General features: G+C 40.9%; 3 protein-coding genes across 6 annotated transcripts; 1 reads left to right on the top strand and 2 right to left on the bottom strand.

The window, feature by feature from the left end:
• The first annotated feature begins 238 nt into the window (after positions 1 to 238).
• LOC140194983 (integrin alpha-2-like) lies at positions 239 to 178158 on the top strand. 3 transcript variants are annotated; one of them, XM_072252498.1, is made up of 30 exons: positions 239 to 653; positions 34643 to 34763; positions 96289 to 96398; positions 100371 to 100462; positions 107860 to 107974; positions 113608 to 113735; positions 117266 to 117414; positions 125759 to 125909; positions 128304 to 128469; positions 131091 to 131170; positions 132558 to 132696; positions 133248 to 133393; positions 134262 to 134405; positions 135483 to 135689; positions 138309 to 138439; positions 142739 to 142902; positions 148034 to 148185; positions 151438 to 151548; positions 151640 to 151725; positions 154760 to 154827; positions 156088 to 156179; positions 157020 to 157096; positions 157197 to 157286; positions 159991 to 160093; positions 163776 to 163886; positions 164472 to 164582; positions 166695 to 166808; positions 169725 to 169811; positions 175766 to 175882; positions 176379 to 178158. In XM_072252498.1, exons 1-30 carry the CDS (start codon positions 605 to 607, stop codon positions 176466 to 176468), a joined length of 3501 nt encoding a protein of 1166 aa, XP_072108599.1. In that variant the 5' UTR covers positions 239 to 604; the 3' UTR covers positions 176469 to 178158. The 3 variants fall into 3 exon arrangements, with proteins under 3 accessions (XP_072108599.1, XP_072108598.1, XP_072108597.1); XM_072252497.1 differs by having other exon boundaries at positions 135486 to 135689; positions 154760 to 154889; positions 156090 to 156179; XM_072252496.1 differs by having other exon boundaries at positions 240 to 653; positions 154760 to 154889; positions 156090 to 156179.
• Positions 178159 to 181101: 2943 nt separating this feature from the next.
• Positions 181102 to 233646, bottom strand: LOC140194984 (molybdopterin synthase catalytic subunit). The gene is made up of 4 exons (XM_072252499.1): positions 233526 to 233646; positions 200915 to 201068; positions 188571 to 188694; positions 181102 to 184780 (listed from the first exon to the last, which is right to left on the bottom strand). Exons 1-4 carry the CDS (start codon positions 233644 to 233646, stop codon positions 184715 to 184717), a joined length of 465 nt encoding a protein of 154 aa, XP_072108600.1. The 3' UTR covers positions 181102 to 184714.
• Positions 200985 to 257746, bottom strand: mocs2 (molybdenum cofactor synthesis 2). 2 transcript variants are annotated; one of them, XM_072252500.1, is made up of 4 exons: positions 257446 to 257746; positions 247609 to 247730; positions 242536 to 242682; positions 200985 to 201068 (listed from the first exon to the last, which is right to left on the bottom strand). In XM_072252500.1, exons 1-3 carry the CDS (start codon positions 257455 to 257457, stop codon positions 242556 to 242558), a joined length of 261 nt encoding a protein of 86 aa, XP_072108601.1. In that variant the 5' UTR covers positions 257458 to 257746; the 3' UTR covers positions 200985 to 201068; positions 242536 to 242555. The 2 variants fall into 2 exon arrangements, with proteins under 2 accessions (XP_072108601.1, XP_072108602.1); XM_072252501.1 differs by lacking the exons at positions 200985 to 201068; positions 257446 to 257746 and adding an exon at positions 257207 to 257380 and having other exon boundaries at positions 242556 to 242682.
• Positions 257747 to 288358: the final 30612 nt, after the last annotated feature.

Consider the following 288358-nt stretch of genomic DNA (forward strand, 5'->3'; position numbering starts at 1 on the left):
GTACGGCTCTGCCTCTAAGACTGCTCAAAATGGAAGAGAAAATGTTGGGCGAGTAATAAGGGCTACCTAAGGTCGTCAGAAGCACACAAAGTCTTGCATAATCAGTGCAATGAATGCATGACATCAAAAGCTGCCCACATTCCTTACTCTGTTTGCCAACTCCTACCCCATCAGTTCCCACGACTGCTTCATTAGCTACCTCAGAATACACAACTGCAGAACGGAAGCAAGTCGTGCTGAGTCATTAACAAAGGACAAATAGGTTATATTTGTGCTAGGAGACAGTGTTACAGTCTGGACAGAGTTAATAAATTCCGGTGGGAGGAGTTAGTTAACAGTCGGGAGTTCAGTCATTTAATGGATAGAAGAATGTGTATAGTGTCTCAATTCTTCTTGGAAGGTGCGGCTCTGACTCAGAAAGTAGATACATGGTAAAGTAATAAGCATTGACATTCAGGACTGTATCTGATTGAGGTGAACAGGCAGCGAGAGTGTCAGTATAGCTGCAAACAGCAGCCAGAAAGTGTGCAAGTACAGTAATCATCTCAGATCTTTGGTGCCGAAAGTTGAAAGAATTTGAAGTTGACTGAGTTCACGGCCAGCAATGGATCTCAACATACGAGAAATTGTTTGTTTCTTACTCCTTGTGCAAGGTAGGAATATTATAAGGTTAATAAAGTACTTCAATTTTATTCAGAGCTCTGAATTCTGAAAGTATTTGAGAAAGAATCAATCCTGTTTTAAGTATAATAATAGATCAGAGCTGTGCCTGGTATAATGTTAGCTTCAAACTTCTGCTTTTGTGTAATTTTGTTTATCTGTATGTTTAATCGTTCCACATTTTTAAATTGTTTGCATGCATCTGTAATGCGCTGAGCCAGTTTCATTGTCTGCTCTCCTACTCCAGCAGTATTGACAAAAGCAAGTAGCCTTTTCTCTTCCAAAAAACAACCCTTATTTGTGTTTTAATGCATCTTTAACTGAATTCAAGTGAACTTTAGACGCTGGACGCTAGTTAGACGCTATCTTGTAGGTATCCCAAAAGTAAAAGATCTAGCAAAAGATTGTTGTCCTAAAAACTGGTGGCAAAAGTCTCAGCAACGTTTAAACTGAGATTTCACTTGGAGTGAAATGGTAACAGGAGCTCTAAAATGGAAACAAGTTTTACTTAGAAACTTTCACTGATAACTTTCAAGGTCAATTTAGTACATGGATTTAAAACAAAGGTTGTAAAGCTACGCCTTCTGCTATTTCTGTAAAGTTTTTTTTGCTTTGAGCTTTGAACATCGAATTATATATTGTTTTAAATGCTCTAAACAATATGTGCACCACTTGTTTAAAGTCATATTCTGCAACCTAATCCTGCACATTTGCCAATGAGCAATCCTTTTACATCTGTTAATTGAACCTGAATTAATAGGAGGCACCCAGTATAGGCAGAGCCGCTGGTTTATAGCCTAAAGTCATGTTTGTTCATGTTTCACAAAGGCGTGTTACTAGACGTTTCAGTCAATTGTTTACCCTCAGGCTACATGTTGTTTGCAATATTTGTTACGAAGTTGAGTTTATGGGGAGTGCCGTAGTTAAGTTACTAGATAATCCGTTTGTTTAAACTAATGATTCAGTGAATGTGATTTTGAGCCTAACAAACTCAGTTTGAGAATTTCAGTTCAGTTTATAGAACTTGAAGGTTAAAAGTTACAGAAGAATTAATAAGTATTACCGCAAGTAATGTGGATTGCAATGAAAGTCCTCCATGTTAACTGATGTCCCCAAGAGAAGAAAACTTAGCTTTCAATTCCGTATCAATCTAGGTGAACCTTTGCTTTAGGAAGATGCACACTGCCTCCTTGTCTAAAAGCGCTTTCAGGATGCCTTCAACTGAGTCATGGAATCTGTGAACAGATTGAAGGTATTTATAAATGGGAGATATAAATCTTGATGGAATTGCCCACAGGTAAATGATCACATTCTGAGATTATGAGGAGGCATACGAGGAGTGGGATCAGCTCATTGGTGTCACAACAACACCTTACACTCAACCTCAGTAAGACCAAGGAATTGATTGTAGACTTGAGGAAGGGGTAATCGGGGGAACACGCAGTAGGTCTCATCGAGGGGTCAGCAGTGGAAAGGGTGAGCAGCTTCAAGTTCCTGGGTGTCAACATCTCTGAAGGTCTATCCTGGGCCCAACATATTGATGCAATTATGAAGAAGGCATGCCAGCAGTTATATTTCATTACGAGTTTGAAGAGATATGGTTGATCACTAGCAAATTTCTACAATGTACTGTGGAGAGCATTCTGACCGACCTGGTATGAAGGCTTCAATGCTCAGGATCGGAAAAAGCAAGAGAGGGTTGTAATCTCAGCCAGTCCATGATGGTCAATAGCCTCCCCACCATCGAGGACATCTTTGACAGGCAATGTCTCAAATAGGTGACAATCATCATTAAGGACTCCCACCATCCAGGGCATACCATCTTCTCATTACTATTATCAGAGATGAGATACAGAAGCCTGAAGACACCCACTCAATGTTTTAGAAATGGCTTCTTCCTCTCAACCATCAGATTTCTGAATGTGCCATGACCCACAAACACGGACAGTTTTACGGACATACCTAGGGATCTGTGGTGCTCAGAAAGATGAAGCCCCTTCCCAGTGTCCATAAATAACAGTGACAGCTGTCACTCCTCACTAGACTACACATGAAGTCTAGCAGCAGGCTGGGATTCTGAGATTTTTACAACTAGGATTAGAATCCCCACAATTTACAAAGGGGGTCCCAATCAGGAGATTGCAGAAGTGTATAACTTTATTCATTTATTTAACCCCTTTATTAATGAGATGCTACATCATTATGCTATCTGTACATCAGATTATGTCCCAATCTATCCTTCCCTCTAACAGTCTCCATATTCCTACAGTTTATCCTCTCTGAAGCCCCAATGAAATTCTGGTCTCTTTTGAACTGAATTGTTGAGTTTAGGGTGGTAGCTCTCCATCAGGTATTCCAGACCACAGCCAGCTCCTAAGTGAGTGAACTCTGGCCTGCAGACGTTAAAAAGTTTCCCTGCCCTTTTCTTAAGCAGCCTTCAGCTACCTCTTTAGGAGTTGCAGGTGACGCCTCTCAAGCCCTGGCTGGGTGGAGTTTGATCTGCACACAAATTTCAATCAGGATCCCGCAACCAGGTTCTCAACCTGATTTACTCGTGCAAACAGAGACTCTCTAGCCATGGATAAGGAGCTGAATTCTATTAGGGATCTGGTCAATTATCACATTGATTGGGCCAGATAGATTATCACCAGTAATTTATAGGATCAGAGACTTCTAATCAAAATTGAGGTTATTGGCATATACACTGTATATGTAAGACAGTGCTAGAAACATTATAACATAAACAAGAGAAAATCTACAGATGCTGAAAATCTGAGCAACACACACAAAATGCTGGAGGAACTCAGCAGGCCAGGCAGCATCTAGGAAAAGAGTATAGTCAATGTTTCAGGCTGAAACCCTTCAGCATAGTTCTTTGTTTTGTGGATGTCTGGCAAAGGTGAATCTCAGAGTTGTATACTGCATATATACTTTGATAATGTATCTTGACCCTTGAATGTGCCTTAAGTAAATATGCATCTCACACTTCAGGCCAGGTTGACATAAAGCGACGTGCTAAAATTTATTTTGTGACTATATATGCCTGGATCATAATTAAATTGACTTTATTACTTGCATCCTTCATATACATGAGAAGTAAAAATATTTACGTTACATCTGTCTAAATGTGCAATTTATAATAAATAGTATGTACAACAATATATAACATAGAAATACAGTTGTGTCAGCATGAATTAATCAGTCTGATGGCCTGGTGGAAGAAACAGTCCTGGAGCCAGTTGGTCCTGGCTGTTATGCTGTGGTACCGTTTCCTGGATGGTAGCAGCTGGAACAGTTTCTAGCTGGGGTGACTTGGGTCCCCAATGATCCTTTGGGTCCTTTTCAGAATCCAGTTTATTATTACCGGCATGAGATGTGAAATTTGTTAACTTAGCAGCAGCTATACATTATCATATACATATACATAATACTATACATAATCTAGCAGAGAGAGAGAAAAATAATAATAAAATAAAACAATAAATAAGTAAATCAATTATGTGTATTGAATAGATCAAAAAAAGTGCAAAAACAGAAATACTGTATATTTTTTAAAAAAGTGAGTTGGTGTCCATTTAGGAATCGGATGACAGAGGGGAAGAAGCTGTTCCTGAATCACTGAGCGTGTGCCTTCATGCTTCTGTACCTCCTCCCTGATGGTAACAATGAGAAAAGGGCATGCCCAGAGTGCTGGAGGTCCTTAATAATAGACGCTGCCTTTCTGAGACACCGCTCCCTAACAATGACCTGGGTACTTTGTAGGCTAGTGTCCAAGATGGAGCTGACTAGATTTACAACTTTCTGCAGCTTCTTTCAGTCCTGTGCAGTAGCCCCTCCATACCAGACAGTGATGCAGCCTGTCAGAATGCTCTCCACGGTGCAACTATAGAAGTTTTTGAGTGTATTTGTTGACAAGCTAAATCTCTTCAAACTCCTAATAAAGTATAGCCAGTGTCTTGCTTTCTTTATAACTACATCGATATGTTGCGGCCAGGTTAGATCCTCAGATATCTTGACACCCAGGAATTTGAAGCTACTCACTCTCTACACATCTGTCTTTGTAAATGTCTTGAATAGTGGGAGATTCACACCTACAGATGCGCTGGGCCGTCCGCACCACTCTCTACAGAGTCCTGCGATTGAGGGAAGTACAGTTCCCATACTAGGCAGTGATGCAACCAGTCAGGATGCTCTCAATTGTGTCCCTGTAGAAAGTTCTTAGGACTTGGAGGCCCATACCAAACTTCAACTGTCTGAAGTGAAAGAGGTACTGTTGTGCCTTTTTCACCACACAGCTGGTATGTACAGACCATGTGAAAGTCTTGGTGATGTGTATGCCGAGAACTTAAAGCTGTTCACCCTCTCCACCCCAGATCTATTAATGCAAATAGGGGTTAGACTGTCTCCATTCCTCCTGTAGTTCACAATCAGCTCTTTGTTTTTGTAACGTTGAGGGAGAGATTGTTTTCTTGACACCACTGTGTCAGGGTGATGCCTTCTTCTCTATAGGGTGCCTCGTTATTATTTGAGATTAGGCCAATCAGTGTAGTATTGTCAGCAAATTTAATTAGCAGTTTGGAGCTGTGGGTGGCGACACAGTCATGAGCATACAGAGTAAAGGAGGGGGATTAGGACACAGCCCTAAGGGACACTTGTGAGAGTCAGAGGGGCAGAGGTGAGGGAACCCACTCTTACCACCTGCTGGCAATCTGACAGGAAGTATGTGATCTGACTATGCAATGTGTGATGTGTGTGACTATATGTACTGTGCTTTGCACCTTGGGCCCAGAGGAACAATGTTTCAATTAACTGTATACATGTATGTGATGGCTAGTTCTTCACTTGTGAAGATCAGGAGGGAAGTAGGACTTTTCTTCCTGCCTGCACCGCGTAGGTTTATAGAGAGGATTGGTGTGCACGGACTGATTCCACTCTTTAGGCAGAGGGACGTTCCACAATGGCACAGCAAGCTGCGATGACTGTGGCGACCGCAAGGCTGTAGGTTGAGTATCAGAGTTTTCCTTCTCCAGACAGACTGACTGGCAAGGCTAACGAGTCCCATCTACCTAGGTTTGGAATTGGATTAGTCCTTCTTGGCTGCCAACCTGCCTGCCCAGTTATATTGCTGGACACTGGGTCGCACCGTGACATGGCAAACTCAGTATGAACAGGGACACCAGGTGAAGGTGTTGCTATGGGCACAGTAGTGTAGGAAAGGCCATATGCGAGTGAACTCCTGCATGGCAAGCCAAACCGTTGGTCCTGCGGCGTTCAATACACCTGAAAAGGAGAGGCTATGAAAGAAGTTCCACCTTTCTTAAGTGAGCAGGACGTCCAGGCCTGTCCCCATACAGATATATATAATTGAATGAAAATAAACTTGACTTTTAACTTGAGCATGTATGCACAGGTGCAATGGAGAAAAAATAATTGTAGCAGCATCTCAGGCACATAGCATAAAATACACAGCATGCACGAGGAAAACATACATCATATAAGAATGGAATTAGAATGAAAACAATAACATCTATTGTAACACAAAGTGGATATTGTGTTGCTATACTGAGGTAGTGATTAGTGTTTTGCAGATTGTTTCAAGAACCAGACGGTTGAAGGAAGTTGCCATTCTTGAACCTAGAGTCATGAAAATTCAGGCTTTTGTACCTCTTGCTTCATTTTTCTAAGTGTTTTCTTTACCTTTAATCTTCCTCTTCTTTCACAGCTGTCTTACTACTGAGATTCTCTAACTCTTCTAAGGTTCTGTACACATTCTACATCATAACATTTGTTGTTTCTGTGCACCTCCAAACAAATTGTCACATTTCTTTCCAAAAATGACAAATCAAGCAAAATCCAGTGTCATTACTTTATTGCAGAAAACTCTGCTAGAAGTTTACAAGTATATTGAAGATGAGCACCAGCAAAGTGAAATATATGTGCATTTATAGCTCTTAATGTTTATTCCACCAATCAAGGAAACAATGATTTTTTTTGTGCTGACATTCCCAAGCACCCGCATACATTGTCAACCATACAAACTTCTGTAAATGTACATACTCATTTATCAGTTTTGTATCCTGTTCCCTCTCGGTTAAGATAAAGTTTCCTTTGTCACTCTTGGCCAGCCATCATGAATGTAGATGAATGCAGCCTGTTTTACAAAAAGTGAGCAACTCTGGGGGAGGGATTCAAGCGAAAGACTTACTGTTTGCTATTTCTACAGCAGAGAAAAAAAATGTTTAATCAAGAATACTGTGAATTATAGCAGTACTATAAAACAAATTCTGATTTCGTTTTTAATGTATACTATATTGCTAGAACCAAAGTTTTTTGAAGTCTTTTGGTCATCATTTTCTTTTCTCTGTAGACTAATCATTAAAATTTAATTATTATAGTTGTGGTACAATGACTTCATCCCTCCCAGTGTTAACTGGCAGTGAACCAGACATGTAGGAGTAAATTCTTCAAGTGTGAACTGTTTTGCTCAATGGGATTTCTGATGAAGGCATAACGTCTTTCCTCGATAGAAATCCATCTCCGTTGCCACACTTCTATGATGTCATGTCCTCACTGATAAAGCAATTAATAACATTAACCTTGAATTTGCAGTGAAATGCTCTTCTCTAATAGAGCATAAGGAAGTTTCATGAAAAATATGTAATGAGAGGGACTTAAGTTTAAAGAAGCATTTTAAGATAACTTTACATATAAATAAAGAAAAGAGACGCAAAAGACCTGCAGAGGCTGAATATGGGCAACAATCTTCTGGAGTAACACCTGTCAGAGGTGTGGTGTAAGAACGTAGAACATACATCAGAGGAACTGGCCCTTTGGCCCACAACATTGTGCCGAATCAATCAAATGGCTAACTAAACTAATCTCTTCGGCCTACACAGTGCCCGTGTACTTCCATTTTCCTTACATTCATTTGCATATCAAAGCATCTCTTAAAAGGTTCTAATGTCTCTACCACCACCCCAGGCAATGCATCCTAGGCACCTTCCATTCTCTGTCTTTTTTAAAAAAAACTTGAACCCTCTGCATCTCTTTTTAAATTATGCTACCTTACCTTAAATGCAAGTCCTCTGGTATTAGACACTTAAACCCTTTGAAAAAGACATTGTCTATCCACTCTATCCATGCTTTTTATAATAAAATCTCTATCAGATCTCCCCGCAGCTTCCATCACTCCAGAGAAAACAACTCAAGTTTGTCTAACCTCTTGTTATAGCACATGCCCGCTAATCCAGAAAACATCCTGGTGAGCCTCTTTTGCACCCCCTCCAAAGCCTTAACACACTTCTTATAATGGATCAACCAAAACTGTACGCAATACTCAATGTGTAGCCTAACTAGAACTTTATAAAGTTGGAACATAATTTCCTGACTTTTGAATTCATTGCCTTGACTAATATAGGCAAACATGCGATATGCCTTCTCAATCATCCCATCAACCCATGTAGCCACATTCCAGGAGCTATGATCTTGGACTCAAAGATCCCTCTGCTCATAGATAGATAGATATACTTTATTGATCCCGAGGGAAATTGGGTTTTGTTACAGCTGCACCAACCAAGAATAGAGCATAAATATAGCAATACAAAAAACACAAACAATCAAACAACAATATGCAAACTATGCCAGATGGAAATAAGTCCAGGACCAGCCTATTGGCTCATCAACACTTTTTAAGCATCTTGGTCTTAACAGTGTACTGTTTCTTTGCACTTGACCCACATGTGAAGTTCAACACTTCACACTTGCCTGAATTAAACTCTGTCTGCCATTTCTCTGCTCATATCTGCTACTGATCTACATCCTGTTGTATTCTTTGCAGTCTTCTACATTATTCACAGCACCACCAATCTTTGGAATCATCTGCAAACTTACCAATCCACTCATCTATATTATTTGGTTATTTATATAATTCACAAACAGAGGTCCCAGTACAAATCCCTGCAAAACATCATTAATCACAGACCTGCAGCTAGAATAAGTCCCTTCAACCTTCTATAGCTAAGCCAGTTCTGAGTCCAAATGGCTAATTCGCAATCGATCCCATGCATCTTAATCTTCCGGATGAGCCTTCCATGAGGAACCTTTAAGGTGTTTGACAAGGTCCCTCAAGTAAGGTTCATCCAGAAGACAACAACTACAGCTCTACCTTCAACAATCAAGTTCATTACATCATCAACAAACTCCACTAAGTTAGTAAGACACGACTTGCCCCACATAAAGCCATTCTGGCTTTTCTTCGTTAGGCTATGGTTTACCAAATATTCATAAATCCTATCCCTAAGAATTCCTCCAATATCTTCCCTACCACTGATGTGAGACTCACTGGTCTGTATTTTCCAGGATTGTTCCTTGTTCCCTTTTCAATAATAGAGCAACATGACCTATTCACCAGTCTTCCAGGACCTCACCTGCGTTGAGAGACGACACAAAGATGTTGGTCAAGGGCCCAGCAAGCACCTCTCCTTCCTCTCTTAATAACCTGTGGTATATTCAACCAGGCCCTGGAGACTAGTCCATTTTCATGCTCTTTCAATGACCCAATACTACTTCCTCTTTTCCTCAAAATGCTCAGCACTGATCTCCCTATCCTCCACGTCCTCCTCATTGGTAAATAATGAAGTAAGGTATTCATTAAGGATCTTGCCCACATCTTTTGCATCCAAGCAAATGTTCTCCCCTTTATCCCTTTATTTGTTGATGTTCCAGGTCCTATTGCAGGGTTTCAACCTGTAACAACAACAATTCCATTCTTCCCGCAGATGCTGCTCATTCCCATTGAGTTCCTCCAGCAGATCGTTTATGGCTGAAAGAAAGAAGGCATGCCTTTCACTAACTGAAGATGTCTCAAAATGCTTTCCAACTAAGAACTCTAAAACTGTCATTTGCACTGTAAGTGTCAGCATCTAAAATTAGGAATAGCAATTCTTTCATATGAACTACAAATGACACTTCCAGGCCAATAACATCTTCCCCTTCACTGCCCACTATCAGAGACAAATCAAATTGTTTGCAAACTTGACACTGACCTGACCTAAACCTCAGACATTATCTCTCTCCATCACACAAACCTCTTCCTTTCACCCCATTTCCTCTAGCGCCACAGCCTTGTGCTTCTACAAAATTGTCCTGCTGCTCGTCCGTATTTTCAATCACTCCACTGCTGCTTCTCATTTCCTCAGTTGCCTAGACCCTGTCAGTGAAATCCCTTCCTAAAATGCCTCCTCATCTACACATCCCAGTCTTTAAGTTGCTACTTAAAATTTGCCTCTTCTGTTATCTCCTCATATGGCTTATTTCTGTGGCATCCCTTGGAATACTTTACTGTTAAGGGTGTTGCATAAATCTTAGTTGTGATTGTAATATAGAAATTATTTGAATGCAGTAATATGCCGCAAATATCAATGTGATGTGACCAGATAATCTGCTGTTTAATAATGCTGATGGTATTAGTTCAGGAATAAATATTGACCTGCGCACTGGATAAAGTTCCTCTTTGCCTCTTCAAATTAGTTGCTTTATGATCGTTTAAAACCCATCTAAGAGGCAGATATGACTTCAGAATAATACAAATTCAAGTTCAATTGCCATTCAACCGTACATAAATACCCATGAACTCAGCCAAAACAACATCCCTCCAGGGCCAAGGTGCAAAACACTGTACCAGCAGTCACACACAGCACAAGGCACGTATAAGATAGCAGTAAACATACAGTCACATAAAAAAATATGATAGTCCAACATCCTGAGTGGCATGTTCTGTAGATTGATGATACATGGCTGTTGTCAGCAAGAACAAGCCTACAGCAGCCAGATCATCACACTCCAGTGCAGCCACGGATGAATGCCATCCAGCTTCTTCCATTGAATGAATGCCTGAGGGGCAGCCCCAGACCCAACCCAGCATGGACTCAAGCGTGCCCACCACACCTCTGCTCTCTCCCACACTGCCTCCAGTGACTCTTGCCCGGGCAGCTCCAACAGGCAAGCCTGTGGCTTGAGGACCTGGTGTGCTGAGACCATGCGGCTCCCCTGCCGCCGGCCCAATGAGCCAGTGAATCAGACTCGCGGCGGTCCTGCAACCACAAGAAAAATGTCCAGAGCAATCACTCGCTCGGTTTGTTACACCATGTATCACCTCGGCACACTGACTCCCGCACCTTCCTGTGGCAGACAGCAACACGGTCCACACCAAGTCCAGCTCCTTGTCTATCAAGCAACTGGCTAATGGGGTAGAATTGCAGTATTTGATGTTCAGAATATTCAGCAATGCCTTGCAATTGTAAATAAAGTCATACAGGATGAATAATTACACCTTTGGTTTGATCTGGAGTGGCCGTGCGATCATTCTCAATGCCATCTTACCGAAACTCGAAAGGGAACACTTTCCATTGTGCAGCAACCAAAGGCCAGGTTATATGCTGACATGATGAAAGATAGGTAAGAATCATAAATATGAATGCTGATTACAAAAAAATCTATATTTTTTGTAAGTTTGTGATTACCATCAGAGGATATATGATTTTTCTTTTATTATGTTGCACTTGAACCGAAACAACTTCTTGCATTTCAAAGTTTTATTAAAGCTGATGTGGCGTTCCCAGAGGGAAGGGAGCGCAGGGATATGAGCCTCCCCAATGGTTTTCAACGTGTTAAAGACAGAAATACACATAATTTAGACTGTAAGACCACAAGATATAGGAGCAGAATTAGACCATTGACCCATCGACTCAGCTCTGCCATCCATTCCACCATGGCTGATTTATTGTCCCTCTCAGCTCTATTCTCCCGCTTTCTCCCTGTACTTTTGCCCTTACTCATCACGAACCAATCAATACAACCAATGACTTGGCCTCCACAGCCACCTGTGGTAATGAATTCCACAGATTCACTACCCTCTGGCTAAAGAAATTCCTCCTCATCTCTGTTGTCAATGGACATCATTCTACTCTGATGCTGTGCTTTCTAGTCCTAGACTCAACTATAGGAAACATCCTCTACAAATCCACTCTTTCTAGACTTAATACTTGATAGTTTTCAATGAAATCCCCCCTTGTTCTTCTAAACTCCAGCAAGTACAGGCCCAGAGCCATCAAGTGCTCCTCATACATTAACTCTTTCATTCCCGGGATCATTTTAGTGAACTCCTCTGGATCCTCTCCAATGTAAGCATATTCTTTCTGAGGTAAGGGGTCCAAAACTGCTCACAATACTCCAGGCCAGGGCTAACTTCTTGCACGTACTCCACCAATGCTTGGTCATGTGCACACCTTGACATGTTTAGCCATGTGCTTGCATTAATATGATGCCATTTCACCAGAGGATTAGTCTGAATTTCTCTTTCGGAATAATGATCAGGTACAGTTGATCTGTACTGCAGATGCTGCGTTTTAGCCTCCAGGCATTCAGTATTAGAAGCATGTCAGTAAGCATGCGTAGATCAGTAGCTCTGGGATTCTAGCTCTGATGTGGTACATCCTATCACAACAAGAGAAAATCTGCAGTTGCTGGAAATCCAAGCATTACACACAAAATGCTGGAGTAAGTCAGCAGGCCAGGCAGCATCTATGGAAAAGAGTACAGTCGACATTTCGGGCCAAGACCCTTCATCAGGACTGGAGAAAAAAGATCAGAAGACAGAGTAAGGTTGTGGGTGGAGGGGAGGAAGAAATACAAGGTAGAGGTGATGGTTGAAACAAGGAGAAAGCGAGGGGTGAAGTACAGAGCTGGATATACTGGAGGCCACACCGGGAGCACCAGATATAGTAGGTGACCCCAACAGGCTCACAGGTGAAGTGCCACCTCACCTGGAAGGACTGCTTGGGGCCCTGAATGGTAGTGAGGGAGGAGGTGTAGAGGCAGGTGTAGCATTTGTTCTGCTTGCAAGGATAAGTGCCAGGACAGAAATCAGTGGGGAGGGACAATGGGAGTTGCATAGGGAGCAATCGCTGCGGAAAGCAGAAAGTAGGGGGAGGGAAAGATGTGCTTGGTGGTGGGATCCCATTGGAGATGGATCGTTTCCTACCCTGTGACTTGGACAGACCCAACCAGTTCCCTCCACCGCCGCTCTCCTCTCTCTGGCAGAACTGGTCCTCACTCAATAATTTCTCTGACTCCTCCCACTTCCTTCAAACAAAAGGTGTAGCCATGAGCACTCACATGGGTCCCAGCCTTTTTGTCGGGTTCATGGAACAGTCTATGTTCCAAGCCTACACTGATGTCCGCCCCCACTTTTCCTAGGCTATATCCTGCCCTCAAATTTACCTGGTGCATTTCCGACCCCCCCCCTCCCAACTTTCTGCTTTGTGCGGAAATCACTCCCTACACGACTCCCTTGTCCCTTCATCCCTCCCCACTGGTTTCCCTTCTGGCACTTATCCTTGCAAGCAGAACAAGTGCTACACCTGCCGCTACATCACCTCCCTCACTACCATTCAGAGCCTCAAACAGTCTTTCCAGGTAAGGTGACACTTCACCTAAGAGTCTGTTGGGTCATCTTCTGTATGCGGTGCTCCCAGTGTGGCCTGCTTTATATCGGTGAGAGCCGACGTAGATTGAGAGACCACTTTGCCGAGCACCTACGCTCCGTCAGCCAGAAAAAACGGGATCTCCAGTGGCCACCCATTTTAATTCTACTTCCCATTCTGACACGGCAGGCCATGGCCTTCTCTACTTCCTTGATGAGGCCACGCTCAAGTTGGAGGAGCAACACATTATTTTCTGTCTGAGTAGCCTCCAACCTGATGGCGGGAGCATTGGTTTCTCAAACTTCCAGTCATGAGACCTTCGCTTGACCATTCCCATTCACATTTCCCCCTCACCTTATCTCCTTACCTGCCCGCCATCTCCCTCTGGTGCTGCTCCCCCTTTCCTTTCTTCCATGGCCTTCTATCCTCTTCTCTCTGATTTCCCCTTCTGCAGCCCTGTATCTCTTTCACCAATCAACTTCCCTTCCCCCCCCCCCCCCACTTCTTACTGTGACTTCATCTTTTTTGCCAGTCCTAATGAAGGGTCTTGGTCTGAAATGTTGACTATTCACTCTTTTCCATAGATGCTGCCTAGCCTGCTGATTTCCTCCAGCATTTTCCATGTGGTAAATCCCAGCTTGGCATGTCATGAAATTGAGGGATATCATCGAATACATGAGAATGAAATTCCCAAAAGTCCACATGAACATTTATTCTGCCTTGTCTACAGATAGCTTCACAGCCACAATTTTCAACAAACTTTTGCTGTGCTCTGAAAAGGTCCTTTTTTTTAAAAAAATTTCCACTCAGTGACAAAGCAATTGCTGTAAAAGAAAAGTCTGACCCATAATTTTTGTTAATGAAGAAAAGTGCAAAAGATAGCCATCAGATTATTTATTTTTAGAAGCATTTTCTCCACCTCAAAGGAGAAATTAGCTCAAATGTTTCCAGTGAATTTCCTAAATGACATTAGAGGAAAAGGATTAACATTTCACGTCAATGACCATTTATAAAGTGACATTAGCCATAGAAGACATTAAGCTGATTAAAAACTTCCAGCAATTTCTATCTCTGACAATTTTCAGTACAGTATCTTACTTTGTAGAGGAAGACCATTTCAACATTATAGCTATTATTTGTTCAATAATATAACTAGAGAAAGTCTGTATTACCATTAATTAATTGAAATGTTAAATTTGTTTGCATGATAAATCATCTATTTTCAAATGTGCCTCTAGCTTTTCTCTATAGGCACGATTAATGACTAGCAGAGAATACTTGTTGCCACAACCTCTACCTTCTAGACAGGGACAGTAAAAGCATGAGATCACTAACTGCCGGTGATTCTTGGTGATCCAAGGTGTCAGTGTAAGGCCCACATCAAAGTTGCTGGTGAACGCAGCAGGGCAGGCAGCATCTCTAGGAAGAGGTACAGTCTACGTTTCGGGCCGAGACCCTTTGTCAGGACTAACTGAAAGAAGAGCTAGTAAGAGACTTGAAAGTGGGGGGGGGAGGGGGAGATCCAAAATGATAGAAGAAGACAGGAGGGGGAGGGATGGAGCCAAGAGCTGGACAGTTGATTGGCAAAAGGGATATGAGAGGATCATGGGACGGGAGGCCTAGGGAGAAAGAAAAGGGGGAGGGGGGAAAATCCCAGAGGATGGGCAAGGGGTGTAGTGGGAGGGACAGAGGGAGAAAAAGAAGAGAGAGAAAAAGAACGTGTGTATATAAATAACGGATGGGGTACAAGGGTGAGATGGGGCATTAGCGGAAGTTAGAGAAGTCAATGTTCATGCCATCAGGTTGGAGGCTACTCACAGAATATAAGGTGTTGTTCCTCCAACCTGAGTGTGGCTTCATCTTTACAGTAGAGGAGGCCGTGGATAGACATATCAGAATGGGAATGGGATGTAGAATTAAAATGTGTGGCCACTGGGAAATCCTGCTTTCTCTGGCGGACAGAGCGTAGGTGTTCAGCGAAATGATCTCCCAGTCTGTGCTGGGTCTCGCCAATATATAGAAGGCCACATCGGGAGCACCGGAAGCAGTATATCGACCCAGCCGACTCTCAGGTGAAGTGTCGCCTCACCTGGAAGGACTGTCTGGGGCCCTGAATGGTGGTAAGGGAGGACGTGTAAGGGCATGTGTAGCACTTGTTCCACTTGCAAGGATAAGTGCCAGGAGGGAGATCAGTGGGGAGGGATGGGTGGGGACGAATGGACAAGGGAGTCGCGCAGGGATCAATCCCTGCGGAAAGCAGAGGTGGGGGTGGGAAAGATGTGCTTAGTGGTGGGATCCCATTGGAGGTGGTGGAAGTTACGGAGAATAATATGTTGGATCTGGAGGCTGGTGGGGTGGTAGGTGAGGACAAGGGGAACCCTATACCTAGTGGGGTGGCGGGAGGATGGAGTGAGAGCAGATGTGCGTGAAATGGGGGAGATGCGTTTGACAGCAGAGTTGATGGTGGAGGAAGGAAAGCCCCTTTCTTTAAAAAAGGAGGACATCTCCCTCGTCCTAGAATGGAAAGCCTCATCCTGAGTGCAGATGCGGTGGAGACGGAGGAATTGCGGGAAGCAGGTGGCATTTTTGCAAGAGACGGGGTGGGAAGAGGAATAGTCCAGATAGCTGTGAGAGTCAGTAGGCTTATAGTAGACATCAGTGGATAAGCTGTCTCCAGAGATAGAGACAGAAAGATCTAGAAAGGGGAGGGAGGTGTCAGAAATGGACCAGGTAAACTTGAGGGCAGGGTGAAAGTTGGAGGCAAAGTTAATAAAGTCAACGAGCTCAGCATGCATGCAGGAAGCAGCGCCAATGCAGTCGTCGATGTAGCGAAGGAAAAGTGGGGGACAGATACCAGAATAGGTTTGGAACATAGATTGTTCCACAAAGCCAACAAAAAGGCAGGCATAGCTAGGACTCATACTGGTGCCCATGGCTACACCTTTAGTTTGGAGGAAATGGGAGGAGCCAAAGGAGAAATTATTAAGGGTAAGGACTAATTCCGCTAGACAGAGCAGAGTGGTGGTAGAGGGGAACTGGTTAGGTCTGGAATCCAAAAAGAAGTGGAGAGCTTTGAGACCTTCCTGGTGGGGGATGGAAGTATATAGGTACTGGACATCCATGGTGAAAATAATGCAAGACCCATTACTTTTCGTCAGCTACATGAAAGATTTAGATAAGAATGTACAAAGCATCACTAGTAAGTTTGCAGAATGACAATAAAATAGGTGATGTCATTGACCATTTAAATGGTGATCAGGATGTACAGAGTGATTTTGATCAGCTGGATAAATGAGCCAAGGAATGACAGTGGGGTTTAATTTGGATAAATATGAAGTGTTTTTTTTTGGGATGACAAATGAGGGTGGGATTTTCACAATGAATGGTAGTGTTGTGGAACAGAGGCAATTGGAAGTATAAGTATGTGGTTCCCAGAAAGCGCTGAAGTTGATGGCGTTGGCAATATGCAGTGAACTTTTGCAGGCTGTTCACAAAGCTACTTGCATGTTCAAGGACCCCCCCGACCACCCAGACCTCATCTTGCTGCTGCCATCAGGAAGGAGATACAACAGCCTTAGGTCCCACACCACAAGATACAGATTTTACTACTCTTAGCCAGAGTGGATAACTTCACTCACCTGAAATCTAAACTGATTTCTACAACTCATATTCTCAGTATTTATTTTTTTTATTTGCAGAGTTTGTCTTTTGCACTTCAGTTATTTGTCAGTCATTGTGTGTGTTCTTTTTGTGAATTTTATTATATTTCTCTGACCTACTCTGAACGCCTACAAGAAAATTAATCTGAAGGTGACATATACGTACTTTGATAATTCACTTTGAAATTTGAATTTGAAGTGTCTTCACTGATATACAGGATGATGAAGAAGGCTTTTGGCACACTGGCTTTCATTAGACAGGATGTTGTGTTGGAGTTGTACGAAATATTAGTGAGGCCATGTTTGAAATATTCTGTTAGTTTTGGTCACCTGCTGTAGGAAAGATACTGAGTTTTACTAGGATGTTGCTAGGACTCGAGGGACTGTGCAGTTTGGTACTTTTTTTCAGTTCAGCAGAGGAGAATGAGGAATGATATTTTAAAGGCGTATGACATTATGAGGGGCATAGATAGGACCAATATGCAAAGTCCTTTTCTCAGAGTTGGGGAATCAAGAACTAGGGCCACAGGGTTAAGGTGAGAGAGAAGCAATTAGTAGGAACCTGAGAAGCACTCTGAGGATGGTCAGTATATGAAATGAGCTGCCACTGAAAGTGGTACATGAACAACACTTAAAAGGTATTGAACAGATACATGCAGAGGAAAGTTTTGGAGATATCGGTCAAATGCAGGTAAATGTTGACCAACGTAAATGGGAATCTTTGTTGGCATTGACCATTTGCCCAAAGGGCCTGTTTTCATTTTGTTTGACTGTATGACCACCATCTAGAAGTTGCCCTCCAAACCAAACAGGAATATAATACTGTTCATTTACCATCACTGAGTCAAAATCTTGCATCTCCCTCCCTAATAGCGTTGTGAGTCACGCCACATCTCAATGAGTTCAGCAGTTCAAGAAGGCAGATCTCCACCCCTTATCAAGACCAGTAGGGATTAAGTGTTCTGATAATCATTCAAATGTTAATTTAAAAAAAACAATTTCCTCTTCTCCAACCCTTGATCTTTGCCACTCACCTGGCTTCACCTACCATTTCCAGCTAGCCTCCTTCCCCTCCCCCCACCTTTTAATTCGGGCATCTCCCCTCCCCTCTTGGCCCAAAATGCCTCCCCCTCCCTCCCCCCTCCGCCCTTCCCCCTCTCCCTCCAGCATCTGCAGATTTCTTGTGTTTGTAATTTACCACCCCTAAGTTTTATTAAATTCAACTCAAAAAGCACACTTTTGTCTTATTGCAACACCTAAGGTATTCACATTTAGCTTAAGGTACTGTGATAAGATACAATTAGCTGCATTTGTCACATTTACATCAACACATAGAGTGAAATGTATTGTTTGCATCAATGACCGCACAGGCCTGAAGATGTGCTGGGGGCAGCTCACAAATATCACCATGCTTTCAACGCCAACATAGTGTTCCCACAAAAATTATGAACCCTAACCCACGTGTCTTTGGAATGTAGGAGGAAACCAGAGCACCCAGAGGAAACTCATGCAATCACAGGGAGAATGTAAAACTCCTTACATACAGGAGCAGAGTTGAACCAGGTCTCGGATACTGTAATAGTGTTATGCTAACCGCTACACTACCATATACTCATAAAAATAAATATACTAATTCAATTTTTATTAAACTAACTGAACAAATTTTGTAATATTTAACTAAAAATATAATATAACCTTTTAGTCAATGAATAACACCTTTGCCTTTCAGTCAAAACTTTGAGTTCACTTTCTCACTCTGTTCAAAGTTGACACTTTGGTAGAGCACTGAAGAAATACTGAATGGCCCATGAACACCACTTTACAATTCTTCTTTTACGCTATTTATTTATTCAAAGCCCAAAATCAATGATCCAACTTCCTCGGCCTCATCTCTCCAATCTAATCCCTCCAACAAGCCTTGACTTCCCAATCAATCTCCCCCAGATCCCTCTGGTCCTAATCATCCAATTATCCCCTTCTTGGGATTCAGCTCCTCCACTCAGGAGTCAGATCAGGAAGTTGGCAGTGAAGCGCTGACTGGGCTCTTAAGTTGGGTAGTATTCCAAACCCTGGTCCTTGAGCAACAGCCCTGTCTCTGCTACGAACATCCATGGCTATTCCTACTCCTGGATTTACCCTGAGACGTCTGTTCTGCGCTCCATAGTGTGCAGCACATGGAGAGAAGTGTGTACATGCCATTCAACAGCTTTGTTCCTCAGTGTCACTGAATTTTTATGCATCTGATCTATGAACAAAAGAACTGTTAACGTGCCACATAATTACTGTTTTATAATCCCCTTCCACTACAAACAAATTTCTAGGTCAAAGTCTTTCGGGGTGGAGAGAGGATATGAAATGTGTTTTTGTTATGTCTCTGTTTGAAATAACAATGGGATGCCTGCTTGTGGTGTCAGACTTGGAAATCAAGAAATATATCTCTTTCTGTTTTGGAAGGTTACTATATCTGTATCATATTTCTATTGATGCACCTTTCCCATATAGAACTTTAGTAATATACTGTACTATTGGCCTTCGTTGTAGAGTATGTCGAGACCTGGGTGCAAATCGTGTTGTTAGCGTTTAACTATAGGAGTTACAATATATTCAACTATCTTACAATGCATTGCCTCATCTCAGATGTGTTTAATGAGAAGATCATAAAGAGTATCTTTACTATGTACAGTCCCTTTTGCTTTAAATTGTTCAGGTACATAAGAGTTTAAAGATTAATACAAGTAAGAAAAGAATGTAAGGTATATACCAGGAGAATATGAACTGGTTGCATCACAGCAACAGGTTGTGGGAACATCTCAGTGATGAGGCAAGTGAAGTTGAGTGAAGTTATCCCCTTTGGTTCAAGAGCCTAATGTTTGACGAGTAATAACTGTTCCTGAATCTGGTGGTGTGAGGCCCGAGGCTCTTTTGCTGCCTTCCTGATGGCAGCAGTGAGAAGAGAGCTTATGTGGATGGGGGATCCCTGATGGTGGGTGCTGCTTTCCTGCAGCAATGCTCCATGTAGATGTGCTCAACAGTGGGAATGACTTCACCCATGATGTTTCCATTACTTTTTGTGGGATATTCTGTTCACAAGCATTAGTGTTTCCATGCCAGGCTGTGACGCAGTCAGTCAATGTACTCTCTGTCATACATCTATAAGTTTATCAAAGTTTTAGATGTTAAGGCCAAATTTTAACAAACTCTTAAGGAAGTACACTGCCATGCCCAGCTTAGGACCTCTGAAATGATCAACACTGAGAAATTCAAAGTTGCTGACCCTCTCCACATCTGATACCCCAATGAAGACTGGCTCACAGACTGCCAGCTTCCTCCACCAGAAGTCAATAATCAGCTCCTTGGTTTTGCTGACATTGAGTAAGAGGCTGTTGTTGTGGCACCACCATTCAGCCAGGTTTTCACTACTTCTACTAAATGCTAATTCAGCACCGCCTTTGATTCAGCATACGACAGTAGTATCATCAACAAACTTGAATATGGCTTTGGAGCTGTGTTTGGCCACACAGTCATAAGTGTAAAGTGAGTAAAGCTGGGTTTTGCTGGTGGAGGTTGCGGAAGAGATGTTGTTGCCACTCTGAACTGACTGAGGTCTGCAAGTGAGGAAATCAAGTATCCAATTGCAAAAGGAGGGATCGAGGCCAAGATCGTGAAACTTATTGATTTGTTTTGAAGGAGTGATAGTATTGAATGCCAACCTGTAGTTGATGAACAGCCAAATGGGTAAAAAGGACACTTGTGCTTAATGTCATCATCTATGTGCAAGGAGTGTGGTGAAGAGCGCAGATAATTGTCAGGCTCAGATGATTTTGTTGATAAAGGAAGAAATCACAGCCTTTCATCTCTCAATGCTCTCTAGTGATGGGGGAGATACCAAAATATTGGAGAACTGCTAATGTGGTATTGTTTAAATTGGGGAAAAAGGGGTAAACCAAGTAACTACATACAATTTAGCTTCATTAGTGGGTGGGGAAATTATTTGAATGAATTCAAAAGAGCAGTTTAAATCTTTATTTAAAAAGGCACAGATTAATCAAGATCAGTTAGCATGGATTTGTTAACTTGTTAGAATTTTCTGAGAAGCTAACAAGAAGGATTAATAAGGGCAAATCAATTTTGGAAGGGCTTCTAGAAGTTCCAACAGGGCACTTAGTCCAAAAAATGTAAAAGCTATCTAACCCCAGCAAATGTGGCTAATTGGAACTAAAATTGTGAAGCAATAGGAACTGTTTCAGTATTGTAATTGGAAGGCTATACTTTTAGGGTTCCAAAGGCATCAGTATTTGGTTCACTTTTTTTGGTACTACATAAAAGGGATCTAATAGTCAGGAGCACAATAAAGAAATTTGCCCAAATTGTCCGTGTAATAATCAGAACAAAAGGCTTAAACTATCAATTTTTAATTATCACCGACAACCAGATTTTGAATTGCGCTAGTTCTATAGTTTTAAGGAGGGTTGCCACAGGTGCTGTTGACTTGAAGTTCAGGAAAAAGGTGAAGATGCAGGACCTCAAAGAGAGGAATTTCTTTAGAATATTCTTTGTGCCATGCAGAAATGAGCACAGAAATAAAAGGCTAGCACAGATAAACGAGGAGCTCAAGACAGTCATCTAAAATGAAATAATCTTTTTCATTCAATCATTTAAAAAGGCATGCAGCAAATAAAATTTAATTCAGCAGAGGATTCAAAAACCAAGGGGTATGGATCATTGGAAGAATTAGATATGAGATGTGGGATAACTTTGGCAGCTAGATTTGATCGAGTCAGTTCTATCATCACATTTACAAAGTACTGAAATCTATCACCTTAGGACTGTAAGACCTTTCATTGTCCTCCAAGATAAGTCAAATTTTTGATCAAGATTTAAATTTGTGGTCTAGGTGTGGAAATTATTTAAGGCATCAGAATGATAACCATCAGCTGGAAAGCTGAGCAGAACAATGACAAAATGTTGAAATTGTACAAGGCATTGGTAAGGCCAAATTTGGAGTATTGTGTACAGTTCTGGTCACCAAATTATAGGAAAGATGTCAATAAAATTGAGAGAGTACAGAGGAGATTTACTAAAATGTTGCCTGGGTTTCATCTCCTAAATTACAGAGAAAGGTTGAACAAGTTAGGTCTTTATTCTTTAGAGTGTAGAAGATTAAGGGGGGACTTGATAGAGGTATTTAAAATTATGAGGGTGATTGATAGAGTTGACATGGATAGGTTTTTTCCATTGAGAATGGGGGAGATTCAAACAAGAGGACATGAGTTGAGAGTTAAAGGGCAAAAGTTTAGGGGTAACATGAGGGGGAACTTCTTTACTCAAAGAGTGGTAGCTGTGTGGAGGCAGGTTCAATTTTGTCATTTAAAGTTAAATTGGGTAGATATATGGACAGGAAAGAAATGGAGGATTATGGGCTGAGTGCAGGTTGGTGGGACTAGTGAGAGTAAGTGTTCGGCACGGACTAGAAGGGCCAAGATGGTCTGTTTCCGTGCTGTAATTGTTATATGGTTAAAAGAAATGTAATCCTGACAAGAATAAAATGATGCAATTTGAAAGATGAAGTAAGGGTAGGAAACGCATAATAAGTGGAAAAGCCCTAGGGAATGTTAATTAGCAGAGAGAGTTTGGAGTACAAGGCTATAGATCCCTGAAAGTGATGGTGTGGGTAAATAAGGTAGTGAGTGCTTACAAGAAAATGAATCTCAGGGTTGTATATGGGGACATAATGTACTTTGATTAATTTACTTGCGACTGTTTTGAACTTTAATTATGGGATGTTTGACATCATGAGACATAGAAGATGAATGTCTAGACATGATGACACATATTCATAAGCCATACCTGGAGTGTTATGAGCAGTTCTGGTCTCTAACTTGTAGAAAGGATGTGATTGGGCAAGAGAGGGTGTCAAGCAGATTCACCGGGATGGTGTCTGGACTGGGATATTTTAGTTATGAGGAGGCAATGTCTTAGAGAATCAGAGTGGACGGCTATGTGTGGAGCCAAAAGAGATGGAGATTTTGAACAATTTCTTTTCTTCGGTATTCACTAAGGAGAAGGATATTGAATTGTGTAAGGTAAGGGAAACAGATAGGGTAGTTATGGAAACTATGATGATTAAAGAAGAGGAAGTATTGGCGCTTTTAAGGAATATAAAATTGGATGAGTCTCCGAGTTCTGACAGGACATTCCCTGGGACCTTGAGGGAAATTAGTGTAGAAATAGCAGGGGCTCTGACAGAAATATTTCAAATGTCATTAGAAACAGGGATGGTGCCAGAGGATTGGAGTATTGCTCATGTTGTTCCATTGTTTAAAAAGGGTTCTAAGAGTAAACCAGCAATTATCGGCCTGTGAGTTTGACGTCAGTGGTGGGTAAATTCATGGAAGGTATTCTTAGAGATGGTATATATAATTATCTGGATAGACAGGGTCTGATTAGGAACAGTCAACATGGATTTGTGCGTGGAAAATCATGTTTGACAAATCTTATTGAATTTTTTGAAGGGGTTACTAGGAAAGTTGATAGGGTAAAGCAGTGGATGTTGTCTATATGGACTTCAGTAAGGGCTTTGACAAGGTTCCACATGGAAGGTTAGTTAGGAAGGTTCAATCGTTAGGTATTAATATTAAAGTAGTAAAATGGATTCAGCAGTGGCTGGATGGGAGATGCCAGAGAGTAGTGGTGGATAACTGTTTGTCAGGTTGGAGGCTGGTGACTAGTGGTGTGCCTCAGGGATCTGTACTGGGTCCAATGTTGTTTGTCATATATATTAATGATCTGGATGATGGGGTGGTAAATTGGATTAATAAGTATGCAGATGATACTAAGATAGGTGGAGTTGTGGATAATGAAGTAGGTTTTCAAAGCTTGCAGAATGATTTAGGCCAGTTAGAAGAGTGGGCTGAAAGATGCAGATGGAGTTTAATGCTGATAAATGTGAGGTGCTACATTTTGGTAGGGCTAATCAAAATAGGACATACATGGTAAATGGTAGGGTATTGAAGAATGCAGTAGAACAAAGGGATCTAGGAATAATGGTCCATAGTTCCCTGATGGTGGAATCTCATGTGGATAGGGTGGTGAAGAAAGCTTTTGATACACTGGCCTTTATAAATCAGAGCATTGAGTATAGGAGTTGGGATGTAATGTTGAAATTGTACAAGGCATTGGTAAGGCCAAATTTGGAGTATTGTGTACAGTTCTGGTCACCAATTTATAGGAAAGATGTCAACAAAATTGAAAGCGTACAGAAAAGATTTACTGGAGTGTTACCTGGGTTTCATCTCCTAAGTTACAGAGAAAGGTTGAACAAGTTGGATCTTTATTCTTTGGAGCGTAGAAGGTTGAGGGGGGACTTGATAGAGATATTTAAAATTATGAGGGGGATAGATAGAGTTGACGTGGATAGGGTTTTTCCATTGAGAGTAGGGGAGATTCAAACAAGAGGACATGAGTTGAGAGTTAAAGGGCAAAAGTTTAGGGGTAACATGAAGAGGAACTACTATACTCAGAGTGGTAATTGTGTGGAACGAGCTAACAGCAAAAGTGGTTGAAGCAGGTTCGATGTTGTCATTTAAAGTTAAATTGGATAGATATATGGACAGGAAAGGAATGGAGGGTTATGGGCTGAGTGCAGGTCGGTTGGACTAGGTGAGAGTAAGGGTTCGGCATGGACTAGAAGGGTCGAGATGGCCTGTTTCCATGCTGTAATTGTTATATGGTTATATAAACTAGATTTGTTTTATGTAGAGCAGAAGAAACAGTGGGGAAGCCTGATAGAGGTATACAAACCTTTGAGGGGAATACATAGTACAGATAGTAGGAATCTTTTTGTCTCGCCCTGGGTGGAAATATCCAAAACCTGAGAACACAGGTATTAGATGAGAATAGAAAGTTTAGAGGGAACCTGAGGGGATATTTTCCTTCACACAGCAAAGTAGCTAGTATCTGGCAAGTACTGCCTGAAGAGGTTATGGAGCAGGCAATCTCGTAATATTTAAAAAGCATCTAGACAAATATCTGAATTGCAAAGGTGTGCAAGGCTACAGGAAATGGGACTAGTAAAAGGTATCTATAGTAGCCAGCATGAACCAGGTGGGCTGAAAGGCCTGTTTTGGTTATACAATTCTATAATTCAGTGACAGCAATAGGAGGTGGTTTGGTCAAATAGTCTGTATCTGTGATGTGCAATTTATTCTATGTCAATCTGTGTAATGCACAGAGGAAAAAAAAGTGCTTCCAATGAGTAGAAGTGGAGAAGTGTACAGCAGACTCCAGCACTGACCACTGGACTGAATTAACTGTTTCAGTGCAACACACTGTGTGCCTTCCTTCCTCTGAACACCTCAATTCTCTCTAGCATTGTTCTACCTGAATGATCTCCAAGCAACGCACAAAATGCTGGAGGAACTCAGCAGGCCAGACAGTATCTGTGGTCAGGTTGGGGAGGTCCAGCCCTCCACCCTGCATGCCCCCCACACCCCGCCCCCGGTTTCATCAGTTATCTCTTTTCCATAGATGCTGCCTGGCCTGCTGAGTTCCTCCAGCACTGTGTGTGTGTGTGTGTGTGTGTGTGTGTGTGTGTGTGTTGGTTGCTTGGATTTCCAGCATCTGCAGATTTTCTCTAGTTTGAGAATTATCTATCTCCAAATGGGTTTACTCCCCACATCTTGTGGTACTGTCGAAGTATTTATTACTGCAAATATAAGCACTCAGAACACTCATACAGAACACAATGAGGTTGCATTTTTTTTTCTTCTAGACACAGTCAGGTTCGCCACTGAGTCCATCCCAGGTCTCATTCACTTATCCTATATGTCTTCCCCAACCAGCAATGCCTCCTGTCTTTACTGTTTTCTATGCACATGTTTTTTTTTGTGTGTTCCAACTTGTCCTCTGATATCCACAGTAGTTTCTAGAGAATCAGAAGATAAGCATAACAGATGCTTGTGGTTGGAATAGTGTTGTGCAATATGACCAATAACAAGCATCATGCTACAGACACTTTTGCCTACAAGGCTTAATAGCCCTTGCACAAGCAATACCATGGCATTGCTACTTAGCTTGTGACCAAGGTGGAGCAATATTAGTACTATATTGACCAAGCACCTTGGGCATCATGGAAAGTCTTTGATCAAGCTGAGGTGTGGTCTGCTCGGACTGAAGTTTAGAGTGTGGTTCTTCAGGCTCCCGTAATGCAAATAGGGCATAATCTGGATGGTGAGGGTCTTTAATGATGGGTGCCGCCTTTTTGAGGCATTGGCTCTTGAAGAGCACTGCAGGGGTGGGGAGGATTGCGCCCATCTGGAGCTGGCTGAGTCTACAACACTCTACAGCCTCTTGCAATCCTGTGCGGTGAAGATTCCTCAAACTCCAAAGAAAGCAGAGCCTCTGGTGTGCCTACATTGTGATTGCATCAATGTGTGGTGCCCAAAATAAATCCTTAATGCCCAGGAACTTGAAACTGCCTCCCCCTTTCCACAGCTGACCCTTGAACGAGGACTGGGGTGTACGTTTTCACAACCTCCCCTTCCTGAAATCCACTATCAACTCCTCGGTCTTGCTGACATTAAGTGATATAACGAAGACTCTTGTAAATTTCTATAGATGTACAGTGGAGGGCATTCTGGCTTGCTGCATCACAGTCTGGTATGTAGGCTCTAATATACAGGACTGCAAGAGGTTACAGATGATTGTACAGATGACTGCAACCCTCCCCACCACAGGGGGCACCTTCAAATGGATGCCTCAAGAAGCCCGTAAGGACCTTCATTAAGGACACGTGCTCTTTAATAAATTTCATGACATGCTGATAATATTGATTCTGGCTCTGAGATACAAGAGCCTGTAGATCCTACACAATAACTTAGGAAAAGCAAATTTCACTCCACCTGACAAAGGGTCTCGGCCCGAAACGTCGACTGTACCTCTTCCTAGAGATGCTGCCTGGCCTGCTGCGTTCACCAGCAACTTTTATGTGTGTTGCCTTCACTCCACCATTAGGTTTCTGAATGGTCAATGAATCCACAAGCACTAATTTAGATTATGAAGACACGCAATCCTCGTTTATTGTCATTTAGTAATGCATGCATTAAGAAATGATACAATATTTCCTCCGGTGTGATATCGCAAAACACAGGACAGAGCAAGACTGAAAAAAACTAACAAAACCACATAATTATAACATATAGTTACAACAGTGCAACAATACCATAACTTGATGAAGAAGTCCATGGGCACAGTAAAAATTCAAAGTCTCTCAAATGTCCCACATCTCACGCAGACAGGAGAAGGAAGAAAAGCTCTCCCTGCCATACCCGACCACAGTCCAATGCTGAGTCATCTGAAAACCTCGAGCTCTGATCAGCTCTCTGACACTGAGTACTGAGCGCCATCTTTTTCCGAATGATTCAACCTCCATCTCGGTCGCCAACAGCGGGCAAAGCCGGGGATTTTGAGGCCTTCCCTCCGAAAGATTCCCAACCGCAGAATAATGACAGTAGCGAACGAGCGTTTCAGAAATTTTTCCAGATGTTCCTCTGTGCTTTCACATCTGTCTCCATCAAGTCAGAATTGTCCACGGCCCCTATTTAACGGATAAGATATCACTTTTTACCGGAGGGCTGCACACGTGCAGCGCGCTGCTCTCTCTCCTCCCGCCTTTATTATTCCTTCTTTTGCATTATTTATTTATTTTGTAATTTAAAGGACTTTTATGTTTTTGCACTGTACTACTGCAAAACAACAAATTTAGTGACATATCAGTCGGCGAAAATAAACCTGATTCTGATTGGATTTCAGTGACCTATTACAAGAATGGCATCAAATCAGTAGAAAGATGTGACATAAGATCGGAAGATGTTGAATCCTTGTGGGTTGAGTTAAGAAACTGCAAGGGTAAAAGAATGTTGATGGCAGTTATATACAGGCCTCCCAACAATGGCTAGGAGGTGGACCACAGGTTACAACAGGAAATGGAAAAGGGGAGTCAAAAGGGCAATGTTATGGTAGTCATGGGAGATTTTAAACATGCAGATCGGTTGAGAAAATCACGTTGGTAATGGATCTCAAGAGAGCGAATTTTTTGAAAGCTGAAGAGATAGCTTTTTAGAGCAGTTTGTCGTTGAGCCTACTAGGGGATCAGACATACTGGATTGGGTGTTACGTAATGAACCAAAGGCGATTAGGGAGCTCAAGGTAAAAGAACTCTTAGGAACCAGTGATTACAATATGGTTGTGTTCAACTTGATATTTGATAGGGAGAAAGTAAAGTCCCATGTAGCTGTATTTCAGTGGATTAAAGGATATTTTAGTGGTATGAGACAGGATTTGGCCAAAGTAAATTGGAAGGAGTTGCTGGCAGGGATGTCAGCAGAGCAGCAATGGCGTGTGTTTCTGGGAAAAATGGGGAAGGTGTAGGACATGTGTATTCCAAAAATGAAGAAATACTTAAATGGTAAAATAGTATAGCTGTGGCTGGCAAGGGAAGTCAAAGCTATTGTAAGAACAAAAGTAAGGGCATACAACAAAGCAAAAATTAGTGGGAAGATAGAGGATTCAGACATTTTAAAAAAACCAATGGAGAGCAACTAAAAAAATCATTAGAAGGGAAAAGATGAAATATGAAAGCAAGCTAGCAAATAATATCAAAGTAGACAGTAGAAGTTTTTTCAAGTATGTTGCAAATAAAAGAGAAATGAGAGTGGATGTAAGACCACTAGAAAATGAGGCAGGTGAAGTAGAAAAGGAGAAAATGCCGAGTTCACTCAACCTATTCTCATAAGGCATGTTCCCCAATGCAGGCAACATCCTTGTAAATCTCCTCTGCACTCTTTCCATAGGTTCCACATCCTTCCTGTAGTGAAGTGACCAGAACTGAGCACAGCACTGCAAGTGGGGTCTGACCACAGTCCTATTTAGCTGTAACATTACCTTTCGGCTCCTAAACTCAATCCCACGATTGATGAAGGCCAATGTGCCGTACGCCTTCTTAACCACAGAGTCAACCTGAGCAGCAACTTTGAGTACCCTATGGACTTGAACCCCAAGATCCCGCTGATCCTCCACACTGCCAAGAGTCTTACCATTAATACTATATTCTGCCATCATATTTGACCTACCAAAATGAACCACCTCACACTTATCTGGGTTGAACTCCACTTTTCAACCCAGTTTTGCATCCTATCGATGTCCTACTGTAACCTCTGACAGCCCTCCACATTATCCATAACAGCCCCAACTTTTGTGTCATTAGCAAATTTACTAGCCCATCCCTCCACTTCCTCGTCCAGGTTATTTATAAACATCACGAAGAGAAGGGATCACAGAACAGATCCCTGATGCACACCACTGGTCACCAACCTTCATGCAGAATATGACCCGTCTACAAACACTCTTTGTCTTCTGTGGTCAAGCCAATTCTGGATCCACAAAGCAAGGCCCACTTGGATCCCATGCCTTCTGAGTTTCTCAATAAGCTTTGAATGGGGTATCTTGTCAAATGCCTTGCTGAAATCCATATACAGTACATCAACTGCTCTACCTTCATCAATGTGTTTAGTCACATCCTCAAAAAATTCAGTCAGGCTCGTAAGGCATGACTGCCTTTGACAAAGCTATGCTGACTATTCCTAATCATACTATGCATCTCTAAATGTTCATAAATCCTGCCTCTCAGTATCTTCTCCATCAACTTAACAACCACTGAAGTAAGACTCACTGGGCTATCTCTACTCTCTTGAATAAGAGAACAACATCTGCAACCCTCCAACCCTCCGGAACCTCTCCCATCCCCATTCATGTTGCAAGGATCATTGCCAGAGGCTCAGCAATCTCCTCCTTTGCCTCCCACAGTAGCCTGGGGTACATCTCGTCTGTGCCTGATGACTTATCCAATTCGATGCTTTCCAAAGGCTCCAGCACATCCTCTTTCTTAATGTCTCCTTATCTGCTCCTCGATGCCCCTGTTACTATTGGGTGATCTATAAAAAAACACCCAGTTGAGTTATTGACCCCTTCCTGTTTTGAGCTTCCACCCACAGAGAGTCAATAGATAATCTCTCCATTACTTCCTCTTTTTCTGTGGCCTTGACACTATTTCTGACAGCATTGCCATGCCACTACTTCTTTTACTTCCTCCCTGTCATTTCTGAAACATCTAAAGCTTGGCACTCTAAGTAACCATTCCTGCCCCTGAGCCATCCGAGTCTCTGTAATGGCCACAACATCATAGCTCCAATTACTGATCATCTTAGAAAAGATGTGCTGGCGTTGGAGAGGGTCCAGGGGAGGTTCACAAGGATGATTCCAGGAATGAAAGGGTTAGCCTACAAGGAACGTTTGATGGCTCTGGGTCTGTACTCGCTGGAATTCAGATTGATGAGGGGGGGATCTCATTGAAATCTTTGAAATGTTGAAAGGCCTAGACAGAGTAGATGTGGAAAGGATGTTTCCCATGGTGGGAGAGTCTAGGACAAGAGGGCACAGCCTCAGTATAGAGGGGTACCCTTTCAAAACAGAGATGTGGAGAAAGTTCTTTAGTCAAAGGGTGGTGAACTTGTGGAATTTGTTGCCACATGCAGCTGTGGTGGTCAAGTCGTTTGGTGTATTTAAGGCAGAGATTGCTAGGTTCTTGATTGGACATAGCATTAAAGGTTAGGGGGAGAAGGCCAGGAACTGGGGTTGAGAAGGAGATTTTAAAAAAAGAATCAGCTATGATTGAATGGCGGAGCAGACTCGATGGGCCAGATGACCTAATTCTGCTCCTATGTCTTGTGGTCTTATGGACTGAGCACACGTCCCTGAGGTGCGCCAGTGTTGATTGTCAGTGAGATGCAGATGTTATTTCGATCTGCAAGTATTGTGGACTTCCAGTTAGGGTGTCGAGGATCCAGTTGCAGAGGGAGGTACAGAAGCTTGGTTTTGGAGCTTTTCGATCAGAAGTGTGGGAATGATTATGCTAAACACTGAGCTGTAGTTAATAAATGGCATCGTGACATACGTATTAGTATTGTCCAAGTGATCCAAGGCCATGAGAAGAGCCAACGAGATAGCATCTGCCGAAGCCCCGTTGTGACGATAGGCAAATTGCAGTGGGACCAGGTCCTTGCAGGGACGGGAGTTAGTTCTAGCCATAACCAACTTCTCAAATTCATCCACCATCGTAGATGTGAGAGCTACTGATGATGGTTGTTATGGCAGCTCACCCTGCTCTTGGGAACTGGTGTGATTGTTGCCCTTTTACAGTAGGTGGGAATTTCCAATTGTAGCAATGAGAAATTGAAGAAGTCTTGGTTGGCACAAGTTTTCAGAGCCCTACCAAGTACTCCTGTCACCTTGCTTGCGAGGGTTCTCCCTCTTGAAAGACAGTCTGACGTTGGTGTCTGAGACAGAGATCATGGAGTCACCAGGTGCCACAGGGATGCTCAGAGCTGTTGTTTTATTCTCCCTTTCAAAATGTGCATGAAAGGTGCTGAGCTCACCTGGGAGTGATGCATCACTGCCATTCATGATAGGATTTGCTTTGTAGCTTTTGCCTGTAAGCCATGCTTGAGTTGACGGGCATTTGATTCCACTTCCAGCCTCGTTCAGAATTGCTACTATGTTTTTGAGATAGCCCTCCATTCCTGGTTTTCCTCTATAGTACTGGGTTGCCTGACTTAAATGCCACAGATCTAGTGTTCAGCAGACTATGAACCTCCTGGTTCATTCATGACTTTTGATTTGGATATGTATGGTACATTCTCATAGACACACACTCATACACACAGGCTTTAATGAAGTCGGTGACAGCTGTGGCATACTCATTCAGACTTGAAAATGAATTCCTGGATACAGTCCAGTCCTCCAATTCAAAGCAGTCCTGTAAGCACTCCTGCACCTCCCTTGTCCATATCTTCTTGGTCTTCACTACTGATGCTGCAGTTTTCAGTCTCTGCCTATATCCAGGGAGTAGAAGTACAGCCAGGTGATCAGACTTTCCATGGAATAGCAGGGTAAGCAGTCTTGGTGGTACTATTTCAGCGGTCCAGTGTGTTGGTTCCTCTGGTTTTACAAGTAATTTATTGGTAATAATTATTTCTAGACTTTTTTGAGCTGGCCTCATTAAACCTTTACAAAATGACAGGGAAGGCATCAGCATCAAGGTTTCATGCCTGTTTATTCCATCGCTCATTTCATCGGGAGCCTGTTTGACACTGGTCTGAGGTGGGATATACCCTGCTACAAGATTAGATTATGAAGACACGTAGTCCTCTTTTATTGTCATTTAGTAATGCATGCATTAAGAAATGATACAATATTTCCTCCGGTGTGATATCACAAAACACAGGACAGACCAAGACTGAAAAAACTGACAAAACCACATAATTATAACATATAGTTACAACAGTGCAACAATACCACAACTTGATGAAGAAGTCCATGAGCACAGTAAGTTCAAAGTCTCTCAAATGTCCCACATCTCACGCAGACGGGAGAAGGAAGAAAAACTCTCCCTGCTATGCCGACCACAATCCGACTCTGAGTCATCCGAAAACTTCGAGCTCTGATCAGCTCTCTGACTCCGAGTACTGAGCGCCTCTGTCCGAACGATTTGACCTCCTCCTCGGTCACCAAAAGCAGGCAAGGCCAGGGATTTTGAGGCCCACCCTCCAAAAAACTCCCGACCACGCAGTAATGACAGCAGCAAACTAGCATTTCAGAAATTTCTGCAGATGTTCCTCTGTGCTTTCACGTCCATTCTCCATCAAATTAGAATTGTCCACGGCCCCTATTTAACAGATACGATATCACTTTTCACCGGAGGGCTGCGCACGCATAGGCACGCCGCCATCTTCTCCTCCCACTGAAATCTCCAGCAGCAGATAAAATGGGTGGCACCTGATCACAAGATGTTCCAGGTCGGATGGGCAGGACAGGGATAGCACCGCAACATTTGCACACCACAGGGAGTTGATCATAAAGCATACTCCACCACCTCTGCCTTTGGAAGATTCAGCGGTACTATTTTGGTGGTGAATTGTGAAGCCATCGAGCTGCATGGCTACATCTGGACTGGTAGGGGGCATCCAAGACACCATGAAACAAAATTACACGACAAGTCCTAATGCCCCCCGGTACAGCAATCTAGCTCTGAGATCTTCCATTTTATTTACCAGAGACTGTATGTTTGCCAGCAAGATGTTCGGTATTGGGAGCTGAAAGCCACACTTCCTTCGAACTTTTAAACCAGACTGGCATGCTCCCTTCCGCTGTCTTAAAGGGGAATCACACTAGCAACCAGAGTCTATTGGAGTTTTATTAACTTTAAAAAGTGATAGATATTTTAATTGCCTTAAAAGACTTTATACTTCATACTTTATTGTCGCCAAACAATTAATACTAGAACATACAATCATCACAGCGATATTTGATTCTGCGCTTCCCGCTTCCTGGATTACGGATCGATAGTAAATATTAAAAACTTAAATTATAAATCATAAATAGAAAATAGAAAAATGGAAAGTAAGGTAGTGCAAAAAAACCAAGAGGCAGGTCCGGATATTTGGGGGGTATGGCCCAGATCCAGGTCTGGATCCATTCAGCAGTCTTATCACAGTTGGAAAGAAGTTGTTCCCAAATCTGGCCGTACGATGTCTAAGCCTTTTTTTTTATAGTTTAGAATGAGTGATGGTCTCATTGAAACATAGATCTTTTAGAAGGGTTAAAGGAATAAATGTGAGGAGAACGTTTCCTTCAGCGGAGGTGAGGGATCACAATCTCAAAATGCCTTAACTCACAAGGTTGTGAATCTTCAGAATTCTCTACCCTGGAGACCTGCTGAATCCTGGGAATTAATTTCATTTTAAACTGGACTTCATTGATTTTTAGATGTTTGAGGATTTGAGGGATCTGGGAGAAAGCAGGAAGATTGTTTTGTTATATATGATCTAATCAAATAGCAGAGCAAGCTGAAAGGTCCAAATGCTTCTTCCTGCTTCTATTCCCTATGTTTCTAACTTCTTGTGTTCACTGGACACCAAAACGCAGGCTATTAATTTCTATTAAGAAAAGCAGTTGTTCCCCACCAGAACAAAAAAGACCTTCACTACTTCCCATCTGTTTCCCACCAGAACAAAAAAGACCTTCACTACTACTCCAAATTTTTATCCTTATCTCCAGTCTTTTTTTTTTAATACCATGGATTTCAATCTTAATGTCAAACTTATAATGTGTTATTTTATCAAATGGTCTTTGAAAATTCATATACACCATATAAAGTAAATTTTTCTCATTAATTCGTAGTCAAACATGATTTGGTATTAACAAATTCATGTGGTTTTCCCTAATTAATCCACACTAATCCAAATGAATGCTAATTCAGTTCCTGAATATCATTTCTAAAAGGTTACATGCCGTTCAGTTTTAAATTCTGTTTACCATTGATTTCATGACCAAAAACTCCATCTTCAGCAACCTCAGATTCGTCTTGTCCGGACGGAATGATTTATCTACTAAGTACTGCTAGACTTTGCAGTACCTCCTTGTTATCATTTTTTAATCAATTAAGTATCACAACAGTAGCTTATTATTGCCAGCATGGATATAATAGGCTGAATGTATAAATCAAATGATTGAGAATAACATAGAATTGAGTGGATACAGGATCACTTCAGCAAGTGTAAATAGAAAGGGGTAAGAGAGTTTTAAAAATAAAACTGCTGCATGGTAAAATAATAACCGTTAATCAGTTATGCTTCAAAAGTACAGAATTATTTAATATTGCAGCAATTATTTTCAATTACTACTTCAATTACAAATCACAGACTTGTATTGCTTATGTCTTTTTCATAGGTCTTCTTCAACTAACCCAAGCGTTTAACATTGACGTGATGAAAGCCAAAACATTTTCAGGCCCGCCAGATGTTCTGTTTGGCACCTCAATTCAGCAGTTCTCAAACCGGGATGGTCAATGGTAAGGCAAAGTTTACTTCGTACGTACGTTATTTTGAGAAAATCGCAACATGATGTAGTTCACCACATGTTAAATGCTGAGAGACTACTTGTTGCCTGAAACTGCAAGGCAAATTTTTAGCATAAGACGTTAATCATTCAGAATTGAGGTGTAGTTTGAGAATCTTTGGAATTTCCTCCCTCAAAGGGTTAAGGTTTTTCAGTGGTTAAGTATACTCTAGTGTCCAAAACATCCATCAATCTTACCCTAAAGGGGTAAAGAGATACGAGGATCAGAAAGCAGCATGTACTGAGATATAGGAACAAGTGTTTAATAATGGAGCAAACTTAAGGCATTTTTGAGGTTCTATTGTTTGTCATCTTATCTTTGATCTGTTAATTCCTATTGTACCACCTAGAATGATAATCCATGACCAGTAAATTTGGCCAATATCCCGATAAAGTGGAATGTATGACTTGCCCTTGCTTTTTCATCTGGGAATGACGTTAAGCTGCCAGCTAAGTGATAGGTAAGTGAGGTGTAAATTCTAGGAGCACTGCTCATATCATAGTAATGTGAAATTTTGGAAAGGAAGTTTATTGAACAAAGAAAATTGGCAGTTTTGAAATAAGCAAAGAATGACACTTTGCTAGGTTGAAAAAATATTTTAGGAAGTTGTTCTCCATGCAAAGAAACATTAGAACTGTTGACTGACAACTTTAAATCTATCTCTACCAATAGAGAAGGTGAAATAAAAAGTCATAATTTAGACTTCCAGAAAGAACAGAGGAATGCCCAAAATGATACAAAGCAAGCAACTCAAAATAAATCAACTACATGCCTAAGTTAAGGTGAAACATTTATTTCTTTTAAATATCATTATTTTGTTAATTTCATATGCTACGCAGCAGCTCCATGTTTCTACATCCATCATATTTTTGCCATGTTTTTCTCAATTTTTATTGATGTCACTGAGCTTTGTCCAGTACACACCGAGAGTACTTAATTTCAGTACATCATTCTGGGTTTCCCCAAGAATATGAATGGCACAACATGACTGCAAGTCTTTCTGTAAGAACACTGTAAGAAATAGAAGCAGGATGAAACTATTTGATCCATATGCATGCTTTCTACTTGGTGATAAACCTTGTAGAAGTGCTACTTCAGAGCACTTCTAGCAGCCCATGTTGCAATCCTAAGCTCAGTGCTGATGGGTAAGACTCCCGACATCTGTCCTGTGAAGAGTCATATCCCACCCGATACCAACAGTGCGCTGATTGATGGGTTAATTGGCCAATTGCCCATTGAGTGCTAGAAGCTGATGGGGGTGGGTCTGCTCCAGTGCACCTTACAAATGTTAGAATAGTGTGGAATTCAAAGCCTGCAGACCTCAGCCTACCATCTGTCATCTGTCTGGATAATAGAGATCATCGATTTGGAAGCTGTAGTAGGAGAAGCCTTGTTGCAGTGTTTGTTTTTATGTAGGTACACAATACAGCCACAGTACACTCGAGTTAGAAAGAGTGAAGGTTCACATTAGTGGGATTTGATAAGTATTACACAGATTAGTCAATGCAGGGAAGATGGTCATGTAGATGATCATTAGTAAAAGGTTTCTGTACCCAATAGGCAGTTTCTCTAAAGGTATTCTAATACTCTAATAGAACTTCTGTATACTATATATTTCACACTTTGAATATTAAATCCATCTGTGGGCCTCCTTCTCCCTAAACATGGTCATTCCTGTTTGCAGTTGGCCTTGCAGTTCACCCCTTTCAGTTCTAAACATTTGTATTCTCCAGGTCTATGTGACTTAATAGAACTCATCCTGCTGACCACTTAGGTTATTCTATCTCTGTCTCCTTGCAAGGTGTCCTTTACCAATACTTTGAAAGTTATCTACTGCTGTTACTCACTCTCTCTCAGCTTTCTTTGACCACAATCCAATGTTTACACTAATTTTACTGAACCACCTCAATGTCCAACAAAGATCCAGAAGAGACGTAAGGATGTAGGAAAGTATTTTTGAGTTCAATAGTAGTCTAAAACTTGAGGACTGAGTTGGTCACATCAGTCATTTGTTATTTATGTGATGGCTTGTCAAATCCTTCAGGATTTCCTTTCCAATGTTCAGCTCTGACACTGCAGCTGTACAGCACCTTAGAGACAATTTTAGGTTCTTCATGAGTTATACATTTGGATCCAGTTTCAAGAAAGGAAAAGCAATATGTTACTATGAGAAGTACTTGCAGTTTGTGATATTGCCCTGTTCAGGTTGGTGATAAGAATTACAAGCTGTGAGGTGCTGTGAGTGTGGCCTAGGCAAGGAACTGCAGTGTGTTTTTAGTTATTTTAATCATTCCATAAAAGACGATCAGAATGGTATTTTCAGTCTTACCCATTTCATACAACAAGCAGAAGACCTGCCCCTTCAGATGAGGGATATTAACATAACTTTTTTTAAAAAAAAACAGATTTTCACTGGCTGGTGGAATACGTCCTTTAATCTGAAAAGTGAGAAAATGGAATTTTAGATATCAGATTGTGAAGTTCCTTCTCTTTCAAAAAGACCGTGATTTTCTTTACATGGGATTTTCCATTACTGACATTAGATTGTCAGGTTTGATCTGTAATTGGACATCAGTATCTTTGCTGATACTGCCTTTATTGTTAACCTCATTTGGTGTACACAGCCATTAGTGCAGGTAAATTAAATGTAATGACTTACTTCCTGTTGTTAGTCTTTTAAAACAGAAAATGAATGATTCTTTGAACAAACAGAGATGTGTGTTCATGAACTTGTATCATGATCTGGATCATAGTCCAAATTTATAAAATCCTTTGGGCTCATTCCTTAAATATACTTACATTTCTGAAAACTGTTATTCTAAAAGTGGTTTTCACACAATCATTAGTTTTTCCATAACTTGTCTCCCTTTTGCAATTCATCTTTAAGATTGACTTATTTGATGTCATTGAGACAGAACTGCTTAAAATTAAACTTTACAAAATGCATGCTCCAAATTAGCCATCAGAAAACACCTTTGAACCTTCTCATCCATACTCAGCCACATAGGTCCAGGTTAACTTGAAAATAATATACTCTATATTGTATAAGTTTTTGCAACAACGGCACACGAAGTAAGGACATTTATCTTCCAGTGTCAGAAATGCATATTTACCCCTCGATCATGACCCCACTAAGGAGCACCAGGTCATTGTCTCCCACATCATCACCAACTTTATCTGCTCAGGGGATCTCCCATCCACTGCTACCAACCTTAAAGTTCCCACACCTCGCACTTCCCGTTTCTACCTCCTACCCAAGATCCACAAACCTGCCCAGGTAGACCCATTGTCTCAGCTTGCTCCTGCCCCACCGAACTCGTTTCTGCATAAGTCAGCACTGTTTGATCCCCCCTTGTTCAATCCCTTCCTACCTATGTTCGTGACACTTCTCACGCCCTGAAACTTTTGGATGATTTTAAGTTCCCTGGCCCCCACCGCTTTATTTTCACCATGGACGTCCAGTCGCTATATACTTCCATCCCCCACCAGGAAGCTCTCAAAGCTATCTGCTTCTTTTTGGATTCCAGACCTAACCAGTTCCCCTCTACCACCACTCTACTCCATCTAGCAGAATTAGTCCTTATTCTTAATAATTTCTCCTTTGGCTCCTCCCAATTCCTCCAAACTAAAGGTGTAGCCATGGGCACCTGTATGGGTCCCAGCTATGCCTGTCTTTTTGTTGGCTTTGTGGAACAGTCCATGTTCCAAGCCTATACTGGTATCTGTCCCCCAATTTTCCTTCGCTACATCGACAACTGCATTGGCGCTGCTTCCTGCACGCATGCTGAGCTCATTGACTTCATTAACTTTGCCTCCAACTTTCACCCTGCCCTCAATTTTACCTGGTCCATTTCCAACACCTCCCTCCCCTTTCTTGATCTTTCTGTCTCTATCTCTGGAGACAGCTTATCTACTGATGTCTACTATAAGCCTACTGACTCTCACAGCTATCTGGACTATTCCTCTTCTTACACTGTCTCTTGCAAAAATGCCATCCCCTTCTCACAATTCCTCCGTCTCCGCCGCATCTGCTCTCAGGATGAGGCTTTTAATTCCAGGATGAAGGAGATGTCCTCCTTTTTTAAAGAAAGGGGCTTCCCTTCCTCCACCATCAATTCTGCTCTCAAACGCATCTCTCCCATTTCACGCACATCTGCTCGCACCCCATCCTCCCACCACCCCACTAGGAATAGGGTTCCCCTTGTCCTCACCCACCACCCCACCAGCCTCCGGGTCCAACATATTATTCTCCGTAACTTCCGCCGCCTCCAACGGGATCCCACCACTAAGCACATCTTTCCCTCCCCCACTCTCTCTGCTTTCCACAGGGATCGCTCCCTGCGCGACTCCCTTGTCCATTCCCCCGCCCCCCCCCCCCATCCCTTCCCACCGATCTCCCTCCCGGCACTTATCCTTGTAAGCAGAACAAGTGCTACACATGCCCTTACACTTCCTCCCTTACCACCATTCAGGGCCCCAGACAGTCCTTCCAGGTGAGGTGACGCTTCACCTGTGAGTCGGCTGGGGTGATATACTGCGTCCGGTGCTCCCGATGTGGCCTTCTATATATTGGCGAGACCCAACGCAGGGTGGGAGACCATTTCTCTGAACACTTTCGCCAGAGAAAGCAGGATCTCCCAGTGGTCACACATTTTAATTCCACGTCCCATTCCCATTCTGACATGTCTATCCACGGCCGCCTCTACTGTAAAGATGAAGCCACACTCAGGTTGGAGGAACAACACCTTATATTCCGTCTGGGTAGCCTTCCACCTGATGGCATGAACATTGACTTCTCTAACTTCCGCTAATGCCCCACTTCCCCTTCGTACCGCATCTGTTATTTATTTATCTTTTATCATTATTATTATTATTATGTATCTTTTCTCTCTCTCCTTTTTCTCACTCTGTCCTTCTCACTATACTCCTTGCCCATCCTCTGTGCTTCCCCCCTCCCCCTTTCTTTCTCCCTAGGCCTCCCGTCCGTCCCATGATCCTCTCATATCCCTTTTGCCAACCGACTTTCCAGCTCTTGGCTCCATCCCTTCCCCCTCCTGTCCTCTCCTATCATTTCGGATCTCCCCCTCCCCCTCTCAAACCTCTTACTATCTCTTCTTTCAGTTAGTCCTGATGAAGGGTCTCGGCCCAAAATGTCGACTGTACCTCTTCCTATAGATGCTGCCTGGCCTGCTGCGTTCACCAGCAACTTTTATGTGTGTTGCTTGAAATTCCAGCATCTGCAGCTTTCCTCGTGTTTGCATTTTTGAAGATTTTCTTTGTTCATTATTCCTATCTTGGCATAGACTGCAATAAATTAACTGAGCGATTTGAACCCAGTTGCAAAAACATGCATTTCCAAGGTAGACAACGGACAAAATTAAAATAAAATGGCAATCTGCATATTCCAAGGCAGAAACTTTAGCCTGTTGGTCAACATGGAACATTAAAGCTCAAAATGCAAAGTAAATTTATTATCAGAGTAAATATATGCCACGATATACAATTCTGAGATTCATTTTCTTGCAGGCATACTCAATAAATCATAATAGAATAATAATCATAACAGAATCAATAAAAGACTGCACAACTTAGGCATTTAACCAATGTGCAAAAGACAGCAAACTGTGCAAATAAAAAAAAATAATAAATAAATCAGCAATCAATATTATGAACATGAGTTGAAGAAAGTGGTTGTGGGAACATTTCAATGTTGGGTCAAGTGAAGTTGAGTGAAGGTACCCCCTTTGGTCCAAGAGCCTGATGGTTGAGGGGTAATGACTGTTCCTGAAGCTGGTGGTGTGTGTCCTGAGGCTCCTGTACCTTCTCCCTGGTGGTAGCAGTGAGAAAGGAGCGCAGTGGTGGGGGTCTCTGATGCTGTTTTCCTATGAAAGCATTTCATGTAGATGTGCTCAATGGTGAAGAGGGCTATACTCATGATGGAGTGGGCCGTATCCACTTTTTTTTGGTAGGATTTTTCATTTAAGGACATCAGTGTATCCATACCAGTCTGTGATGCAGCCACTACACATCTAAAGTTTTAGATTTATCAAAATTTTGTCAGTTTTAGACGTCATGCCAAATCTTTGCAAACTCCTAAGGAGAGGCACTGCTGTGTTTTCATCAGAATTGCACTTACATGCTGGGCCCAGGACAGGTTCTCTGAAATGATAACACTGTGGAATTTAATGTTGCTGACCTTCTCCACCTCCGATTCTCCAATGAGGACTAGCTTATGGACCTCTGGTTTCCCTCTCCTGAAGTCTATAATCAGCTCCTTTGTCTTGCTAACATTGAGAGAGATGTTGTTATGACACCATTCAGCCAGATTTTCTATCTTCCTCCTATATTCTGATTTATCACCACCTTTGATTTGGCCAGTGATGTTATCAGCAAACTTGAATATGGCATTGGAGCTGTGCTTAGCTACACATTTGTAAGTGTAAAACAAGTAGAGCAGAGGGCTAAGCATACAGCCTTGTGGTGCATCTGTGCATTAGTCTCCTTTTGTGTAGAATGGATTATATATTCAGGTCTGGTGCCCTTTCCGTCAGTAGAGAAATCTATAAACTTCAAGACCTGTGCCCCGAACATCCTTTTTCAACTGGATACTTGACTTCCTTATTGGCAGACCTCAATCAATGATGATCGGCAAGAACATCCCATCTTCAGTGACTATCCAAAACAGGTGCACCTCGAGGCTGTGTTTTTAACCCCTGTTCTACTCTACCTACATGTATGATTATTTGCCTAAACACAGCTTCAATGCCATCTTCAAGTTTGCTGATGTTGGGCCAATCACAAGTGACGATGAGTTATGTGGTTGAGTGGAGCTGCATAAACTACTCCACCCTCAATGTCAGGAAAACTAAAGTGCAGACTGTTTACTGAAGGAGGGGGAAGGAGGCCGAGCATGCACCAATCTACATTGGGACATTTGCAGATGACCAGCTCTGGACCCAGCACCTAAATGCAATCACATGGAAAGTGTGCCAGTGTCTTTACTTTCTTGGGAAGTTAAGGAGGTTCAACATGTAATTGAAAACACTAACAAACTTCAACAGATATATGTTCAAAGTATCCTGACTGGTTGCACCATTGCCTGGTACAGTAATTCAAATGCACAGGAACATGAGAAGCTGCAGAGAGTAGTGGCCTCTGTCCAACACATCATGGGCCATTCCTTGAAAAGACCTTCATCAGTTAGGGTCGGCCTTGGATGTTGTGTCCTAGCTGTCTAGATACTCAAGCCTGGGCCAAGCTGTTGCCCATGTAGCAAGCTCCCTCTCCCCACACATCTGATGTACCCAAAGGAACTGCCGGGACCTATCCAATTTGGTACCAGCAGTGTCACAGTACTTGCCAGTCAGTGTTGGCCTCAATACAGGACTGCCTTTGGGATTCCAGCTCCGGATTTTTCCCTCGGGGTTTACTCCTGAAGCCTTCCCCATGAGTGGGTATAGCCGAAAGGCAGCGGAGGTTTGAGATCAGAGATTTCCTTCTAGGTGAGCTGCCAACCACGGGTGACGAGCCCCATCTGCCCGAACATCCCACACCACCACCAGTAGTACCTACAGGGGACACTGCCTCAAGAAGGCAACATCTATCATCAAAGGTTTCCACCACTTGGGTCATGCCATCTTCTTGCATCTACCGTCGAGCAGGAGGTGCAGAAACTTGTAGTGCAACCCCACCAAATTCAAAAACAACTATTTCCCTTCAACCATTTGTTCTTGAGCCAATAGACGAAACCCTAATCACTAGAGTATAGCAACTTTATTACCGTTTTGACTGCTTTGAACTAAAATTAACTTTGTTTTTTCTTTCCTTTATTTGTGTTTTCTTGTAAAACACTGTGTATAATCTATGTTTCTCTTCTGAAAGCTGCTTTCATGCAACTGTACATGTACTTGTGCATTTGACAATAAGCTCAACTTTGTCTATATGGAGTAGCTGCTGGTTAAGCGACAGCTTCCTGCTACCTTTTTTTTTTGCAAAACAACAGATCCTAATTTGAGCATTTTAACACATAATGGTGCTAAACTCATCTTGTGAAATATACAGACTAATTCTGAGCAATATCCACAAATGCTGGACTAAGCCAGCAAGTTCTGGTGGGTGCTGTGGCTGTCTATTTCCAGTGATTATTGATTGTGACCACATTAGCATGAAATTTGGTCACTGTGCATTGCTGCAAATACTTCCCTGTTTTGTAAAAGTTCGATTTATCAACAACAAATAATTTGAGAATGTTCTCAGACAGCTGACACAAAAGAGCCTTCTGCAATAAACACTATTCCTGAATCTCACATTCCACAAATGTTCTCAATCAGGTACTGGATAGGTACACAGACTACAGTGAAACTCGAGTTCTCGGATAAAATCTACACCCAGAAATCTGAGTGCAGCGTGATGCATTTGCGACGTTGATTCTTTTATACCTCCCAGTCAGTGAGATTCTAGCAGCATCTTACACCTTCAAGATTTTTAGGATATAGTAGATGCAGGGCAAATCATTTATTATGACATAATGAGAAATTTTTGAGCCTTTGCCACTTAGATTGTGCAACCCAAATTAAATATAGTGCTTTTTGCTCCAAAGCCATCTACTCCAACAAGCTAAAGTTGGACATGATTACAAATTTCAAAATGCCCATCTTTTTTTCCCATATAGGGCATTTTAATATAAAGGGAAGTATAATTTGGAAGTATGGGAAGTAAGGGCTTTGTGGATTGCAAAGAGTTAGCAGTTCCCACACAGTGGTGCTTACTGATCTCACGGAATATACAGACTAATTCTTAGCAACACACACCAATGCAGGAAGAACCCAGAAATTCCAGTGGGCGTCACGGTAGCATAGCAGTTAGTGTGATGCTGCTACAGCTTAGACATCGGAGTTCAGAGTTCAGTTCTGATGTCCTCTGTAAGCAAGTTTGTACATTCCTTCCTCTGTGTGTGTGGATTTCCTCGGGATGTTCCAGTTTCCATGCACAGTGCAGATATGTACCAGTTAGTGGGTTAATTGGTCATTTTAAATTTTCCTGTGATTAGTTCTGTGTCCAGTTCTGGTCGCCTCACTATAGGAAGGATGTGGAAGCATTGGAAAGGGTACAGAGAAGATTTACCAGGATGCTGCCTGGCTCAGAGAGTATGCATTATGATCAGAGATTAAGGGAGCTAGGACTTTATACTCTTTGGAGAGAAGGAGGATGAGAGGAGACGTGAGAGTAGGAATAGGATGCTCTGGAGGATGGACAAGTGGCTGAGGAACTGGTGTAGGGGGCAGGGTTTCAGATTTCAGGATAATTGGGACCTCTTCTGGGGCAGGTGGGACCTGTACAAGAGAGACGGGTTACACTTGAACTACAGGGGGACCAATATCCTTTCAGGGAGGTTTGTTAGTGCTATTGGGGAGGCTTTAAACTAGATTTGCAGGGGGATGGGAACCAGAGTGCCAGAGCTGACAGTGTGGCTGGGGTGAAAATAAATGTTATTAAAAGTTCAAGCAAATCCTCTAACAGAAAGGTTGTGAGTGGTGGTAAAAATCTTCTGAGGTGTATATATTTCAATGCTAGGAGTATTGCGGGGAAGGCGGATGAGTTGAGAGCGTGGATTGACACGTGGAATTATGACGTTATAGCAATTAGTGAAACTTGGCTACAGGAGGGGCAGGACTGGCAGCTTAATATTCCAGGGTTCCGATGTTTCAGATGTGATCGAGGCAGAGGAATGAAAGGTGGGGGAGTAGCATTGCTTGTTAGGGAAAATATTACAGCAGTGCTCAGGCAGGACAGATTAGAGGGCTTGTCTACTGAGTGTTATGGGTGGAGCTGAGAAACAGGAAAGGTATGGCCACATTAGTGGGATTGTATTATAGACCACCCAATAGTCAATGAGAATTGGAAGAGCAAATCTGCAGTGAGATAGCAGGCATCTGCAGGAAACATGAAGTTGTGGTGGTAGGGGATTTTAATTTTCCATATATTGATTGGGACTCCCATAGTGTTAGGGGTCTAGATGGTTTAGAGTTTGTAAAATGTGTTCAGGAAAGTTTTCTAAATCAATATATAGAGGGACCAACTAGAGGGGATGCAATATTGGATCTCATGTTAGGAAACGAGTTAGGACAAGTGACAGAAGTCTGTGCAGGGAAGCACTTTGGTTCCAGTGATCATAACACCATTAGTTTCAACTTGATCATGGACAAGGATAGATCTGGTCCTAGGGTTGAGGTTCTTAACTGAAAGAAGGCCAAATTTGAAGAAATGAGAAAGGATCTAAAAAGTGTGGATTGGGACAGGTTGTTGTCTGGCAAGGATGTGATCGGTAGGTGGGAGGCCTTCAAAGGAGAAATTTTGAGAGTGCAGAATTTGTATGTTCCTGTCAGGATTAAAGGCAAAGTGAATAGGAATAAGGAACCTTGGTTCTCAAGGGATATTGCAACTCTGATAAAGAAGAAGAGGGAGTTGTATGACATGTATAGGAAGCAGGGAGTAAATAAGGTGCTTGAGGAGTATAAGAAGTGCAAGAAAATACTTAAGGAGGAAATCAGGAGGGCTAAAAGATGACATGAGGTTCCTTTGGCAGTCAAAGAGAAGGATAATCCAAAGAGCTTTTACAGGTATATTAAGAGCAAAAGGATTGTAAGGGATAAAATTGGTCCTCTTGAAGATCAGAGTGGTCGGCTATGTACCGAACCAAAGGAAATGGGGGAGATCTTAAATAGGTTTTTTGCGTCTGTATTTACTAAGGAAACTGGCATGAAGTCTATGGAATTAAGAGAATCAAGTAGTGAGATCATGGAAACTGTACAGATTGAAAAGGAGGAGGTCCTTGCTGTCTTGAGGAAAATTAAAGTGGATGAATCCCCAGGACCTGACAGGGTGTTCCCTCGGACCTTGAAGGAGACTAGTGTTGAAATTGCAGGGGCCCTGGCAGAAATATTTAAAATGTCGCTGTCTACAGGTGAGGTGCCAGAGGATTGGAGAGTGGCTCATGTTGTTCCGTTGTTTAAAAAAGGATCAAAAAGTAATCCGGGAAATTATAGGCCAGTAAGTTTAACGTCGGTAGTAGGTAAGTTATTGGAGGGAATACTAAGAGACAGAATCTACAAGCATTTGGATAGACAGGGACTTATTAGGGAGAGTCAACATGGCTTTGTGCGTGGTAGGTCATGATTGACCAATCTATTGGAGTTCTTCGAGGAGGTTACCAGGAAAGTGGATGAAGGGAAGGCAGTGGATATTGTCTACATGGACTTCAGTAAGACCTTTAACAAGGCCCTGCATGGGAGGTTAGTTAGGAAAATTCAGTCGCTAGGTATACATGGAGAGGTGGTAAATTGGATCAGACATTGGCTTAATGGAAGAAGCCAAAGAGTGGTAGTAGAGAATTGCTTCTCCGAGTGGAGGCCTGTGACTAGTGTGCCACAGGGATCAGTGCTGGGTCCATTGTTATTTGTCATCTATATCAATGATCTGGATGATAATGTGGTAAATTGGATCAGCAAATTCGCTGATGATATAAAGATTGGAGGTGTAGTAGACAGCGAGGAAGGTTTTCAGAGCCTGCAGAGGGACTTGAACCAGCTGGAAAAATGGGCTGAAAAATGGCAGATGGAGTTTAATGCAGACAAGTGAGAGGTATTGCATATTGGAAGGACAAACCAAGGTAGAACATACAGGGTTAATGGTAAGGCACTGAGGAGTGCAGTGGAACAGAGGGATCTGGGAATACAGATACAAAAGTCCCTAAAAGTGGCGTCACAGGTAGATAGGGTCGTAAAGAGAGCTTTTGGTACATTGGCCTTTATTAATCAAAGTATTGGGTATAAGAGCTGGAATGTTATGTTGAGGTTGTATAAGGCATTGGTGAGGCCAAATCTGGAGTATTGTGTTCAGTTTTGGTTACCAAATTACAGGAAGGATATAAATAAGGTTGAAAGAGTGCAGAGAAGGTTTACAAGAATGTTGCCGGGACTTGAGAAACTCAGTTACAGAGAAAGGTTGAATAGGTTAGGATTTTATTCCCTGGAGCGTAGAAGAATGAGGGGATATTTGGTAGAGGTATATAAAATTATGATGGGTATAGATAGAGTGAATGCAAGCAGGCTTCTTCCACTGAGGCAAGGGGAGAAAAAAACCAAAGGACATGGGTTAAGGGTGAGGGGGGAAAAGTTTAAAGGGAACATTAGTGGGGGGCTTCTTCACACAGAGAGTGGTGGGAGTATGGAATGAGCTGCCAGACGAGGTGGTAAATGTGGGTTCTTTTGTAACATTTAAGAATAAATTGGACAGATACATGGATGAGAGGTGTATGGAGGGATATGGTCCGTGTGCAGGTCAGTGGGACTAGGCAGAAAATGGTTTGGCACAGCCAAGAAGGTCCAAAAGGCCTGTTTCTGTGCTGTAGTTTCTATGGTTCTATGATAGAGGTATACAAGATATTAAGAGGAATAGATAGAGTGGACAGCCAGCGCCTCTTCCTCAGGGCACCACTGCTCAGTACAATAGGACATGGCTTTAAGGTAAGGGGTGGGAAGTTCAAGGGGGATATTAAAGGAAGGTTTTTACTCAGAGAGTGGTTGGTGCGTGGAATGCACTGCCTGAGTCAGTGGTGGAGGCAGATACACTAGTGAAGTTTAAGAGTCTACTAGACAGGTATATGGAGGAATTTAAGGTGGGAGCTTATATGGGAGGCAGGGTTTGAGGGTCAGCACAACATTGTGGGCTGAAGGGCATGTACTGTGCTGTACTATTCTATGTTCTGTGTTAGGCTAGAGATAAATCGGTGGGTTGTTGGACGGTGTGATTCAAAAGAACGTTAGGGTCTATTCCATAAAACCATAAGATATAGGAGCGGAAGAAGGCCATTCAGCCTATCAAGTCCGCTCCGCCATTCAATCATGGGCTGATCCAGTTCTTCCAGTCATCCCCACTCCCCTGCTTCTCCTCATACCCTATGGCTAATCAAGAACCTGCCTGAAATACACCCAGTGACTTGGCCTCCACAGCCAATCATGGCAACAAATTCCACAGATTTACCACCCTCTGACCTATGCTCCCTCTAAGCTGTGTGCATGTGCACGTGCACACATGTTTTTCAACCAGCGCACAAAAGGTTAGTTACCGAAAATAATGTAGTAATTAATAATGTCGTGGTTTTTACAAATGACAAGGAAGCACCGAAGATTCTCCAAGAAATTTTAAACTTTAATTTGCAAAGTAAAGCTGAGAAAGAGAGTGGACTAGGCTCTGTATGTCTGCCACTGAATGCCTGTCAATGTTTTCACACAGCATTCTTTATAGCACCCCTTCTGGGTCCGTACAGGGGTTTGTGGGTGTATCATCCCAAGGGGCAAACTGGTCACTCCCAAGTCATCCTCACTGTCTGAAGGAGTACTACTATCCACAACCCCATCCTTAGGGTCATCAGACCTGTTCTCAAAACCAAAAGCTTCCCTTATCGTCTGATCAAACTCCTGTGGTACAGTGACAGCTTCTTGTTCTTCTTGTCTATCCCCTGCTATCCGTTCCTCTTCACCACTTACCTCAGGCTCCACACCTGACTGTACCTGCGAGACTGCTCTGGTGCAGTGATTGAGATGGTACCAGGTGGAACGTCCCTCTACCTGAACTGCAGTGGGTGACGCCTTGGTTACCGTAAAAGGCCCTTCCCTTCTTGGTTCATTCCACTTTCTTTGAAAAGCTCGCACATAAACCTGATCTCCTGGCTTGATTGGTCCTTCCCTTTGCACGATCTCTGGCTCTTTCTGTTTTTTCCTGTGCATAGATAGACTTATGTATCATGGTTAGTTGCTGCATGTATTGTTTTAATTCTACTTCCAATTGTTCCAAGCTAGGCCCTTTGTATGGTCCTCTCCACTGGGGCACTGGCATGGGCCTTCTGGTTAGCATTTCATGTGGTGTTAGACACGTCACTCGATTAGTTTGCATGCGGTAACTCATTAAAGCTAACGGTAGCGCGTCAATCCAGTTGAGTTTAGTACCCACACAAATTTTATTCAGTTTGGTTTTTAGAGTCCCGTTAATTCTTTCCACCATGCCCTGCGATTGAGGGTGATACACGCATCCAAACTTCTGCTTTATTCTTAGTGCTTGCAATACTAATTTGACCACCTTTTGGATAAACGCTGAACCGTTGTCTGAGCTGACTTCTGTAGGTATTCTGAATCTTGGGATCACCTCATTTGTCAGGAATTTTACCACTGTTCCTGCCCCATGATCTTTCGAGGGTACCACTTCTACCCATCTACTGAATCTATCAATTACTACTAACATGTACCTTTCCCCTCCTACTGTCCTTATCATATCTACTGTGACGAAAAACCAAGTTATCAGAAGATTGATGCTAATGAGAGAGATAAGTCAGACAATGGAAAAACATTCAAAATGCTAATAAGAGAGAAGAGAGAGATTAACGAGAAAGAAACATATTTCAGAATATTGACAGACTGATTGCTTTGAATCTGAACTGTTTGAAGTTTGATGGACAGGCAATACCCCAGCAGGGGAATAAAAAGAACAGGTTCACTGAGGCACAACACACACCACGAGATCACGAGATAACGAGACCCTGGAAGAGCGGTGTGCCCCCACAATTTGGTGGGAGTTTGGAGGTGTGGTCGCGGGAACCGACCATAGACGCACAGGGTGAAAGGGTACAATCGGCGGGAACCTGGTGTGTGTGTCCGCCCTTGCCTGGGTGCCGGGTTCACCGTGGAAGAACGGTCGTATCCGGAACGGAGGGGTCACAGTCGGTGACCACAGAAGACATTAAAAGGGTTTGCCCAAAAGCTAACTGCGAAGAACATCAAAGGTCTGAATCAGATTTGCAAATTTTCTCTTTCTCTCTCTCTCTCTCTCTCTCTCTCTCTCTCTCTCTCTCTCTCTCTCACAACAACGATTACTGCGAACTGTACTAAGCTGAACTGAACTCTGCGTCACTTGAGACTGATCATTTTACCCCTAGACTGTGATAGAGCTTGATTGATTCCTATTACCCTAGTTCTGTGTACCTGTGTGTTTTATCATTGCTAACCTGTTGCATTTATATCCGTACGATTAGAGTACTGTGTTACTTATTTCTTTAATAAAACTTTATTAGTTTCTGTTAACCAGACTCCAACTAAGTGGTCCATTTCTGCTGGTTTGGCAACCCAGTTACGGGGTACGTAACACTATGTAGTCAATCACTAAATGTTTAAATGGCCCTTCGGGCACGGGTATATGACTTATTGGGGTTGTAATTCCTTTCCGAACATTATTCTGTGCACATATCTCGCACTGCAACAGCACATGATCTACTGAAGCCTGTAAATAAGGCGACCAAAAACTGTCCTTTTTTATTTTCCTTATCACTTCCCCCCCTTGCACAATGATCCATCCCATGCGCATATGCCGAACCAGTATAAATGTCTACTTTCTCATCTTGCATCATTTTACACGCTGCTGTCAGGGCTTTGATTTCCGCTAACTGGACAGAACACAGTTGGGGGCAAGCTTCCATTCTAATAGTTCTGGAGCTTGTCTGATCCTGTTGCACTACTGAGAAACCTGCATGATTTCCATCATAATCCCTATAACAGGAGCCATCTACAAACAAGACCTTTTTATCTTCCTCTTCTAGTGGTTCAGATCGTAAATCTGCTCTTAACTTGGCAAATGCCATTGTTTCCCTTACACAGTCATGGGGTTCTCCTTCATGACCCAAGGGGACATAATCAGCTATATTACTGGTAGTACATCTCTGCATAGTTATATCTGGAAATGTCAATAACATCTGATATGCTGTTATTCTGGCTGGTGTCAACACAATTTTACCTCTTTCCAGTAATTCTGTTACCTTGTGGTGCGTGTACAGGATCACAGGGTAGCCCATGGTCACGGATGATACCTTTTCATAGGCATAGTACAATGCTGCTAGTCCCTGATAACAGGGTGGGTACCCCTGAGCCACTTCATCCAATTTCGCACTATAGTATGCTATTGGTTGTTTTGCTTCTCCTGTGACTGTCTCTTGTGTTAGAACAGCTGCAACTTAGCCTTCCTGCCTGTTGGATACATACAAATGAAAGTCCTTCTCATAGTCAGGCAAAACTAACACTGGGGCTGACTGCAATTTCTGTTTAATAGCATTAAAAGCTATTTCCGCCTCCCTTTGTTATCACTGGGTAATGTCCCTTCCCACCTGGGTTCTCTGGGCACACCTAGCATCTTGCATAAGGGTTCACGGGTCCGCCTGTGCCCGTGGGGGCTGATCCTTGGCTAACCTGCAGTTCCCCTCTCATCGGTCCCTGCTGGTATGTGACGGGCCATGACCTGAGTGAACAGTCTCTTCTCATGTGTCCTGGCTGGTTACACCCCCAGCACAGTGTCTCTCTCTCCCCTTGTCTCCTCACCGACCCTCGCTGTCCATAACCTCTCTGTCTCTCCGTCTTGGGATTTCCAGTCCTGTCTGGGCTGCTGTTTAAATTTATTCTGTTCCTGATAGGGCATTCGTGGGAATGCTCCTCCAAAGACGTTTATTATTGGCATGGGGTTTTCCGGCCCCCGTCTGACAGCGCAACCGATTCCTCCGTACAATGGTGCTTCATTCATTTCAACAGTTGCACTCAAATCGGGTGCTACTGGCAGCATCTTTTTTTCCTTCTCTTTTTCCTTCTTTTTGAGTTCTTCAAGCTGCATTTGCATTAGCTTTCTTTGCACCTCTTCCTGCTGCTCAATCAGCTTCCGTCTGTCTTTCCGATATTTCTCAACCACATGGACTACGTGGTCTCGAAATTCTTGTGAGTTCATTGACATCAGTCCGACCACTTCCTCCAGTTTAGATTTAACTTGCAGAGGCACTGCGTCCGAAACGGTGGTTCAGAACAGTGTGGTCATAAACGAGTTGCCTTCCACTTCTTGCTCAGTCTCCAGGCTCCACCTTTTCAACTGATTTTCTGCATAGGCTGCTGGATTCTCAGTATCCCCCAGCGGATTCCCTTTCAAAGCTTTGGGGTCCACTTTGGGTGGGTAAAGCTTCCTGAGGGCCTGCCATACCCTCTGCCTCACTTGGTCAAAGCAGGTCTCGTCAGTCATTGGGCTGAACGCATTTAGTAGTCCAGCCGTTTCCATCAGCTCTTTTAATTTGGAGGTTCCCATCAACCCTATCAGCAGTGCCTTCAAATCTCCCATAGCCGGGGGGGGCATCACGTGATGACGTGGGATTAAGACGTGTAAATCCAGCTCTCCCGCAACAAATCAGTAAAGTACCGTTTAAACAAAACAAAGTTAGTAAATATTTTCTGAAAACTATTTATAAACTTTGTAAGACTACTTTACGATATGCCTCCTAAACCACAACAAAAGAAGTCTGCTGTTGCGAAGCAGCCGCGAGACGGGAAGAAAAAAGGGCCTACTGCAACGATGGAGCCTCGGACTCAGGTTGGATCTCCTTCGATAGAACAGGGAGCAATGGCGGTGGTAACGGCTTCTTCGAAGAAGACACCGGAAATGCGCATGCGCAAATCGACACAACGCAAACTACAAGAACCGACAGCCACTGCAATTGAAAATGACTCAGAGTCAGAATTGGATTCTGCAGAGAACACAGATGAAGAAGAGGAGGAAGAATTGGAAGCGATTGGAAGTAAAGGAGATGATAGAGATATGAGAGGCTATATTGCAGTTAACAGCTGAATTAAGAAAAGTAAGAGAAGAGCTTAGAGATACGAAGATGTGCTATGATAAAGTTATGGCAAGACAGGACAAAATGGATAAGAAGCTTCAGAAGATGGAAAGAGCAATGGGGCATATGAATGATAGAGTGGAAAAAACAGAAAATGATCTGCTTGTCTGGAATTCGGAAAGAAACCGACTCTTGGAGAAAGTGGACATGTTGGAAAATTTTAGTAGACGTAATAATATTAAAATTGTTGGTCTTAAAGAAGGTACAGAGGGGGATAAACCAATAGAATTTTTTCAAAGATGGATCCCGGATGTTTTGCAAATGGAAGAGGAGGTTCGACCAATTGAAATTGAGCGGGCACATAGAGCTTTAAGACCAAAACCAAAAGATGACCAATATCCATGATCGATTTTAATAAAATTCTTAAGATTTCAAGACAAGGAAAGGATTCTACAGGCAGCTGCTCGAGCTGCCAAAGATAGAAAAGGCCTATTAAAAATGGCAGGGAACAAAGTTTTTTTCTACCCTGATATAAGTTACGAACTTTTGAAGAGAAGGAAGAAATTTAACCCAGTGAAAAATCCCTATGGGAACATGGTTATCAATTTACATTGCGCTATCCTGCAACCTTGAAGATTTTTTTGTCTGGTGGAGAAAAAAGATTTTTTGATGACTACCAGAAAGCAGAGCAGTTTGTGCGAGATTCTCTGAATATTCACCAGATACAAGAACAAACCCAGGAGAGCGAGATAGATTGAAGATGAAGATTGGGTTAAAGAATGGACTTGTTGGATTTTTGAAGCTGGATGAATGTATAAATATATTATTAATTATACGAGGGGGGTAAGAAAGGTTAAAACTGGAGGAATATTAGTTGGGAATAGTAATACTAATTTTGTCTATATATATACATAATTTTTTTTTGTTGTGGGGGAGCTGGAAGAAGCACTGATCGATTGCTACGCTAGTCATGTGTGCAAGCGTGGCTTTTGCCATGACCCGTAAAATGGAGGGAGGTAGTGTTGTGTATCCTTTCATTCACAACATTAGTGGGGGGGTATTTTGTGTTTTCTTTTTTTGTTTTTTTTCTATCTTTTTTCTTTCTGCCTGGAAGATTGGGAGGGAGACACATAGCAACATGGTGAAGTTTAAAGAGATTCCCCAAGGAACTATGAGAGTTGCGAAGATAAATAATGTTTTAGATTGGAGTAACTTTGTTAAGAATAATGACTAATTTATTGAATTTTTTGAGTTTTAATGTTAACGGGCTTAATGGACCAGTGAAAAGAAAAAGAATCTTAACACATATTAAAAAAATGAAGATAGATTTAGCTTTTTTACAGGAAACGCACCTAACAGAAACAGAACATCAGAAACTAAAGAGAGATGGGGTGGGTAGTGTTGTTGTGGCTTCATTTAATTCAAAAGCGAGGGGAGTAGCAATTTTGATCAATAAAGCGTTACCAATTAGAATACAAAATGTAATAACTGATTCTGCGGGGAGATATGTGATTATACATTGTCAACTTTTTTCTGAACTATGGACTTTTATGAATATTTATGCACCAAAAGAAAATGATGCAAAATTCATACAAGAAGCTTTTCTGAATTTGGCGGATGCGCATGAAAAAATATTAATTGGAGGAGATTTTAATTTTTGCTTAGACCCAGTCTTAGATAGATCAACCAAGGCTGTTATAAAATCGAAGGTAGTAAATTTAACTTTATCATTGATGAAGGATTTAAATCTGATTGATATATGGAGAAGAATCAATCCTAAAGAAAGAGACTATTCGTTCTACTCCCATAGACATAAAACTTTTTCAAGGATAGATTTGTTTCTATTATCAATGCATATTCAACACAGAGTGAAAAATATGGAATATAAAGCAAGAATATTATCAGATCATTCCCCTTTATTAATGACAATAATAATGGCTAATAAGGAAGAAGTGGCTTATAGATGGAGATTTAATTCAACATTATTAAAACGTCAAGATTTTTGTGATTTTATGAAAAAACAGATTCAATTTTTTTTGGATACAAATTTTCATTCAGTGGATGATAAATTTATATTATGGGATGCGATGAAAGCATATCTTAGGGGCCAGATAATAAGTTATATGTCTAAAATTAAGAAAGAATATATGGCAGAACTAGATCAATTGGAAAAAGAGATTACAAAATTAGAAAAAGAATCTCAAAGATATATGTCAGAAGAAAAACAAAAACAACTTGTCAATAAGAAGTTACAATATAATACGCTTCAGACATATAGAACAGAAAAAGCAATTATAAGAACTAAACAAAGGTATTATGAGTTAGGTGAGAGAGCACATAAAATTCTTGCCTGGCAGTTGAAAACAGAACAAGCTTCCAAAACAATAAATGCAATTAGAACAAGGGCAAATAAAATATCTTATAAACCACTTGAAATAAATGAAACCTTTAAAAATTTCTATTCTGAATTATATCAGTCAGAATCCCAAAATGATGTTAACGAGATAGAAAGGTTTTTATCATAAGTTTCTCTTCCAAAATTGAATTTGGAAGTACAGAAGGAATTAGGTATGCCTTTTACATTAAAAGAAGTTGAAGAAGCTTTAGGATCACTCCAAAGTAATAAATCTCCAGGAGAAGATGGTTTTCCACCTGAATTTTATAAAAAATTTAAAGATTTATTATTTCCTCTTTTTATGGAACTAATACGTCAAGCAGAAAAAATACATAAACTTCCAGAATCTTTTTCAACAGCAATTGTAATAGTATTGCTAAAAAAAGACAGAGATCCTATGAAACCAACATCATACAGGCCTATTTCTTTATTGAATACGGATTATAAAATAATAGCAAAAATTTTATCGAATAGATTATCTAAATATTTACCAAAATTAATACATATGGATCAAACAGGATTTATTAAAAATAGACAATTGGCAGATAATGTAACCCGGCTACTCAGTATAATTCATTTGGCACAAAAAAGGGATGAGAAGAGTATAGTAGTAGCTTTGGATGCAGAAAAAGCATTTGATAGATTAGAATGGGATTTTTTATTTAAAGTATTAGAAAAATATGGGTTAGGAACATCTTTTATAAATTGGATTAAAACTTTAAATTCTAACCCTAAAGCTAAAGTAGTGACAAACTCTCAAATTTCAACACCATTCCAGTTAAAAAGGTCAACCAGGCAAGGTTGTCCACTATCACCTGCTTTATTTGTATTGGCGATAGAGCCATTAGCAGAACTAATTAGAATTGATCCAGATATTATGGGTTTTAGAGTTAATCAGGAGGAATATAAAATTAATCTTTTTGTCGATGATGTTTTGATCTATTTAACAAACCCACAACATTCGTTACATAAATTATCTTCTAGATTGGATGAATATGGGAAGGTATCAGGTTACAAAATAAATTGGGATAAAAGTGAAATTTTACCTCTTACTAAAGGAGACTATAGTCAATGTCGATTAGTAACCCAATTTAGATGGCCAGTAAATGGTATAAAGTATTTAGGTATAAGACTTGATAATGATGTAAAGAATTTATATAAATTTAATTATTTACCACTATTGAAAAAAATTCAAGAAGATCTTGACAAATGGATGATATTACCAATAACATTAGTAGGTAGAGTCAATGTTATAAAAATGAATATATTTCCTAGATTACAGTATTATTACCAATACAATTGCCACAGAAATTTTTTCAAGAGTTAAATAAATGTGAGAAAATTTCTTTGGAAAGGTAAAATGTCAAGAATATCATTGGAAAAATTGACAGGTAAATTTGGGTTAGGAGGGTTACAACTTCCAAACTTTAAAAACTATTTTAAAGCAAATCAACTTAGATTTATTGCATCTTTCTTCGATGATCGAAAACCAGCATGGATTAAAATAGAACTAGACAAGATAGGAGAAAATAGACCTGAAGATTTTATATATAAATGGGAATCTAAATTGATACGGGAAAAGAAAGAATCTCTTATATTAATGCATTTGATTGATCTATGGAATAAGATAAATGTTGATAATGAAACACAGAAATCTCTATTAGCAAGGAGGTCTTTGTTCCAAAACAGACTTATTCCTTTTACAATGGACAATCAACTTTTATATAATTGGTACCAAAAAGGGATTAAATTTATAGGAGATTGTTTTGAACGAGGTATATTGATGTCGTTTGAACAATTAAAGGATAAATATAAAATATCTAATAATACTTTCTTGTGTTACTTTCAATTAAGAGCTTACTTAAAAGGTAAGCTGGGTCAAACAATGTTTTTGCCAAAACCTAATGAAATTGAAATTTTAATACAAAAAGGGAAAATTAAAAAATTTATTTCTTGTATGTATAATTTGATTCAAGAACAGACAATTAAACAAGGAACCCATAAGTCAAAGCAAAAATGGGAAACAGATCTGAATATTAATATTGATGAAACAAATTGGTCAAGACTTTGTCTTGACAGTATGACAAATACAATAAATGTTCGACTTAGATTAGTACAATATAATTTTTTACACCAATTATATATTACACCGCAAAAAATAAATAGATTAAATTCAAATCTATCTGATAAATGTTTTCGGTGTAATCAAGAAATTGGTACTTTTTTACATTCTACTTGGTCTTGTTTTAAAATTCAACCCTTTTGGATAAATTTAAGAATTTTATTGGAACAAATTACTGGAACTCAACTTCCACATAACCCTGTATTATTTCTATTAGGTGATATTGAAGGGATAAAACCGAAACTTAAATTGAATAAATATCAGAAAGAATTTATAAAAATTGCATTGGCAGTAGCTAAGAAGACTATAGCAGTTACTTGGAAATCTGATTCGTATTTAAGTATGGATCGTTGGAATAATGAAATGGCTAGTTCTATTCCACTCGAAAAAATTACTTATAATTTAAGAGACAAATATGTAACATTTTTGAATATTTGGCGCCCTTATTTACAAAAGATAGCATGGCATATTTAAGTGCTCCGATAAAGACTTTGGTCACTTGGGGAAAGTAACGAATAATTATACCAAATTTATTTTGAATCCCATGGAGCATGTGGAAACCTTCCAATACCCAGGCGGTTCTTTTTTTCCTTCCTTTCTTTTTAGGTAGGACTTTATATGGGGGGGAGGGTTGAGGGGAGGGGGGAGGGTAGATTCTTTTTTCATGTATTCCTTTTGAAAATTCAATAAAAATTATATCACAAAAAAAATCTCCCATAGCCAATAACCGTCCCGTAGTTTCTTCCTCAAAGGCTCTAATCCACTTCCCCGCTCCTTCATGTAAGCTAGGCAGGGTGTTTTTCAGCCCTTCCAGGTCCTGGGAGCCCCAAGGAATATACTGTACTTGTACGGACCCTTTTACTAACAACGGCATCACTTTTTTCCCTTCTCTCCCCGTATTCTGATTTTCCTCCTCACCCGACTCCTCATATTTTCTTCTTTCCTCCTCGGTATCCCAGACTTTAAACTTTCCCTCCAGTTCTATTTCTCCTGATAATACAGGACACTGTTTAAGAGTCTCCTTCTCGTAATAAGGGGGAGGGGTTTTTACATTTCTCAGGTCTGGGTGTGGAGTCGGCTCTTTATTCTGTTTCTCCTGTGGTTTACCAGACTGCTTTTCTTGTTTCTCAGTGTCTTCTTTACTTGCTACTGATATTCGTTCTTTCTTTCTCAATCTTTCTCCCTCCAGCCTAAAGAGTTTTAACACTTCTATCTCCTATTTGCTTTTTTTCTCTCTTTTCTTGGATGTATCTTTTGGTTTGTGATTTTTAATCAGCCCCTCCATTTCCTCACATAAACTTACATCGAATGTTCCCTCTTTTGGCCACTTCGTGACCAGATTTTTGGTTCTTTTTTCCCATTTTTCTGAAATTTCCGTGATCTTATCTTGACACACCGGGAATATTTTACTCTATTTCTACTGCTGTTCCTTTTCCTGTCATATTGTTCTTCCCCTTTTTAAGGTATTCTTAACGTCTCACACCTTGGTAAGTCCATTTTCTGTAACCTATTTCTCTATCTAACCTTATGGTTTCTTTTCACCCGCGTCTCAATTATCTACTTAAGCTATCCTTATCTTCTATTCTGTTCTGCCCGTGCAGACCCCTTTCTTGGGTGGTATCCGCAGAACTTTCTTTATGCACCTGGTCTTTTCAGACCCTTACTTTTCTTAAGGCGGTATTCACGAGGATTTTCTCTTTAGCACCTCGCCTATTCAGACCCTTACACTTCTTAAGGCGGTATTCACCAGGATTTTCTCTTATTTTCTTTCTCTCCCTGCCCGTTCAGACCTTCGTCTCATATGAAGCGGTATCCACAGGGACTTACCAACACCACGTGGAATTTTTCTTACTTAACTTCTCATTACCTTGTTCATACTCACCCCCCTCACTGCAGTGTTCTTGATTGATCCTCCCAGCCTCCTTTTAACCCTCAGTTCTGCCAGATTCTTTGAGTCGGAGAGACCCTTCGGCAGTTGTTTCACACTTCTGAGTCCCCGAGATCTCCCCAACAAAATTCAGGGTGCACCCAAACAAAGGTAAGAGCTTTTTAGCAACAATTTGTACAACAGAATTCTTAGTCTAAATTGTCGCTAAAAAGCGCTTACCTTCGTTCGGGTGCACCCTGAATTCTGTTAGCTCTGTGGAGGTCCCCCAGGGAGCGGGAAGCGCCCTCAATCTGCCGTTTCCTTCTTCCACGGGTCTCTTCCCGATCCTGCCCGACTACGCCAGTTTTTACAAATGACAAGGAAGCGCCGAAGATTCTTCAAGAAATTTTAAACTTTAACTTGCAAATCAAAGCTGAGACAGACAGTGGACTAGGCTCTGTAAGTCTGCCACTGAATGCCTGTCGATGTTCGGTCTGTCTGTCTGTATCTTGTTTTACGGCGGTTGGCATCCAGCTTAATGGTGCATTACCGCCACCCTCTGCTCCAGAATGTGCACTAGACATACATTCTAAATCCCTTCACCCAATCGCGCACGCGTATATATACACACACACACACACACACACACACACACACACACTTCACCCTCCCATCTTTGACCATCCTAGTATCCTATTCCTGTTTATTCGTCATATTCTATAAAAAACTCCTGTACCCCTTAAAAACGCTAAAAATACCCGGACTTGTGCTCTCTCACCCATGCCCAGCAACCCTTTTAGTGTGAATTCCTGCATCCCCAACTCCCTTAATTTATTTCTCATCATCTCTCTCTGTATCCCATACTTCCTGCAACTCAGAACTACATGTTCTACTGACTCCTCTTCCTGACATTCCTCACACAATCCTGTCTGGTGTTTCCCTATCATTTTCAATGTTTTGTTTAATGCACAATGCCCCAGCCTTAACCTAGTCCACACAATTTCCTCTCTTCTGTTTCCATTACCTACCCTAGTAATTGCAACACTCTTTTGTATTTGATATAAATGCCTCCCTTTCCCCTCCCTGTCCCATCTTTCTTGCCACATTCGGTTGACTTTTTCCCAGATTACACACTTAACCTCTGCTTTACTGATACTAATGTGCATTTCCACATTTTCTTTCTTTAATGCCCTCTTTGCCAACTCATCCACCCTCTCATTCCCCTTCACCCCTACATGTGCTGGAACCCATAGAAATTTTACCTGACCTCCCTGATTTGCAATTCTTGTAACTAACTGAAGGACTTCATAAAGTACATCTTGCCGACTACTTGTGTGAAAAGACCTTAAACTTGCTAGAACTGAGGATGAATCTGAACATATCAATGCTTTGGCTTGTCTGGCTTTCTGCACCCATTGCAACGCAACCAACACCGCCAGCATCTCCACCGTAAACACCCCTAACTTATTAGATGTTCTTCTGCTGATTCCAATTTCTTTTGCTGGTATTACCACCCCAAACCCTGTCACTCCTGTTTCAGGTTCCTTCGCACCATCCGTATAAATGTGAGTATAATCACTATACTTTTCCATCACATGACAGTTAAATGCATTTACCAAATCTGTTTTATATCTTTCTTTCCTTTTTACCTCTAACAAATGCCAGTCTATGTCAGGCCATACAAGCTTCCATGGAGCTACAACCAGATAAACTACTGAAGGACTTATCCTCAGATCAAACACTCCACATTCTTTCGCAATATCATTCCCTGCCCAACTAAAGGTATCCCTCTGAAACCTCCCATTTTCCCAGCACTCCTGCAACACTCCTTTAGTAGGGTGAGAATCATTGTGCCCCAGCAAGTTAGCCCAGTAGTTTGCCATCAGTTGCATCCTCCTTAGTTCCAAAGGCATTATTCCCATTTCTACCTGTAGTGCTGAGACTGGTGACGTTTTAAAAGCCCCACTGCACACACTCAAGGCCTGAGCCTGAATCACATCCAGTTTCCTTATAAGAGACCTAGCTGCTGATCCATATACTATACTTCCATAATCCAATACAGATCTTACTAAAGCCACATACATTCTCTTCAAAGCTGAACAACTTGCTCCCCATTTCCTTCCGGTCAAACATCTCATCACATTTATTACTTTTTTACATTTCTCCTCAACTTTCCTGATATGGTCTGCCCATGTTAATCGTGAATCAAATATAACTCCCAGAAATTTAAATGATGCAACCCTTTCTAATTCAACCCCATGCATCCTTAACTTCTTCCCTACCTCAACCCTTTTCCTGGTAAAAAATACAGTTTGAGTTTTATCTACTGAAAATCTACATCCCCAATCATAACCCCACTCCACCACTTCATCAATTGCTTCTTGTAGTTTCTTGCTTATATGGTCCATGTTCCTGCCTCTTTTCCACAAGGCCCCATCATCCGCAAACAGTGACCTACCTATATCCACTGGTACCTTCGTGAAGACATCATTGATCATAATGATGAAAAGTAACGGGCTAATCACACTACCTTGAGGTGTGCCATTTTCCACTATGTACTGTTTTGATAATTCTGATCCAATCCGAACTTGAATTTTTCTACCAAACAAAAAATCTTTAATCCAATTAAAATCTCTCCCACCAACCCCCATCTTGTGCAGTTTAATTAATAATCCTTCCTTCCACATCATATCATAGGCTTTTTCAATGTCAAAGAACACTGCCACTACTGACTCTTTATTTGGCTGGGCCTTCCTTATTTCAGTCTCTAACATAATCACTGAGTCCATGGAATTCCTTCCCTTTCTAAAACCACTCTGATAACTTGCCAGCATTCCCCTTTTCTCAAGCTCATATGATAACCTTTCTGTTATCATCCTTTCCATTATCTTACATATACTTGATGTTAATGCAATTGGTTTGTAGCTAGAGGGTTTTGACAGATCTTTGCCAGGCTTCCTTATTGGAATTACTACTGCTTCTTTCCATGGACTTGGTAATCTTCCCTCCTCCCACACTCTGTTATAAAAATGCAGCAACTTCAAGAGAGCTCCTAGACTTTTTAGCATCACAGAGCATATCAGATCTTTCCCTGGGGAAGTTGGTCTCGATCTCTTTATTGCTCTCACCATTTCTGCTAACCTAAATGGATCATCAATTATATCATCTGTTCCTTCCCTCCTGCTTAACACACCTGGGTGTTGGCTCATTATTCTTTCCCTTCTTCTTCTCCCTTCTTCAGACAAATTTTCTGAACTGTGTATCAGTACAAATGACTTGGCCATGACCTCAGCCTTATCCCTACTGGAGACTGCAGTTTCCTCCTCAGATATCAGTACTGGATATTCTCATTCCCTTCTATCTCCTCCCATCCTCTTAATCATTCCCAATATCTCTCCCACAGGTGTTGTTCTTCCTACCTTGTCGCAAAAACTCCTCCAACTTGCCCTTTTAGCTTGACGTATAGTTCTTCTCACCACTGCCTGTGCTTTCTTATATTGAACCAAATGCTGCATATTATGGGTTCTTTTAACTAGCCTGAATGCTCTATTTCTGTTTTTTACAGCCTGACAACATTCCTCTGTCCACCATGGTACCAGTTTTCTATTCATCCTATTTTTACTCCTAGGTATAGATCCTTCTGCTGCCATGATAATTGCTGAAGTCACCTGACTGTTTAATTCATCTACATTTCCAGAAATATCAATCTTTGTCAACCCTTCTTCACTCAATTTCTGGAACTTACCCCAATCAGCTTTTTCAAACACCCACTTTGGGGTTCCGCCACCTGGTCTTTCTTCAACTCTTTCACCCACTGAACACAAAACTGGGTAGTGATCACTGCCTACTGTTGAAGCAGTCCAAACTCCCCAGTTACTAATGCCAGCCAAGGTATTAGACACTAACGTAATAGCTAACACTGACTCAGTTCCTGTTGTTATATCTATCCTTGTGCCGCTACCATCATTCATACACACCAAATCCCTTTCTTCCATCAAATCTTCAATTACCTTTCCATTTGGATCTGTAATCTGATCCCCCCATATTGTGCTATGAGCATTGAAATCTGCACACCACACTACTTTATGTCTGTTTTGTCCTTGTATCTTTAATAGGCTGTCCAAATCCAACCTTTTACATGGATTGTTGTAGTTAATTATAACCACTCTCTCCCCTCTCTCCCACACTTCCACCACTATGTATTCCTGATCATCTCCTTTTTCCAGTACCCTATATGGTATACCCTGCTTGATTAACATTGCACAACCCCCTCCTCCCCCTAGATTTCTATCTTTCCTTATCATTGTATACCCATATACCACAAAGTCTAAAGTTGGTTTCAACCAGGTATCCTGAATACACACTACATCCGGTTTTACAACCATTTCTTTAATAAAGTGCTTGAATTCCTGGCTATTGGCCAGTAAGCTCCTTGCATTCCATTGTAAAAGAATCACCATAATTAGTATTAACCAACACATGACACTTCCTGGCTTGACTGATTACTGAGGTTCTCCCTCACATCCTCCCATATCAGTCCTACTAACCCTAAATGGTTTACTGCTGCTTTTACCACCAGCTGAATTTTGTCACTTTTTGACTTTACCTCAGCCGTACTATTAATCACTCCTGCAATGAATGTTACTAGAGCCTTCTTGTCTACATAAATCCTGTTATTTGTTCTTTGTTGCATCTCTCGTATCCCTATTGCTCCCTGTTCATTAGGAGCATTATTCTGTTCTCTTAACATTCTTACAGCTTCTGCATAAGTGATCTTTCTTTTCACTCTTATTTCTTGAATTTTGGTTTCCCGTCTGACAACCTCACACCCACTATATGCCACATTATGAGCTCCTCCACAATTGCAGCATTTTGGTTGAACTCCAGTTCCGCACTTTCCATATTCATGATCACCCCCACATCTAGCACATCTCCTCTGCCTTTTACAGTTTTTAGCCACGTGTCCAAACCTTTGACAATTATAGCACCTCAGTGGCTTTGGCACATACACCCTTACTGGGTAACTCATGAAACCCAGGAACACCTTCCTTGGCACTCTTTCTTCTTCAAATTCAATCAATATTGATTCACTTTCCTTTTTCACTCCCTCCTTTGTTGTTTTCAGTCTTTGAACATTCATTACTTTCTCTCCTTTGATATTCCTCTTTATCTCCTCCATATTTATACTCATTGGTATCCCCGTGATCACTCCTTTACAACCACTATTTTGTGCTCCCACCCTCCCAGTGTATTCCACCATGCATTTTCCTATCTCTTTTAGCTTGAGTGCTTTCTCAAGTTGTTCCTCATTCGCACATCTTACCGATAAGTTGCCATCATTAAGAACTTTTGCAAATACTATTTCCCCTATCTTATTTGTCAGAGTTGTTGTTAGTACAAACGGGTTAATTTTCTTCATATGTCCCTGAGTCTTCTCATTAAACCTAATTATGACAACACCTCCTCTCTGAGCTTGTTCATCTTCCTCACTTTCAGAGCTTTCTCCACTATCATTTCTTATTCTTTTATTCCCTTTGTCTTGGTTTTTATTCATCCGGCCCCTCACTACCTCCTCATTCCCTTTATTTCTCCCTTCACAATAATCCACCTCTCCTCAGCTGCCTACCTCTGATCCCAAGTCTCTATCCCTCTCCTTCTCCACTTTCTTTCCCTCAACCCCACCTCTTATCTTGTCCGCCATTACCGGACCCACACGACCCCCTCCCAGCAATTTCCGTTCCTTCCCCACTCTCTTTCCCTCAACAGGTTCCAAAACACACTCACGCATCAAGCAAAACACAGCCAGCTTCCAGTCGAGCCAACTCAGCCACTCCCGCTCCCAACTGGCCGACTATCGGGAATCGCCTGTCGATGTTTTCACACAGCATTCTTTATAACATGCCTTCTGGGTTAACAGTATTAGCATATCTCTGTAAGTTTCACTTTAGCTAATAAATCAATTACTCTTATCTCTCTTACTTGGCTACATCCGTTTTTTTTCCTCTCAAGGGGTTAAAAGTACACAGGTTTCATTCAATGGTTACATCCCACGCACTCAATAACAGACACTAATTGCATAGTAAAGGCATGGTCAACATCTGAATAAACACCTGATGCGCAATAAAAGCACACTTAAGATAAACACTTAGGAAACAGAGTTAAAATGTTTTCCAATAATAATTATACTTATTGAAAATAATCTTTTAGCTAAATGTTTCTGTTAACTAGTTAGTCGGTCTTTCAAATACCATAATGCATGTCACTAATTTACGTCACCTCGCCTTTCCTGTTCCGGTTTGTACAGCTGCATCACGGCGGCAGCCATCTTTGGTGGGCAGTGCTCATGTCGTAAAGTTTACAAAGATCTGTTTCAAAACCTGTAGGTAGCTTACTAAGTTTTTATCGAAAAAGATCAGTCAGATGACCCTGTGGCTAAATACTGTCACAAGAAATTGATAAGCATCACATACAAAGTAGCTTTACAGGTTTTAAGTGATGTCTTTGATGAACTGGCTGCACTGTGCAAGATTCTGCAAAAGAGTGGCCTGACACTGATTGACTCACTTCATTTTGTGCGAGGCAAAATTAACAAGATAAGAAAGCAGTATCTGGGAGACAATGTTTCATGGAGTGACAAAGTTAAAGTTTTGCTAAGCCAACAATGTGAAGATACAAGTCACAGTAGATACAAGTTCACTGTTGACTTTTATTAATAGTCTTTGTGTTCATTTAGAAGAAAGGTTTCCTGAAGATGAGGTACAAGAATGGTCAGCTTTTGATTTCTCCACAATTGCAGATTGTGATTTCACATTTGGTGATGAACAAGTTAATGCCTTATGTCAAAATATCATGATTTTCTAGCTGAAAATAATGTAATAGTTTAATTTCAAAATTTTCCATGCAAGAAAAAATTAAATCCAAACTGATTTCAAACTTTTCTCAAATGGTGACATTTATACTTCAAAATGAACAGTTTTGCGACCTTGCACAGTTGATAGACATTGGGGGAACCTTTCTTGAGTCTAGTGTGGACTGTGAGCGAGGTTTTAGCCTAATGGATCAACTCAAAAACAAGCTGTGAAATCGTTTAGGTTAATGTCATTTGGATATGTTAATGAGAGTCAAAAGTTATCAGCTGGCTTTGGCGAGAAAAGGCGGAGGCCAAGGTAGGTTCTGGTAAGTTTTTTGTCCAGTTTGTTTAGAGTAGAGAGAATGCCAGGCAGGATGTTGGAATGCTCCTCTTGCAGGATGTGGAAAGTCAGAGGGCCCTCCGGTGTCCCTGACAACGACACCTGCAAGAAGTGCATCCAGCTGCAGCTCCTAACAAACCGCGTTAGGGAACTGGAGCAGGAGCTGGATGACCTCTGGATCATTCGGGAGAATGAGGAGATTATAGATAGTAGCTACAGGGAGGTAGTTACGCCAAAGGAGCAGAGCACAGGAAATTGGGTCACTGTTAGGCGAGGGAAGAAGAAAGGGCAGGCAGAGCAGGGTTCCCCTGTGGCCATTCCCCTCAACAACAAGTATACTGCATTGGATACTGTTGGGGGGGATGACTTACCTGGGACAAGCTGCAGCAGCCAGATCTCTGGCACTGAGTCTGGTTCAGCAGTGCAGAAGGGAGGGTGGAAAAAGAGGAGAGCAGCAGTGATAGGGGACGCGATAGTTAGAGGTACAGATAGGAGGTTCTGTGGTCGTGACAGAGAATCCAGGATGGTTTGTTGCCTCCCGGGTGCCAGGGTCAAGGATGTCTCTGATCGCTTGCATGACATTCTGAAGTGGGAGGGTGATCAGCCAGATGTCGTGGTGCACATCGGTACCAATGACATAACAAGGAAGAGTGAGGAGGTCCTGGAGAGTGAGTATAGAGAGCTTGGTAGGAAGTTGAAAAGCAGGACCTCGAGGATGGTAATCTCAGGATTGCTACCTGTGCTACGTGCCAGTGAGGGTTAGAATAGGATGCTCTGGAGGATGAACAAGAGGCTGAGGAACTGGTGTAGGGGGCAGGGTTTCAGATTTCAGGATCATTGGGACCTCTTCTGGGGCAGGAGGGACCTGTACAAGAGAGACGGGTTACACTTGAACTACAAGGGGACCAATATCCTTTCAACGAGGTTTGTTAGTGCTATTGGGGAGGCTTTAAACTAGATTTGCAGGGGGATGGGAACCAGGGTGCCAGAGCTGACAGTGTGGCTGGTTTGAAAATAAGTGATGTTAAAAGTTCAAGCAAAACCGCAGATAGAAAGGTTGTGAGTGGTGGTAAAAATCTTCTGAGGTGTATATATTTCAATGCTAGGAGTATTGCAGGGAAGGCAGACGAGTTGAGGGCATGGATTGACATGTGGAATTATGACATTATAGCAATTAGTGAAACTTGGCTACAGGAGGGGCAGGACTGGCAGCTTAATATTCCAGGGTTCCGATGTTTCAGATGTGATAGAGGCAGAGGAATGAAAGGTCGGGGGGTTAGCATTGTTTGTCAGGGAAAATGTTACAGCAGTGTTCAGGCAGGACAGATTACAGGGCTTGTCTGCTGATTCCTTATGGTTGGAGCTGAGAAACAGGAAAGGTATGGCCACATGAGTGGGGTTGTATTATAGACCACCCAATAGTCAGCGAGAATTGGAGGAGCAAATAGTCATAGTCATATTGTATTGATCCCGGGGGAAATTGGTCTTTGTTACAGCTGCACCATAAATAATAAATAGTAACAGAAATTGTAATAGTAATATTACTATCAGTAAACAGTAAATAGTAATAGTCATAGAAATAATAAATAGTAATAGAATAGCAGTAGTAAATAGTTAAATAGTAATATGTTAATTATGCCAGTAAATTATGAAATGTCCAGGACCAGCCTATCAGCTCAGGGTGTCTGACCCTCCAAGGGAGAAGTTGTAAAGTTTGATGGCCATAGGCAGGAATGACTTCCTATGGCGCTCTGTGCTGCATCTCGGAGGAATGAGTCTCTGGCTGAATGTACTCCTGTGCCCACCCAGTACATTATGTAGTGGTTGGGAGACATTGACCAAGATGGCATGCAACTTAGACAGCATCCTCTTTTCAGACACCACCGTGAGAGAGTCCAGTTCCATCCCCACAATATCACTGGCCTTACGAATGAGTTTGTTGATTCTGTTGGTGTCTGCTACACTCAGCCTGCTACCCCAGTACACAACAGCAAACATGATAGCACTGGCCACCACAGACTCGTAGAACATCCTCAGCATCGTCCGGCAGATGTAAAAGCACCTCAGTCTCCTTAGGAAATAGAGATGGCTCTGACCCTTCTTGTAGACAGCCTCAGTGTTCTTAGAGCAGTCCAGTTTATTGTCAATTCGTATTCTCAGGTATTTGTAATCCTCCACCATGTCCACACTGCCCCCTTGGATGGAAACAGGGGTCACTGGTACCTTAGCTCTCCTGAGATCTACCACCAGCTCCTTAGTCTTTTTCACATTAAGCTGCAGATAATTCTGCTCACACCATGTGACAAAGTTTCCTACCGTAGCCCTGTACTCAACCTCATCTCCCTTGCTGATGCAGAGAGATAGCAGGCAACTGCAGGAAACATAAAGTTGTGGTGGTGGGGGATTTTAATTTCCCACATATTGATTGGAACTCCTATACTGTTAGGGGTCTAGATGGTTTAGAGTTTGTAAACTGTGTTCAGGAAAGTTTTCTAAATCAATATATAGAGGGACCAACTAGAGGGTATGCAATATTGGATCTCCTGTTAGGAAACGAATTCGGACAAGTGACGGAAGTGTGTGTAGGGGAGCACTTTGGTTCCAGTAATCATAACACCATTAGTTTCAACTTGATCATGGACAAAGATAGATCTGGTCCTAGGGTTGAGGTTCTGAACTGGAAGAAGGCCAAATTTGAAGAAATGAGAAAGGATCTAAAAAGTGTGGATTGGGACAGGTTGTTCTCTGGCAAGGATGTGATCGGTAAGTGGGAAGCCTTCAAAGGAGAAATTTTAAGAGTGCAGAGCTTGTATGTTCCTGTCAGGATTAAAGGCAAAGTGAATAGGAATAAGGAACATGGTTCTCAAGGGATATTGCAACTCTAATAAAGAAGAAGAGAGAGCTGTATGACATGTATAGGAAGCAGGGAATAAATAAGGTGCATGAGGAGTATAAAAAGTGCAAGAAAATACTTAAGAAGGAAATCAGGAGGGCTAAAAGAAGACATGAGGTTGCCTTGGCAGTCAAAGTGAAGGATAATCCAAAGAGCTTTTACAGGTATATTAAGAGTAAAAGGATTGTAAGGGATAAAATTGGTCCTCTTGAAGATCAGAGTGGTCGGCTATGTGTGGAACCAAAAGATATGACGGAGATCTTGAATGGGTTTTTTGCATCTGTATTTACTAGGGAAACTGGCATGAAGTCTATGGAATTAAGGGAAACAAGTAGTGAGATCATGGAAACTGTACAGATTGAAAAGGAGGAGGTGCTTGCTATCTTGAGGCAAATTAAAGTGGATAAATCCCCAGGACCTGACAGGGTATACCCTCGGACCTTGAAGGAGACTAGTGTTGAAATTGCAGGGGCCCTGGCAGATATATTTAAAATGTCGGTGTCCACGGGTGAGGTGCTGGAGGATTGAAGAACGGCTCATGTTGTTCTGTTGTTTAAAAAAGGATCGAAAAGTAATCCGGGAAATTATAGGCCGGCAAGTTTGACATCGGTAGTGGGTAAGTTATTGGAGGGAGTACTAAGAGACAGAATCTGCAAGCATTTGGACAGACAAGGACTTATTAGGGAGAGTCAACATGGCTTTGCGTGGTAGGTCATGTTTGACCAATCTATTGAAGTTTTTCAAGGAGGTTACCAGGAAAGTGGATGAAGAGAAGGCAGTGGATGTTGTCTACATGGACTTCAGTAAGGCCTTTGACAAGGTCCTGCATGGGAGGTTAGTTAGGAAAATTCAGTCGCTAGGTATACATGAAGAGGTGGTAAATTGGATTAGACACTGGCTCAATGGAAGAAGCCAAAGACTGGTAGTAGAGAATTGCTTCTCAGAGTGGAGGCCTGTGACTAGTGTTGTGCCACAGGGATCAGTGCTGGGTCCATTGTTATTTGTCATCTATATCAATGATCTGGATGATAATGTGGTAAATTGGATCAGCAAATTTGCTGATGATATAAAGATTGGAGGTGTAGTGGACAGTGAGGAAGGTTTTCAAAGCTTGCAGAGGGACTTGGAACAGCTGGAAAAATGGGCTGAAAAATGGTAGATGGAGATTAATACAGACAAGTGTGAGGTATTGGAAGGACAAACCAAGGTGGAACATATAAGGTAAATGGTAGGGCACTGAAGAGTGCAGTAGAACAGAGGTATTGGAGGTATTGGAAGGACAAACCAAGGTAGAACATACAAGGTAAGTGGTAGGGCACTGAGGAGTGCAGTAGAACAGAGGGATCTGGGAATACAGATACAAAATTCCCTAAAAGTGGCGTCACAGATAGATAGGGCCGTAAAGAGAGCTTTTGGTACATTGGCCTTCATTAATCAAAGTATTGAGTATAAGATTTGGAACGTTATGATGAGGTTGTATAAGGCATTGGTGAGGCCGAATCTGGAGTATTGTGTTCAGTTTTGGTCACCAAATTACAGAAAGGATATTAATAAGGTTGAAAGAGTGCAGAGAAGGCTTCCAAGGATGTTGCCGGGACTTGAGAAACTCAGTTACAGAGAAAGGTTGAATAGGTTAGGACTTTATTCCCTGGAGCGTAGAAGACTGAGGGGAGATTTGATAGAGGTATATAAAATTATGTTGGGTATAGATAGAGTGAGTGCAAGCAGGCTTTTTCCACTGAGGCAAGGGAAGAAAAAACAACAGAGGACATGGGTTAAGGGTGAGGGGGGAAAAGTTTAAAGGGAACATTAGGGGGGGCTTCTTTACACAGAGAGTGGTGGGAGTGTGGAATGAGCTGCCAGACGAGGTGGTAAATGCGGGTTCTTTTTTAACATTTAAGAATAAATTGGACAGATACATGGATGGGAGGTGTATGGAGGGATATGGTCCGTGTGCAGGTCAGTGGGACTAGGCAGAAGATAGTTTGGCACAGCCAAGAAGGGCCAAAAGACCTGATTCTGTGTTGTATCTTTTGTATGGTTTCTATGGATGGAAGTTCAATTAGTGTAGATAGAGTTTACAAAGAATGGGTAAATGCCAAAGACAGAGAGAAAAAATAACTGAGTAACTTAAATATGTATGTTATTTTGTTGTTATTCTGTGCAGTTTTATGTCAAATATTTTGTAAACCTACATAAACTGTGCCATGTCACAGGAAAAAAATTTGCACAATGTAAGATTTTTGCACACACTCACTACTAAAAGTTAGAGGGAACATTGCTTCTGACTAAAGAAATTTCTCCGCATCTCTGTTCTAAATGGACGTCCTTCAATCTTGAAGTCATGCCCCCTTGTCCTACACTCCCCTACCATGGGAAATAACTTTGCCATATCTAATCTGTTCAGGCCTTTTAATATTCAGAATATTTCTATGAGATCCCCCTCATTCTCCTGAACTCCAGGGAATACAGCCCAAAAGTTGCCAGACGTTCCTCATACGGTAATCCTTTCATTCCAGGAATCATTCTCGTGAATCTTCTCTGAACCCTCTCCAATGTCAGTATATCCTTTCTAAAATAAGGAGCCCAAAGCTACACACAATACTCTGAGTGTGGTCTCACGAGTGCCTTATAGAGCCTCAACATCACATCCCTGCTGTTATATTCTATACCCCTAGAAATGAATGACAACATTGCATTCACCTTCTTCACCACTGACTCAATCTGGAGGTTAACCTTTAGGGTATCTTGCACAAGGACTCCCAAGTCTCTTTGCATCTCTGCATTTCGAATTCTCTCCCCACCTAAATAATATTCTGCCCGCTTATTTCTTCCACCAAAGTGTATGACCATACACTTTCCAACATTGTATTTCATTTGCCACTTCCTTTCCCATTCCCCTAAACTATCTAGGTCTTTCTGCAGGCTCTCTGTTTCTTCAACACTACCTGCTCCTCCACCTACCTTTGTATCATTGGCAAACATAGCCACAAATCCATTAATCCCATAGTCCAAATCATTGATATACATCATAGAAAGCAGCAGTCCCAACACTGACCCCTGTGGAACTCCACTGGTAACCGGCAGCCAGCCAGAATAGGCTCCCTTTATTCCTACTCTCTGTTTTTGCCAATCAGCCAATTCTCCACCCATGCTAGTAACTTTTCTGTAATCCATGGGCTCTTATCTTGCTAAGCAGCCTCATATGCGGCACCTTGCCAAAAGCCTTCTGAAAATCTAAGTACACCTCACCTACTGCATCTCCTTTGTCTACCCTGCTTGTAATTTCCTCAAAAAAAATTGCAGTAGGTTAGTCAGGCAGGATTTTCTTTTCGGGAAACCATAGTGGCTTTGGCCTGTCTTGTCATGTGCCTCCAAGTATTCCGTAACCTCATCCCTAACAATCGATTCCAACAACTTCCCAACCACTGATGTTAGGCTAACAGGTCTATAGTTTCCTTTCTGCTGCCTCCCACCCTTCTTAAATAGCGGAGTAACATTTGGAATTTTCCAGTCATCCGGTACAATGCCAGAAGCTATTGATTCTTGAAAGATCATTGTTAATGCCTCCGCAATCTCTCCAGCTACTTACTTCAGAACTCAAGGGTGCATTCTATCAGGTCCAGGAGGTTTATCCTCCTTCAGACCATTAAGCTTCTCAGTCGTAATTTTCACTGCACATACTTCACTTCCCTGACACTCTTGAATGTCCGGTATACTACAGATGTCTTCCATTGTGAAGACTGATGCAAAATATGCATTCAGTTCCCCTGCCATCTCTGCGTCTCTCATTACAATATCCCCAGCGCCATTTTGTATTGGTCCTATATCTACCCTCAACTTTCTTTTACCCTTCGTATACTTAAAAAAAAAAGCTTTTAGTATCTTCTTTGGTATTAGTCACCAGCTTCCTTAGATAATTCATCTTTTCCTTCCTAATGATCTTCTTAGTTTCCTTCTGCAAGTTTTTAAAAGCTTCCCAATTCTCTATCTTCCCACTAGCTTTGGCTTCCTTGTATGCCCTCTCTTTTGCTTTTACTTTGGCTCTCACTTCACTTGTCAGCCACAGTAGTGTCCTTCTTCCATTCAAAAATTTCTTCTTATTTGGAATATATCTGTCTTGCACTTGCCTCATTTTTCGCAGAATCTCCAGCCATTTCTGCACTGCTGTCCTTCCTGCTAGTGATCCTTTCCAGTCAACTTTGGCTGGTTCCCCTCTCATGCCATTGTAATTTCCTTTATTCCACTGAAATACCTCCACATTGGAATTTAGTTTCTCCTTCTCAAATTTCAAAGTGAACTTGATTATATTGTGTTCACTCTTCCCAAAGGATTCCTTAACCTTAAACTCTCTTATCACCTCTGGATCATTGTACAACACCCAGTCCAGCACAGTCAATCCCCTGGTGGGCTCAACAACAAGCTGTTCTGAAAAGCCATCCCTTAGACATTCTACAAATTCTCTGTATTGAGGTCCAGTACTGGCCTGCTTTTCCCAATCTACTTTCATGTTAAAATCTCCAATGATTATCATGACATTGCCCTTCTGACAGGCCTTTTCTATCTCCTGCTCTAATTTGTAATCCACATCCTGGCTGACGTTTGGAGGCCTGTGTACAACTACCATTAGGGTCCTTTTACCCTTGCCATTTCTTAACTCAACCCATAGAGACTCTACACCTTCCTGTGTCATCCCTTTCGAATGATTTAATATTATTTCGAATACACAGGGCCACACCACCCCCTCTGCCTACTAACCTATCTTTCCGATACACCATATATCCTAGGACGTTCAGCTCCCAATGGCAGCTATTCTTTAGCCAAGTTTCAGAGATGGCCGCAGCATCATACTTGCCAATCTATAGCTGAAATTCAAGATTGTCCATCTTATTTCTTATGCTGTGTGCATTCAAATATTATACTTTCAGTCCAGTATTTGTTGCTTTCTGTTTTAACTGCACCACACATCTCAGTGCCAGAGACCTGAGCGCCGTGGTCATCCTCTGTCAGGTCACCCCCTCCCCCCCAACAGCATCCAAAATGAGATAACGATTACTGAGGGAGATGGCTACAGGGTATTTCTATGTGGTATGTTCCATGTGGTGTCTCTAAATAAATAAGTGGAGCAACTGGTCTGAGCAGAGGCCTTGAAGTCAACGAAGTCAACAATGTCTATCTGCACCTTTCCCTCCATTCCCTGTAGACCTCAGCTATTTTAGAACTACAAAAAACACTCAACATGTGTACAAGTGAAGCAATAGTGCAGAATTTCTTTCAGAAAAAAAATTGGTTAGCAGTATCTACGGTATAGGTCTTTTGTGGTATTGAGATGGTGTCAATCGCAGAAATTGATCAACAGTGCGTATTCCATTCATGCACTAAAAGAAATAAGAGTGTGAAATTCACAAGCTTTGTACTTGCACAGCTCCTAAGTGCAAGTTACTATTCAAACTTTGGTGAGGTCATGAGCCTGCCTGACAAGCACAACTTAGGTAATGTTGTGGGATGACAGAGAAAACTAATGGTTAGCTCAATGGGGGGAAAAAGCCCTCCCTTCCTTCAAAGTACAGTATAGGTTCTATTTCACAAAAGTATTCTGGGAAAGGTCATAAAAGTCAGAATATTACTCAAACATCAAAGATCGCCGTCCTAAAGATATAGCACTGCTTTACCCTGAATGTGCTCCATGAGCCTTCTCTCTCTCTAAGTTATTCAGTAGTAATTGTTCTATGACCTCTCAGCTGAGACAGACTCAAACAATTTCTGACTCCCTGCATCATAAATCCAGAAAGACATTAAATTATTATACTGAGGGTGGAGTGAGGAAATGGTTTCGGGAGCAATTTGACTTGGACGTGTTTACAATCTACTGTTATGTCACATACTGCCTTTTCTTTACTATTACAACGTGGAGTCCTGCTTTGGAATTCATGAGAGGAAATCAACGTATGGTAACTAAAATTAGGATAGCAAATAATAAATAGCCTTTCCTATTGGTGTATAACAAACAGGAAATCTTTTGAAAATGTACAAGGATTTGGAGAAGCCAAAGTTAAGGTAGTGCATGAAGTTTTCTTTTCGATGTCTAAAGAATTACTTGTTCTGGATCAGGATGAGGCTTTCCGTTCCAGGACATCTCAAATGTCCTCTTTCTTTAAGGGTCGTGGTTTCCCTTCTACCGTCATCAATGATGCCCTCACCCGCATCTCCTCCATTTCCCGCACTTCGGCCCTCACCCCATCCTCCCACCACTATAACAGGGACAGAGTTCCCTTTGTCCTCACCTACCACCCCACCAGCCTCTGGATCCAGCACATTATCCTCCGCAACTTCCGTCACCTTCAACAGGACCCCACCACTAAACACATCTTTCCCTCTCCACCCCTCTCCGCTTTCTGCAGGGATTGGTCCCTCCCCGACTCCCTTATCTGCACGTCCGTCCCCACGGATCTCCCACCTGGTACTTATCTCTGTAAGCGTAAGTACTACACCTGTCCCTACACCTCTCTTGCCACCATTCAGGGCCCCAAACAGTCCTTCCAGGTGAGGCAACAATTCACGTGTGAGGCTGTTGGGTCATCTATTGCATCCGGTGCTCCCGGTGCGGCCTCCTCTACTTCGGTGAAACCCGACACAGATTGGGGGACTGCTTCGTTGAGCACCTCCACTCCGTCCGCCACAACAGGATCTCCTGGTAGCCACCCACTTCAACTCTGCTTCCCATTCCCATCCAGATATGTCCACACATGGCCTCCTCTACAGCCATGATGAGGCTAAACTCAGGTTGGAGGAGCAACACCTCATATGCCGTCTAGGTAGTCTCCAGCCCCTTGGTATGAACATAGAATTCTCCAACTTCCGGTAATTCCCACCCCTCCCTTCCTCTATCCCTATTTCATTCTGCCCCCTCCTGCCTGCTGCCTATCACCTCCCTCATGGTTCCGCCTCCTTCTTCTACTATCCATTGTTTTCCTGCCTATGACATCCCTGCTTCCCCTCCCGCACCCCTTTGTCTTTCAAATTACTGGTTTTTCAACTGAACCTACCAGCCTTCTTCCAACCCTCCAAAAACCTTCTTTCTTCAGTCCTGATGAAGGGTTCCAGCCCGAAACGCCGACTCATCGTTTCCACTGATGCTGCCCGACCTGAGTTCCTCCAGCGTGTTGTGAGTGTTGCTTTGATCCCAGCATCTGCAGATTATTGTGTGTTTAAAATAGAAAGCTGGATCCCTGATTGTACCAGAAAAAGAAATATACAATTATTCTATTATTACTAGAATCTAGAAGTATTTGAAAGGCACACTCTGAGACAGAACATTTTGATAGGGATTGACAAAATGGTTGTGAAGATATTGCTTCCTTCAGCTAGTGAGCTGGGATCAAGGACAGGCCCTAAAGGCTTGTCTGGGATACTGAGTTTTTTTTTCATTGAGAATACTTGGAATCTTTCTTTTTTTTTGCTCAGAGGCCTTTGGATGCTTAGTTGCTAAATATATTCAAAAGGTTTTTGTACACTGAGGAAGGTAGAGGATATGAAATCAGACAGCATGAAGCATGCAATCATAAACAATTTTATTTGATGGAAGAGCAGGCTTGAGGGGTTGTGTGTCCTGGAGTCATGGGGTTATACAGCATGGAAACAGGTCCTTCAGCCCAGCTCATTCATGCTGAAAAAGCTCCCTACCTGAGGCACTCCCATTTGCCCTCCTCTCCTGTAAACATTTCCTATCTATGAATCTATCTAAGTGCATTTTAAACTGTACTTTCCTTTACAACTTCCACTGGCAGTTCTTTCCACGTTAACCCTCTGTGTGAATTTTAATTTTTACCCCTCAGCTTTAATCTATGCTCTCTAGTTTTAGATTCCCCTACCTTGGGGAAATAATGTGACCACATACTTATCTATACTAATGATTTTACTGTATATAAGATCCCTCACTCTCATGCTGTGGAGAACAAAGTACCCGCCTATCCAAACTTTCCCTGTAATTTAAACCCTCCCAGTAACATCCTCGTGAATTTCTTCTATAGCCCTTCCGGCTGATGGCTAGGTGACCAGAATTCCACACAATACTCCCAAGAATGGTCTTACGAATGTTTTGTGCAGTTGTAACATGATATCCCAACTCCTGTACTCCATGCCCTGACTGATGAATGCAACCTTGCCAAATGCTTTTGCACCACCGACCAATGTTGCCACATTCAAGGAAATACTTACTTGTACCAATGTACAAGTTGTTGTGCCAATCCATCCTGACTGGGATCTTCAAGTAAGGAAATTGAGGATCCAATTGCACAGGGAGGTATTGGGGCCAAGGTCTCGGAGTTTACTGATTAGTTTTGAGGGCTGTTTGTATTGAATGCTGAGTTCTGGATGATAAAGAGCAGTTCAGTTAATCGGCAATATCCCCTGGGAATTCTGCTTAGTGTCGAGGGGTTATGAGTTTAAGGCCCTACTTGAGTGTGCTGGTGGAATGGAGGTCAATAGGCTCTGATTTTCACAATCTGATTTTTCTCCCTCCTAGCACATATCCCTGCGAGCAACGGAAAACCTACACCCGTCCATTCATCTCCTCCCATGCCTCCATTCAGGGTCTCAAACAATCCTTCGAGGTGAGGCAATGCTTCACTTGCGTATCTGTTGCAGTCATCTGTTTTATCTAGTCATAGTCATACTTTATGGATCCTGAGGGAAATTGGTTTTCGTTACAGTTGCACCAACCAAGAATAGAGTATGAATAAAACAGTATAAAACCATAAGTAATTAAATAGTAATATGTAAATGCCAGGAAATAAGTCCAGGACCAGCCTATTGGCTCAGGATGTCTGACCCTCCAAGGGAGGAGTTGTAAAATTTAATGGCCACAGGCAGGAATGACTTCCTATGATGCTCAGTGTTGCATCTCGGTGGAATGAGGCTCTGGCTGAATGTACTCCTGTGCCCAACCAGTACATTATGTAGTGGATGGGAGACATTGTCCAAGATGCCATGCAACTTGGACAGCATCCTCTTTTCAGACACCACCGTCAGAGAGTCCAGTTCCATCCCCACAACATCACTGGCCTTACAAATGAATTTGTTGATTCTGTTGGTGTCTGCTGCCCTCAGCCTGCTGCCCCAGCTCACACCAGCAAACATGATAGCACTGGCCACCACAGACTCGTAGAACGTCCTCAGCATCGTCCGACAGATACAGGCTCCCAATACAGCCTCCTCTACACTGGTGAGACCCGATGTAAATTGAGGGACTGCTGTGTTGAACACCTCCACTCCATCCGCCAAGTCATCTGGAATTTCCCAATGGCTATCCATTTTAACACCTATTCCCATTCCTATCCTAACAAGTCAGTCCATGGCAGCCTTTTTTTGTCATGATGAAACCATTGTCCAACTTGTCAAATTGAGCAATTTGGGAGGAGAAGATGGCGGCGCGACACAGCTCGCAGCAGCCACTCTGGTGGTGATGTCTGTTATTTGTCAAGTAGGGTGCCGTGCACAATCCTGATAGATGGAGACAGATGTGAGAGCACGGAGGAACATCTGGTGAAACCTCTGAAACGCCTGCTTCGGTGCTGCTGCTACTGTGTGGTCCAGAATCTCTGGAGGGGAAGGCCCTGAGTCCTCGGCTTTGCTTGTTGCTCAGCGGCTGGGGCAGGGTCAAAGCGCTCAGCAGAGGATGGTGCTTGGAGAGGCTGTGTCAGAGGGGCTAGTCGGAGGCTCGAAGTTTTCAGACGGACTCGAGTCCGTTGCGGTCGGATGCTTCCAACGGTGCTGCATCGGCAAGTCTGTTGCGCTTGGAGGTTCATGGCAGGGAGAGTTTCTCCCTGCTGCCGCCTGTGTAAGATGATGAGGCTATCAGGACTTTGAGACTTTTTTTTTTACTGTGCCCATGGTCTGCTCTTTATCAAATTATGGTATTGCTTTGCACTGTTGTAACTATATTTTATAATTATGTGGTTTTGTAAGTTTTGGTCTTGGTTTGTCCTGTGTTTTCTTGTGATATCATTCCGAAGGAACGTTGTATCATTTTTTAATGCTTGCATTTCTAAATGTCAATAAACGAGGACTGAGTGTCCTCATAATCTAAGTTGAATTTAATTTGTCAGGGTGGAGGAGCAACATTTCATTTTCTATCTAGGTAGCCTCCAACATTGATTGCCTCTTTTGGAGGAGAAGACTACAAAGCTGATTATTTTCTGATCTTTTATTTTACTGTAGACATTTATATGAATGTTGACATTCTTAAGAGCAGCACCTAACGGGTGCATTTGTTTGCTTGCCAAGTGGAATATTGTTAGGCTTCTGTACTTGAGCAACTGGACAAGTGTCTCCAATATACTGGGCAGTATCCAATCGAAAGATTTCTGTATTGCGTTACAGTGCGAATAGATTCCAATCCTCCTCACGTGGATATCATGATTTTAATGCTGCTACTGTTCACCAGCCTGTCTGACGAACATTCACCTCACAAGCTTTAGTGATGTGAATGGAACTCACGGCACAAACTGTCCACTGCACTGTTCCCCAAATTATGACTGTAAATGCTTGCGAAGAGTGCTTCATAGGTTGGAAAGTAACTTGGAATGTCCTGTAGCCATGAACAGCACCATAAAACTGGGAGCGTGTCCTTGTGCATCTGCCATCCAGTGGACAAAATTAGGAATCATGCTACCATTTGATAAATAATTTGAAAATTGTGTTCAAAGGCAATGCAATGTCATTCCATTAGTAAGTCATGTTATACAATGACCCTGTAATACAACTTTGACAATGTCAACTACCACTGCAATTCCATGAGAATATCTTGACAATTCTTCAGTCATAAATGCATAGATTTTACCAGGAAATATGGCAACTAATTTACCATTGGGGAATATAAAGTAAAAATAGCATGCAGTCAGACTGTCAGGAAGGGCAGGCAGGTGATGGGACTTAGTTGCAGCCAACAGGCTGAGTATCAAATCAATAGGGATGCAAAATCAGAAAGGACAGCAAATAGAGGGGGTGGTGTGGTACTGCTGGTAAAGAATGGCATCAAATTAGTAGAAAGATGTGACATAGAATCAGAAGATGTTGAATCCTTGTGGATTGAGTTAAGAAACTGCAAGGGTAAAAGGATGTTGATGTTAGTTATATACAGGCTTCCCAACAGTGGCTGGGAGGTGGACCACAGGTTACAACAAGAAATAGAACAGGCAAGTCAAAAGGACAATGTTATGGAGATTTTAACATACAGGTCGCTTGAGAAAATCAGGTTGGTAATGGACCTCAAGAGAGTACATTTGTTGAATACTGAAGAGATAGCTTTTTAGAGCAGTTTGTTGTTGAGCCTACTAGGGTATCAGCTATACTGGATTGGGTGTTATGTAATGAACCGAAGGTGAATTAGGGAGCTTAAGGTAAAGGAACCCTTAGGAACCAATGATCACAATATGATTGTGTTCAACTTGAAATTTGATAGGGAGAAAGTAAAGTCTGATGTAACAGTATTTCAGTGGAGTAAAGGATATTACAGTGGTATGAGAGAGGGGTTGGCCAAAGTAAATTGGAAGGAGTTGCTGGCAGGGATGTCAGCAGAGCAGAAATGGCGTGTGTTTCTGGGAAAAATAAGGAAAGTGCAGGACATGTGTATTTCAAAAATGAAGTACTTGAATGGTAAAATAGTACTACTGTGGCTGACAAGGGAGGTCAAAGCTATTGTAAAAGCAAAAGAAGGCATACAACAAAGCAAAAATAGAGGAAGATAGAGGATAGGGAAGTTTTTAAAAATCTACAGAGAGCAACTAAAAAAATCATTAGAAGGGAAAAGATGAAATATGAAAGCAAATAATATCAAAGTGGATAATAAAGGTTTCTTTCAAGTATGTTAAAAATAAAAGGGAAATGAGAGTGGATATATGACTGCTAGAAAATGAGGCAGGAGAAATAATAACGGGGGGGGGGACAAGGAGATGGCTGCTGAACTAAATGAATTTTTTGCATCAGTCTTCACTGTGGAGGATACTAACAGTATGCCTGATGTTGTGGTGTGTGAAAGAAGACAAGTGGGTACAGTTACTGTTACAAGAGAGAAGATGCTCAAAAAGCTGAAAGACCTAAAGGTACATAAGTCACCCAGACCAGATGAACTGCACCTTAGTGTTCTGAAAGAGGTAGCATAGAGATTGTGGTGGCATTAGAAATGATCTTTCAGAAATCATTTGACTCTGGCATGGTGCCAGTGGACTGGAACATGTCACTCCACTCTTTAAGAAAGGAGGAAGGCAACAGAAGGGAAATTGTAGACCAGTTAGCCTGATCTCAGTGGTTGGGAAGATGTTTAGAGTCAATTGTTAAGGATAAGGTGATTGAGTACTTGGTGACACAGGACAAGATAGTACTAAGTCAGCATGGTTTCCTTCAGAGAAAATCCTGCCTGATGAACCTGTTGGAATTCTTTGAGGAGACTACAAGTAGGATAGATAAAGGGGATGTAGTGGATGTGGTATATTTAGACTTTCAGAAGGCCTTTGACAAGGTGGCACACATGAGGCTGCTTACCAAGTTAAGAGCCCTGGTATTACAGGAAAGTTACTAACATGGTTAGACCATTGGCTGATTGGAAGGAGGCAGCGAGTGGGAATAAAAGGATCCTTTTCTGGTTGGCAGCCAGTGACTAGTGGTGTTCCGCAGGGGTTGGTGTTGGGACCACGACTTTTTATGCTATGCGTTAGTGATTTATATGATGCAGTAGATGGCTTTGTTGCCAAATTTGCAGATAATATGAAGACTGTTGGAGGAGCAGATAGTGTTGAGGAAACGGGTAGAATGCAGAAGGACTTAGACATAGGAGAATGGGCATGAAAGTGGCAAATGAAATATGTTGGAAAATGTATGGTCATGCACTTTTGGTAGTAGAAATAAATATGCAGAAAAAAGAAAGAAAGAAATGTGCAGAATATTTTCTAAATGGGAAGAAAATCCAGGAATCTGAGATGCAGAGGGACTTGGGAGTCCTTGTGCAGAACACCCTGAAAGTTAACCTGCAGGTTGAATCAGTGGTGAGGAAGGCAAATGCCATGTTAGCATTCATTTCAAGAGGTCTACAATACAAGAACAAGGATGTGATACTGAGGCTTTATAAGGCACTGGTAAGGGCTCACCTTGAGTATTGTGAACAGTTTTGGGCCCTTCATCTTAGAAAAGATGTGCTGGCATTGGAAAAGGTCCAGAGGAGGTTCTCAAGGATGATTCCAGGAATGAAAGGGTTATCATACGAGGCACATTTGATGGCTCTGGGTCTGTACTCACTGGAATTCCGAATGATGAGGGGGGATCTCAATGAAACCTTTGGAATGTTGAAAGGCCTAGGCAGAGTAGATGTGGAAAGGATGTTTCCCATGGTGGGAGAGTCTAGAACAAGAGGGAACAGCCTCAGGATAGAGGGGTACCCTTTCAAAACAGAGATGTGGAGAAATTTCTTTAGCCAAAGGGTGGTGAATTTGTGGAATTTGTTGCCACATGCAGCTGTGGAGGCCAGGTTGGTTGGTGTATTTAAGGCAGAGATTGATAAGTTTTTGATTGGACATAGCATCAAAGGTTATGGTGAGAAGGCCGGGAACTGGGGTTGAGGAGGAGAAGAAAAAAGGTCAGCCGTGATTGAATGCTGGAGCAGACTCGATGGGTCAGATGGCCAGATTCTGCTCCTATGTCTTATGGTCTAATATGTGGATTCTGTGACTCAGCTACAGAGAAGTGTACTGAGAATGTTACGGTCATTTAACACCTCCAGGTGAAGGCAAATCAGAAGCCACAGCTCAATGCAGAGGTCCATGCACGGCTGAGGGATCATGATGCTGCCTTTGGATTGGGGGATGTGACAGCTGTCAGGGGAGCAAGAACTGTGCTTCTCTCTCTATCAGGAAGGTGAAATGGAAGCAGTATCAGAGAATACATAGCCACTTCTGCAATACCAGGGACATGAGGTGCATGTGGTACGGAATTCAGAGGATTGCAGACTACGTCTATCCTTCATGTCAGTGACCAGGTATATTTCACTCTCCAATGGGCTGAATGTCTTCTATGCCCAGATTGATGCACAGAACAAAGTACTGGTGAGGAAGGCACCTCTTCCCTCCAGGGAAACAGACACTCCACCTGGCTGAAGCTAAGGTGAGGAAGACCCTGGCCAGAGTCAACCTATGCAAAGCTGCAGCAACCTGATAATATACCAGATCAGGTTCTGAAAGACTGCCCAGCCCAGATGATGGAGGCACTGACAGTAACCTGCCTAAATGACTGTAGTCCGGTGGTATTAACATCAACCATTATGAAATGCTTTGACCAGCTGGTCATGAAGCACATTAAGCCTTTCTCCCGGCTACTTTGGACTCTTTCCATTTCACTTGTGGCTTGAATCAATCCACTGATGATGCAGTAGCCTCTGCCCTCCACTCTGTCCTGTCAAACCTGGAAAATGGGGTCTTGTATGCCAGACTGTTGTTTATAGACTTCAGTTCTGCACTTAACACCATCGTACCCCAGAAATCGACGTGGAAACTGTCCTCTCTGGGTTTCAACACTTCCCTTTGCAAATGGACATTGGACTTCTTAACGGTAAGGCCACAGTTGGTCCATTTTGGGCAGCAACGTCTCTAGCCCTATTACACTGAGCCCTGGCCCCTGGTGCTCCCAAGGCTGTCTGCTCAACCCGCAGCTGCTCACACTGCTGACGCATGACTGTGTCAGAGGATCCAGCTCAAACCACGGCAAGTTTGCGGATGACACAACAGTGGCTGGCCTCGTCAACAACGGTGACGAGATGGGGTACAAAGAGAAAGTGGAGCGGCTAGTGAATTGGTATGAAAAGAACAACCCAAGCCTGAACATGGAGAAGACCAAGAAAATCATTGCAGACTTCAGGAGGGTGAAGATGAACCATCTCCCTCTGCGAATACATGGCTGCTTGGTAGAGAAGGTTAAGTGTACCAAGGTCCTGGGCATTTACATCACAGATGACCTCATCTGGTTCCTTAATATCACCTCCCTGAACAAGAAGGCACAGCAGCACCTCCACTTCCTAAGGAGATTGAGGCGAGAGAGGTTCTCACCCCACCCCCCATCTTAACTGCATTTTGTAGGAAGACCATTGAGACCATCCTGACAAACTGCATCTCTCTATGGTATGGAAGCAACCAAGTATCGGACCGGAAATCCCTACAAAGGACTGTGAGAATGACTGAGAGGGCCTAGCATCTATTGGGGACATTTATCAGGAGCACTGCATATGCTGGGTCCTCAGTATTATTAAGGATCCCACCCATCCATCTCGCATCCTCTTTGACTTTCCGCCATCAGGCAGGAGACTACGATGCATAAAAACAAGAATGGTCAGGATGAGAAACAGTTTCTTCCCCCAGGCCATTAGGCTTCTGAACTCCCTCCGCATCACATTCGAAGTGTCACTGGTTAACCTGTTCTGTACCTTACAATATTTAACTTACGCACTTCAGTTTGTTATTTATGCGTAACTGATCCGTAGATTTTATCCTTCCTTTCATAAGTTGCCATGTGTACTACTGTGTTCGGAGAAATGTCTGCTCATTTGATGGTATACGTGTATGTAGTTCAGTGACAATGAACTTGACTTGAAGCTAAGTTCCAATAGTTTTGAAGCATTTTTTCAATGTTTCTTTATGTATGGCACGAAACATTCTGACACAATTGGAAGATGACCAAGTCAGGGAGCAATGGTGAGTGGGCTGTCAAATCAGAAATTTTCATGGCATGCCCTGCTATTTCCTCACTTTCCCCACATCTGATCTAATCTAACCAACACCCTTACATGCAAATTAAACACGCAGGTTTTTATTGTTAAGTTTGGAGACAGCATTCTTTGGCAACTTGCCTTGGGAGATTCCAAGAGCAACACCTTAAAATACATTAACAGAAGGGTAAGTAGCTCAGTGTTGACCAGAAATTCCATGTGAAAATATCTCTGGAAGTCCTCAAACAGCATGTTTCCATTCTGCCACACTTGAAGCGACACACACATCATTTTCTGCTTTGCAGCAAAAATCAGTCATTAGTAAAATGCAGAAAATCTCAATATAAGGTTCATTTATGAATAATAATACAACCTTCATCCAAAACAAAGTCAACAATTCTAATTACATTTGTAAATCAGATCATTTTTTGTTTTTGTAGCAATTTGCATTTGAGGCCCCCAGTGAACTAAGTAGCACATTTAGCACCATAAATCCAAGCCAGTAAAAAGTCAACATGGATGTATGACAATTCCATTAATGTTTTGAGGTTGTAATGTAACTAGCAGAATGGATAAGGCAAAAAGAAAACAGATGTGGTAAACTTTGAATTTCAGAAGACCTCCTTTAAATTGCAGATGAAACCATCCTCCCTCCCAGGGACTCTGTGTACACTTTTCATTGCCTCAGTTCGGTATAATCAAAGACTCTATCCACCTTGGATGTTCTTTCTTCTCCCCCTCTCATGGGACAGAAGATACTGAGGTCAGAGAACACATACCAGCAGGCTCACAGGTTGCTTCTATCACACTGTTGACAAACTCTTGAATGGCCCTCTTGTACAATGACATTGTCTCTTGACCTCATATTCTACTTCATTATGATCCTGCACTTTATTAATTACCAAGCAACACACACAAAAATGCAGGAGGAACCCAGCAGGCCAGGCAACATCTATGGAAAAGAGTAAACAATTGATATTTTGGGCCAAGAACCTTCATCAGGACTGGAAAGGAAGAAGACAAATCAGAGAAAGAAGGTTGGGGCGGGGGGAGGAGAGGAAGAAGTAGAAGGTGTCAGGTGATGGGAGAAACTGGGAGGGGTGGAGGTGAATAGAGAGCTGAGAAGTTGATTGGTGAAGGAGATGAGGGCTGGAGGAGGACGATTCTAATAAAAGAGGATAAAAGACCATGGAAGAAAGGAAAGGGAAAGAAACACATGAGGGAGATAATGGACAGGTTAGGAGATAAGGTGAGAGAGGGAAACACGAATGGAGAACGGTGAAAGTGGCTGGGTGGGGGGCAATAACCAGAATTTTGAGAAATCAATGTTCATGCCAATAGGTTAGACGCTACCCAGACCGAATATAAAATGTTGCATCTCCAACCTGAGCGTGGCCTCATTGCAGCAGTAGAGGAGACCATAGACTGACATATTGGAATGGGAAGTGCAATTAAAATGAGCAGCTACCGGGAAATCCCATATTTTCTGGCAGACAGAGAGTAGGTGCTCGGTGAAGCAGTATCCCAATCTACATTGGGTCTCACCAATATACAAGATGCCATACTGGGAGGACTAGACACCATAGGTGACCCTAACAGACTCACAGGTGAAGTGTCGTCTCACCTGGAAGGACTGTTTGCTGCCCTGAATGGTAGTGAGGGAGGAGGTGTAGAGGCAGGTGTGGCACATTCTGTTTGCAAGGATAAATATCAGGAGCAGGAGGGAGATCAGTGGAGAGGGACGAGTGGACAAAAGAGTCACATAAGGAGCGATCTCTGCAGAAAATGGAAATTTGGGGGCAGGGAGGAAAAGAAGTGCTTGGTGGCAGGATCCTGTTGGAGATGGCAGAGGTTATGAAGAATTATGTGCTGGATGCAGAGGCTGGTGGGTTGGTAGGTGAGTACAAGAGGAACCCTATCTCTAGTGTAGTAGCAGGAGGATGGGGTGAAGACAGTTGTGCACAAAGTGGAAGATGTGAAGGTGAGGGCAGCATTGATGGTGGAGGAAAGGAAGCCCCTTTCTTTGAAGCAGGACATCTTGTTAGTTCTGTAATGAAAAGCATCATCCTAAAGCAGATATGGCAGAGACAGGAAGTGAGAAAAGGGGATGGCATTTTTACAAGTGACAGTGTGAGAAGAGGTGCGAGTAGATGTGGGAATTAGTGGGTTTATGAAGGATATCAGTAGATGGGCTGTCTCCAGAAATGGAGACAGAGTTTGAGAAAGGAGAGAGAGGTATCAGCAATGGACCAATTAAATTTGAGGGCAGGAAGCAAAGTTGATGAAATTGGTGAGCACAGCATGGGTGCAGGAAGCAGCACCAATGCAGATGATGTTGGAGCACAAAAAGAGTTGGGGAACAATACTGGTGTAGGCTTGAAACATGGACTATTCCACGTAGCTGACAAAACAGCAGGCCTGGCAGAAGCCCATGTGAGTTCTCACCGTCACACTTTTGGTTTGGAAGAAGTGGGAGGAGCCAAAGAAGAAATTATTGAGAGCAAGGACCAGTTCTGCCAGATGGCGAAGAGTTGTGGAAGGGAACCGGTTACGTCTGCTGACCGGAAAGAAACAGAGGTTCAAGGCTGTCCTGATGGGGGATAGAGGTTTATAGGGACTAGACCTCCATAGCGAAAATGAGACAATCAGGGCCAGGGAATGTGAAGTCATTGAAAAGATTAAGAGCATGTGAAAGTGTCATGGATGAAGGTAGGAAGGGGCTAAACCAGGGGAGATAAAACAGAGCCGAGGTATGAAGATGCAAGTTCAGTGGGGAGGAACAAGCAGAAATAATCGATCTACCTGGACAGGCAGGTTGATGGATATTGGGTAGGAGGCAGAAACAGTAGATGCAGGGTGAGGGGACTACGAGGTTGGTGACAGTGGATGGGAGATCCCCAGGGTTGATAAGGTCAGTGATGGTGTGGGAGACAATGGCCTGGTGCTCCTTTATGGGGTAAGTAAGAGGAGGTGTCTGAGAGTTGTCGCTTGGCCTCAGCAAGGTAGAGGTCAGGCTACAAGACTACTACAGCACCCTGCTTCACTTGCACTTTTTTTTGCAGCTTTATCCTTTATTATTTTAACTTCTTCTACCTTAATTCTCGATGTAATGATTTAAACTGTATGAACAATATGCAATACAAGCTTTTCCCTTTATCTTGGTACATGTGACATAATTAACTAATACCAATACCTAAGTTAGAGAATGCAGTAATAGGGTTTGCATACACGCCTGGATTGAGGAGCGATTAATGGCAAAGAACAGAAAAGGAATAAACAATTAGAAGGCTGCAACTTGATGGGTTCCATAGCTGTTTCTAATTTATATCAGTTGTCCACTATGATAGATAAAAGAAATGTATTATTTAAGGAAGGCAATTGCAATGTTAGGATACATTTTGAGAGGACTAGAATATAAGAGCAAGGATGTGATGCTGAGGCTTTTCAGAGCATTGGTCAGACCGCATTTGGAGTGTTGTGTGCAGTTTTGGACCCCTTGTCTTAGAAAACCTGGGTGGTGGGATAGAGATGCATTTCTACTAAAAGAGGTGTAAGGTGCTCTTCCTCTTGGCAACTCTACAGATCACCCTTGGGCAAGGTGAAGCACCTGCTTAGCCATCAGATCATGGTTATGTGAAGCCATGGGACCAGATGGTGGATGGTCTTATGAGCAGCTGGTGCATATGACAAGTCTTCGTTATGCGACCACTGACGCCAGACAGAAAATCTCTGAAGAGTATTGGTAAGGACTGGGGTCACCCATCTTGTAAAGACTCTGCCCAGAGAAAGGCAATGGCAAACCACTTGTGTAGAAAAACTTGTCAAGAACAATCATAGTCATAGACCATGATCACCTACATCATACGACAGGGCTCATAATGATTTACGGTGATCAAAGAAATGATGTGCTGGCATCAGAGAGAAGGTCCAGAAGATCATGAGACTGATCCCTGGAATGAAAGGATTAACATATCAGGAGCATTTGAAAGTTCTGGGCCTGTACTCGCTGGACGTTAGAAGAATGAGCAGAGGGGATCTCATCAAACCCATCAAATATTGAAAGGCCTAGATAGAAAGCATGTTTCCTATTGTGGGGGAGTTTAGGACCAGAGGATACAGCTTCAAAATAGAGGGATGTTTCTGTAAAACTTATGAGGAGGAATTTCTTTAGCCAAAGAGTGGTGAATCTGTGGAATTCATTGCCATGGGTGGCTGTAGAGGCTAAGTTGTTGCGTATAAATAAAGCAGAGAGTAATAGGTTCTTGATTAGTTAGGGCATCAAAGGTTATGAGGAGAAAGGATGAGAAATGGGGTTGAGAGGGATAATAAATTAGCCATGATGGAATGCAGAGCAGACTCCATGGGCTGAATGGCCTAATCCTGCTCCTATGTCTTTTGGTTTTACTACTTAAATGCTGAGATAATGAAAAGTTTGGTGTTTGAAAGGACCTAGTCATCCTTGCACATGAATTGTTGAAAGTTAGCATGTAGACATAGGAAGTAATTAGAAAGGCAACGAGTTCAGATACTTGTTGAAGAATTTCATACAGAAGTAAAGGTATCTTCTAGCAATTATATGGAATACTGATGAGACTATTCCTGCAGTGTTATATTCTGGTCTTTTCCATTCCCAACCAAAGTACGTACTTGAAGTAGAGGGAGTGAAGCAAAGGTTCACCAGATTCTGGAATGAGAGTATTGTCTGATGAGGAACAGGTCCAGTATTCTCTGGGGTTAGAACAATCTGAGACGATCTCTTTGGAAAAAAAATTTGGAGATAAGTTAAAATATCTTTACCAACAGAGTAGAAAATCTTTGGAATCCTTGGCACAAGGGGGCTTTGGAGGCTCAGTTGAAAGTTGGAAATTGCCAGTTTTTTGGATATTAAGTGAAACAATATGGAGCTGGTGCAAAACAACAGATGTCAATGTCATATAAGTCAGTGATGATAAATTTGATTCTGACTCTGAAATTAGTCTGAAAGATTTGTTTGTGATCTTGTATGACGTACCACATGTAAGGGACCTAGTTATCCAATTTCTATTTCTTACTTTCTAATGAACAAAGATAAATTTCTGTTAATATCATTAGCATTTTGAGATGCATTATTGCAGGAATGAATCCAGATCTACATTGTTACTGGATCACTTGCTTGCTGGTGGAGTAATATAGAAATCATCAATTGAAGCTCATAGGACATAGAATAGTACAGCATAGTACAGGCCGTTCGGCCCACAATGTTGTGCTGAACCTCAAACCCTGCCTCCCATATAAGCCCCCACCTTAAATTCCTCCATATACCTGTCTAGTAGTCTTTTAAACTTCACTAGTGTACCTGCCTCCACCACTGACTCAGGCAGTGCATTCCACGCACCAACCACTCTCTGAGTAAAAAAACCTTCCTCTAATATCCCTCTTCAACTTCCCACCCCTTACCTTAAAGCCATGTCCTCTTGTATTGAGCAGTGGTGCCCTGGGGAAGAGGCGCTGGCTATCCACTCTATCTATTCCTCTTATTATCTTGTACGCCTCTATCACATCTCCTCTCATCCTCCTTCTCTCCAAAGAGTGAAGCCCTAGCTCCCTTAATCTCTGATCATAATGCATACTCCCTAAACCAGACAGCATCGTGGTAAATCTACTGTGTACCCTTTCCAATGCTTCCACATTCTTCCTATAGTGAGGCGACCAGAACTGGACACAGTACTCCAAGTGTGGCCTAACCAGAGTTTTATAGAGCTGCATCATTACATCGCGACTCTTAAACTCTGTCCCTCGACTTATGAAAGCTAACACCCCATAAGCTTTCTTAACTACCCTATCTACCTGTGAGGCAACTTTCAGGGATCTGTGGACATGTACATCCAGATCCCTCTGCTCCTCCACACTACCAAGTATCCTGCCATTTACTTCGTCCTCTGCCTTGGAGTTTGTCCTTCCAAAGTATACCACCTCACACTTCTCCAGGTTGAACTCCATCTGCCACTTCTCAGCCCACTTCTGCATCCTATCAATGTCTCTCTGCAATCTTTGACAATTCTCTACACTATCCACAACACCACCAACCTTTGTGTTGTCTGCAAACTTGCCAACCCACCCTTTTACCCCCACATCCAGGTCGTTAATAAAAATCACGAAAAATAGAGGTCCCAGAACAGATCCTTGTGGGACACCACTAGTCACAATCCTCCAATCTGAATGTACTCCTTCCACCACCACCCTCTGCCTTCTGCGGGCAAGCCAATTCTGAATCCACCTGGTCAAACTTCCCTGGATCCCATGCCTTCTGACTTTCTGAATAAGCCTACCATGTGGAACCTTGTCAAATGCCTTACTAAAATCCATATAGATCACATTCACTGCACTACCCTCATCTATATGCCTGGTCACCTCCTCAAAGAACTCTATCAGGATTGTTAGACACGATCTGCCCTTCACAAAGCCATGCTGACTGTCCCTGATCAGACCATGATTCTCTAAATGCCCAGAGATCCTATCTCTAAGAATCTTTTCCAACAGCTTTCCCACCACAGGCGTAAGGCTCACTGGTCTATAATTACCTGGACTATCCCTACTACCTTTTTTGAACAAGGGGACAACATTCGCCTCCCTCCAATCCTCCGGTACCATTCCCGTGGACAACGGGGACATAGCCTTTATTCCGAAAATTTGAACCATCATCTTATGCAGTCTCTCAGGATCTATGGGTTCTGAAATGACTGAAGCCAAAGTGGAACCTGTAAAATCTGTCATTACTACAGACTGCTGTGGAGGCCAAGTCATTGGGTATATTTAAAATGAAGATTGGTAAGTTCTTGATTTGTCAAGGCATCAAAGGTTATGGGAAGAAGGCAGGATAATGAGGTTGAGAGGGATGATGGTTTAACCATAATGTAATGGTAGAGCAGACTTGATGGGCCAAATAGCCCAATTCTTCTCCGATGCCTTATGGTCTAAATAACGTAGCCAGTGTTGTCTAGTTTGATGCAAGTCAATTAACACAATCCCATTCTTTTACAAAGCATCTCTTGAGGAATCAGCTCTCTCCTGTGGGCCAGCAGTCTGTGCTCTATAGACTATGCCGTTTGTTTGCAAAGCTGTTCTTTTAACTTCAGACTGATTACTGCTTGCAATTAAGATCTGATGACTTGTTCTTGTTTACAATAGGAAGCTGAACAAAAAGGCTTTGGTTGGAAGTTTAACTTACTCAAAAACAATTCTTTGAAGTTTCAGCTACTGTGTTAGAAAGTTGAGCTTGGCAAAAAAGAACCCTGGCCTTGGAGAGTGAATATCCATCGCAAGTCTAGAGGCCCGGACTGGTGTTAGAGGCCTGCTGGTGCCTCTGTGCAGACATCCCACCTCTCCCAGAAGCTCTGGGAGTCTCCCACATATTAATAGCAGCTCCCTGATGCCCGCAAGTTATATACAATATCCCGGAAATGAGAGGGAGAGGGAGCGCGGGAGCAGGAGCGAGCATCCTGATTGGTCTCTCTTTGTGCTAAGTAGACCTATCAGTTTTCTCTGTGGGCAGGCTTTACAGTTGACCTCTGTCTCTCCATCAGTTCAATTTCGTGTCCTGCATCACCATGGCAAAGTGTTTCAAGAAAAGAAAGTATAAAACGCACTTCACCCCAGGCTACACTAAGGTGTACCCCTGCCTAATAGGGGTGAAAAATAATGACAGTGTTGCTCGCTGCACTGTTTGCAACAGTGACTTTTCTATTGCCCATGGTGGGTTAGGACTGTAAAAGACATGTTGAGGTGAGTTTAACATGTGTCATTCGTTCATTAGTGTAGCTAACATTATTTAAACTAGCTGGCTAGCTGCTAAGGAGCTACTCTACTTATATCCTACGTGATGAGGCTAAACTCCCTGTAGACGTGCTTAAAGTTGTAATAGAATTAAAAAACGACTCCATGATAATATACAAGTACATGCTGTATTTTAATGTCACATTTTCTGCATATACCCAGTTTACAGATTACAGATTAGACAAAATCACTAAACAAAGTATTACATAAAACAATATAATAAGGATACACCTTACGCTTTTATTTCTTTTAGGGACCACAACATATTAGGGAGGCTAATCGCAGGGAAGCCTGCTTAAGTATTTCACAGTTCTTTTCAGCAGAGCCACATCACAGTACAAGGAAAGCTTGCAAAGGAAATAGAAAAGCTATTTGCATTGGTATTGAGATTGCCAACAAAATATTCAACAAGGAATATATATGCAAATAGTTTCAATATGTGTCAAATAAATTGTTGTGTTCTTTCATAATCAAATGTCCCGTATGCATGCGCTCTTGGAGGTCAACCGGGGGGGGGGGGGGCAGGGGGTGGGGGTGTGCTGTCTCCCTGAAATGAGTTTTTGCAGGGTGGGATGTCTGCTCTGTGTGTGAAGGGGTGAGTAGGTGGGAGACTGAGAAAGGGCCTTGATTTGCTGTTATCTTGTTTTGTTGTTGTTGCTTGTGTTGTACTGCTGAACATTGTGGGCATGCTATGTTGGCGCTGGAATGTGTAGCAAAACTTGCGGGCTGTCCCCAGCACATCCTTGGGTATGCTGGAATGCAAAGAACACATTTCACTGTATGTCTCGATGTACATGTGATAAATCTGGATCTAGAGATAATCTTCCATCTCCCAAGCTGATGGTCTACTGCTGCCCTGTAGACCATGGGCTTTATGCCAGGCCAGGTTTCATGTCTTGCCTGTCAACCAATTTTTTAAAATCAGACTACCAAATGTTGTGCAGTTAGAAAGAGAGTTTCACAATAGTTGTCTGCCTTACTGAGTGTTGGAAGGAATTCATGTTTCGCAATGTCCTGTCAAGGATAATTACTTTTAAGGATATGTTGTGAGAGGACCTTTGTTTTTGCAGAAACTAATTGTTTGTAGAGTTAATGAATCAACAATGATTCAAAACTTGAGCATACACAAGCAGTGACTGCAAGTGAAATTGAAGTTGCAATAGGTCTCGAGTGTTACACTGCAACTTAGAAACAGAACAACAACAACCCATAATCTTTAGTATTTGTCCATAACTAATTTACATAAAATAGTGGTTATCTGTTCAGTTGTGGTTAATACAGTTAATGCAGATCAACTGATCTTAAGTGACCTATCATTCTTTGAAACCGCCATGGCAAAGACTAGTGATACTTGTAACTGCCTCTGTAACCCTACCCCGCTTTATCCCACCTCCACTGAATCTGTCATCATGGGCATTGTCATTTCAAAGTAAATTTATTATCAAAGCACCTGAGGATCATTCTCTTGTGTGCATTCACAGTAAAAACAAACGTTTGTAGAAAGAAACACAATAGAATCAATGACAAATGGCACACTACAGATACAGACAAACAACCAATGTTCAGAAGACAACAAACTTCAAATACAAAAAGAAAAATGTTTTAAATGTAATAATAATAAATAAGCAATACAATATCAAGAACACATGTTGTGGAGGCCTTAAAAGTAAGTCCATATGTTGTGGAATCAGTTCAGTGTGGGGTGAATAAAGTAATCTTCTCTGGTTTAGTCTACTGTCTGCACTGACAATCAAGCATCCATTTACACTCATCCCATTTTGTTCTCCCCTCATCCCTAACAACTTCATAGAACACAGAAATCTATAGCACATTACAGGCCCCTTGGCCCACCATATCGTGCCAACCATGTAACCTACTCTTGAATCTGCTTAGAATTTCCCTAGCGCATAGCCCTCTATTTTTCTAAGCTCCATGTACCTATCTAAGGGTGTCTTAAAAGACTCTATTGTATCCACCTTCACCATCGTCACCAACGGTGCCTTCCAGGCACCCACCACTCTCTATGTGAAAACTTACCCTTGGCATCCCCTCTGTACCTAATTCCAAGCACCTTAAAACTATGCCCCCCATGTTAGCCATATCAGCCCTGGGGAAAAAAAGCCTCTGGCTATCCACACGAATAATGCCTCTCATCATCTTGTACACCTCTATCAGGTCACCTCTCATCGCTCCAAACTTCCTCCCATTTTCCACCAACCACTAACACTTGAAGCCACAATTTATGGGGCCTACCCAGCTTAACATGCTGCATGCCCGTTTAAGGGAGGGAAGTAGAGCATCCAGGGAATACTCGCACAGTTATAGAGAGAGCATGCACATTCATATACACCCAGTGGCCTCTTTATTAGGCACACCTGTACGTCTGCTTGTTAATGCAAATAACATGAGCCAATCCTATGGCAGCAACTCAATGCATTGAAGCATGCAGACATGGTCTAGAGGTCCAGTTGTTCAGAATGGGGAAGGAATGTGATCTAGCTGATGTGACCGTGGATTGATTGTTGATGTCAAATTTTGTCCAGGGTAATTATCAACCTGAACTAATCTTGGCTAATTCACTGTTAGAAGCAATTTGTATATGAGATTGAGCAATGAAAGATATAATTTCTCAAGATATTTTTCCATTATTTTTCAACTGCAGCTGATGATGAAGTATTTAAATATACTGCTTCTAAAACTCCACTGCAGTTTCCTCTATTGCATCTCCACAAGAGTGAGATAATGGAGCACCTATCACCTAACGCCTCCTAATACCTCTGCCATGATTATTCTAAACACTGGTGCTCCACAAGGTTCTGTCCTCACTCTCCTAATTTACTCCCTGTACACTCGAGACTGAATGCCCAGATTCTGCTCAAACTCCATCCATTTCACTGCTGTAGTGGATCATATCTCAAATAGCAATGAGTTTGGAGTGCAGGAAGGAGATAGAGAAATTTGTAACATGGTGTCATGGCAACCTTTCCCTCAACATAAGCAGAATAAAGCTGTCTTTCTTGTGGCCACAGGAAACTGTGGAGGGTTGTGGGCAAAGTTCAGCACATCATGAAACCATCTTCCCTTCTATGGACTCTGTCTATTATTCCAGTGTTTCAATAAAGCTGCCAAGACAATCAAAAATCCACCTTGGACATTCTCTCTTCTCCCCTCTTCCATTAAGCAGGAGAAACAGGAGTCTGAAAAGCCGGGCTTAAGGACAGCTTCTACCTTGTTCTTGTAACACTATTAAATAATTCCTTGGAACAATTAGATGCACTCTTGACCTCACAATCTTCATTATTATAATTTTGCACCTTATTATTTACCTGCAATGCACTTTCCCTGTAGCTCTTGTACTTTATTCTGCATTGTTTTACCTTAATGCACCATGTAATAATTTGAGCTGTATCGATAGTGTGCAAGACAAACGTTTCATTTTATCTTGGTATATGTGACAATAATAAATCTATACCAATTCCAATGCAGATTTGTGGTAAGATTATTACTTTATTTTTTTAACACACTGACTTACTTAAAATAATGTATATCTTCGATATGAATGAAGTATTGCCATTTTGATGAAGTATGATGACACTGTCAACATCATTCAAAACATTTTCCACCATAGATCAAAGCTCAGGCAAGATGGATTAAAATTTTTAAAAAGTGAGCTAAATCCTGCTGACATTGTTTTAGGTGAAACACTATCATGTGGTGCAACATTTTCCGAATAATAAATTTTGAATTTCCATTAAACACTACAGGTTGCTAGTAGGAGCCCCATGGAATGGATTTCCAGAGAATCGCATGGGAGATGTCTACAAATGTCCAGTTGGTGGCAACAGTGCAAGTTGTGAGCAACTTAACTTGGGAGGTATGCTTGATGACATAAAAGGCACTTATCTGGTGACCTATCTAAGTAACTGGACCTGTTCTTTCTCCTCACAGCCTGGTTCATTTAATGATGTCTGTTCCTTGTCATTTGTTGCCTCCTCCGATTTCTTAGACCTGCACCCAACCTTGCATGTTATACTGGCACACATGTAGGCTGTACTTTCCACTTGTGTAAAAAATCAGTTGAATATATCTTCTGAAGCCCATACTCCTACTGGGGCATAGGCCGCCAATGGCAGCTTCCCTCTGTCCTGGGCCAATCTTTCGAGTTTTCCCAGGTGTAGCCCATCTTCTTGGTATATCTTTCCTCTCCCAAAAGTGAGGTCTTTGGAGCTTCTGTTGGCCTTTCTGTAGCTCTGTTTTTTCATGGGACAGGGTTGCTAGCCCCATGCCCAACCCTCCTTTTGCAGCCGTGGTTGGAATTGTCCATATTGGAGTTAATATAACACCTGACAACAATTTTGACTCTGTTCTTTGAACATTCCTGAGCATTAGAGTAGAAACAGAAATTGCCGGAAGCAGTCAGCGGGTCAGGCAGCATCAATGAAAAGAGAAACAGAGTTAACATTTCAGATCTGAGACCCTACGTCAGAAGGAAAAAAGAGAAGATAAATTAGCTTCCAGGAGCAGAGAAGGAAGGGGTAAGAGGGGAGAATGAAGGGATACCTCTGAAAGGATGAATCTAAAAGAGACGATGTCTCAGATGGAATGAAATTGTACTACTTTGTGATATGTGTTGCTAATAGCAGGGATATGGTACATACCAGGTAGCCAAAGTTATGCTAATGGAGACAGATAAACTGAGACAAGACGATTGATGGGTGACTAGGAGAAATGGACCATTCTAAAATAGAGAGAGAGGAGGAGGCTATTTCCTAACATTGAAGTCTTTGATATGGAATCCGGAGCCCCTGGACACAGGGACTGTCTGTTAGGCCAAGGAATTCAGCAATCTCCTAAAGTTCCTGAGGTTATTTTCTGGTGGCATGGACACTTGGAAGCAGCCAGTGAATGTGAACTTATGTATAATGATCAGAAAGTCTCTTACCTGTTGGAGTGATTACTTCCACTTCCCTTGCCTTCAAATTTTATAAAGGTTAAATATTGTCCCTAAGTAAACATCAGGTGGTCAATTATATATACTTCAGTCTTCGGTTTTATCCCTATGGCATGGAAGAATTTAGCCTCATTGAGAGATATTAGGAAGATAAAGTTACCCACTGTGCTTCAGTGGATTGCCATGACATTTATAATTTCTTTCCTAGAGAGTAATTTGACTGGGAAGGCAGTGTTTGGCCAATGACATTGATACATCTCCATTGATTGTAATTGGAAGATATTCACAATATTTTGTTGTTATTCTTCCTTGTCTAATCCAGCAACTCTTGTAATTATTCATTACATTTGATAATATCCCATGTTTCCAAGGGAGAAGTATAAGAACACACTTAAGAGGGAAATCAGGAGGATCAAAAGAGGATATAAGATGGATCTAGCAGGTAATCTATTAAGTAAAGTTCCAAGAGGGTCTATGACTGTACTAAGAGTAAAGGGGTGACTAGGGAGAGAGTAGGTATTCTTTATCTATTTCTTGAGACTCAGGAGATGGGATGGATCCTCGGTATATACCAAGGAGGATTTATTTTGAATAAGTCCAAAACGATAGACCAGTCTGTAAGATTAGGTGTCATGGAATCCAGGAAAGCTAATTACATTTGTAGATACACTCAAAATTGGCTCGGAGGTAGGAAGTAGAAGGTGCAGTTGGAGGTTGTTTCTCTCAATGAAGGCCAGTGACTAGTAGTGTGCAGCGGGGGTTGGTGTTGGGACCGTTGCTGTTCATTATTTATAGAGATGATATGGATGCAAATGTACAAGGTTTGCAGGTGACATAGGATTAGAAGGTGTTATTGATAGTGAAGAAACTTATTGGAGAATTTAGGGGGATCTTGATCCATTAGGGAAATGGGTCAAGGTGTCACAAGTAGATTTCAATACAGTTAAGTGTGAAGAGAAGCATTTTAGAAAGTCAAACCAGTATACGGCTTATACTGTAAATGAGAGGGCAAGAGGGAGTGTAGTGGAACAAACGGATATGGCCCACACTCAGAGAGTTGGGAATAGTTGGGTGGGCACCATGGTTGCCATGGACTTATTGAACTGACGAGCCTGTATCCATTTTGTAAGGTCTATGATTCTATAACTTTATGTTGGATCTGAGTTGAATTCCAATTTCGATGCCATAACCATTGACTACAAAACTCTACAAATTATAAATTAATTGGCTCCTTATAATGACAGCAGAGATTTGAGGACAGAAAAGGTAACTTAATTGGGCTACATCAATACAGACCAAGAAAGCCTAGTTAGCTCTTCAACGAGCAAAGCCTTCACCAGACATCCCACCTCTCCCAGAAGTTCCGGGAGTCTCCCGCATATGAATAGTGGCTCCCTGATGCCCGCAAATTATATACAATATCACGGAAATCAATCTTTTTGAGAGCGAGCGAGAGAAAGCAAGAGAGAACGCAAGAGCGACTACGAGAGAGAGAGCGAGAGCAAGCGAGAGAGAGCGCAAGAGCAAGCAAGCGAGTGAGAGAGAGCATGAGCGCGAGAGAGCGAGAGTAAGTAAGCAAGCAAGCGAGAGCAGGCGAACGAGAGAGAAAGCAAGAGAGAGAGAGAGAGCGCGAGAGAGAAAGCAAGCGAGAGCGCGCCATGGCAGAGTGTTCCAAAAAAAATATAAAATGTACGCCACCCCAGACTACACTAAAGTGTACCCCTGCCTAATAGGGGTCAAAATAATGACAGTGTTTCTCGCTGCACTGTTTGCAACAGTGACTTTTCTATTGCCCATGGTGGGTTAAGACTGTAAAATACATGTTGAGGTGAGTTTAACAGGTGTCATTTGTTCATTAGCATAGCTAATGTTATTTAAACTAGCTGGCTGGCTGCTAAGGAGCTACTCTATTGCAGACATCCCACCTCTCCCGGGAGTCTCCCGCAAATTGATGGTGCTACCTCCCTGAAATGAGTTTTTGCAGGGTGGGATGTCTGCTTCACGATTATTAGTATTAGCGTTTTATAGCTTAGCAGTTATTGCATTGAAGCCGTGGCATACGATGGATGAATGTAAACCAGTAAATTTTGAGTGTTTGTGGCCAGATTGGGTAAAATAACAATGAAAGTCACTTCATAGTCAAACAAACTGGCCCTTTCACTGATACGTTCAAGAAAGAGAGCCAGTAATTCTACCAACTTGACATTTGTGTGACTGTTGTCTCATACTTTGTAGTGAGATTACTCCTCTTGAGATTCAGTAAGTTTTATTTTCATCTTATTTAAATACAACAGATGAATAAAATTGAACACCATTGTACTGGTATGAAATGTTGTCATGGGAGATTCTAACTAGGGTAGTTCGCTTGCTTGGATTGTATAAGTAGAAGATTCTGTGCTCTGACAACCCATAAAAATTTACTTTCAAATACATCAGATTTACTTCCTAATTTCAGTCTTCTGGTTTTAAACAATTTCTGATGCTCTCTCCACATTCTAGAGACCTAGTGTTCCCCCCAAAAAAACCTCCAGTTCCAGCATCCTGATTCCAAAGTTTCATTTTTCATCCATTCCCTTCTTCCCTTCCAGACTTTCTTGCCCTTCTTTTCTTTCCCCTGAATAAAGAATGAACATCGGGACTTTTTTATAAACTCCTCCGTTTTAAAGTAGTCAAGATGCTAAGGGTTTATTGTTCCACATCTTTTTGATAATGCTATTTAATTGTTAAATTGATTGTCTGTTATCTGCCAAGTGGCATTACACTCACTAAAAATGTATCGTTGTTGACCGGCATATTGAACTTTCCCTGTATTACTGACAACTACAAAGTGCAACTTGAACTGTGCAGATTTATTATCCACTATATCATTTCGGTTGTTTTCTGCTGATCTTTCAGATAAAATGAATTTTCCAAATGTGACAGAGATCAAACAGAACATGAGTGCTGGTGCCACACTTGTCAGGAATGATGAAACGGGTGGATTTTTGGTAATTATAGATTTTCAAACTCAAGATCTATGAAGTAGGCTAATTTTATAACATTTCTGAAGACTGAATGATACTGAACTTTAGTAACAAATGAAAACTGCAGTGCCCATAAAAAGTATTCATTCCCCCTTGGAAGTTTTCATATTTTATTGTTTTACAACATTGAATCACAGTGGATTTAATTTGTTTTTTTTATATCAGTATCAACAAAAAAGGACTCTTTCATGTCAAAGTGAAAACAGGTCTCTACAAGTGATCTAAATTAATTACAAATATAAAACACAAAATAATTGATTGCACAGGTATTCACCCCCTTTAATATGACACACCAAATCATCACTGGTGCAGCCAATTGGTTTTAGAAGTCACATAATTAGTTAAATGGAGATCACCTGTATGCAGTCCAGGTGTTTTAATTGATTGTGGTAAAAGTACACCTGTATCTGGAAGGTCCAACTGCTGGTGAGTCAGTATCCTGGCAAAAACTACATCATGAAGACAAAAGAACACTCCAAGCAACTCTGTGAAAAGGTTATTGAAAAGCACGTCAGGAGATGGATACAAGAAAAATTCCAAGTCACTGTATATCTCTTGTAGTACAGTTAAGTCAGTCATCAAGAAATGGAAAAGATATGGCACTGCTGTAAATTTGCCTTAAGCAGGCTGTTGTCAAAAACTGAGTGACAGTGCAAGAAGGAGGGAGGTGAGGGAGGCCACCAAGAGACCTATAATAACTCTGGAGGAGTTACAAGCTGCAGTGGCTGAGATGGGAGAGACTGCACGTACAACAACTGTTCCCCAACTACTTCACCAGTCACTGCTTTATGAGAGAGTGGCAAAGAGGAAGCCACTGTTGGAAAAATAACTCACATGACTTCTTAGCTAGAGTTTGCCAGAAGGCATGTGGGAAGCTCTGAAGTCAGCTGGAAGAAGGTTCTATGGTCTGATGAAACCAAAATTGAGCTTTTTGGCCATTAGACTAAATGCTGTGTTACACTGTACATTCTCAAAAACACACTATCCCTACCGTGAAGCGTGGTGGTGGCTGCATCGTGCTGTGGTGCTGCTTCACTGCAGCAGGCCCTGGACAGCTTGTGAAGATAGAGGGTAAAATGAATGCAGCAAATATGGGGAAATCCTAGAGGAAAACCTGATGCTGTCTACAAGAGAACTATGACTTGGAAGGAGATTTGTTTTCCAGCAAGACAATGACCAGAGGCATGGATCTAAAGCTACACTGGAATGGCTAAAAAACCAACAAAGTTAATGTCCTGGAGCGGCCAAGTCAGAGTCCAGACCTCAATCCAATTGAGAATTTGTGACTGGACTTCAAAAGGGCTGTTCACTCACGATCCCCATGCAATCAGACAGAGCTTAAGCAGTTTTATAAAGAAGAATGGGGATAAATTGCAGTGTTCAGATGTGCAAAGCTGATGGAGACCTATCCACACAGACTCAAGGCTGTAATTGCTGCCAAAGGCAATCTACTAAATACTGACCAGAAGGAGGTGAGTAATTATGCAATCAATTATCTTGTGTTTTGTAATACATTTAGACCTATTTGTAGAAACATTGTATCATTTCCTAATGCATGCATTACTAAATGACAATAAGAGAGGACTGCGTGTCCTCATAATCTAATCTAATCTTAAAAAAAAGTTTTCATTTAGACACACAAGAGTCTTTTCTGTTGATTAGTGTCAAAAAAGCCAAATTAAATCCGCTGTGATTCAATGTTGCAAAACAATAAAATGTGAAAACTTCCACGGGTGGTGAATACTTTTTATAGGCACTGTAGTTTTTCAGAATTTGACCTAATGAATCACATAAACAAAAATGCTTTTCAATCAGAAGTTTCAACAATATATTCATTTACATGCTATTGAGAATCTCCAAAGAATTGTCTGCAGAGTTAGTCACTCACTAGGAATTGGTTATTGGTTTGTTACTGTCACGTGCTGAAATACAGTGGAAAAGCTTTGTTTTGTGTGCCATCCAGATACTTTGTTCTAAAACACAAATACGTCAAGGTAGTATAAAGAGAAAGCAGTAACAAATGCAGAATATGCAGTTAAAAGTACAGCGAAAATACAGTGCAAATAAGCTGCAAAGACCACAGTAAGATAGACTGAGAGATCAGGAGTTCATATAAGAGTTTTTCATACACCAGGCCAATTCCAGAGACTTGTAACAGTGAGATAGAAGCTGTTGTTGAGACTGGTGTGGTTTTAAGCTTTTATATCTTCTGCCTGATGGAAGAGTGAGAAGAGAGAATGACCTTCTACTCTTTCCCCTCATCGCACCTACCACAGAACACAACAATGCTGCCTTTTACTCTAAACCGAAAGGATTAGCCAAGCTGTTGAACCAAAAGTTGAGGTGCAATTTCAGTTTCCTATGCAAGATCATTTGAAGGAACTTTGCAAATTTGCCACATTTCCTGTTAGCTCTCTTCTAGATTAGAGCATAGTAATTTTGGGATGATTTTCTTTGTGTACTGTGAGATTGTAAACATGCTCCTCATTGCGCAGAACATACAATATCAATCTTCTTGCGTTCTGGAAAGACATTTAAGAAAAGTGTGATAATATGCCAAGAAGAGTCATGGAAACTGACAGCACAGAAACAGGTCATTTGGCCCATCCATACTGAAAATATTTAAACTGCTACTCCCATCAATCTGCACGTAGACCATTGCCCTCCATACCCCTACCACTCATGTACCTATTCAAACTTCACCTAAATATTGAAATCAAGCTCGCACGCACCACTTGTTAGTCATAGTCATACTTTATTGATCCCGGGGGAAATTGGTTTTTGTTACAGTTGCACCATAAATAATAAATAGTAATAAAATCATAAATAGTTAGATGGTAATATGTAAATTATGCCAGGAAATAAGTCCAGGACCAGCCTATTGGCTCAGGGTGTCTGACCATCCAAGGGAGGAGTTGTAAAGTTTGATGGCCACAGGCAGGAATGACTTCCTATGATGCTCTGTGTTGCATCTCGGTAGAATGAGTCTCCGGCTGAATGTACTCCTGTGTCCAACCAGTGCATTATGTAGTGGATGGGAGACATTGTCCAAGATGGCATGCAACTTGGACAGCATCCTCTTTTCAGACACCACCATCAGAGAGTCCAGTTCCATCCCCATAACATCACTGGCCTTATGAATGAGTTTGTTGATTCTGTTGGTGTCTGCTACCCTCAGCCTGCTGCCCCAGCACACAACAGCAAACATGATAGCACTGGCCACCACAGACTCATAGAACATCCTCAGCATTGTCCGGCAGATGTTAAAGGACCTCAGTCTCCTCAGGAAATAGAGACGGCTCTGACCCTTCTTGTAGACAGCCTCAGTGTTCTTTGACCAATCCAGTTTATTGTCAATTCGTATCCCCAGGTATTTGTAATCCTCCACCATGTCCACACTGACCCCCTGGATGGAAACAGGGGTCACTGGTACCTTAGCTCTCCTCAGGTCTACCACCAGCTCCTTAGTCTTTTTCACATTAAGCTGCAGATAATTCTGCTCACACCATGTGACAAAGTTTCCTACCGTAGCCCTGTACTCAGCCTCATCTCCCTTGCTGATGCATCCAACTATGGCAGAGTCATCCGAAAACTTCTGAAGATGATGAGTCTGTGCAGTAGTTGAAGTCCAAGGTGTAAGTGGTGAAGAGAAAGGGGACAAGACAGGTTGTTCTGGCAGGTTGTTCCACACACTCATGACCTTCTGAGTCAAGAAGTTTTCCCTCATATTCCCCTAATTTTTTCCTCTTTCACCCTTAATCCATGACCTCTGGTTGCAGTCCCATCCAACCTCAGTGGGGGGAAAAAAGCCTGCTTGCATTTACCCTATCTATATCCATCATAATTTTTTATAGCTCTATCAAGTCTGTTCTCAATCTTTTATGTTCTATAGAATACAGTCCTAAACTACTCTATCTTTCCTTGTATTTCAGGTCCTCCAGACCTGGCAGCATTCTTGTGAATTTTCTCTGCACTCTTTCAACCTTATTTACAACTTCCCTGTAGGTAGGCGACCAAAACTGCACACAATACTCCAAATTAGGCTTCACCAACATCTTAAATCTTCACCTTAACATCCCATCTCCTGTACTCAATACTTTGATTTAAGAAGACCAATGTGCTAAAAGCTTTCTTTACAACCATATTTACCTGTGATGCACTTCCAATGAATTGTGGACCTGTATTGCCAGATCCCTCTTCTTTTTTTTTTCTACCACACTCCTCAGCACCCTAAAATTTACTGTTTAAGACCTACCCTGATTGGCCGTTCCGAAGTGCAACATCTTGCACTTGTCTGTATTAACTTCCATCTGCCATTATTCAGCCCATTTTTCCAGCTCATCCAGATCCCTCTACAAGCCATGGTAGCCTTCCTCAGTGTGCACTGCACCTCCAATCTTGTTGACATCTGCAAATTAACTGGATCAGCAAATCACATTATCATCCAGATCATTGATATAGATGAAAAACAGCAACCGACTCAGCACTGAACACTGCAGCATTCCACTAGTCACACTGGCTTCTCCCACAAAGCCAATGTCTCGTCCAATTTACTACCTCATCTTGAATGCCGAGCGATTGAAACTTCTTGACCAACCTTCCATGCAGGGCCTTGTCAGATACCTTGCTGAAGTCCATGTAGACAACATCCACTGCCTTGCCTTTATCCACTTTCCTGGTAACTTCCTCAAAAAACACGAGAAAAGGTTGGTTAGACGTAACCTACCATGATGAAGGCATGTTGACTACCCTTATCAGTCCATGTCTTTCCAAATATTTGTGTATTTAGTCCCTTAGAATATCTTCCAATAAACTTTCCCACAACTGATGTCAGACTTACCAGCCTATAAGTTTCCTGATTTATATTTAGAGCGGAACAACACTGGCTAGCCTCAATCCTCTGGTACCTCTTCTGTCGCTAAGGATGATTTAAATATCTCTGCTAGGGCCCAGGAAGTTTCTGCAATTGCCTCTCACAGCGTCCAAGGAAACGCCTTGTCAGGGGTTTTATCCACCTTAATTTAGCTCAAGGCAGCAAACATCTCCTCTGTAATCTGTATAGGGTCCATGAAGTTGACGCCACTTTGCTTCACTTCTGTAACTCTGCATCTGTCTGCTGATAATAGGAAAGGAAAGGTACGTCACATCCGGAGTTTTTCTAGTTAGCGGATGATTTCTCTCCACACCTCTCTGGCGTAGTGGGGAATCACGTACGAGGCAAGTTACAGCAGTGGTTTGCCATTGCCTTCGACCAGGTGAGTTTCCAAAGAGATCACCAGCTCGTAACCCAGCGCAGATGGAAAGCGTGCAGGGGAGCTGGCAGGATTCGAAGATGCAAAAAGTATATTTAAGATTTCCCCCCCATCTCTTTTGGCTCCACAGATGGATTACCATTTAGATCTTCCAGAGGATCAATTTTGTCCCTTGCAATTCTTTAGTTCTTAACTTATCTGTAGAATCCCTTAGAATTTTCCTTCACCTTGTCTTCTAGGGCAACTTCAAAACTTCATGCTATCTCTTAGACCTCTTGACTGACCCTGAGCCCAAAGATCCAAAAATCTTATGCCCTCTCTTCTACACCAACTCCTTAACCATGTGTTAAACTATATAGTCTTCCTATTTTTGGCCTCTTTAGCATGTGGCATAGGTATCAATCCTGAGATCACTACGCTGGAGGCCCTGCCCTTTAACTTAGCACCTAACTCCCTAAACTCGCTTTGCAGAACCTCATCACTCCTCCTTCCGGTGTCATTGGTACCTACGTGAACCACAACCACCACTCTATCATTTAAGAATGTCGAGGACTCAATCTGAGATGTCCTGAACCCTAAGACTCTGGCATCTGGGATGCAACATACTATCTGGGAATCTTGTTCTCACCCACAAATTCCTTAGTTCAGTTCCTTAACTAATGAATCTCCTATTGCCACAGCTCGCCTCTTCTCACTCTCCCTCTGAATTACAGAGCCGGACTCAGATTCAGAGACCTGACTGCTGTGACATTCCTCTGCTAGGTCATCGCCCTCCCCACAGTATCCAAAGTGATATACCCATTGTTGAGAGGGATACCCACAGGGACACTCCACACTGGATGTTTAATCGCTTTCCTCTTTCCGACTGTCACCCAATTTCCTGTGTCCTGCACCTTGGCTGTAACTTCCTCTCTCTATGTCCTATCTATTACCCTCTCATCCTCCTGAATGGTCTGGAGTGCATCCGGTTCCACCTCCAACTCCTTAATACTGATTATTAAAAGCTGCATCTAGAATTTCATTGGCCAAGAGCACTAAAGGATGGTAGTTTCTTAATGGCAGGCAATCCACTTAAGATATTTCACCATATGAAGCAATATTACAAGCTCCCATTTGTTATAGTTGTTTGGACTTCTATTTGACCTGGCCACACCTGCCACTTCTATTTGACCTGGCCTTGTACGTTGGACTAAAGAGGTGGAATTTCCAGGGGAACTCAGTATTGGTTTAGCACTGCCCCCCTAATCTGATGAGGTCCACACACAAAAAAAAGCATTGAAAAGATGCTTCTATCAAATACAATCCATTTTATTATTAAATTATTTGTGCTCATTTGTTCATTCCTCTCAATACACCTGATAAATGATGCACTTTAGCTGTGACAAGGTAACCATTAACTGCTAAACAAGATGAGGGCCCATGGTGTTAGAGGCAAGCTACTAGCATGGATTGGCTGACGTGCAGAAGGCAGAGAGTAGGGACAAAGAATCCTTTCCAGTTGCTTCGGGACTGTTGGGTTTTCCCTGGCTGCTCTGGTTTCCTCTCACAGTCCAAATATATAATGTGTCGGTTAACTAGACATTGTAAATTGTACTATGATTTAGGTTAGGATGAGTCAGGGTTGTGGGGTTGCTGAGGCAGTGCAGCTTGAAGGGCCAGAAGGACCTACTCCACACTGTATCACTAAATAAATAATAAACAGATGTACTGTACCTGAACTCGTACTCTAATACCCTGACCCTTGACTCATTGAGAAGCAGATCAAATGGGTGAAATGGAAATTCCAGAACATTTTATTCATTAACTCTTCCAACCCATCATAAGAATTCCCTTTTGTCCTCTCTTTCCTTCCTCCCTTTTTCTGAATCTTTAGATATATTTTATCATCATTTCTAGATATGCACCTTGGGCCTGGAGGAACAATTTAATTTTGCTATATTCATGTATGGTTGAATGATAAGTAAACTTGAAACTTGAAACCTGATAACAATAGTTCATCAGCTTGAGACGATATTTTTATTTCTCTCTGTGTCTCTGTGTGTGTCTCTCTCTCTACAGATATGTTGTTGTTGTATTGCTGCTGTTGGTAAAATTTGTTTCTTCTCTCAGGTGTGTGCTCCGATATGGGCGCAGAAGTGTGGCAGGCTGTATTATCCAACAGGATTGTGCACAGATGTTAATTCAAATTTCCAAGTATCAAAAACCTTCTCGCCTGCTATTCAATGTAAGCTTTTTTAATATGTAAGGTCTTTTGAATTAATTCAGATATTGTGAATATATACCTGGATGATGGATAGTAATTTTACTGAAAAGAATTTTAAAATTCGTCTTCAAATTTTTAAACTTTCATTGTTTTTTGATTATTTTTTGATTACACATCTCTACCAAACTGCTGCAGGCAGACATTGGAATAGAGAAAAATATTAAGACTTTCATTTTACTTTCTTTTCCTGAATACCTCATGGTAATGTTATTTGGATTTCATTGTTTGTTGATGGCAGATCCTTATGAAGATCTTTTTTTTAAAAAAATTTTTAGAAAAGAAAAGTGCACCACCTAGTCACTACAAGTATCTGTGCATAATATGCACCAGATATCTGCATATTTTTCTTTTGCTCCTTCAGAATTGTTGCATTTTCTTCAGCTACACCAGGTTCTTCAAAGTTCTGTCTCCCTCCACCTGACATGGAATTCCCCTGCAGACTCTGCTGTTAGGTAAATTGACCCATGTTTCTATGACAGGGCCAAAGCTGTAGAGGATCAGTGGACACAGGTCTTGGTTTACAGATGAAAAACCTGACACATTTGTCACTTTGACATTTCAGGACCTCTAGGGAGAAATTTGTTTCTGATCTCAAGTACTAAACACCTGGTCACTAGATTTGCTCTATATATTCAGTTTCATTGGTCTCCTTAACTAGCATCCGATACAAATTTCTGTCCTGTTTTCAGTTACTATAGATATTGCAAATTTGGCCTTTCCTTGCTGTTTAATTTGGTATTTGCCACAGCCATTGTTGTTTGTCTACATGTGATTTCTGTCCTCCCTATCTTTTGGATTGTTCTATTGTGTAAGGCCGTAAGGCAAAGGAGCAGAATTAGCCCACTCGGTCCATTGAGTCTGCTTCGCCATACATTGATTTATTATCACTCTCAACCCCACTCCCCTGCCTGTTCCCTGAAACTTTTGACACCCTGAATAACCAAGAACCTTTCAACATTCACTTTAAATATACTCAATGACATGGCCTCCACCACGTTCTTTGGCAATATATTCTACAGATGTCCCTTTATTTTGAGGCTGTGCCCTGTGGTCCTAGACTCTCCCACTGTAGGAAACATCCTCTCTATCAATGCCTTTCAATTCTCAATAGGTTTCAATGAGAATCTCCCCTCATCCTTCTAAGCTCCAGTGAGTACAGGCCAAGGGCCATCAATGCTTTTCAATACATTAACCCTTTCATTCCTGGAATCACTCTTGTGAGCGTCCTCTGGACACTCTCTAACTCCAGCACCTCTTTTCTTGGATAAGGGGCCTAAAGCTGCTCACAATGCTCTAATTCAGTCTAACCAATGTCTTATAAAGCCCCAACATCACAGTTTTGCTCTTGTATTCTAGTCCCCTCGAATTGAATGCTAACATTGCATTTGTCTTCCTTACCACTGACTCGGCCTGTTGATATTATCTACTGTCTTTGCTGTCAGCCTCAAGTAAGTCAAGTCACTTTTTATTGTCATTTCAACCATAACTGCTGGTACAGTACACAGTAAAAATGAGGCAATGTTTTTCAGGACCGTGGTGCTACATGAAACAATACAAAAACTACACTGAACTACGTAAAACAACACAAAAACTACACTAGACTACAGACCTACCCAGGACTGCACTATTCCACCCACTTATCCCTGCCTGATCAGTATTGGAACCTATTAGTTTCTTCCTTGAAGAATGTAGAAGAGGTTCATGGAAGAAGTTAGTTAGTTTTTACCAAATTTGAGACAAGCAAACAATGACAACAATGAAAATCATCTGAATGGGTTTTCCACAGCTCACTGAGGAAAGACTGAATGAGTAAGCTGAGATAAGTAACAAGCGTGTAATACATGTAACTACTTATGTACGACCAGTATTTGGTCCAGAGCCTACTATGCCTTGGTAACTCGAGTGATCACCTAGATACTTATCAAATATTATGACAGTCTATTTCTTCAGGCAGTATATTCCGAATTCCAATCACTCCCTGGGTTTAAAAAAAAAAGTTCTTCTGCTAAGTTTTGTACATCTCAGCTGTAAACTTGTGAAAATTACTTCCTACGTCCCCAATTAATTTGTTGATGTACCTGGCAGATGCACTGAGTAAGTACTTTCTATCAGTCCTCACTGTGGAAGACTCTAGCAGTGTGCCAGAGGTCCGTGAGTGTCAGAGAGCAGGAGTGAGTGCCATTGCTATTACAAAGGAAAAAAATGCTAGGCAAGTTCAAAAGTCTTAAGGTGGATAAGTCACCTGGACCAGGTGGCCTACATCCCAGAGTCCTGAAAGAGGTTGCTAAATAGATAGCAGATACATTGAATCACTTGATGTGGGTTCTGGAGGACTACAAATGTTACTCCACTGTTTAAGAAGGAAGGAAGGCAAAAGAAAAGAAATTATGGGCCAGTTAGCCCAACCTCAGTGGTTGGGAAAGTGTTGGAGTTCATTTATTAAGGATGAGGTTTTGGGGTACTTTGAGACTTATTGATAAAATAAGTCAAAGCCAGCATGGTTTCTGTGAAGGGAAATCTTGCCTGACAAATCTGTTAAGAGTTCTTCGAGGAAGTAACAAGCAGGGTGGTCAAAGGAAAGGCAGTGGATTTCATTTACTTGGATTTTCAGAAGGCACTTGATAAGGTGCCACATATGAGGCTGTTTAACAAGATGAAATCATATGGCGTTACAGGAAGGATACTGGCACGGTCAGAGGAATGGCTGACAGGCAGGAGGCAGTGAGTGGGAATAAAAGGGGCCTTTTCTGGTTCGCAGCTGGTGACTAGTGGTATTCCTCAGGAGTCAGTTTTGGGACCGCTACTTTTCACGTTGTTTGTCAATGATTTAGATAATGAAATTTATGGCTCTGAGACAAAGTTTGCAGATGATACAAAGATAGATAGTGTTGAGGAAATAATGTGATTACAGCAAATTGGAAGAATGAGCAAAAAAGTGACATATGGAATATAGCTTTGGGAAATGTATGATAATGCATTTTACTAAAAGGAAAAATAGTGCAGACAACTATCTAAGTGGGGAGAAATTTCAAACATCAGAGGTGCAGAGGGACTTAAAAGTCCTCATGCAAAACTCCCTGAAGGTTAATTTGCAGGTTGAGTCAGTGGTAAAGAAGGCAAATGCAATGTTGGCATTCCATTTCAAGGGGCATAGAAAATAAAAACAAGGAGATAATGCTGAGCCTTTATAAGACACTAGGCACTTGGAATATTGTCAACAGTTTTAGGCCACATATCTCAGAAAGGACATGTTATCATTGGAGAGAGTCTGGAGGAGGTTCACAAGAATTATTCTGGGAATGAAGGGGTTAACATATGAGGAGCATTTAGCAGCTTTGGGCCTGTACTCATTGGAATTTAGGTGAATGTGGGTGGATCTCATTGAAACCTATTGAATGTTGAGAGGACTAAATAAGGTGGATGTGGAGAGGATGCTTTCTATGGTGGGCGTATCCAGAACTAAGGGACACAACCACAATTTGAGGGCTGCTCCTTTAGAACAGCGGTAAGGAGTTAGCCCAAGAGTAGTGAATCTGTCGATGTTAGAGGCAGAAACCCTTTGGCAGGACGGCTAAAGGGCTTCAGCCCCAAACGTCAACTGCACTTCTTTCCACAGATGCTACCTGGCCTGCTGAGTTCCTCCAGCATTCTATGTGTGTTGCTCAGATTTCCAGTATCAGCAGATTTTCTCTTTTTTGTCTCTTATTCCCAAACTCTTTTTGGATAATGCCTCAGGATTTCCTGTAATCAGATCCACCTTTGATATTTTATGCCCCTCTTGATTCTTCCAATTTCACTATTACTTGCCCCCTATAGTTCCTATATTCCAAACAGAGCCCCTCAAGGTCTGAGTTCTCTGTATGCTTCCTTCCTTTCTTTATGCAGCTCTTAATATTTTAACTGCCAGGGCCTTGTGTTTCCTTAATTTGCCTTTTGCTTCCTTTATTTTACTTTTGAATCACTCACACCTGTCTTATGTAGACCTAACTGCAAATAGTAAATAATCCTTTCTTCTGATAATGAAATCAACCTTCTCCTAGTTTTGGGACTATGCTTATCCTTTTCCATAATTAGCTTGAAACAGAGTTATGGTCACAATCGCAAAAAATGCTCTAATATATAATTCTTCAACAACTTGCCTGGCCAGATTACCAAGGGTTGATTGTAAGATTGGCCTTTCTCTAGTAGGACAATCTATGCACTGGCTCAAAAAAAACTCTCAAGAATGCACTTTAAAAAGTTATCCCAGTACAAGTTCACATTAAAATAATCCCAATTCATACTGAGTAGTTGAAATCCCCCTACTCCTGCAACGATTTTGTCCTTGCAGCCCTCTGCAATTTCACAACACCTCCGCTTTTCTATCTCCTGCCGACTATTAGGCTTTTAAGTATGCCTCTTTCTGTTTCTAAGCTATTCCCATATGGCATCATTTGAAGAGCCTTCTTCGATATCTCCCTTCATTATCACAGTAATGGATTCCTTCAGTTATAGTGAGTGTCACTTCATCTCATACATGACCCTCCTTATGGCTTTAGATTCTATACCCTGGAATACAGGCTTGTCAGCCTTGCCCTTCTTTCAGTATGTCTCTGTGAAGGCAACAATGTTCAATCAATGCCCTGAGGTAATTTATCTTTCTGGTCTGACTCCTTGCATTAAACTAGATTTGAATACACTAACTTTACATCTACGCAGTGCCCCAGACCCTGGTCAAATTAGCTATACAACTACTCCTAATATACACTCTAATGAGGATAATGCTTCATCCTACTACAGATCTGTTATTTATTTTTCCCAAAATTGTTTATCAAGAACATTTCAAACACTATATATATAAAAACAGACCTCAGGCCCTACTTTAGCTTGAGTATTTAAGGTGGCTTGTTATTTCTTGAACCTGACAGAGGAATGTCAGGCGAAACTTTCAAAGTTCCTTTGTTTACTTCCAGGGCTGGGGGTATAATTTAGCTTATATTACTTGAGCAGAAGAAGTCTGTCAATAAATAACTGTATTTATTACCTTAGAAAATAAAGATTTAAAGATTAACTTGATTTGCCACCTACACTTTGAAACATACAGTGATATGCGTCATTTGCATCAATGCCAACACAGTCTGCCGGGGTAGTCCAAAGTTGTCGTCATGCTTCCGGGGCCAACAAAGTATGCACACAACTTGGTGACCCTTACCAACCCGTACATCTCTGGAATGTGGAAGGAGACCAGAACAGCTGGAGGAAACCCATGTGGTCATGGAGAAAATGAACTCCTCACAGACAGCGGCAGATTTGAAGCCATGTTGCTGCCGCTATAAACGTTACACTAACCACCATGCATCCAAACCACCTTTAGCAACCAGAGGAGCTCTATCTAATATATACTTGCATTAACTGAGCTTGCTGACCAGACAGCACATTATGCTACACAAATAAAAGTTGCTGGTGAACGCAGCAGGCCAGGCAGCATCTCTAGGAAGAGGTGCAGTCGACGTTTCAGGCCGAGACCCTACACGTTATGCTGTCTATATAGATTCATACAGTGCAAACAGACAGTTCTATTGAATTAACAGTACTGAATTTATTTTATTTTATAGCTTGTTCATCAGCCATGGATCTTGTAATAGTGCTGGATGGATCCAACAGTATCTGGCCTTGGGAACCAGTCCAAAACTTCCTTAAAAAATTAACAGGAAGTTTAGACATAGGTCCTAAGAAAACTCAGGTAACTGCGTTTGCTTTTTTCAATTTTGTCTCTAAGTGAAATGTCAGAAATAGGAGGAAGAGCTGGAGACACAAAAGACTGTAGATGCCAGAATTTGAAGCAACACAAATACTCCTACTGTGAGGAGGCTAATGGGAGCCTGCAAGGAGAGAGTTGGAGAGAGCTTTCTGAAAATATTGTCCATTCACCCAGTGTTTCGAGCTGCCTTTGAAGAAGTACATGGCTGCATTGGGCCAGATTATGAGTTTAGATGAGGGACTGTGCGGTTCACCCAGTCAAAACCAGTTGTGTTACAGCCTGGGGAAATAGCGAGAGTGGGAAAACCCCAAATTTCCTGGAATGCATGAGACAGAGGCTGCCTTGTTAGATGCTCTGGAAGACTACGAAGAGGAGTCAGGCTTACCTGCTGGGGTACTGGTGAGGCCTGAAATGCAGAAGCCCTTGGTTGTATAGGTGAACAGAATGGCAGTGATGGTCAGGAGCTCTGTGACAAGGGAGGTCACCTTCAAGCAGGGGATGCCACTGCGTATCTCTTCCCAGTGACGGTAATGTCCAGTGTCCCTGTGAGACAAGCCAGGGAGAAACTCTCTCCGAAAAGGGGAAGATCGACTGCTGAGTCATTCAACTTGACTCCCCGGTACCTGGAGGTTGGAAGAGGAGGTTGATGGAGAAGATGTTGAAATTGAAAGATGTCTTTTCTACTGATGAATTTGATGTGGGTCGTTTCAAGAGCACTCATCACAATATCCAGGTGACCAAGGACAACTGACACCTGCAGGGGTGGTAGATGTTCAGCAGCATTTCTGGAAGCTGAAGGAAGCTGGGGTCATCACTGAGTCCGGAAGCCCCTATGCGTCCCCAATATTAGTGGCCCGGAAGAAGAATGGCAAGGTACGGATGTGTGTGGACTATAAGACTTTGAGCAGGTGTACCATCCCCGACCAATATCCAGCCCTGAGGATCGAAGATGCACTGCCCTGTCCGAGTGGTGTGAAGTGGTTCAGCGTGCTGGATTTGAGGAGTGGATATATCAGGTTCCTATGAGTGAGGCTGAGAAAGAGAAGACTGTATTTGTATGTCCACTGGGATTCTTCCAGTTCGAAAGGATGCCCCGGGGCATATCGGGAGTCCCTACAACCTTCCAGCGGGTCATGGAGAAGATGGTGGGGGATATGAACTTGCTTGAGGTATTGGTGTATCTGGATGACCTCATAGTGTTCGGGTTCACCTTGGAGGAACATGAAGCGAGGCTACTGAAGGTGCTGGGCGGCCTGAAAGCTGAAGGGTTAAAACATTTCCTGGACAAATCCCAGTTCTGCAAGATGTCTGTCAACTATGTTGGGCAGATAGTCTCACGGGATGAAGATAAAGGCAGTGACCACATGGCCAGGATCCAGGCTGTGAGCACTTTGCGCTCGTTCCTTGGCCTCTATGGGTACTATTGAAGGTTTGTGAAGGGCTAAGCGAAAGTGACTCACCTTTTAAATCAGCTTCTGTGCAGTTACCCTCCCTTGAGGAAGAAAGGGAGGAGAACAAAAGGAGAGGAAGGTAAAGGTGATCTTAGCCCTTCGGAGCCTTTTGGAGCAAGATGGGATTTGAAATGTGAAGAGGCCTTTCAGTCGCTGAAGGAGCTGCTAACCAAAGTGCCTGTGCTGGCTTTTCAGACCCTCGATTGCCATATGTACTGCATACGGATGCGAGCAGAGAGGGCTTAGGGAATGTCCTGTATCTGGATCAGGGCACAGGGTTGAGACCTGTTAAAATTGTTAGCCAGAGGCTGTCGCCCTCTGAGGAAGAACTATCCCACGCACAAGTTGGAGTTCCTGGCATTGAAATGGGCTGTGGTGGATAAGTTGAGTGACTACCTCGATAGTGCCAAGTTTGAGGTGAGGACTCTGGACTCTGCAGCAATGTGGGGGTGGGGGAGGGTGCTGAAGGGCCAACAGCAGGAAGGATTAAACTGGTGCCCACCCCTGAAAGGGATACGTACCCGGAGGATGAGGAAATGAGGGTCTGGTATATGCTGCCTTTCGCCAACTCTCCAATAATTGAAAAAGAGATTCCCAAGCTTTCTCAGGTGAAATGGGTGGGGATTAGCAGTGGTCAGGCAGGCTTGCAGCTAGACCATGAAGGGGATGAAACTGAGCTCAGATAAGTGGCAGAGGGATCCAAATTGCAGGAAAGCACAAGTGATAGATCGGGGAGGCGTCGCCATATAGACCAGAAGTATCCTAAGGAGTGTCCGTAACTGAAGAAGTAGATGATGGGATAAGGAGGTCTCAACGAATCAGGAGATCCCCAGATAGGCTGGCCTATGTAGCGCCGTGGGAACAGAGTGTTACGATTATCCCCCTAGTGAGGTATGTCACTACCATTTACAAATGCATTAGAGGTGTTGACATCACGAAATTCCTTTGAAAGCAATGTTATTAATATGAGAAGACAAATTATTTCAAAGTCATGAGGACATACCTATTTTGGTAGGGGGAGTGTAATGCCCTGGTTCATATTTTTACTGTAATTCTGTATGTATTTCATTTTGGCAGTTCTGTAAGAGCAGCTTGTTTTCAGCTTGTTTGGATTATTGTTGAAGATAAGAAATGAGGAGAAATGTGTGTCATCCAAATAGGATGGTCAAATTTAGGGGAGATTTCCCTGGTGAGGGACAATAAGGTTGGGCTTGAGGACTTTTGTTCAGGAGGAGATGAAGAGGGAAGATGCAGGAGAGAAGAGACCATAGGATTCAACCCAGAGTGGGACTGCGATTCGATAAAGCCTGGGGTGAGATTAGTTGAGGATCGGTGCACATTAGACTGTTCCATTAAAATGGGTCCTTTTTGTGTTGTTTTCTTTACTAACCCTTTAGTCAAATTAAGAATTATAAAGATAATCTTTTAATTGTATGTGGTGTTCTGTCTGTTATTTCATGCCACTAAGTTGTAACAGGGTAGTGAATTACGCAGCATCCACACAAACAGAGGTCTGGGGTGGGAATGCTCCTTTACCTTGTCTTCCACAGACTTGTGCAGCCAAGGAAACCGGGGGTTTCACCAGGATTCTATGACAGGAGATATTTCGCCATATTGAAAGTATTTCATCAATACAAGTCATTTTTGTTCTCCTTATTTTATCTGAAGTGATTTTATTCAGATGTTTGGATTAAAATTGAATAACCTTCAAAGGGATATAGACTTAAGAGAAATTAAGGAATTTGACAGAAGAGTATTGTGTTCAGGAAAGTAAAAGTAGAGAATGCTGGAAAAACTCAGCACTCACTTAGATGACAGAGTTAATGGAAATGTTACCTTTTCATAACAGATGCTGTCCAGCAGTTCCTGCTTTCATTTCAAATTTGCAGTATCTGCATTTTTTCTGCTTTTGTGTTATTGTCAGATTTATTGTGGCATAATTTCCGATCAATGATCTTCTGCCAATGATCTAATTTTGCCATAGTTTTAGAGTAAGTCATGGTACCCATATCAGAAAGTCTTCTGTGTTCAGCTGTAAATTCTATGATTCTGATCTAAAAGGTGTCCATTGTACAATATGGTGAAGACGCAATAATTGATTTCAAGTTGAATGCTTACAAAACAACAGCTGAAGTCGAACGGGTTGCTGCAAATATTGCTCAAAAGCAAGGACAAGAAACAAACACTGCTGGTGGAATTGAGTACGCAAGGTAATTCATGTCTTGAAATATCTTGAAGTTGTTTATGAAAGGATATCTTGTAACTGCACGGTCAACGTAGACTTGGTAGGCTGAAGAACCATTTTCCAAGCTGCATGAATCTGTGACTGACTACATTCCTATCATGCTACCAATTCAAAGCAGGGCCTCCCACATGCAGGAAGAGAATAACAAAGTTAGGATAGGGATGTTGTTCTTTCCTCATAACCATCCTTCAAGATCTACTGTTGATAAGGTATTAGATTCTGGTATAAGGTGCAGATTTAGGATCTTCTTTGTGTTTACAGATGATAATGTACTTATTTACATTTTGTACCAAACTTTTATCTGACTTAGTTATTTTATTTGTTCTTAAATTTCATTGAACACTTCTAATTCTCATTGTGTACTTTCAGCACATGGACAACTGGAAACCATTTTGTGTATAAACATGATAACCTATTGCTACAATCTAAATGTTATGCATCAGTTCAGTCTTTAGCTGATCTACTGTGGTACTGTCCATAAGTAATCTGTCACTGTAATGGTGAGAGCTAAATACCCCTTTAATTCAAGATGCTCGTTGGAAAGTGTTCTAAATGGAATTTAAGGTCAGCAGGAAGTCAAATAATTTTGTTCTTAACTTCCTCTCTTAGTAACTTTTATAATGTTGTCTTAATGACAGAAAAGAAATTTAATAGAATGTACATATTTGCTGGAATCTGAAAAATAAGGAAGGTTCCAATCACCTGAGACTCCTGTCCCCTCCCACAACTCGTTCTAACTGCCTTCATTTAACTGCACTTATCACCTTCCTAACTTATCACATTCTAGCATCAACTGCCCCTCTTTCTCTCCTTATCCACCTCTACCATCATCCTCCAGCTGCCAATTCTGCCCTCACCCTTACCTGGTTCAAAGTCAAAGTAAAATTTATTATCAGCACACATACACATCACCACGTACAACCCTGAGATTCTTTTCCTGTGGACATACTTCGCAAATCTATTGAACAGTAACTGTGAATGGGAACATACTGCAAATGCAGATATAAATAAATAGCAATAAATGACGAGCATGAAATAACGAGATAAGAGTCCTTAAATGAGTGTAGCTATCCCCTTCTGTTCAAGAGCCTGATGGTTGAGGGCTAGTAACTGTTCTTGAATCTGGTAGTGTGAGCCCTGAAGCACCCATACCTTCTACCAGATGGCAACAGCAAGAAAAGAGCATGTCCTTAGTGGTGAGGATCTTTGATATTGGATGCCACTTTCCCATGGCAATTTTTCATGTAGATGTGCTCAGTGGTTGGGAAGGTTTTAACCATGACGTACTGGGCCAAATCCGCGGCCTGTTGTCAGGATTTCTGCTCAAAGGCATTGGTTTTCCCATAATGCAGCCAGTCAACACACTTTCCATCACACATCTACAGGAGTTTGATGACATCTGTCCACCATGTCCCTCCTCACCTGGTTCCAGTTATCACCTGCCTCTTCCTTCCTTATCCCTCTTTATACTGGCTCTCTTCCCTCTTCACTCTCATCGCCTCACAAATCAAAGCCTTTCCACCATCTACAAGGCAGAAGTTACGTGTGTTATGGAGCACTTCCGACTTGCCTGGATGATGCAGTTCCAGCACTACTTAAGAAGATCAGTATAACTTTAAAAAAGCAGCCTGATTGATTGCCCCCAACCCCTACCCCATTCACCACTCTGAAGATTCATTCTCATCAGTACTGGCACTATGAACTACTCTGAAGGGATCTCCAAAATCCCTCAAGAAATTCAAAGGCAGCAAGTTTATCTCCAAGTCACACAACTTTTTGACCTGGAGAAATATGTCACCATCCCTTCATTGTTGCTGGTCTAGATCTGAGTACTTCCTGCTCAGCAGAACTTCACTATTAGAATTTTGGTGATTCAAGGAGGTAGCTCACTACCGCCTCCAGGGCAATTTGGGGCAGGTATTAAATGCTGACTTCGTCAGCAAAGTCAGAAGCTTGGGAAAACAATAAAATCCAATAAAAATCAAGAGAAAGGGAATAAAAATTCAGCCATTCAATATATGTTTTAATGAATTGCTTATAATGTAATATTGATAAGTGTATTGGTCAAAGTAAAAATGCACCGTTGAGGTTTTCTCCATTTATCATTCATAATTGAAATGTAAATTCATAAGTTACTACAAGCTAATTGACATATTTTAACTTCAAAATAATTGAAAGAATTGTATGTTAATGGGCAACTTATGAAGTTCACAGCACTATCTTACATTGAATGTTGGCAGTTTTGTATGTAACGTTCAGTTATATTGGCTCGTGTATGTCTAGGGGAAATCCAGCCCAGCACCCGCCTCAACACTCCCCACAGGGTCGGTTGCCGCCCGAATCAATCACAACATCAATCATCAGCCAGCACACCCACTGAATTTTAACAAATACACTTTATAGATATTACTAATTCTATGACATTAATATACATTTGATACAGAGAGGAAAGTAATGATAAAAAAAAGGCGCCAACACTTATCAAAGTCCAAGTTCTTCGTGCGCAACCGTTGGAGCTCAATTCGACGTCAGACGACCACCCGAATTCCGTTGACCCACGGTTCGGGACCACCCTGAGTGATCGACCAGAGCCTCTCCACACGTCCGCGGTCTTCCTCGTCTCTCCTCCGACTCCCCGCCAAAACTCAGTCCACAGTCATATCATACAGCATGGCATCCGAAAACAAAACGATACATAACCACCCATTGGCTAATAGAACCCTGTTATCTCATTTTAAAGTAAAACAAACTGTTAGCGCAAACTCTCTTCAGCGTTAAAGCACAACAAAGCCGCATTCCCCAGATTAACATAACAAAATCGCCATTTTAAATGTAACAAAAGAAAGACCCCGTACACTCTCCCCCCACCACAAAAAGTCATGCCCTCATGACATTAACAGAGTTCACCAGTGCTCCTTGTAAAACACAAAACCCAACCCAGGTGCATAAAGCAGTGACATAACTTTGCAGGGCAGTAGAGATCACACCCTGCTCTCCCGGCGCTATATAAGTGAGTCCTTCCGGGGGATGCCTACTCCTCTGAGGCCTCTATACTTCTTCTGCTGACTCTCCCTGTTCAGACACCCCAGTTGACACCTCGAGCCTATCTGTCGGACCTTCCCCTTCACCGGGATCCCCCTGCCCCTGTGAGCCCTCTGGCTTGGGTTCTGCCTCCACCCTCTCCTCCCCCAATGCCGGCTGTAATACAGGCGGCTCTGCAACACCCTCCCTCGGTTTCCCTGACTCAGTGATGGAAGGGCCAGGGGTCTCTTCTCCCGGCACCGGGGAATCAGCGAACGAAAGCAGGTACCACACGTCCGACTCATCATCTTCCGATGACGTATCCCTTCTCGAGGTGGGGACCGGCCCCGTTTTCTTCGCAGCGGCCTCTTCCCGTGCCCCGCGCCCTCGCAGAGTCCTCGTAATAGGAGTAAACTCCCATTCGGGCTCTGGGTCCATCTTCACCTCTCGACCCAGAGGCAACAGGTGGTTCCGATGGAGTACCTTGACAGGCCCCTGCCCGCCCTCAGGTCTCACCCGGTAAACCGGGAGATTCGGCATCTGACTCTCCACCACATAGGGGGTGGCTGCCCAACAGTCCGCCAACTTCTGCTTACCCTGTAGTCCTAAATTCCGGATAAGGACTCGGTCTCCCGGCAATAGCTGGACGAACTTTACCTTCTGATCATACCTCCTTTTATTCCGCTGGTTCTGCTTGGTGGCTGCCGCCTCAGCCGACTCGTACGCCCTTTTCAACTCTCTCCTCATATCGGACACGTACTTCAGACATGGCTTCAGTCCCAAAACACAGATCAATGGGCAACCTCGCTTCCCGTCCGAACATCAGATAGTAGGGCGAGTACCCCGTAGCAGCATTGCGAGTACAATTGTAACAATGAACCAAATGGGCAATGTGCCTACTCCACTTACTCTTTTTTTTGTAATATAATTTTTATTGAGTTTTCAAAAAGAATACATGAAAAGATAAAATCTACCCTCCCCCCCCCCCCCCATATATAGTCCTACCTAAAAAGAAAGAAAAGAGAAAAAAAAAAGAAAGAAAGAAAGAGCCGCCTCGGTATTGGAAGGTTTTCACATGCTCCATGGGATGCAAAATAAATTTGGTATAATTATTCGTTACTTTCCCCAAGGGACCAAAATCTTTATCAGAGCACTTAAATATGCCATCCTATCTTTTGTAGATAAGGGTGCTAAATATTCAAAAATGTTACATATTTATCTCTTAAATTATAAGTAATTTTTTCGAGTGGAATAGAACTAGCCATTTCATTATTCCAACGATCCATACTTAAATACGAATCAGATTTCCAAGTAACTGTTATAGTCGTCTTAGCTACTGCCAGTGCAATTGACTCCACTTACTCTTCTGTCCAATCTCCAAGGTGCCGAGCATGTCCAGCAGGGTCCGGTTAAACCTCTCGGGTTGAGGATCACCCTGCGGGTGATAGGGGGTGGTTCTGGACTTTTCAACCCCAAGCACATCCAGCAATTCATGGATAAGCCTGCTCTCGAAGTCCCGTCCCTGATCACTGTGGATCCGCCGGGGAAGGCCATAATGAACAAAGTACTTCTCCCATAACACCTTCGCCACTGTAGTCGCTTTCTGATCCTTAGTAGGAAAAGCCTGCGCATATCTAGTGTAGTGATCCGTGAGGACCAAGACATTCACGGTATTGCTGGTGTCTGGCTCAATAGATAGGAAATCCATACACACCAGGTCCATGGGTCCCGCACTCTGCAAGTGGGATAACGGGGCCGCCTGCGCAGGCAAGGCCTTCCTCCTGACGCAATGGCTACAGGTCTTACAGTATTCTTCCACCTCCCCCCTCATCCGGGGCCAGTAAAACCGGTCCTTGACTAATCCATAGGTCTTCTCTATCCCTAAGTGCCCGGAATCATCATGTAGAGCCTGGAACACAGTCTTCCGATACTTCTCAGGCATGACCAGCTGCCAGTGCCGGGGGTGGTCCAGAGGCGACGTGACCCGGTACAGGACGTGGTTCTTCAGCTTCAACCGGGGCCACTCCTTCAGTAGTAGGAGAACGGAGGCATGTTTCGCCTTCTCCACCTGCCCCATATCACCCTGGCTAACCGCGTACCAGATAGTGCCAATGCTTGGGTCATCACGCTGAGCCGCCTTTACTTCCTGGGGACTCAACTCCAGCAGCTGCCTGTTCCTCAGAGCAGTCACATTACAGTAAACAGTGGGTAGCGTGTCATCGTCAGCCGCCAGTTGATCTACTGCCCGATCCGTTCTCATCTGTGCTCCTACTTCCCCGTCGCTCCCAACTTGACACATGGCCTTTACTCCCTGGGCGGGGACACTCTTCCACTCCTTGGCCGTGCCCGACTCGTCGTGCGCCTGACGAGACAGGACATCTGCATCGATGTTCCGACTCCCCGGGCGGTACTTCAGGCTGAACTCATAGGCAGACAAGGCTGCTAACCACCGGTGCCCAGTAGCATCCAGCTTCGCCGAGGTCAGGATATAAGTGAGGGGGTTGTTCTCAGTTCTCACCTCAAACTGGGCCCCATATAGGTAGTCACTCAACTTGTCCACCACCGCCCATTTCAACGCCAAGAACTCCAGCTTGTGAGTGGGATAGTTTCTCTCAGATGGCGACAAGCTCCGACTGACAAATGCCACCGGCCTCAAGCCGTTTCCCTGTTCCTGGTACAGAACAGCCCCCAGACCATCTTGACTGGCATCAGTGTGTAGAACATACGGCTTCCGGGGATCAGCAAATGCCAACACTGGGGCCTGCGTCAGCGCCCTTTTTAGAGATTGGAACGCCTCCTCACATTGAGCATCCCACCTCAATCAAAAAGGCTCCCCCGGGTTCAAGTATCCTCCTACCTCCGACCCTCGGTCTCCCTTCCTCCTCCTCCCCACAGGTGGATAGCCACACAGCAGCTGGTTCAATGGATGACTCATTTTCGCATATCCTTTCACGAATCGCCGGTAATATCCGCAAAACCCCAAAAACGAGCGTAAGGCGCTCACCTTCTGAGGTTTCGGCCAGGTGGTGACTGCGGCTATCTTATCCGGATCGGTGGCCACTCCATTTCGCGAGATTATGTGCCCAACATAACTGACTGACGTCTTGCAGAACTGACATTTATCCAGGGAAAGTTTTAATCCTTCCTCCTTCAGCCGACTCAGCACCTTCAGCAGCCGCTCCTCATGTTCCTCCAACGTAGATCCAAACACTATCAGGTCGTCCAGGTACACCAATACCTCCAGCAGGTTCATGTCCCCCACTGTCCGCTCCATGAGCCGCTGGAAGGTGGCTGGGGCCTCCGAGATACCTTGGGGTATTCGTTCGAACTGGAAAAACCCCAGGGGGCAGATAAAGACTGTCTTTTCCTTATCAGTCTCGCTCATCGGAATCTGGTAATACCCACTCCACAAATCCAATACACTGAACCACTGTGCACCACTCAGACAGGCCAAGGCATCTTCCACCTTTGAGACCGTATATTGGTCGGGAACAGTGCGGCGGTTCAGGGTCCTATAGTCCACGCACATGCGTACCTTCCCATTTTTCTTCCTTGCCACCACTATGGGGGACGCATAGGGGCTTTGGGACTCCACAATAATCCCTGTGTCTTTCAACTGCCGCACATCTTCCACCTCTGCTGGGGCCAACCGCCGCGACCTCTCCCTAAACGGGGTGTCATTTGTTACCCGAATAGTGTGCCGAGTGCTCTTGGAACACCCTACATCAAACTCATCCTGAGAAAAGACACCCCCTAACTTCAGCATCTTCTCCACCAGCCTGCTCTTATACTCCGGCGGTACAGGGGAGTTTTCAAAATTAAAGGCCTCCTCGGTCAGCCGCCCCCCCCCCCCGTTTCCCAATAGTTTCCCTCCAGTGGGCTTCACGGGGGCGCTGGACATCACCGTCACCGGGAACAAGTGCGTGAGGGGCATCCAGCGCTTAAAGGTGATCTCCCTCTCCGTTATGTTCCTTACCATCACCCCCATCCGCCGTGCCTGTACAGCTGAGGGCCTCTGAAATTCAGGTCTCACTAGTGCCCCAGCCGGGAACCGGGACTCCCTTTCCAGGTCGTCGGGGGCGTCTACTAGCAGGGCCTTGCCCGGCAGTAATCCGGGGAATCTGGGGGTCCCCATCACTAATGCCGCCTCCCCTGGATGTATCACCTTAGGCCTCGCCTGAGTGCACCACACCGTCCCTCGTTTGCACTCAGGATCCAGCCCCTGGGGGTCACTCACTCCTTCGTACACCGCTCAGAACACGGGGTGTACCGAGAGGGTCTCCAAAAAGTTCTCCCCCCCCCCCCCCCTTCTTCTTACAGGCTCCCAAGAGCCGTCGCACCAGGGGGGAGTTAGTCCCCACCAACAGGGCAGCACCACCGGTCTCCACCGGGTCCGGACAAACCAACACCAGCGTCTCAAAGGCTTCCGATACTCCCACATCTCCCTCTGAAAATTCCAATCTCACTGACAAGTATCCATCGTACGGGTAATCACCATCACTTATGCCCCCACTTGTAACGTTCAGTTATATTGGCTCGTGTATGTCTAGGGGAAATCCAGCCCAGCACCCGCCTCAACACTCCCCACAGGGTCGGTTGCCGCCCGAATCAATCACAACATCAATCATCAGCCAGCACACCCACTGAATTTTAACAAATACACTTTATAGATATTACTAATTCTATGACATTAATATACATTTGATACAGAGAGGAAAGTAATGAAAAAAAAAAGGTGCCAACACTTATCAAAGTCCAAGTTCTTCGTGCGCTACTGTTGGAGCTCAATTCGACTTCAGACGACCACCCGAATTCCGTCGACTCACGGCTCAGGACCACCCTGAGTGATCGACCGGAGCCTCTCCACACGTCCGCGGTCTTCCTCGTCTCTCCTCCGACTCCCCGCCAAAACTCAGTCCACAGTCATATCATACAGCATGGCATCCGAAAACAAAACGATACATAACCACCCATTGGCTAATAGAACCCTGTTATCTCATTTTAAAGTAAAACAAACTGTTAGCGCAAACTCCCTTCAGCATTAAAGCACGACAAAGCCGCATTCCCCAGATTAACATAATAAAATCGCCATTTTAAATGTAACAAAAGAAAGACCCCGTACATATTAATAATTGACATATTTTAACTTCAAAATAAGTGAAAGAATTGTATATTAATGGGCAACTTATGAAGTTCACAGCACTATCTTACATTGAATGTTGGCAGTTTTGTATTTGAAAGTTAAGCTGCTTTGTTCTCTGTGGAACTGTTTTTTTTTGTCATTTCAGGAAATATGCATTCTCTCCTGAAAATGGTGGACGACCATCAGCAACAAAGGTCATGGTTGTTGTAACTGATGGCGAATCTCATGACAGTGCCAAGTTACCAGAAGTGATCGCTCAATGTGAACAAGACCAAATAACCAGATTTGGAATTGCTGTAAGTCAATGTCAGATTTATTTTCTAGCACTTCAGATATTCACAGTCTAACAGAAGCTGTAATCTACTTTTATGCAAGGGATTTGGTATAAATTGATGCATTAAAATCTCCAAAAAAGAAATAATTACTCAGTAATACTTTATGTTGATACAGAGTATTGTAATACATTTTCAAAGTTCAAAGTAAGTTCATTATTAAAGTACATATATGTCACATACCTGCAACCCTGAGATTCGTTTTCTTGCGGGCATGCACAGTAAATCCAAGAAACAGAATAGAATCAATAAAATGCCACACCCAACAGAACGGGCAAACAACCGATGTGCAAATACAAAAGAAAAATAATAGTAATAATAAATAGTTGAGCAATAAATATCAAGAACATAGATGAAGAGTCCTTGAAAGTGAGTCCATAGGTTGTGGAAACAGTTCAGTGATGGGAAAAGTTGAGTGAAATTATCCCCTCTGGTTCAAGAGCCTGATTGTTGAGGGGTAATAACTGTTCCTGAACCTGGCGGTGTGAGTCCTGAGGTTCTCTACTTTCTTCCTGATGGCAGCAGCGAGAAGAGAGCATGGCCTGGATGGTGGCGGTCCTTGAAGCTGGATGCTGCTTTGCTGTGACAGCTCTCTGTGTAGATGAGCTCAATAGTGGGGAGGTCGTTACCCATGATGGTCTCGGCCATATCCACTACCTTTTGTAGGATTTTCCATTCAAGAGCATTGGTGTTTCCATACCAGGCTGCGATGTAACCAGTCAATATAGATATCTCTAGAAGTTTGTCAAAGCTTTGGCTGTCATACCAAAATGTCACAAATTTCTTGAGTCACTGCCATGCTTTCTTTGTAATGACATTTGCACGCTGGGCCCAGGACAAATTCTCTGAAATGATAACACTGAGGAATTTAAAGTTGCTGACCATCTCTACCTCTGATCACCCAATGAGGATTGGCTCACGGACCTCTAGTTTCCTCCTACTAAAGTCAATAATCAGCTCCTTGGTCTTGCTGACATTGAGTGAGAGGTTGTTGTTATGGCACCACTTATAAAGTGAGTAGAGCAGGGGTCTAACCAAACAGACTTGTGGTGCCACTATGCTGATGGAGATTCCGGAGGAGAGGCTTTTGCTGGTCCAAACTGACTGGGTTCTACAAGTGAGGAAATCACAGGTCAGGCATCATCTGTGGAAAGAAATAAACAGACCAAATTTCAGACCAAGAACCTTTCATTAGGACCCTCTCTGCCTGAAATGTCAACTGTTTATTCCTTTCCATGGATGCTGTCTGACCTGCTGAATTCCTCCAGCATGTTGTACGTGTTACTCCATGTTTCCATGGCAGCAGTCAGTCTGCTGGAGGGTTGGGCGGCATCTGTGGAGGTGGTGGGGGGGTAAAGGAACCAGTGAAATCCTGCATCATACAGGGCTTCTGCAGAGTTTCAACCCAAAACAGTTATCCCTACAGATGTTGCTCAACTCCCTGGATTGTTCCACTTTCCAGCATCTGCAGTCTCTTGTCTCTATGACATGCAAAAGTCCTGCTGAATCGGAGCTACTGTTGACACCAGCCAATTTGACTCACTAAATGATCCCATTCCACTAATTTTCCCTGTAAATTATTCTCCCTCATTCCCATTAAACTATCCAGATTCTGCCACCCATGTGATTCAGGGACTGTTTAGTGGTCAGCTAACCTACCAAACGGTGCATCTTTTGGACCTGGGCGGAAACTGGGGTGCACCTGCAGGAAACTGGTGCAATCACAGGGAGAATGTGTGAACTCCACACAGACAGCATGGAGTCAGAATTGAAATGGATCACCGCAGCATGGAAGCAGTAGTTCTGCTCATTCCATCACTGTGCTACAATGCAGGGAATCGCAGGAGGAACAAGCCTAATAGGAAGCCACAAGCTTGGCTCTAAAGATGCATCCAAATGAGATGTAAGAGCATTTGGAATTGATGCTGACTAGTTGGAAACCCTTGGAAATGATCAGAACAAGTGGTATTGTTCTCGCAATCATGATATCAAAGTTTTTGACTGAACTGGCTCTAATATCTCTAGGAGAAAGAAGCCTGAATGAAGTATGTGGCTTCTGAACTACACACTGCTGTAGATCATGCAAGTGTTGAATCAAAATAAGTCACTTCAAATTTCCTATATACCCATCTTCTTAGATAGAAAATTTGAGAACCAAATTATACAATACTGACGCATTGTACAAGAAAAATGAAATAATGAATTTCAGAAATATATTTTTAAGAGTTTATTTTAGAAATTGGTGTTGGCTATGGTAACAGGCAAACTTTAAGCAGTACTTACTGGGATATTTATATTCATTAATTGTAATAATGTATTGTTGATAAACATCTAACCTATTTTGATTTTTTTTTGTAGGTTCTAGGTTATTACAATAGAGAAGGGATAAACCCAGACAACTTGATCAAGGAAATCAAGTCTATTGCAAGTTCTCCAATAGACAAACATTTTTTCAATGTATCCTCAGAAAATGCCTTGATAGAAATAGCTAGTGTGCTCAAAGAACGAATCTTTAGTATTGAAGGTAAATTGTTCTTTATGGTTTCTTCCATTTTGAGTTCTTAGATGTTTAGTTTATCCAGTTAGGAAATTGCTGTTAATAATCCATTTCAAAGTCTCACAAAGTGCAGCCTCAAAGAGTGGGAGGCATGCTGAGGCAACAGTGAATGTTATACCACAGGTTTATTAGATTGGATTAGATTAGATTAGATTATGAGAACACTCAGTCCTCTTTTATTGTCATTTAGAAATGCATACATGCATTAAAAAATGATACAATGTTTCTCCGGAGTGATATCACAGAAAACAAGACAGACCAAAGAGTAACACTGACAAAACCACATAATTATAACATATAGTTACAGCAGTGCAAAGCAATACCATAATTTGATAAAGAACAGTCCATAGGCATAGTAAAAAAAAAAAAGTCTCAAAGTCCCGAGTCGATCGTCTCCCGAGTCCCCGATAGCAGGCGGCAAAAGGGAGAAACTCCCTGCCATAAACCTCCAGGCACTATCAACTTGCTGATACCCTCGAAGCAGCCGACTCCAGCCGACCCTGAGTCCATCCGTCCGAAAACTCTGAGCTTCCAAGCAGCCTCTCCGATACATCCTCCCGAGCACCTTCAACCTCTCGCTGGCTGCTGAAACATGCAAAGCCGAGGATTTCGAGGCCTTCAGCTCCAGAGATTCCAGTTACCACGCAGCAGCAGTAGCAAAGCAGTCATTTCAGAAGTTTTCCAGATGTTCCGCTGTGCTCTCACGTCTGTCTCCATCAAATCAGGATTGTGCACGATCCCCTACTTGACAAATTAAGATGCAGTTAACTGGGAAGTGTATGAAAGAAGAAAGAAAACTTGGGTTGTTTATATTAGAGCGGGAGATATTCCAGTGAAATTTGGTTTAAGTATTTAAAATAATGAAGGATGAGACTGAGGACATGAGAATCATGGGAATTCTTGAGGCACAGCGGTGACAGGGCAGTTACCAATTCTCTAAAAGGCCCATGGCTACTAATTTCATGTGTTATGAAAGGACATTATATATTCTTACTAGTAAACGTGTGCTAACCTGCACCAGGTTTCAGGTGAGTCATAAACCCTACTGGGGTCTAAGATGGAGTCAGCAATCAGATAAGTGGCCAGGGCGCACAGTGATGTTGGCAAGACCAAGACCTGGAGGTTGGAGAGATGTTGAGCCGGCAATGAGATTAGTGGAAGGAGATCAATGAGCAAGAGGCCTTTATCTCTATTCCCCTCAGGATGTCAGGGGGTGGGGGGGGGGTTAGAGATCAGGGCCTCCATTGTGAACATTAAAGGTTCTGTAGGTGCTAGAAATCCAAAGTAATACACACAGTATGCTGAAAAACTCAGCAGGTCAGGCAGCATCTACAGAAGGAAATAAAGAATTGACAATCTGGTGCTGAGGGCTTTCAACAGAACTCAATCAGTCCTGATGAAGGGTCTCAGCCTGAAATATCAATTCATTATTCCTTTCCATAGATGCTACCTGACCCGCTGAGTTCTTCCATTGTTGTCCGGTAATGATCCAACTCGTATGCCTTAGTAGATTGGAGGACAGAGGTTAGGGCTGGTAGAAGAAGCATGGTGAGATCAGTGTTAGTGGCGATGGAAATATGGGTGTAAAGAATAAAAAAACGTGTGTAACTTGTCTTAGTGAAGTCCTAATCTAGTGCTGTACAGTGAAGTTGTCACAAAACTGTCCGTGGGGTTTTCTCTTGCATTACCTTGCTTAAATTACACTGCCCATACAGGAAAATAAGTATTGCATGGGGATGATCGAACTGGGTGTGCGTTGGGTATGGAAACAGCAATAAACATGCAAGTCTGAGTGTCCATTCAAATTTCCAAAGGGATATGATGTAACCCAAAAGTGATAGTTATGGCATACATGTGATCAGTACTTTGCAAATGTATGATTAAAATAAGGAGCACTATTGTATTTAAATTTAGGTATCATCTAAATCAAGGGAATGTGAGTATTCTTAGCAAATGAGAAAATTAAAACATTGAAGAAAATAATTTTTGGCTTGTGAGGCAGTATAAGCCTGTACTGGAGTTGGTAATTAAAACCAAGATCAAGATTTATAAATAGCTCAGATCTCTGGCTGAAGGGAAAAAGCGATTTAAAAAGAAAAGGATTAAAAAATCTGCATATGCTAAAGATAAACACCAAGGTAAATCGACTGGACAAAATTATCTGTTTCTGTCTATTCCAACTCTGGAATGAATAAATGATATTATGAAAGAATGTAATCAAATCTTGAATGTTGAAGCTGATGATAATGAAGTGTTTATATGATGAAGGAATTTTAAACTTGTGTTCAGCTACCATACTTCCACCAGGTTGTGTTTCATTGCTGTGTTTTCAAACAAGACTTGCTCAGAACGTGACTAGAGGTTCTGTTTTAAGAACATGCAGTGCTCTATTTCTAGCAGCAGAGATTCACGCCATCCTATCATTGCCTCTGATCTTTTCATCTTAACTTAGACAATGGTTCCAATAGTAATGTTCGAGGAAGACACAATATATTGGTCCAGGTTGACCAAGCATGTAATAGAGATAACTTGTTTGTTTCTGTGAATATGCTTAAAAGCCTTGTATCTTACTGTTTTAAATCCACAAGGTACCAGCAATAAGAATGAAAAAACCTTCCTGCTGGAAATGGCAGAAGTTGGGTTCAGTGCGCATGTTGTTCCCAGCCAGGTTTGAACCATTCCTGTGAGATTTTCATTTTATCTGTCATTAATTATCACCGTGAAGAAATGTTTGTTTCTGTTCCATAATATTTTAAATACTAAAGCAACCTTCTACATGAGCAATGTCTTTGATGGGCTTGATCAATTTCATTATCTGGTTCTGTGCATATCCAAAAGTGCTATAAAACCAGCCAAATGTTTTAAAAACATTGGGGGCGATTGGGAAGTATTGAGATCTTTTTTGATAATACTTAATTTTGGACCTGGACCTGGACCTGAACCTGAACCTGACTTAATTCTGGAAAAACAGAAATAGAGAATTCTTGTGGGTTGCAAAGTGAATGTCAACAATCTCCAGTGAATGTCTAATCTCAACAGTTTCTAGTGGTTACATTGCACATTTGGTTCTTTATGAAATGCTTAGCATTGATCTTCAAAACCCACTCATAAAGATTAAAGAATGGCTTGTGAAGTAGTGATGCGTAAGGTCAGAGAGTACTACAGCAGAGAAACAGACCCTTCAACCCATTTAGTCCATGCCAAACTATTATTCTGCTTAGTCCCATCGACCAGCACCTAGACCATTGCTTTTCATAACCTTCCCATCCATTTAGTTATCCAAACTTCTCTTAATTGTTGAAATTAAACCTGCATTCACCGCTTCCACTGGCAGCTCATTCCACACTTTCACCACCCTTTGAGTGAAGTAGTTCTTCCTCGTGTTCCCCTTAAATCTGCATTTTTCCAGGTGGTCCAAATCCCAGTGCAAGCTTTGGTTGTCTTCCTTGTCCATTATGCCCCTAATCTTTTTGTCTTCTGCAAATTTGATGATCCAGTTTATCACATTTTCATCCAGATTGTTAACATAGATGACAAACAATAATGGACCCTGCATTGATTTCTGCAACGCACCACTAGTCACAGGCCTCCAGTAAGAGAAGCAGCCATGTAATTCCATCCTCTGGCTTCTCCTGCAAAGCCAATGTCTAGTCCAATTTAGTATCTCATCGTTAATATCTAACGACTGAACATTCTGGGCCAACCTCCCGTGTGGGACCTTGTCAAGTACACCTAGGCAACATCTGCTTCCTTTCCTTCATCAACATTCCTTGTAACCTCCACGAAAAACTATAAGATTCGTTAAATTTATTTCCAAATTTGAGATAGAAGAAACTTAACTTTGCAACAGCTGTCCTGGACATGTTCTGGAGTCCAAGTCAAGGTGGAATTCCATTTTTCACCTATATTATCCATTAATTAGATGCACACACTTTTAAAAATCCATTGCAACACCTTTGGGGGGGACAATATGATATAAAGCCATTCTATAATTGTTTCACTGAGTGAAATTTCATCACTATGCCCTTTATTGAAGATGAGCATCCTTTTTCCAGGACTTACTGATACTGGGAGCAGTGGGAGCTTATGATTGGTCAGGCACAACTGTCCATAAGTCATCTGCCAAGACTACTATATTTTCCAAGAAAGTCTTTCAGGACATTTTGCAAGACAGAAATGACAGTTCATATTTAGGTAAGCCTCTATTTTAATCATATTTGTTCTGAACCAATGTTGTTTTCGCTTCTGATTTATTAATTCACCTTTAAAACAAACAAGAAGGTAGCTGAAAATCTTAAGATGTTACAATGTGAAGAACAAAGTTTCCAATATCAACATAAAGGTCCTTTGCCACAGCAGGTGATGAATAGGACAACATTGTGCTTCAATATGCTGCTTCATGTGGCACTGGATTGCATGTTTATGTTCGAATTCAGAGATTCGGAGTTCCTGATCTCTGCTGAGCTGCCATGAATTTTTGCTCTCTGGAGAAACAGAGGTATATCCAGGGGTAAAGGCATTTCCATAGCAGGTTCCTTTAAGGATATATTTGTTTGTAATGGGTAAAGGTTCAAAGCGCATAGGGGAAAGATAAACATAATCCTTGATCTTTATCCCTTTTATATTACTCACTACTTTCTAGGCTTGTGGCACATGGCCAAGTGGTTAGAGCATTGGGCTCATGATCTGAAGGTTGTGGGTTTGAGTCTCGGCCAAGATATAGTATTTGTATTTTTCATTCACAGGCTATGCAGTGACATCACTAGTAACACCAGATTCCGTGCTTTATGTTGCCGGAGCACCACGCTTTCAACACACTGGCCAGATAGTTATTTATGCAGTGGGATTAAATGACAAAGTGGTGATTAAACAGACACAAAAAGGAGAACAGGTAAGGCTATTTCTTGCACTTAGCTACTGATTGTCTCTGTATACAATTTCATCACTTCCTTCTTTTGTTTGAAAAACAAGGATGATGTGATTGCATGATAACCAGGAATGTTTTTGACAGGTTATCAATTTATCAGTCATTTTGAATTCAAATTGCTCATAAAGTGATAATAAACATTTTTATAATCAAATTACATATATCTGAAACTCCTGCTCATTTACAGAATTAATATTTCACTATAATTCACTTGCCCAGTCTCTTACATGATTGTTCCTATGGTTGACTAAATATAGGGTTGGTTTTCTCTACATGAGCTCAAAGGGTATTAGAAAGGCAGTTTTTGATTAACTTTATATAGGCTATTTGTAGTTGAGGACTAGATTTGCCTTCTGTGTGCTTGGGTGTAATAGAAATTCCTTATTTGTATCATAATTTAGGCTATGTCAGAACAGCAGGGTATCCTTACATTTATCATAGACATGTATACAGAAAGGTGCTGGGAAAGGCCAGCAATATAATAAAGGATCCCACCCAACCAACTCATGGACTGTTTGTCCACTTCCATCAGGGCAGAGGCTACACAGCACCCACACCTGGAGCGCCGTCAGACTGCATATACTCCACGCAAATATCCCCTGAACATTTGCCACATTTCTTCCGTACATTTCCCCAAGAACATCTGTTCCCGATTTATACTTCCAGGTTCTTGCCCGATAGCCTCACGTTTCCCCTTACTCCAATTTCATTACAAAGGAGGGAAAATTGAGCTATGTTTTGCAGGGATATTATAACAAAGTTCCAATATAAACCTACAAATCTATCATTAAAACATTAAAATGAATGGCATAATTTGATCTTATTTTTCCAGCTTGGCTCGTATTTTGGCAGTGTACTATGTGCTATAGACGTTAATCAAGACTCCCTGACGGATGTTCTATTAGTTGGGTCCCCAATGTTTATGGGTCCACACAAAAATGAGGAAGGAAGAGTCTATATGTTTAATGTCAATAAGGTAAAAGATCATTTGCCTCAATTTTTATACCGTTTTGATCATTTGAATGGCAGTTTCATTGTGAGAGCATACTTTGTGCTAATTTGAATTTATCCTAATTAAGTGTGTGCGTATGTGTGTATATATATATATATATATTAGTATATTTATACATATTTATGTATTTAATTAGGATAAGTATATCACTTGCTATTTACAAATTTATTCCAATTATATTTCCACACAGAACAGCAACAAACTTGCAATATCGTCCTTGTTCTTAGCATTATTTCAGTACAATAAAATTCATTTTCTGTCATTCAAGAGCATTGGATCTATTAATATTATATTGGGTCTATTATTGTGGCAGTACGGTAGTGTAGAAGTTAGTGCAACGCAATTACAGCTCGAGACCTTGGAGTTCAAAGTTCACTCCTGGCATCCTCTCTGAGACAATTGCACATCCTCCCTGTGAAAGGTGTGGGTTTTCTCCAGATGCCCTGTTTTCCTCCCTCAGTCTAAAGGAGGTTAATTGGTCATTGTAAATTGTCTCGTGATTAGGTTAGCGTAAATCGGGTGGTAGTGGGGCAGCACAGCTCGAAGGGCTAAAAGGGCCCAATTTGCACTGCACCTCTAAATAAAAATTTGAAGGTAGTTCATTGACTCAATTATAGGACAGAGTGAACAGTAGTAAACTGAATTCTGAAATCTGTCAAATGATATTTATTCCATCATGGAAAACAATTCAGTGATTAACTGTTATTTAAACAAAAGAAATTAAGTGGGCAATGATTCATTCTCTCATAAAGCATACAGGTAGTTCTGCTTTAACACAATAGTTATATTTTTAAGAAACCTCATAGAAAGCTGTGTTATAGCGTAGCAGGCTTCAGTGCCTTCAAAGCACAGATTTAAACAGAGTTTCCCAATCACCATTGCCCTGTAGCCAATTCGGTCCATGTAACACTGTGTTCCATAATCCATCAATTGCATTATAACCAATTTGGGTTTGGGAAAAGTGCCTTAAAGCAGAGCTGTTATTTACTTGTGGAGTGTATCGATGTCAGTCCATCTTAAAATTAGCAATATTTAATTCAGCAGGGAAACCTGGAAAAGGATGGCATCTTAGAAGGGCCAGATAATGGAAGAAACAATCGATTTGGAGCTGCTATTGCTGCTCTCTCTGATATCAATCTGGATGGGTACCATGATGTGGCAGTCGGAGCACCTGTGGAAGATGACAATAATGGTGTTGTTTACATTTACAATGGCTATCAAAAGTTAATCAAACGAAAATATACACAAGTAAGAGTTTCCTTGTATTCTGAAAGGGATTGCAGGCTAAGCATTTAAGATGTTGTATTAAATAGCTAGCTGCATTCCTGGCTTGTGATATATTTCTGAAAATAGTTTGTTTCTAATGTCATTTTGACCTGTAGAATGAAACGCACATTGCTTCAACCATTCTGTCTCCATTGCAACCATCCATAAGTTGGATGTAGTAAGTTAGCCATGAGTCAGTGGAGGGGAACTTCTCTCCAAATTGGAAAGAAAAACTTGTATTTAATGATATCTCAAATCTTATTCAACAAAGCAATTTGAAGTCTATTCTAAATGTTGTAGATAATTTATGCTTATTAATATCCCACAAATAATAACAGTCTGTTTCAGTGATATTGTCTGAGGAATAAATATTAGCCAGAATAATAAAGCTAACTTTGGACAACTTTGAAGTATTGCAACCAAATTGTTTATACCTATCCAAGAAAATGGAGTGGCTCACAGGTTTATGTACACACTTAAAGGTCACCCCTTTGAAGTGTAGCCTTCCATCAGAACCACAATTGGGTTTTTCCTTTTCACTAGAATGGGGTCTGTATGCAAATCCTTTAGACTCAGTGGAGAGATTACTACCAGATGAACCATAGCTATAATTAACTCCTACCTAAGACTCTTGTTGAAGTCCCATTTTAGAGATAAAAGCACAAAATCTCAATGTATGTCCTGGGTCAGCGTCAAGGAAGACCAGAATTGTGGGGCTTTTGTAAGCCCACATGTCCAATTAGAAAAATATTTAAAAACACAGAAGCATTATTGTGAGGAAAAAAACAAGGGTTATCTGCATGCTGCCCTGGTTAATATTTATGCTCCAAAAATGATTGTCTGGCTGATGTTTCATTAGTCTACTGGCATACTGTTGCTTAGAAGTTTATCTGGTATATTTCAGCAACAACAATTTTTGTAAAATTCTTCCTTGGAGACAAAGGTCTTTGAAGTCTTGAGGACATAAAAGCTGAAAAGTAATTAGAAATTTTGTGTTTCTGCACAGTATGTTCCATTTTAAAGAGATCCTTCAATTCACAAGTATTATAAGATAATCATTGTATCTAACCACTTCATAATTTGCAAATTGTTTGATGATGAAATTCAATAAAAAATAAATTACAAAAAAAAAGATAGGATTATAAAGAAAGAATTTGGCACATTGGCCTTCATAAATCAAAGTATTGAGCACAGGAGATGGGATGTTAGGTTGAAGTTGTGCAAGACATTGGTGAAGCCTAATTTAGAGTGTTGTGTGCAGTTTTGGTCAACTACCTACAGGAAAGATGTCAATAAAGTTGAAAGAGTACAGAGGAAATATATAAGGATGTTGCCTAATCTGGAGGATCTGAGTTATATGGAAAGATTGAATAGGTTAAGACTTCTATTCCTTGGAACATAAAAGACTGGGAGAAGATTGCTAGAGGTATACAAAATTATGATGGTTATAGATAGGATAAATGCAAGTGGACTTTTTCCACTAAGGTTAGTTGGGACTACAACTAGAGGTCATGGGATAAGGGTGAACGGGGAAAAGTTTAAGGGAAATATGAAGGGAACCTCCTTCACACAGAGGGTCATGAGTGTGGAATGAGCTGCCAGTGCAGGTGCGTGAGTTAGAATTTGACATTTAAGAGAAGTTTGGGTAGGGGTATGCAGGGCTATGGTCCTGGTGCAGGTCGATGAGAGCAGGCCGCTAAAGTGGCTCAGCATGGACTAGATGGGCCAAAAGATCTGTTTCTGTGATGTAATTTTCTATGACTTTAAAATCTCACCGGTATATTTTCTCTGTTGAAAATCAAAAAGCCTTTTGACAATTCAGTCTATATTTTTGTGTTACCTAAGCCATAGACATGAGATTCTGCAGATGCTGGATAGCTTGAGCAACACATACAAATTATGGATGAGCTCAGCAAGTCAGGCAGCATCAATGGAGGGGAACAAACAGTTGATGTTTCAGGCTGAGACCCTTCATTACGATGGAAGAGGAAGGAAGAAGCCAGAATAAGAAGGTGGAGGGATGGGGAAGAGCTAAACTCTGGTTTAAAGAGCAACACCTCATATTGCATCCAGGTAGCCTCCAAACTGATGGCACGGCCATCGGTTTCTCAAATTTCCAGTAATTGCTCTCCCCTGCCCTTCACTCTTTCTCCATTCTCCATTATGGTTACTCTTGCCCTTTCTTCTCTCCTCACATATGCCTCACTTCCCTCGGGTTAGCCTCCTCCTCCTCATTAATCCATGGCCTACTATCCTGCCCTATTAGATTCCTCTTTTAGCCCTTTAACTCTTCCACCCATCCATTCCCAGCTTATTTCATTGCCCTTCCCCCTCATTTGATGTTATTCATGACCTGCCAATTTGTACTCCTTCCCCTCCTACCACCTTTTCTTCTGGGTTATGTCCCTTTCCTTTCCTTTCCAATCCAAATGAAAGACCTTCACCCAAAACATTCCCCTGCACAGAACTGCCAGACTTGCTGAGCTTCTCCAGCATTCTGTGTGAGTAGTCTGGGCCAGCTAGAGGTTTTAATCTAAATTAGTATTTTATCTTGTATCTCAATAAATTCAATTCTGTACCTTTTTAAATATTTTTTTCTAGAAAATACAGGCTTCAAAAATCAGCTCAGAACTGCAATATTTCGGGCTATCTATTGATGGGCAGAAGGATTTGAATGGTGATTCTATCACAGATCTGTCAATTGGATCCATTGGGAATGTTGTACAACTTTGGTAGGAGAAGATTATACTTTCTGGTTTCTGAAATGTTATGTTACTCTCCAGCTGGATTGTATGTTGTGGTCTGGGACCCGGAGTGTGTTTTTTGTTACTTGCATTGTCTGGTGCAGTTTGAATATGTTTTGTGCTTATTGCATTGCTTACATAATTTGGGTATTTTCTAGGATAAAAGGAGAAAACTGGAAGTTAATACAGCAGATGTTATATAATAACCAATGTTATTATTTTATGGTCATATTGGCTTTAAAAAATTACTTCATCTTAAGCAGCTACTATACAGATACTGCAATCTGTCAAATGCTCTCCACCTCTATATCTCTTGCAGTCTTTTTTTTTTGGATGGTTAACTGCACAACCGTCTTATGTAGGCTGGTATCGCCATTTTGTTTCATAATGCCCCTGAAAAGTACCTTGTGATGTCCCTGCCACATTATCCATGTAATATAAATAGAAGATAATGTTGTTCTTGATGCCTTCCATTTTTTTTTTCCTTTTTGTTGATTGCTCACGTCATTATAAGAAACTAGCCACAACTTGGGGATCTTTCAAAGTTGAGGCTGTGTTGTGCTCCAGCTGCTCCAGGCTTAGTGTCTGTGAGCACTGCAGCCGTGGGCCTGCTCCCGACTTTCAGCTTATGAGCTCAATTTCATTCTGAATGCTGGTGCTTGCTTTATTGTTTGCATGAATTGATTTTTTTTCTCTCCGCTCATTGGGTGTTTGTCTTAAAAAAAAATAAATAAATAAAATTGGGTTCTTTCAGGTTTCTTGTTTTGTGGCTGCCTGTAAGCAGACAAATCTCAAGGTTGTATAATCTATACATACTTTGATAATAAATGTACTTGGAACTTTGAAGAGGAAGTCAATAATAACATTTCTGACAGAACTAGCCAAATTCTGAAGGGTATAGCTGCCAGACACGTCCAATAGTGAAAGAAATCAATGGTATCCAATGTCTGTAATCCTGGATGTAACTAAGGAGATGATGCCTGTAACAGCATCTATAGAATATCCACCACACTCCTTTGTGAACGTAAAGCCAGTATACAAGTAGAAACTATTTCTGAGTCCTACAATCTCAGAAGAACAAATAGATCACGTATCCCACCATATCACATATCATCAAAACAGCAGATATACAACACCTTTAATGTCACTGGGTCGGTATCCTGAAATATCAGTCCTTAATGCCACTGTGGGAGGAAAGAGCCACGGACTTGGGAAATGAAGCACAAATACTCTTCTTAGAGAACTCAAAAATATTTTTGCATGCTTGGTCTTACTAATGCCGCTCATAACCAGAGAGGAAATGTGCAGAATATTTTAGGTGCAATATTGCATCACAGTTCTGTCACCATGCTATGTTAGTAAGTTGTGTGATGAGCAAGTTCTAGTTGCATGGTGTGCGGACTATGCATTTGGGATAGGAGGAAACCTATATGGCATAGACTATCATGGGTAAAGATCTCCCCACCATTGAGTGCATCTACACAGAGCATTGCTGCAGAAAAGCAGCATCCGTTACCAGGGACCCGCACCGACCAAGTCATGCTCTCTTCTCACTGCTTCCACCAGGAAGAAGGTACAGGTGCCTCTAGACTCCCACCACCAGATTCAGGAACAAGAGTGCCTACTGTGCTATTCCACACCCTCACTTTGGGAAGTCTGATCGCCTGGCTGTACTCCTACTCCCTGAGTATAGGCAGAGACTGAAGACTGCAGCACCAGCAGTGAGGACCTAGAAGGTATGGAGAAGGGAAGCACAGGAGTGCCTACAGGACTGCTTTGAATCAGTGGACTGGACTGTATTCAGGGAATCGTCTTTGAACGTGGATGAGTATGCTGCAGTTGTTACCGACTTCATTAAAATCTGTGTGGATGAGTGTGTGCCTACAAAGACTTGCCGTACATTCCCAAACCAAAAGCTGTGGATGAACCAGGAGGTACATCGTCTGCTGAAGGCTAGATCTGTGGCATTAAGTCAGGTGACCCAGTACTATAGAGGAAAACCAGGTATGATTTACAGAGGGCTATCTTAAGGGTAAAGAAACAATTTTGAATGAGGTTTGAGGTGACATCAGATGTATGACAACTCTGGCAGGGTTTGCAAGACATTATTTCCTACAAAGCAAAACTCTGTAACAGTGATGCTTCACTATCAGATGAACTCAACGCCTTCTATGCTTTGAAAGGAAGATCACAACTACAGCTGTGAAGAACCCTGCTGCACCTGATGACTGTGATCTCTGTCTCAGATGCCAATGTTAGGCTGTCTTTAAAAACAGTGAGCCCTCGCAAGGTAGAAGGTCCTGTTGGAGTACCTGGTAAGGCTCTGAGATCCTCTGCCAACCAACCAGCGGGAGTATTCAAGGACATTTTCAACCTCTCACTGCTACGGGTGGAAGTTCCCACATGCTTCAAAAAGAAAACCATTATACCAGTGCCTAAGAAGAATAATGTGATCTGCCTTAATGACTGTCACCCAGTAGCACTCACATCGACAGTGATGAAATGCTTTGAGAGGTTGGTCATGACTAGATTGAACTCCTGCCTCAGCAAGGACCTGGACCCATTGTAATTTGCCTATCACCACAATAGGTCAATGGCAGATGCAATTTCAATGGCTCGCAGCACGGCTTTAGACCACCTGGACAACACAAACACCTACGTCAGGATGCTGTTTGTCAACTATAGCTCAGCATTTAATACCATCATTCCCACAATCCTGATTTGAGAAGTTGCAGAACCCAGGCCTCTGTACCTCCCTTTGCAATTGGATTCTCGACTTCCTAACTGGAAGACAACAATCTGTGCGGATTGGTGATAACATATCCTCTTCGCTGACGATCAACACTGGTGCACCTCAGGAGTGTGTGCTTAGCCCACTGCTCTATTCTCTTTATACCCATGACTGTGTGGCTAGGCATAGCTCAAATACTATCTATAAATTCGCTGACGATACAACCATTGTTGGTAGAATTTCAGATGGTGATGAGAGAGTGTGTACATGAGAAAGAGATGCCAACAAGTGTAGTGGTGTTGCAGCAACAACCTGGCACTCAACGTCAGTAAGACAAAAGACCTGATTATGGACATCAGGAAGGGTAAGACGAAGGAACACATACCAATCCTGATAGAGGGATCAGAAGTGGAGAGAGTGAGCAGTTTCAAGTTCCTGGGTGTCAAGATCTCTGAGGATCTAACCTGGTCCCAATATATCGACGCAGTTATAAAGAAGGCAAGACAGCAGCTATATTTCATTAGGAGTCTGAAGAGGTTTAGTATGTCAACAAATACTTTCAAAAACTTCTATAGATGTACCATGGAAGGCATTCTGACTGTCTGGTATGGAGGGAGCTACTGCACAGGACCAAAAGAAGCTGCAGAGGGTTGTAAGTTTACTCAGCTCCATCTTGGATACTAACCTACAAAGTACCCAAGACACGTCAAGGAGTGGTGTCTCAGAAAAGCAGTGTCCATTATTAAGAACCTCCAGCACCCAAGGCATGCCCTTTTCTCATTGTTACTATCGGTAAGAGGTATAAAAGCCTTGAAGGCACACACTCAACAATTGAGAAACAGCTCCTTTCCCTCTACCATCCAATTCCTAAATGGACATTGAACCCTTGGACACTACCTCACCTCTTTAATATATTATTTCTGTTTTTTGCATGATTTTTAATCTAGTCAATATACATATACTGTAATTGATTTTATTTATTAGTATTATTTTGTGTTTTTTTTCTCTATTATGTATTGCATTGAACTGCTGCTTCTAAGTTAACAAATCTCACGACACATGCCAGTGATAATAAACCTGATTATCCACTTTGGTTCAAGACCCTGATTGTTGAGTTATTACCTCTCAACAATCAGGGTCTTGAACCAAAGTGGATAACTTCACTCAACTTCACTTGTCCCATCACTAAAGTGTTTCCACAACCTATGGACTAATTTTCAAGGACTCTTCTTTTTATGTTCTCAATATTTATTGATTATTATTATTTATTTTTGTATTTGCAGTTTGTTGTCTTTTGCACACTGGTTGAACACCCAAGCTGATGTGGTCTTTCACTGATTCTATTACAGTTGTTATTCTTCTATGAATTTATTGAGTATGCCTGCAAGAAAATGAATCTCAATGTCATATATGGTGACATACATGTACTTTGAACTTTGAAACCTCTCTCATAAGTTGTAGCTTTAACATTCATAATGTGCTACCTGCACTTTAATTTAATTAACGCTTTACTCTATACTCAACATGTATCAACACAGCTTGTATTTTTTTTTCAGGTCAAAGAGTATTGCAAATGTAAGTGTTTCAGTAACATTTGAACCAACAAAACTCTCCCTTCTGAACAAATCTTGTATAATCAATGGAATTAGTCTTATCTGTGACAAAATCAAAATATGCTTCCAAGCTACAATTAAACCTGAAAAACCTGGATCATTAATTGGTAAGGATCATCTCATTTTGCTTTTAGTTTGAAGATCAAATATTCTATGCAGTGTGCAAGTCAGTAGTATCATTTAATGTGCGCAAATGGATGTTTAAAAAAAACTCTGAATGATGGTGAATATACTTTAAAGTCAACCCAATCTCAAGTCATAACTCAACTGACTTCTGGCCACCACTTAACAAAGTCAACCAGTTTGCTCCCAGAATTATGACACAAGACTGGATTTCAAGGCTTGCATTTTCAGAAAGTTTACTTTGTTCCTGTTTAAGCAAACTTTTCAGTTCATCAGCAACTCAAGTTCAAAATCACTAAACACATCGGTAAATGAAGTCATAAAATGAAAATGACATGGGCTAGACACAAATACATATCCTAATCTATGCTTGCCACACTCTAACCTCAATTAAAGCCCTCAGCAGTTTAAATGATTCTGCAGAATATCTGCCACAAATGGTTATCACTACCGGGAGTCAGGAAGGAAGTTGAGAAGCAGGACCTCAAAAGTAGTAATCCCAGGATTATTGCCTGTGCCACGCAATACTAAGTACAGGAACACAGTAAGGTGGAGGATAAATGCGTAGCTGAGAGATTGGAGCAGGGGGCAGGGATTCAGATTTCTGGATCATTGGGACCTCTTGCGGCAGGAGTGACTTGTACAAAAAGGATGGGTTGCACTTGAATCCGAGAGGGGAACCAATATTCTGGGAGGGATGTTTGCTAAGGCTGTAGGGGAGAGTTTAAACTAGAATTGCTGGTGGGTGGGAACCAAACTGAAGAGACGGAGGAAGGGACAGTTGGCTTGCAAATTGAGAAAGCTTGTAGGCAGTGTGAGAAGGAGGATAGGCAGATGACAGAGAAGGGATATGCTCAGACTGATGGTTTGAGATGTGTCTATTTTAATGCAAGGGGTATCATGAATAAAGCAGATGAGCTTAGAGCGTGGATCAGTATTTGGAACTATGATGTGGCCATTACAGAGACTTAGATGGCTCAGGGGCAGGAATGGCTATGTACAGTGCCAGGCTTTAAATGTTTCAGAAAGGGCGGGGAGGGAGGCAAAAGAAGTGGGGGAGTGGCATTGCTGATCAGAGATATTAGACAATCCCTCCGTGACTTCCTCCTTTTTGACAGCTGTGACGCTGGATCTCTGTGGGTGGAAGTTAGAAACAAGAAGGGGTCAATAACACTTCTGGGTGTTTTCTATAGACCACCTAATAGTAACAGGGACATCGAGGAGCTGATAGGGAGACAGATTCTAGAACAGTGCAATAATAACAAAGTTGTAGTGGTAGGAGATTTTTAAGTTCACCAATATTGATTGGCATCTCCCTAGAGCAAGGGGTTTTGATGGGATGGAGTTTGTTGGTGTATTTAGGAAGGTTTTCTGACACAATATGTAGATAAGCCTACAAGAGGAGAGGCTGTGATCTGGTATTGGGAAATGAACCTGGTCAGGTGTCAGGTCTCTCTGTGGGAGAGCATTTTGGAGATAGTGATCACAATTCTATCTCCTTTACCATAGGAGAGGGATAGGAACAGACAAGTTAGGAAAGCGTTTAATTGGAGTAAGGGGAAATATGAAGCAATCAGGCAGGAACTTGGAAGCACAAATTGGGAACAGATGTTTTTGGGGAAATGTATGCCAGAAATGTGGCAAATGTTCAGGGGATATTTGTGTGGTGTTCTACCTAAGTACGTTCCAAAGAGACGGAAAAGATGGTAGGGTACATGAACAATGGTGTACAAAGGCTGTTGAAAATATTGTCAAGAAGAAAAGAAAAGCTTACGAAAGGTGCAAAAAAACTAGATAATAATAGAGATCTAGAAGATTATCAGGCTAGCAGGAAGGAGAGTAAGAATGAAATTAGGAGACCCAGAATGGGCCATGAGAAGGCCTTGGTGAGCAGGATTAAGGACACCCCAAGGCATCCTACAAGTCTGAGAAGACCAAGAGAATAAGACATGAGAAAATAGGGCCAATCGAGTGTGACCATGGAAAAATGTGTATGGAACTGAAGGAGATAGCAGAGGTACTTAATGAATACTTTGCTTCAGTATTCACTATGGAAAAGGATCTTGGCGATTGTGGGTTGACTTGCAGTGGACTGTAAAGCTTGAGCATATAGACATTAAGAAAGTGGATGTGTTGGAGCTGTTGGAAAGCATCAAGCTGATAAGTCACCGGGACCGGACGAGAGGTACCCCAGGCTACTGTGGGAGGCGAGGGAGGAGATTGCTGAGCCTCTGGCACTGAACTTTGCAACATCAGTGGGGATAGGAGAGGTCTCAGAGGATTGGAGGGTTCTCTTATTCAAGAAAGGGAGTAAAGATAGCCCAGGAAATTATAGACCAGTGAGTCTTACTTCAGTGATTGGTAAATTGATGGAGAAGATCATGAGAGGCAGGAGTTATGAACATTTGGAGAGGCATAATATGATTAGGAATAGTTAGCATGGCTTTGTCAAAGGCAACTCGTGCCTTACGAGCCTGATTGAACTTTTTGAGGATGTGACTAAACACCTTGATGAAGGAAGAGCAGTAGATGTAGTGTATATGGATTGCAGCAAAGCATTTGATAAGGAACCCCATGCAAGACATATTGAGATAGTTTTTTAAATTTCTGAAGATTCTTTGCAGACATGACAGGAAGTTAAGTGTACTTTTTCAACTTCAATGTACTGAACACACTGCTCATGGTGCATTCTCCTTTCCAACCCAAAAATTACTGCTTGGCCTAACTCAGATAAGACTGTTAGTTAGCTAGACCTCTATCCATACCAATAAACTACAGTACCCCCAAACCTGGAAACATCTGTCATGTGGAATAACCTTTTGGCACTTACACACTACATCTACTTTCCCCTTAATCTACCCTGTTTGTTTCAACTCAAAGAACTCTCAAATTTATTGAACACAATTTCATTTTAGTTCTCGATGGTCTTGTGATTTTCTAAATATCCTGCGATTCCCTCCTGACAACAGATTTGGGTTAACTGGCCTATAAGTTCCTATCACTAATGAGATTTAATGCACCTTCATGGAATGGCAAGTGATTATTTAATCATAATCATTTCAACCTTTGGGACTTAATGAGTTTAATGATTTCAAAGCATTGCCATACATACCTCACATTTTTTTAAGACAAGTGGTCGGTGGTAATGTTCAGAGTTTGTCATTTTCAGCTTCACTAGTTATTTTGACTCTTTATTTCTCACATTCCTACCTAATTTACCAAGCATAATTAACCTCACTCTCAAATATAGAGTTATCTTTCATCATTTCCCTTCTGATTGTTCTTCCTTTCCATGGTACTGTAATTGATTAGAGCAGGGTCCAGCCCTAACTTTTCCCACTCCTTATGAAGAGTTGTTGACCTGAAATATTAATCCTAACTGGTCACTATAATTGTGATCTAACTTGTGTGCATTTTTGTTTTGTTTCCTGTTTTTATTACCATTCTTGCTGTTCAGTGACTTTCTCCATCAACAAGTAACTTACACCTTAACATAAACCAGCAAGGAGCAGAGCGAGCAAACCAAATTTTGTAACTTAGCTGTCATGTCCTGTCACAGCAGATTTACAGTAATTGATCATATGACCATAAGACAGAGAAGCAGAATTAGGCCACTCAGCCCATTGAGTCTATTCCACCATTCCATCATGACTGATTTATTATCCCTCGCAACTTCGTTTTCCTACCTTCTCCACTAGGCTAACTGTCTATGATTACCTGTATTCTGTCTGTCTGTCTCCCTCCCTCCCTCCCTCCCTTAAAGAGTGGAGTGACATATGCAACTTTCCAGTTCTGGAAGCCTTCCAGAGTCTAGTGATTCTTGAAAGATCATGACAAACGCCTCCACAATTGCTTCAGCTACCTCCTTTAGAACTCTGAGGACTTGTCTACCTTCAGAACTTTCAGTTATTCAAGAACCTTCTCTTTAGCAATCGCAACTACACTCACTTCTGCCTCCCGACACTCAAATTTTTGGTATTCTGCTAGTGTCTTCCACTGTGAAGAATGTTGCAAAATATTTGTTAAGTTTGTCATTCATTTCTTTGTCCCGCATTACCACCTTTCCAGAAGCATTTTCCAGTGATCCAATATCCACTCTCACCTTCTTACTCTTTATATATTGTATTTGAATAAACCTTTGGTATCCTCTTATATTATTGGCTAGCTAATTCTCTCCTAATGTTTTTGTTACCTTCTTTTTGTTTTTAAATGCTTCCGAATCCTCTAATTTTCCACTAGTTTTTTCTACATTATATGCCCCCTCTTTTACTTTTATGCTGTCTTTGACTTTTCATGGCTACCTTTAGAATACTATTTCATCTTTGGGAATTACTCTCCAGAACTCACCCATTGCTGTTCTGCCATCATCTCTGCTAGTGTCCCCTTCCAATGAACTTGGCCAGCTCTTCTCTCATGCCCCTGTAATTCCCTTTACTCCAGTGTAATACTGATACATCTGACTTTATCTTCTCCCTTTCAAACTGCAGGGTGACTTCTATATGATGTTCACTGCCTCCTAAGGGTTCCTTTACCTAAAGCTCCCTAATCATGTATGGTTTATTATACGACATGCAATCCAGAATTGCCAGAATTCCCTAGTGGACTCAACCACAAACTGCTCCAAAAAACCATCTTGTAGGCATTCTACAAATTGACACTCTCAGGATTCAGCACCAATCTGATTTTCCCAATTTACCTGCATATTAATAACCATGACTTTCATAACATTGCCCTTTTTGACATGCCTTTTTTAATCTCCCTTTGTAATTTGTATCCCACCTCCTGGCTCCTGTTTGGCAGCCTGTGTATAACTCCCATCAGGGTACACAGTATATGGATGGGAAGGGTATCGAGGGTTATGGTCCAGGTGCAGCTCCATAGGGCCATGCAGATTAATTGTTTGGCATAGACTGGAAGGGCTGAAGGGCCTGTTTCTGTGCTGTAGTGTTCTATGACTGTGACTATACAGTATATCTGCATTAAAATACAAACAAATTTTAATAATTTGTCTTGTGGAAGCAATCTATTAAATAGTTGCATAATTTTAGTAGTAAAGTAGATGTAAACTTTCAAAAAGAAATATCTTATTAAAAGAATCCTTTTCAAAATCACCAGATATTATGTATAGCCTAACACTGGATGCAGATCTCAAGTCATCTCGTGTTAGTTCACGAGCATTATTTCAAGAAAACCATGACCGGGCTATGAAGAAGTACAGTACAGTTGGGAACTCACTAAAATGTAATGATCTCATCTTTTATGTCCAGGTAAGTACATTATTAAGTTATTCACTATAAATGCAATAATATTTCACTCACACTTGATTACTATAACTGCCAGCTTATATGAAGACCAAACATGACTACAAAACCAAAAAACAATGTAAAACATCCTTAAAGACTATAGAGAAAGGCATACAGCAAAGAAATAGATCCATTGACCCACTGAGTCATGGTGACAGTCCCACAGTTATCTTATTCTTTCAACATGCTCATCTTCAACCCCCTCCTCCCACAGATTCCACACTAGCATCAATTCGCAGAGGACAATAATCCTCCGTATTTATTTACTTATTGTTTGCACAATTTGTCTTTTGCACATTGTTTGTCAGTGTTTGTGTGTAATGTTCATTGATTCCTATTATATTTTGTTGTTCTACTGTGAATGCCTGCAAGAAACTAATATGGCAGGGGGATGGGAACCAGTATGATAGAGCTGAGGATGATCCAGCAGGTATACAAGTAGATGATGGGTGTAACACGAATGTAAGGAAGGACAAGCTAATGATTGGGTACAAATGCAGACAGAGCAGAGAGTTAAGTTGGACCACAGAGGCAAAATTCAAAAGGGTGAAGAATGCAGAACTGAAGGTGCTATACTTAAATGCGCGTAGCATTAGGAATAAAGTGGACGAACTTGTGACGCAATTAGAGATTGGTCAGTATGACATTGTGGGCATCACTGAGTTGTGGTTGAAAGAAGGCCATAGTTGGGAGCTTAACATCAAAGGATATACTTTGTATTGAAAAGACAAGCAGGAAAGCATAGGCAGTGGTGTGGCACTGTTGGTAAGAGATGGAATTGCATCTTTAGAAAGAGATGACATGGGGTCAGAGAATGTTGAATCTTTGTGGGTGGAGTTAAGAAAATGAAAGGGTTAAAAAAACATTCTGGGAATCATATATAGGCCTCCAAATAGTAGCCAAGATGTGGGGTTGAGATTGCAAAGGGAGCTGGATAAGGCATGTGAAAAGGGTAATGTCACAATTGTAATGGGGGACTTCAATATGCAAAGGGATTGGGAAAATCAAGTTGGTGACAGGTTGCAAGAGAGGAAATTTGAATGACTGTGAGGTGGCTTTTTAGAGCAGATTGTGCTTGAGCCTACTCTGGGATAGGCTGTCTTAGATTGCATGTTGTGTAATAACCCAAATCTTATAAGGGAGCTTAATGTAAAGGAACCCTGTGGAGACAGTGATCATAATATGATTGAATTTATACTGCAATTTGAGAGGGAGAAACATAAGTCAGATGTATCATTATCATAATGGATTAAAGGGAATCAATGTGGAAGACACTAGCAATGAGCCAGAGGTCTGTGAGTGACAGGGAGCAGGAGTGGATGTCATTGCTATTACAAAGGAAAAAGTGCGAGGCAAACTCAAAGGTCTTAAGGTGGATGAGTCACCTGGACCAGACGGACTACTTCCCAGAGTCCTGAGAGAGGTTGCTGAAAAGATAAAAGATGCACTGGTCCTGATCTGTCAGGAATCACTTGACTCCGGAAGACTGGATGTCACTCCACGTTTTAGGAAGGGAGGAAGGCAAAAGAAAGGAAATTATAGCCATTTAGCCTAACCTCAGTGGTTGGAAAAGTGTTGGAGTCTATTATTAAGGATGAGGTTTCAGAGTTCTTGCAGACTATTAATAAAATAAGTCAGTCATATAGTTTCTGTAAAGGGTAACCTTGCCTGATAAATCTGTTTGAGTTCTTTAAGAAAGTAATAAGCAGAGTTGTCAAGGGAGAGGCAGTGGATGTCATTTACGTGGATTTTCAGAAGGTGCCTCACATGAGGCTGCTAACAAGATAAATCCCATTGTGTTACTGGAAACATACTGGCATGGATAGAGGAATGGCTGACAGGCAGGAGGCAGTGAGTGGGAATAAACGGGGGCCTTTTCTGGTTGGCTGCCAGTGACCAGTGGTGTTCTTCAGGGGTCGGTATTGGGACCACTGCTTTTCACATTGTTTGTCAATGATTTAGATAGTGGAATTGATAGCTTTGTGGTGAAGTTTGCAGATGATATGAAGATAGGTTGAGGTTAGGTAGTGCTGAGGAAGCAATGTGATTACAGCAGGACAAATTGGAAGTATGGGCAAAAAAGTGGCAGATGGAATACAGTGTTGGGAAATGTATTATAATGCATTTTGGTAAAAGGAACAATAAGGTGGGCTATTATCTAAATGGGCAGATGGTTCAAACATCAGAGGTGCAGAGGGACTTAGGGGTCTTCATGCAAGACCCCCAGAAGGTTCATTTACAGTTCGAGTCTGTGGTAAAGAAAACAATTGCAATTTTGGCATTTATTTCAAGGGAAATAGGGTATAAAAACTAGGAGATAACACTGAGCCTTCATAAGACACTAGCCAGGTGGCGCTTGAAGTATTGTCAACATATGTCAGAAAGGATTTGTTGTCATTGGAGAGAGCCCAGGGTAGGTTCATGAGGATGGTTCCAAGGATGAAGGGGTTAACATATGAGGGGTTAACATTTGGGAGATTTGTCTCTATGCTCATTGGAATTTAAGAGGAATATGAGAGGATCTCATTGAAACCTATCAAATGTTGAAAAGACTAGGCAGGGTGGAGATGGAGAGGATGTTTCCTATGGTAGAGGTATCTCGAACTAGAGGCACAGCCTTAAAATTGAAGAGTGACCTTTTAGAACCGAGGGAAGGAGGATTTTTTTTAGCCAGAGCGTAGTGAATCTGTGGAATGCTCTGCCACAGAGTACAGTGGGTATGTTTAAGGCAGAAGTTGATAGTTTCCTGATCAGTCAGGGCATCAAAGGATATGGCGAGAAGGCAGGTGTATGGGGTTGAGTGGGATCTGAGATCAGCCGTGATGGAATGGTGGAGCAGACTAGATGGGCTGAGCAGTCTAGTTCTGTTCCTACGTCTTATGGTCTAAGAAAGTGAATCTCAAGATGGAAGCATATACTGTACATACTTTGATAAATTTACTTTGAGCTTGCACATTTTTGGGAAGTAGATGGAAACCGGAGCATACCAATGAGGTGTCTAAAGAAAGTATGAATGCCACACATCCAGCACCAGAGTTCAGAATTGAACCTGGGTCTCTGGTACTGTGAAGAAGTGGTTATCTGGCTATGACACTATTCTATACAATTTTCTAAAAAATTATTCCTTATATTAATCATGTATTTCTATACATTTAGAGGATATTTTGCATATTGCTAGATGTTGTCTAACTATGGCTTTCAATTTTTTAAAACGAGGATGCTGGAGATATTGTTAACCCAATTGATGTACGGTTAGACTTTGGTCCACAAAAGCTTGAAGCTGGGCCCTCTCTTGATGTCTACACAGCAAGATCCAGACAGTTTTCTGTGAGTTGAAAGAACCCCACTTTGATTTCATGGATAATAAGTTGTTTATGTACAGACAGAATTTAGTATTTAATTTATACTGTTGATATAGGTTCCATTCTCCAAAGACTGTGGTGATGATGAAGAATGCGTAACTGATCTTGTAATTAAAGTTCATATGATTAACCCCAGCAGCAGGTGAGAATATGTATCTGTCGCTCATTGATATTACTACTTTTAATATTTATTGAGAAACAAAGAAAATCAATTATTAATTGGGGAAGACCAACATGTTCTTTCACATTTTTCATTTTGAGGTTCCCCTGTATTCCTAACTTTTTAAGAAAGACCACATTGATTATTACAACTTTGACTTTTCCTGCGAATGATAGCTACAGATGATTGAACCTGCGCAAACTTGACATTTGGAGTTTCACACCATTTGCATTTCCCAGCAGTCTCACAAGGTGAGCCTCGTGGCTGATCAACATCAAGCTACTGCTGCAATCCGGGAAGCTTTCTATCACAACAATGAAGTGTTTACCTACCTTCCAAGTGCAATGATCAGGACATCTACAGTGTTGATTTCTGACTCTGTGTTCCAATGGGGGAAGAAAAACATCTTTTATTTCTGGAGCCTTCTCTACATTTACCAGCCCCCACCCACTTCCCCCCCGCCCCCCTACAAATGATCAATATTGTCTATCTTTAGACAATACAAAATCACAATTAGGAATCTGAGTCAGGAACTGTATCTCAAAATCTAAACAATATCAAGTTATTTAATGCCTGGGACCAAAAAACATGTAGCATGCTTGTATTTACTAGTTGAAGCACTGAGTTCAAGAGTCAGGAAGTTATTTTGCATATTTACAAAACTCCAGTTATTACATTCATTTTTGTTCATCCCATTATAGGAGTGATGTGGAGACATTGCAGAAGGTGCAGAAGAGGTTTACTGGGATGTTGCCTGGATTAGAGGGTGTTTGCTGGGAAGGAGAGGATGGACAAACTTAGGGCTGTTTTCTCTGGAGAAGGAAGGGCTGAGGGAAGACCAAATAGAAGTTCATAAAATCATGAGAGGCATAGACAGCTGTATCTTTTTCGAATGTCTAATACCAGCAGACATGCACTAAACAAGAGAGTGAAAGTTCAAAGGAGATGTGGGCCAAGTTTTTTTTTTATGCAGTTTGCTGGTTGCCTGGAATGGGAGTGGAGAAACATACAATAGAGGTGTTGCAGAAGCTCTTGGATAGGCACATGAATATGCAGAGTATGGAGGGATATGGAATATGTGTAGCAGGGGTTAGTTTAATTTTGCATTATTAGTTTGGCACATTTTGAGCCAGAAAGCCTGTTCCTGAGCTATACTGTTCAATGGTCTAACAACGAATGCAATAAATGTAGAGTCCACTGCCAAGAAGGCCCACCAGCGTCTTTACTTCCTGAGAAAGCTAAGGAAATTTGGCCTGTCCCCTAAAACCCCTCACTAATTTTTATCAATGCACCATAGAAAGCATTCTTCTAGGGTGCATCACAACCTGTCCTGTCCAAGACCGGAAGAAGCTGCAGAAGATCGTGAACACAGACCAGCACATCACACAAACCAATCTTCCATCCTTGGACTCACTTTACATCGCACGCTGTCGGAGCAGTGCTGCCAGGATGATCAAGAACACAACCCACCCAGCCAACACACTTTTCGTCCCTGTTCCCTCCGGGAAAAGGCTCAGGAGCTTGAAGACTCATACGGCCAGATTTGGGAACAGCTTCTTTCCAACTGTGATAAGACTGCTGAACGGATCCTGACCCGGATCTGGGCTGTATCCTCCAAATATCCAGACCTGCCTCTCAGTTTTTTTGCACTACCTTACTTTCCCTTTTTTATTTTCTATTTATGATTTATAATTTAAATTGTTAATATTTACTATCGATTTGTACTCCAGGGAGCATGAAGAGCAGAATCAAATATAGCTGTGATGATTGTACGCTCTAGTATCAATTGCTTGGCGACAATAAAGTATAAAGTATTTAATTGCTTAGAAACTAATAGGATATAGTTGATTTCTTATTGGTGTCATAACACAGAGACTACAAGTTTAAATTCCACAGTGGTAAATTGTGAAATTTAATTTTACATTAGTAAGTTCAAAGAATTGATTGTGGACTACAGTAGGGAGAAATCGAGGGACCACTCACGTCCACATCGTGGGATCAGCAGTGGAAAGGGTGAGCAGTTTCAAGTTCATAGATGTCAGCAGCTCTGAAGATCTATCCTGGGCCCAATTGATGCAATTACAAAGACAGCAGCAAAATTTCATTAGAAGTTTGAGGAGATTTAGTACGTCACCAAAGACTCCAGCAAATATCTACAGATGTACTGTTGAGAGCATTTTAGCGGTTTGCATCACCATCTAGTATGGAGGGGCCACTGCACAGGATTGGAAAAAGCTGCAGAAAGTTACAAACTTGTCTAGCTCTATCATTTCACACTGGCCTCCCCAGCACTGAGGACATCTTCGGAAGGCAATGCCTCAGAAAGGCAATATCCATCATTAAGAAACCCCATCACCCAGGAGAAGCCCTCTTCACATTGCTACCACTGAGGAGGAGGAGGTACAGGAGCCTGAAGACACATGCTCAATGTTTTAGGAACAGCTTCTTCCCCTCCATCATCAGATTTCTGAATGGACAATGAACCCATGTACACTACTTTTTTTTCCTCAGTTTAATCTCTTTTTGCACTAATTTAGTTTTATATATATTTCTTATTTTATAGATTTTATATTATATATTGTAATATACTGCTGCCACAAAGCAACATTTCATGACATATGGCAGTGATACTGAACCTGATTCTGATGCTGATTCCATTATTTAATGGGCTAATTCCAGAAAGATTACCATACTGCTGGGATGGTGTTAAATACTTTGGTTCATTAATTTCCTTCATTCCTTTTGCAAACTAGTCTCAGGGACAGGGTCAAGGCCAATAAGTAAGATACCAACAAGGCAGTGAAACAGTATTTTCTTTACGTATGTCGCTGTGAATTTGTGACTTTATTAAGATGCATTTATTGATTAATTCTGGGATACAATAAGTTAGACCAATTATTATTTCTCTGAATAACAATTGTGTTTGAACCTTATGCATGTTTTTGAATATAATTTACATTTTGCACAAGGCATTGCTGAATACATACTAAGATTAATAAGTTATCTTTACCAACAGAATGGTGCCATACATTGTTAGCAGCAAAAACAAACGGACAACCATTAATGTAGAAACAGAGAACAAAAAGGAAAGTGCATTTAATGCTAAAGTCAACATACAGTTTTCTAAAAACATCTTTTTTTCATCAGTGAGTAGAGCATTTGTTATGTGTGTGTCAATATAGTACAATATATCTGCAATAAAAATACCAGGGTAGATGTTTGTCTTTTGCACTTCTGCTTAGAGTCATACAGTCATACAGAGTGGAAATAGGCCCTTCAGTCGAACTGCTTCATGGCAACCAAGATTTCCATTTAAACTAGTCCCATTTGCCATCGTTTGGCTCATAAACCTTTCCTGTACATGTACCTGTTCAAGTACCTATTTAAATGCTGTTAACGTACCTGCCTCAACCACTTCTGATAGTTCATTCCATATACTGACCACCCTCTTGGTGACAAAGTTGCCCCTCTGGTTTCTATCAAAGCTCTTCCCTCTCACCTTTACCTTATGCCATCTAGTTCTGGGAAAAAGGCTGTGTGCATTCACCCTGTCTATACCCTCAAAATTCTGTACACTTCTTTAAGACAGCCTTTCATTCTCCTGTACTCCAGTGAAAGATGTCACAACCTGGTCAGCCTCTCCATATTTCAGCTCGATAAGCTTGATGAATCACCTGGGAGGAAGCTAAAGTGGAGAGCTAGATAAAGAGGTTGGCATGTCTCTAATAGTTAACATTAGTATCATGTTATGGTTACAAAAACCATCTTCAGCGAGGAAATGCACACCCACCTCTTCAATTACGCTGAGATCTGCACTTGCATAGAAGGTGTCCACTCAGCCTCCAACCTTGCTACCTTTCTTTAGTGTCCCTGCTGCAATGTTTTCTCCAGCTACTCAGTAGCAAGTGTTTTACACTTGACTCAGTGAGCAGTTGAGGAACTTGTGAAAATTTGTCAACTTCTCTGCCAAGACCATAAATTAAGCTAAATTGCTGGACCCCTTTAAGTGAAACTACCCGACCAAACATTTTGCTCCCCAGCTGTACTTGGATGCCTGGAGAAATTTGTAGGTTTGCCTGATGAGCACTCAGATAAGGATGTATAAAGTGTGACAGAGACCTGTCCTAAGCAATAAATAAATAAACGGCTGGAAATATTCTGCTCTTCTGCAACTTCGTTCTTTTGTCTGAATTGCAGTACTTTTAATGCATATAACAATCTAAACAGAAGTAGAGTTTATAGCTATTCAAAGCAAACATATACAGTATTAGACAACTAATTTGTCAACTGACAGAAATGCATATATTTAAATTTTATGTATTGTATTTATCTTTCTGTTTTAACAGGTTGATAATGCTGCAGTTTCATGTTTGATTGTAGACCCCCAGTCAATATCTTGTGACATTGGGCACCCATTTCTACGAGGAGGAGATAAGGTGTTTTTCTTGTTTATTTGAGATAAGTATTTAATACCACTGATGTATGGTTTTTGCACAGACTTCTATTGCTAAATCTGCACAGATCTCATTGTAGACCAATTTTTTTAAAAAAAACAGGTGGAAAATCTATATTGATAAAATCTACAATTTCTTAATATGCAAGTGTCAAGATAAAAAGGTACACCAAACAGAAGGTCATCATAAAGATTGAAAAAGAGTAAGAAATATCAAAGAAACAAATGAAATAAGATTTTGGTTGGCTTGGTCATGAAAGAATTGGTTTTCCTATTCTGACACTAGCTACTCACATCCTATTGTCTTATGAACCCAAATGAGTTTAGCTTTGATCAAGTAAACCAAGTTGGGACAATGAAATACAGGCATGTCCCAGAATACAATTTTAAACTAATGGTGAGTGTGGTATTCTTTGCAGAAACCTTAAATAGAAGTTTTGAATTTAAAGAGATACATAAGCATCAGAATATACAACAGGACATAAAGTACAAGCCAGAATCAGAATTAGGTTTATTATCACCAGCATTTCATGAAATTTGTTAACCAGCTCCACAACAGCAAATGTTCCTGGAGAGGTCATCCTTTGAGGTGGGGGGGGGGGGGAAATACTGAAAACTATTTTAATATTTTAGATTGCAGTATCAATATGCTAGCCTTTTTCAATCTATAAAATTTTCTTGTCTAAAACTGTCTCAATCTTTAGTCTTCACTTTGTGCTATTCTTAAGTCAAAATTGTTTTCAACATTGCATTTTTCTGCGATAAAACATGTTAGAGAAACGTTAAAATTAAATGTATTGTCTCACTTTTCTTCTGTTGATAGGTATCTTTTGATGTCAATTTTGACTTCAACTTTAATGAACCAAAGAGGGATACATACATGATCTTCCATGCTGTAAGGTATATACAGTGAATAAAAATATAAAAAGTTCATGATACTTTTAAAAGCACTATAGCTTCTATTTTTGCATTTTATTAACATGACTGCTTTACTTTATAGTGAGAGTATTGAAAAACCAGAAACTGATTCTGACAATAAAAAGAGAGTTGATTTTAAGGTGCAGTACGATGCTGAAGTTCTCTTCTCAAGGTATGGTGCTTGAAGAGCTGTTAAGAAATACTAATCACATTTTTTTTACTTTTAATTATTCGTTAATGTTTGTGGCAATCCAAATTAAGACTATTGGGTTAGATATTTTTTCCATTGTTAACCCAGCCTACATCCTACCTCATCTCCATTCTTGATTCTGTTGTCAATTTTTAAATATGATTCATCTTTCCTGCTACTTCCAGTTCCAATATTTTCATTCAGGTTTTGTTTTTGGACCAGTCTCAGATCTCAGTCGCACTATTCTCATCTAACGTTCTATTTTATTAGTTCAGTGCATCTGCATCCAACCTTTTCCAGAACAATGAGCAAAATTATCTACATGCAATGAAAAGGAAATACTTTTATTGCTCCACTATCTCGCTCAGCCCTTCTACACCCTCAGTGCAGTGCATTTCTTTGACATCTGATCTAAGATGAGCTATAAATTCTCTCCAACTAAAACCAGAGTTCTTTTTTTTTTGTGTGGTGTTCACATAGGGGAAAGTGGAAATCATTAGCAAAACCAACATCTAAATGAACACACTTGTTGTTGCTTGACTTTGAACTGCTGAGGCCTGAATATTATTCAAGTCATGCCACATTGGCCCAGATACATCCAGACTGAATCATTACCTGACAGATTGTGAGTAGAATTAAACACTCATGATTATCAGAAAACATCCGGTGTGTTGGCTTTATGATGGAGGAAAAGCTGTTGCTTAAGTAACAACAGGAGGAGGATATTGCCCTCAAGAATGCTCACTGTAACATATTGAGGCTGAGATATCAGTCCAAACAACAAGCAATCATTAACATAAACATTCTTGCAATTAAATATATTTTAACTAACTGTATTAAATCTACGGAAAAGTTCTACAGGCTGGTGTTTTGCTGTCCATTCATTTCAATGGTCCTGAGTGCTGAGACAGACCATGAGTATTCTGCAGTCCTGAACAAAGAAAGCTAACACATAACAGCAGGGAGGATGATGCTGCCACTGGCCCAAGTTCTCATTGGTGTGGACCTTTTCAGTTTGTTGATGGTTCACAGGAAACTCTGATAGAAGCACTGGAAACCAGGTGGAAAATCTGTCCCAATCAACAAACCTCTGGAGGAACTCTGGATCTAATACTATCTGTAGAGTTAAAGCAATTGTTGATGTTTCTGGTCAAGACTCTGCATCAGCACAACATTCTTACTAAGACACACTAGTTAGTAGCAAAGAGTACTTTATCAAAGCATGCCAACTTCCGGTTAAATAGGTGGGTTACTGAGTGGTGTGGCTTGTTGGGCCAGAGAGGCCTTTTGCACATTGTATCTCTAAATAAATAAAACTTTGAAGACATATTTTTCCTTACTTTGACAGGATGCAATGGGGTCTTTTAAGAGACACTTAGATAGGTACATAGAGCTTAGAAAAATAGAGGGCTATGTGGTAGGGTAATTCTAAGCAGTTTCTTGAGTAGGTTCGCGGTCGACACAACATTATAGGCTGAAGGGTCTGTAATGTGCTGTAGATTCCCATACTTTAATTACATGTTGTTTGACTTGCTGAGTTCCTTCAGCAGTTTGGGGTTTTTTTGCTCCAGATTCCGGCAGCTCAAGTCAGTTGCTGTGCACTCAATGTTTGGTCACAGACAAACCCCAGGGATAAACGGTTAGCAGCTTAGTTTGAGATTTCAACATTTTACATTCTAATACAACCCCAACCCATTGTGATTGGGTGCTGAAATCTCATCAGTTTTTATACTATCAAATTACCTGTTAAAACCCGAACAATACATCAGATTGGTTACTCGTCCCACCTTTTTGATTTGTTGGGCGTGTGTGTGAACTGTTGTCCTTGAATATCTTGGATATACATTTGAAAAGAAAACATTTGTATAATAATAGAGTGTAATCTGTGTTACCTGATTGGTCACAAAAATCATGAGGTAAGGCAACACAGTGAGTATGGTGTGGAGATGGATTGATCATGATCAGTTTAAATGCAAAACAATCTTGAAGAACTGAATGGTTTGAAGAACTACACCTGCTCCTATTTTGTATGTTCCTCTATCTCTTTAAAATAATTGTTCAGAAAATGATCAGTGAACATGGTAGCTACACAGTTGTGTAGCTGGTAGAGCTGCCTCACAGTTACAGAGATCTGGCTTTGACCTTGTGCTTAAGTGCTGTCTGTGTAGTGTTTACACATTCCCCCATTTGAGTCTGCATGGGTTTCCTCCAGACGTTCCTGTTTTCTCCCACATCCCAAAAGTGTATCGGCTCCTACATCAACTGGGCACTGTAAATTTCCTCTAGTGGATGAATTTGGGGGGAGTTGATGTGAACTTGTGGTAAGCAAAATAATGGGATTAATGTAGGAAGTGGTTGGTGCGTGGAATGCACTGCCTGAGTCAGTGGTGGAGGCAGATACACTAGTGAAGTTGAAGAGACTACTAGACAGGTATATGGAGGAATTGAAGGTGGGGGGGGTTATATGGGAGGCAGGGTTTGAGGGTTGGCACAACATTGTGGGCCGAAGGGCCTGTACTGTGCTGTACTATTCTATATTCTAATTGTCCAACATGGTCAGCATGGACTTGATGGGCTGAAGAGCACGTTTCCCTGCGATCTCTGTCCATCATGCTATATCAGAATTTACAGTCATGTTGCAAAATAAAGGTCCCATTCTTTATCTATAATATATTTGATTTTACAGAGCCAGCAACATGCATTTCTATGAAATCAATCCTGATAAACAGGTTCCACAAACAATCAAAGACTTCAAGGATATTGGTCCAGAATACGTTATTACACTCAAAGTAAGTTTTGTTGGACCTTTTGGCCTATTGCATGTAGATTGACTTTTTCATTTCGAACTTCAACGAGTTTCCTTTTTTTCATTTGGGGTAGAATAAACCTATAGCAGTTCAACAGTTACTCACTAAAGTGACCTTTCAAATACTTCTATTTATATACAGGCCATCCCTGGAGCACAAAACGTTCAACTTGTGGACATCCTGACATATGAATGAGCTCCATAACATTATTAAATTCAAAAGTCCAACATAAGCACCTACATTTATAACAAAATGGCAAAGCTTGCTTCCTCGGTCTCCCCATTTTTAGTATATTTCTTTCTTTTCAGACTTGTACACTTTGCCATTCATTACAATACTGTGGAGATATGCTTACTGTATCAGGTTGTATTTGCTGACTTATAACAAAATCAACTTATCAATATCTGCACAAAAGGAACCCATTCATTACAGGGAGAACCTAAACCTTTTACTATACTGAGGGACTTCATGAAGGAAACAAGCAGGTTTCCATAGTGGAAGATGATCAACAATCCTGAACTTACAAAGCCTTACAAAGACATTAAGAAGCTGAAACAGAAGCAGAAAAATATGAAGATTAGTGTCTGTACTCTACTCTTGGTTGGTGCAACCGTAACGAAACCCAATTTCCCTCGGGATCAATAAAGTATGGCTATGGATAATAGAAGCATCTGCTATCAGAGATGGTCAAAAAATGTAAGATCATAAGACATAGAAGCAGAATTAAGCCTTTTGGCCCATCGTGTCTGCTCCACTAGTCCATCATTGCTGGTTTATTACCACTCTCAGCCCCATTATTCTTGTCTTCTCCCCATATTGCTTGATGCCCTAACTAATCAAGAAACCTATCAACCTCCATTTTAAATATACCCAATGACTTGGCTTCCACAGCCCTTTGTTGCAATGAATTCCACAGATTCACCACACGCTGGAGAAGGAAAACTATGATCTCAAACCTAAACTGTCTTGCCCTTATACCCATGCATGGTGAAGGCTCCGGAGTAAACCCCAAGGGAAAAATCCAGAGCTGGAGTCTCAAAGGCATTCCTATGTTGAATTCGACATGGACTAGAAATTCCTGTGATGCTGCTGGTGCCAAACTGCATTGGTCTCTGCCATTCATTTCTCAGCTGCATGGAGGGGGGGGGGCCTCCTGCATGGGCAACAGTTTGCTCTCCATGTTGTATTGCCCTGGCTTAATATCACGCAGACAACTAGGGCACAACATCACTACCCTCTGGCTAAAGAAATTCCTACTCTTCTCTGTTATAAGTAGACATCCCTCTAGTCCTAGACTCACCCACTATAGGAAACATCTTCTCCACATCCACTCTTCCTAGGATTTTTCAATATTGATATGTTTCAATGAGATCTCCCCTCATTCTTCTAAACTCCGGTGAGGACAAAATCAGGTTTATTATCATCGGCATGTGACGTGAAATTTGTTAATTTAGTCGCAGCAGTTCAATACAATACATAATATAGAAGAAAAAAAACCTAATAATAAAAAATAAATAAGTAAATCTTATTCAGTATACTTTATACAGTATAGGTACAGTGAATAGATTAAAATTGTGCAAAAACAAATACTATATATTAAAAAAGTGAGGTAGTGTCTGAAGGTTCAATGTCCATTTAGGAATCGGATGACAGAGGGGAAGAAGCTGTTCCTGAATTGCTGAGTGTGTGCCTTCATGTTTCTGTACCTCCTGCCTGATGGTAGCAGTGAGAAAAGGGCATGCCCTGGGTGCTGGAGGTCTTTAATAATGGACACTGCCTTTCTGAGACACCGCTCCCTAAAGATGTCCTGGGTACTTTGTAGGCTAGTACCCAAGATGGAGCTGACTAAATTTACAACCCTCTGCAGCTTCTTTTGGTCCTGTACAGTAGCCCCCACACCATACCAGACAGTGATGCAGCCTGTCAGAATGATCTCCCAGAAGGCCCAGAACCATCAAATGCTCCTCATATACTAATCCTTTAATTCCTGGACTCACTCAATGCCAGCACATCTTTACTTAGATAAGAGTCCCAAAACTGCTCACTATACTCCAAGTGCAGTCCAACTAATGTCTTATAAAGCTTAGCATTTGTATTCCAGTCCTCTCAAAATGAATGCTAACTTTGCACTGCCTTCCTTACCACTGACTCAACCTGCAAGTTAACCTTTAGAGAATCCTGCCTTTCTTCCTTCTACCAAAGTGCATGACCATACGCCCATACACTGTATTCCATCAGCCAATTCTTTGCCCATTCTTCTAATCTGTCGAAGTCCTTCTGTAGGCTCCCTGCTTCTTCAACACAACCTCACTCCTAACAGTTCCTTTACATTAAGCTCCCTAATCAAAACAGATTCATTACACAAATTTCAAACCAGAATTGCCTTTCCCCTAGTGGGCTCAACCACAAGCTGCTCAATAAAGCCATCTTGTAGGCATTCTACTAATTCCCTCTCTTGAGGTCCAGCACCAACCTGATTTTTCCCAATCTACCGCATATTGAAATCCCTCATGACTACTGTAATGTTGCCCCTTTTCTACCTCCTGTTGTAATTTCAATCCCACATCCTGGCTACTGTTCGGAGACCTGTATATAACTCCTGTAGTGAACCAAATCCAAAAACATTGCCGCTGCCAGGGACCCCATTGTTCTGTTATACTTACATGATGCGTCCTCACTCCAACAAGGATCACTCTAAAAGTCAAGGATATGTATTTGATCATTTATTAGCAATTATCAATGTACAATCTTGAAGAGCTGAAACTTAAGAGACCTAAGCGTGATTGAGCATTATTGAGTAGTCAACAAAAGATAGGGCATCCGTCAGCCTCCGGCTTCTACAAACTGCTACAAAGAAAGCATGGAAGATGTCACTTAGTCCCTTCACTTTCGTCACCCCCACACTCCTGAGCAGTTACCATAAGAAAGGCGCAACACAGAATACAATGCAGATAGAGAACAGATTAATGGCTCCTACAACTCCCATCAGAGTCTTTTAACCACTTGCAGCTTCATAACTCTAGCCAGAAGGATACATCACCTCTTTCTAAGAATTTGATTTCACTTTTTTACCAACAGAGCTACCCTCAACATCCTACCTGCCAATCTCTAACTGTGCGACAAAACGATCTACCTTATTCCCACATACTACATGCATTCAAATATAACACCTTCAGTCCTGTATTCATCACCCTTTTCAATTTTGCCTCTATGTTACACTTCTCTTCATCCCACTGACTGCTTGAGATAGACAAAAAGGTCTATATGGACATGGTGGGGAAAAGGACCGGTTTCTGTATCATACAACTCTATGGCTCCATGATGAGATCTAGTGGGTGATATTTTCTGCATTAGAATGCTGTTGTAACCATGGTGTTGAAGTAGCTAGGCTACTTAAATCACCAGGATGTGTGATTAACCACAAGTGTTATTACAGGTACCATTTGGATTGTTCTGATCTGATGAATTCTAGCTAATTCCATAAAACTGATAATCACAGAAACAGAAAATCAGCGATACAATAGTTTTATGTGATCATAGCATTGAACATACAAGGGCATTGATGTGACCATTCAGTGCTGAAGCAAGTCTATTTCTAAATGTTCTCATGATGAACACCTTGCCACTGAGGATACAACTCATCCACAAAAATTGTATTTTGTAGGTCAATACTGGACAATTCCCTATTCAGACAGTCTACGTTACTGTTAAGATACCAGTAACCACAAAAGACAGAAGTCAACTTTTGTATCTCACTGGAGTAAACACGATTCCGGTATGGCATGCTCATAATTATCATGGATAAAGAAATTAATAGCTATCAGTTTTTCAACACCATTAAAATCCTTCCTGTGGCAGCTTCAACTTAAGTTTATATGAAGAACAAAACAAAGCGAAGAAAATGCTATTGTGACCCACAAGTACAATGAAATTCCTTGTACTTGTGGGGGGGGGGGGGTGGAATTTATAGTCGACTAAAATCATACTTGACTTCAGTGGGAATTGTGTTGGGAGGGATGTACAGTGAAGAGGTGAATCAAATATTCTGTTTTATTTCATCATTTCAAATCAAAATTAACCCAATCATATACCAAACAGATTCCTGACAAATTAAATACAGTAAGATTCATTTGGGAGAGTTTTTTTTTAAAGATTAAAGTCTGTCATGAGCCTTGTGGCCCCTCAGTATGTTTGCAAAATCTGTAACACTTGCAACAATTAAGCCATAGGTTCCAGAAATAAACCATCATGTTTTAATTAGTTATGGATTACTTTTCATACTTGAGAATAACAAAGAGTAAATAAGGATAATTACTGTTATTGATCATTCATTTCATAGATATTTTTCAAATAATTGCAGGAAAGCAACTTCATTTGTGACTTAAAAGAAAAAGTAGATTATCTGGATATCAAACACTCACCTTATTCTACAAATTTTATAGAAGAACGTCTTGAAAATGTGAAAGGTTTGGTAAGTTAGCATCTTTTTATTAAATTTGAATCTTTGGCTAACATTTGGCAAGACGTAAAACTATTAGTCTGGAACACAGCAACAATTAGGATTGTTCTGTTGAGAAATGTCAGCTAATTGCAGAGGATATGGCAGCACATACCAGAATTCTATGCCTGAACACCGCAGGGCTATTCCATGAGATGCCTAGCCAAGGGTCTGATGCACCTTATCTACCCTCTCAGTTTTAGACTCGCCAGAGTCAGCACATCTCACCTGTTTCTGTTTATTTGGATGGGGTCACCAAGCTTCATAGGAAAGATAAATTTAGTAAAGCCTTTTGTCTATTTTTCTTCATATCACAATATATTTATGTATTTAATGAAGTAATGGTAGTTTAGTATTTTAAAATAAATTTATTATTACATAATTAAGTAAATAGAAAACTCTTTAATTTCTTTTTCTTCTATTGTTTTCACAGATAGGTGGGGTCTTGGGTATTGCCACCTGTGGTCAGGTGCAGTTTGCACCACTACAGCTCATGGAAAGAATGAGTGCGTTGGTAGCTGTGCATCCACACAAATGTAGGGTCATGTTACTAACAGAAGTGGCCACTGGGAGATGGTGTCTGGGGATCAGCACCAACAGGCCACATTTGTTCAGTTTCTTCAACATGCTTTCCTCATGATTGAGCAAATGCATTTGTCAAGTTGTACTCCATTTAAAGTAGACACAACACAGTACATGTGCATAAGGGAACTCCCTCCACGTAAAGCAGAAAGGCATGGCGGGAATATCTAAGAGGAAGTTCAAGTTGTTACACCATTTCCCAAGAAAGGAACCAAGAGCTTGCAGAAAAGAGAAAGACTGCCTTCTCAGCACATTTGATGCAATCAGGGTTGAATGCAACAATTAGTTAGTTAGTCAGTCAGTTAGTAGAATTTATTGTGGACCAAAGGACGCGTGGACTACCAGTGATGGTATTCAAAGCTCTTCTTTATCTGACTTGTAAATATGCACTGACATTTTGCAATTAATCAGAAATGTAGGAGGTAGGATAAATAAGCATTTGGATATATATTTGGTCAGGGATATGTCCATGGAAGATTCTCCTGTCAGCTGATGACCAACAGCTTGAATGTAGCCAGTAAATGGAGCACATCTGGTCCTTCATGTGTCTCTCATAAAGGTTAAAGCATTTCTCCAGTGATTGCTCCTTGCCAAGCCCTTGTTACAGAATGTACTTTATGCAGCACTATTTGATCCTGGGTATCTTCTCTAGTAGTGCAGGAAGTAACTAGAGCTATTCAGGCATCAGAATCAGTGCGAAAAAATCCATCGTTTGAAGCAGAGATAATTGCATCTGCATCCTACTGCTCAGAGAAAGGATTTCAGTTTGTATAACGTTTGCATTCTCTGATTTTTAAATTGAACCACTGAGCAGGAAATTCTTCCAAGAATCAGTTGCCTGATCTTCATGGGAGAGCCCTAATCGCCAGAGTGCCAACCTTTAGCTTTCTGGACAGGATCAATGGAGAGAAATAAAACACTGGTGAAAACAACTGACTGGGTGCCAGAGTTGAAATGTGTCTCTACCAAAGGAGGTGCAAGGCGCGCCTTCCCTCTGCTGGCCTGCAGGTCACCCTTGGGCAAGGTGTAGCACCTGCTTAGCCCCCCTCCCCTTCCCCCTGCCTACCCCAATCAGGGTCATGTGACGCATTGCGATTGCGAACAGGTAGTGAATGGTCATATAAGCAGTTGATGCATATCACAAGTCCTGGTGATGCGACCACTGACACCAGGTAGACAATCACTGAAGAGTATTAATAATGGTTGGGGTCACCTGTCACATAAAGACACTGCCCAGAAGAAGGCAATGGTAAACCACTTTTGTGGAAAAATTTGCCAGGAGGCATCATGGTCATGGAAAGACCACAATGGCCCTCATCCTACAACACAACACATAATCAATGAAAACAACTGACACCCTACCTTTCTATTCAAGTAGAGCTGTGCGCAGACCTATATTAATGCTGTTACATCTAGGGAAGTGATCAGAATTATTTTTATCTGATGGAAAAGATCGTAGCTGAAAATGTTGCTTAATCTTACCAGGATAATTTGTTTTTGTAGAACTGTGAAAATGCCAATTGTGAAAATTTTGTTTGCACAATCAACAATCTTGGAAAGAACAGAGAATATTTAATCAATATTACGACAAGAATCTGGGAGGGCACATTTATAAGTGTAAGTATCGATTACCATAACATCATTACATTAAATTTTATTTATTTTTATTTAGCAACATAGCGTGAAGTAGGCCCTTCAGGCCTTTTGAGCCATGCTGCCCCAGCAACTCCTGGCAACCCTGATTAATGCTAATCTAATCTTGGGACAATTTACAATGACCAATTAACCTACCTCATACGTCTTTGGACTATGGGAGGAAACCAGAGCACCTGGAGAAAACCAACACGTTCCACAGGGAGGACATACAGACTCCTTACAGAAGGCCGCCAGAATTGAACTCCACGCTCTGAAATACCCCAAGCTGTAATAGTGTCATGCTCACCGTTACACAACCATGGCTCTCAATTTTATGATTGATCAAGCCCATTAATTGAATGTGTTTATATAATGTGGTAGCATTTCTGTTGAACTCCCTTGATGTCCCATTCTTATTCTTGTTGAAGATCAATAAAAATCTCAGAAAATGTTACAAATAGTTAATAAAAGTACTTCCCTGAAGACAGAATGGGAGATCAATTTTAGGCCATTAATTCAGCAAGCTGACCAGTGAGATTTTAAAGCTGTTATGGAATTAGTTTATTAAGCTGCATTTCCTGTACCATTTTTAAAATAACGATTTTGCAAAGCATATCTTCAGTACATTCGTTAATGAAAAGGTTAAAAACTGGTACTGTTCAAACTTTGAACACTAGTTTTCTTCCAAGAAATTAAAATTCTTAACTGAAAACAAGAATGCTTATATATGGTTATTAGTTCTTTTCATAATTACCAAATATTTTCCACTCCCTGAATTCCGTGCAGATATGTAATCAGAGAAGGACTGATTCCTGGCAACCAGGAGTGAGAACAACAACTAATTTTTTTCCCTATAACCCATGGCACTGATACTAAATGGGCAGCTCTGCCACCTCATCGGCAGTAACTGTGGTTTAGTCCATGCTGCCCTTTTCATATTAGCATGGTTCAGGAAGGCCAAAATATATTTAGTGGGACATTGCAAACTATACAATAAAAAGGAACCAGACAGATAAGGAATGTTGCTGAATCCACCACTTATTTTGAAGTTCAAAGTAAATTTATTATCAAAGCATATATACTGTAAGTCACCATATACAGATTATTTTTCTTGCAGTATACTCAATAAATTCAATAACCATACTAAAATCAATGAAAGACTGCCCAACAGGGTGGACAACCAGAGTGCAAAAGACAATAAACCATGCAACTACAAAAGAAAAAAAATGATAATAAATAAATAATAACTCTCAAAAACATGAGACAAAGAGTCCTTGAAAGTGAGTCCATAGGTTATGGGAAGTAAATGTTATTATTAAAGTACGTATGTCACCATATATAACCCTGATATAATCTATGTATAGAATAATAATGATATCAGGATATATGAAAGATCAACCATAGTGTAGAAGACTATGCGAATGCAAATATAAATAAATAGCAATAAATAACGAGAACCTGAGATAGAGTCCTTAAAATGAGATCATTGGTTGTGGGAACATTTCAATGATAGGACAAGTGAATGTAGTTATTATGAGCCTGATGGTTGAGGTGTAGTAACTGTTCTTGAACCTGGTGCTATGAGACTTGAGGCTCTTGTACCTTCTTCCTGATAGCAGCAGCGAGAAGAGAGCATGATGATGGATGCTGCTTTCCTGCAACAATGCTCTGTGAAGATGTGCTCAGTGGTTTTACCTGATACGGACTGGACCATAAACTCTACATTTTACATACTTATAGCATTTAATTAAAATACGTTTAAGATATCAATAAAGGTGATTGTTTTTATTCATATTTCAGGGTATAAGCTTCAGTGGCAAGATAGGATTTGTTGCCCACCCATTATTGCCCTTGTGAGGGTGGTGATATTCTACCTTTCACTGCTATCCCTTCTGGTGAGGGTACACTGTCAGTGTTTGTGGGTGGGGAATGCCAGGTCTTAAATCCATTGATGATGAGGAGCAGTGATACATTTCAAAGGTAGGATGACATACGAATTAGATGAGAAGCTGCAGACTGTGATCCGCTGATTTCCCTCCTGTACTTTATTGTAGAGGTCGTAATTTTGGATGTACATTTGATCAGCCCAGTTGACCAACTACAGTGCACTTTGTAGCTGCTAGACTTGACAGCAACTTTGCAGTCATGATGTTTGGAATGGACTTTTTAGGATGGGGTATTGGGTGTGCATCAGATGAACTGCTTGGTCTTGGGTAGTGTTGAGCTTTTTGAACTTGTCATGGCATGCATCCAAAGTGGAGAATATTTCTTCACACTCCTGTTTTCTGCCTTGTAGGGCCTTGATGTCTTTGTCTTCGGTTTTACTCAGGCTGCTTGGTGACACGCTTGGTTAAATTTTGCATTGGTGTGAAGGGCAGTCCCTTTCACCTCACATCACCTCCAGAATGTGATTGTTTGGTCTGTATTTGAGTCAAGGTTGTGGTAGTAAATTCCACTTGATAGTGTTGCCTACAGTACTTTTATGGGAGAGAGTAGACTCATTAGGTATTAATTAGTTGGAATGATTTTTTTTTCCCTACTTTTCACCAATTGTATATAAATGAGGAATTTTCCACATGGTGACCTAGTTGCCAATGTAGTAATTGTACTGGAACAACTTTGGCAAGAGACAAAGCCTGAGCTGGTTTGCAATTTGTCAGTATGGACCTAAGATCTTTACAATTTTAAATATCTTCAATAATTTCATAATAGCACATTGAGTGGATCAAAATGGCTGAAATAATGGTTTTATTTACACTCAAGATATCAGGATGAAGGCAATTTGGATTGCATTTACATTTATTTTTGTCTTAATTGCATTTCGTTTGAATTCCTGTCAGATGAAATGATCAGTTTTAAAAAAACCTTTACTAACAACCTCTTCACGCTTTATTTTAGGCCTCCTTTCAAAGCCTATCATTGACTCCATCTGCACAGATTGCAACAGACAAGCAATTATTGGTCATCAAAAATAATACATTAACAGTGAGTGTCTTAAACTTTGTCACTGTAATCCTTTTGCATTTTTTCTAATTGTATATTGAATCAAAACTTTTTTCTCCAGTTGACCACATATAATAAACAGAAGCATAGCTTTATTGAGGAAGAATAGAAATAAAAAAATTACTTCTGGGCAAAGTAGAAACAATCATTTTAAAATGATACAATTTATGAAGTTAAGCATTTGTGAACTTCAATGGCGTCATTTTAATTTTTCTGCTTCTGTCTAATCAAATGTTGGGTCTGGTTTTCCATGCAAATGGTTGTGCTTATATTTAAGTATAATCAGGCGTCCCTGCAGGATGTGAATGTGAATTTCCACATGCATTGCAGCTCCTAGGCTGGGAAATCTATGCAGAAACAATGCAGCTTAAGCCTCCTACACACCCAGAGGACCACATTCAAATGAATGGGGAAATTGGCAGTTGGGAGAAAGCTGAGATTTTTTTTTCCAGTCTATGTAAATAATTTTCACAGAGACCTGAAAGACTGCAGATGCTATAATCCGGAGCAAAGCATGTGTGGGGGCAGCATTTTGCACCCTGAAATTACTTTCATTAATTTTCAGTTTGATTCAGTATAAAATTTTAGTGTGAATATGTTATTCATTTGTCAAAAGAAATATTTTAAGTGATGTCTTTAAAATTTTCACAGCCCCTTTCCCTTCTCCACGACCATTGAATGTTTGAGTTTCAGAAACATTCACAATCTTTCAAAGGCCTGATAGTGGTTACACCTGGTGAACCTTGGGCCAGGGTTTATCCAGCTGTCCAAGCTATGAATTTACACCCACACTTGCGTGTAGATAGCTGCTTCCAGGGTGAGACCATCCATCCTAGACCATGTCAGAAGAAACAGCAAGAGCAGATCTTTCCCATTAATTATATTATTTCAATGAAGTAAACATTTTGTACAGCAAAACAATAATCCATTGTCCAACTATTCAGAATGCCAATGATTCACTATTTGGCTCACCAGATGTTAGTTCATACACTCTCATTAAATTCATTTGGAACACAGTTCCCACTCTCCCATTAGCATACAAAGACCCCAGCTCTCTCTCTCTCCAATTAACACATAGTGTAAACACACACACTTTATAATAAATCATTTACAACAATAAGCATGCAAACTCTTTCATTCTTACATTCACAGTCAATGCTTTCAGCACTGTGTATTGCATTTGTTAAGACCAACAGGACTGTTGTTACTCGGGTGCCCCCCTTGGGTGGTACCCTGCTACAATAATTGAGGAGCTTCCTCATCCAACCTGACCTCTCACTCTCCAGTAGTGGAAGAACCCTGTACTGTGGTCCTTCCACACTGAGCCTTTGCAGTGGCTGCACCAAGCATCAGTGCATCCTTCTGCACTGGAATGTGCCAGTCAGCAGCATTCCTCCAAGGACTTCTTAACGTGCTGGTAGACTAACCTTCGGGCAGAACAAAGGGCATCATTCACTGAGTTGATCATCTGCAAGCAGCACTTGATGTCTATCTCCATGTGTGTGTGTTCCCAGGAACAGCCCTTAGATCAGAGTTCTCTCTCTCAGGATGAGCCATGAAACATGACCTTCCATATTTCTCCCAATCAGATCCTTCCTGCATGTCCAGACCATTACCACGACTGCATGCTGCCTGTGGGTTGACTGTAATAGTAACAAGATGGTTGCTGTCTTCTTTATGTGGACAACAGCAACCATCTCGTCACAATTACAGTCAGTCCACAGGCAGCATACAGTTGTGGTAATGGTCTGGATATGCAGGAAGGATCTGTTTGAAGTGGGCCTCTTGCATTGTCAGCAAGATAAGTCTTGGTTCCTGTTGGTGAGGTCTGGCAATGAAGCATTCTGCCAGAAGGTCTGATCAATCTGTTCAGGACACCATCCCATTGTCTCCATCAAGTCCTTACTAAACTATATTTCCCTCAATTTGAACTAATGTTATGTTTATTTTTTGTTCTGTTGTATAAATGGTGTATAATTTGTTAATATAAGTTCATGTAATTTATGCTCGTAATGTACAGTATATTTGCACACAAAGCTAATTTTCATGGCATTGATACACAAGAAATATATGCCCATGACAATAAAATTGAACTTGAACTAGTTTCATTCGTAAAATATGTCCTATATATGCCTGAATCATATCAAATCATTGACTTTAAAGGCCAATTATTTCACCAGCCGCCTTGCTGATATCCAGAACAGACTCTTCCATCCAGACAATGCCTAACTCGCCCATTATCCTTTCCCAACTATTTTCACTGCCAATTCAACACAGTGGATTCATGTTTCTTGCCCTTCAAGCTCTCTTCAAGGTGTTATAATGTAAGCCCTCTACAACTTTTGTAAAACTTCTGATCTCCAGGAGACCAACTTATATTTTGAGCCCCCATGACCTCTGACCTGCTAGGCACCATTGGTTGCTTCTCTGCCGCAATCACTGGTGTATCTTTCACTGATCTTGGGCTCTCTGTATCAGCAGCCCTTCCCTGAGGTTATTTACCTTGCTCATCTTTCTTTGCCTCTGAGTGTCCTCAAAAACTAACCATAAAATATACTGTTGCTTTGTATATGAAATTGCCATAAACAGGATTCAATGAACAAAGAAAGACATTAAGAAAAACTCACTCCTGCCCCTAACAAAATAATGCTGGAAACACTCAGCAAAAATAGAAGCACCTGTGGGAAGAGAGCAAAAGTCAATAGCTCAAGTTAAAGACACATTATCATCACTTCTCTCCATGCCTGACCAATGCAAAGATGTAGCATGCTGCTGGGAGGAATGGGGTATTGTGGGGTGTGGTGTTGATGGAAGGAATTTTTTTAAAATGTGCTTCATTATTTTGTGACAATTGAAATTAAGACTATTAGATGGGGCAGGCCACTTAGCTCATCTAATCCATGCCAAAAACCATTTTGACTGCTTACTCCGATAGACCTGTACCAGGACTATAGCCCTCCATACCCCTACCATTCATGTACCTTTTCAAACTTCTTTTAAGTATTGAAATCGAGCTTGCATGAACCACTTGTGCTGACAGCCCGTTTCCCACTCTCACAACCCTCTGAGGGAAGCAGTTTCGCCTCGTGTTCCCTTTAAAATTTTCAACTTTCATCCTTAACTCATGATGTCTGGTTGTAGTCCCACCCAACCTCAGTGGAAAAAGCCCATTTTCATTTACCCTTTTTATACCCCTCATAAATTTGTATACCTGTATCAAATCTCCTCTCAACCTTCTACATCCTATGGAATACAGTTCTAATCTAGTCAATTTTTCCTTGTAACTCAGATATCCTGGAGAAACATAAAAGAATGAAAGAAACTTCTTTACTTCTCTTTGGCTGAAACATTTCTAATTGATAACTCAGCAGGAAAGCCACAATTTAATTTAAATTGCAATGATAATTTTGAAATTATTACTGTAAGCCAATACAGGCATACAAAATGATGCCAGTCTTGGGCCACAGTAATAATGAGGGAAAAGTCAGATGTATCAGTATTACAGTGGAGAAAAGGGAATTACAGAGGCATGAGCGAGGAGCTTCCGAAAGCTGATTGGAAGGGACACTAGCAGGAATGATGGCACAGCAGCAATAGCTGGAGGTTCAGGGAGGATAGATACACCCCAAAGAATTAGTAGTACTCTAAAGGCAGGATGACACAACCATTGCTGACAAGAGAAGTCAAAGCCAACTTAAAAGCAAAAGGGAAAGCATATTATACAGCTAAAAATAGAGGGAAGTTAGAGGAGAGAGGATCTGGAAACTTTTAAAAACCAACAGAAGGCAACTAACAAAGCCATAAGAGGGGAGAATATGAAATATGAAGGTAAGCTAGCCAGTAATATAAAAAGAAGTATACCAAAAGTTTTTTCAGATATACAAAGAGTAAAAGAGAGGTGAGGTTAGAAATTGGACTACTGGAAATGACTCTGACGAATTAGTAATGGGGACAAGGAAATGGCAGATGAATTGAAGAAACTAGCAGTATGCTGTAAGTTCAAGAGTATCGGGGACAGAAGAGAGTGCAGTTGGTATTACTAGGGTGAAGGTGCCTCAGAAATTGAAAGATCTGAAGGTAGTTAAGACCAAATGGATTATACCCCAGCATTCTGAAAGAGGTAGCTGAAGAGATTATGGAGGCATTAGTTTGATCTTTCAAGAAACAATAAATTCTGTCATGGTTCAGAGGATTGGAAAATTGCAAATGTTTCTTCACTCTTCTATAAGGGAAGGAGGCAGAAGAAGGTAAATTGTAGGCCAGTTAGTTAGACTTCAGTAGTTGGGAGGATGTTGGAGTCAATTGTTAAGGATGAAGTTTCGGGGTACTCAGAGGCACATGATAAAATAGGCCAAAGTCAACATGGTTTCCTCAAGGGAAAACCTTGCCTGACAAAGCTGTTGGAATTCTTTAAAGAAATAACAATCAGGATGGACAAAGGAGAATCAGTGGTTGTTGTGTACTTGGATTTTCTGAAGACCTTTGTCAAGATGCTGCATATGAGGTTGCTTAACAAGACAAGAGCCCATGGTAATACAGGAAGGATATTAGCGTGGACAGAGCATTGGCTGATTGGCAGAAGGCAATCAGTGGGAATAAACAGAGCCTTTTCTGATTGGCTGCTAGTGACTAATGGTGTTCCACAGGGAACAGTAGAATTGATGGCTTAGTGGCCAAGTTTGCGGACAATACGAAAATAAGTGGAGGGGCATGTAGTGTTGAGGAAGCAGGGAGGCTGCAGAAGGACTTGGACAAATTGGGAGAATGGCCCAAGAGGTGGCAGATAGAATATAGTGTCAAGAAGTATATGGCTATTGCACTTTGGTAGAAGTAATAAAACCATAGACTATTTTCTAAATGGGGAGAAAATTCAAAACTTCGAGGTGCAAAGGGACTTGGGAGTCTTGTGCAGAATCTCCTAAAGGTTAATGTACAGGTTGAGTCATTGGTGAGGAAGGCAAATGTTAGCATTCATTTCAAAAGCACTAGAATATAAAAGCAAGGATGTAATGCTGAAGTTTTATAAGGTACTGGTGAGGCCTCACTTGGAGTATTGTGAGCATTTTTGTGCCCCTTAGTTGAAAAAGGATGTGCTGGCATTGGAGAGGGTTCAGAGGAGGTTCACGAGAATGGTTCCAGGAATGAAAGGCTTGTAGAATGAGGAGCGATTAATTGCTCTGGGCCTGTACTCTCTGGAATTTAGGAGAATGGGCGGGGGGGGGGGGTGGAATTCATTTAGAACTATCGTATGTTGAAACGCCTAGATAGAGTGGCAGTTCCTTATGCTGGGGTGGTCTAAGAACAGAAGGCACAGCATCAGAAGAGAGGGACATCAGTTTAGAATGGAGATAAGAAGGAATTTCTTTAACGAAATGGTGGTGAATTCGTGGGATTGGTTGCACATTGGCCATTTATGGTGGAGGATGATAGATTCTTGATTAGTCAGCGCATGAAAGGTTACAAGGGAAGGCAGGAGGATGGGGTTGAGAGGAAAATGGTTCAGCCATGATGAAATGTCAGAGCAGACTAAATGGGCCGGTTGGTCTTATTGTTTTTTAAATAATGGCCCCACTGCCATTTTCAGCTATTCTATGTACAGCAGTACAAAATTGCTGACCATAAAATCCGGTGGTTTTTAAACTTACTCTGATTCAATTTGCTTTTAAAGTAATTAATTATATAAATAAACAAGTTCCAGTTAGGTCCTGTGTTGCTGAATTCCTTAAGTATCTTGTGTGTGTTGCTTTGGATATCCAGCATCTGCAAAATTTCTCCTGTGGATGTTTACAGTTAGAAAATGTAAGTCTTCTGGCTTGACTACTTGCATGGTCTGGGACCACGTGATCAATTTGTGCATGCTTTTGTTCTGAGTTTTTTTTTAGGTTGAATGGAACTTTGATTTAACATTTCACTGCGCATTTCATTTTCACTTTTAGATCCCAGTTACATTAATCAAACCTGTAGAAAAAAAAGATGTTCCCACAACAGTGATTGTGGGAAGCATCATTGGTGGATTACTTGTACTTTTAGCTCTCGTTGCTGCCCTGTGGAAAGTAAGTGACTTCTTCAGTTTTCAAATTATCACAAAACACAGAAGGAGTGAGACCCTATCTGAATATCAAATTTACCTTTATGGTTTTGAGTCCTCAGGAAATATTTTTCATGGCTCACAAAGTTCTTTAACTGACTAATAGAAAATATGCTCCTAATAACTAATAACCTATTTAATATATGTTCACATGTGAAAACGTCTATCCGATGCTTTAATTGATAGGGTTATAAGGCACAGTCTCAAGGTGCTTATTTCCAGGCATAATGTTCAGATATAGACTGTTTCACCAATAATATCTTCATTGGCTCTCTGCAAGAATAATGCTAATGGCAGTAGCCAACTTTCAAATAGTGAGCAAGAAGTTCATTGTAGCCAGAGCACAAGATATACCCCAGTATCATAAACTATGCAAATATAATTCTAAATAGCAGTATGTCTTTATGTGACAATGTGTTCTTTTAACTGCAAGGAATGAACATTTATTTTATTTTAAATAGCTTGGATTCTTTAAAAGAAAATACAATAAACTGGCAAAGGATGAAGAGGATAATGATGACAATGGCAATGATGATCCTGCTGAAGAATAATGAATTTCACTGTGAATTGTACAGGTTCTGCTTAGACTGAACTGTTGAATATGACTGGTAGCAAGTGATTATGCTAGATGTATCCATATTAAGTCACTACCAAGTGGGTATCATTACAGAAAAGAAAAGCATGAATGCTGGATAGATTCAATGTTTACATTTTATGGAGATGTAATTTCCACTTTTGGGGGGAAAAAAAGCAAAACTAATTGCTTTTCTTTCTATTTTTTAAATGCGTTAAAATGTCACTTTAAGTTGTGCTGTTTCATTCATAAATAGTAGATTATGACTAAACATGGTTAATTTCCCATGTTAACTTTTAGGAATTTAATAATTGATCGCTTCTTTATGATTTCGGAATCATCCATGTCAATGAGGCAGAGGGGCCACAAAGTTGGATTTTTTTCAAAATCTTCTTGAATTTAACATAATGTGATGAGAGTTGCTTATGGTATTTTGTGAAAATTTTGGTACTGAGAAAGACAACAAAATGTGCTGTACAATAATACAGTATTTTCAACACTGTAGTTGATGAGTTCGGGACCTCTCAACAAAATTCAAAGAAATACAACTTCCATTTTAGGATGTTCTATCATCTTCCTACCCAAACATAGCAGCCAAACAATTATTTTATAATATGGGATGCTTTACTCTGTCATTGAGATACTGAGGGCACCTTTCTATATTTTTTAAACATACCGTACATTTAGTTGACAGGAAACCTTCCTCATTATGGTAAAATTTCAAAGGATTGCAGGCAATCCTTCTGTAGGTTTCCCAAGTGCACTGTGACCAAGATTCCCTGATGCTAGTCATCTTCAGAACATTGTCCCCAGTGACTACTTTGCACCCAGGTAAATATTAGATTTGATCCAGAAACACAGATGATGATTAGAACTAATACTTTAATAATAATAATAACCCAATAATAGTACCTCATAGGGCATATTGCAACATTGAATGTTATCTTTAGACTGAAAGTTGTATTACCATCTAAAACACTTTCAAAATTAATATTTGCTTTCTTATTGAAATTTGTTTATACTTCACTTGAAAACACCTCAATTTCACAGTACTCTACAAATGCTAGATTTCAATATTACTATTTTTGTCAGAGCAATACTCAATTAAAATCATGACAGTTACATGGATTTATTAAAACCAACATTTTGCTACATGCAAATTTCAGGTTAGTAATACATTACTATGTAAATAAGACTTACAAAATACCTTTAGAATAGTATTAAAATTTTATTTAACAGATCTATGGGAAATGGTTACTATTACAAGAATTCTCTTGGAAAAACTTTTCTAATCAGGCATGTTTTAAATACTGTGATTAGTACATTTTCTATGCATCAACTTTTCTACCACCAATATTTATATTTGAATTTTTGTTTCTTGAAGTGTTCAAAAACAATACTGCCCAAAAAACTTTAGGAACAAATGTGCTGAGCACTCTGGTGATCTATGTACAAGCTAGTCATGGTGCACTCCTGGGACTTTACATAATGCACTGACGGGTATATGCTTCTAATACTTATAAAGTGTTTCCCCCCCAAACTGTATACTACTATTTTAAAATTGGATTGAAAAGTGAAAAGGGTGTCTAGCTATCCATTGCCTTTGTTTTATGTGAAATGTCTGTATCTCTAAATTTATAGCCTTTATTAAAAAAAAATTAACAAGTGTACAGCTTATTGAGTATTTTCATTTATTCCCAATAATTATTCCATTGCATCTTTGCCTGTTGTCTGCAGTTTCTTCTCCGAATTCTGAACTAGGTGAAAAGAGGAATCTTGTAATCTAATGGTCTTCTGCCATTTCTGCAATCCATTCTCTTTATTCCTAATGTAATTTTGAATACTGCAATTTTAACAACAAAATTACAGTCTGTATTTCTCCTTATCTCTTAAAATAAAGTCTCACAATCCAATCCTATCCTTCTTTTTCCTCCTCTCTGCATTTTGTAGTGTTAAGTGAAAAGCAGAGAAGCTAGATAGCTATGGAAATCAATGCCAAAACCTTAGCCCCAAGGATCTTAATGCAATGTAGCCATCCTTTGGTTTGCTGTAGAGCATCAGATGCAGTTAGGACAGCAGACTGAAACAGAAGGGATGATGCTACCTTACCCATAACGAATTGCCATAATTCACTACCTTTGATTACACACATGCTGCTTCATTGAGGAAGTGCAATCCCTTGCAGTTTGCATATGGTGCTGAGTTAAGCAGCACTCACAAAGTGATCTAAAAGCAGCCAAAAGAACTCTGCACCAGACCACGTGATCATTCTGCTCCCTTGGAAATGGGAATGAGTTATAGTCTGCTCTTAGCAACCAAAAAACAATCATTTCCATTATGCCTGGCACACAAATTGCAGGAAGTTGCATTTATCTCCAGCCCTTACCTGGAAGAAACTAGCCGTAACAGTTTAATGCTATGTTCACCTTGGCAGCCGCTAAAAAAACACACACGCACATAAGAGGAGGATATATTGAAAATATTCAGCATGTCAGGTAGCATCTGTGGAGAGTGAAACAGAATTTTTTTTCCAGCAACTTCAATGTTATGTTGTTGTTTACCGGAAATAGGGTCCTTTGCTTGTTCTAAATTTGCAGTTCCTAAGATTTCAGAGAGGTAATTCTTAATAAAGCATAAAAATGCCCACACATTATTCCACGTTGAGGATTAAGTAGGACATTTGCTCCCTGGATAGAGGTGAGTTCCTACTGAAAGCCTTTCTAACCCCTCTCCCTTCCATCAGGTTTTCTTGATCTTAGTATTGTTGGAAACCACTGCTCATTTTAATAATACTCTCTTATAAGATTTGTACTTTTTAACAAGCTCATGTATTTTTCACAGTATGGGGTGGTTCACCCCCACTCACTGGCAGAAAGTGGTATAGCAGCTAAACTAACATTATATCACCTTTCTCAATTTTATTGTCTAAGTATTAGCACATTACCTACGTAATTGTTTTATTATGTAGTCTATTAACTAATTTCTCTCTCTCCCTCCCCCTCCCTCCCCTTCCCTCCCTCCCTCTCCCTCCCTCCCTCTCCTCATCTATAAATGTGATGGATTTTCCAGGGGCACCATCTCTGCAGCTGCTTTTCTGGTTTATTTCTTTTGCCGTCATATTCATTCTACCTTTTAGCATTGTTTCTCAGCTCTTTTATTCAGCTTGCTTAGCATTTGTATGTTTGTACTCTAAAATAAACAATCACTAGCATTAAGACTGCTCGCCATTTTTGACTCCCAGAAGAACTCTAAGAATCTGAAAACAAACAGAATCCAAAAGTGTTTTTCTGCTGACATTCCCTGTTATGGTGTATTCCAGAGGAATTTCTACTAAGGTAGCTGACTACAACTGCTTTCTGCAAAAACAATGAACTCAGCAAAATGTCAATGCCAATCTCTGTAGACTTCTGCACCTAGAATCAACTTTATGAAACACCAATGAAAAACAAATAAAACTGCAGATGTTAGAACCTGAAACAAAACCAGAATTGCTGGAAGAACTCAGACAATCCACATCTGTAGAAAGAGAAACCAGTTAATGTTTCAGATCAATGGCACATCCACAAAACAATGTATGGTTGTACTCTGGAACTTAGAAATTCCTCCTTCCAGTAATAGCCCTTCCCCTCTTGACATAGCAGGTGGAACTCTCAACTACATTATCTCTATTCACACTCAGCTTTCTTTACCCCCTCCCCACATGCCTAACCAAAGGTTATTTATCGCTGATGTTAAGTGAAGTGAGTTTCTGTCTGCTGAATGATGCCTGAGTGAGGGAAAGTCTGAGTGTTAACTTGAGCACAAACTCAACTGCAGTAACAGAAAATGCAAGACACTTGCATCAGGCTTCCACAATACCAGTACAATGTTGACCAATAATCTTTTGATTTTCTCCCCCAAATAAATACAATGAGGTCTGTTACAATTATGAGAATCGATAGGACTTCAAGTTAATGATTTCGAGAGCGCAACACTCCTTCCCTCAATGCAACTGAAGCACATCTGACAATTTTACAGAAAATTATTTCATAGTATTTAACAAGCCTGGCTTTTTTTCTTAAAAATAGAAAATCCTAGTCTTAGATTTCCCAGTAAGCTGATACTGTTTCTCACTATCTGTCTTAGAAAATGCCCTTAATATAATAGAAACGTCAATTAAATTAAATCTACAACTGGCCAGTACACCTTTGGATTGTGGGAAGAAACCGGAGCACCCAGGGGATACTCCTTAGAAAGGACTGCGAGATTAAACTTCGAACCCTGACGCCCCGAGCTGTTACAACATCGCACTCACCGCTACACTACCATGGCCCCTAGTATTGAATTGTATGGAAATGCTTAGGTAGCTTTCTGCATCCCTTGGTTAGGATGCCTACAAATTGCCAAACTGACTTGAACTTAAATTCAGTAAAATATTGCTGTATGTGATGTACAGGGACTGCAAAAACAGGAGTTTGAAAGTTCAGGTAGATTAAGTAACTGATTAGAAATCTACCTACTCCCACTTTCTACTCCACACCAACTTCAATGCCCCATCATCTTGCTCAGAACTGGTCACCACTATTTATTTATTCAACGCAAGTATGCAGTGTACAAATAATAAACAATGTGTGGTTATTGATGATTTTATTGCTATCTTTAATCAGTAGAGTGAACAAATACAATGTTTGCAAAATTCATCAAAGGCATAAATTTAAATTCTGCATAATCTGCTGAAAGTTATTCAGTCTTGACAAATGTTTCAACTCTACTATTGCAGGTCATCGTTTCTGTTGTCAAGCTATTAAAAACTTACTACTGTACTTCTAGTAAGGCAATGTATGTTTAAATTGCTACCACTAGAGGTCAGAATTTATCTATTTTACAGCAATGGCCAAGTAACAGGTTATTTCTGTCTGGTAAAAGACTTACTTAACTCTTTCCGGATGAATAAAGCAAAATCTCTGCTGAAAATCTTGATTTGCAATTTGCTGTTATATTATCACTGATTCTTCAGGAAATTGTTTTATATTACAGTGCATAACATGTCACTCTCTGTGTGTATAACATTGTACCAAAATCCCCATAAAGAACTTCAATTGACAGTCGTAAATTTTAAGTGCAAACATAAATCCTTAACATTCAGAGACAGATGGTGAATTTTTATCTTTGGGTAACTCAATGGATTGAGACTAGTAAGTGATCTATTCATAATTTATCAAGGTTAACTAGAAACAGTAAACTTATTTCAAATTATTAGTGATGATGTCCAGATGTAGCAAGGACAGCGAGAAAATGAGAACTTAGTGACAATGGAGAACTTTAACATCGTTAAAAGGAAATGCTGGAAATATTAAAGGTTCACAAACCCTGGATTGCAAGGTTCTTTAAAAAACAGCTGCAAAGACTGATTACATTAATAATGATTTTTCAGCACTGCCAGCTATTTAGTTAGTAAACTGAATTTTGCTGTTCATGAACTGAGAGGAAGGAAAAAAAACAGATCTATAGGTGAGTTAGCAAGATGCCAAAATCCATCTTGAAAGATTTGATAAAATGGCTCTAAAATCACTGTTACATGATCAAGCAACATCAGAATGACATGACCAATCTAATAATTTTTATGGAAATCTAATTATTAGGGTGACTAAGAGAGAAGTTATAGAATTAATATATCTGAATTTCAAGAGACTTCTCAAAATTTACCTCATTACAGGTTTGCTACATACAGGTTCACTGACTTGGGCATAAAATACCAGCATCTGCAGAAGTTTAATTCAAGGACCACGAACACCTATAAACTTACTCTTTCAGAATCTTCCACCAAAATAACAGCATAGTGAAACCTCCTGGAAATGCCCACTCTATTCCACTTCCCTGCCTCCGCAGGATTTTTCAATTGAAACACGAGTTCGGCTGGGAACTTAAAGGCATTATTTAAATGAGCTTTTTCCTACAAAATTGGGCCCACAGCAGGTTCTGGCAAATCTAAGACATCTTCAAAAAGGCAGCCTACAAGCAATCCCAGAACTTTAGTATACTACTCGTTCATTCATCTAATATTTTAGTTCTCTATATGCTAGTCAAATTGTTCACAAAATTTTCAAAAACGGTAAGTTTCTGGGCAACTGCCACAAAATTCTTATTCCAACTCTATTGGGCTGTATTTTCATTGTGAGTTTTGCAAGATGGCTACTATTACACACCTCAAATGCACTTTTTATTACAGCTCAATAATGTACAACAAATTACTTTAAGTTTTGCAGTCAAACATCATTTAGAGTCAAGAAAATGTTTCTTGCGGGCAGTTGCATTCAATCAAGATTTAATGTAAAACAGTATTAGTGTAAAGGACTCAAAGATACAAAGGGATATTGATCAGTTACAGATATGGGCAGAGAAGTAGCAATTATGAGGTGTTGTACTTGGTTAGGTCAAGTTAAACAGAAAGCTTAAAGTTAATGGTAGGCCTCTTACAGCATTGAGGTACAGGGTGATCTTGGGGGTCCAGGTACATAATTCCCTGAAAGTGGTTATGCAAGTGAATAGATGGTTTAAAAATAGGGATAAGGCATGCTTGCCTTCATCAGTAGGATTGGTGAGTACAAGAGTAGAAAGTCATTTTGCGGTTATACAAAACATAAGTCAGACTACTCTTCGAGTATTGTGTGTAGTTCTGGTCACTTCATTATAGGAAGGATGCGGAGACTGCGGAAAGGCTGCACAGGTGGTTTAACAGGATGCTGCCTAGATTAGAGAGTATGAACTACAAGGAAAGGCCGGAAAATCCTGGGTCACTCTGCCTTGAATGTTGGAACCTGATAAAGATTTTTTAAATTATAAGAGGTATAGATAGGTTAGATAGTTTGAATCTTTCCCTGGGGGTAGAAAAACACCAGAGGACATGTTTTTAAGGTTAGAGGGTAAAGTATTAAGGCAACATGAGGGGCAAGTTTTTTTTTAAAAGCAGAGTGTTCAGTGACTGGAATAAGTTACCAGGGGCAGTAGTGGAAGCAGGCAGCTTGACAGAGTTAAGCAGACTTTTATATGGCACAAGAATATGAAGAGAATGGAAGGGTATAGATGATACAAAGCAGGACATTTAAGATAAATTAGCATCAAGATCATCATAGCACCAAGGGCCAAATCACACCCAGTGCTGTACTGTTTTATGTTCTAATGTAATTGTAGTTCTTAATATGCATTGAGAAAAAATCAGGACCATACATTCACTTTTACAACTATGAAGAACCACCCAAGAAAATAAAGTAACAGCTTTGACAATTAAAATTGATATTGAATTCTCTTCAATCTAACTGAATGGTCAAAATTAAGTTGAAGAATAATATTAAACATAATAGATTCTGCACATGCTGGAAACCCTGACCAACACAAAGAAAATGTTGGACGAAGCCAGTAAGTTAGACAGCATGTATGGAGAAGAAACAGTCGACTTCCCATTCTCATACTGACATATCTAGCCATGGCCACCTCTATGCCATGATGAGCCCAAACTCAGGTTGAAGGAACAAAACCTAATAATTTGTCTGGGTAGCCTCCAACCTGATGGCTTCCCTCCTTGCCTTTCGCTCTTTTCCATTCCCCAATCTAGTTACCCTCATACCAGTTTGCTTCTTTTCACCTGCCATCACCTCCATGGCCCACTGACCTCTCCTATTAGATTCATTGTACTTCAGTCCTTTACCTCTTCCACCTATCACCTCCCATCCCCTCACATCATCACCCCTGCCCCATCCACCCACCTTCCCCCTCACCTCATCTCAATTAACACATGCCAGTTTGTACTCTGCCCCCTGCCCTTTCTTCTTCTGGCTTCTGACCCCTTCCTTTCCAGTCTTGTTGAAGGGTCTCGGCCTGAATCGCCAACTGTTCATTCCCTCCGGAAATGCTGACTGACTTGTTGAGCTTCTCCAGCTTTTTGCGTGTTGCTAAAGAACAAGAATGCTGCATGTGTTTGTTCATTAACATAAATGCTGGTAATCAGTATGAAATTAGGTGGCATCAACAAGTTTCAGATCAAGAAGTTATCCACATGGAAATTTAACATATTTCATATAATTCTATACAAAGGTATATGCATCATAGTCTGTATTTACACAAAAATGTATAGTGCAAAAGTAAATCATCAGTTTCAATTAAGGCATGATTACCTAATTCATAATACTAGTTTCTTTGACAACAGAGAATTATATCAAGACTGCACTGAGATCTAGTTACTTTTGGCTATTTTTTTGCCCACTGGCATTCCTTATTTTCCTTCCAGGTATATTCTTCATTATCATAGATCTCCTAATTTAAAAAAAATTAAAATAAATTAGAACATATGAAACATACTTAGAGATAATATATGGATAAATAAATTAGTTTGAAAACTAAAACGAAAGACTAAAATGAATTCATTAATTTATTAATCAGTTAATCTTAATGGTGGTGGTGAGAGTGTTTCTCCAGTCAATAGAAGGATAGTACAGAAAGGATATGGCCCATCCATCACAGCTTGCTGAGTGGAATTAGTGTCTCAGCGCTGGGGACTTTGGCCAAGGAGAGGACACTGACATCCTTTTTGTTATGCTGCCAGTAGATTTGGAGGATTTTCCTAAACCAGGGGTCGGCAACCTTTCTCCCCCCTGTGGTCGGATCGTGTATTAATGAGTGGACCGTGGGCCAGATAAATGCCATAAAAACTTGAAATATGGGAATTATCCATTTAAATACATCTAGTTATGTTTTGCCTCAAATTAATGAATAACACATGCTAGAAAATCATTTGTGCTTAAGGTTACCTACCCTGTCCTAAACAATGCTGGTTGTTCTCGCCAGCATTTGACTTGCCTGTTGTAAGTAGTCCATGCATTGTTTAAATTATTTGCTCATGATCTATGAATGTCACTGAAATTTATTATCAATCCATAATTACTCCTAAACTATGGTAGTAGCTAATAGTCAACTCACCTGTGGAATGTGGATATATAGGAACAATAAACCACAGAATCTAATAGTTTTGTGATTACCATTTTGAGACCAGCTTTCTTTTCAAATTCCATATTTAATAAATTACTTAAATGCCCAGGGATGCATGGTAATATTCAAGCTCATGTCTCAATAGTCCATAAGTCTGACTGCTGGTCCAGTAATTTAATCAATATGCTACCACAAATACTGAAATGTGGAAATTACTGTTGCTTGTAGACCATAAATCTAATGTTAGGTTTGAGGTTTCCATCTTCAGCACCGCTCTTCTGCAAAGGGCACAAGACTGTTCTGGCTTCCTGGAGGCAAAAGTATACTTCACTGACATGGCCTCCATGAATTAATCCGTGTTTAATCTATGTTTTCTAATGTCATGATACTTCATCTGTGGGATTGTGAAGAATTTGTAGGTCAGTAGAAAATCTCTAACTTATGGATATTTAATTTTCGCATATATTTCCAAGAAGGTCAGTGATGACATGGAATTCACTCCAAGCATACAGAGCTGCTCGCACCACCTTTACCCTGAAGTGTAATGACCAAGTTCAAATGAGGTGGTGCACAGTAGCATAATGGTTAGCACAGCAATGCTTTACAGCAGCAGTGACTGGGGTCCAACTCCTGATGTTGTCTGTAAGGAGTTTGTACGTTCTTCCCATGACCACATGGGTTGCCTCCTACATTGCACAGACATATGGGTATTAAGTCATAAGTATGCTATCTTGTTGCTGGAAGCATTGAGACACTAACAGGCCACCGTCTGCACAACCTCGGACTGTATTGGTCATTGACACAAGTGACGCATTTCACTGTACGCTTCAATGTACTTGTGACAAATAATAAAGCTAATCTAATCTAAATTCAGATGATCTTGGTTCTGCAGTGAGGAACAGAGGCTGAACAGCACCCCACTCCCATCTATTATGTAAATTTGTGTTGTAGTGCTGCTGCAAAACAACAAATTTCACATCATATGTTAGTGATCATAGATCTGATCCGACTCCACTGGGAAGCTTTAAGGGGGAATGGTTCAAAATTCAAGTTAGGAAGAATAAGAGGAGGACTGAAGCATTACTCAAACCAGTTGGCATTTGGTCCATGTGGACACAAATCACAGATCATTCTACATCACCCATAGAATGGCATACAAAGCAGGCAACCTTTTTTTCTTAAATAGTCTATAATGGTTGGGTATTGCAGTCAATATTGCTCCTTGTACCTTTTGATAGATGGAATTCACAATGCAATTTAGGAAGGAGTTTTTCAGCCAGTGGGAGGGTTGGCGGAGGAGGGCCTTAGTAATGGTTTCTTCTGTGACAAGGTCCCACAATTATATTTGTCACTCTTCTTGATGATGGTCGCAACTGTAGGTTATCTGGCATGTTGATCTCTTCTTCAAAGGTCAAGAATTCGAATTGCATTTCGCTTTTAGTTGGGAAGAAATGGTATGGACCACAGGGACCACTTTAAAATAAAAGGCTTACAAATGCTGTTGAAATAGTAGCCTTCACCCTGTACAGTCAGCCATCAACAAGATATGGATGCCTCTCTGTTGTGTACAGGCACAATATATCAGGATTGGGGTTAATTCTGAGATTAGGAAGATTTTAAGAATCCCTTCTTCCTGTTGTCTGTTGTCCATATTAAGTGTGATGAAATGACCTATTCATGAAAACAGCATGTGTTTTCTGTGTATTGCATATGTGAATTAAAAATTTACCATAATCATACCTAAATAATTAAGATCTGGCCAACAGTTGGATTTATCTGAGCAACAGTGGGTGGAAGTCCTTCCACGGTAACACATTTTGCTCAAGGAGCCATAGATATCTATTATCCCCTTTTAACATTTAAATTGGGGTAACTAGATAGACGTCCACTATATTAAACAGAATGTTGACAGTACCAATGTATAACCTTAAAATAATCCAACGACATTCTCTGACCTGTGAAGCACTTGACAAATTAAAGAAATACTCTTGAACATTTGTAGAAGCATCTCTATAATAAGGACAAGCTATGTTAATTCCGTATCAACATGGTGTAAAGCCCCAATTTAACATAAGCATTGCTGGAAATATTACATGTATTCTGGTTAATTGGGACACATCGGGACTAGTACATTTTGGCCCAATCAAGCGGCAACCCCAATTAGCCAATGTCTCATGGAAATAGTTTAAAAGGTATATAAAAAGACAAATTACCATTTAAGTGAGTTTAAAGTATGTATTTAAATGAAATACAAAACAGATTAGAACACCACAAATACAGTACTATAAAACTACTTTAGTTCCAATAACTATCTTCGGAGGGATTCGTCCTCAGTACATTACCAAGTTCTTCCGAATGACTAAATAAACAAAATTAGCACAGACATCTAATACAGATAATCGACTGCATTCATAGAATGCTTTCGACAACCGCATCCTCCAAATCTTCACTTTCTTTGTGACATTAAAGACAATTGTCAATAGCTTTAAATACTCTGTAGTTCCTAACTTTTGAAGTAGTGAAATCGTTTCATTTTCACTCCCAGCCATTTCTGACATCTCAAAGTCTGATTGTTTGAAACCGCAGTGAGCAAAACAGTTCTCAATTGCCTTATTGCTTATTTCTTGCCAACTATCAGTGACAAAAATCACGACTGACACTAGCTAGAAACAGCAACGGTCTCAAGTCCCAATTATGCAGTACCATGTCCCAAATAAACAAAGTAATCCCAGCTATTTTCTCAATTAGATTTGTTCTTTAAGAGTAGCCCAAAATAAGCAGCTGTCCCAATTAACCAGAATCCACTGTATCATATGCTAAAGGTAGACCTTGCCTTTTGAATCTTATCTTCATATTCCTTTCAATTAGGACCCTTGAACCAGCATAAACAGGATGAACTTTCCTCAACTTTATAGGTGTTTTTTGAAGTTGAGAATAAATGTGAACATGCAATTAATGTTAGTCTTAGAGCCAAAAAGAAAATCAAAAAGTGAATAAAGAAACATTAGAATAAAAATAGAAAATAACTAGATAAGTAAAATTTTCAGACAGTTCCGCTTTGCTCCTTTTATTCAAGTACCTCATTTGAATTTCATCTCCCTAATATCAAAGCTCATACCTTCTTCCATATTGGTACTGTGGCTTTCAAAGTATCAATGCAATATTTTACTGCTTCAAAGGACTCGCTTCTGTGTGGACTGGAGATGGCGATGATCACACTTGCTTCAGTCACATTAACTAATCTGCAGAATTAAATGACACAAAATGGAATCAAAAGCATTTAAAAATAACAATCACCGATTTATAAAGTAGATATTCATATTATTAGAAATATACAAGGGTTAAATTATATTAATCCAATAAGTCCCTGTAGCTGTTTAAAAAGCACCAAAAATCTGGAAAAGTCATGTGGTCATACTTACATTTTCATTAAAGTAATAGTTTCCTGCTATCTGCTGCCTGAAAGTCTGACTTTTCGTGTAGCAATTGATTATTCTGACTGTTGGATTGATACAAGCATAAACTTAAAAAAAGCAAAAACTTGTGGGAAGTTAGATGATTGGAAAGCTTTTAAAAACCAACAGAAGGCAACTAAAAAAACACAAGGAGAGAAAAGATGAAATATTAAGGTAAGCTAGTCAAATATATCAAACAGAATACCAAAAGTTTTTTTTGATTACATAAGGAGTAAAAGAGAGGCTAGAGTGGATATTGGACCATTGGAAAATGACACTGGAAAGGTAGTAATGGGGGACAAAGAAATGGCAGACAAACATAATAAGTATACTGTGATAGACACCAGCATTCTGCCAGAATCTCGACAGTGTCAGAGAGCAGAAGTGAGTGTAATTGCCATTACTAAGAAGAGTTGTGGGAAGCTGAAAGGTCTGAAGGTAAATAAGTCAACTAGACCAGATGGACTACACCTCAGTTTTCTGAAAAAGGTTGCTGAAAAGATTGTGAACACATTCATAATGTTTTTCAAGAATTACTAGATTCTGGAATGGTTCTGAAGAACTGGAAAATTGCAAATGTCACTCCACCCTTTAAGAAGGGAGAGGGGCAGAGAAAAGGAAGATATAGGGCATTTAGCCTTAATTCAGTGGTTGGAAAGATGTTGGAATCCTCATTATGGATGAGGTTTCAGGGTACATGAAGGTGCATAATAAAGTAGCCCAAAGACAAAATGGCTTCCTTAAGGGGAAATCTTATCTGACAAATCTGTTGAAATTCTTTGAGGCAATAACAGGCAGGATAGATAAAGGAGTGTCAGTGGATATTGTTTTCTTGGATTTTCAGAAGGCTTTTGACAAGGTGCCACACATGAGGCCACTTAACAAGAAAAGGTATTCCAGGAAAGATATTAGCATGGATAGAAGACTGGCTGATTGGCAGGAGGCAAAGAGCCAGAATAAAGGGAGCCCGTTCTGGATGGCTGCCTTTGAGTGGAGGTGTTCCACAGAGGCTGGTATTGGGACCGCTTCTTTTCACGTTATATGTCAATAACTTGGATGACAGAATTCGCCATGTTTTGTGGCCAAGTTTGCTGACGATACAAAGATAGGTGGAGGGGCAGGTAGTGATGAGAAAGCAGGGAGTCTGCAGAAGGACTTTAACAGATTGGGGGAATGAGCAAAGAAGTGGCAGATGGAATATAGTGAAGTGAAGTGCACGGTCATGCATTTTTGTAGAAGGAATAAAGGCGTAGACAATTTTCTAAAAGAGGAGAAAATTCAAAAATCAGAGGTGGAAAGGGTCTTGTGAGTCCTTGTGCAGGATTCCCTAAAGATTAAATTACAGGTTGAGATGGTGGTAAGGAAGGCAAATGCAATGTTAGCATTAATTTCAAGAAGACTAGGATACAAGGGTAAGGATGTGATACTGAGGTTTTGTAAGACATTAGTCAAACCACACTTGAAATATTGTGAGCAGTTTTGGGCCTCTGATGTGCTGGCTTTGGAGAGGGTGCAGAGGAGGTTCACAAAAATGAGTGGAAGGGTTAATGCATCAGGAGAGTTTGATGGCTCTGGGCCTGTATTCACTGAAATTTAGAAGAATGGAGGACAGGGATCTCATTGAAACCTATCAAATAGTGAAAGGCCTAGACAGAGTGGATGTGGAAAGGATATTTCCCATCTCTTTACCTGCCCATCACCTCTCTCTGGTCCTCCTCCCCATTTCCCTTTCTTCCAGGATGTTTCCTATAGTGGGAGTGTCTAGAACCAGAGGTCACAGCCTCAGAATAGAGGAACATCCATTTAGAACAGAGATAGTCATAGTCATACTTTATTGATCCCGGGGAAAATTGGTTTTTGTTACAGTTGCACCATAAATTATAAATAGTAATAAAACCATAAATAGTTAAATAGTAATATGTAAATTATGCCAGTAAATTATGAAATAAGTCCAGGACCAGCCTATTGGCTCAGGGTGTCTGACCCTCTAAGGGAGGAGTTGTAAAGTTTGATGGCCACAGGCAGGAATGACTTCCTATGACGCTCAGTGCTGCATCTCGGTGGAATGAGTCTCTGGCTGAATGTACTCCTGTGCCCAACCAGTACATTATGTAGTGGATGGGAGACATTGACCAAGATGGCATGCAACTTAGACAGCATCGCCTTTTCAGACACCACAGTGAGACAGTCCAGTTCTATCCCCACAACATCACTGGCCTTACGAATGAGTTTGTTGATTCTGTTGGTGTCTGCTACCCTCAGCCTGCTGCCCCAGCACACAACAGCAAACATGATAGCTCTGGCCACCACAGACTCGTAGAACATCCTCAGCATCGTCCGGCAGATGTTAAAGGACCTCAGTCTCCTCAGGAAATAGAGACGGCTCTGACCCTTCTTGTAGACAGCCTCAGTGTTCTTTGACCAGTCCAGTTTATTGGCAATTCATATCCGCAGGTATTTGTAATCTTCCACCATGTCCACACTGACCCCCTGGATGGAAACAGGGGTCACCGGTATCTTAGCTCTCCTCAGGTCTACCACCAGCTCCTTAGTCTTTTTCACATTAAGCTGCAGATAATTCTGCTCACACCATGTGACAAAGTTTCCTACCGTAGCCCTGTACTCAGCCTCATCTCCCTTGCTGATGCATCCAACTATGGCAGAGTCATCCCAAAACTTCTGAAGATGACAAGGCTCTGTGCAGTAGTTGAAGTCCGAGGTGTAAATGGTGAAGAGAAAGGGAGACAAGACAGTCCCCTGTGGAGACCCAGTGCTGCTGATCACTCTGTCGGACACACAAGCACACGTACTGTGGTCTGCCAGTCAGGTAATCAAGAATCCATGACACCAGGAAAGCATCCACCTGCATTGCTGTCAGCTTTTCCCCAGCAGAGCAGGGTGGATGGTGTTGAACGCACTGGAAAAGTCAAAAAACATGACCCTCACAGTTCTCGCTGGCTTGTCCAGGTGGGCGTAGACACGGTTCAGCAGGTAGACGATGGCATCCTCAACACCTAGTCAGGGCTGATAGGCGAACTGGAGGGGATCTAAGTGTGGCCTGACCATAGGCTGCAGCAGCTCCAGAACAAGTCTCTCCAGGGTCTTCATGATGTGGGAGGTCAATGCCACCGGTCTGTAGTCATTGAGGCCGCTGGGGCAGGGACGAGGCAGGACGTCTTCCATAGTACAGGAACCCTCCAGAGCCTCAGGCTCATGTTGAATACATGGCGAAGTGAAGACATGAGGAGGAATTTCCTTAGCCAGAGGTGGTGAATTTGTGGAACGGATTACCATATACAGCTGTGGAAGCCAAGTCATTGAAAGCAGAAGTTGCTAGGTTCTTGGTTAGTCAGGGCATCAAAGGTTAAAAGGAGAAGGCAGTTGAATGGGGTTGAGAGGAATAATGAATCAGCCATGGGTCAAATGTCCTAATTCTATTCCTATGCCTTATGGTCTAAAACATTAATTTAAGTAAGAGAAAATGCTAAACCCTGCTGGAAAACACAGCATATTCTTAATATTACTTTTTTTTATATTTGAACTTTTTAACAAACTGATGTATTTTTCACATTCACTGGCAGAAAGCGGTACAGCAGCTAAACTAACATTTCCATACGTCTTCCCACCCCGTTACTTGTAAAAAAAATATCATCCCCTTCTCTCAATTCCTCCGTCTCCATCGGAGCTGCTCTCAGGATGAAGCTTTTCATTCTACAAAAGGGGAGAGGTCCTCCTTTTTCATAGAAAGGGGCTTCCCATCCTCCACCATCAACACCTGCCCTCAACCGCATCTCTTCCATTTCACGCACGTCTGCTCTTACCCCATCCTCTCGCGACCCTACCAGGGACAGGGATCTTCTTGTTCCCACTTACAACACCACCAGCCTCTGAGTCCAGCATATAATTCTCTGGAACTTCCGCCATTTCCAATAGGATCCCACCACCAAGCACATCTTTCCCTTTCCCTCCCCCTCCCCCACTTTCTGCATTCTGCAGGCATCACTCCCTACGCGACTCCCTTGTCCACTTGTCCCTCCCCCACTGATTCCCCTCTTGGCACTTATCCTTGCAAGCAGAACAAGTGCTACACCTCCTCCCTCACTACCATTCAGGACCCAAACAGTCCATCCAGGTGAGGCGATACTTCACCTGTGAGTTCATATAATGTGTCTGGTGCTCCCGATGTGGCCTCCTATAGATCAGAGAGACCCGATATAGATTGGGAGACCGCTTCGCCATGCATTCATGCTCCATCCGCCAGAAAAAGCAGGATCTCCCAGTGGCCACCCATTTTAATTCCACTTCCTATCGCATTCTGATATGTCAATCCATGGCATCCTCTACTGTCACGATAAGGCCATGCTCAAGCGGGAGGCACAACATCTTATATTCTGTATGGGTAGTCCCAACTTGATGACATGAATATCGATTTCTCGAGCTTCCGGTAATGCCCTTCCCCACTCTCCTTCACCATTCCCCATCCGCTTTTCTCTCTCTCACCTATCTCCTTGCCTGCCTATCACCTCTCTCTGGTGCTCCTCCCCCCTTTTCTTTCTTCCATGGCCTTCTGTCCTTTCCTTTCAGACTTCCACTTTTCCAGCCCTGTATCTCTTTCACCAATCAACTTCCTAGCTCTTCACTTCATTGCTCCCCCTCCCAGTTTCACCTATCAACTTGTGTTTCTCTCTCCCATCCTCCCACCTATTAAATCTACTGCTCATCTTTTTTCCCCCAGTTCTGCCAAAGGGTCTTGGCCTGAAATGTCAGCTGTACTTTTATCCATAGTGCTGCCTGGCCTGCTGAGTTCCTCAGCATTTTGTATGTGTTGCTCGGATTTCCAGCATCTGCAAACTTTCTTATGTTTTTAAACTAACATTTTATCAACTTTTTCATTTTTCACTGGCTATGTATTAGTACATCACCCATGTGAAGTATTAACTAATTTATCTATGATGATTATAAAGACACGTAGACCTCTTTTATTGTCATTTAGTAATGCATGCATTAAGAAATGATACATTATTTTCTCTGGTGTGATATCGCAAAACACAGGACAAACCAAGACTGAAAAAACTGACAAAACCACATAATTATAACATATAGTTACAACGTGCACAATACCATAACTTGATGAAGAAGTCCGTGAGTACAGTAAAGTTCAAAGTTTCTCAAATGTCCCACATCTCACGTAGATGGGAGAAGGAAGAAAAACTCTCCCTCCTATGCCGAGCACAATCTGACCCTGAGTCATCCAAAAACTTTGAGCTCCGATCAGCTCTCCGACACTGAGTACTGTGTGCCATCTCTGTCCGAGCGATTTGACCTCCTTCTCGGTCGCCAAAAGCAGGCAAGGCTGGGGATTTTGAGGCCTACCCTCCGAAAGATTCACGACCACACAGTCACGACAGCAACGAACAGGCGTTTCAGAAATTTCCCCAGATGTTCCTCTGTGCTTTCACGTCCATTCTCCATCAAATCAGAATTGTCCACAGCCCCTATTTAACGGATACGATATCATTTTCACCGGAGAGCTGCGCACACGCGGCACGCCGCCACTTCTCCTCCTGACTAACTAAGGAATTTCTCTTATCTTATCTATGAAAGACATGTTTCAAAAGCACCATTTTTGTCTTAGCATTAATTGCCCTCCTAGCATCTTTTCTCGGCCCTTTAGTTAGTTTGCTTAGTATTTGTATCTCCTACCTTCTCCCCGTATCCTCTCATGCCCTAACCAATCAAGAACCTATCAACCTCTGCCTTAAATATACATACAGACTTGGTGTTCACAGTGATCTGTGCAAAGAATTCCACAGATTCACCACTCTCTGGCTAAAGAAATTCTCCTCATCTCCGTTCTAAAAGGATGTCCCTCTTTTTGAGGCTGTACCCTCTAGTCTTAGATGCTCCCACCATAGGAAACATCCTTTCACCATTCAATAGGTTTCAATGAGATCTCCCCTCATTCTTCTGAATTCTAAAGAATACAGGCCCACAGTCATCCGATGACAAGTCAATCAATTCTGGAATCATTTTCGTGGAACTCCTTTGAACCCTCTCCAGTTTCAGTACATCCTTTTTAAGATAAGGGGCCCAAACCTACTCACAATACTCCAAGTGAGGCCTTACCAGTGCTTTATAAAGTTTCAACATTACATCCTTGCTTTTATATTCTAGTCCTCCTGAAATGAATGCTAACATTACATTTGCCTTCCTCATGACAGACTCAACCTGCAAATTAACCTTCAGAGAATCCTGCACAAGGACTCCCAAGTTCCTTTGCGTCTCAGTTTTTTCGTATTTTCTCTCCATTTAGAAAATAGTCAACCCTTTCATTTCTTCTACCAAAGTGTCTGACCACATACTTCCCGACATTGTATTCTATCTGCCATTTCTTTGCCCATTCTCATAATCTGTCTAAGCCCTTCTGTAGCCTCTCTACTTCCGCAAAACTACCTGCCCCTCCACTTATTTCCATATCATCTGCAAACTTTGCAACAAAGCCATCAGTTCCATCATCTAAATCATTGGCATGTAACATAAAATGAATCAGTCCCAACACATAACCTTGCAGAACACCACTAGTCACCAGCAGCCAGCCAAAAAAAGGCTCCCTTTATTCCCACTCTTTGCCTCCTGCCAATCAGCCACTGCCTTATCTATGTCAGAATCTTTCCTGTAATATCATGGGCCTGTAGCTTGTTAAGTAGCCTCATGTTTGGCACCTTGTCAAAGGCCTTCTGAAAATCCAAGTACACAACATCAATCTACTCTCCTTTGTCTATCCTGCTTGTTACTTCAAAGAATTCCAATAGATTTGTCAGGCAATATATTCCCTTGAGGAAACTATGCTGATTACAGCCTATTTTATCACTTGCCTCCAAGAAACCTGAGACCTCGTCTTTAATAATCGACTCCAACATCTTGGCCTATAGCTTCTGCCTCTGAGTGGAATGATATTTGCAATTTTCCAGCCTTCTGGAACCATTCCAGAATCTAGTGATTTTTGAAAGATCATTACTAATGGCTCCACAATCTCATCACCCACCTCTTTCAGAACTCTGTGGTGTACACCATTTGATCCAGGTGACTTATCTACCTTCAGACCTTTCAGTTTTCTTGAACCTTCTCTCTAATTATGATAACTTCACACACTTCATGTCCCCTGACACCTGGAACTTCCACCATACTGCTAGTGTCTTTCTCAGTGAAGAATGATGCAAAACAATTATTCAGTTCATCCACTATTTCGTTGTCCCCCATTACTACCTCTCCAGCATTGTTTTCCAGCAGTCCGATATCCATTCTCATCTCTTTTACACTTTATGTATCTGAAGAAACTTTTGATATCTTCTTTAATATTACTGGCTAGCTTACTTTCGTATTCCATCTTTACCTTCCTAATGACTTTAGTTGGTTTTCAAAAACGTCCCAATCCTCTAACTCTCCACTAATCTTTGCTCTATTATATGCCCTCTCTCTGGCTTTTATTTGGCTTTGATTTCTCTTGCTAGCCATGGTTGTGTCATCTTTCTGTTAGAATATTTCTTCCTCTTTCGGATGTATATATACTGTGCCTTATGAATTGCTACCAGAAATTCCAGCCATTGATGCTCTGCTGTCATCTCAGCCAGTGTTCTTTTCCAATCAATTCTGGCCAACACCTCTCTCATGCCTCTATAATTCCCTTTACTCCACTATAATACTGATACAACACACATCAAAGTTGCTGGTCAACGCAGCAGGCCAGGCAGCATCTCTAGGAACAGGTGCAGTCGACGTTTCAAGCCGAGACCCTTCGTCAGGACTAACTGAAGGAAGAGTGAGTAAGGGATTTGAAAGTTGGAGGGGGAGGGGGAGATCCAAAATGATAGGAGAAGACAGGAGGGGGAGGGATGGAGCCAAGAGCTGGACAGGTGATAGGCAAAAGGGATACGAGAGGATCATGGGACAGGAGGTCCGGGAAGAAAGACAAGGAGGTGGGGGGGGGGGACCCAGAGGATGGGCAAGGGGTATATTCAGAGGGACAGAGGGAGAAAAAGGAGAGTGAGAGAAAGAATGTGTGTATAAAAATAAGTAACAGATGGAGTACGAGGGGGAGGTGGGGCATTAGCGGAAGTTAGAGAAGTCGATGTTCATGCCATCAGGTTGGAGGCTACCCAGACGGAATATAAGGTGTTGTTCCTCCAACCTGAGTGTGGCTTCATCTTTACAGTAGAGGAGGCCGTGGATAGACATGTCAGAATGGGAATGGGATGTGGAGTTAAAATGTGTGGCCACTGGGAGATCCTGCTTTCTCTGGCGGACAGAGCGTAGGTGTTCAGCAAAGCGGTCTCCCAGTCTGTGTCGGGTCTCGCCAATATATAAAAGGCCACATCGGGAGCACAGGACGCAGTATATCACCCCAGCCGACTCACAGGTGAAGTGTTGCCTCACCTGGAAGGACTGTTTGGGGCCCTGAATGGTGGTAAGGGAGGAAGTGTAAGGGCATGTGTAGCACTTGTTCCGCTTACACGGATAAGTGCCAGGAGGGAGATCAGTGGGGAGGGATGGGGGGGACGAATGGACAAGGGAGTTGCGTTGGGAGCGATCCCTGCGGAATGCGGGGGGGGGGGGCGGGAGGGAAAGATGTGCTTAGCGGTGGGATCCCGTTGGAGGTGGCGGAAGTTACGGAGAATAATATGTTGGACCCGGAGGCTGGTGGGGTAGGGTAGTAGGTGAGGACCAGGGGAACTCTATTCCTAGTGGGGTGGCGGGAGGATGGAGTGAGAGCAGATGTACGTGAAATGGGGGAGATGCGTTTAAGAGCAGAGTTGATAGTGGAGGAAGGGAAGCCCCTTTCTTTAAAAAAGGAAGACATCTCCCTCGTCCTAGAATGAAAAGCCTCATCCTGAGAGCAGATGCGGCGAAGACGGAGGAATTGTGAGAAGGGGATGGCGTTTTTGCAAGAGACAGGGTGAGAAGAGGAATAGTCCAGATAGCTGTGAGAGTCAGTAGGCTTATAGTAGACATCAGTGGATAAGCTGTCTCCAGAGACAGAGACAGAAAGATCTAGAAAGGGGAGGGAGGTGTCGGAAATGGACCAGGTAAACTTGAGGGCAGGGTGAAAGTTGGAGGCAAAGTTAATAAAGTCAACGAGCTCTGCATGCGTGCAGGAAGCAGCGCCAATGCAGATGTCGATGTAGCGAAGGAAAAGTGGGGGACAGATACCAGAATAGGCATGGAACATAGATTGTTCCACAAAGGCAACAAAAAGGCAAGCATAGCTAGGACCCATACGGGACCCGACGCAGACTGGGAGACCGCTTTGCTGAACACCTACGCCGTGTCCGCCAGAGAAAGCAGGATCTCCCAGTGGCCACACATTTTAATTCCACATCCCATTCCCATTCTGACATGTCTATCCACGGCCTCCTCTACTGTAAAGATGAAGCCACACTCAGGTTGGAGGAACACCACCTTATATTCCGTCTGGGTAGCCTCCAACCTGATGGCATGAACATCGACTTCTCAAACTTCCGCTAATGCCCCACCTCCCCCTCGTACCCCATCTGTTACTTATTTTTATACACACATTCTTACTCTCACTCTCCTTTTTCTCCCTCTGTTCCTCTGAATATACCCCTTGCCCATCCTCTGGGTCCCCCCCCCCATCTTTCTTCCCGGACCTCCTGTCCCATGATCCTCTCGTATCCCTTTTGCCAATCACCTGTCCAGCTCTTGGCTCTATCCCTCCCCCTCCTGTCTTCTCCTATCATTTTGGATCTCCCCCTCCCCCTTTCAAATCCCTTACTCACTCTTCCTTCAGTTAGTCCTGACGAAGGGTCTCGGCCTGAAACATTGACTGCACCTCTTCCTACAGATGCTGCCTGGCCTGCTGCGTTCACCAGCAACTTTGATGTGTGTTGCTTGAATTTCCAGCATCTGCAGAGTTCCTGTTGTTTGCGTTTTTATAATACTGATACAACTGACTTTAGCTTCTCCAATTAAGCTTAATATAGTTAACTTGGAGAGAGAATGAAAAGGAAAAGACGACTGAAAAAGAGAATTTGTGAAGAGAAAGGCAGATAAAATAAATGAGAATGTTTACATCCTCAGAATTTAAATGGGTGGAGGGTGAGGAAGGGTGAGTTTAATTAAGGATCAATTGTGATCTATTCTCTGAGATGGAATATGTGAGATGGAATATGTAACTGGAATACCTAGAATTTTCTGAGCTGCCAAAAAATGAATGATATGAATATTGAAAGTGGTTAGATACAAGAATGGCAGGTTACGCTTCCAGTACATAAATGTCACCTGGTCTGAATCAAGTTCATCCTCATTTGCTAGAAAAAGTGGAGATAAACACCAAAATAAGCTTCAAATAATCCCTCAAGACTTAAAAAAGGCAAATATGATACACTTGTTCAGTAACAGGAGGAGGACATGACAGTGACAACAAGCTAGTTTAACCTTGGGAAGGAAACTCTTAAGAACAGCATAGAAAAACAGATCATAGGATTTTGGAGACGTTTCCATTAGCATGGAGTTTTTAAAGATGACTCATGTTTAAATAACCTAATTTAATTTTTTTCTGAGCTGACAGATAAGGTTAATGAAGGGAATATAGCAGAAGTTGTTAATGTGGGTTTTCAGAAGGCATTTAGCAAAGTCCCACATGAAAGGCTGGTTTACAAATTTAGTGGCCATGGATTAAAAGCATCAGGAACACCACAGATGCAAGAATGATTTGGCAGAAAGCAGACAGGCATAGTAATCACTGTTGTTCAGACTGAAGGCTGGTAAGCAGCAGTGCTTGCCAGGGTCAGATATCCAGAGCCAGACATGCAAACATCAAAGTCATAAATAAAAGGAAAGAAAGTAAAATTGTTTTTCTTTATTTATATGAATGACTTGGATGGATACGGGCATGCAAGGGAAAACTTCAATTTGGCAGATGACTGATAATGCAGTGGTATGAAGGAAAATTTTAGAAGACTGCAAGAGGATAGCGATGGGCAGATGAATTTTAGCATAAACAGCATAAATGATATATTTTAGTAAAAAAATTATAAAGACAATACAGACTAAAGGGGTTTGGATTACTTCTGCACTGGTCTGAAAGTAAGCAGGATCTCATAAGAGAGAATTAGTAAAATTGGATTTATCACTTTTATTAACAGAGAAAACAAATGTAAGGAAAATATGTTAACTTTTAGAAATTAGTGATTTAGTCACAAATGAGATAAAAAGCAAGAAAAGGAACAAAGAAAAACAGAAGATGAAAGCCACTAATAATTGGCTAAAAATTCCAAACCATAATATATTTTAATTTAAATACAATGAAATAAACTACACCTCCACAAGATGCACCTGGGTCATTGCTAGTAAACAGCTTAATATGATTTCACACACCATTGGTTTAACATCCACAATTTCTAAAAAAAAACTGAATGAAATATAAATCACATAACATAACATGAAACCATTTCCAAGTGAAGAAGATGAAAACATTTCTTTTTCCCCAGGGAGACTCATTTGTCTGGTGTCCGGTCAAGTCCTCGTGTCAGATTCAAGCTACATCTACTTCAATTGCAATGCAAAAAACGGAGCCAAAGTTGAGCTTCATTGAACTCAATACTTCACCTAAACAATTAGATTTTAATATGAGCGTGAAATTGTCATCACTTAAAAAAAAATTATCTTACATCAGATTGAACTTTCCTAATAGATTAAGGATTGTTATTTTGCTATTGAAATTTAGACATTAAGCAGCAAAATTTATTGTGTATTTGTGGCTAAATTCAATTATTAAATGTTTACGTACCAAATAATACTTCGTATGTACTAAAATATGAAATAACTAAATCTCATGTTTTCTTTGAATAATACAACTTTAATGCAAACCTGCATCATGTTCTGTATGAACAGCACAAAGTATGATTAAAAAGGATACTCCTTTCATATTATTTGCCTTTCATTTTGACTATTCTCTTCCCAAACAACATTTTCAGTAGCAGTAACTCACCCAAGTCTGTGATAAACACTGATGTGCTGAATTGCTGGCCATTGATTTCTAATAGCTCTGCAGATTTTCTTTATTTCGGATTCAGCCATTGGAATATAAGCTTCATATTCAAGTCGGACAACTTTCCTTCCTTCAAAGTGGTTTCTGGTTGTACCTAATAAATGAAATGTATTAGGTACTCATTCAGTGGACTGTTAAAGAGCTATAAAATTATTTACTAAACTGTTCTGAGCACCTCAGACCATCTCCTGGTACATTAGACTATAGAACTTCCCTTCCCAATTGCTATAGTAGAAGATTTTAAGGATGTTTCCTTCTGAAGAACCAGCTCAGCAACTTTCAACTACGATTCTCTTCTCCTCAAATTCACTGCCTAAGCCAAAAGCATAATCAAGTCTTGGCTTCCAACCTGATAACTTTAATTCTTTTTTAACATCCTCTTTGGTTTGACCACATGATTATACTAATTTTATCATTTACCCCATAGTACTCAATATATCCTTCTTCCATTATCTTCACCTTGATCTCAAAAATGATAATTTTGCATATGCAATGACAACTATTGCTTGGAGCTAAGAACTCTGACTAGCCAAAAAAAATTGTTACAGAAACAGCAATGAAGAATTCTTCTAGAGACAGAGGTCTTTCATTGCTGCCCTAAACACCAGCGGTGTAACAGGCAGTAAGTAATAGCAGCTAATATCAGATGTTTCAAAAAAGATGTATTTGATATTCTAAACCTATAGAAAAATAAACACCTGCAAAGCAACTGAAGCAAAAGTTGTTTGCCAATTTTCTCTGTGGAATCATTACCATAAAAATGCAGGTTCTTTACAGCGCTGAACATGTCTCTAAATCTCAAATAAAGTTGGTTCATTTCAACTAAGTAGCTTTCAAATTTATTTACTATATTGTACTTCGAAGACAATGCAGGGCTATCAAAGCTATAATAAATTTGCCCAACCCTATACAATGTTATTAAAATAACTTGAATAACTTAACATTTAAATTTCATTAATGATAAAATATATCTAAGTCAATGCAGAAGTTGAAGACTTCTCCCTCCTTTGTAGAAATTAGGAAGAATTCCACTGAAAAATAAGCAAATACTTGCTGATACCTAAAGACATAAAGATGATAAAATAGTTTTTAAACTGCTTGCTGGAGCTGGTAAAGATAAATTAAAGTTAGTCAAGCATCTGAGCTAAAGAAAGCAACATTAAAGTCACTTCCTATCCTTAATTTCAATTCTATCAGGAGTACCACAATGCATTTCAAATTAACGGTGATAAAAGTTCATTTACAAAATACTTTCAATGCAAGGAGAGTTCTTTAAACAGAACTAATAACTTAAAAATTGCAGCATATCAGTTAGTGTGATGTGGTGACAGGAATAAGTTAAGTAAAATACTTTATTATATCAATCATATTCAGGTTATGATAGAGATCATTGTTCATTAATATTAAACTGCCTTTGCTATGGCAACTGTTTTGTAATCAGGAAAAACACTGGCGAAAGATGGATCAATGTAATTCTGATTGGCTGCAGTCTTGACAGTTTAATTCTTTAAATTTAATCTTACTACTTATTTTTTCTTAAGTTATGCAAGGAAACTTGGTTCATGGTTAAAACCTAAACGCCATGTAACTTCACAAATATATACTTATTCTGTTCTGCACCATCTTCATCTTAATTCTAAACATGATTTCAGCAAAGTTGTTAGCATTGCCTATTAATTGATTGCTTCAGCACATACCAACAGAACTAACATTTTTTACAGTATCAATGCTACAAAAAGAGCAAAAGCGGTATTTCTGCTGATCAGTGTTGTCACGTTCAATTGGTCCTTTAGAAGCAATGCAATCTGGTTACAAACAGCAAGTTATCCAATATTCATAATAAAATATTCATAAACAGTAACTGCTCACAATTTGCTACATCACATTGTTCTGTAGTGCATTCCAGTGACAAGATTTTAAAACAACGCTGAGATTAATACCTTGTGCACTATCTTCATGTTGGAAAACAATTGTAAAGGTAAGAATAATCATTTAGTGCATTTTAAAGAGAGCAGCTATGTTTTTATAGAATAAGATTTTTTCGGTTTGACAAATTCTCAAAGCAATTGTCATGCGTTACTTCAACGATAAAGAAATTTTAATGACACTCATTTATTTGTTATGAAGCATCAAAGCAGAAATGTAAAATCAACTATGTTGACTGTAAGGAACTATGAACACGAATTAACAACTAAGATTAACATCTTTAAATACACATTCAAGTTGTTGCAAGTGGAAAAAGTACGAAAACCACTTATTGCTGGTGTGAACCTACAAATAGATCTTCCTGACAATAGTTTAGACTATTCTGAATATATACGTTAGAATTGCTTTCACTTGACAATGAACTGTGGAAGACTGGCACTACAACATATATTGCCAGTATAAACTGTCAGTATTGCCAGTATTTTACTGTCTTAAAAAGCTAATGAAATACAGCATTCTTGCAATCAGTACATTGTTGGTGTTCCTACAATAATATTAGGGAATAAAATCCATGTTTCTGATCTAATAACACATGTTTAAAGTCAAGATCATTGTGCGATAGTATTTCTATGTTATTGTTCTTGTTCTTCTTAATGGTAATGGTGACAAGATGCAGAAACACTGTTGAAGCAAGCATGGTGAATTGCTGGAATGCACAATATAAATAAAACAGTTTCCTTAGTACTGAATATTGCTATGGTTTTCTGCACTCGTTTGCATTGCATCAGATTTTTGTAATTGTTACACTTCATTTATCTATATACTGTACAGTATTTATACATTCAAAAACCCTTCAAGTCAGGAGGTATATCCCTCATAGAAGCAATGGAAGTTTAAGATTCCAACCTACCCTATTCAGCCCTATGCATTTACACATTTATTCTACATGCAAGAAAGCAGCCATCATCACATTTACCCAATTCATTCCCTTTTCTGTAGCTTTTCCCTTTATTTAAATTAGACAACCTTATCATATATAGAAGTTACTAGAGTTATCAAAGGACAGAATGGCTGAAAAGTTGGAAAATTTTGTGCCATTCAGAAAGTAATCTTGGATTTGTAAAGAGAAGGTCAGGTCTGACTAACACATTTGAGGACAGAGTAGTCTCAGTAGATTACGATTATGTGAGATTTATACAAATTCAACAAAACAGAATTAGCAATAATAAAAGTGTCCAAACTTGGAACTAACCTTCAAGGTATTCAAGTCTTCAAGGAAGAAAACGGTGCACGATGAAAATAATGTGCTCTACTTGACAATTGTAACATTGTGTCACTGTGTCACTGGGAATTACTAATAGCATATCATACTTAAATGGCTTGGATAAACAGAGTGGTAGACCTAAAATTGCAGATGTGAAGTGTAGCAAATTTTAAAGTCAGAACATGAAGTTAATTGGGGTCTGGGACTGACTAAATGAACAAAACCACAAGAGTTCAACATGTGAAATGGTAAGCTCTGTAGAAATAAAACAGAAATTTCTGAATATCTGTAATACATAAAGACTAAAAGCCAAAAAGGTTTAGCAAAACATAAACACTACCCTCTGGAAGTAGGACATCAGCATTTCACCATCCAAGGCCTTCTTGCTACACAGATAAAACCTGCAATACAGTATGCTCGAACATTTGTAATAACATCTACTCTCACACATTTAAGAACTATTTCAATGAATATTTGAAAGACACTAGTATAAAAGACTACAGGTTGAGTGCTAGAGAAAAAAAATTAATTTAGATACTTGACAGCCAATATAGAAATACAGTAGCAGGATGAAGGGCCTGGTTCTGTGTTGTGTGAATCAAAACAATATTTCCCTGCATTCCAATACTAAATTATTTTTGGATAAAGCTGCACGCAGGTAGTACAATGCATGGACTCCAGTTTGCTGGGAAATCACACAATCCAACGCAAACTAGCAAGATCTACCTCCCATAAGCATTACAAATTTTAGAACTACAACCTGAAAACATGCTGGCTATTTGCTGCCGGTAATATCCTGGCTACACACCGATGTCAGAGCCCTCAGTGATGGAATACAAACTTCTGACAATTCCACTGATCAGAATCAAGAATGAGAAAGTGAAAAACTTTACACCATTTTGAAATAATTCAACATACTTAAACAAATTCAGTTAAAAGATGCTTTCAGCTATTTATCTAAATATTACACTTTTAAAAAATGTTAATGATGAAGGGTCTCAGCCCGTAACATTGACTATTTATTCCCCTCCATAGGTGATCCCTGACTTGCTGAGTTAGTCCAGCATTTTGTGTGTTGCTCAAGATTTTTACTACCTGCATAATCTCTTGTGTAAATGATTCTTTAAATGTTTTTAAATTAGTTATTTTTAAATATATAATTGTTTACTATTTCTAATATGCAGAAGCTTTCTAAGTCATTGACAATGCTTACAAAAGTGTTGCTTTGATTATATGACCATAAAACATAACCGCAGAATTACGCCAATCAGCCCATCAAATCAGCTCCACCATTCGATCATGGCTGATTTATTTTCCTTCTCCTTGTCTTCTCCCCAGAACCTTTGACACCTTTGCAAATCAAAAACCTATCAACTTTCTCTTAAAATATACCCAATTACTTGGCCTCCACAGCCATCTTGGCAATGAATTCCAATGTCTCACCACTGTCTGGCTAAATAAATTCCTCTTCATCTGTTGTGTATTTAATATTTCAGTTTTACCAATATTTTAAAATACATTATTTGATTGTACACAGAGCAAATCGAACAGTATTTTGAAGCTAATGAAATATCCAGTTTTCCTGAGTGTGCTAAGAGGAAGATCGTAGAGTTTGCTTAGAAGTTTAACGGCTCCAACCAAAGCAGCCAAAATTAGCTTTGTTGATATTCTGAAAGCAATGTAGGAACATTTAGAACAGAAACCATTGTTGATTGCAGCACACTTCAGAGTTCGTAAGCAGAATCAAAAGGAAAGGAAGTTCATTTCAGCGTACATGACTGAATTGAGGAAATTGTCCAAACATTGCCAGTTCAGTCGATGCACTGAGAGATTGTTTAGTTTGTGGAATCTTACAAGAAAGCGTTCAAAAAATGGCTCTTAACTGAAGCAGAACTCATATTTAAAAGAACAATTGAAATTGCTGCATCAATGGAAACAGCAAATATGCCATTGAGTTGCAGTCAGGAATGAAAGGGAGCCTGAACAAAATTGCAACGTTTAAACAGAAACCTGCCTGGCTGAACACATATTGTTACCACTGTGGCAGTGGTTCACAGACAAAACTTACAGAAAATGTAACAAAGTAGGACACATACAAAGAGGATGCGCTGGGCAGCCAAAAATAAATGGACTCCACAGGAAAGAGAAAAAGATTAAAAAAAAAAGTCAAGTTGCAGTTTAAAAAAGAGCACTGTTCTGCATGTTGTTGAAAAAAAATCTAATAACGATGAGAGTGACACAGGACTGGATAGCCTTGAGATTTAAAATGTGAAAATTAATAAGAGACAAGCAATATGGCTTACACCACAGGTGAATGGCAAAATAATTAAAATGGAATTGGACACAGGCTCAGCTGTTTCAGTCATTCCACAAAATAGGCATGAGCAACATATCAAATATATCAAACTGAAGCCTGCAGATATTCAACTAAGAACTTATACTGGGGAAAAGATAACTCCTGTGGAAATGACATTCACAGAAATAAACAACCAATAAGACACATTGGGCTGGTAAGTGATCAAAAAGGAGGACCAACATTGTGGGGATGTGATTGATTGAGACAAGGGCAAATTGATTGGCGATCCATCCACCATTTGCATGCCAAATCCATGCAAGAGTCAACTGAAAGTGAATTAAGAAAGGTACTGGATGATGTCATAGCAGTGCTGAAGGATGACATTGAAAATCTCAAGCACATCAAGGGTAAAATATCCTCAAAGAAAATGCCACATCCAAGTTTTACAAAGCCTGCTGGGTTTCTTGTACCATCTATGATAAAGTAGCCAGTGAGCTAGATCGAATGGAATTGAAGAAATTCTTTCCAAGGTTGTGTGTAACCCATGGGCAATGCCAGTGGCCCCAGTAGTCAAGAGGAATGGGTCTGCCAGGATCTGTGGTGATTTTAAGGTCACAATCAACCCACTACTGAAAGTAAATCAAGTACCTCTACAGAATACACAGCATATCTTTGCAAACTTTTCCAGAAGGTAACACTTCAGCAAAGTGGATTTAGCAGAGTCCTACCTACAGACGGAGCTAGAAGAATCGTCCAAAGTGTTTCTCACCATAGACACCCACAAAGGGCTTTATCACTATAATAGGCTTATTTTTGGAGTAGCATCTGCACTTACACCCTGGCAGGAAGCTGCTGCAAGGCTGCCAAGGCACTCATTGTTACCTGGATGACATCATTGTTCAAAGGTCCAAAGGTCCAATTTAATGCCAGAGTAATGTATACAATATACATCCTGTAACCAGTAAGGATGACAAGAAACAGCTCCAAAATCTCAAGACAGTGTTAAAAAGATTAGAAGATTCTGGTCTCAGAGCATGACGCAACAAGTGTGCTGAGAAAATTCAAACTATGGTGGATGCCTCAAGGCCAAAGGACTTGTCACAGTTGTGGTCCTTTTTAAGATTTATCAATTACTGTAACAGTTTCCTGCCAAGCCTGGCTACTATGGTCCAGCCCTTGAACTCATTACTACAAATTGTGAAGAAATGGCGATGGACAAAGCACTGTGAGGTGGCTTTTCAAAAGACAAAGGAATTGGTGACATCAGATACCATACTCACACATTTCGATGTACACCCTCATGAAGCCTGCCTGTGATGCCTCACCTTATGGTACAGGTGCAGTATGTCACATGTTATGAATGATGGAAGTGAACACCCCATAGCCCCAGCACACTTTTTTACTGATGCAGAGAAATATTACACATAGATTGAGAGAAAGGCTTTGAGTCTGCTTTGGGGTGTAAAACATTTCAACCAATACATGTATGGGAGAGTGTTTACCCTCATCACATTTTTAACCGACAGATGGGTGTTCCACTAACAGCATAAGCAGAAGTGGAGAGATGGGCTCTGTTTCTTGGAGGACACAATTACAAGATTGAATTCAAAAACACAACTAATCAGAGAAATGATGATGGATTGTCCTGTTTACCCTGGAAAAGGAAATAACTGAAAAATTTGCAAAACAGGACACTCCTCTTGATGTATTCTCCCTAATGCAAATGAAAATCTCCCTATTACAGCAGAGATAATCCAAAGAGAAACCAGAATAGACCGCACACTATCTCGGGTTTACAGAGTCACCCAAAGAGACTGGAATGTGCAGCAGAAATTCCAGTTCCCCAATTTTTTTTTGAACTATGCAAGGGTGAACTTGCCCTTGACAGAGGTTGCCTTGTGTGGGGATTGAGAGTTGCTCTACTATAGAACACTACAGCACAGAAAACAGGCCATTCGGCACTTCTAGTCTGTGCCAAAACATTATTCCGTTAGTCCCATTGACCTGCATCCAATCCATAACCCTCCAGACCTCTCCCATCCATGTACCTATCCAATTTATTCTTAAAACTTAAGTGTGAGCCCACATTTACGTCAGATGGCAGCTCGTTCTACACTCCCACCACTCTCTGAGTGAAGAAGTTCCCCCTAATGTTCCCCCAAACCTTTCCTTTTTCATCCTAAAGCCATGTGCTCTCGTATTTATCTCTCCTAATCTAAGTGGAAACAGCTATTCACATTTACTCTGTCTATACCCCTCATAATTGTGTAGACCTCTGTCTAATCTCCCCTCATTCTTCTACGCTCCAAGGAATAAAGTCCTACCATCCAAACTGAGAGCTAAAGTGCTAGAGGAGCTACATGTCCATCAACTAGGTGTGCTCAAAATGAAAGCACTGGCTTGAAGCTTTGTCTGGTGGCGTGGGATACATCAGCAGATCTAGCTGCTTGCCATGCACTGTTCAGGATGCCAACTCATCCACAAGATGCCAAAAGCAGTGCCTCTACGTTCCTGAGAATGACCTGCATTGTCCTGACAGAGGATTCATGTGTATTTTGCTGGACCGTTCATGGGCACAAATTTCTTGGTAGTACTGGATGCAGCTACAAAATGGCCAGAAGTGTTCTCAATACCGTCCACTACAACCTCACACAGTGTTGATGTGTTGAAAGGCCTTTTCTCAAGGTCTAGTATTCCAGGACACTTATTCAGTGACAATGGACCACAGTTTGTTGTGGAAGAGTTTCAGTCATTCCTGAAAATGAATGGAATAAGACATAGTACATCTGCACCGTTCCACCCAGCTACAAATGGCTTGGTGGAAAGGTTTGCTCAGAGTCTCAGAATGCACTGCAAGCAATATCAACAGAACGCACTACACTAACACTGGATCAGAAGCTCGCCAATTTCATCCTTGCATGTCACAATCCAGCACACTCCAAAACCAACAACTCACCAGCTGTGCTGTTCCTGGCTCGACCCTTGTGTTTACACGTTAATCTCCTCAAACCTCATAATCAGAAGGAGTATGCAGGACAAACAACTGAGACAAATTGAGGGCTCCTTAAACAAGGAGGTTCGATGTTTCACTCCTGGAGAGGAACTACAGAGATTATCCCAAACTGGCTACTTGGAAAGCAGAGTCAAATGTTAGAGAAGAAAGGTGTTCAGAGCTGTCAGAACCACTTCCTACAGTCCCAGAATCAACTCCTACAATCACCACAGAGGAGGCCCCAGAACCTGAGATTGCCTCATAGTCACAAATCTTTCCTGCCAAGCAGAGTGACCCCTTATCAGAAAAGACATTATCCTACAAGAGTTAGAACAGCGATTAAATCTTTAAGCTTGAATGGGACAATTTAAAATTCACTCGGCTGCGGATGTCTATATAGTAGTTGTGTTATATTGTGTACTATATACATACTTAATGAGTTGGCGTTTGTAGCTAAGCAGGGAGGAGTGTTGTGGATTTAATATTTTAGTAACATTTGAATAAAATTGTAAATATATTGTTTGATTAAGCATTCTTTGTTGGTTTAAATAATTCATTACAAGTTATATGTAAAAGTATTTGAATGGCATGTGTCATTCCACTACCACATCATAAAGTGCACCTCGCTTAAGTAAAAATGAAGCATACGTATTCATCCTACTCTCCCTGTACTTTTCTTTTGATCATTTTTATGTTTTCAAGTTACAAAATATAACATCTTTCTATTCTGAGGCTGTGCACTCTGATCTTAGATTCTCCTACTGTTGGAAACATCCTCTCCACATCTACTCTGTTCTAGGCCTTTCAATATTTGCAACACAAAGAGCTGGAGGAACTCAGCAGGCCAGGCAGCTTCTATGTAAAACGGTAGTCAACGTTTCCGGCCAAGACCCTTCAGCAGGTCAACATTTGGCAGGTTTCCATAAGATATACCCTCATTCTTCTAAAATTCAGTGAGTATTGTCCTAGAGCCATGAAATACTCCTCATACCTTTCACAGGATATTCGTTTCTTTTCCCAAGGCAGGACTTATTCTCACTCCTTGCCCCTCAGTAGATGTCCCTTAACTCAGGTATTTTCTACACTGAGTATGAATGAACAGTTTTAAACAGCCAATTAATGTAATCAATACCAGAAAATGCTGTCACGGATGTCAGTTATAAGCATGGTTAACCACTTGCATAAGTTCTAACCATGATGCCCTTTACAAATTTATAGCCACAAACACATTTCTGGCATTATGACATTAGCACAATGATGTTAACAATAATATTAAGATAGTTATTTTAGGAGAAAGCATTTAATCAGTCTTTTAGTCCATTTGTGACAGAATGCTGAGGACCTCACATCCAGTGGATTAACTTTGATGTAATTACTGCTATCAAATAAGCAAACATACAATCAACTTTTGCATAACTTAAATCACACAAAAAAAAACAAATGCAATAATAACAGTTTGGTAGTGCTGGTTGTGGAAGACATGCTGCCATGGAAACTATAAAAACTTCTTTTTAAATCATCTTGCATGAATATATCAAAGGACCTCAGTTTATTTTCCCATCTGAAAAGTTTGGCATTTGGCAGTGGCATTTGTAATGATATTGAAAACCATACTATTTCTCCTGTGAAATATTAGTGTGCAAACAATAATAAAATACTTTCTTCAATGAGTTGTTAGTGGTGAAGATTCTGAAAACACTTAAAGGTAGCAGTAAAATGCACTGTTTGGCAACCTTGCAGAGAAAAATATTATTTCCATCCTAGGCACAAGAAAGCCACTTCATAATATTTTTGAAGTACTTAAATAATTGAAAAATCACACATTGCGGCATTAACTACATATTTGTACAGTACTTATCTAATTCATAAATTCAAAGATCCAATTTGATATTTTACTTTAGGGCATGAAGTACTCCAAATATATGAATGGAGATATATTGCCTAGATCTTCTTTGATCCATTCAAGAAGATGCTATACCCTAGCTACAGCCAGCAGTGGGGAGTGAAAAATCAGTAGACAGTCAAGTCTGCACAACTATGGGAAATTGCTGCACAGAACACATAAAAGACAGAGAACAAATCATACGTCTGCCCTCTCCTATGCAAAGTACAGAGACTAAAATATGCCCCCATCCTGTTTTCTTCATATACACACACACAGTCAGTTTTTGACCAGCCTTTGTGCCTCTTTCCAAGTAAGCAACTAATGAAAGTTCTTATACTATTTATCTCTCTAATGCTTTGCCAGAATACTGTTGGCATTGCATACCCTGCTTTTCTAATGCGTTGCCATTTCATGTTTAGCATTACATTCTGGAATTTTGCATCCAGAAACCATGACCCAGCCAAGTGACAAATTTTTGCTTCACAAGTTAGCTTAGCGGCAGCTGCTTTGTACTTAATCTTAATTACTTTGTTCTCAATTTATCTTTCCAGCTGATACTCAAAATCCTGGAATGACTTTTGAGGACCAAAATTATTCTGTTATTTTCAGTCTACTGATTAAACATTTCCATTAAATTTCTGAGTGCAATTAGTAATCACTAACCTATTGCTGTTTAGAGTCAGCCTTGGCTTCTGCATCCTGTCTTTTTAAGCAGGCATGAAAACATAACCCCATGTCTTTAAACAAGCAAAATAAAAGATCATCTGGTCTGAAAATGTGTGTCTGTGATGTATATCATGTATATCATGGTATAGTGGTGACTCCATTTCCAAAATATCTCAGTCTGTGAAGCACTGTAGGACACAAAGTCATAAAATGTAGTTTCTGCAAATGATGCAAGACCAAAGCACATCAATTCATATTCTTCGCAATGACAACTGCATTCCCCAACTCCTCTTCTGTCTTTATGATCATCAGCTTCACTGCCAATCAAAGCAATGTTATTCCCAGTCTATTTTGAATTTCCACTACTTTTGTTATTTTACAAATATGCCATTAATGATTTTAGAATCATGGTCAGAAATGTCCTTCCAATTGTTTAAGCCATTGCTAGATATCACTGGAAGTGTGTGCAATATTACCACTAACAAGCAGGCATAAAACAGTATTTGCCTGTATTAATGGAAATTCTCGGGAGTAAAAGCAACAGCTGTATGGCTAAATATTTGAAGAAATATATAATAGTATAATTTTTGGATATAAATTTATCTGGGATTAAAACAAATTAAGTTAATGGTTTAACTTTAACGTTCCAGAGGAACATTGTTTCATTTGGTCGTATAAATGCATGGTTGGATGACAATAAATTTGAACTAATGACAAAATAAGCAGATACATTTACAAATTTCTCTAAAATGCTGCAAGTAGCTGATGACTTTAAAAATCAAGATTCCCCGTTTTCTCTTCAGTACAATATCTTAATCAAATCCAGCAAGAAAGCATCAAATATTTTTCCTCCATCTGATTATAACAACCAGCTACATTTTTAAAATTTCTGACACATCCTCTAGTACTTTTGAGATCTTTCCTCCACTCAGTGGGATTTGTACTCTCAGTGGGTACTAAAGATCTGTGCTAATCAACTGGCTGGAGTGTTCACTGAGACCTTTAACCTCTCGCTTTGGCAGTTTGAGATACCCACCTGCTTCAAGCAGGTTTCAATTATACCAGTGGCCAAGAAGAACCTGGTAACCTGCCTCAATGACTACCACCCAGCAGCACTTACATCCACTGTGATGGTGTGTTTTGAGAGGTTGGTAATGAAGAAATCAACTCATGCCTGAGAACCGACTTGCATCCATTCCAATTTGCCTTCTAGCACAACAGGTCAAGAGCAGATACCATTTCATTGATTCTTCACTCAGTCCTAGAACATCTGGACAGCAAACGTGCATACATCAGATGTTCATTACCGACTACAGCTTGGCATTCAATACCATTATCCTCTCAAAACTGATCAATAAGCTTCAAGATCTTGACCTCAGCATCTTCTTGTGAAACTGGATTCTTAATTTTCTCTCTTGCAGACCCCAGTCAGTTCGGGTTGGCAACAACACCTCCCCCATGATCTCCATCTGCACAGGTGCACCACAAGGCTCTACTCATTTTACACTATTACTGAGAGGCAAAGCACACCTCCAATACCATATTTAAATTTGCTAATGATACCACGGTCATTGGCCAAGTCAAAGGTGGTAACTAATCAGCTTATAGGAAGACGATTGAAAACGTGGCTGAGTAGTGCTACAACAACAATATTTCACTCAATGTAAGCAAGACCAAGGAGCCGATTATTGAATTCAGGGGGACGAAACCAGAACTCCACGAGCCATTCCTCATTAGGAGTTCAGTAGTGGAGAGGGTCAGCAACTTTAAATTCCTCAGTGTTATCATTTCAGAGGTCATGTCTTGGGCCCAGTACGCAAGAGCAATTACGAAGAAAGTACAGCAGCGCCTCTAGTTCCTTAGAAGTTTGTGAAGATTCATCATGACATCTAAAACTTTTGACAAACTTCTATAGATGTGTGGTGGAGAGTATATTGATTGGTTGCAAACATGAATGCCCTTGAATGGAAGATCCAACAAAAAGTAATGGATAAAGCCAGTCCACCACAGGTAAAGTCCTCCTCACCGATGAGCACACCTATATGGAGCACTGTCGCAGGAAAGCAGCATCCATCATCAAGTACCCCCACTGCCCAGATCATGCTCTCTTTTCACTGTTGCAATCAGAAAGGTGGTACAGGAGCCTCAGGAATCACACCACCAGATTCAGGAATAGTCATTACTCCTCAACCATCAGGCTCTTGAACCAGTAGGGATAACTTCACTTGCTCCATCACTGAACTGTTCCCACAACCCATGGACTCACTTTCAAGGACTCTCCGACTCATGTTCTTGATATTTATTGCTTTTTTAAAATTATTTTGTATTTGCACAGTTTGTTGTCTTTTGCACATTGGCTTGTTGTCTGTCCTGTTGGATGCAGTCTTTCTTCGATTCTGTGATGTTTCTTGGATTTACTGACTATGCCCTCAAGCAAATGAATCTCAGGGTTAGATATGGTGACATACATGCACTTCAAGAATAAATTTGCTTTGAACTTTCTTTGTACCATTATAAAATTTCATAGGTGCCTTACGTTTCAATGTCACCTACCCCTTTTGCTGCTACTGTTAATTTGTAGTGTCTTTTTAAGTCTCAGAATGGGTTATTCTTGAACGAATTAAAGCAAGCTCATTTCAATACTATATTCTTCAGTTCTGTAATACAGAATTTCTTTAAAAATGTTTTAAGCCTCATCTTCTCCGGTCAGATTCAGATCTTTTATTTTATCCAACACAAATTATCATTTCAGACTTCTTACCAGGCACCCTCATTACATTAATTATCCACTTCTCTGGGGGCATACAGCACAATCCTTGATGCTTTACAGTAATTTTTTTTTAAATTATTTACTTTTCAAGCTATTTATATTTTAAGATATATGAATAGGTTTCCAAAGATCATCCTCTATTCATAAGTGTTATAGTTCTCCATTTTCAAATCAAAGCCCAACATTTTTGACTTCTGTTTAACAAACTAGCATTTGTTATGTCAATTTGTTCTGCAGAAATTGCTCTTTACATGTGATCTGTAAATTATTGGGTCATCATTCTTTCCTACTTCTCAATCTTCATACAATACATTCACTATTCTTAAGCCACTGATGCTTCTTAGCATGTTCAATCTGATGCTTAATGAGGGCATCTCCATTTGCAGATAATCTTCTAATAGATTGCAATAATTTTGGTTTATAAGTTGGCAAAAATCCGAAGGATATTAATATGCAATAATCCTATCCCAATTCCTTTAAAATTGGAATACTGATCTAAAAGTAATGATGTTTTAGAATAATATTACTTCCCTTAATGTAAGAAACAAAGACAGAAAATGCTAGATACTCAGCAGGTCAGCCAGTGCCTGTGGAGAAACACTGTCAACAATTTGGGACATGTGAAAGTTGAAATCACCTTTAGTGTTAATTTTGATTCTCTCTCTACTGATCCTGCCTGATACGCAGATTATCTCCAACAATTTCATTTTTAATTTTACATTTCCAACATGCACATTTTTTTTGTTTTTAAATCACAATCCCACAAAAATTTTGATATCTCAGTTGGAAAAACTTATATCAACAAGTGTCACATCAAAAAACAGAAATAAGTTGTCTATTCCCGGTCCATTCGTCCCTCCCCACAAATCTCCCTTCTGGTACTTATCCCTGCAAGCGGTAGAAGTGCTACACCTGCCCAGTTACCTTTTCCCCACCTACATTCAGGACCTAAATAGTCCTTCCAAGTGAGGCAACATTTCACATGCAAATCTGTTGCGGTCCTCTACTGTATCCAATGCTTCTGGTGCAGCCTCCTTTACATAGGTGAAACAGGGGACTGCTTTGTTGAACAACTCAGCTCCAATCACAAAAAGTGGAATTTCCTAGTAGCCAATTCCTATCCCATTCCTGTTCCGATATGATGGCGCATGCCTCTTCTGCCATGACAATGTGCAAAACCTCATATTCCGTCATTGATTTCTCCAACTTCTGGTAATTCATTTTTCCCTCCACTTCCCTCTTTTTTCATTTTCCCACTCTGGCCTCTTACCTCTTCTTCTCACCTGCCAAACACCTCCTCCCGGTGCCCCTCCCCCTCCTTCCATTTCTCACATGACGTACTCTCCTCTCCTATTTGCTGCTTGACCTGCGGAGTTACGCCAGCATTTTGTGTGTGTTGTTATGGATTTCCAAGATCGGCAGGACCTCTTGTGGTTAGAAATAAATTATCACCAGTTTTAACAAAATTATCTTTTCTACAGATTTTGAACATTCCGTTACTTATCAGTAAATAGTTAGCTAGTTATGGAAGATATAAAAGTAAAACAACTAAGGATTGGAAATAATTGAGGAAGTAGGAGGCATAGCTGTTGTCATATTAGAAAGACAAAGACAATAAAATCCATCTTGTGCTAGCTTCAAGATGCAGTTGTTTCTAATCAGTTAACAATATGAAAGTTGACTGAATTAATTTATGATCAAAAACTGGCGAAAAAAGAATAGTTGATTGTCTTCCGATACATAAAGCATGAAATCGGGTAACAAAGAAGTAGGTAAAATGTGGGAAATTACCATTGCCCAATCTAAGTTCATTTTAGCAAAAATAAAGAGATTAAGATGTTTCCCGCTTTATCTATCACAAACAAACTTAAAGAATTTGAATCAATGTAAAATAAAGTGTTTTTATAAGTTAGCCTCACTATAAAAAAACCCCTACTCTTAATCAAACAGTCAAAATTGATTTTAATGGTTTACCAAGCCATAATTACTGTATGCTAAGCAAACTATCCGACCAGATGTTAGACAATATTATATTCTCTCACTGAATATAATAAAATATTCAAGTTTTTTTATTCTGTTTGAGCTTCCACCTACATTATACTAGTCTGTTCTAATCTTTATTTAAAATTCAGTACAGATTAAAATAAATTACAAATTACTCCCCATTTTCCAGTCTGTGAAAATTATTGACAGCTCAGCCAATTTGAAAGTGACACATCTGCTTATTCCTTGAATTCCGCAATATGAGGCCCAGTGAACTTTCCGTGGTGAAGTCTTTCAAATGAGGCCAGGCTTACCTTCTCAAGTGACAGTCTGAAAGTGAGCAGGGGAGATTCCTGTGACCTGGCCAGTATTCTGCGCACCATCACAGAAAGAGGGCCCACTTATTATCACATTGTTCATCATGCAATCCTGCAGGAAAATTGGCCACGTGGTTTCTATCATTTCAATAATGTTGAAATTTAAAAAACATCAATATGTAAACCTAATTTATAACTTCTTTAGAACTCAGGGCACCTCCAGGATAGAATTAATCCATCCTCTTACTTTTAATTCTTTCACCACTGGCAGTTGTCCATTAAGGTGATAAGTATTTAAGTTCTGAATTCTTTCCAAAATTTTCTGATTCATTGCTTTTCTCTGCTCCATTAATTTCCTCCTTAAGACCCATCTCTTTAATCAAAATGTTGATCATTTGTCCAGATATAATCTTAAATGGCCGAGTATCAAAACTTGTTTGTCAGTAACATTCATGTGAAGTGCCATTAGACACACTACATTTAAGATAGCTGTTATGCCCAAACAAACAGTTTTTAAGTATTTCACTTTCTTTTCCTTAATTTCATTAATTTCTTTAAATGCTATCGCTTAAAGCATTTTCTATGATTCATAAAACATACCACCACCACTAGCACAATCAGCCACTTATACCTTGGTCTGATGAACAGCACTGTATTATGGGAAGGGTGGATGAGGTCACCTTTCTGCTCCTCCTATCACATACAAGGAATCACATACTTTTTCTAAGGATGCAACCATGACAGATAGAGAATCTTCCAGAATACTTATACTGAGTACAAATCTATATTTAAGATTAAAGAATGAACCCAAGCTAAAAAGATATTATGGCTCCAAGGCTGCTGAGGTGTGAACATCTCATAATATTCTGGTGTCATAAACAAAGATTAACTAAATGTCTTCTTATGAATAATTTAAGCCCAGTCCAAGTGAGTTCAAAACGTAAATGAAATTTTATATTTTATCATAGCGACATGATCTGAGAAAGCATTGAATGGAAATATGTAAATAATTAATGTGCTAGCACACATTGAAGAGAAATCCAATTGTTATAATTCCAGATTTAAAGAACAGTGATTAAACATCCATGTTCAGGAGCTACAGTATATTATCATTCAATTAATGCATACAAACAGTACTCAGAAATTAAATTAGCTGAATAAATTATTTTAAACTGACTGAATGGAAGTCTAGAATAATTTCCTTGAAGCAGCCTTACCATTACTTACTAAAAGTGGACCTATGGTGAAATATCAAAAACAAGCAGAAACTGACCAGCTTTGAATATCAGATATTTACTTGGAAGTTCACCATTACAGTACCTTGAAAAGGCATTCAGCCCCCAACCATTTGTTCAAATAAATGAGTATTACAACCAGGGATTTTGATCAATTTAACTGAGAATTTTTTTTTGTGAATCACATGCTCCCCCACCCCCAAAAAAAATGGAAAATTGTAAAGCATGTGCTGCAGCGTGGATGAAATTACCAGAGAGACAGTCACTGGTAGATACAAAGCAGCTTCTTTATTCGACACAAGGTAGAGTAGGCATCTTACGGGTGGAGACGCTTTCCGCAGAAAGGTCTGCTAGCTAAATGTGGGCTCGATATTTATATGCTAAACACAAAGGCAATCGCTACTTAAAAAGTTACAGACAATGCATAGACAATGCTTCCTTTTGAAGTTACATACAAACATCACTCCTTCCGATTTCATCCTTTCCTTCTGACGCCAACATGTCTGGGTTGGTATCCACAGCCTTTAGTTCAATCCACAATACATTTATTTGGCATTTTATGTGCTAACATAGAAGACAATTAATATTTATAATGTATAGATAATACTGTCTTTGAAACTACAGCATCAGGCACCAGAAGTAGCTGGTATTTACACCTTTTAGGAAGCCCATTGTGGTGGACTCAATCCACAGTCCTTTGTCAAACAGTTAAAATAGAAGTCTGGTGGCCAAAGTCATTTGGGTGTTAACAAATCATCTACCCAAAAAGAAATCCACTCTAACAGCATGAAAATCTAAAAATTCAAAAACTGAAAAGTCACAGTTCAAAAGCATTCATCCCCCTTTGCTCAGTATGTAGTTGAACCAACTCTCACAGCTATTTACAGCCAGTATTCTTTTTGGATAAATCTCCATTAGCTTTGCACAATGTGATGGAGCAAGATTTACCCATTCCTCTTCGCGAAATTGCTCAAGCTGTGCCAGGTTATTTGGAGAGCAGCAGTAGGCAGTAATCTTGAGATCTTGCCAGAGATGTTAGATCAGATTAAGGTCACTGGGCCACTCAAGGTCATCCATTTTCTTGATTTGAAGCTTCTCTTAATGTTGCTCTGGTAGTATGCTTTGAGTCGTCGTCCTGCTGAAAGACGAATTTCCCCCTTCATTTAAGCCTTGTGGCAGAGGCTAGCAGGTTTTTATCCAGGATCTCTCTGTATGTAGAAGCATTCATCTTTCCATCAATACTAACCAGATTTCCAGTCCCTGCTGCTGAAAAGCATCTCCATAGTGTGACGCTACCTCCAACATACTTTATAGTGTTACCTCGCTTATGTGCAGTATTACATTTACACCACACGTACCTCTTAATATTGACGCCGAAAAGTTCCACTTTAGGCTCATCTGACCGCAAGACCTTCCTTCACATCTTTACAGTATCTTCTAAGTTACGCTTCCTTTACAGGCAAGGATATGTTTTTATTTTACCCAGGGTTTCTTCTTTGCCACTCTTCCATAAATAACCTATTTTTACAAAGCCTCAGAGATTGTGGAGACATGAACTTCATCTCCATTTGCAGCCATTGACCTCTGCAGCTCACTCAGTGACTGTTGTGTCATAGTATCTTCTCTTACAAGTGCCATTCTTCTCCAGCGACTAAATTTAGAGGGGTGGCCTGACCTGGGTAGTGGGGCTGTCATTTCACATTTTTTCACAATGGACTGCACTGAGCTCCAACGTATGTTCAGTGCCTTTAAGATGGCCTTGTACCTTTCCCCAGATTTGTGCTTCTCTAATATCACTTCCCTGACTTGTCTTGAATGCTCTTTTGTCTTCATTTTAGTTTGGTCTGATGAAAATCTACCATACTAATAGACCTTACAGAGAGAGGGGGTATTTATTTATTCTTATGAATTCATTGAAAACAGGTGAGCCTCCAGTTTTCTACATTAACAAATAGGGTGAGTTATTAAAGTTAGAGTAGTAATTTTAAAGGGGATTAATATACTTCCAGTCTCACAATTTGGGTTCTTAATTTTTAGTAAATTGTTGACAGGTCCTGGAAATTCCCGTTTATATTTAACACAACGTTTTGCAGATTGGCTCAAAAGTCCTACTTCAATATATTTTAAATTTAGAAAATGAGACAATAAAACGTGAAAATAGTTGTGGGGGCTGAATACTTTTTCAAGGCACTCTATATTTTTACATTACCATTCATTACCATTTAAAAGTTAAAGCAATATTTCAAACTGTCACAAAGAAAATCCTCCCGAAGCTCATGAATTTGTAAATCTGATGATTAATCATGGAAAATGACAGTTCCTATAATCTCTAAAGAAGTGAATTACATCACTGAAAATAACAGTAATTTTTATAGTATGCTCCTTTTAGGTCAGAGGTTCCTAACCTGGGGTCCACAGACCACTTGCTTAATGGCATGGCATTAAGGCTGGGGACTAGTGCTTTAGATGAAGTTATACTAATTAAGATTTTCCAAATTTGAGGCAAATCACAGAATTACCTTATGTTGTTTTTCACCACTTAAAAATGTCTTACTTTTTTTTTTGCAATTTGCCTTCTGGTTTTATCCCTACTAAGACTCCTAACTAATATAGGACATCCAATGTGATCATTAAAACTCTAAGTAATCAGAGTTAGAGGAAATGGTAATTTCACAAAAGAAGCACACGATAAGTACAAAGGTGTTAGCCTTTACTTTATAAAGATATATTAAACAAGGACATGCAATTCCCATAACAGATAGAGAAAATATAGTTATTCTATCATGCAGTAGCAAAGGCAGAAGCCTGGGGCAGGGCCACAGGTTACTAGTTCATTTCTAAATCACAGATGGTACTTGGTACAGAAATATCAACATACTATAATGACTGAAGATGAAAGACTAGGACGATTGCCCCAATTCCCAATTCGAATATTACGAACATGAAATTCTGAAAACATCTGTAGAGGAGTGAAGGTAAGTTTAAGACTTAACAGCTAAAAAACATAGTAGTTCAGAATTTTTTAAAAATATCAAGTAAAAAGGACAAAAAGAACATAATAGAAGCCAATATCCATTACTCCTCTCATCAAACAAAACTATTGCCTAGGTATCTTTAGAAATGATTCACTGAATGAAAAATACAATGGGCAAAATATATTAAATTAGACATGTAGATTGGGTATTTGAAAGTATAGTGGATTAAAGAAATTATTCACAGAAATGGATGATCACATATTCCTTTTCAAAATATTTGTGAGACCCTATCACTAGCAACTTCATATATTCCAAGAAAATAATATCTCATTGAAAATTTCAGATCATTTATAATGAATTCTATTACTTTTTAAGATCAGGCTGTAGCTGATCTAGATTTTGACTGATAAGATTTACTCTGACTTTATTGTGGATCAAAGATAGCCAAGTAATCATTCTCATTATAGATCATTATAACCATTTAGCTACAAATGGATGTTTAGCAAAGCATTTCAGAGGGTGTCATGACCAATAACTTTTACTACATATGGCACTTTTAGTATTACTTCAACGTCGATTGCAATAAATCAGTACTTTTCTAGATACTGGCATCAATGATAAGGATTTCAGACCTAAACAGTTAAGAATCTCAACAACGTAGGTTAAGCTGCTTCTCCATTTTAAGCCTCTTATAATTAGTATACTGAGTTCTATTGGTTACATTAATATTCCAAATTCACAAGTTGCACTTGCAAAGCAATATTATCAGAGCCAATGGTATCCTACACTGCGGGAACCTAGCAATCCTTTCAAAGTCACATCTATATGACACTCTCTAGCAAGGGAGAATAACATTTATTCAGCTTCCTTCAAATAGCAAGTGTAATATCCATGTAACCAGATGTAAGGAAAAAATATAACATAGTGCAGATATTACCAGCCTGGAGTGAGCATGACACAGAAAAGCTAATAGCTACTCTGATCTGAACAGCAAAAGCATTTCTTAACTTGTCTAATACTCAAATTATTGCAGGAGTATGTAGTTTCTGCAAGCGAAGACATTCTTATTGATTTGCAGGCATTTCCCATTTCATTCTTAAATGGGCTAAACCCCAGTGAACTGCTCCCTGAACTACCTCCAATGGAAAGCCTTTGACCCCTCACACCCCAAAATTTTCAAGTGAGCTGATGCTGTTCTGCCTGCCTCTGTCTCATTCTCCTTGTTCTTTTCCCCTCAGAGCAACAGCCACTACAGCACCAAGATCAAGAATAGTTCCTGCTGAAATTCAACATCAAAACAAATTTCACTAGCTCCTGGTACATCACTCCTTTTAGATTTAACCAGTTAATAAGCAACTGTAAACATAAATCTGAAATAAGACAGAAAAATGCTAGAACCAACCTGATGAGTATTTGTGAACTTCGTTTTATTTCACGCTTCCAGCATTTGCAGCTTTAAGAACAAATCAGACCATAAGACATAGAACAGAATTAGGGCATTTGGCCCATCGAATCTGCTCCGCAATTCAATCACAGCTGATCCCTTTTGCCCTTCGCAACCCCATTCCCTGGCCTTCTCCCCATAACCTTTGATGCCGTGTCCAATCAAGAACCTATCAATCTCTGCCTTAAATACTTTCAACAACCTGACCTCCACAGCTGCCTTTGATAACAAATTCCTCAAATTTACCACCCTCTGGCTAAAGAAATTTCTCTGCATCTCTGCTTTAAATGGATATCCCTCTATCCTGAGGCTGTTCCATAAATAAATCAGCAATTACTCCAGAAATACTTGAAGATCCCTTTAGAGCAGTCTAGCGGGAGTAGGGGTGGAAAGAATACCTCGCTCCCTATTGCCTAAATGCTAGATACTTCTCACGTACTTAATACATAAATCTTCTCGTTACAATTAACATTAAAGTAGCATACACCAACTGACGTCACAATCTGCATATATTCAGATAAAGTGATGGCACACCCATCACACGCTACAAATATATATCGACATTGGATGCCAAACTGGAAGCAGATCAACACCCATGCTACCCCAACAGCTGGATGTTGATGCTATATGCCTTCTTCCAATTAATGTTCAAGACCAAAATGTCTAGGCTCATCAGCTGTAGCAAGAAAACGGTAAAAGTCAGTTGGAGTTTTCTTTGACCTGAAATTTTATTAGGTGTAGAGACCACACTGAAGATTTTGGGACTTACTTTCAGCTGACTGTACAGCAAGTGACCTTACCTGTGTTTAGTCTCTCCTGCTAGTGATATATACACAAGGAAATGGAAATCATATTGTCATATATTAGCAGGCCTTTTGTCCCATTTAATCTTCAAGCACACATTCAAAGTAATCCAACTCAAATCTCATGTTACTTTCACCAATTTTCCATCTACTCTCCCAGACTTGACAACTTGACTACATATTGGGTAAATTTACAGTAGCCAATTAACCAAAAACCTTGACACCTTTGGAGTGTCTGAGGAAAGTGGGAGAAACCAATGTGGACAAATATAAGGACGTACAGATTTCACAAAGGCAGTAAAAGTCATAATTAACCAGGTGATTGGAGCTGTGAAGCATCAGCTCTGTTAGTGATCTATTTACTGGTGAATTTGATTCCACAACTACTACAAAACCAGGCTGCTTCATAATTACCATCTCCTAAGTCTTTATCAACTTAGCATTAGACACTGAGTATAAAAGGAGGGATTTGAGATAATGCCTGAATTATTCTTGTTAAAGGACGAAACTGAACAAGTCAATAAATTACTGTCAGAGTTACTGATGCAGCATTAAAATGAAGTCATCACTATATCCAGAGATATTGTTAACTGATATACTAACTGAAATGGAAAATCAAAAAAGCTGCAGTTCCTGGAAATCCAAAATTTAAAAAATGCTGAAAATATTTAGTACATCAGCCTTCATCTGTAGGACGAGAAACAGAATTGATTTTCCGGTCAAAGACCCTTTGTCAGGACAGAAAAGAAGTTACAGAGTGATGGGAGAGGTGGGATGTGACAGAAAGAATAAACTGAGCTAACCACTGGGATAAGCTGTAAATAACTTCATCTACAACATCTTCTACAACTGCAACATAGCATCCCAGCATCCAGACTGACTGACGAAGACCAGCATGCCAAAATCCTTTTTCAACACTGTTTATCTGTGATCCCAATTTTTAGAAACTATTTACTTCTACTTCAAAGTCCCTCTGTTCTACAACACTTTCCAGGATACTACTGCTTACTATGAAAGATTTGTCTTCCCAAAATGCAACACCTTGCACTTAACTAAATTCAATTCCATTTGCCACTTACCCAGATGATCAAGATCCCCTTGACAATCATCTTTACTGTCATCAGCAAACTTATTAATCATGCCTTGTACTTTCTCAACTAAATCACTGATTATACAGTGCCTATAAAAAGTACTCATAGAAACATGGAAACATGGAAAACCTACAGCACAATACAGGCTCTTCAGCCCACAATGCTGTGCCAAACATGAACTTAAATAGAAATTTCCTAAGGTTACCCATACCCTCTATTTTTCTAACCTCCATGTAGCTATCCAGGAGTCTCTTAAAAGACCCTATACCTGCCTCCACCACCATCGCCGGCACCTATTCCACGCACTCACCACTCTCTGCGTAAAAAACTTACCCTTGACATCTCCTCTGTACTTACTTCCAAGCACCTTAAAACTGTGCCCTCTCGTGTTAGCCATTTCAACCCTGGGAAAAAGCCTATGACTATCCACACAATCAACGTCTCTCATCATCTTGTACACCTCTATGAGGTCACCTCTCATCCTCCACCACTCCAAGGAGATAAGGCTGAGTTCATTTAACCTATTCTCATAAAGCATGCTGCCCAATCCAGGCAACATCCTTGTAAATTTCCTCTGCACCCTTTCTATAGTTTCCACATCCTTTCTATAGTGAGGTGACCAGAACTGAGCACAGTACTCCAAGTGGGGTCTGACCAGGGTCTTATATAGCTGTAACATTACCTCTCGGCTCTTAAACTCAGTCCCATGAATGATGAAGGCCAATGCACCGTATGCCTTCTTAACCACAGAGTCAACCTGTGCAGCAGCTTTGAGTGTCCTATGGACTCGGACCCCAAGATCCCTCTGATCCTCCACACTACCAAGAGTCTTACCATTACTACTATATTCTGCCATCATATTTGACCTGCCAAAATGAACAACCTCACACTTATCTGGGTTGAACTCCATTTGCCATTTCTCAGCCCAGTTTTGCATCCTATCAATGTCCCGCTGTAACCTCTGACAACCCTCCACACTATCCACAACACCCCCAACCTTTGTGTCATCAGCAAATTTACTAACCCATCCCTCCAATTCCTTATCCAGGTCACTTATAAAAATCACGGGGAAGGGGTCCCAGAACAGACCCCTCATGGCACACCACTGGTCACCGACCTCTATGCAGAATATGACCCAACTACAACCATTCTTTGCCGTCTGTAGGCAAGCCAATTCTGGATCCACAAAGCAAGGTTCCCTTGGATCTCATGCCTCCTTACTTTTTCAATAAGTTTCCATGAGGTACCTTATCAAATGCCTTGCTGAAATCCATATACAGTACATTTACTGCTCTACCTTCATCAATGTTTTTGTCACGTCCTCAAAACATTCAATCAGGGTCGCAAGGCATGACCTGCCTTTGATAAGCCCATGCTAACTATTCCTAATCATATTATGCCTCTCCAAATGTTCATAAATCCTGCCTCTCAGGATCTTTTCCATCAACTTACCAACCACTGAAGTAAGACTCACTGGTCTATAATTTCCTGGGCTATCTTTACTCCCTTCTTTGAATAAGGAAACAACATCTGCAACCCTCCAATCCTCCAGAACCTCTCCTGTCCCCATTGATGATGCAAGGATCATTGCCAGAGGCTCAGCAATCTCCTCCCCTGCCTCCCACAGTAGCCTGGGGTACATCTCATCCAGTCCCAGAGACTTATCCAACTTGATGCTTTCCAAAAGCTCCAGCACATACTCTTTCTTAATGTCTACATACTCACGCTTTTCAATCCACTGTAAGTCATCCCTACAATCACCAAGATCCTTTTCCGTAGTGAATACTGAAGCCAAGTATTCATTACGTATCTCTGCTATCTCCTTCGGTTCCATACACACTTTTCCACTGTCACACTTGATTGGTCCTATTCTCTCATGTCTTATCCTCTTGCTCTTCACATACTTGTAGAATGCCTTAGGGTTCTCCTTAATCCTGCTCACCAAGGCCTTCTCATGTCCCCTTCTGGTTCTCCTAATTTCATTCTTAAGCTCCTTCCTGTTAGCCTTCTAATCTTCTAGATCTCTATCAACCACCTAGTTTTTTGAATCTTTCGTAAGCTTTTCTTTTCTTCTTGACTAGATTTTCAACAGCCTTTGTACACCATGGTTCTTGTACCCTACCATCCTTTCCCTGTCTCATTGGAACATACCAATGCAGACTGCCATGCAAATATCCCCTGAACATTTGCCACATTTCTGCCCTATATTTCCCTGAGAACATCTGTTCCCAATTTATGCTTCCAAATTCCCACCTGATAGTTTCATATTTCTCCTTACTCCAATTAAACACTTTCCCAACTTGTCTGCTCCTATCCCTCTCCAATGTTATGTTAAAGGAGATAGAATTATTACCACTAACTCCAAAATGCTCTCCCACTGAGAGATATGACACTTGACCAGGTTCATTTCCCAAAACCAGATCAAATACAGCCTAAACATCAGGAAATACAGCCTCTCCTCTTGCAGGCTTATCTACATATTGTGTCAGGAAACTTTCCTGAACACACCTAAGAAACTCCACCCCATATAAACCCCTTGCTCTAGGGAGATGCCAATCAATATTTAGGAAATTAAAATCTCCCACCACGACAAATCTCCCACACCGGATCGCTTCATAATTTTTATAAATGACCTTGATCAGGAAGTGGAGGGATGGGATAGTAAATTTGCTGATGACACAAAGGTTGGGAGTGTTGTGGATAGTGTGGAGAGCTGTCAGAGGTTACAACGGGACATTGATAGGATGCAAAACTGGGCTGAGAAGTGACAGATGCAGTTCAACCCAGATAAGCGTGAGGTGGTTCATTTTGGTAGGTCAAATATGATGGCAGAATATAGCATAAATGGTAAGACTCTTGGCAGTGTGGAGGATCAGAGGGATCTTGGGGTCCGAGTCCATAGGACACTCAAAGCTGCAGCGCAGGTTGACTCTGTCATTAAGAATTGCATTGGCCTTCATCAAGCATGGGATTGAGCTTACGAGCCGAGAGGTAATGTTACAGCTATACAGGACACTGGACAGACCCCACTTGGGGTACTGTACTCAATTCTGGTCGCCTCACTACAGGAAGGACATGGAAACCATAGAAAGGGTGTAGAGGAAATTGACAAGGATGTTGCCTGGATTGGGGAGCATACCCTATGAGAATAGGTTGAGTGAACGCCGCCTTTCCTCCTTGAAGCGACGGAGAATGAGATGTAACCTGATAGAGGTGTTCAAGATGATGAGAGGCATTGATCATGTGGACAGTCAGAGGCTTTTTCGCAGGGATGAAATGGCCAGCATGAGAGGGCATGGAAGTAGGTACAGAGGAAATGTCAGGGGTAAGTTCTTTTTTATGCAGCTGTGTACATACATCTATTGATACTTCTGGACACACCTTCAGTGATGTTCCTGGAATCATCGGGTGTTTCGGGTCTTTCAACATCACACAACCTCCTCCAGGTGACCCAGCCGGGGCTGATCAGACCCCAGCTTGTGTCCAGGTGGCTAGCTGCTTATGACTCCATGGCTCCCCTCTTTTGAGCCACAGCCATCTTGAGGCTCTCTCTGCCGCATCGGTGGTACTGCGGATGGCTCTCCTCTTCCTCTCTCCCTCAATGCCCAAAATGCTGAAGGCTCTAACTAAAGAACGGGCTACAACCAACCTCCATTGGGAGACACCTCGCTCTCCATCCAGCCTGCTGACAGTTGCTGACTAGTCCTGCGTACTTGAAGAGCTTCCTTTCAAAGGCCTCCTCCAAGCTATCTTCCCATGGGACTGTCAACTCCAGCAGCACCACTTGCTTAGTAGACTCAGACACTAGGACAATGTCTGGCCGCAGGGTGGTGGCTGCGATATGGTTGGGGAACTTCAGCTGCCCTTCGAGGTCCACCAACAGCTGCCAGTCCCTTGTAGAGGTCAGAATGCCTGCAGATGTTCTTTTGGCAGGTACTGGCTGCTCCCCAGCTCTGACAAAGGCAATGGTCTGCTTGGAGGGTCAGGACCGCTTCGCCCACTCAACTCCTGCGCTGACAGCTTCAGCGATGGTCTTCAGGACCTGATCACGCCTCCAACTGTACCGTCCCTCACCAAGTGCCCTTGCACAGCCACTGAGGATGTGCTCCAGGGTTCCTCGCTTGGAGCACAGTGGGTACGCAGATGACTCTGCCTTGCCCCATGTGTGCAGGTTTGATGGGCTTGGAAGCACATCGTACACTGCCTGGATGAGAAATTGGATGCAGTGTGGTTCGGCTTTCCAAAGATCAGCCCAGGTCACTTTCCTCTCAATCGCATTCTCCCATCTTGTCCAAGCTCCCTGTTGCTTCATTCCCACGGCCTTGCAGGCTCTCATCTCCTCCACTACTGCTCTCACCTCCTCCTGAACTAGAAGATGCCTTTCCTTCCCTCTGGTGTCCATTTGGGGAGTTGGAAAGGATCCTAGCCCAGCTCGGCCTTGTGTGACCACTCCCACCAGCCTCCTGTGACGCAGCCTCGCCTCTGCCTCCTGAACAGCTTCCTCTGCCCTCCACTTCCTGCCAGTACTTACTTGGATCCCTGCTCTAGCCACCTTCGGGTCATTTGAGTCCCTATATTGTAGCATTTCTCTGGCTCTTGTTAACTTGAATTCTTCCTCCAAGGATTTGAAGGGCAGTTGCAATTTGTTGTGGTGTCCATAGAGTGCGATGCTGCTCAGGCTCTTTGGCAGCCCCAGCCATCTCCTGAGGTGGTTGCTAACCCTCCTCTCTAAGGTTTCGACTGCCAACATCGGAACTGCATAGACGAGGAGGGGCCACAGGATTCTGGGAAGAATGCCATGCTGATACACCGAGGCTTTAAACTTCTCAGGTAGGCCAGACTTGTCCACAGATTTCATCCAGCCATCCAACTCGGTGCAGGTTGCCTGAATGGATGTTGTGTCCCTTAAAGAGCTGTCAAAAACTTTGCCTAAGCTCTTGACTGGCTTTTCTGTGATGGTTGGGATGGCTGTGCCTGCGATGCTGAACCGGAACTTGTTCTCCACCTTCCCTTTCCTCAGCACCATCGATCTTGATTTGGCAGGTTTGAAACGCATCCGGGCCCACTCCACCAGCTTTTCGAGCCTTTGCAGAATCCTCCGGCAGCCTGGGACTGATTCTGTGGTGACTGTGAGGTCATCCATGAATGCCCTGATAGGTGGTTGCCATTGAGCAAAATTCATTCTGGGCCCTCTGGACTCTGGTTCAGCAGACTTAGTGAGCATGTTCATGGCTAGGGAGAACAGTGTCACTGAGATAATGCACCCTGTGATGATGCCAACCTCCACCTTGTGCCAGGTTGATGTAATTGCTCCTGAAGAGACCCTCATCCTGAAGTTGCTGTAATAATCAGCGATAAGGTCTCTGATTCTGCTGGGGACGTGATATTTGGTCAGTGTGAGCTGCACCAGCTTGTGCGGAATGGAGCCATATGCATTTGCCAGGTCAAGCCACAACACTGACAGGTTGCCCTTGTTCTCTCTGGCCTCCCTGATGAGCTGTGTCACCACACCGATGTGCTCCAGACAGCCCGGCATCCCTGAAATGCCACCCTTCTGGACTGATGTATCAATATAGGTGTTCTTTGCTAGGTAGGTGCACAACCGGTTGGAAACTGCACTGAAGAATATCTTCACCTCGACACACAGCAGGGAGATGATGCGAAACTGATCTATCTGGATGGCATTTTCCTCCTTCGGGATCCACACCCCTTCAGCCACTCTCCACTGTTCTGGGATCTTCCCCCTTCTCCAGAAGATTCTCAGGATCTTCCACAGACGCAGCAGGAGTTTGGGGCAGTTCTTGTACACTTTGTACGAGGTGTTGCTTGGTCCTGGAGCCGAGCTTGCCCTTGCTTTGCGGACGACCTCTCTGACTTCCTTTAGTTGCAGCTCTGACATGTCGAACTGCACATCCGGTTCAGGTGGGTCTATTAGGAAGTCGCACTCTCCCATCTCCTGCTCTCTTTCAGGATCAATGTATATCTTCTTCAGATGTTGGTCTATGTCTTCCTGTGAACAGGCCAGTTTCCCACTGCGCTTCTCCCCCAGCAACTCCTTGGTGAACTTGAAGGGGTTGGCGATAAAGGCAGCACATTTTCGAGCCCTTTCACGACGCCGCCTCCGATGCCACTCTGCCCGGCGGAGGACCCTGATCTTCTTTCGTAGTATGCACATCAGCTGGGCCAAGCCAATCGCTCCTCTTCTCCTGCCTCCTTGTATTGGGACTTCAGAGCTTTCATCTCCTGCCTGATGTTGTGGATCCTCAATGCTCTTTGGTTCTTCGAGTAAGATGTTTTGGAGCCTTCCTTCTCCTCTTCTCCAGAGAGTGGTGAGTGCGTGGAATGGGCTGCCGGCGGCAGTGGTGGAGGCGGAAATGATAGGGTCTTTTAAGAGATTTCTGGATAGGTACATGGAGCTTAGAAAAATAGAGGGCTATGGGTAACCCTAGGTAATTTCTAAGGTAAGGACATGTTCAGCACAGCTCTGTGGGCCAAAAGGCCTGTATTATGCTGTAGGTTTTCTATGTTTCTAACCCTGTTATTATTACACCTTTCCAGAATCTGTCTCCCTATCTGCTCCTCTATGTCCCTGTTACTATTGGGTGGTCTATAAAAAACACACAGTAGAGTTATTGACCCCTTCCTGTTTCTAATTTCCACCCACAGAGACTCAGTAGACAATCCCTCCATGACTTCCTCCTTTTCTGCAGCAATGACACTATCTCTGATCAGCAGTGCCATGCCCCCATCTCTTTTGCCTCCCTCCCTGTCCTTTCTGAAACATCTATAGCCTATCACTCTCAGTAACCATTCCTGCCCCTGGACCAAGTCTCTGTAATGGCCTCAACATTATAGCTCCAAGTACTGATCCACACTCTAAGCTCATCCGCCTTGTTCATGATGCTTTTTGCATTAAAATAGACACATCTCAAACCATCGGTCTGAGCGCATCCCTTCTCCATCACCTGCCTATCCTCCCTCTCACACTGTCTCCAAGCTTTCTCTATTTGTGAGCGAACAGCCCCTTCCTCCATCTCTTCAGTTCGGTTCCCACCCCGCCAGCATTTCTAGTTTAAACCCTCCCCAATAGCCGTAGCAAACCTCCCCACCAGGATATTGATTCCCCTCAGATTCAAGTGCAACCTGTCCTTTTTGTACAGGTCACACCTGCCCCAAAAGGGGTCCCAATGACCTCGAAACCTGAATCCTTGCCCCCTGCTCCAATCCCTCAGCCATGCATTTACCCTCACCTCACTCTGTTCCTATACCCACTGTCGCGTGGCACAGGCAGTAAGATTACTACCTTTGAGGCCCTGCTTCTCAACTTCCTTCCTAACTCCCTGTGGTCTGTTTTCAGGACCTCCTATCTATGTCATTGGTACCAATATGTACACGGGCTCTGGCCTAGCACCCTAGCACCTGGGAGGCAAACTACCATCCGCGTTTCTTTCCTGCATCCACAAAAACGCCTGTCTGACCCCCTAACTATAGAGTCCCCTATTACTGCTGCCTTCTTCCTTTCCCTACCCTTCTGAGCCACAGGGCCAGGCTCAGTGCTAGAGACGAGGCCAATGTTGCTTCCCCTAGGTAGGCCATTCCCCCCCCCCAACAGTACTCAAACAGGAGTACTTATTGTTAAGGGGGACAGCCACAGGGGTACTCTCTAATATCTGCCTCTTGTCCCGCCCTCTCCTGACTGTTACCCATTTATCCGTCTCCCGAGACCCCGGTGTGACTACTTGCCTATAGCTCCTCTCGATCACCTCTTCATTTTCCATAACCAGACGAAGGTCATCAAGCTGCGGCTCCAGTTCCCTAACCCGGTCACTGAGGAGCTGCAGCTCAATGCACCTGGCACAGACGTGGCTGTCCGGGAGGCTGGGAGTTTCCCAGACTACCCACATCTGACACCCAGCACAGAACACCAGCCTCACAGACATACTTCCTGTTTCTATTCTTCACAGATAACCTACCTGGCCTCAACCCGTTATTGCCGAAGCCCAGTTGAGCCAAGCCCTCCTACTCTGTCGCCCACTCTATAAAGCTGTCTCCTCTTAAACTTCGCGCTGGTCTAACTCACTGACATCCACACACTCTGTAAATCTGTCTCCTTTTAAACGTCGCGCTGGTCTAACTCGCTGACGTCCACGCGCTTGCGCAGTCATCCCTCGATCAAAACTTTTCACCTCACTTGGAAGTTTTATGTTTTATTGTTTTACAACATTGAATCACAGTGGATTTAACCAGGCTTTTTTGACACTGATCAACTGAAAAAGACTGTTTCAGGTCAAAGCGAAAACAGATCTCTACTAAGTAATGTAAATTAATTACAAATATAAAAACACAAAATAATTGCAAAATAATTGAGTCCAGAAGCCTCAATGTGCCCAGACAGAAGATGAGCTGACGATCCTCAAGCTAGGAAAGAGCGTCATTGCAACATTTCTCCATTTTTCACTTTTTTCTCTGAAAGTGGATAGCATATCCAGCATGTCTTACAACTCTGCATTTTGCAACTCCTGTATCCCTTTGTCTATGTTCTTAATTTCTAACTGCTCCAATTCACGCAATGAACATAACCCTGTTCAGGGCTTATCCCCATAATTACTCTGGTTTTACCTTATTGGAGACATTCTTCCTCCCCAGCTTCCCTTGTCTCCTGCCCAGTTTCGGCAAAGGGTTGTCAACTTGAAAGATTAACTCAATTCCCACAAATGCACTTAGACCTGTGGAATATTTCCAGCATTTTCCATATTTCTTTTACTTACTGAAAATTTAGATTCAGGCTAGCGCATCCATTTAGCAACAGTCTAGAACTACAGATTCAATTAACATCTAGAAAAATAAAGTTACTCATAAAGTCATGCTGTGGTCAAATTCTAATTGGACAGCTCCATATCTTACCAATAAACAAAGATACTGCCCCACAAGATGGAGATTTTACTGATTCTGCCACTTCATCGGTGGAAAGCTTCTCATAAGTCACTTTTATCAGATCCTTGGGTTCTTCTTCCAGTTCGCACATGGTAACTGGAGAAAAGAGAGACATAATTTAACAAGCCCTGCAATCAGAATTCTGAATGGTCATTGAACCCATGGACACTACCTCACTTTTTTTGCATTATTTATTTTATATGTATTTCCTATTGTAATTTATATATATATTTTCAAATTATGTATCGCAACATACTGCTGCAAGATAACAAATTTCATAACATATGCCAGTGATATTACACCTGATTCTGACTCTGACAAGCAGTAAATTTACCTATCTATTGCACTGACTTTTGAGCAAAGTTGTCCTTGTATACATTTTGGCATCAAGTTACTTCAGCAATGCAGAATCCTTTTGAAATAATGAATAAATTAATTTAAAATATTTCTATGTATTTGTTCTGCATTTGTTCGGTAATAAACATAAATGATGCTCTATTCCTTGTCATCCAAAAATACTTGTGTTTCTAAACTGTTTAATATATTGTTTAGCAAATTAACTTGCTGAGAGACAGCAAGAACATGGGTAGAAATTCCTTTAGAAGACATTACAAGGATAAGTTCTTCATGCTATATCTTAACACACCCAACATTAATGGCTGGTGCACAAGATAAAAGCTTTGGGATGGAGAAGTATATTAAAATGAATTGAAGATTAGTTATCACACAGAAGACAGGCAGGCAGAGTAAATGGCCTTCTTTCAGGCTCTAAGTCAGACTAATAGTCATAGAGTAATACAGCAGCAAAACAAGCCATTTGACCCATCTGGTCCATGTCAACCACAGTATCCTTCCTGTTAGTCCTAGGAGCCCACATTTGGCACATAGTCCTCCAAGCCCCTCCCCTCTTAAATTATGCAATTGTACCCACCTCAACCAATTCCTCCGGCAGCTCATTCCAGATACTTACCACCTTCCATGTAAACAAGTTACCTCTCAGGTTTCTTTTAAATCTCTTCCCTCTTTTCTTGTGTCTGTACCCTCAAGTTTTGGACTACCCAATGCTGGGGAAAAGACTATGACCGTCAACCGTATCCATACCCATCATTCTCCTGCACTAAAGGAATAATGATCCAGTGTGTTCAACCTCTCCCTATATCTCAGGCCCTGTAGTCAAAGCATAAATCTCTTCTGCATCCTCTCCAGCTTGACAATTTCTGTCCTATAACAGGGTGATCAAACTGTACATAATACTGCAAGTGTAGTCTCACCAATGACTTGTATAACTACAACTTAATGTCCCTACTCATAAACTTGATGCCTTGTCTAATAAAGGCCAACATGCTAAATGCTTTCTTCTGCCTGTCTAACTGCATAGCCACTTTCAGCAAACTGTGCATTTATATTCCCAGGTCCCTCTCTTCCACAACATTTGTCTGAATTGTCTGAATCTGTATAAGTCCTACCCTAGTTTGACTGTCCAAGGTGCATAACATCGAAACATGCAGTGAAATGCATCGTTTTGCATCAATGACCAACACATTCCAAGGATGTGCTGGGGGCAGCCCACAAGTGGCTCCATGCTTCCGCACCAACATAGCACAATTTATTAACCAAAACCTGCATGTCTTTGGAATGTGGGAGAAAACTGTAGCACTTAAAGGAAGCACACATGGTCAATGGGAAAACATGCAAACTCCTTATAGAGAGTGGTGGGAATTGAACCCCAATCTTCCAATTACTGGCAGTGTGAAGCATTATGCTGTCCATGATGCTGCTCCACCTCCACCTTTCCCCTAAGCTAACTCTTCAAAAAGCTCCAAAAGATTTGTCAAACATGTCCTCCCATGCACAAAACCATGCTGACTATTCCTGATCAGTGATGGTAAATCTTGCCACTTAGAATTTCCTCCAGTAACTTCCCTGCAACTGAAGGCAGGCTCACCACCTTGCTGTTCCCTGGCCTATCCTTGCTACCTTCCTTGAACAATGGAACAACATTAGCCACCCTCTAGCTCCTGGAACTTCAATAGTGGAGAACAACAAAGCAAGTATCTCCACAAGGGCTTCCACAATTTCTTCCTATAAAGTCGAGACCAGATCTAAGGATTTGTTCATCACTATATGGTTCAAGGCTGCATACACCTCCTTCCTTATAATGTGTATATGATCCAATTTCTCTCTACTTATAAACCTTTTTTTTTTGGCATTCATGATATTCACCCAAGTAAGCACTGAGAATACCATGAATGTCAAAGCAATGGGGTTAAGTAAAAAAAAGACATTAAAAATCTCAGCCATCTACTAGGGCTCCACACATAGGCAGGCCTGATAGTTGTTACGAGGACCTGATCTCTATCTAGTCACTCTTTCACTGTTAATATGACTGAAGAACCCTTTAGGGACTATCTTTAACCCTGCCTGCCAAAGCCATCTCATATCCTCTTTTTGCCATCCCGATTTCTATCTTAAGCATGGTCTCAAATTTTATGTTCATCATTCATACTCAGTGGCACATTCATACTCAATTGTGTAAATATTTGCTTCTTTTTTTCCTGACTAGTGTCTCCATGCAAGACCATAAGACATAGGAGAAGAATTAGGCTACTTGGCCATAGTCATAGTCACAGTCATACTTTATTGATCCCAGGGGAAATTGGTTTTCATTACAGTTGCACCATAAATAATTAAATAGTAATAAAACCATAAATAGCTAAATAGTAATATGTAAATTATGCCAGGAAATACGTCCAGGAACAGCCTATTGGCTCCCCTGTCCCCTGTCTTATGACGGGCTTCACTCTCTCAAATGCCAACCCCCTAACAATCTAGTTTCAAACAGTATTTTTGGCAAAAGCAAGTATCCCACTAGGATATTGATCCTCCTCTGGTTCAAGGGCATCCTGACCTTCATGTACAGGTTGTCTTTACCCCAGAAGAGATCTCAATGATCTAAGAACCTGAATCCCTGCCCTCTGCACCAGACCCTCAGCCACATAGTCATCTGGCTTGTCTATCTAGCAGGTGGTACCAGGAGGAATCTGGCAATCACTATGCTTAAGGATCTGGTTTCTTATCTAACTCCCAATACTCATTCTACAGAACCTCATCCTTTGTACTACCTAAGTCATTTGTACCAATGTATACAAAAACAGCTGGCCGTACATCCTCCCCTTCAAGAATTTCCTGCAGTCGCTCAGGGACATCTTTTACCCTGGCACCCAGGAATCAACACACCATCAGGCATCTCTTCTGAGGCCACAGAAGAGATCTCCTGTCTGTCCCTATCACTATCAAGTCTCCTTTCACCATCACCTTGACTGACTGACTACACCCTTCCAAGGGTATCCAAGTTTGCTGATAACACAAAAATAGGCAAGAGGTCATGCTCTGATTTAAAAATATATATATATTTTTACATCGCACAACATGACATTGATAGGTTGTGAGAATGGATAAAATGCTGGCAAGTGGCATATAATATGGGAAAGTACAAGTTCATGCACTTTGGCAAAATGAACCAAAGCGCAGGCTTTAATAGAGAGTACAGAGGTGTCGAGGTGCTCTTGTGCAAGGAACTCAAAAATTTGTACAGCACGTAGGAAAGCAAATTGCACATTGGCTATTATTGCGGAGGAGTTGGGGTTTAGAAATAGATGAGTAATGTTGTTGTTATATGGAATGTTGATAACGACATACCTGGAATACAACGTAAAGTTTGCACATCTAATTTAAGAAAGGATGCACCATCATTGGAGACAGTCCAGAGAGTTGCAACACTAATTATTGAATAGAAGGACCGTTCTTTCATGAACTAATAAAAAACATTATACCTATATCCTCTGAGTTTGGAAGAAACAGAGGTGGTCTTATTCAAGCATAAAAGAAACATAATCGCATTTAAAATTCAGTATTGCTGAAATAACAAGGATGCCCAAAAGTGAAAAAGAAACATTATGTTAATCTGGAAAAGCAGGTTATTTGTTTTAAAAGAAAAGTAACACCAAGGGCTTTCTTTGTAATCTGACATACCTTTTCACACTGCATGCAAACAAATTTATTTGGCAATGACCTAAAAGTAAAGTTTACCAAGTAAGAACAATTAATTTACTTTTACTGTGTCAAGCTTGTGAGAGACTCGAGTTGAAATAGATACTCTGCAAGTGAAAAAAGGATAAATATGTTCCATTGTCAATGGTTAGATGCTGATGGGAGCTTCAAACATTATCTAGTCATTATCTAGATATACAAGCACTTCTATAAAATATTGAATAGTGAGGTATAGTCCAAAAGGCTAAGCTCCAGATATGGATTTTTTTCACAATTAATTCAACAGATCTTATTTATGCAGTAACCTGCTAAAATATTACTATAGAAATAACCGATTTGATGCAACCAAAACACAACTATGTTAAAAATTGTGAAATTTATGCAAATCTTGGTGATTACCTATTTTTTTATGTTGCTGCAAGAAATTACCTTCTCTTATAGCTGACTTGCAGTCCTTGGATAAAGAGAATTTACATCCCTCTCTATCCAATGTACAAAAGTGGTTATTGCTGTACTCGCCAATGCCATTTACTAGATCTGAATGAAAGTGATCATCTGAGTGTTTCCAAAAGTTAAACAAATTAACCATTTTTTGAGTGCTCTGCTCCATTAATGTTAATGGAACTTTAATTTTGCATTATTTGGAAAAGCCATACACTGCTGACTCTAAAGCCAATACTTGCTGTTTACTTCTAATGAGACAAACTATAGAAAAGTTAACAGTGTGTGAATACACTAACTGTGAAGTTACCTCAGAAAGTAAGAATCGTACAATGTCATTGTGATAATTAAACAATACTAAATAGAATCAATTGGATAACTTTATCAATACAGTCCTGTCTTCATTTATCTTCCAGTTTAACACAAATTTCCACTGTTCATGTTTTTATACACACTGTTTGTATCTCTAAACCTGTTTCCCAATTCTTCTATTTGCCTTTTCTTCTGCATGCTTCTTAACTCTGTTGGTCTTCTCAAAATGTGTTATCACCCTTGCTCTTTTGTTTATACGCATATTTTATTCACCTTAAAGGAGTCACGCACCATTCAAATTACAAACGGAAGTTAGAATGTGCACCATCTTCTTGCTTTTGAGTAAGAGAGTGTGAATTGACTTACACTGGAAGGGAGTGTGCAATTTAAAAATGGGTCATGATTAAAGGGGCAATACGGTTCGAATTTACTACTAGTATCAGGGATGTACAGGAGTGTGTGGGCCATGGCAGTCAAAGCTCAATTTGGGCATAGCCACTGATGATGATGATCAGGGATGTGAACATTGTGTCTTACTAGGACAGGTATGCTCACCATAACAACACGTCTTACAGCAGGTCAATTTTGGTGCTTTTCAGTTAATTTTTTTTAAACCCATGGAGACGTAACAAAACATTCTGCTGTTACATTTGAAAAACGTTCTGTTCCAGATTCTCGGCTCAATTCCTACTCTCTAACAGTTTACTCTTCCTGTGAGGTACTTTTACTCCTTCCATTAAATCATGATCCCTAAACATATTAATTTAATCTGTGTCATGGTCTTCTAAGGAAAAGTTATGTCAGTATCAGCCATAGTTTTTTAATCATGAATTAATAGATAATTTAGAATTATTGTCAAAAATAGGAAGGGAGCAATCACTCTGAAAGTATTCAATTGACTTCCCAATAGCAATAGAGACAATGAGGAACAGATCAGGATGCAGATTTTGGAAAGGTGCAAAAATAACAGGGTTGTTGTCACAGGGAACTTCAACTTCCCTGATATTGATTGCTAGCTCGTTAGTGCAAAAGGTATGCATGGGCCAGAATTTCTTGGGTGTGTCCAGAAAGGATTCCTAACACAATATGTAGACAGGATGACAAGAGGAGAAAAGTAGAGGGTGATGGGTAACCCTAGTAATTTCTAAGGTAGGGACATGTTCGGCACTACTTTGTGGGCCGAAGGGACTGTATTGTGCTGTAGGTTTTCTGTGTTTCTATGACATATTGGATTTGGTGCTATGCAATTAATCAGATCAGGTATCAGACCTCTCAGTAGGACAGCATTTCAGAGACAATGACCACTAATCCCAGACCTTAGAGAGGGATAGAAGTAGACAGTATGTGACAGTATTTAATTGGAAGAGGGGGAATTATAATTAGTCAGGAACTGGAGAGTACATTGGGAGCAGATGTACTCAGGGAAATGTACAGCAGAAATGTGGAGGTTGTTTAGGGAGCACTTGCTGGGGGTTTTAGATAGGTTTGTCCCTTTGAGGTAGGTGAAGGAACCATGGTTGACAAGAGATGTGAAATACCTAGTCAAGAGGAAAAAAAAAGGGAAAAAAGCTTAGTTAAGGTTTAGGAAGCAAGTAGCAGACTGGGCTCTAGAGAGTTGCCAGATAGCTGAAGAATGGACTTAGGAGAATTAGAAGGGGCATGAGAAGGCCTTGGCAAGTAGAATTAAAGAAAGCCACAAGGTGTTCTACATGTTTGTGAAGAACAAGAGGATGGCCAGAGTGAAGGCAGGACTGATCAGGGATTGTAGAGGAAACGTATGCCTGGACTCAGAGAGGTAGGAGACGTCCTTAATGAATACAGGATTCACCAGCAAGAGAGGCCTTGATGTTTGTGAGGACAGCATAAAACAGGCAGGTATTCTTGAACATGTTGATGTTAAAACAGAGTATGTGCTCAAACATTTGAGCTACTCAAGTCACGAGGTAATGTTGCAGTTCTATAAAATCCTAGTTAGACCACACTTAGTTCTGGTTGCCTCATTACAAGAAGGATGTGAAAACTTAGAGAGGGTGCAGAGGAGGTTTACCAGGATGCTACCTGGACGAAAGGGCATGTCTTATGAAGAAACGCTGAGTGAGCAAAGGCTTTAACCTTTGGAGTGAAGGAGAATGAGAGATGGGCTAACAGTTTCTTTCCGTATGCCATCAGTCTTATGAACACTTGAATTTTAGTCTATTATAAACCAAGTCCAGCTGTACATACACAGATATACCCCATTGTTCACGATTATTTGCACTATTGTTTTTTTTGTTTTTTTTTTATTCTGTACAGCGAGAGCTCAAGGAAACCGGCACCAAATTCCCTGTATGTGTCCACATACTTGGTGATAATAAAGGATTCTGATTCTGATAAGAGGCATAGAAAGGGTGGATAGCCAAAGACATTTTTCCAAGGCCCATAACGGCTAATCCAAGGGATTTTAAGGTGATTGAAGGATGTCAGAGGTAGGTGGTGGGTGCAATGAACACCCTGGCAGGGGTGGTGATAGAGGCAGATGCATTAGGGGCATTTAAAAAACTCTTAGATAGGCACATAGATGAGAGAAAAATGGAGGGCTATGAAGGAGGAAAGGGTTATATTGATCTTAGAGTAGTGTTAAAAGGTCAGCATAAAATCATGGACCAAAGGGACTGTATTATGCTGGAATGTTCTACGTTTTACGTTTAAATAAATCTAGTGAAGATACTCAGAATAATTTCCTGGTTGCCTGAAAGTGACTGTGATACACCTCAAAGAATGGCAATGCCAATAACAGGAACAGGATTCTGATACTTTTAAAACTTACTTTAACATGTCATTCTGAATTTGTAACTTCAAAGTTTTCAAAATAAGAAGAAAATAAATCTTGGTTATCACACCACAGTACCATAAAAATTTACATAATTCATCAGAAGTACTCTGAAATAAAGAATAAAACAGAAAAATATATTTGGTTTCACAACCAAGACCAAGGCAAATTGAATAAACAAATACTAATGATGCCACGTTAACAGCTTTATCATAATTAGGCATTTCCGCACATGATGGCAGTAGTTTCACACAATAAGACGCCTGTACGAAATAGACATCATCAGTGAAAATGGAATTGGTATGCTTTTCTTTGACACATCAGCCAGCAGTTTCTAATTGGAATGCTAAAGGGCACACTTCCTCCCAATAAGACCTTATCAAATTTAAGGTTATAATCAGCATGGGTTGTTTAACAACACTGTAACTTCAAATTACAAGACCACAAGACATGGTCAAGCATGGCTTTTTTTTTAAAAAACACCATTCTCTCATCTTCTCCCTGTAATACTTAAACCTATCAGTCTCTGCCTTGATCACTCCCTATGTCCACAACCATCAGTGAAAACAAATTCCACGGACTTACCAACCTATTTTTTAAAGAAATTCATCTCAGTTTTAAAGGACATCCTTTTATTCTGAGGCTGTGCTCTTGAATCCTAGACTCTCCTATTAATGGAAACATCCTCTCCATGTTTACTCTATCCAGGCCTTTCAGTATCAAGTAGGTCTCAATGAGAATCCCCCCCCCCCATCCTTCTAAACTCTATCAAGCAGATGTCTAGAAACATAAAATGTTCTTCATTTGTTAAGCATTTCATTCCTGTGACCATTCTTGTGAATCTCCTCTGGACCTTCTCCAGAACCAGTAGGCCTTTCCTTAGATGCTGTGCCCATAGTTACCATCTCTTTCCTCCATTCCAGTTCCAATATAAAGTTTTCAACCCAAAATATTTACTCTGTTTCTCTTTCCATAGATGCCTTCTGACCTGCTGAATGTCTCCATATTTTTCTGTTTTTTAGTTTGGTTTTTATTTAATGTGGTGGTACAAAATACTCCAGGCTCTGGAAAGATTTATATGACATCAAAGCCCTTTCCCTAATAAAATAACTAAATATTCCTATTCTACTGTTTTTTTTTTGATTCATACTCTAATAAGTCATGTTTGTTTACAGTGACATCTACATAAAAATACTATGGCTCCATATAATAAAGACTCAAAACCAAGTGGATGTAGACGAAAAGGAAAGATCAGAAGACATGGATCAACGGAATCTTTGGATCTAGCTAAAATAAAAGAGTCAATCAGAAATTTTAACATTCGCCCTCCTGCACCTGATATTATATTTGAAGAGAAGCTGGAAATACCTGCTTATGTATCCCAGGAACTAGCCCCCACTGATAGGGGGGATGACAGCAATCTCGTCTCCTGGCTCGAGGAACAGAAGCTGATCTCCCAGGATGATGAATTCCTGACGAACAGCAAGAATGATGTGATCCCTTATGGTACCAAGTCTGTGGATCCGGTAAGAAAGGAAAAACATTCAATGTATTTGTGTCGTTTAATATTCAGGGCTTAACTTTTCTGATTTCAACTGGATTGTTCAGGTTCTCCCCAGTAATGGTCTACAAGGTTCTCTAAATATGATTTCAGGTTTCCAAACAAAATTGTGCGTTATTCCAATCTATTCTCTCCCCTTGAGAAAATATAGTCAATCCTTGATTGAGTGCTCTGAAATGCTGCATTTTACCAATGAATTCCATCAACTGGAGGAGCAACTGGATATAATACTATAATACTATCAATTTGTGTGGCAAAATTAAGGACTTCGTATCATTGCTGCTTTTCATTTGAAAACCATAGCCTAAGCAATATTGACTTCTTATGTTTAGTGTGTAGAACATTTTGTAAAAACAAATATAAGGTGACAGTTTTAATCAAATGTGCAGGTTTCAACATTTCACAAAATAGCACTTCTAATGAAAAATGGAGGAGAGCCTGGCAACTTTCTGGCGTTTATCTGTACACATCCCGAAAAGATCCAAAACAAGTTTCTACAAATGGCCAACACAAACACCAACTCTGCCAACCGTCAAAACTGATATCCAAAAACATTCAACTGTAATTTTAAAAAGATAAAATCGGGGAACAATTTTAAAGTATCAAAGAATAACAAACAGTAAAAATAAATGCACTTAAAACTAAAAATTAATTTTAAAATATACAAGAAAACTTTTCTTCCTTAAAGCTCTTGCACTCCATTTAAATCAGGGACTCCCAACCTTTTTTATGCCATGGACCCCTACCATTCACCAAGGGCTCTGTGCACCTCAGGTTGGGAACCCCTGACTTAACTGAACAGGCTTACTACTCCAATGTATTCAGTCAACAAATTTAGCAGTGCAAGTGCTAAGGAACTGCTACTAGTCTAAATTCCATAAGGGGTCCAAGTTGGGAAGATGTCTGTAAAAACTCAGCTCAGAGCAACCAGAATGTTCAGGGCCTCCTAATTTACAAGAAATCCCAAGTATGGTGGCACCCACTTGGAGAAATACAGACTATTAGCAATGAAATACCAGCATCTCCCACTAAGTTCCAAGTCAATATATAGAATATCCATCATTGTATTTTTTTATTTAGGCCCTCCGGTCAACAACCCACCAACTTAACCTTAGCATAATCAGAGTGCAATTTACAATGTCCGATTAACCTACTAACCAGTGCATCTCAAACAGTCATAGGAAATCAGAGCTCCTGGAGGAAATTTACAAGGTCATGGGAAGAACATACAAACCACAAATGAACTCTGAACTCCAACACCCCAGCTGTATTAGCATCACTCTAATCCTATGCTACCTTGACGCCCAAATATTCATGGCTGAATATTCTCATATTTTTTCTGCTGCCAGTGGAAAAGATTAAAGTACGGGACAAGTGGATGAGATCATTCACACTGCATACAAATTTTGAGTGTAAACATTTAGTTTAGATATCCAGATGGTGGCACGCTGGGACACAGGGGCTACTCTGGCTCCCAATAATGGTGCTAGCTTTAAATTCTTAGATAGTATTTCTAAAGTTCTAGACAGGGATTTCAGTTATCCAAAGCCCTCTGAATAGAGAGCCACTGCACTCTTAGACTTTGGTATGGAAACTGCACTGTGGCAGACAGGAAGGCTCCACAACACATAGTCAAAATAGCCCAATGCATCACGAGAACCAGCTCACCCTCCTCTAAGGACATATATACAGAAAGGTGTCGGTAAAGAGCCAGTAACATCATGTATGATCCACACACCCTGCTCACGGACTGCTGGTCACACTCCCATCAGGGAGAAATCTATGTAGCGTCCATGCCAGGACCACCATACTCAAAACACAGTTACTTTCCCCAAGCAGCTCCACCTCCACCCACTAACTCCACCACTATTTTATTATTTCCTCACAGTTACTTTATGTCACTCTATGGACATACAATCAATCTATGTACATATGCTATTTTGTGTATTTATAGTTATTGTGTGTTTTTTATTATTACTGTGTTCTTTACCTTTTGTACTTGTTTTGTGCTGCATCAGATCTGGAGTAACTATTATTTCATTTTCCTTGTGCTTATGTACAGGAAATGATACTGAACAATCTTGAATCTTTACCATGGTTACAGCACCATATTAATGCTATAACATGGTGCTGTAACCTAGGTACAGTATTAGAATAAATTATTAAAAAAACTGTACAATCACACGTATCTAAAAACAACAAAAATAATCCCCCTCCACTCAACCCAGGACAGTGAACATGCGTCAGGATCAAGTGATAGAAAAGCAGCTGAATCAATTGCACTAAGATGGAGAATTAAAGACTACGGTAGTGATTTTCCGCTCAGTTTCTTTCACAGGAGAAATCCACAGGCTCAGCATAATGAAAAATTTATCATGACAATATTTTCTTTTATTTTGCAAACGTATTTAAGGAGTTAAAACCAGTTTTATTTTCAAAGAGATTATTTTATAGGTGATACAAACTTTGTTTCAGCCAGGTATACAAATGCAGACAAATAGACTTTTCATTCATTTTAAATGCAAACTTAAGTGCATTAGACCCCAAGGGATTTGTGGAAACCAGTTCTCAGTCTAATGAATTATCAACAAGCCAAATAGCCTTTGATAAGAAAAATAGCAAAAACTTTTGTTTGAAATTTAGCGCAGAAATACTAAAAGTGTTTTTATACATCAGGACAAAAGTTCAATAACAGGAGATAATGCTACCCCTAATAAAGATTCATTTTTGCTTTGTTGGATAACTGCTTCCAATTTAGGGTTCCACAAGAACATGAAAGCTTTTAAAAAGGTACAGAAGATATTTATTAAAATGGATACAAGCAGCAGGGATTAAGATTATATGGTTAAATTAAGAATGCTGGATTGTTCTCCTTACAGAAGGGAATATTAAAAGAAAATTATGTAGGTTTTGATATAAGAAATATAGAAAATTTGTATCAAATGGCTGAAATGCTGATAACCTGAAGACTGGTTGACAAGTGAACTGAGGAAAACCTATTATCAGCAATGTGATTAGGATTTGGAATTCACAGCTTCAAAAGGGAACTGAGTACATAAGTGAACATGAGATATTTGCAGCAGGCAAAGAACCGGGAAAGAACAGTGAAGTGAGGTTAACTGGATGAAAATTGTCGGGGCTATTCAATAAAATTACCTTTTTTCTGTTCTTTGCTGTTCTCTGATTCCATAATCTTCTGTATGTATACATTCAGCTGCATAGAAAAGCATCTCAAACATTTTTCACAAGTATGAAATCTATTAAAAATGTGATTCAAGTCCTTGTGATTTGGCATCAGCAGGGTAGAGAAGGTTGAATCAAAAGATACCGTTTAGTTTTTTTTTTACAAAAAGTATTTGATAAAGTGCTACATAAAAGTTTGCTGAGTAAAAGGAAGGTGGCTAACAGATTAGTAAGCATAGAACATTGACCAACTGATAGAAGACAGTCAGACATAAATGGGTACTTTTGAAGTCGTTAAGTTGTATCAACTTGGGTGCCCCAGGAATCAGTAGGGAAGTCTTGAAAACAGATGCAGAGAACATCAATGACATCACACCTAGAATAACATGTTTGGATTTACAGTAGTTTCCATTAGGAATAAGGTACAAGAGCCTCAAGACCCAGACCATCAGGTTCAAGAGCAGTTATTACCCTGCAACTGTCAGGCTCTTGAACCAGAGGGAATAACTTCAATAAACTTCACTCACCCTAACACTGAACTGTTCCCACAACCTATGGACTCACATTCAAGGTCTCTTCCTCTCATGTTTTTGATATTTATTGCTATATCTATTTACTTTTTTCATTTTTTTTTCTTTTTTTGTGTTTGCAGTTTATCGTATTTTGCACACTGATGTTTGTCCGTTCCATTGGGTGCAGTCTTTAAATCAACTCTATTGTGCTTCTTAAAATTACTGTGCATGCCTGCAAGAAAATGAATCTCAGGGTTGTAAATGATGATACTTTGATAATACATTTACTTTGAAATTACTTGTGGAGGGATATTCTCGCATTGGAGGTGATTCAAACACAGTTCACAAGGCTATTTACTGTAGTGAAGAGATAATTTTATGACAAATAACCAGCTGGTTGGGGCAACGCTGACTGGAACTTAGAGGAATGAGATATTATCTTATTGAATTAAATAAGATTCTGAAAGGAATTAACAAATAATATGCTAACATGATGCTTTCCCTCATGGTGGAAATCCAGGAAAAGGGGGTTCAGTCTTAAAAGAAGGAACTCATTTCAGATAGAAATCCAAATAAGGGCAAATAGGATTAGAGTAGATCGGCAAAAAGGTCAGCATGTACCTGGTGGGCCAAGTGGCCATTTCTCTGCTTTGTGACTCTGATTCTATGAGGAGGTATTTCTTCTAGTCAGTTGCAAATCTTTATATAGTACTCTATCTCAGAGAGCTGTCAAGGACAAATCATTGAGTTATTTTCAAGGCTGAGATAAAAAAAAATATACTTAGATGATAAGCAACTGAGCCACAAAATGAAGTTGAGAAAAAGATCAGATCACCAATCATTTCACTGGATAGCAGAACAGCAAAAGGGCCCCATGACCTACTTGTGGTCCTACTTCTTGTGCTCTTAAATTGATAATAAACCAATACAAATATTAGGAGAATGGAAAGCTTCGTCACATGGATAAGTTTACTGAGGATCAGATGCCCAGTAACTCAATATAACTAGGACCCAATGTCTTTATTGTAGTTTAGGGCACTGTACAAAAATATTTTTCTTAATGCAAATTAAAAAATCAAAATACTAATTTGAGCATTCCTAATACAAGTGAAATCACAAACTCAAAATCAGGATTGGTCTTCCAGGGAAAAAAGACTTTCTTATGAAGATATCAAATTGCATTACCTGGGATGTTTCCTAACGATTTCCTCCCATAGTTGTAAAGAAGTAAGCTGATGTGAAACAGTAAGCACCTCAGAATGAATTCCTGAGAGTTCAGCACTCTTGGCAAAGTACAGCACTGTAACCTGTTGTTAAAAGACAAGTATTTAATGCTGCAAAACTACAAATACTCAAAATGAAGAACTTATTTACCTATTCTCACGTGAAAAGAACTCAATGAAGAATAAGCACTTGTTATCAAATCAAGTGTGGACTTCTCAAATCATTTGTATACATAAAGTACATTTCAAAATATGTATTTTATCAGAAATATATTTTCAACAATTAATGCAAGACTCCTAATAAAGGGTTTGTACTAAGATACTGGCCTCACTCTACACCCACCATTCTCTTAGTGTATATTATTTATGATATGTAAGTTCCTATTGAAGTATTAAAGATCCACATAAGACCATAGGATCAGAATTAGGCCATTCGGCCTATTGAATCTGCTCTGCCATTCCTTCCTGGCTGATCTATTGTCCCTCTCAACCCCATTCTCCTGCCTTCACTCCCCTAACCTTTGATGCCCAGATTAATCAAGAACATATCAATCTCTGCCTTAAATATACCCAATGATTTGACCTACACAGCGATCTTTGGCAATAATTCCACACAGTCAAAGCCTCTGGCTAAAGAAATTTTTCCTCAACTCCTTTTAAATAGATGTCCCTCTATTCTCAGGCTGTGCCTCTGGTCCTAGACACCACCACTAGAGGAAATATCCCCTCTACATCCACTGTATCTAGGCCATTCAATATTCAATAGATTTCTATGAGATCTCCCCTTATTCTTCTAAACTCCGTATACAGGTCCAAGCCATCAAATGCTCCTCATATGTTAACCCGTTCATTCATGGAATCATTCTTATGAACCTCCTATAGACCTTGTCCAATGCCAGCACATCTCTTCTTAGATAAGTGGCCCAAAACTACTCACAATACTCCAAGTGCAGTCTGACCAATGCTTTATAAAGCCTCAGCATTACGTCCTTGCTTTTGTATACTAGTTCTCTCAAAATTAATGTTGAAATTGCATTTGCCTTCCTTACCACTGACTCAACCAGCAAGTTAGCCTCTACGGAATCCTTCAAGAGGACTCCCAGATCCCTTTGCACCTGTTTTTTGAATTTAGAAAATAGTCCACTCCTTTATTCCTACTACCAAAATACATAACCATGCACTTCCCAACATTATATTCCATCTGCCACTTCTTTGCCTATTCCCCCGATCTGCCAAAATCCTTCTGCAGACACCCTACTTCCTCAGCACAATCTGCCTCTCCAGCTATCTTTGATCATCCACAAACTTGGCCACAAAACCGTCAATTCCGTCATCCAAATAATTGACATATACAAGAAAAGAAGTGGTCCCAACACCGAACCCTGAGGCACACCACTAGTCACTGCCAGCCAACCAGAAAAGGCCCCATTTATTCTCTTTGCCGTCTGCCAGTCAGCCAATCTTCTATCATGCTAGTACCTTCCCTGTAATATCATAGGCTCCTATCTTGTTGAGCAGCCTTATGCGTGGTACCTTGTCAACGGCTTTCTGAAAATCCAAATAAACAACATCCACTGACTCTCCTTTGTCTATCCTGTCTGTTATTTTCTCAAAGAATTTCAACAGATTTGTCAGAATTAGAAACAGGTTTAATATCACCGGAATGTCATGAAATTTGTCAACTTAGCGGCAGCAGTGCAATGCAATACATGATAGAGAGGAAAAAAATGTGAATTACATACAAGTATATACATATAAATTAAATAAGTAGTGCAAAAATGGAAATAAAGTAGTGAGGTTGTGTTCACAGGTTCAACGTGCATTCAGAAATCAGATGGTGGGGGGTGGGGGGAAGAATCATTAAGTGCGTGCCTTCATGTTTCTGTCCCTCTTTCCTGATGGTAGCAATGAGAACAAGTCATGACCTGGGTGATGGGGGTCTTTAATGTTGAATGCCGCCTTTTTCAGGGATCGCTCCTTGAAGATGTCCTGGATACAATGGAGGTTAGTGCTCATGATGGAGCTGACTAAGTTTACAGCTGTCTGCAGCTTACTTCAATCCTGTGCAGTAACCCCTCCCTCATACCAGACAGTGATGCAGCCATTTAGAATGCTCTCCAAAGTACATCTGTAGAAAATAACAAGCGTTTTTGGAGACATACTAAAGCTTCTCAACTTCCTAATGAAATATAGCCGCTGTCATGCCTTCTTTGTAGTTGCATTGATATATTAGATCCAGGTTAGATCCTCAGAGATATTTACACCAAGGAATTTGAAAATGTTCACTCTCTCCACTTCTGATGCCTCTATGAGGACTGCTGTGTGTTCCCTCATCTTACCCTTTCTGAAGTCCACAATCAGTTCTTTGGTCTTACTGTTGTTGAGTGCAAGGTTGTTGCTATGACACTGCTCAACTAGCTGATATATCTCACTCCTGCGTGCCTTCTTGTCACCATTTGAAATTCTGCCAACAATTGTATCATCGCCAAATTTATAGATGACATTTGAACTTTACCTAGCCACGCAGCCACGGGTGTAGAGTAGAGCAGTGGACTAAGCACATATCCCTGAAGCGCACCAGTGTTGATTGTCAATGAGGTGGAGATTTTGTTTCCGATCCACCCAGATCGTAGTATACCAATTAAGAAGTGAAGGATCCAGTTGCAGAGGAAAGTACAGAAGCCCAGGTTCTGGAGATTTTCAATCAGAACTGCAGGAAACTATGCTCACTTCGGCCTACTATGAAATGGGACTCCAAGTACCCCGAAACTTCATCCCTAATAACAGACTCCAACCATTGAAGTCAGGCTAATTAGTCTATAATTTCCTTTCTTCTGCCTGCCTCCGTTCTTAGAGTGGAGTGACCTTTGCAATTCTCCAGTCCTCCAGGACCATTCCAGAATCTAGTAATTCTTGAAAAATCATTACTAATGCCTCCACAATCTCCTTAGCTACCTCTTTCAGAACCCTGAGATGTAGTCCATCTGGTCCAGGTAACTTATGTACCTTCGAACTGTTCAGCTTCTCAAACACTTTCCCCTTGGTAATAGCAACAACACTCACTTCTGACCCTTACATTCTCGCATTTCTGGCATTCTGCTAGTCTCTTCTATGATGAAGACTGATGCAAAATACTTCATCAGCCAATTATTTGTCTCTCATTACTATCTCTCCAGCATCCTTTTCCAGTGATCTGATATCCACTCTCATCTCTCTTTTACTTTTTGTATATCTGAAAAAAACTTTTTGATCTTTTTATATTATTGGCTAGCTTACCTTTATATTTCATCTTTTCTCTCTCTTTATAGCTATTTAGTCGTCTTCTGTTGGTTTATAAAAGCTTCCCAATCCTCACTAATTTTTGCTATATTACGTGCCTTCTCTTTTAGTTTTATGCTGTCTTTGACTTCCCTTGTTATCCACGGTTGCCTCATCCTCCCTTTAGAATATTTCTTCATCTTTGGGATGTATCCTTCCTGCACCTTCCAAATTGGTCCTAGAAACCTGCCCATTGCTGTTCCGCCATCATGCCTGCGAGTATTCCCAACCAATCAACATTGGCCAGCTCCTCTCTCATCCTCCTGTAATTCCCTTTACTCCACTGTAATACTAATATATTTGGTTTCAGCTTCCTGGCCTTCACGTGTGGCATAGTTCTTACGCCGGGCGGAGCTGTTCTCACTGACATGAGAAGGGGCATAGGTGGGCCACTGGCACTTTAAAACCAGTTGCTCCGGGCAGATGGGGCTCATTAACCACGGATGGTAGCTCATCTACGAGAGGGAAAACTCCGATTTCAAACCTCCGCTGCCTTGCAGCTATACCCGCTCAAGGGAAAGGCTTTGGGAGTAAACCCCCAAGGAAAAATCCGGAGTCGGAGTCCCGAAGGCGGCTGACTGCTGTAGCCAGCACCAGCACAGCAACTCCTACGATGCTGCTGGCACCAAACTGTGTCGACTTTCACCGTTCCTTTGGACCTGTCATCAGCATGGAGAGGGGGGGTCCCACTGCATGGGCAACAGACGGATCTCCATATCAACTCTGCCCTGGCGCACGCCCTGGAGAGGCCACAAACTAGTAACTACCAGAGGCGCATGTACCCGTGGTCAACCACGACCGACGGAGGCCACCACCACTAGCTTCTCCTTCTCAAGCTGCAGTGAATTCTATCATATTATATCACTGGCTCCTAAGTGCTCCTTTACCTTAAACTCCCTAATCAAATCAGGGTGAATACATAATATCCAACCCAGAAATATTGTTCCCCTATTGTGCTTAACCAGAAACTGCTCTAAAAAGTCATCTCATGGACATTCTACAAATACACTTTCTTGGGATCCAGCACCAACCTTATTTTCCTAATCTATCTGTATATTGAAATCCCCCATGACTATCGCCCTTTTTGAATGCCTTTTCTACCTCTCATTGCAATAAGTGTACTTAACATGATTAGAGCTCCATGCCTAAATGAACTCAAATATTATGAGAAAAGGTGAAAAGTTCTACATTTTTCAAGTGAATTTAATGGCTTTCAGTCTGAAGCATGTTGCAGAAATCAGAAAGCCACTTTAACCTTGCAAAAATAGTAAAAATATTTAATATTTTTAATTGTTCTATTGAAATGTTAATCAAATAGCAATCTAGTGATGTTAATTAGCAGTATAGAAGCAACAGTTTAGTTTGTTTATATCCACATACCTAAGAGGGTAAGTAGTAGTTATAACCTCAACAGTAAAATTCAAGCAATTTTAAAAGTGCTATATTCTACTGATCCCCACAGTCTTTGCTCTCTCTAGCATCTTCACTTCCAAATACCCAAAATATCTACTCTTCCATTCCTGGTCTCTTATTCATTAGCAAATGCAACCACTCTATTATTGACACCTGAGCTTCAACTGCTAAGGCCTTACAGTACCTTGAAAAAGTATTCAGCCCCCACAACTATTTTCACATTTTACTGTCTCATTTTCTAAATCTAAGACCATCAGATATAGGAGCAGAATTAGACCACTTAGCGGGTATGCTCCACCACTTTATCATGGCTGATCCACTTTTTCTCGCAGCCCCAATCTCCTGCCTTCTCCCTATATCCCTTCATGCCCTGGCTAATCAAGAATCTGTCATCCTCACCTTAAATATAAAGACGTGGCCTCCACAGCTGCCTGTGGCAAAGAATTTCACAGATTCACCACTCTCTGGCTAAAGAAATTTCTCCTCATCTCTGTTTTAAAAGGATGTCCCGCTATTCTGAGGCTGTGTCCTCTGGTCTTATACTCTCCCACCATAGGAAACTTCCTCTCAATCCCACCTCATTCATCTGAATTCCAGTGAATACAGGCACAGAGCCATTAAACACTCTTCATATGACAAGCCATTCAATCCTGGAATCATTTTTGTGAACCTCCTTGGAATCCTCTCCAGTTTCAGCACATTCTTTATAAGATATGGGGCCCAAAACTGCTCACAATACTCCAAGTGAGGCCTCACCAGTGCTTTATCAAGCCTTACATTATATCCTTGTTTTAACTTCTAGTCCTCTCGTAATGAATACTAACATCACATTTGCTGCCTTCACCACAGATTCAACCTGCAAATGAACCTTTAGGGAATCCTGCATAAGTATTTCCAAGTCCCCTTGTGCCTCAGTTTGTTTGTATTTTCTCTCCATTTAGAAAATAGTCAACCCTCTCATTTCTTCCACTTAAAGTGCCTGACTATACACTTCCCAACACTGTATTTCATCTGCCATTTTTGTGCCCATTCTCCTATTCAGTCTAAGTCCTTCAGTAGCCTCTCTGCTTCCTCAGAACTACCTGGCCCTCCACCTATCTTCATATCATCTGTAAACTTTGCAACAAAGCCATTAACTTCATCATCCAAATCACTGACATATAACAAAAAAAAACAGGTCCCAACTCAGACCCCTGTGGAACACCACTAGTCACTGGCAGCCAACCATAAAAGGCTGCCTTTATTCCCACACTTTGCCTCCTGACAATCAGCCACTGCTTTATCCATACTAGAATCTTTCCTGTAATACCATGGGCTCGTAGCTTGTTAAGCAGCCTTATGTGTGGCACCTTGTCAAGGGCCTTCTGGGAATCCAAGTACAAACATCAACCGGTCCTCCTTTGTCTATCCTACTTATTATTGTTTCAAAGAACATGCAATATTTTGTTGACTATGGCCTATTTCATCATGAAATTATAAAAATATTTTGAAGTAAGATTTTTTGAGCAAATCTATAAAACATTGTACACTATATCAAATCACAAGAAAAATTCCAAAACCTGTCAACAATTTACTAAAAATTATAAACCAAAATTTTGAGTCTGAAAATGTCTTCATCCCCTTTTGTAATTACTGTGCTAAACTTCCTCAGGTGTAATACTACATATTACCTTACCAACTCACCCAATTCTTGATGTAGAAAACTGAAGGATCACCTGTTTCCAATAAATTCATAAGATAAGTACTCCCTCGCTCTGTAAGGTCCAACAGTATGGAAATCTTTCATCAGACCAAACCAAAATAAAGACAAAAGAGCATTCAAGACAAGTCAGGGAATTTATAATAGAAGAAATAGAAAGCACAGATCTGGGGAAGGGTACAAGTCCATTTGAAAGGCACTGAATATACCTCAGAGCTCAGTGCAAAAGTGGAAAAATTATGAAACCACGGCCACACTGCCAAGGTCTGGCTGCACAGTCCCCCACCCTACACTTTGTTGCAGGTGAAGAGTGGCGCTTGTAAGAGAGGCTCCTGTGATGCAACAGCCACTCTGAGTGAGCTACAGGAGTAAATGGCTGCAAATGAAGATGAAGATGAAGCCTTGCCCAAAAGGGTGTTTATGAAAGAGTGGAAAGGAAGAAGTCCTGGCTAAAAAAAAAGCATATGCTGGCCCGTAAAGATTTTGTATGGTATCACTTAAAACATACTGTGAAGATGTGGAAGAAGGTTGGATAAAACTAAAGTGGAATTTTTTGGCCTTAACACTAAGCGGTACGTATAGCGAAAGTCCAATACAGTAGATCAACCAGGTGACACCATCCCTACTGAAAAGTATAGTGGAGGAGCATCATGCAATGGGGATGCTTTTTAGCAGCAGGGACTGTAAGTCTGGTCATGATTGATGGGAAGGTGAATGCTGCTAAATACAGAGAGATCCTGGATAAAAACCACCTGACCAAGGAGCAAGTTTGTCTTTCAGCAGGACAGCAACCCAAAGCACACTGCCAGAGCAACCATGAAGTGGCTTCAAATGAAGAAAATTGATGTCCTTGAGTGACCCAGTCAGTCCTGAACTTAATTCGATCAAACATCTCTGGCAAAATCTCAATACTGCTGTCCACCGCCACTCCCCAACTAATCTGGCACAGCTTGAGCAATTTTGCAAGGAGGAATGCGTAAATCTTGCTCCACCACATTGTGCAAAACTAATAAAAATTTATCCAAAAAGACTACTGGCTGTAATAGCTGTGTGAAGTGGTTCCATTATGTACTTGGCAAGTGGTGGGGATGGGGTGGTGGGGTGAATACTTTTGAACTGCTGACATTTCAGTTTTTGAATTTTTAGTTTTTCCTCAATTTTCTTGGGGGCTCTACTGTGAAAAAAGGGCCATTTGATTCACAAATAAAAATTCTCTGTCAAAATCCCTGATTGTAATACTTGTTTCTATGAACAAAGGGTTGGGGGCTGAATACTTTACAAGGCACTTTATGTTCTGGTTTTCTCTCACTAAACTTCTCTGTCCACCAATCTTTCTCTTTGAAGGAATTCCATAAGACCTACCTTTATGACCAAGCTTTCAATATCTATCCTAATACCCTCATGCTTTTTGAGGTAAATCAAATGTAATTTTGTTTTATAGATTTCCGTGAAGTATGGGGGGGGGGGATTACCATATCTACAATACACAAATATAAATTGTTGTTTATATAAAGAAGTGTCTCTTATGTATCTTTAAGTATCTCTCTGAGACAGAGAAAAAGATGACAGCTTACAGGCAACTTTTTGATGTGATCCAGAAGGTTAAGACAAAATGGATCAGAAGCTAGCTGTCAAACTGGATGCAAAAAAGGCTTGAAAATTGCAAAGAAGGTTGTTTAAGAATGCAACGGGATATAGATCAGCTGGGAAGTTGGGTGAAGCAGAAGCAAATGGAATTTAACCAGACAAGTGTGAGACAACATGAACAAACTGCTGGAAAAACTCAGCAATCAGGCAACATCTATGCGGATGTATCAAAACCCTTCATCAGGACTGAAAAGGAAGGGGAATGAAGCCAGGAAGTCAAATTCTGGTAGGGGACTTAGAGTAAATGGTAAGGACCTTGGGAGTATTGATGTACATACAGAATTCAGGATGTAAATCCATAGCTCACTGAAAGTAGCAACACGGGTGAGGAGGATAGTGAAAAAAGCATTTAGTGTACAGCACTTTCCTTAATTCCTGGCATTGAGTATAAGAGTTATGGTGTCACATTGCAGTTGCACAAAACATTGGGTAGACTAAATAGAGAATGTGGTGGCTATAAAGCGAGTGCAGAAGACATCAGGGTGCAGCCTGGAACAGAGGGCTGTAGTAAGGTTGGGTTTATTCTCACTACAGTACAGGAGACTGAGGAAGCTACCTTTTACAAAGTTATGAAAGGCACGCTGAAGAATTTTTTCCCCAGGGCAGCAGTGTCTAGAACTAGAAGCCTGATGTTTAAGGTGAAAGGTGAGAGGGGAAACATGAGGGGCAAGTTTTTCCACAAAGAAGATGGTGCATATCTGGATCAAGTTCCCAGAGGAGTTGGTGGAAGCAGATACAACATTTAAAAGGTATTTGGACAGGTAAATGGGTTAAGATAAACCAGAGATAGACACAGGCCTAATGCAGCCAAATAAAATTAGGGTAGAAAGGCATCACCATCAGCAGTGACATAGTGAACTGAAAGAGCCAGACTTAAGGCTGTATATTTCTATGATTCTATACCTGTATTTGTTTAATGCTTGGATAGTCAATAATGCACTTTGATAAAACATTCTAAATTGTGGTGATGTACAAAGTAATGGGAGGCATTAATTATCCTGTAAACTTTATGTAATGCACAAGGCATTCCAAATCAATTATTTGTTCTTTATCATTCAAAGATCAAGTTATTTCTGAAACTTTTATTTATAACTTTCACAAAAAGCTCTCGTTGCTTCATGTTTTGTTCATGCTGAACGGTAACAATCTACCCCCAACAAAAAATACATTTTTTAAAAAATCAGCAGTGATTTAACAGCTACTAGCTCAGTGACAATTTCTTTGAGAAACATTAATCCGGAATGCAGTGATAACAGGAATCACAAGAACTGTTATAGCCCCATATCCCTGTAATATGCAATTTTTGCCCAGGAGCCAATTTACGAGTGGTAAAAATATTTAATAATCGAACGGCGCACCCTTAATATTGTAGGAAAGGCAAAATATTAAGTACCGACTGCAGGTCAGCCTGAGCGCCAAAGTAAACCGAGGGGCTTCCGAGCATGTTCACTCATTCCCCAAAAATCCCAGCCGTACGGCTTACCTGCCCCATGCTTTCCACAGACCCGCCGTCGGGAGCCTTCGGTGCTGTGAAGTCGGAGCAGCTGAAGGCCTCGACGGCGGAGGAGATGGGGCCAGCTTTAACGCGAGACAGTGCGGGCCAGCTCCGCACGTCTCACAAATCCAGCGCCAGGCTGCGCAGGCTGCCAAAAGGAGCAGCTCCGGTGAGGCGCCGGTTGTCAGCTGGTGTCTGTGGGCGAACGCCGGGGTCCTGGGCCTTACCTGGGCGGTCATTCAGAAGACTTGGAAACCGCACCTTCTGCCAAAATCAATCAGCGAACAACTGGGCTCAGACTCGTCCAGTTCTCGTGCCTCTTCCTGAGAGAGAAGTACTCTTCCGGCTACTTTCAGATGTCACAACATTGAAAAAAAAACAAATATTGCATATTGCGGGAGGGGGGTGGAAAAGTAGATTTAATCAAAATCAAAAGGAAGCAACGCCAGACCAAAGGGTGTGTTTACTGACATGACTTGTTATTTGTGGAAAGTGGAGGCTTGCCAACCCCTGGGCCAGAGTTTTTGGAAGAGCTGCGTGTATCGCTGTCATCAAGTCACTCCTGCGACTACTGATAACAGACATTTACAACGATATTCCTTCATTCCACCCCGTGCTAGTTTGTGCTCTGTCAGGTGAAACTTAGTTAATGGCTGTTCCGCTCTATTCCGTTTTAACTCGTGAATTCAGGAACAGATGAAGGTGTAAAAAGAGCAGGAGATACAGCAACCGGACGCAGCCATGGGGTGTACAAATTCTGCAAAACTGTCAAGATGATCTGCAGCCCAAACGCCTTGGGTTTGTCCACGAAGAGAGAAAACAAAACACAAAGGAGTTAATGACAGTCAACTGCCTAGCATTAATCTGGGCATTGTGTTCAGACACCGCAAAGTAGATGCCAGCCCAGTTGACCTTGCAAAATCCTCATCACAATAATCTAAGAGATTCTAAATAGTGTGAACTTTCCCACAGACTAGTCAAGCAATAGGCCTCATTAGTCATGCTCACAAAATTTTACCTTGCAGTTTGTTAGATGCTGCATCACAATCCCTCAGTACCTCAAGTCCCAAAAGAAAAGTACAAGAGAGAGGGAGTACCCTTGGAGTCGCCAACCTTGATCCCAGACCTCATGGTTCAAGATCACTCAAATGGAAATGGATATGGAAGAGTCTTAAAGGTTGATACTCTCCAATGGAGAACAAATAGCAAAAGGGGTACCGAGTATTCCAAATCAGCCGTCCAATCGTCCCATCGAGCTCCACCTGCTGACAAATGGTACACCCTACAGTCCCACACAGGTAATCTCAGAATGCACAGAACTGCAGTGAAAATAAATCATTATGTATGCATAGGAGACTGCCTGAGAAAGTAATTTAATCCACAACATTCTGTATGATGGTACAGACTAGATTTCTGGCCATCTTGTGATATATCCAAACAACTGCGGTCTTCTTTTTTGCATGACCTTTAACAATGGTTCATGGGTTCCAATATATTGCAAGATTTTCTTGGTGTGAAGATAATGATCTGCAGCTTGGTATATAAATAACTCATATCTGTATGCAAGCCATGCAAGAATCTACTATCACAACACATTACAAATTCTCTTCAAATGTCTGTTAAATATAAAACATAGTAGAGATGACCACAACGTGCAGTAATTGTAAACATCAGTAGTGAAATAGTGGTGCATGTTCCAACACTAAGTAGCTTTAATATTTACCCAGCTGCTGAATATTGTCTATCCTTACTATCATTTTAGCCCTTGGCTTCTGGTTCCTGAAAAAATTGAAAATCCTCTGGTTTACCACTACTGTTGCCAGTTTGTATTTTCCCAGTTCATTCTTCCTTCATATCTTTCTGACACTATTAAGGGCACTGGCTCTCAACTTGAAATGAGAGTGGAAATATATGCATGGAGTCGGAGGAGGTAGCGGAGGTAATTAATGAATACTTTGCTTCTGTATTCAGCAGTGTAAAGGACCTTGGCAATTGTGGGGATGACTTAAAGTGGACTGAAACACTTGAGTGTATTGACATCAAGAAAGAGGATGTGTTGGAGCTTTTGAAATGCATTAAGATAGATAGGTCGCTGGGACCAAATGAGATATACCCCAGGCTACTGTGGGAAACAAGGGAGGAGATTGCTGAGCCTCGTGATGATCTTTGCATCATCAATAGGGACGGGAGAAGTACCAGAGGATTGGAAGATTGCAAACGTTGTTCCCTTGTTCAAGAAAGAGGGAAAAGATAACCCAGGAAATTATAAACCAGTGAGTCTTACTTCAGTCGTGGGCAAGTTGTCGATGAAAATCCTGAGAGACAGGATTTATGAGCATCTGGAGAGACATAATCTGATGAGGGAGAATCAGCATAGCTTTGTCAAGGGCAGATCATGCCTATGAACCTGACTGAATTCTTTGAGGATGTACCAAAACACATTAATAAAGGTAGAGCAGTAGATGTAGTGCAGTGGTTCCCAACCACCGGGCTGCAGACCGGTACCGGGCCTCAAAGCATGTGCTACCAGGCCACGAGGAAATGATATGATATGGCGATATGAAACAATATGAATCAGCTGCACCTTTCCTCATTCCCTGTCACGCACTGTTGAACTTAAAATAACCTACCAAATCATATCAAATGACACATAAAACCTAAAATAACGCTAACATATAGTAAAAGCAGGAATGAGATGATAAATACACAGCCTATATAAATTAGAAATAATGTATGTGCAGTGTAGTTTCACTTAACAGAATCAGGAAGATTAAGCCAAAACCGATTTGTAGAAAAAAATCAGCATGTACACGCATGCGCACACAGGTGTCCGCGAAAGGCTTCATGGTCATGGTAGCCCTTCTCGGGGTAAACACAAGTGTCCCGTGTTTGACTGCTACTGTTGGCCCTTATTTGGGAGTGAGAAAGTTGGCAACCCTACTTGAACACCACCCCCGTCGGCCGGTCCACAGGAATATTGTCAATATTAAACCGGTCTGCGGTGCAAAAAAGGTTGGGGACCCCTGATGTAGTGTATATGGATTTCAGTAAGGCATTTGATAAGGTTCCCCATGGGATCCAAGGAGACCTTGCTTTGTGGATCCAGAATTGGCTTGACCACAGAAGGCAAAGGGTTGTTGCGGATGGTTTGTATTCTGCATGGAGGACGGTGACCAGTGGTGTTCCACAGGGATCTGTTCTGGGACCCCTCCTCTTTGTGATTTTTATAAATGACCTGGATGAAGAAGTAGAAGGGGGGGGGGTTAGTAAGTTTGCTAATTATACAAAAGTTGGAGGTGTTGTGAAAAGTCTGGAGGGTTGTCAGAGGTTACAGCAGGACACTGATAGGGTGCAGAATTGGGTTGAGAAGTGGCAGATGGAGTTCAACCCAGATAAGTGTGAAGTGGTTTATTTAGTTAGGTCAAATTTGAAGACAGAGTATAATATTAATGATAAGACTCTTGGTATTGTGGAGGATCAGCGAGATCTTGGGGTCCATGTCCATAGGACACTCAAAGCTGCTGTGCAGGTTGACAGTATGGTTAAGAAGGCGTACGGTGTGTTGGCCTTTATCAATCGTGGGATTGAGTTCAAGAGCCGTGAGGTAATGTTACAGCTATATAAGACCTTAGTTAGATCCCATTTGGAGTACTGTGTTCAGTTCTGGTCACCTCATTACAGGAAGGATGTGGATGCTCTAGAGAGAGTGCAGAGGAGATTTACAAGGATGTTGCCCGCATTGGAGAGCATGCCTTATGAGAAAAGGTTGAGTGAACTTGGCCTTTTCTCCTTGGAGTGACAGAGAATGAGAGGTAACCTGATAGAGGTGTATAAGATGATGAGAGGCATTGATCATATGGATACAGACGCTTTTTCCCAGGACTAAAATGGCTAACACGAGGGGGCATAGTTTTAAGGTGCTTGGAAGTAGGTACAAGGGGGATTTCAGAGGTAAGTTTTTCCACACAGAGAGTGGTGGGTGCGTGGAATGCACTGTCAGCGAAGGTGGTAGAGCTGGATATGACAAGGTCTTTTAAGAGACTCTTACATAGGTACATGGAGCTTAGCAAAATAGAGGGCTATGCGGTAGGGTAATTCTAGGCAGCTTCTAGGGTAGGTTACATGGTCGGCACAACATCGTGGGCTGAAGAGCCTGTAATGTGCTGTAGATTTTCCATGTGAAGTGTTTCTGGGATTACTTCTTGGTGCAGCATGTTATGGAACCTATCAATGGGACAAGCTATTCTGGATTTGATCGTATGTAACAAAATGGGATTCATAAAAGATTTAATGAGTAATGATCACAATGCAGTAATTCAATGTAGTAAAACACGTAAACATAGAACATGCTCAATGCTGGGGAGGACTATGATGGACTGGGCTGTACAGTATTCACTACTTTCTGTAGACTTTTCTGTTCTCGGACATTGGACTTTCCATACCAGGCCATGATGCAACCATTCAGGATAGTCTCCACTGTGCATCTATAGAAGTCTGTCAAAGTTTCAGGTGAAATGCCAAATCTGCTCAAACCTCTAGAAAGTAGAGACCCTGCCATGCCTTCTTTGTAATGGCACTTACACACTGGGCCCAGGACAGATCGTCCAAAATGGTAACACCAAAGAATTTAAAGTTATTGTCCCTCTCCTCCTCTGAATATGATGTTAGTCAATAATCATCTCTTTGGGTTTGCTGACATTCAGTGAGGGGCTGTTGTTGTGGCACAAATCAACCAGATTTTCAGTCTCCCTCCTATATGCAATTCATCACCACTCTTGATTTGGCCAATAACAATAACAGTGGTGTCATCAGAAATAATTAGACATAGCATTAGCCTGGAAGTCATAAGTATAAAGCAATTAGTGCAGGAAGCTAAGCAAACAGCCTTGTGGTGCCCTTGTACTGATAGAGATTGCCAATCCAAACTGACTAGGGTATGCAAGTGAGGAAATCAAGTATTGAGTTGCACGAGGAGGTATGGAGGCCTAGGTCTTGGAGCTTATTGATTATTTACAAGAGGTTGATAGTGTTGAATGCAGAGCAGTAGTCAATGAAGAGCATCCTGGAGTATGCATCTTTATTTTCCAGATGTTCCAGGGCTGAATGAAGAGCCAATGAATTGGTATCTGCTGTTGATCTGTGATGATGGTAGGCAAATATGAGTGGATCCAAGTTGCTCCTCAGGCAATAGCTGATAGGCTTCATGACCAACCGGGTCAAAGCACTTTATCACAGTGGATGTAAGTGCTACTGGATGTAGTCACTGAGGCAGGTTACCATGTTCTTCTAGAGCAGCAGCATGATTAAAGCCCGCTTGAAGCAGATCGGTGCCTCAAACTGCTGAAACAAGAGGTTAGCTTGTTGATTAGCGCAGGTCTTCAGTACGCGGTCAGGTGCACTGTCTGGGCCAGAAGATGCTTTCCATGGGATCACCGTCCTAAAGGATACTCTCACATCGTCCTTGGAGATTGAAGTCACAAGGTCATCAAGGGCTGTGGGAGTTAATGAAGGTGCGTGCATGTTCTGTCTGTCAAAGCTAACATAAAAGGCATTGACCTCAAATGGGAGCAAAAACCTGTTGTCACATATGTAGCTTGGTTTTCGTTTGCAGGTGGTTATGGCATTCAAGCCCTGCTGCAGGTGTTGAGCATCCTTCTGTGATTCAAGTTGTTCTGGAATTGCCACTTCGCATGAGAGATTGAGTTCTCAGTGCAATTCACCCGCAATCCCATCTCTGCAGTAGTTCAAAGTAAACTTATTATCAAAGTACATAAATGTCACCATATACAACTCGGAGATTAATTGTCTTATGGCATATTCAATAAATCCATAATAAAATAATAACCATAGTATAATCATTGAAAGTCTACACCAAACACAAGGAAACCTGCAGATGCTGGAATTTCAAGCAACACACATAAAAGTTGCTGATGATTGCAGCAGGCCAGGCAGCATCTCTCGGAAGAGATACAGTCAACGTTTCGGGCTGAGACCCTTCATCAGGACTAACTGAAAGAAGAGCTAGTAAGAGATTTGAAAGTGGAAGGGGGAGGGGGAGATTCAAAGTGATAGGAGAAGACAGGAGGGGGAGGGATGGAGCCAAGAGCTGGACAGTTGATTGGCAAAAGGGTTATGAAAGGATCATGGGACAGGAGGCCTAGGGAGAAAGAAAGGGGGAGGGGGGAAGCCCAAAGGTTGGGCAAGGAGTATAGTGAAAGGGACAGAGGGAGAAAAAGGAGAGAGAGAAAAAAAGAATGTGTGTGTATAAATAAATAAACGGATGGGGTACGAGGGGGAGGTGGGGCATTAGCAGAAGTTTGAGAAGTCAATGTTCATGCTATCAGGTTGGAGGCTACCCAGACAGAATATAAGGTGTTGTTCTTCCAACCTGAGTGTGGCTTCATCTTTACAGTAGAGGAGGCTGTGGATAGACATATCAGAATGGGAATAGGACGTGGAATTAAAATGTGTGGCCACTGGGAGATCCTGCTTTCTCTGGCGGACAGAACGTAGGTGTTCAGCGAAACGATCTCCCAGTCTGCGTTGGATCTCGCCAATATATAGAAGGCTGCATTGGGAGCACTGGACGCAGTATATCCACCCAGCCGATTCACAGGTGAAGTGTCGCCTCACCTGGAAGGACTGTCTGGGGCCCTGAATGGTAGCGAGGGAGGAAGTGTAAGGGCATGTGTAGCACTTGTTCCATTTACAAGGATAAGTGCCAGGAGGGAGATCGGTGGGGAGGGATGGGGGGGACGAATGGACAAGGGAGTCACGTAGGGAGCGATCCCTGTGGAAAGCAGAGGTGGGGGGGAGGGAAAGATGTGTTTAGTAGTGGGATCCCGTTGGAGGTGGTGGAAGTTATGGAGAATTATATGTTGGACCCGGAGTCTGGTGGGGTGGTAGTTGAGGTCAAGGGGAACCCTATTCCTATTGGGGTGGCGGGAGGATGGAGTGAGAACAGATGTGCGTGAAATGGGGGAGATGCGTTTGAGAGCAGAGTTGATGGTGGAGGAAGGGAAGCCCCTTTCTTTAAAAAAGGGGGACATTTCCTTCGTCCTGGAATGAAAAGCCTCATCCTGACAGCAGATGCGGCTGAGATGGAGGAATTGCGAGAAGGGGATGGCATTTTTGCAAGAGACAGGGTGAGAAGAGGAATAGTCCAGATAGCTGTGAGAGTCAGTAGGCTTATAGTAGACATCAGTAGATAAGCTGTCTCCAGAGATAGAGACAGAAAGATCTAGAAAGGGGAGGGAGGTGTCAGAAATGGACCAGGTAAACTTGAGGACAAGGTGAAAGTTGGAGGCAAAGTTAATGAAGTCAACGAGCTCAGCATGCATGCAGGAAGCAGCGCCAATGCAGTCGAAGGAAATGTGGGGGACTGTTACCAGAATAGGTTTGGAACATAGATTGTTCTACAATGCCAACAAAAAGGCAGGCATAGCTGGGACCCATACGGGTGCCCATGGCTACACCTTTAGTTTGGAGGAAGTGGGAGGAGCCAAAGGAGAAATTATTAAGAGTAAGGACTAATTCCGCTAGACAGAGCAGAGTGGTGGTAGAGGGGAACTGGTTAGGTCTGGAATCCAAAAAGAAGCGGAGAGCTTTGAGACCTTCCTGATGGGGGATGGAAGTATATAGGGACTGGACATCCATGGTGAAAATAAAGCGGTGGGGGCCAGGGATTTTAAAATCATCGAAAAGTTTCAGAGCGTGAGAAGTGTCATGAACATAGGTAGGAAGGGATTGAACAAGGGGGGATAAAACAGTGTCAAAATATGCAGAAATGAGTTCGGTGGGGCAGGAGCAAGCTGAGATAATGGGTCTACCTGGACAGGCAGGTTTGAGAATCTTGGGTAGGAGGTAGAAACGGGAAGTGCGGGGTGTCGGAACTATAAAGTGTGCGAGATCCCCTGAGCGGATAAAGTCGGTGATGGTGCAGGAGACAATGCGACAACTCGCGGATACCTCCTCTTATTTACCCCTCGATCATGACCCCACTAAGAAGCACCAGGCCATTATCTCCCACACCATCACCGACTTTATCCACTCAGGGGATCTCCCATCCACTGCTACCAGCCTTATAGTTCCCACACTCCGCACTTCCCATTTCTACCCTTCATCAGGACTGGAAAAAAAGATGAGAAGCCATGGTAAGAAGTTGGGGGTGAGCGGAGGAAGAAGTACAAGGTGGTAAGTGATAGGTAAAACCAGGGGCCAGGGAGGGATAAAGTAAAGAGCTGGAAAGTTGACTGGTGAACAATATAGAGAGCTGGAGAAGGGAGAATCTGATAGAAGATGGTAGAAGACCATGGAAGAAAGGGAAGGGAAAGGAGCACCAGAGGAGGTGATGGGCAGGTAAAGAGATAAGGTGAGGGCGGTTAAACAGGGATGGTAAAGGAGAGTGGTGGGGTGGGCAATTACCAGAAGTTCGAGAAATCGATGTTCATGACATCAGATTGGAGGCTATCCAGATGGAATATAAGGTATTGCTCCTAATACTGAGTGTGGCCTCACTGGGCCAGTTGAGAAGGCCATGGACTGAAATGTCAGAATGGGACTGGGACTGGGACTGGGTGGCCACTGGGAGATCCCACTTTTTCTGGTGGACGGAACATAGACACTCGGTGAAGCCATCTTCCAATGTACATCAGGTCTCACTGATATAAAGGAATTCTCACTGGGAGCACCCATTACAGTAGATGATTCCAACAGTCTCACAGCTGAAGTGTCGCCTCACCTGGAAGGACTGTTTGGGGCCCTGAATCGTAGTGAGAGGGGAGGTATAGGGGTAGGTGAGGCATTTGTTCCACTTGCAAGGATAAGAACCAGATGGAGATCAGTGAGGAGGGACAAATGGACAACGGAGCCACGTAGGGAGCAATCCCTGCAGAAAGCAGAAAGTAGAAAGAGAAAGATGTGCTTGGTGATGGGATCCCATTGGAGGTGTAGAACTTACGGAGAATTATGTGCTGGACACAAAGTCTGGTGGAGAGGTAGGTGAGGACAAGAGGAAACTTATCCCTGATGGGGTGGCAGAGGTTTGCTGACCCTCTCCACCTCTGATCTCCGATGAGGACTGGCTCATGAATCTCTGGTTTCCTTGTCCTGAACATATTAAATCAAAAGTGCTTATTTTCACTTGTGCTGTCAGTTCATCTATCTTGTTGTAAATGTTGTGTGCATTCAGATAAAGAACCTGAAGCTTTGACTTCAATTTTTGCCACACGCGTTTCCTTAAATTTTCTGCAGCTCCCTTACTCCAACAGAAGTTGCAAATAATTGACTGCTACTTGCGTCACTAAACAATTTTTCATGCTGGTGGTCTTCCTCGTGAGCCAAAGCCTTTCACACAAAATTGTACCATGAGCTTTCTTTTAGTACAGGAATTTAATGTTGTATATTTGTTCTGTGGCATTTTACTTGCTTTGATCCCAGAAGCACCATACTTTGGTAAAACACACTGTATTTCTCTTGTGTAAGTTTTATTTTCTGTAAGCAGTTTTCCTTCCTTAACATCTGTTGTAATTTTTCATGCCTGTGTACTGTAATTACTCTCTTCAGACCTTCAAGTGTGTTTTATGCTGTTATTGTTTTAAATTTTTTTCATACCTATCAAGAGTATAACTTTCTTTCTTTAGTCCATTCTACACGATGCTGATTTTGGCATGCAGTCTGCAGAATTCTGAACATAACGTGTAGCATTCAGGATTTATCATACTTTAATATTTTCACAGTATAGTTATTCATTCTTGGATCTCTCAAGCACATCATCTCTTCTTTCTCTGATTACCCAAATAAATCTAAAAGTAATGTTTTGTAACTATTATCCTAGGAAGTGATTCAAATGTAAGTTAAAAGTATATGGCTTTGTGGGATCTTTGGGACTTTCTTGCTCACACTTAACTCATGGTAAATTATTATTTGCAATGTTCCTCAGTTCCATAATACTGTCATCATTATTAGTTTGTTTTCACTGCCAATATCAGCAAGTGATCTGATCTTATCCAGGTTAATAATTGAACAGAATTGATTAGCCATGAGAATGTGCCCCATTTGATCCTGGCAGATGTCATCACAAAACAGCCATGTCATTCTTTTTGCTGGTTAATGTGGGTAAACCAATTTGCCTGTATAAAGGTATACAGTAATATAAATTCTGACAATCTCAGCCCTCCAACATTAGTTTTATTCCGTACATTATCCCCAACCTGTATGTGCTTAGGTACCAACTTTCATGTTCCAGTCACCATGTAAAGCAAGCATATTTTTCTTTGATGTTTGTGTTTGTTGCAAAGTAAAGGGTAAAGGGTAATCAAGTGTTTTTGTATTAGGAACCAAACACCTCTTATGACCACTTTCATCTTCGCTATACAAAATCTAGTTTCCCTCACCTGTTAGCAAGTTCTATGCAAGCTCTGAAAATTCCATTTGTAACTGTTCAAATTAACAGCAGGTTCTTGAAGCTTGCCTACACAAAATGCTGAAGAAATTCAGTACGTCAGGCAGCATCTATGGAGGAGAATAAATAGTCAACATTTCTGAAACATTCATTGATGCTGCCTGACCTATTGAAATCCTCCAGCATTTTGTGTGTGTTGGTCAAGATTTCCAGCACATGCAGAATCTCTTGCGCATTCTAGTTTACCTGTTGTATACAGTGTTCTCAGGTTACAGAGATCTCATTTAGTGAAGTTGGTTCTTGAATCAGTAGCACCTATGACCTATCTACAGTGGATGTTCTAAATAGAGGAGGACAGAGAGTAGAATTTTTTTTTGAATTCATCATTCTCAAAAACAGTTAAGAATGGAGTCAGTATTCACCAAATCTTGCCCTGTCTGGTATGAAGTCCGATATGTTTCAGTCTGGAGTACTTTGAGAAGTCCTTATTTTCAGCCTTGGTGATCCCCAGTCTCCATCCGCACCCAGAGTATGTCCAGTTATGGACATCCTGACCATAGAAGCTACTTACATCATATCAGGTAACAAATCAACAGTTGCTTGGCATGTTAATGTTGGTGATTTGATCATTGCAGTCATCCTTTGCAATGGCCACACAAACACAAAGTGCTAGCTATTGGGAGAGTAGGTAGTTTGAGCACTATTGACAAGACCAACAATTGATGATTGCAGTAGTTCCAGCAAAAGATGCATAAAGACTGAGAAGGCAGTGTTGGAGAGGGAAGAAAGCAGAATCATGGTGAGAAGAAGAATAGAGAAATGCACAGAAGGAAGTGCAAACTGAGAGGCAAAGTAAAACACAACGGGAGTGGGAATCATAAATGAGGAGAAGAACTGGAAAACAAATGAAAGAAAAGCTAAATAAGGGAGAGGGTAAATTGATGAATGTAGCGTGCATCATATCCCAGATCATGCTTTCATCGGCAATGCCAGGGCAGGGAGACAAGTGGACCCCTCCCAAGGTTTCCAAGGTTGACTTAATATCTAATTCATGGCAACTTTTTCAAGTTCCAGATGTATCTTATCTGACCACTTCAAACTTTAGAAGGAGGGTAAAAGATTTCTCAATATTTTTTGTCACTCTCTAGGTCTTTATTGAGTAAATATTGAGAAAAGGGGGAGTTATGGTGGAAACCTCCTCCTACTTTCCCTGTTATCCAGTTTCTTTCCCCTAGCTGGCTCCATCTACCCACCTCCCACACAGTCTACCTAATCATTCCCCTATCCTATCCCCACCTCCCACTGTTTGCACCTGCCCAGTACCCTAATCCAGTTTTACTCTTCAGCTTCCTTATAATCAGATTCTATAATTTGCAGCCCTTTGTGTCTCTACTAATTATCTCCCAGCCTCTGTCACTATCTCCACCTCTTCCTTCCCCACCCAGTTCAATTTGCTCATCAACTTCTTCTCGTCTTGATTCATCCATCTCTTGCCAGCCCCTGCCTCACCTTCCCCTTATATCTTTATGCTAGCTATATCACCTTCAAGCTCTCACTCCTGACACAGAAATTTGGCATGAAGTCTTCACTATCCCTTTGCCTCCACAGATGCTGCCCGACCCTATGAGTTCCTCCTGCACTTTTTTTTTTGCTCCAGATCTCAGCATCCGCTGTCTCTATGAGACCATAAGCTATAGGAGTAGAATTAGGCTATTCAGTCCATCGTGTTTTCTCTTGATAGTTTTCAACCTTACTGTTCCATCATCTTCCCATAACTGTTAACCACCTTACCAATCAAGAATCAATCAATATTTGTCTTAAGTAGACTCTAGTGACTTGGCTTCCACAGCCCTCTGTGGCAACGAATCCCACATATTCACCATCTATTGGCTGAAGAAATTCCTCCTTATATCAATTTTAAAAGGACATCCCTTTATTCTGAGGCTGTGTCCTTGGATCCTAGACCACCCTACAAATGGAAAAACCTTCTCTACATCCATTCCACCCAGACCTTTCAGTGTCTGGTAATTTTCAATGAGATTCCCCCTCATCCTTCTGAACTCTTTCAATTACAGGTTCGGAGACATCAAATGCTCCTCAAATGTTAAATGTTTGATTGCTGGGATCATTCTTATTAACTTCCTCTGGACCCTCTCCAGGGCCAACATTTCTTTTCTTTGATGTGGCACCTAAAATTGCTCAGAATATTCCAGATGCAGGCTGATTAGTGCCTTATAAAACCTCAGCAATACATCCTTGCTTTTTCATATTCTCAATTGAAAAATGAATGCTAAAATGACATTTGCCTTCTTTATTACTGATTCAACCTACTTATGTTAACCCTTCACAGAACCTTGAACTAGGGTTTCTAAGTCCCTTTGTCTCTATATACCCTTTGCTGTTCTTGTAAATCTTTTCTTTAGAGATACAGCATGGTAACAGAGTCTTCCAGCCCAACAAGCGCACACCACCCAAGTACACCCATGTGACTAATTAACCCACTAACCCTACATCTTTAAAATATGAGAGGAAACCAACACAGTAGCAGGAATAATTACAAACTCCATACAGTCAGTGGCAGGAGCTGAACCCAGGTCAGTGGTATTGTAAGGTTCTGCATTAACTGCTTACATTAAAATGCCGCTCTCTTGCTACTGGAGAGGAGAATTGTGATTTACTGTGATTGCTGCTCTCTATTTGGTCTCTCTTCTTTATCTATAAGAAATGAGTCATTCAAGAGTTTGATCCATATGTGCTCACCATTTCCTCACATATTTAATATTCTTACATGATAATGATTAGAAGGGTAAGATATTGTGGGACATCACTGCAGAAGTCCCATCAAACAGAAAGGGGGAAAGGGTAATGCAGAAAGAAACAAGTGAAAGAGAGAAACGGAATGGGAAAATAACCAAGAAGATTATGGAACCATGAAAATAAGTTTTGAAAAACAATTAAAAATGATGTTGGAAAACAGAAGAGGGGTAAACAGAATTAGAGGAACATGTGAATGGAAAACAGCCAACCAATACATTAAGCCCAACCCATCCAAAACCAATGTAATTACTTGCATCATTAATGTCCAGAGTCAACAAAGGCAAATGCCTTAAATTTTGATGCTTGGTTATGAGAGCTATACATGCAATGGAATTAATTTTGAAGACAGAATGCAAAACACCACATTAAGTGTTTAGCATAGCTGACCAGGAACGAAACTCGAAGGAGCAATCTAGTAAAATACACTAAACTTCCATGTTAATTCTTAGAAATTTGCCTGCTAACCCAACATCAACCAAACAAGCTCCAATAACCAAGATGATTCACTATTTCCAGCTTCTTGGCAACTGAGATTTAATAACTTCAGTCTTGGCTCTGGTGGAAGTGTACGAGTTGAAGTTCCATTCTTGATATCTGATTTTATAAACTAGCCTGACTATTCAATGAATTACAGCCAGAATGTTTTACTGTCAATTGTCTTTTGAGGGAGACATAATGTTAAGGTCCTATGTTACTTTTTAATTGGACTTAACATTCCATAACATTATTCAAGGAATAACAGTGAGCTCTTTTCAGTCCTTGGCAATAGTTATCCTTCAGCCATTACTAATAATTATTTTTGATTGTTTTTCTAAACTTATTTTCATGGTTCCATAATCTACTTTGTAATTTTCCTATTCTGCTTCTCTCTTTCACTTATTTCTTTCTGTATTACCCTTTCCCTCTTTCTGTTTGATGGGACCTCTGCAGTGAATTCCCACAATATCTTACCCTTCTAATTATTATCATATAAGAATACTAAATACCAGGAAATGATGAGCACATATGGATCAAACTCTTGAATGAATAGTTTCTTATAGATAAAGAAGAGAGACCAAATAAAGAGCACCAATCACAGTAAAACACAACTCTCCTCTCCAGCAGCAAGAGGGGCGGCACTGTAGCATAGCAGTTAATGCACAACCTTACAACACCACCGGCCCAGGTTCATTGATTAACGGTGCATTCCTTAGCATAGGAACAATACATCAATGGTTGTTCATTGGCTATGAAGTTCTTGGATTTGTCCAAAGGTTGCGAAACGTAATCATTGATACAAATCCTTTCATCATTCATTGAAATACTTCTTTTTCTGTTGCTATTCGGCCTGGTTCTATTTTGGAGTATTGCAGTGAATCCATACTCACGGCACACTTTAAAAATCTACTCTAGCAGATAATAATTCTCTGAGAAGAAAATAGATCCTGTCATATAACCATCTCCTTACTTTTGTATTTTAAATCCCTGCATTTTACAATAAGACAGAATCAGTTTCCTTTCAATCACTGTGGTCCTTAATTTTTTTTTCTTCAAATATTTTTATTATTATTATATTATTCAAAAATAACATGAGTACATTGAAGTAAACAACACTTACAATGTCTCAAGGAAAAAAAAACATTATTTTAAGGATTGAAAAATTTTTGGTGATAATAAAAAAACCCTACTAAGCAGAGAAAGTGGGAAAAAACCCCATTAGGATTTATAACCCGGAGCCATGCATCATACAAAAAGCTTCTAAAGATAAACATCAAACCACCAGCAAGAAAAATAATACCAAAAATTTACAATTAGATTGTGGAGGAAATCTATTCATTAACTCAAATGACAATAACGAGCAAATGAACCCCATCTTCTCTCAAAATGAAATGAAGGTTCAAAGGTTCGACTTCTAATTTTCTCCAAACTAAGACATAGCATCACTTGAGAGTACCATTGTGACAAAGTGGGAGCTGATGTATCTTTCCACTTCAACAAAATGGCCCTCCTAGCTATCAATGTAACTAATGCAATAACATGTTGGTCAGACACAGAGATACCATGGACATTTTGAGGAATTATTCCAAAGAGCACAGTTAATTTGTTAGGTTGTAAATTAATTTTAAGTGCTTTAGAATTTGTCAAAAAAACTGACTTCCAGAACTGTTCCAGTATAGAACAAGACCAAAACATGTGTGTCAGTGTAGCTGTCTCAGTTTTACATCTATCACAATAACTATCAACATTAGGAAATATTTTAAACAGTCTCTCCTTCGTCAAATGGTAACGATGTACAATTTTAAATTGAATCAGTGAATGACTAGGATAGATCAAAGAAGAGTTAACCAGCTTTAGAATCCGCATTCAGTCCTCCGTCATAAAAGTCAAATTGAGTTCCTTTTCCCAATTTTGTTTAATCTTAAATAAAGGACGCTTATTCCATTGTAATAATAAATTATAAATTCTTCCAATAGAAGCCTTCGTCAAAGGGTTCATACTCATAATAGTATCTAACAGGTCAGTCTCCAATACATAAGGAAAATTACTTAAATATTTTTGTAAGAAATGTCTAACTTGAAGGTATTGTAAAAAGTGTGAGTATGAAAGAGAATATTTATCAACTAATTGTTCAAAAGACATCAATCTATCTTCTTTAAATGCATCCAAAAAAGAATTAATACCTTTATTTTTCCAAAGTGAAAAAATGGGATCACTCAAAGAAGGCTTCAAAAAATAATTTCGATAAATTAAACTACAAATTAAAGAAATTGCAGAACTGGAGCCAAATTTGTAAAAAGTGCTTAATCACAGGGTATAGGTTTAAATTAGTAACTTTAGCTAATTGTATAAGTAAAGCAACTCCCAATAACAAGGTTAAATAAAACTGTTTCACAGCTTTCAATTCCAGCTTTCAAATTGGCCAATCGTTCTTATCAACCCAATATAACCAAAAGGGCATGTATCGCACATTAACAGCCTAGTAATACGTTCTTAAATTAGGCAAAGCAAGACCTCCATCCTTTTTCAACTTTTGTGAGTGATATTTACTAATTCTTAGTCTTTTATTATTCCAAATAAAAGATAAAATAATAGAATCAATCTGATCAAAAAACTTCTTAGTCAAAAAAACACGGATATTCTGAAAGAATATAAAAATTTTGGTAAAATCATCATTTTAACTATATGGATACGACCAACAAGTGAAAATGTAAGTGGACTCCATCTACTAAATAAATACTTCATGGAGTCTACCAAGGGAACAAAATTGGCTTTATAAAGATCCTTATATTCTTTGGTGATTATAACACCTAAATATCTAAAAGAATCCGTGACTTTGAAAGGAGTATTATCATATATTTTTAGAGATGTTTAGAGATCTCTTGCAGGATGTTAGGGATAAATTTGTCCCGGTGAGGAAGATAAAGAATGGTAGGGTGAAGGAACCATGGGTGACAAGTGAGGTGGAAAATCTAGTCAGGTGGAAGAAGGTACCATACATGAGGTTTAGGAAGCAAGGTCAGATGGGTCTATTGAGGAATATAGGGAGGCAAGAAAGGAGCTTAAGAAGGGGCTGAGAAGAGCAAGAAGGGGGCATGAGAAGGCCTTGGCGAGTAGGGTAAAGGAAAACCCTAAGGCATGCTTCAATTAAGTGAAGAAAAAAAGGATGACAGGAGTGAAGGTAGGACCGATTAGAGATAAAGGTGGGAAGATGTGCCTGGAGGCTGTGGAAGTGAGCGAGGTCCTCAATGAATACTTCTCTTCGGTGTTCACCAATGAGAGGGAACTTGATGATGGTGAGGACAATATCAGTGAGGTTGATGTTCTGGAGCATGTTGATATTAAGGGAGTGGAGGTGTTGGAGTTGTTAAAATACATTAGGACAGATAAGTCCCCGGGGCCTGTCGGAATATTCCCCAGGCTGCTCCATGAGGCGAGAGAAGAGATTCCCGAGCCTCTGGCTAGGATCTTTATGTTCTCGTTGTCCACAGGAATGGTACCGGAGGATTGGAGGGGGGCGAATGTTGTCCCCTTGTTCAAAAAAGGTGGTAGGGATAGTCCGGGTAATTACAGACCAGTGAGCCTTACGTCTGTGGTGGGAAAGCTGTTGGCAAAGATTCTTAGACATAGGATCTATAGGCATTTAGAGAATCATGGTCTGATCAGGGACAGTCAGCATGGCTTTGTGAAGGACAGATTGTGTCTAACAAGCCTGATAGAGTTCTTTGAGGGTAGTGTAGTGGATGTGATCTATATGGATTTTAGTAAGGCATTTGACAAGGTTCCACACGGTAGGCTTATTCAGAAAGTTAGAAGGCATGGGATCCAGGGAAGTTTGGCCAGGTGGATTCAGAATTGGCTTGCCTGCAAAAGGCAGAGGGTGGTGGTGGAGAGAGTACATTCAGATTGGAGGATTGTGACCAGTGGTGTCCCACAAGGATCTGTTCTGGGACCTCTACTTTTCGTGATTTTTATTAACGACCTGGATGTGGGGGTAGAGGGGTGGGTTGGCAAGTTTGCAGATGACACAAAGGTTGGTAGTGTTGTAGATAGAGTAGAGGTTTGTCAAAGATTGCAGAGAGACATTGATAGGATGCAGGAGTGGGCTGAGAAGTGGCAGATGGAGTTCAACCCGGAGAAGTGTGAGGTGGTACACTTTGGAAGGACAAACTCCAAGGCAGAGTACAAAGTAAATGGCAGGATACTTGGTAGTGTGGAGGAGCAGAGGGATCTCGGGGTACATGTCCACAGATCGCTGAAAGTTGCCTCACAGGTGGATAGGGTAGTTAAGAAAGCTTATGGGGTGTTAGCTTCCATAAGTCGAGGGATGGAGTTTAAGAGTCGCGATGTAATGATGCAGCTCTATAAAACTCTGGTTAGGCCACACTTGGAGTACTGTGTCCAGTTCTGGTCACCTCACTATAGGAAGGATGTGGAAGCATTGGAAAGGGTACAGAGGAGATTTACCAGGATGCTGCCCGATTTAGAAAGTATGCATTATGATCAGAGATTAAGGGAGCTAGGGCTTTACTCTTTGGTGAGAAGGAGGTTGAGAGGAGACATGATAGAGGTGTACAAGATAATAAGAGGAATAGATAGAGTGGATAGCCAGCGCCTCTTCCCCAGGGCACCACTGCTCAATACAAGAGGACATGGCTTTAAGGTAAGGGGTGGGAAGTTCAAGGGGGATATTAGAGGAAGGTTTTTTACTCAGAGAGTGGTTGGTGCGTGGAATGCACTGCCTGAGTCAGTGGTGGAGGCAGATACACTAGTGAAGTTTAAGAGACTACTAGACAGGTATATGGAGGAATTTAAGGTGGGGGCTTATATGGGAGGCAGGGTTTGAGGGTCGGCACAACATTGTGGGCCGAAGGGCCTGTACTGTGCTGTACTATTCTATGTTCTATATAGAGACAGAGTCATTTAAAGGAACCAATTCACTTTTACTAAAATTTATTTTATATAGTCATAGTCATAGTCATAGTCATACTTTATTGATCCCGGGGGAAATTGGTTTTCGTTACAGTTGCACCATAAATAATAAATAGTAATAGAACCATAAATAGTTAAATAGTAATATGTAAATTATGCCAGTAAATTATGAAGTAAGTCCAGGACCAGCCTATCGGCTCAGGGTGTGTGACACTCCAAGTTAGGAGTTGTAAAGTTTGATGGCCACAGGCAGGAATGACTTCCTATGACGCTCTGTGTTGCATCTCGGTGGAATGAGTCTCTGGCTGAATGTACTCCTGTGCCCACCCAGTACATTATGTAGTGGATGGGAGACATTGACCAAGATGGCACGCAACTTAGACAGCATCTTCTTTTCAGACACCACCATGAGAGAGTCCAGTTCCATCCCTACAACATCACTGGCCTTACGAATGAGTTTGTTGATTCTGTTGGTGTCTGCTACCCTCAGCCTGCTGCCCCAGCACACAATAGCAAATATGATAGCACTGGCCACCACAGACTCGTAGAACATCCTCAGCATTGTCCGGCAGATGTTAAAGGACCTCAGTCTCCACAGGAAATAGAGACGGCTCTGACCCTTCTTGTAGACAGCTTCAGTGTTCTTAGAGCAGTCCAGTTTATTGTCAATTTGTATCCCCAGGTAATTGTACTCCTCCACCATGTCCATACTGACCCCCTGGATGGAAACAGGGGTCTCCGGTACCTTAGCTCTCCTCAGGTCTACCACAAGCTCCTTAGTCTTTTCCCTGAAAAATTTCCAAATTCATTGAATAATTTTAGCAAGGCAGGAATAGGTTCTTCAGGATTAGATACATAAACCAATAAGTCATCAGCAGAGAAATCTTATGAATAGTCTCATTTACACAGATCCCATGAATAATTTTAGCTCCACGAAGAGCAATAGCAAGGGGTTCTAATATAAAATTAAATAACAAGGACAGTTGACAACCTTGTCTTGTCCCCCGTGAAAGCTGAAAAAAGGAGACCTACAGTTGTTAGTGATAACAGTAGCAATAGGAGCTTTAAATATCATTCTAATACAATTATTAAAATTAATACCAAAACCAAATTTCTCTAAAACATGAAATAAATATTTCCATTCGACTGGATCGAATGCTTTTTTAGCATCCAAAGAGACGATGCTTTGTGGAGTTTTAAAAGAGGGCGAATATATAATATTAGATAGTCTCCGAACATTTGAAAAAGAATAACAACCCTTTATAAAGCCTGACACATAAAAGTTGCTGGTGAACGCAGCAGGCCAGGCAGCACCTCTAGGAAGAGGTACAGTCAACATTTCGGGCTGAGACCCTTCATCAGGACTAACTGAAAGAAGAGCTATTAAGAGATTTGAAAGTGGGAGCGGGAGGAGGAGATCCAAAATAATAGGAGAAGACAGGAGGGGGAGGGATGGAGCCAAGAGCTGGACAGTTGATTGGCAAAAGGGATATGAGAGGATCATGGGATGGGAGGCCAAGGGAGAAAGAAAAGGGGGAGGGGGGGAAAAAAACCAGAGGATGGGCAAGGGGTATAGTGAGGGGGACAGAGGGAGAAAAAGGAGAGAGAGAAAAAGAATGTGTGTACATAAATAAATAACGAATGGGGTACGAGGGGGAGGTGGGGCATTAGCGGAAGTTTGAGAAGTCAATGTTCATGCCATCAGGTTGGAGGCTACCCAGACGGAATATAAGGTGTTGTTCCTCCAACCTGAGTGTGGCTTCATCTTTACAGTAGAGGAGGCCGTGGATAGACATATCAGAATGGGAATAGGACGTGGAATTAAAATGTGTGGCCACTGGAAGATCCTGCTTTCTCTGGCGGACAGAGCATAGGTGTTCAGCGAAACAATCTCCCAGTCTGCGTCGGGTCTCGCCAATATATAGAAGGCCATATCGGGAGCACCGGACCCAGTATATCACCCCAGCCGACTCACAGGTGAAGTGTTACCTCACCTGAAAGGACTGTCTGGGGCCCTGAATGGTAGCGAGGGAGGAAGTGTAAGGGCATGTGTAGCACTTGTTCCATTTACAAGGATAGGTGCCAGGAGGGAGATCGGTGGGGAGGGATGGGGGGACGAATGGACAAGGGAGTTGGGTAGGGAGCGATCCCTGCGGACAGCAGAGAGAGGTGGGGAGGGAAAGATGTGCTTAGTGGTGGGATCCCGTTGGAGGTGGTGGAAGTTAGGGAGAATTATATGTTGGACCCGGAGTCTGGTGGGGTGGTTGGTGAGGACAAGGGGAACCTTATTCCTAGTGGGGTGGCGGGAGGATGGAGTGAGAGCAGATGTGCCTGAAATGGGGGAGATGCGTTTGAGAGCAGAGTTGATGGTGGAGGAAGGGAAGCCCCTTTCTTTAAAAAAGGACATCTCCTTCGTCCTGGAATGAAAAACCTCACCTGACAGCAGATGCGATGGAGACGGAGGAATTGTGAGAAGGGGGTGGCATTTTTGCAAGAGACAGGGTGAGAAGAGGAATAGTCCAGATAGCTGTGAGAGTCAGTAGGCTTATAGTAGACATCAGTAGATAAGCTGTCTCCAGAGACAGAGACAGAAAGATCTAGAAAGGGGAGGGAGGTGTTGGAAATGGACCAGGTAAACTTGAGGGCAGGGTGAAAGTTGGAGGCAAAGTTAATGAAGTCAACGAGCTCAGCATGCGTGCAGGAAGCAGCGCCAATGCAGTCGTCTATGTAGCGAAGGAAAAGTGGGGGACAGATACCAGAATAGGTACAGAACATAGATTGTTCCACAAGCCAACAAAAAGGCAGGCATAGCTAGGACCCATACAGGTGCCCATGGCTACACCTTTAGTTTGGAGGAAGTGGGAGGAGCCAAAGGAGAAATTATTAAGAGTAAGGACTAATTCCGCTAGACGGAGCAGAGTGGTGGTAGAGGGGAACTGATTAGGTCTGGAATCCAAAAAGAAGTGTTCCCCCTCAAGAATCAGCAAATAAAAATTTTAAATTCGAAGTTTAAACTTGGGGGAGAGAGACAAAACTAAGAGCAACACAAGATTGCTGCTACTCCATTTGCAGACAGGCGCGGTCTCCACTGTGATCCTTAATTTAAAATGCCTCCAATCCTCAGACGAATGGAATAGTATAAATATTCTTGAAATTTAGTATTGTTTTGATCATAGTCCTTTGAATCATCTCTAAGATTCTCTGCTACTTAAGGAAATTAGAACTATACACAATACACTAAGTATATCCTCACCAAATAGTTTTAACTTTTACACAATCTAACACAATCTTTCATCAAATTGCATTAGACCATGATAATATATTAACTGTGGCTCCCAACATTGATACCTCTTGCACATAGATGAATTAGATTCTAATTGTGACAGCCTCATGGGGTTGATTAATTTACTCCATCTTCTGCATTCGTATGTTCATAATATTTGATGAATATCACAGCATGGTGCATAGATGACCAGAGATTTCATTTGCAACATCAATGACTTTCATCCAGATTTTCTTTGAAGATGACCAATGACAATCATCCTGATTCTGAACTTTGAAGGTCCACACATATCTGTTTATATAAATAATGTCCCTCTGTTTGTGTAATTGTTTCCAGTTTCCAGTTGGATATAATACATGACATCTGATCCCCCATGATATAGTAGATGCTGAGAGCTTCTCAGCTCAGATTGTGTCTCCCAGAAGTTAGGGAACACAGTATTTATGGTCGACCAATATCCATTAATTTTCTCAAAAATCCCATTTGTCTAGTGATTGCAGGAGCTCCATTCCCTAAATAGATTAGGATTCTTGAGTGTATGCTAACCTCTCAAAATGGCATAATGCTTAGCAATGACTCAATTTTTTCTGTCTGAATTCTGTCATATCTAAGATTTGTTTTCTTTTTCAATATCGGAGAGATACTAGCTTCCTGATAAGCCATTAAATACAGGATCCAGAAGTTGATATAAAACCTTCCTTACTTCCTTTAGCAATCTGATGATAAATGGTAGTCCAAGATAATTAACCTGAGTGCTATACATTGTGCAAAAGCGTGGTTTATAATGCAGCAAAAATGGGAGGAAATATTGTCATCTAAATACGTAAAGCAGGAGCCCAGTGGAAAGTCGGAATCAATATTCAACACATTCCCAGTACTGCATGTGGACAGAGATAAAAGTCAAGAAAGAGCAATCATAACCAATTCAACAACTGTACGGTATTAACAACAGAACAATTTACATTTATATAAGAACTTTAATGCAGGATTTTAAATCATTGAGTGGAGGTCTAGACAACACAAGTTATGCTAAGAAAGAAGGCACAGATTGAAAACCAGTTCCTTTATTAACAATAGGGAAGGTTTTTACTTCTATTATCCATTATTACCATTTGAAGTCGTCCTTCCAAAAATTAAGTTGTTTTACGATATATTTAAGATAGATGCCTTGCGTCTATCACAGGTGAATGCACTTGAATTTCAAGCTTCCAAGCCTTCATAATCATACTTTGATCAAACATTGGACTATGCACCCTTCCCACTTTGCAAATCGATGTAGTAGTAGATCTGCCAAAATAGGTTTGATCCATGCAAGAGAAAAGAAAGGAAAGGAGAGAGAAAGAAAGAGAGAGAGTGAAAGGGGGGGGAGAGAGAGAGAGAGACAGTGACAGAGAGAGAGAGAGTCGATACATTGTTGCAAGAAAATACTGCGACACTGGTGCACCTCAGGGGTGTGTGCTTAGCCCACTGCTCCACTCTCTGTAGACACATGACTGTGTGGCTCGGCATAGCTCAAATACCATCTACAAATTTGCTGACAATACAACCATTGTTGGTAGAATCTCAGGTGGTGACGAGAGGACGGAGACGACGTACAGGAGTGAGATATGCCAACTAGTGGAGTGGTGCCGCAGCAACAACCTGGCATTCAACGTCAGTAAGACGAAAGAGCAGATTGTAGTCTTCAGGAAGGGTAAGACGAAGGAACACATACCAGTCCTCATAGAGGGATCAGAAGTGGAGAGAGTGAGCAGCTTCAAGTTCCTGGATGCCAAGATCTCTGAGGATCTAACCTGGTCCCAACACACTGATGTAGTCATAAAGAAGGCAAGACAGCGGCTATACTTTATTAGGAGTTTGAAGCGATTTGGCATGTCAACAAATACACTCAAAAACTTCTATAATTGTAGTGTCGAGAGCATTCTGACAGGCTGCATCACTGTCAGGTATGGAGGGGCTACTGCACAGGACCGGAAGAAGCTGCAGAAGGATGTAACTCTAGTCAGCTCCATCTTAGGCACTAGCCTACAAAATACCCAGGACATCTTTAGGGAGCGGTGTCTCAGATAGGCAGCGTCCATTATTAAAGACCTCCAGCACCCAGGCCATGCCCTTTTCTCACTGTTACCATTAGGTAGGAGAGACAGAAGCCTGAAGGCACACACTCAGTGATTCAGAAACAGCTTCTTCCCCTCTGCCATCCGATTCCTAAATGGACTTCGAAGCTTTGGACACTATCTCACTTTTTTTAATATACAGTATTTCTGTTTTTGCAGGTTTTTAATAATCTATTCAATATACATACTTGATTTACTTGTTTATTTATTACTATGTTTTATTTTATTTATTTTTCTCTCTCTCTGCTAGATTATGTATTGCATTGAACTGCTGCTGCTAAGTGAACAAATTTCACGTGATATGCCGGTGATAATAAACCTGATTCTGATTCTGATTCTGAAATAGCAACCTGACAGAAGATTTGCTTGGGCCTTGGCAATAGAAAAAGGGGCAAATTTTGAAAGGAATGGTTACAAAAAACAGCAAAAAAATTAGGTGTATTTTACCATCTTGTGAAGCCATTAAACAATCCCAATCCCAATATTATTATCATGGGGGCAATTCCTGTTCCCTAATTTATATTGAAATTAGGACTTTATTTAGAAACTCAATAAAATATTAGCATTGGCATATGGTTCAAGGATTAATTATGTGCAAAAGACACGGGTGCGGAAGGTTGTAGTCTGAATCTGTTCATGCTTTGGAATTCATTCTTTCTAAAAGGATTTGCATAGACACTTGAGCAAAAGTACTTTGCAGGGCCTTGGGGAGAGAGCAGGAAAATGGTCTGACTGAATGCTCTCTGAGGATCCAACATGTGTTTGGCAACCTACCTACTTCATAATAATTCTATGATTCAACATTTTCTTCAACAGTGATTGAGGAAACTGATAAAGAGAAGGCTGCAGACATGAGGACGAAATTTTAACCCAGCTTGAATTCCAGTATAGCAACCCATTAAGTTGTTATTTAGCCTCGCCTGCATTTATAAGATGCCCATTGCTACACTTCCACTGCAGACTAATGGCAGGCTAAATTCTGAATCTGGATTGACTTCGTTCTGATCAATGTAAGATTTGCTACTGCTGCAGTTTAAATCTCTGCACCTCTGGATCAGGCATTGTTTCGGTTATCAGATTGTTTAATCCAAATTGGACAATACTTCAGAGATTACTCTTTCAACAAAGACAACACAGACATACGTAGGGCCATACATTGAAGTAGAAATGAATGAATGTCAGAAGTTAAAATGGTAATTATATTTAAATGCTTTGACTGTAAGATACACTGGGAACAATAAAAATACAAGCTCTCTCTGACTGTCATTGCTGGATTTATGTATACGACTTAGTTTTTATTTTCCCTAATGCTCTACTTCATGTACTACAGAGTATTGCTAAGCATCCATTATCTTTAATACAACTTGGAGAACTAGGGATCACTTAAACATCTGAATAATACTCTCCATTAAATCAAAACAATGGCTAAATAAAACAAAACCTTTTATAACAGGGTGAATATCAGATTCAGGTATAAATTGCATATAAGTGAAACTCCTCAGGGCCACCAAAAGCCTTTGGTCTTTAATAACCTGTAATAACCAGAGAATGATGGTTAGAATTTCCCCAAGCAGCTCTATCACCTGTATCTTCAGATATGCTTCATTGTGTCCTCTTAATGTAATACCAATGTCTGAACATGCTCTAATTACAAGTTAATCTACCTTCAACAAGTCTGCACAATAGAATCTATTCGTTCTCTAATGAGAAACCATGAGCATAGGCTATGACCTTCTGTACAACTTCCAGTACATTAACAATACAAGACTACTTATGCCAAATTATCTTTTTCAAGTCTTTAGGTTAATAAACAAATACCCTGAGCATCCCAAACCTAGTCTTTCATTAGCATTACATGATGAGTACTCATGTGAGCATATCTCCAAAGCCTTTCAAACTATTGTGGCAGATACACCTGCACTCACAGGTATATCTTCCTCCTTGGGAGTGATTGTGTTTCTAAATCCAGCTGTCATTTTGTTCCCTGATCAAAAATGGCTGTTAGAAAAAAAATCAAATTAAGTAAATTGCTGTATTAAATTACAAGCATACTTGTAATGGCTTGATCATCAAAGTAATTGGTGATGCTACACTGAAGTTCAATGGTATCATATGATCCTGAAAACTTTATCACCCACTCACCTGTACTTATCGTGTCAGAAACTACCATGCTTGTCACTTTCATCACTGTAAGGTTTTTATTAAACCCAATAAATCTTCCTTAGTGTGTTTGGATGTCCTTAATGACCGATCACATTACAATTATGGATGAAGACCACTTGGCCAATGTTCATTAATCTATCCAAAAGGACTCCACAAATCCTCTTTGTGATATTCAAACTATGTCTTAAGTGATTCCAGGGTTTAGCCTTCACCATTCCAGATGTTTCTGAACTGTAATATACAAGAATATTACAAACTTTACTGGTACTGAAAGCTACAAAATATGTGGATAAATTATTCATTATGCTTTTGTTGTATTACTTTAGAAGATTACTTAAGCAACAATTTGCTCATCCTTTTCCATTTCTTTATAATGAGTGCCATGTACTTTGATTATTTTTGGCTTCAATTTCCCCAGATCTATTTGTGCCATTTCCTACATCTGTTTGTATGAGTACTAAAATTCAACTGTCATAAGCTAGCTGTCATATTTTGTATAATAACAATAACAACTAAGTTTTTTTAATATTATTGATGGCTTTTCTGAACTTGAGTTATCTAGCTATTCCCAAAGCATACAGGCAGCTGTACATTCATAGAAAATCCAACAGCAGCATTCACTAGCATTTAATTATACTGTACATGAAACTTTATAATATGATGAATGTTTAGAAGTTTCAACTATATAAGGAAATGTACTTTTTTAAAATTTACAAACTAAGAAGAACTTGTGCCATGGGATGTTCTACTGATAATCAGAAATGTTTGTTTAAACTGTTTTATCTTGTGCCAACAATCTACTACTAATACTGAACAGCTGTTGAAGTTTTGTCTAATTTTTATTTTTATGTTCTCAGACATTCTGTGCGCTGTCGACGAGATTCGGTGCCCAGTATTTGTTTCGCTTCAGCTGTCAGAAATCTCTCTTTTTATTTGCACATAACCATTTAGTGAGAAAGGTGGCAATTCGCACAGTGACTCATCAATATCCTTTTTAAATTGCTTTCCTGAAAGTGTTTTGGATTTCTGCATTCTAATAAGTTATATAATTTCAATACAAACCATGATGTCCGTACAACAAAGTTTGATTATAACATCGCTAGTGGATGAGTTGTTTGATGGATGTCCCCATTTTCAGTTAACAATGCATCCAGTTTGAGAATGTGGAAAACAAACGTGTTCATTGATTGCCAGAAATGCCACACATGGGTACGGATAATGACAGAGAAAAGACAATCCGAGGCTACTACCTGAAACTAGTGTTAGTTCTATAGGCTATGAAAGTTTTAAAGCCATTCCATCGCTTTACAAAACCGAGAAGACTGTAACACTGTTTCAAAGACCATCACCAAAATGAAACACCTTCTAAAATAAGTTGAACTGAATGAAGAGAATAAATGTGGAAGATCATTCTCAGCCCCACTGAATTGCTAAGACCATTACTAGTAACTGCTTAAGCCCCATTCAATTGCTCTCAGCCTTTTCAGTTTCATATTCCTAATGTAATGCTTCCCCCAAGCCCCCTCCAGCAGTCAATTCATCCTTTTTGTTCCTTCTTCCAAGCTCTCAGCTGGTGAGCTGCCACATGATGCTCCGCCGGCTCCTTCAGTTCATTGGCCTCATGTAAACAAGAACAGAAGTCTATTATCAAGTTTGACACATGCCTAACCATTCCCATTAAGAGTTTGATTCCGAGACCAATTTTGTGACAGCCTACCGGCCTGAATTAATTTTTAGGTCTTTGTCTTCTAATAGTACACATATGTTCAAGAACTGGTTCTTCAATATTGCCTCAGGATTCAATTGTTATGGAAAAAGGCCAAACTTTTTATTATAGCTTGCATGCCATGGAAGGTTTTTAAAAAAGCCCTAGATGCAACAGTTTGAACACAAGTTCTTGAAATGTGATTGGGAATTTTTCTTATTTCTTAGATTTGATCAGATGTTCAAAGTAATTACATAAAATCACCAAAAACCTTCGTGTACTGATGATCTACCTCTATCACAGAGCAGCAGGTTTTGCCCTCTCCCCTCTCCCCATCCCCCCCCACCAATTTCTGCCCTCAACAATGACGAGGACTACATTCATTAGGATAGCACTGCCTTTTGAGTGATTCAGGAAAACCCATTACTTTTGTATACAGAACCATCACTTTGTTTCCAGTATCACTCTGGAACTACTTACCACAATTCTACTTTGTTTTTTAAGAATAGTATCTACAACAGAAAAACATTTATGTTGTAGCGTACCATTATATTACAATCAATTTATAGCAAGTGTTCGATCATCAACCACCACAGTATATTTTGGCAACTATGAGATATTCAGGTAAATTTAAGTAGCATGCTCTCCGATTGATTAAATTATCTTTTTATGTAATGTTTTCAGGTTTGGTTGAATGTTTTTTTCTGTTTACATTTCTAAGAGTTCTGTTTGTTTTCCTTAGCACATGGATACATATTTTAATTTAGTTATCATTGGAACAATCTTTGTGAATATGCTACTGCTGGCAATGAATAAAAATTTTGTCATTATTGAGTGAGTATATGTCATCTAGCATGTACTTTAATATATATGCTACACAGTTATATAAAGATTAGTTAATTAAGTAGCTAGTATGTTGTGGGGTTGCACTGGTTTGGTTTGTATGTCACAGAAACAAAATGTTCCGTTTTCTCTGTTTTGTGTTTGTATTAAAGGCACAGACCAGAGGAAACTTTTACTGGTCACATTTACATAAGGGGGAAAGACATTTTTGGCAGCACGTTTTATTATTTATTGCAAAACCCTCTTCTGAGAGAGTGACAAGAATTCACTGCCAAATGGAGTAGCTGAGGCAAATAACATATCTGCCTTGCAGTGTTTGAAGGAGAAAAGCATGGAAGTATTAATTAATGTGGGATTAAATAAGGCAGGGGAGGCTCCTGTGGAGTTTAAAGATTACCATAGATCTGATGGGCCAAATGGCCTTTTTCTGTGCTATAATTTTTCCATGTAGTTCATTATCTGACAATATCAATGGACCTGGGTACCCAGCATATTCAGATTATTGCCCGTGCAGTGAAAATGCAGTTTCAATCATTCAATAAACCTGTAATGATCATCATTATTATAATCATTATAATCATCATAAGTCATCAGATGGGATCATCATTGATCACCTGCCTGTAGCAACCTGGTTCTGATGGTATGTGAAGTGACTCCGGTTAGAAGCACAATAGCCATAGTATTCCATTTCCTGAAGCCAGTTCTATAGTTTTGGTATTACCTGAATCACTGAACATATGTAACTGTTACAGATATGCTGTTTAAATCAAATCTCTCTCTCCTCCACCTCCTTCTCCCACTCACTCTCTCTCTCTATCTCCAAACTTCCTTCTTTTTTCTTTTTTAATCTTTTTATTAGTTTTCAAGTTTATAAACATAATAACAATAGTGATATAAAGAGACTGAAATTACATTATTGGTAATAAACATATACAAGGAAACTACAAATAGTACAAGTGTAATAGACTTCCAAGCTGTTAATATAATTAATCATGAAGAGAAAAGAAATAAAAAGAAAAGGATATCACAAAGAAAAAAACAAACAGAACAAAACAGGGCTGAACCAATATATTAGATCGAATACATTCATTAATGTCGTCAACTCCGCTCCTCCATTCATATATACTAAGTTAATAAAAAGGATTCGGAAAAGGTCAAACTACATCATATGAAAATGTTGAATAAATGGCTTCCAAGTCTCTTCAAATTTAACTGATGGATCAAAAATGACACTTCTGATTTTTTCTAAATTTAAACATGATATAGTTTGGGAAACCCATTGAAATGTAGTAGGAGGATTGGTCTCTTTCCAATTCAAACTTCCAATTCTTAATTACTGCTTTAATGGATATTCTTCCATTTTTCCCTTTTATGGAGAAAAAAAAAGCAAGAGACAGTCAGATAAACTTGCCACTTATGTGCCCTTTGAATTTCTGTGTTTTTTTTAGGAGAAAAGGTTGTAGAATGAAATACTGTATTGTAATACCTTGTGTTTCCTTAATGTCTTTCACAGTGGATGTGTTGGATCTATGCATTTGACCTAGAGGTAAATAAAAAGAGAATCAAGAAAGATGAGGTGGAAGTGGTGGTGGGTTTGGTAGGAAAGGAATAGCAGAATATGGTAACGCAAAGAGGAGGGGGGAGAATTAAACAATATGTATACAAAAAGGAAATTGTAATGAACACTAAGCACCAATGCAATTGGAACCTCTGGAGATAATTTTCCTTTATCTAGTACAGAGCTAATAAGATTATTGACCAACATTCAAAATTAGCCTGACTACACTGAGTGGTTTAGTTCCATCTAAAGGAACAGTAATGGATTGTTGAAGAAATTTTTATAATGAAATAAAATTGGGTGAATTATGGATCAGAATTACATGAGCCAAAATGATATTTTTGTCACAAAGTAGTATCTCCTAACCCAGTTCAAATTCCATCAGGGAAGCATAATTGGTCATGTTCAAATATTTCACCCTGTCTTCACATTTTATTTCCATCCTTAAGGTAAGAAGTTAACTTTGACTGCTTTTGAGGAGACACAGTTACACAGCTGGTATTCTCATCAGCCCCACTCCCAACACCTCACACCCACCACCTTAAATGCATATGTCCCTGTTCAAGGGTACTTTTTCCCTTCTGTTATAATACAAATCATTGTTGAAACTGTATTGCTTTCTGGTGCTCTTAATTTGTTTTTCCTTGTTTTGTTTTCAACAATTAGTAAATGTTGAACCCTTCCCCCAAGATACAGATCAAGTTAATTGCAGCCAGAACTTTGAAACGTAGCAAACCAGATTTATTCATGAAGCATATTGAAGCAAAACTACTTGCATATATGTATATTCCTAATATTCTATTTATCTTTGTCAGTCTCCTTTTTACAGCAATATATACTTTG

This window comes from Mobula birostris, chromosome 3, assembly GCF_030028105.1.
Source record: "Mobula birostris isolate sMobBir1 chromosome 3, sMobBir1.hap1, whole genome shotgun sequence".
NCBI classification, from domain to species: domain Eukaryota; kingdom Metazoa; phylum Chordata; class Chondrichthyes; order Myliobatiformes; family Myliobatidae; genus Mobula; species Mobula birostris.

Excerpts from the sequence above, each read along its gene's own strand:
- LOC140194983 (XM_072252496.1), top strand. The coding sequence starts at position 605 with ATGGATCTCAACATACGAGAAATTGTTTGTTTCTTACTCCTTGTGCAA. Across the intron at positions 125,910-128,303 it reads TAACCAGATTTGGAATTGCT|GTTCTAGGTTATTACAATAG; the intron begins GTAAGTCAATGT and ends TTTTTTTTGTAG. Across the intron at positions 157,287-159,990 it reads GCTGAAGTTCTCTTCTCAAG|AGCCAGCAACATGCATTTCT; the intron begins GTATGGTGCTTG and ends TTGATTTTACAG.
- LOC140194984 (XM_072252499.1), bottom strand. The coding sequence starts at position 233,646 with ATGTGCGAACTGGAAGAAGAACCCAAGGATCTGATAAAAGTGACTTAT. Across the intron at positions 188,695-200,914 it reads AGTGTTTATCACAGACTTGG|ATTAGTTAATGTGACTGAAG; the intron begins GTGAGTTACTGC and ends TTAATTCTGCAG. Across the intron at positions 184,781-188,570 it reads CAGTACCAATATGGAAGAAG|GAGATCTATGATAATGAAGA; the intron begins GTATGAGCTTTG and ends TTTTTAAATTAG.
- mocs2 (XM_072252500.1), bottom strand. Across the intron at positions 242,683-247,608 it reads ATCGTTAGGAAACATCCCAG|ACTTGGTACCATAAGGGATC; the intron begins GTAATGCAATTT and ends CCGGATCCACAG.